The following is a 214,723-nucleotide window of genomic DNA, read 5'->3' on the forward strand; positions in this document are numbered from 1 at the left end:
TTATATTGGTACTTCTCTTTTAATAATAGAGATGTTTTAGAAATTTTACACATACTAATAAAACCTATTAAATTTTAATTACAACAAATACATAATTTTGTGATTATCTATTTCCTACAATTCTAAACCAATAAGAATTTAAAATATACAATTAATATTTTTGAAGTTTATAATTAATTATTATTAATTGATAAAAATACATTGAAAATAAATAAAAACATAGTTTTTGATTTTTTTAAACATGTATTTTTATAAAACGGAAGAAATACATATTATATTATGGTTTCGACTTGGTAAGGGTTGTAACTTTATATTTTTTGCTGTAAAATTTAATCTGTAGATTTATCTGCTGTAACTTTCATTGTTGTAGCTTTCTAAAGACCTAATTTTTTTGCTCTGAAAATAAAGCTCTCTATAGCCATATTTTGATTTTGCAGAGAATTTTTTGATGTGAGTTTTTTAAGGAAAAAAAAACTCGATTGGTTGTCATATATATAGCTCTAGACTAAATTTTGGCTGTACAGAACATCTACAGCCACAACCAGTCATCACCCTTATGTGTTCTCCTTTAGCTTTGATTGGTCACGTTAATACCATACTATGTGTTACTATCTTATACATGAAATATCTTTCAGTATGCAAGAGTAAGTAACGGACTTATTCAAAAGGTTGAGGGCACCACATGTACAGATGAAAAGAAGAAAAGAAAAATTACTGCATTTTCGTTGATTGTAAGAAAGACAAACAGGGGATATTCAAAAGTTCATGACGAAAGGGAGATGGATCACGTTCTTGAAATTTAAAGAGTGGAGCTCATTGGTAAAATCTTGAACGAGACATACTTCAAAACTAGAAGTACGAACCAGACACCGATCGAGTTCAAATAATTAAACAGACTTAGAAACATCAAAGATCACTCGTTTATTGAGAGACCAACTAATATCAACCTTGAAGTGGGATTACTGACTCTTGGAAGTTGGAAGAAAGATACATACGTCTGTTTAGTTCACCAACCTGAACAATAAAAACACACATGGGAGGAGATCATCAGTTTTAATCTTTTTTCTCTACATTCTATATTTTTGATCGATGAACACTACTAAGAATGTGAGTTACCTGGATTCATTATAATGAATCAAACAAGTTCAAGAACAATAGCAGAAGCACCTCCTCCACCGTTACACACTCCTCCCACACCATACTTGCCGTTTCTATTCTTTAGTATCCCAAGCAATGTGATTAGAATACGAGCCCCACTACAGCCTAGAGGATGTCCTAAAGAGACAGCTCCTCCATTTACATTCACCTTCTCCTGTTATAAAGCCAAAAAGGAACAAAACCCATGTTATGAAACCACTTGAGTAAGTTGCTTGACAAGATGATGACTTAAGATATTCTATGATGCAAGACTGACCGATGTAATCCCAAGTAGCTTCTGATTTGCGAGTGCTACAACCTGTGAATAAAGTCAGTTCAGCCAAAAGTTAGGCATCACAAATATTTGTCTATTCCTTAGGGGAAGAAAACGGATTTTCTTACTGCAAATGCTTCATTGATCTCATAGTAATCGACTTGAGAAGATTCCAAACCAGCATGTGCGATAGCTTTTGGTATTGCCAGAGCAGGAGCAGTAGTGAAAAACTCCGGTTCCTACAGGGTTTAAGTCTCACTTAGTGAATGGAATGAGACATTTAAAAATGTTGTATTTAAGAAGGGAAGGCAATATTATGAGTAATGTACCTGAGCTGCATCACCATAACCTTTAACTTTTGCGATTACTTGAAGTCCTAGCTGAAGCGCCTTCTCTCCACTAACAAGGACAAGGGCAGCTGCACCATCACTGTCAAAGGGAGACAAAACTTTACATAAGAAAAAGAGAAGTTGCAAGACTAACAAAGATCCATGGGTTCTGGAAAAGACCTTATGCTAGACGCATTTCCAGCTGTAACAGTGCCTCCACTCTCCTTGAAACTCGGACGGAGTTTCCTCAATTTTGCAGCATCAAACTGAGATATTAAGACATTTAGCAAAGCATACTTATTTAGTTCTCAATTATTGGATTTATCTAATCATCATTTTCTTTTTGCGACTTGTAATGCCCTCATACAATAAAAATACAGATATGACTGGCACACATGGGATAAATTTCTAAATAAACAGCCAATGAAAATACTTTATTGTTTACCTTAGTCCACTAAGATATATAAAAAAAGTATGCAACACGTGAGTAACATGAATAAAAAAATCACGTTCACTAAAGAACATATATAAGGCATCAATGCATAATCTATCACCAGAAAGAGACATAAATCACCTTCCCAAGACCTTCGTCCTTGTCAACAATGGTTGATGGCCTACCCCTACCTCCAGAAACTTCAACCTGTACGAAAAAAATCTCCTTACTGTATCCACCATGAAATGTCATCAACGAAAAAAACATGAAAAATAGACTAACCGGGACGATTTCCCATGTGAAGGCACCAGCTTCCTGGGCAGCAATACCACGCTCAAAACTCTGAACAGCGTAGTCATCCTACATATCATCGGTAGAGTACACAAATCAACTAGTTAATGTTTCGAGTATCCATAAACAATGCAACCTACTAACCATTTTTTTTATATTTCAAAGTTTCAGAGATACAAATAAAGTATCAAGTTAATTATCAAGAACAATATTTGTTTAAATTTTTCTTATCAAGAACAATATAAAATAGAGGAGTATCTATCAATGCTAAGTTAAAAAATAAAGGAACAACATACTTGTTGGTCCCTCGTTATCTCAAATTTCTCGGCGCATAACTCTGCACAACTTCCCATCCCACAGTCGTTATAGACATCCCATAGTCCATCCTTTAGCATTCCATCTACTAGTGAATCATGACCAAATCTAGATCCTTTCCTGCTTTAATTTTTTTATAAAATTTAAAAACAGTGAAATGGATAATTGGGTAGAGTCAAACGATCACATGACCACATAATTTTACCTTGCTTCTGCAAGATACTTTGGTGTATTAGACATGCTTTCCATGCCACCCGCCACAACTACGTCATTGATACCCAGCTGGATACTCTGGGCAGCAAGCATCACCGCTGAAACCACACAAAAACATCTTAAAATCGCGTTAAAATACAGCAACTCCAGAGCCCAAAGTTCTCACCTTTCATGCCTGAAGCACAAACCTTGTTGACTGTAGTACAAATAACAGAGTTAGAGATTCCTGCACCTAAAGCAGCCTGACGAGCAGGAGCTTGACCTAAATTAGCACTAAGAACATTCCCAAATACAACTTCTTGGACCAGAGACGGGTCAACATTCGCTCTCTTCAGAGCAGCTAGAGAAGTTAAAAGCTCAATATCAGTTACAAAAGCCTACACAATAAAAAAAAGGATTCTGTCTTAAGGGAATTAAACCTGCAATAGCTACGGATCCAAGCTTTGTAGCAGGTAAGGACGAGATAGATCCGAGAAAGCCACCCATTGGAGTGCGTGCAACACCCACGATGCAAACATCTGCATCAAATATTTGTTTATCAAAACATTCTTCCCAGGAAGAGAAGAGCGATTAAGTTATTATACCTCTTGGATTGACGGAATCTGCTGAATGAGCCATCAGAAAACTACAAAGATAGGTTGAAGCTTTTTTAACGTGAGTGAAAGTCAAACAAGAGACCTGTAAAAACTTGATATGATATTGTAACCTTTTCATTCGAGACCTTACACTCGTTTATATACATACATACACATGAGCTAAACTAATTTTGTCCTTTATCACAATGGACTTAGGAATATATATCTAACAAATATATTCCCTAATACTCTAGATAAAAACAATCCTAATAGAGATTGGATTCCCTAATAAGACCCTATCTAAATGATCGCTTAACTGATACTTCAAAACAGGAGCGAAGCGCGGCAAGAACAAGCTGAAAGAAGAAAGTGACGTGTGCTGTTTAGGATGACGACAATTATATATGAAATCAGAGTGTTGTCGTAGGTGAATCAGCGACGTTAACTACGATGACGAGCAACACGACGGCTATGTGATCTCACTTTTGTTTTTTTTTTTTTAAATTAAACTATTGTATATTTATTCGATGAACCCCTTATTTTACATAGTTTTTAACAAATAGCGATCTATTTCAGAATAATTACTAAACAACACGAAACTTTAGTTACTTGGTCAGAAGCTAGCTAAAGAACTAAAGTGGAAGCTGAGAAGAAGGCTACGGCCAGGGTCAGGCTAGAAAAGCAAAGGCATTTGGTATGGTTTTGGTTTGCATTCACTCACTTTTCTTGTTTTCTCTGTGTGTTTGTGGTTTTGATGATGAGTCAATGTATCAATGTGGTAAGGTAAGGTTGCTGATATAAAAACATTGAAATCAGACACTAATGTAACGGCAAGATATAAAAACACAGTTTTGATTTTTGTGGTTGGCTCTGGCAAAAAAAAAAAACACAAATGTAAATATAGAACATGACCTCTCTGGTACTCTACTCTCCTACATGGCTGATAAATAGTGCACACAGATTAGAAAAGCATATGCGGATTTACATATAAGTAACAACAAGTATACATTCCTAGTCTTGCCTTGGCTACAATAGAACAAAATTTTAAAGATCTTGCTCCTCAGTCTGTTGACGAGTTTCACTATCAAGTCATATGCTTAAGAAGCAATGACAGAAGCATAAGCCCTCTAAGCAAGAATGAAGATTCTGTGGCCTAAAACTGGTGATCCTGACTCTGCCCACTACTTTCATCTCTTTGTCTGATATCTCCATTTTGTGGCATCCTCAATAGCTTCTTGCTGGGCTCATCGGGTCGTAATCATAAGCTTCACCTGACTTGACAAACCGTCCCTTCACACGCCTCCTCACATCAGCCCTTTCTTTCCTAGAGACATACCTCACTCTCTTGTCAAACCTATTCATACAAAACATGTAAACCGTAAGGAATGATTATCCTTCACTCCCATTACAAAGTGGTTTTAAAACTTACTTGCGAGCCTTCTTCTTTTCCTTATAACGCAAAACAGCATTGTTACGTGTAGTTGCATGTGAGGAAGCATTAGTCTCCTCCTGTGATGTTATTATCTCTCTCGAAAGCTTCTGCATAGATGACGCCCCACAATCCTGGAAATCTCCAGCATTACTATCTCCCATGACGACAGAGAAAGATATATTCGAATGAGCTGGCTGTGATGAGAAGCAAATGATTGGCTCGGTTCTACAAGTCATGAAAGAATCTTCAGACGCAGCATTGCTTCCTGCTGGCTGTTGCATTGCCTTTGAGCCTTCATGTTTCTCGAAAAGACTTCCTATTCCACCATGTTCAAAAAGATCTTTTGAAGAGTTGTAAGCTGTGCCAAAGAGCTCGTCATACTTCTCAAAAGCCAAGTCCACTTCATCCATCATGAGATTGCCACAAAAATCATCTTCTGATACTCCAATATCCTACAACCAAAAAGAACAACAAGAAACATTTAGATAACAGTTTGCTTTTGCTAATTCTTGAAGTGTCTTTGTGCACCAGTAAAAACTCAGCACTCAGAAAAATCGAAGGCCCGCAGTACGATATGCCTTTTAGAATTAGAAAAATTACATTTTTCTAGGATGAGAATGAATTTCTAAAGAATTAGAAAAATCGGGTTTTAAGGCTATTATAATTTGTTCATTCACATAATCAAATATACAAACCATAAACTGATATTTGCCTCAATTCGTTTTTGCTCCTAAGTTTTTTTTTTTTCTTTCTCCAAGTTTAGTCAAGGTTCGTTCATAACAGCTTTCAAGATTCAAATACTATGAAGAAACTCATGGGCATTACCTTAGCCAATGCAGAACTGGTTCCAGGCTGATCTAAATTAACATTTTGTACGCCTGGTTTATCCTCTCCTGTGCCTTCATCTATAGTCATCAAACCCATTTCTTGCTCACACGCAGACTGTCCAGCAGAAGAGAAATCCAAATCCATACAGAAAGACCATATGGAGGCAAGTTCCTCACTAGAAGGACAACCAGAATAGCAGTTGATGGATTGCCTTTTATGTTGTGAAGTAGCATCATTGTTGTGGTTTGACCAGTCACAGTTTTGACAGAGAGAAACCCTCTCATCGCTACACCGAACAGACGCTGGCTGAGCATTGCACCGCTCACATATCAAAGTCCGAGAATGACGCTTAGATAAAGCGTTAGCCGAGTGAACGTTACGGTCACAAGAGAGACACAAGCACGCTGCATCGGAGCGGCAATACACCATTGATCTTTGCTCATTACAGAAGTCACACATGTAACCCATTTTTTTCAAACTATAACTAATATTTGGCTCCACCTTCACGCTCTAGAAAGCAGAATCCTTTCACTGAAAAATAATTAAACCGTTTATGTTAGTCCTCTTGACTTAGATACATTATAATTATATAAAAAAGATTCAATCTTTTGAATATTTCTTTAATAAAGGTTGTAACTTTCTATAAACAAAAAGCAAATGAAACAAAACAGAGCAAAACAGAGCAAAACAGAGTAAAACAGAGGAAAACAGAACAAAACAGAGCAAAACATAGCAAAACAGAACAGAAACTGCTTGTAATAAAAACAGAACAGAGAAACCAAAAAAATCACAGAAAGATTAGCTCAAGCTTCAAATTATCAACCAGAAAGAACCATAGAGAACACCAACATAGATCCATTTCTAGATCAGCCAAAAAAAGAACTCAAACTCAAATAAAAACGCTAGGGTTTCAAGATAACAAGGACTCACGTAACAGAGATCGTCTGAGTATCTTCTGAAGCAGAAACAACAACGTTTTCAACACAAAGAAGCTTGAGAAGGCTTGAGAAGAGAAGTGATTTTGTGTTCTGCGTGTGAAAGAGGGTAAAGAGAGATGGATAGATAGACAATGGGTTGGGTTGTCCTCAATGGGACATGTAGGCATGTGACATAAGATAGAACTATTAAAAATTTATGGGGAAAAAGTGCAAAAAGTCTCATTTTTCGAGGACCCCACAGATATTTTAGGTGTGTGTTATCTCACGCGCTTTCGTGTAGGGAAAAAGAGTCATACTCGCGATGAGGAGTGTACACGCCAACCTTTTTATGCTCCTTTTAGATACTTTTACGCTTTCATTACAACACTGTGGTCTTTGCTTTGACCTTGCACAACCAAAATATCTGTTGTGTGTGTTTTTTTTTTCACACTCACATGAACAAATATCTTTTGCCTAAAAGTGGAGATATTTATGTTAGATACGTCTGCACAGAAAGATATTTTGATGTAATCTGTAACCACTGACACGCAGTGTCGGTATCTACTTTAAAATAATTGTCTGCTCTTTCCCCTTTTAACGATAAACAATGCATGTGTTATATAATGCGCACCATGCTATTGATTCAACCAATACAGTGGCATTTCACTAGAGATGAAGTGTATATCTTTACAAGTCTTTCCTACATTTGATGGTCCTAACTTCTTGTAGGACATATGTATATAAGGGTGTTTGAGTCATTATGTAATCCCTAGTATATACCTCTTGTACACAGTATAAATACTGTTATATACACTCTAATAAACTCATTCAGTCCAATACTTCTATATACTTCTATGCCATGACTTAGTTGCTATGTATAGGTGTAAAGATATAGAAAGTATATATTAGACATACTAAGATTATGCACTAACGGCTCTCTCTTTAGTGCTGTATATTAGTTTTCCTTATTACACTATGTACTCTGATATATATGTACCTATTACGATATAATACAAGACAAGCAATTCCATAACCTAATATGGTATCAGAGCTATAGGCTCCAATTTTTTTTTCCGCCGTCTCTTCTCCTCTCTTCTCTTCTCTGCTCTTCTTCATCCTGATTCTCTCTTTCTCTCAACATCATGTCTGAATCAACTGCAGAAAGAACCTCTGTGTTCAACACACAAGATCCCCAAAGTACTTTACTCTCGGTTAACATGTCAAGTGTTACCAAGCTTACCAATGTGAATTACGTGATGTGGAGTCGACAGGTCAGAGCTCTGCTTGACGGACACGAGCTCCAACACTTCATCGAAGACACCAACACTGCTCCACCGGAAACGATCATCCTCAACGGTGTCTCATCTCCAAATCCGGCGTTTGCTCCGTGGCGTCGTCAAGATCGTCTTCTTTACAGCTCCATTATCGGCTCCATCTCTCTGGCTGTTCAGTCTGTTGTGTCCAGTGCTAACACGACCAAAGAAGTCTGGACCACGCTTGCTACAACCTTTGGCAATGCCTCTCGTGGACATATCAGGCAACTCAAACTACAGATCGAGCGATGTGTCAAGGGTACCAAGACAATCACGGAGTATCTTCGTCTCATCAAGTCGAAAGCTGATGATTTGGCTCTCTTGGGTAAACCGATGGATCATGAGGATCTCATTGAAAGAATACTTGCTGGTCTCAGTGACGATTTCAAACCAGAAGTTGACGCTATCCATGGCCGTGATACAGCCATCTCCTATGCAGAACTTCATGAGCGCTTGCTTAATCGTGAAGCTATCATCATGTCAACTGAAGCAGCTCCGGTCACACCGATCGTAGCTCATGCTACGGACACACGCTACACTCAAAACAACAATCAGAACTGGAGGCGCAACAACAATAACAACAATCACAACAACCAGCATCGCTACAACAACAACAACAGTCAGCAACGCTTCTCAAAGCCCTATCTAGGCCGATGTCAAGCCTGTAACACACAAGGTCACAGTGCTCGTAACTGTCCTGCGTTCCGTATCATCCCTGGTGCTTCATCAAATCAACAAGCGCCATCTCAACAGAGGAATCATGGTCCTTGGAACAATGTCTCTCCGTTTCAACAGTGGCCACCTACTGCTAACCCCGCAATGATGTCAGATTCCTCCACATGGTTACTTGACTCCGGGGCATCCCACCATATGACCTCCGACTTGGCAAATCTGTCACTACACAATCCGTATAGTGGTGGTGATGGTGTTCTCCTCGGAGATGGTTCTGGTCTCAACATCTCTCACTCTGGTTCCCTCTCTCTACCCTCTTATACTAGACCTTTCTTTTTAAATAAAGTCTTATGTGTTCCTGCTCTTGAAAAGAACCTTATCTCTGTTTTTCAATTATGTACTGCTAATGGAGTTGCGGTTACTTTTACACCAACTTATTTTCAGGTGAGGGACCTGGAAACCGGGACACTTCGTCTCGAAGGGAAACCTAGAGATGGCACGTACCAGTGGCCACACTCCTCAACATCGAAACCTTCTCTTGCATTTGCATCTGCCGTGAAGACAACTTTGTCGGATTGGCATTCCCGTTTGGGACATCCAGCTTTTACAATTCTTCAAAAAGTAGTTTCTCAATTTCAGTTACCTCTTGTTTCAAACGCTTTAATGGCTCAGCCATGCAATGCTTGCTCGATTAATAAAATGCATAAGTTATCTTTTCAAAATTCTACTCTTCGATCTTCTCAACCTCTAGAAGTAGTATTTTCAGATGTTTGGACATCACCTATTATTTCAGTCGATGGTTTCAAATATTATGTTATTTTTGTCGATCATTACACTCGATACACATGGCTGTATCCTTTAAAATTAAAATCGCAAGTTTTTGACGTGTTCACTCGGTTTAAAGCATTGGTTGAAAATCGATTTCAAACCAAGCTAAGAACCTTATACACTGATAATGGGGGTGAATATATTGGACTGCGAGATTTTTTGGCACAGCATGGTATTTCTCATATGACAAGTCCACCGCATACGCCCGAACATAATGGCATCGCAGAACGTCGTCATCGACATATTGTTGAAACAGGACTTGCCCTCCTGTCTCATGCATCAATGCCACGGTCCTATTGGACATACGCGTTTGCAACGGCTGTCTACTTAATTAATAGAATGCCATCAGCGACTTTAGATTTTAAAAATCCTTTTCAAACTCTTCATGGTCATAGTCCAAATTTTCAAAAACTTCGAGTATTTGGATGTTTGTGTTTTCCTTGGATTCGACCTTATGTCTCTCATAAGTTAGATGCCAAATCAACACCCTGTGTCTTTCTAGGCTACTCCATCACGCAAAGTGCGTACTTTTGTTTAGATAGATCAACATCTCGGATTTATACGTCTAGACATGTAGTTTTCCATGAACATGTTTTTCCATTTTCTTTACCTACGCATCTAGAATCTGATAGTGCTGATGATATGGAAACTTCGACTTACACTCCTGCCAAGCTTGTGTCTATACATACTAATCCTGCAGGTTCAGTTTCTACACCTGAGCCCGCGCCAGTGCCATCTGACGTCATGCCTACTCCTACAACTACTTCCTCCGCTCCAGCTCCAGTGAATCAGGCGCCATCAGAACCACCGCAACCTCAGCCGACTAATCCTCCTGCTCCGACCAGACAGAGCACACGACAACGAAAACCAGTTCAAAAGCTTAACCTTCACGCAAAAGTTGTTCAAACAACTGAAACGCCTCCTACAACAGTTGCTCAAGCTCTAAAGAGTCCCCACTGGCGAAAAGCCATGACTGATGAATATAATGCTCAAATGGGTAATCATTCTTGGGATCTAGAGAACTTGACTGATGATTCTCAGTTTAATGTTGTAGGTTGCAAATGGATATTCACCATCAAGAGAAATCCGGATGGGACGATTGCGAGATACAAAGCTCGACTAGTTGCGAAAGGTTTTACACAAAAACCAGGCATCGACTACCATGAAACCTTCAGTCCGGTAGTCAAACCAGCCACCATTCGTATTGTCTTGAGCACTGCAGTCTCCGCAAACTGGCCCATTCGCCAACTTGATGTGAACAACGCCTTTCTCCAAGGCACACTCAAAGATAAAGTCTACATGGTGCAACCACCAGGGTTCATCGACAAAGACAACCCCAATGCAGTCTGCAGGCTTCGCAAAGCCATCTACGGTCTGAAACAAGCCCCAAGAGCTTGGTACAATGAACTCAAACAGTTTCTTCTTCAGGCGGGATTTACCAATTCCTTGGCTGATGCATCATTATTCATATACCGAAAACAGGGAGTTTTTCTTTACATGCTTGTTTATGTTGATGATTTGATAGTAACCGGAAATAGTACTTCTCATATGTCTCAGTTCATTGCCTCACTTTCTCAACGATTCTCACTTAAGGATCTAGATGATCTGTCTTTCTTTCTTGGTATAGAAGTAATGCGATCTTCTAAAGGCATGCTACTAACTCAAACTCGCTACATTGCAGATTTACTTCATAGGACACATATGGAAACCTGCAGACCCGTTGCGACCCCAATGTGCGCCACTACACCAATCACTCTCTTCTCTGGAACTCCCCTTGCTGATCCCACAGAGTATCGAGCTGTTGTAGGCAGTCTTCAATATCTTTCTCTCACCAGACCGGACATCTCCTTTCCGGTGAACAAGATGTCTCAATACATGCACAAACCAACCGACGAACACTGGAACGCAGTCAAGAGAATACTGAGATATCTATCTGGTACAATGACCAAAGGCATCATGCTTCACGCAAACAACAGTCCATCCCTTCATGCCTTTACAGACGCGGACTGGGCAGGCAACAAAGATGATTATACCTCAACTGGTGCATACATTGTCTACATTGGCCGTAATCCCATAGCCTGGTCCTCCAAGAAACAGAGTGGAGTCTCCCGCTCATCCACCGAGGCAGAATATCGCTCTTTAGCCTCTACAACCGCCGAAGTTTGTTGGGTCACGTCACTCCTAACTGAACTTGGCATCAAGTCTCCTACCACACCGGTCATCTACTGTGATAATATTGGTGCCACGTACTTAGCGGCCAACCCGGTCTTCCACTCACGCATGAAGCACTTGGCACTGGATTATCACTTTGTGAGACAATATATACAGGCAGGCCAACTTCGAGTCTCACATGTCTCCACTCATGATCAACTTGCCGATGTTCTCACTAAACCTCTCTCTCGGCCTGCATTTGAGACACTAATGCTCAAGATCGGACTCTCTACCGACCGTCCGTCTTGTGGGGGTGTGTAAAGATATAGAAAGTATATATTAGACATACTAAGATTATGCACTAACGGCTCTCTCTTTAGTGCTGTATATTAGTTTTCCTTATTACACTATGTACTCTGATATATATGTACCTATTACGATATAATACAAGACAAGCAATTCCATAACCTAATAATAGGTCTGGCCCCTGATTGGCTAATTGTTACGGTAAGTTTTTTGGGAAAAAAAATCAGACATGTTAAATTTCCAACGGTCGCACAAATGATTATATTTGTTTTGATTGGCAAAGATTGAAAGATTTGTGTTCCAACTCATGGGCAGAACTAAAATTCAAAAGGTTATAAATATTTTAATTTAAAAAAATGGACAATTTGAAAGTCATGCTACATATATAATAACTCTTAAAATTTTGGAAACCAAGTATTGATGGTTCAACTTACATCATGTTAATTAATGCAGATCAGCAGCTCTATAATCTCTAAGCTGAAAAATCATAATCTTTCTTTCTACTCTAACCTAACCAAGAACATGAGGCCCATGCATTGGTTTTTCTTCCCATTGGTTAGAAAATTGTTTTGGTAGTTAGAAATCAAGGTTCACTATCTTTCAACATTGTTGTAATTCCTCTTAGCTATTCAAGACCTCTTAAATGACAAATCTTGAAAACTAGTCTGGTCTCGACCCCAAATCTATATAGGTTATCAAATAACTTAACATAAGATAAGTAAATTAAAAAAGCACTATCAAATTTGCTATGGTATAAATATTTCTCACACAACTTTCCAAGCATACAGAAACAAACAAAAGTCATTTAATGTCCCATAACCACTTGATGCCGAGTTGTATCGACTCAAAGGACTACTCCCTCCTCCGCTGTCTCCTTCCTCCGCATCGCTAAAATACTCATCTACCATCCCTCCAACCGCCACAGGCTTAAACACAAACAACCCTGAACTTGCCGTCGACTCTGAACTTCCAAACAACCAATCATGCACATCGTAGTACACCATCACATGAGTTTTGTCCACCAACACCATCTGGTTCCCCCTAAACTTCCACTGCAGATTCTTCACGTGCATTATCACGATCCCGTCCACGCTTATCCACATCTCTGGATCATCTCCACCGTGTGAGCTCTCCACCACCACTTCATGTTCTTTTCTCTGCTCGTCGAATCTTGCTCGAGTTGAAAAAGTTTTCTTCCCAAATATGCTCTCTTTCTTGAAATATATATACCCTTCGACCAACGCGGGTCTTGACTTAGTCCGCTTGTAAGCCTTGTGCTTTAAATCTCCCAATAACAAAACAACCTCTTCATCAGAAACTATTGCCACGTAATAATCTGACATCGGCTCGGGGCTACCGTTTCCTGACAACTTCGCCGCCCTTAGATCCCAGAAGACTTCCACAAAGTTTCCTTCTACGTCGAATGACTTTGATCCTCTCTTGCTCCAGAACTGCCATGGCTTCACGAGATCAATCTTGCAGCAATAGTTCATGTCATTGTCTAAACTCGAGACCATGACGGTAAGGGAATGGTTCATGAGATTCTTGGACCATAAAACAGTTATGTTTCGAAAGAAACCCGCCACGTGAGCTTGATAACCGCACGTGACTGTGCTATGAGGCGTGGGGGTTGCAGCTGATTTGAGTTGTGCCACGGTCTTTGTGGTGTCTGTTATTTTAGCTGCAAACGCCGTAGGTTGGGTTCGGATAGATGGGATTCGAAAAGATAACATCTCTATTAGAATCAACACCTAAACAATATATAACAAAGATTTTGTTCAACATGCAATTGCAAATTCTTGAGCAACTGTAATAAGAGTTTTGCCAAAATGGTGATTTTGTTAATGGTTTTTCTGTGTGATTATTCAAATTGACAACCGAATCAGTTTGTTTTGATTCAGTTGGGAATAGATAGAAACTTTTTAAGTTTGGCAAGAGGGAGAGCAAAGGAGAGAGGGAGAAGGAAGATTCTTGAGAGATTGGTTGATGGAACACCGATAAAGAAGGAGTCTATATTTGAGACATGTTAATATTGGCAAAGAAGGTAAAAATGGCTTTGTGAAGTTCAAACAAAACGTATGTAACATGTGATATATGTCACAGCTGACATTTTTTCTATCTTCATAATGTTTTACACTCAAATAAAGTTTGTATTCTTATATAATTTTTTCCATAATATTTTACATACAACTAGAATTGATGTCCTAAGCGACCAGTTCATTTGCCTTGTTCCAGACCGATAATGTATATGATATAATATATAAACACTATAAAAAAACGGGTGTTTTTCAAAACCAACCCATATTTTCAAGTCAAATCCAAAACCAACCCTTTTTTTTTTGTCCATACTATTCATCAATAAAATTTCCATACTATCCTTATGTTTTTGAATTATTCACAAAATTGCCATTTTTATTTATTTTTTTATTAATTTCGAAATTAACAAAAAATCAAATACACCCTAACCATTTCTTCTTATTTACAAAAATGCCATCATCATCAATTTTTCCAACCACCATGAACCACCATTTTTGAGCTCTAAAGCTCTAGAATTCAATTTTCAACCACTTTTTTTCTCATTATAACCCAAAAAACTTCATTTTCTCTCATCTCCTCTACATTTCCATCTAAAAAACTCTCATAACTATCATTTTCATAATCACAAACTTCATATTTTCGAGTTTCTTCATTAGTGAATCGTTAAAGATGCTTCTTTTTGCTCATATTTGGAGTTTGGACGGTTGAAAAGGTTGGAAACAAGCTTTACACATGAAAAATGTAACTATTTACATGGTTTTCGTTCTTTTTCAGATCTGTGTCGCGACGGTAGACTGTTTTGTATGTCTACGCCTCCGTGGAGACTTACGATGCAGTCTATTTGTCAACGCACGGGTTAGTTTTGCAATTGAGCAGACAAATTTTTTTTCTAACGCAGACTTCCCCAGTAGTCTCCGTCTTTACCTTTGACAACAAAAATAAAACTTTCGGTAGACTTACTAAGACGTCTACCTAAAAGAGGTTAGTTTTTCATTTGACCGAACTTTTGACTTTTCAAAATAGACTTCAACGGAAGTCTACAAAATGTAGACTGCCAACAAAGTCTATAAAAGGTCAGTTTTGCATTTGACCAAAACTTTGACTTCGTGGAATAGGTTAGTTTTGTGTTTGACCAAAAAGTTTAAAAAGCAATCAAAAATTTATTAAATTGTAGACTTCATATGCAGTCTTCTTATCTTAAAAAAAAAATGTAGACTGCGTATAAAGTCTACTTTTTTATTTTGGTCAAATGCAAAACCAACCCGTCGGATTTGAGAGTAGACTTCACAAGAAGTCTACACACCCGTAGACGTTCATTTTAATCTACTGATTTGAAGTCAAACTTGGTCAATTGCAAAACTAACCTCTTTCAAAAAAATTCAAACATGTAGACTGCATATGAAGTCTAGTTCTGAAAGTCAAATCTTGGATGAATTCTGGTCAATTGCAAAAAGTAACCTTTTTAAATTGTAGACTGAAATGAAAGTCTACATGTACAAAATTACAACTTTTATTCAACTATAGAAAGCAACCCGTAAAATGGTCAATTGCAAAAACCAACCCAAAGAGTAGACCTATTTGACAGTCTACGTCTGTAAACTGAAAAGAACGTCAACATCTTCAGAGACTAAATATTAAGTCTTCATAGAAAAATCTATAAAAATGTGAATTTGTGTATTATTCATTAAATTTTTTCTAGTTTTTTTGTTTGACAGTGTGTGTTAGTTAATCCTAATGGGTTTGAGTGATTTTGAAAATAATTTTTTTTTTATAATTATGAAGGTATAATTCATTTGATTTGACAATGTTGTTAGCTAATAATTGTAGACGTATTTCTAAGTCTTCGTTTATAGTTTTGCTAGTAAGGCTGAGCTTGTTTCAAAGCTGAAGTCGGTGACTGTGGAATATAATTTTACATTTTCAGCATATAAGACAACAAAAACTCTGTATGTGGCTAAGTGTCGTGTTCAAGGATGTGGTTGGAAACTTAGAGCGAGTGTGAAGTATGGGCCAAAGACATTTTGGGTGACAAAATATTCGAAAAAGATGAAGAATCGGAAAGGTTGAAGAATGTTCCTTGTGCATGATGGCTGTACACATGGTAAACTTCTTGAAATGACACAAGAAGATTATGATCTGGACAACAAAATTGAGAAGATGGTGCTAACCTATTCCTTACCAAACATCATTTAAAACAAATGACTCCGAATAGGAATATACTCCTCTTATGCCTGTCACGAATAATCGACAAGTACGGAACTTGATCGAGTTATCTAAGACACACTTTGTACGCCTTTGTGTATCAAGCCTGCGCCAATACACTAAAAAAATTTGGATTGACTATATGTTAAATAATAAGTGTAGACGTTTTTGTAAATCTACAAATGTAGACTGCAGTTGAAGTCTACGTCGTAAATTCTATTAAAAGTGTATTTGTGTATTATTCATCATATTTTTTCATGATTTAATTATTTTACAGTGTATGTTAGTAAAATTTTAATGGTCTTGGATGAATTTCACAATTTAATGTGTTATAATTATACACTTGATACTTATTGCAAATTGTTTTGATTAGTATTATTCTTGAAAATTTTTGGGAAAATTTTGTATAGATTTTCTTCTTCTCACATGTGTGTTAGTTATTATTTTAGCTTATGGTGGTTTTACTTGTTTGGTTGGTTAGATCTTGTGAAAAAATTGATATCTAACAAAAAATTAATAATATCATACAAGTGAAAACAACTAAAAATGAATACAATGTTTATAGATTATGCATTAAAAAATTATTTAAAAATTAATATTTTATTATGAAAGTTATTACAGAGCAATATATTAAAAATTATTCTTGAGTATGTTTGATTTTTCATAATCTTGATGCTTCAAATAAAGTCTTGGAAAAAGTACCTGCCAAATAAGATAGAGTTATGAGAAAAACATAAGATAAAAAATAAAATCATATTTTAGTAGACTTTTTATTAAGTCTACGTAAAGTTATTGTTTAGTAGACTTTAGTTGAAGTCTACACTAATGGAAAATTTTCATATTTAAAAGTGTGCATTTAGAAAATTTGAAAATACTTTGTTCTGGAAAATATTTCAAAAATGGTTTTTTGTCATCCTTGTAACAAAGCAAAAAGATAATGTATGAATCTATAAATTTAGTTCATTATAAACACAAAATATCTTATAATGAATATATGGAAAGCTTACATTTTTGGGAAGATGATTTGAAAATATTGGAAGAGAATACCTGCAAAATAAAATAAAATTTTAAAAAATAAGATAAAAATTAAAATCATATTTGAGTAAACTTCTAATGAAATTTGCTTAAAATTCAAGGCTAGTAGACTTCATTTGAAGTCTACCAGCCGTAAGTTTTAAGTAGATTTCAAATGAAGTCTACTCTATCAAAAAAAATAGATCTGAAAAATAATACATTAAAAATATGAAATAAGTTTAAATCTAAAAAACTTTTAAAAATATGATTTAATAGACAAAATAGTTATAAATTAAAGACATATTAATATGAATTTTAATATGTAACTTTATTTGAATATAAATACTAGAACACATATTTTAAATCTATAGATGTAAACCTTACATTTCTAGGAGGAGAAGAGAACAACTATGGAAGAAAATACCTGCAAAATAAGATAAAATTATTAAAAAACATAGAAAAAAAATTAAAGTCATATTTTTGTAGACTTCCAATGAAGTCTGCTTAAACTTTATGGTTTAGTAAACTTCATATGAAGTCTGCAAGCTTTAGTAAACTTCTTTAGAAGTCTACACTGTCTGATAATTTTCAGATCTGAAAAAATCTATATATTTTGAAATGTGAAAATAATTTTAAATCTGAAAATACTTTACATAATATAATTTATAAGGTAAACTAGTAGCAAATTAATGTAGAGAGCTTGATCTATAAATTTATTTGAATATAAACATGTAAATACATATTTAAAATCTATTAATCTAAAACTTACATTTTTAGAGGAGATGATGAAATCCATGAGTGATAATACCTACCAAAAAAAGATAATATTGTGAGAAATAAACATAAAATACACATTTAAAATCTATAGATCTAAAACTTACATTTTTTAAAGGAGAAGATGAAAACCATGAATCATAATATCTAAAATGACAAGAAAATATTGTGAGAAAGACTTGAGAAAATTTTAGAGAGAAAGAAGATAATGAGAGAGATTTAGAAACAATTGAGAGAATTTTAGAGAGAAGAGAGAAAGTTTTAGAGAGAAGGGAGAGAGTTTTAAGAACTTGTGCAGCCACTTTAGAGAGAGATTGAATAAATTTTGTTTATATAGGGAGACAAAAATGTAACTAGGTTAAAATTTACGATACTGTAGACTTCGTTTGAAGTCTACTAAAATTAAAATTTTGGAGTAGATCTTACTATAACATAGTAGACCTTTTTGGAAGTCTACTATAATAATTTAATTATTGTTGTTTATTCTTTATTATTTTAATAATTTTAATATATGATTTATTAAATTTATTTCTTTATTTTTTAATAGTTATAGTATATGATTTCACTTTTTTATTCTTAAGGAACTTAACTTAGTTTAAATATAATGATTTTTTGTAAAACAAATTGAAAAATATAGACTGAAAAAGACGTCTTCAGATAAATAGACTTTATTGTAGGTCTACGAAACCCTAAACCACAAATATCAAACCCTAAATGTTTTGCTTGATAATCAAAAAGTCTCATTTATACAAAATATAAACTACTAAACATTAATATGCAGATTTAAGTTAATAAAACAAAAAAAAAAAAATCTAAAATCTAACCCTATGAAATCAACTACTAAAAGACATAACATGTTAGAACCTTTTGTTTCTAAACTATGAACATAGTCTAGCACATGATAACCAAATTAGTATATATTCTTCAAAATTGTTCGATTATATGAAATTTTAATTTATTTACTTCATATTATCCATTATATTGATGATTAATTAAAAATATCACAATAATTATTTTTATACATTTTCAAAATTAAATTAGTAGACCAAATTAGAGTGTAGACTACAAAACAAGTCTATAAAGTAGACTTCGTAGGAAGTCTATATATATGTAGACTTCTTTTATTACGTGTAGACTTCCAAAGGATAGAAACGTAAAATACATTTATGTTTTTTGTTTGGTCATAAGGGTGAAATAGTACTTTCACTACTCCTTTAGGTTGGTTTTGCATTTGACTGAAAGTGGGGTACACTTTTACATTTGACTTGAATATTTGGGTTGGTTTTAGCAAATGTCTCTAAAAAAACACCCGCATAACTAGAAGCATTTACGAGAAATATTGGTTGTCGTAAGTAACGAGTAAATTACGTGGAAAAACAAATTCATCGTAAAGTACAAATAAATTTACAAGGATATTATTACCTAAAACACATGTAATTTTACGACGACTCTACGACTAGATCACTAGAGTGAAATTTCGTGATTCGTCTTAACTCAGTTGTAAAATAACGAGTATTTTACAAGGATCATCTTTATAATTATTCAACGACGAATGTCTGAGTAAAAGTGAAATGGTTGGTGAAAACGTATTTGTAGTGGACTATACCTAACATGTTTTCTCATAAAGTTGTTGTTATACCGATGTAAAAGATTTGTAAACCATTTCGTTGTAGTCAGTTGTTTTTCTACCAATGACGAAAATTTATTTTTCTAATTAATCTTTTATTTGTGCATTCCATCCCCGATCAAATTTGTACTTGCATGTCAATATATATTTCTTTGTTCTTGTTTACTGACTAAAGATCGTGAAAATGTTGAATGCGTGGACATACATAAGCAACTAGTATTTAGTCACGAGCTTTAACAGAATCACAAACTACAAGGTTTCTTCAATTTGTTTATTTTATAATTTCATTTATCTATTTGTTTTATTGTTTGATAAATCATTATATATTTATTGTTTAAAAATCAATAGTATTTTTTGTTGTAATCAAACAAAAACTCTCAAGGAAACCAGGTAAATGGTTCATCGACCAATGAAATTAATGGTACCAGAACAAAAGGACCAAATAAGTAGTTCATCTGCAAATCAATCTTCTAGACATTAGGTATATTTGTCATTTTAGAGTACTTGCGTATACACATTTTAAACTGGTTATGATAAGCTAGTTTGCACTTTTATATGAGTCACACATTGATTTATAATTTAAATAGTTTTAACACTTGTAACACTTACCAAAAAAATATAATTCTTTTAAAATTAAAATGAAAGAAATTTAAAGTAGAAATAAAGGAAATTTAAAGTAGAAAGAGAGAAAATTTAAAGTATAAAATAATATTTTTAGCAAACTTTTAAATTTACTTTGTATATATTAGTTTATAAATTTCATATTAATAATATACTAATTAGTAACTTATATTCTAGTTTTGTATTGTTATAATTAAATAGATGTTAGGTATAATATTAGAGGATAATTAGTTTAAAAAGTTTATTTTTTTACTTGATATATGTGTATTCCACTTTATGGATGGTTTTAGCATTTGATATATTATTCAAACAATTGAATTGAAGTAAAACAAATATATATATATATATATACATATATACAACATTTAAGCAAGGGAGTCAATTTTTAAAATAATATTTCTTTTATCAAAAAATTAAAACAATTACACAAAAGTGAAATTACAATGGCCTTTTTGTGTGTAAAACACTATATAATAGTTTACTAAAAATTTAATTTAAATTGGGCCGGCCTAAAAACATAATGGCCTATGTATATATATATCTTATGGCTTAATATATACTTTGAGAAAGTGAATGTGATGATTTGTCATGTTCTCTATAATTTTAGGTTTAGTCATATTTTATGTTCAATCTTATATATTAAAACATAAGTCACAACCTTGATTCATGTATGATTTTTTTTAAAAATGTACCTAATGGACATATTTCTAAAATCTCATATTACATTTAATATATAATCTTATCATTTAAATTTTGGGTTTACGAGAAATTTTTATTGGGCTATCAATAATTGAATTTAAATAATAGATGATCCATTAGATTTATAGATAGTATAAATTATATATATATAATTTAATGTTGTAATACTATACCCCTATATGCTAAATATTTAAATATTTGTCGATGTTAACATTTAAAATTATAAATATTTTTTTTAAATAACAAAAATCATATTATCTAACAATGATTAATCTTTACTATCTTAAACAAATGAAAAAAAATTAAACTATATAGTTTATTTTAAAAATTAAACAAAAATTAATGTTTAATTATTTACTCGATAATATAAATCAATGAAGCGAAAAGTTTAATTTTAAAAAAACTTTCTAAATTTGTGAAATGTTACAATATCTTTGAATATGACAATAAAACAATATTTTACTAATCTTTATATATATAGTTACGAGTTTAATAATGAAAATAATATTCTGAAAATATATATATAGAAGAAGATACATATACATGTGAAAGTTTGAAACAATCTATTCAATGAAAAAAATATACAGTAAACTTATTAGGTTTTAAAAATTGATAGACACATATATATTATAATATATACCGATTTATAATTGAAAACAAAATATTTATATACAAATAAATGAAAACAAAAATCCACGCGGTTGCGCGGGTCGAGATCTAGTTATTAATTAATTTTAATTGATCATTTTAGTAATTTAGCTTATAATTTATTACTATCCTGAGGATAATAAAAAACTTATTGCGATAATATCATAGTTAAATTTATATTATATTTACTTTAATAATATCAGAGTTAATGTATTATATATACGTTTATATTATATTTGGTTTAGTAATATTAACCCGACCCTATTATATATATATATATATATCACATAAGATAAAATGAATTATCAATCTTTTTAGATAAAAGTTTTAGGACAATCAAAATCACTCGTTGTGGTAATTTCTGAAAAGTTATAATTAAATAAAAAATATATTATAATATTATTTTCAAAGTAGTTTTTCTTCCTCATGTTAAAAGTTAAAGCATTAAAATTCTTATTACCCTTAATAAACAATTAGAATATATTTGTTAATATATAATTACTTACCCATTAATTAGAATTGAATTTCATTAGTCTGATAATCATCATTATCTAAAAGATTCTATATTATGTTATCCAAAAATATTTTACATCATATTATTTTAAAAATTAACATAAATCCATGAATATAGTTTTATGTATATATAAATGTTTTAAATTTATTTTACGTAATAGAATATATTTTATTAAAATAATTAAAATTTATCGTATATAATTTTTTTAATATTTAATTAATTAGTAAATATTTCAACATCATAAAAATAAGTTATTCTAATGTTTTTAATTCATAAAATATCTATCTATAGATTTTTGTAAAATTATTAAACCCGCAAGTGCGGACAGAAACCTAGTACCAAATAAAACAAACTCTACGTTAACTTTCATTTAGGATAGGAAAAAGTTATTAGTAATATCAATACGTTTTTGTCTCTTTACCATTTCTTCGTTTATTTAGGTTTGTAGGTTTTCATTTGGTTTCACCAAGCATGAAACTGACAATTTCATACAGATTTCAAAGATTTAAATCCTTTTCAGATGTTATCAACTTGCAATCTATGAATAAATCAGAAGAAATCAAGTTTCTGTTTTGCTGTTATGCACATATAATGATCTGATTTCCAAATTTTGATTTCATAAACATGGCTTTATAAGATCTTGCTATAAGTACAAATCAAATATCAGTGGTTAAATTTTTATGGTTTGATTCATCGAAATGTCTTCGTCTTCTTTATCGTGAGAGGCACAAATCTTCTTCTACTTGGATATGATTCAATGTGTTATCAATTACACAGTTCACATACAGATAAATTGACTTGTTTCGTGTTCTACAAATCTAAACACACTATGGGTTTTGCCTGAAATGATATCATATTCATTGATTCATAGCTTTACTTTATGTTAACAGCATCTGACCAATTAATTGGATCGAGTCTTCTTCACATCCTGAATAATAGCTTGAGCAGGTCTACAAATACTTATATGAAGTCGGGTTCCTTCCGTATCGAATAAATGGCCGCTTGAAAGATCAGTTTGATAATGAGAAGGCTATTAGCATCCAAAATGGGAGCCTTTAACCATCGCAAACAATCATCAAACAATACCGGAGGCACCAAGTTGAGTTGGGAACAAAAGTAATTCCTTACCTCAGCACTAAAGACACAGTAAAAAAACAAGTGTTGCCTGCATTCATCAGCTCTTTAGCAAAGCAAACAGCTCGATGAAATATTGAGTCCCCATCTTCTCATCAATCTATCCTTCGTTGCTAGTCTGTTCCAAGCAACTAGCCATGAGATAAATGCATGTTTTGGGACTCTACCTTTAAACCATATATGCGAGTGCCAAAAGATTGAAGGTCTAGCATGGTGAAGAGCAATCCATGTATTTGCTGTAGAGAAGCGGTTTGAAGGGGAATCATTTCCCACTTTCCAAAAGTAAGTGTCATCAGTAGATGACTGCACAATAGGATCAGGCGATGGGAGGCACTGTTTTAGCAAGGTGATGACGAAATTCCTGCTACGAGAAGCACTCAACCACCACTCAGCGTTTACTATTGCATCTGCCACTTTCACGTCTTTATGCATACCCGAGACTGCCGGGCCCGCTCACCAGTGAGATGAATCAAGGGACCAAGATCCGTCCAATTATCATGCCAAAAGCCAGTTGTGATCCCCGGCGTACCTCTCATACAATAAAGTCTGGCATTTGATCTTAGCTTGCATAACTTCTTCCATATCCAACTGTCTCCTCGACGAGGTTGCAGCTCTGAGAAATTGGCGGATCCAATCCTATTTAATCTTATCCACGAAACCCACAAAGACCCTCTGGCTGCAAACAACATCCATATCAACTTTAGAGCTAAGACCTGTTGGAGGGTGGCCGGAGGGTGGGTTAGGATCCAACACAATATTAGTCCAGATGCTCTCAGAAGGCACATTATTACGTTAATTTTGCTCTTACAAATTGTTTTAAATAAATAGTTGGTCTAGAGGCTCGTATAAATAAATACTTCATATGTTTGAGAATAATACACATTTTAAACTTGTCACACATATTAATAAAATATATTAAATTTTATTTATATATGCATAATTTTTGTAATTATCTTTTTCACATAGTTCTAATCCAAACACAATTGAGTTTTTTTGAAACTTGCAATTAATCATTACTAATTGATAAAATACGCATTGTAAATAAATAAAAAAAATCATTTTGAAACAAATTATTTTTCTAAAATATGTAACATTATGAAATGGAGAGAGTATGTCGTATTTCTTATGAACTCATCGCACATGAGACCATTATTATGTTGTATATACTCATCTTTTTGAAATAATTTCATGGCCCAAATTTCAGAGTGGCGCGAAAAACTTTTAAACTCTTTGGAAGTAAGCGGTAAAGGTCCCGTGGGGTCTTGCCACGATGATTTTAATTGGTCCATAGTAACATCACGCGGATGGGTTAAGATGCTTAACATGACGTGGCCTGTTTTAATTGGTTAACAAGAGAACACGCAGATCGACATCTTAAAAATATCAGCCGTAGATAGCACTTCCGAATCCAACGGACTAAAGTTAAACAAAACTCATAATAAAAGCAACTCATCTTCTTCTTCATTCCTCACAATCAAATCTCACATTCACATTAACCATCTGATTTCGTTATGGCTCGTACCAAGCAAACCGCCAGGAAATCAACCGGAGGCAAAGCCCCGAGGAAGCAGCTGGCGACCAAAGCGGCGAGGAAATCAGCTCCGGCCACCGGAGGAGTGAAGAAGCCGCACAGGTTCCGTCCCGGAACGGTGGCGTTGAGGGAGATCCGGAAGTACCAGAAGAGCACCGAGCTTCTCATCCGCAAGCTCCCCTTCCAGCGTCTGGTCCGCGAGATCGCTCAGGATTTCAAGACGGATCTGAGGTTCCAGAGCAGCGCTGTGGCTGCTTTACAAGAGGCTGCAGAGGCTTACCTCGTTGGGTTGTTTGAAGACACGAATCTCTGCGCGATTCACGCTAAGAGGGTTACGATCATGCCGAAGGATATCCAGCTCGCGAGGAGAATCCGTGGCGAAAGAGCTTGATTGGTTCTTCAATGAGCAATCTACTTGGTTTGATTAGGTGTAGTTGCTTTGTTAAGTTAGTACTTAAGGTGTTCGACGAAATATCCCAACGAAAGTTTCTCTTGTTTAATATAAGTAATATTTTCCCAATGATTTCGATATGTTTTTGCTAATATGGGTCTCTGCTCGTTAATTCACTCGGTGACTAAATCATAATGTTACATAGATTGAAAACATTCTGTTAATTTCCGGAACGTTTATAACACAACATACTATACATCACATTCATTACACAAGCTTAGTTTTTTTTGTTTGGGACAAAACACAAACACAAGGTTAGTGTTAGTCGCTATTTAACTGGTCTAACCAAAAAAAAAAATAAAATAATAATAATTCGGTTTGGAAGCACCACGTCTTGGTTCTTTGTTCTTCTTGATGAGAAGTTTTGTACTGAAAACTGCTGTAGAAATGTCCACGTTGACCAAATGTAAACAGAAGATATTTCTATGTGAAATGGGTTTGATGGAGAAGAGAGCACAGTTTGTGAAATAACCAAATGTAATGATTTTTTTTTTTTGATCAACGACCAAATGTAATGACTAAAGAATCAATGTTATTACTATTTGGTCACATGAATAAATCTCTAAGGCCAAATCAACGTACTGATATCTTCCCATGCAATTATAACACGATAATTCTCTTTATGCATTGCCTAATTGATATTAGTATGAGCACTGCACAACCATAGCATTTGGATAGCAATCTGTTTCCTTCCTTGCATAAATTGGTAGAAGCATAACTTATACATTTTCCTATTAAAAACAGTATTGGGATGGGGTTCTTAATCTCTACAAAACTCAGTCACTGACCTTAGTTTACACGGGTTCAAACAATCTTTTCGGATAACACGTCGGGGGTAGTGATCGGGCTAGACCTTGGTGTGAATTCCCTTGAGGGAGAGATTAATTCGAGTAGCAGCCTTTTCAGGCTAAAGATTAATTCTATCAGTAACCTCAAGCATCTGAATGTTTTGAGACTCCACGACTACAATTTCAGTGGCTTGATTCCTTCTTCACTTGGAAACCTTTCTCGTTTAGCCAATATCCACCTCTCTGGTAACACTTCTGGTGGTGAAACTCCCACACCTTCTTTTGGACGTTTGAACCAGTTGACCAGCTTAGATGTTGATTCCAATAAGCTTAGCGGTAACTTTCCCATCGCACTACTCAATCTTACAAAGCTGACATATCTATCACTCTCTTACAATCAGTTCACAGGGATTCTTCCTCCAAATATCAGTTCAGTCTCCAGCTTGGAAAATTTCGAAGCACGCCAAAACTCTTTCTTTGGAACTATCCCTTCTACTCTCTTCTTCACCATACCCTCTCTGGGAACTATTGATTTAGCTGATCAGCTCCGGAGTGTTTTTGGAATCTCACTGCCAAGTCTCTCTCAGTTTTAGACATTGGTGATAATCACTTCACTTTCACTGGAAGCCTACCAGATATATATTCAAGAACACCACCAGTCTGAGGTCACTCAATCTTGGTCACAACCATTTCGTGGGGAAACTTCCAAGATCTTTGATTAGCTGCTCTGCTCTGGAGGTTCTAAACGTGGAACACAATCGATTCAACGACACTTTCCCATTCTGGTTGCAGTCCCTAAACAACCTACAAGCAGTACCGGCCCTGGGTACAAGCCAAAGAAGCATTGGCTTCCGGCCCTGTTCAGAATATGTAAATTTTCGGCTATCAATTTCTCAAAGTCTCCGGTAGAGCAGTTGGTTTAAAGTTATAATTTGTATGTCTGGAGTTACTGGTTCAAAGTCAGCCAACTACTTTCATCAATTTTTATTATGTAATAGGTCCTAAATTGTTTTGGGCTTCCAGTCCACAATTATTCCAGACCGGGCCTGCCTACAAGTCCTGATCCTCAGGGCAAACGAGTTTCATGGGCCGTTACAATATAATCCACAAGGACCTTCTTGGTTTCGGCAGCTGCAAATCATTGACCTATCAGACAATTACTTCACAGGGACCTTACTATATGATTTCTTCATCTACTTGAGCATAGGAAAATAAATAAAATGTTATCGATACAAAATGAACATAACAATTAACTTTTAAGAACTTATAACAATAATCTTGTAAAAATTTATGCACATATATACATTTTATAACACAACTCAATTATAGTAACTGATTAATATTTTATTTTCATTTATTTATATGTTTTAGACCATTCTTTAATTTATATGTAGAATATTTTCATAAATAATAATATGTATTGCTAACTTGCTATTCACTTAAGGTTTTGATTTTAAATATAAGGTTTTAGATTGGTCCATTTAATACTGAACCACAAATTATTTTTGATTCCATTTAGAATAAAATCGAGTTAGTCTTTTTAAGTTTTTGTCACAAAAATAGCTTTTAAAAAGGAACATGACCAAATTTTTTTTATTAAAGAGTAAAAGTATATTTATACTCTAGGGTTAATTAATCTAAATTTAGTGCTTAGAGTTAAGGGATGGAGTTTTCAAGATATGATTTCAATTAAAAAATGAAAAAATAAATATTAAAATTTTTAAAATATAAAGTCTATTTTGGTATTTTTTTTAAAGTTATTTTTGTGACAAAAACTTGAAAAAAAAAACTATTTGAGAGAATTGTTGATATTTGATGAAATAACGGCAAGAAGCTATTCACAGATAAAGACATAATAGCATTCATATCTTTATATAGACACACTTTCACGAAGTTTCACCATCACATTACTTGTCTTCTCCCAAGATATTTAAAGAGGTGGAAACTCATGAGCTTCATTCACACATGGTTCCATGTCTTTTCCTCTTGTTCATTTCACAAAAAACATGTGTGTCCTAGCATTGCCGCTTTTACAAAGACAGTCCACACCTTTTGTTTTGGGTTACAATTTAGTAGAGAGCGACAAAACATACTATTTATAAAATGGAAACACACAAACCATGCAAGAAAATCAATTATTTCTGTGCAAAATGACACTTCAGATAATGCTGATGGAGCTCATGGCATGTAAAACATTTATCTGTAAAAAGTCAAAGAGCATTTCATGCAACGTCAAGGAAAAGAGCTTAAGCCTTTTGTATATATATACATACATACGCAGAGACTAGAGATCCACACCACTAAACTATTACATTTTCACTACTTTGAATACTTTGTTTCCAAAAGTATTCATAGAATGAGCTTTCTTTTTCGTTCAATCTGTTTCCTCTTCGTTTTAAACATTCTTAACACGTTTGCTTCTCCTACACGGCACTTGTGCCGACCCGACGAAAAGAATGCCCTTTTGGAGTTCGTGAATGAGTTTGAGATTCGGAATCTTGACGATGCTGTTTTTTCTAGTTTTTCTTATCCCAAGACGAACTCGTGGAGCAGCAAGAGTGATTGTTGTTCATGGGACGGTATCACACGTGCCATGCCAAGTCTGGTGAAGTGGTCGAGCTAGACCTAAGTTCCAGTTGCTTCCATGGCAAACTAAGTTCCAAAAGCAGTCTTTTTAAACTGCAAAGGCTCCGTGTCCTCAATCTTGCTTACAACGATCTCGTCTCTTCTGAGATACCTAGCCAGCTCGGTACACTCAAGGAGTTAACACTACTCAACCTCTCAAACACTTTGTCGTCTGGTACAGTTCCAACAGAGCTTCTTCATCTAACCAAGTTGGTGTCTCTTGACCTCTCTTCTAACTCATTATCAGCTCAAAAGTCATTTCTTAACAATCTTTCCCAGAATTTGACAAACCTAGAGGAGCTTAACCTAGGTCTTGTAGACATTTCTTCAGAAATTCCTCCAAATATCTCAAAACTATCCTCTCTCAAATCACTCTCTCTTGATGAATGTAACTTGTTCGGTAAATTACCAAGCAGTCTTTTTATGATTCCTACTATGCAATCCATTAACTTGCAAGGCAATCAAGATATGGTAGGATCTCTTCCAGAGTTTAATAGAAATAACTCTCTTGTTTTCTTGGACCTCTCTTGGATATCCCTAGGTAACTTACCTGTCTCCATCAACAACCTTAAACACTTGACTACTTTGAGACTTGGGTTTTGCAATTTACATGGACAGATTTCATCTTCACTTGGAAACTTAACTAACCTATCCACTCTTGACCTTTCATCTAATTTTTTCAATGGTCATATCCCTTCTTCATTTGGAAATCTTCTCCATCTTACCTCTTTAGTCCTTTCTTCTAATAGACTTAGTGGCCAAATCCCACCTTCCTTTGCCAATCTTAATCAACTTACTACCTTAAGTCTTGTTTCCAATAAGCTTAGTGGTAACTTTCCTCTTCCATTACTCAATCTCACAAAGTTGTCAGAGTTATCACTGGTCAACAATCATTTCACAGGTACACTTCCTCCAAACATAAGTGCACTTTGCAACTTAGAGACCTTTGAAGCAAGTGAAAACATTTTCACTGGAACTCTCCCTTCTACTCTCTTCAACACCCCTTCTTTGACTTACATCGATTTGAAAGATAATCAACTCAATGCCATTCTTGAGTTTGGGAATATCTCTTCACCATCTAAGCTAGAAAGGTTATCACTTGGCAATAACCATTTCAAAGGGTCTCTCCCAATATCCATTTTAAGCTTAGTCAATCTTTACAGCCTTGACCTTTCTTATTACAACACGGGGATGTCAGTAGACTTTGGTTTCTTCTTATCACAACTCAAGGGTCTCATAGATATGGACATAAGCTATAAAAACACCACAAATATAGTTGACTTGAGTACCATCTTCCTACATCTCAAGTCCCTATCTTCACTGCAGCTGTCAGGGGTACATGTCTCGACCGCGAAAATGGGTTTAGTTTCCAATCTACCAACGAACTTAGGCACCTTGCACTTGTCAGGCTGAGGCTGTGATTGTGTTGTATTATTGTGAAAAAAATTTGATTTCAACTACATAGATTTTGCTCAACTTAAAGATACAAAAAACTATTAATTAGATGATAATATTCATGCATTTATATACATATATATAATTTTTTTTGTTACAGATGTGTAATTAGTATATCAATAATATGAAAAAGCTGATGTTCATAGTCAGACTACAACCGTTCTCCGAAGAGTTACTCTAACTTAATTGTTAAGGAGGTAATTTTCTATAAATAACTGTAGCACTTTTCTCTAAGAATTATTAGTCCAATTCAATTAAGCAATTTCAGTTTTTTTTTTTCTTTTTATTTCTACAAAAACTCTATTCTATATAGTGAAATTGAAATACAAGCAACATTATGAGCTGGACAAGTAGAACTATTTGAAGATATATATCGCGCTATGAAATGTGATAATATTGTTATTATCATGAAAGTCTTTTACCAAGAGATACCAAGGTGTAATTTTTTTATCAGCATCTTCTGAACTAAATTCTAATAAAAAAATTTCAGCTATGATGATGGTTGATTGGTTAATCTTGGCCATATGATTGAAAATCTTTAAATAAATAACGAAGTTTATGGAGCTCGATATTAGTTAACATATATATATATTTATGTTAACTTATATGAGTTAACTATATTTAATTAACATAAAAAATTAAAAAAAAATAAGTATTTATTTATATATTTATTAGAATCTTAAATTCCATATTCTTAAAACCTACCACACCTCTCAATTCTAAACCCTTAGTCTAGATTAGTTAACCTTAGAATTAAGTGTTTTTTTCTTTTTTTTTTAAGAAGTGAGAATAAAAAGGTATTAAGAATGTGGTATTTTTGTTAATTTCCCGTATAATATTGTCACTAACTAGATTGACCTTATTTAGCTTTTCAATTTTTTTCATTGTCAATTTTTACTTTAGAATAAAAGTCGTATTAAAATACAACATATAAGAAATTTGTGATTCGTTATAACAAAAATGGTTGCTTACGAGTGTGGTTCTTTTAGTTATATATATTCTTTCTACGTTTTAATTTGTGATTCTTCCTATATATTTTGTATCCTTGTCACATTTTAATTTGTGATTCACTATATTATGTCTTCTTACAGAAATTATGTTCAGAGTTTGTGTTAAGGTTTTTATATGAAGTTTTCTACATATTTTTTTTGTAAGTTTAACACTGTGAACGTATTTGTTTAGTTTTAGCCTCACGAGTTATTTCTAGGACATAGCTAGTGTGCTTGAATCAGTCCCAAAACAATTAAACAACAACTTAGAAATTCCGATGCTAACCTTTGAATTGGAAGAAGCCACTCTTGGTCTGTTAATATCTCAAGGACGTTTAACTTAAGCTCCTTCGAGAACTCTTCTGATTGCTCATATATCTGTTCATGCTTTTCCTGTGTAAATAAAAATGTCCATCTCTACAGGTTCAGTGGAAATGTGGAATCTGAACTGGAGAAATGGACAAACATGATTGACTAAAACAAACACAAACATGAAACTGAAGATAACAAGATTTAGAAACACTGAGTTGTAATAATTTGTTCTTCATATCAAAAACCCATCATCTCTTCTGACCATTAAATGTACCACAAGCCATGGTCCATCTTTTAATATCCCCAAAATGTGCATATAAATATAACAATTTAAGTCTTCAAAACGTATTTTATGCTTATTATTGAACTTCACATACTATAAATGTTTTCTGAAGAAACGATTTTCATTATTTTGAATAGAATGTAACTTAGGTAGTTAATATTTAAGATCAACAGAGAAAAAAATGCACCGAGCTCAGACCAATGCACAGAGCTCAAACAATGCACATATTACACATGTTGTTAATTAATGTATTCTTCAAACTATGCACAAAAATGCTAAGTAAATTAAATTATTTTCCGATACTTTCAGTCCGCGCAAGACGAAGATCTCTACCTAGTTACCTTATTATTTACTATAGCTAGCAAACAAGTTTCGGATGTCAAATCCTACCGCAATCTCAGGTTATATTTCACATTATTCAAATAAAATTTCTTCCTTTAATTCTGTAGCAAATAGTTTTTTTTTGTTCTCTCAAAAATATATTTAATACTTTTTGTCCAAACAAATTTTTTTTTTTGACAACAGTCCAAACAAATTTTATTTGTTTACTTTTTTTTTGGTAGTATTTGATTTTATTCCATAAGTCTATTGTTATTGAGGTGCCATAACAAAAGAAAAGAAACATGATTGTTGATTACAGAACAAGCAAAAGCCGTTCAATTTCACTTTTTGCACAGATAATCTAATGGTAAACTGAAAGTGAGTGTGATCGAGTCCAATCGTTAGTTCATTTACACACTCGCGTAGCTTTCTACACACACGCGTAGCTTCTAATACGATCGAGATCCAATCATTACGTAAATATTATTACATGAGATACATTTTTATTACAATATTTTGGTACATATATCTTCTAATACCAAACTGGAATGATAATTTAGCTGAAAAGACAAACAAAAGAAAACTCAAATTTCATAAACATTAAGTAGTTTTACAGGAAAACAGAAGGAAGAAAAGCACGCTAAGGAAGTTTTTGCCATTTACTCACAAACTTCGCAGTGTTTCCATTTTCCTCAATGTAAAGTCCATCATTTTTAGCAACAAATGAGAGTAATCCTTTCTTACATGGAAGATTTGAAAAGCTTGTTCTCACCAAAATACTATAACGATCCAACGGTGAAGGTCCTTTATAGATCGAAAATATCAAAGCTTTTGGATTGCCCCCACCAGTATCATGTCCGGCTTATAACTTCGTAAAACTACTTAATGTTTATGTTGCCGCAAGCAGCTGCGTCCGCGTCTTCGAAAAGAACAGAGCTAGTGTTGATAGATGCCGGCTGTGGCGCAGGGGCGAAGCCACGTTTAGAGGTGTGGTGGCACGTGCACCCCCTTATTTATTGATATTTGAAATGTTACACCTAAAGTTATTATAGTTTCAGTGGATCAATTGGTAAAAAACGGGGTTTGCACCCATAGTGTCCTGAGTTCAAAACCCATTGCATGTAGATTTATTTTTTATCACTAATAATGCACCCATTAAATAATTCTTCTGGCTTCGCCCCTGCTGTGGCGCCAGAGAAGCTTGACTTGGAGCAGGTGCTATCGTGTTGCGGTGTGAAGCAAAGCACGGCGGATTGATGAGCAGTTACACGGCGGTGAGGTTCGAGAGTGGACAACAGACGCCACCGTGTTCAATCGCGGGTGAGTGGAGACGACGGAGCTCGAGATCGAACAAAGGGGAAACGCAGAGAAGAGACTCGAGAGAGATAACAACCCTAATGAAAAAGAGTTTTTTTTTTTTTGGTAAGAAGTTTGGAAAATCCAAAAAAATGGCTAAGTGTTGGTTTTAAAATAAAAATTCAGCTATAGTAGTGATTTTTGGCTTCCCGCTTAATGAAATTCTATCTTAGGGCGAATTTAATTGTGATCCAATTTTGATACTTTTGGTAGCAGTTGGTGAATTGGTGCTACCGCAAACGGCTATCAATACTCATATATTTTGTAGTGTAAGTTTTGATCATCATTGGGCACAATTAATGGTGGAAAATACTTCTTCGGTACAGTACGGAGTTTTATTGACTGGTCAACCAAAGGTACACCTAATTCTACAGAGGAAACTACGACAGGAGAATTTCTTATCTCTTTATTTATTTATTATGTGTATGAAAGCACTGGTAGCCAATATTAAAAAGGTTGAGAGAGTAAAAAAATTGACAAGCATAAAAGTTGCAAGAGTCTGCCCCTCAATTTTGGCATAAAGATTGCAATGGCATGCCCTTCAATTTTTCATATGTTCTTTACAGACAATAATCTCTTCTTTTATAAAGCACAAAATGAGGAGTGCCAAAAAAATATTCAAGATTTTAAAAGAATACGAAGCGGTATCGGATGGACATATAAATTTCAAAAAATCTTCGATTCAATTCAGTCATAAGATTGAAGAACCCATCAGACATGAATTGAGAGATATTCTAGGGATACAAAATGTAAGTGGAAAGTGATCATATTTGGATATCCCTGAAAATTTAAGAGGGTGAAAATTTAGGAGGGTTGCTTGGTTTACTTTTGGTTTATTTAATGAAAAGAGTACGAGAGAAGTGTGTACTTAATGTAAAGTTATACAAAAAAAATCATGTACAAGAGAATGTTTATGTTTTAATAAGAGAGATGTTAATATTGTAATAAATATCAGTTATGATTAATTATTTTGTCAATAAGCATGTAACTAATTAGTAAATAAATATGTAATTTTCTCTAATTTATATAGTTTAATTTTATCGGCCAACCTTGCTTTTCGACATTGGATTCTTTTTTTGTGGCCATAGAAGTAATTGGTTTATGTTTGTGCTTAAATTTAGATAAAGCCATAAAGTTATTTATAGCTAAGCGAAAATACGTTTGCGATGCTACTTTTTTGTGTTTAAATACTACACTTTTTGATGTTTTATATTCATACTAATTCAAAATATTCTTTTGTTCAAAAGAAAAATGAAGAATTTCATACTTTTTGTGTCAGTTACTGTTGCTGCTATGTATATTGGATTGGGTGAAGCGCTACCGTTAGTATGCAACAGTCGAATGGTAGAAGTTCAAAACAAAATCGCTCCTGGTCAGACTCTGATATATCACTGTTCATATCCTAGTATGCGACGCGGAGTTGTAAAATTTAATGAGAAACAACAATATGAAGCCCGTGCGGGAAAAGCAAGATCTTGGATATGTGTGATGTTTAAACAAGGACCTCAAACGGATCGTTATAGTGTTTTGTTTAGAATAGACTTTTCAAAACCTCCATGTAATAAAGGATTACTTTCATCGATCGCTAAAAACGATGGAGTTTACTTTGAGGATGATGGAAAACCTTCAAAGTTCAATGTTAAATGGGGAAAACACCCTTAGCATGCTTTTCTTCCGTCTATTTTTCCCGTAAAACTAATTAATGTTTATAAAAATTGAGTTTTCTTTTGTTTGTCTTTTCAGCTAAATCATCATTCTAGTTTGGTATATTATAAAATACTAGGGGTTGGCCGCCCTACAGAAAGGTGATTTTACACTAAAATAATTTTATATCAAAATATATTTTAATGTTATAAAATATTTGAAATTTTATTTTTTACTGGATATAATAAATGTAATATCTTTTTATTCTAAAACTATATTTTAAATTTTAGTATATTTTGTTGGTTTTGAATTAAAAAAACCACTAACAATGATTTTTTGTTAGAAAACACAAAATTATTAAATTAAAAATTAAGGAAAATATAATGATTTATATTTTTATATTTGATTTTCATTTCAGTTTAATGTAATTGAAGAAATCTAAAGTAAGAACAACTAATATTTTTTTTTATTTCTAAGAGTATCAGATTTTAATATTATTACAATAACTAACTTTTCACGATAATAAATTAATACAACCACCTCCAAGCTAGATCAATTTAAAATCAAATCTAATGTGATAAAATTATAAAAATTTATATTTTAAAGTAATATATGAATAGTTTTATTGATGTCATAAATAATAGTTAGATTTTATATTAGATTTTCAATTTATAATGAAAATTTTCTTTAGTTTCTAATGTTTGACTAAAAATTATGTTTATGTAGATTATTTTAGCATTGGTTGAACTTTTTATAAAAAAACTTGTTGGAAATTTTGCACATGCTAATTGAAAATATTTTTATAAATTAATGGTGTTATAAATTAATAAAATATTATATTTCTAGCAGAACTTTACTCGAGTTTCACACCCTATGATATCAAATAAAGTGTAATCATTAATAATCTAGAAATTAAGATGAACCAAACTGGATACAAATGTTTTTTGAAAATTATTTTTTTTCTTTGAACAACAAACTAAAGAAAGTAACTAACTTTTTAATCTTTTCCGTGTTGGCTATATTGAATGCAAATATATAATTCCTATCTAATCAAACATAGAAAATCATATATAACTACATAACAAAATAGAACAAAACAACATATTAGCTTTATATTCCAGCCCAAAACAATCAAAGAATATGTCATTAAGCAAACAATTATGCACATCAAAACTGTAGAGTTTCTGTTTTGAAACTTACAAAGGTGATGATTGGTTGGGCTTTAGCTTAAGACTTTAGCTTTATTTATTTTTAAAGCACTAATTCTAACCAATCATGATGTAGCTTTAATTTTAAAGTTAAAACCTTGCTACATCATCTACAGCTTTTTTTTTCATGTTTTACTTTTTTTATTAAAACAACTCTTAAAGTGTTTTAGGAACTGTATTATTTTTTTACAGAAAAAAATATAAAGCTACAACAATAAAAATTACAGTCTAAATCTTACAGCTACATTTTTACATCTACAGTTCAACCAATCATCCCCATGACTTTTCAATGATTTCTGGAGATCCATCATTTTGTTTCTTACTAATTTTGCTGCTCCATAAGCTTTGAGAATTGTTATTAATTCCATGTTACGAGTACAACTCACGTAAATTATGAAGTGTCCTCCTGTGAGAACATAAATAATGGAGAAGTACGTTAGGGACTGCTGGGAGGAGACCTCTACGATTTGCTACTAATACTGAACCTTACGTAGATGGTGTTACCAGTTACCACACCCTATATGTCCATGTATAAATCCAGACGCCAATTGAAGAAAGAGTAAATAATTAAGCATAAAAGTCGTAAGAGCATGTTTAATGGAGGGTTTTTTAGGATGGGGTTCTTAGCGGAATATAAGAACTCCATCCTAAGAACCATGCTCTTAAGATAGTTTGATTCTTGAAGCGTTTATTTATTAAATGTGACTGTGAGAACTCTTCTTATGACTTCAAGATTCTATTGATACGGGTGAGTAGCACATTTAAATTAATGACTCTGAGTGGACTACCTTACAATAGTTTACTCTTGAGTGGGATTACATTACAATTGTTGTTTTTAAAGGTGCTGATTACTTTTTTTCCAATCACGTAGAACATTATAGGTGAATCTTAAACTAATCTCCCAAATTATAATTTGGACCTTACCAAGTGTCTCCTAGAGTTTTTTTTGGTCAAAATGTGAATTTCATATTAAATATGAGAAATATTAAGAAGTAACATAATGAAAAGGGACACACACATAAGATACAAAAAAAAAAGGAGGCACACGATCTTAAACTTTATGGTGGACCAAATATCTGAACCCTTATTTGTAAAATTTGAACTGAGAGAACTAAGTTATGCGTGGCAGCAAACAAAAATAAGTCTGCATGCCAATGAGTTACGTGGGATTAGCTCTGGACTATGAGGAAACTTGTGAAGGTGCTAAAGCATACTGCGTCCACCATTACAGTCTCGAGTTTCTTTACACCAGTGTAAAGCATCCCATTTTCGGAGACACTGCCGGCTGGTGTACACAAAGACACAACATGGTATGTGACACTAATGTAAACAATTAGAGAGACATGTGTAGACTCTCGAGATACTTCTTTGCTCATCCTCTTTTGCTTCATAAAGATGGTAGGTTGAAGGATCGTATCAATTCCATCTGTCCCTCTTGCCATCACAGTTGAGTTCACGGTCTATCCATACACGCCTTAGCATTGTGCGTCACATCACAATTTAAAGAAACGGGAAAAGTTAGAAACAAAAGAAAACACAATTTTTTTTCATCTGTCAATATAACCAAGGTTTCAAAATAAGAGAAAGACATACTTTTACGTGCCCCCTTCCTGTATTTTTCAGCTTGGTAGATCTCTGGACCTCTGTCATACCATGACTTTGTGTAATTGGGAACGCTCTTCCATTTCCTTTGATGCTTCGGACACTGTCAAACCAACGAAAAAACCCAGAGTATTCAGTGTACATGCCAAGCAAAACAATGCAGAGAATCAAGTAAGCATGCAATAGCCTAACGTACCGACTTTCCAGAGTTGAGATACCAAGGAACAGATGACATATACTAAAGACTGTTGACTGTTGAAGATTGATTTCATATGTTTTTCAGCCTGCAGACGATTACAGAGGCTAGAATGAGAAATACCTCTAGGAGAAAAAGATTTATATTTTTAATATAAAGTCGGAAAGCTTTATGATGGTAATGATTAAACACAATCAGCGTGGATAATAATACCTTATCATCCTAAATAAGCATGTCGACTCGACGCCCATAAATTCACCACATTTCTCCACACTCTGAACTTCGCAAAAACAAAAGAGGCAGCGGTGACTACGATCTTGCTGCAACGTTCTGGCTTCAATTCGCTAAGCTATAGCTGAGAGGTGTCAATGGTTGGTTGAGATTGTGACCTTCTCTTGAGAGAATAACTGTAATGAATCTGTGAGGGGGGGGGGGGAAATGGTAAGTCTCGGCGTCTTCACTAGTGAGTCAAGCAAGCATATAAAGAGATGCCGTGAAAGCCATATTACCCTCACCAATTTTCATCTTTGATTTTCGCATTGATGCTCTCTTCTAGACCGTAGAGAAAGATGGAAGGCTCTTGGAAGTCGGTGAGTATCACTCTCCTTACCCTCAAAGATTGGAAGGCCCCCCTCCCAAAGTTTCATGGAAACAACTCTCTTGCATATTTGGACCTTTCTCTTACATCCTTTTCGGGTAATATACCAAATTCTATCAGTAACCAACCTCAAGCATCTGAATGTTTTGAGACTCCACGACTCCAATTTCAGTGGCTTGATTCCTTCTTCACTTGGAAACCTTTCTCGTTTAACAAAATATCCACCTCTCTGGCAACACTTTTGGTGGTGAAATCCCATCTTCTCTGGGAACTATTGATTTAGCTGATCAGCTCCGAAGTGTTTTTGGAATCTCACTGCCAAGTCTCTCTCAGTTTTAGACATTGGTGATAATCACTTCACTTTCACTGGAAGCCTACCAGATATATATTCAAGAACGCCACCAGTCTGAGGTCACTCAATCTTGGTCACAACCATTTCGTGGGGAAACTTCCAAGATCTTTGATTAGCTGCTCTTCTTTGGAGGTCCTAAACGTGGAACACAATCGATTCAACGACACTTTCCCATTCTGGTTGCAGTCCCTGAAGAACCTACAAGTCCTGATCCTCAGGTCAAACGAGTTTCACGAGCCGTTACAATATAATCCACAAGGACCTTTCTGGTTTCCGCAGCTGCGAATCATTGACCTATCAGACAATTACTTCACAGGGAACTTACTATATGATTTCTTCATCTACTTGAGCATAGGAAAATAAATAAAATTTTATCGATACAAAATGAACATAACAATAAACTTTTAAAAACTTATAACAATAATCTTGTAAAAATTTATGCACATATATACATTTTATAACACAACTCAATTATAGTAACTGATTAATATTTTATTTTCATTTATTTATATGTTTAGATCATTCTATAATTTATATGTATAAATTATAGTAGAATATTTTTATAAATAAGAATATGTATTGCTAACTTGCTATTTCACTTAAACTTTTGATTTTAAATATAAGGTTTTAGATTGGCCCAGTTAATAATACTGTAAATATATTAAGTTACATTTTTATATTGAACCACAAATTATTTTTGATTCCATTTAGAATAAAATCGATTAATTAGCTTTGTTCATTGCGTTGAATATAGTAAATACATTTTCATCAAAATTATATAATTTAATATACATTATTTTGGAAAAACAGAAAAATTAAATTGATATTTGATGAAATAACGGCAAGAAGCTATTCACAGATAGAGACATAATAGCATTCATATCTTTATATAGACACACGTTCACAAAGTTTCACCATCACACTACTTGTCTTCTCCCAAGATATGAAAGAGGCGGAAACTCATGAGCTTCATTCACACATGGTTCCATGTCTTTTCCTCTTGTTCATTTCACAAAAAACATGTGTGTCCTAGCATTGCCGCTTTTACCAAAACAGTCCACACCTTTTGTTTTGGGTTACAATTTAGTAGAGAGCGACAAAACATACTATTTATAAAATAGAAATACACAAACCATGCAAGAAAATCAATTATTTCTGTGCAAAATGACACTTCAGATAATGCTGATGGAGCTCATGGCATGTAAAACATTTATCTGTAAAAAGTCAAAGAGCATTTCATGCAACGTCAAGGAAAAGAGCTCAAGCCTTTTGTATATATATACATACATACGCAGAGACTAGAGATCCACACCACTAAACTATTACATTTTCACTACTTTGAATACTTTGTGTCCAAAAATATTCATAGAATGAGCTTTCTTCTTCGTTCAATCTGTTTCGTCTTCGTTTTAAACATTCTTAACACGTTTGCTTCTCCTACACGGCACTTGTGCCGACCCGACGAAAAGAATGCCCTTTTGGAGTTCGTGAATGAGTTTGAGATTCGGAATCTTGACGATGCTGTTTTTTCTAGTTTTTCTTATCCCAAGACGAACTCGTGGAGCAACAAGAGTGATTGTTGTTCATGGGACGGTATCACGTGCCATGCCAAGTCTGGTGAAGTGGTCGAGCTAGACCTAAGTTCCAGTTGCTTCCACGGCAAACTAAGTTCCAAAAGCAGTCTTTTTAAGTTGCAAAGGCTCCGTGTCCTCAATCTTGCTTACAACGATCTCGTCTCTTCTGAGATACCTAGCCAGCTCGGTACACTCAAGGAGTTAACACTACTCAACCTCTCAAACACTTTGTCATCTGGTCCAATTCCAACAGAGCTTCTTCATCTAACCAAGTTGGTGTCTCTTGACCTCTCTTCTAACTCATTATCAGCTCAAAAGTCATTTCTTAACAATCTTTCCCAGAATTTGACAAACCTAGAGGAGCTTAACCTAGGTCTTGTAGACATTTCTTCAGAAATTCCTCCAAATATCTCAAAACTATCCTCTCTCAAATCACTCTCTCTTGATGAATGTAACTTGTTTGGTAAATTACCAAGCAGTATTTTTATGATTCCTACTATGCAATCCATTAACTTGCAAGGCAATCAAGATATGGTAGGATCTCTTCCAGAGTTTAATAGAAATAACTCTCTTGTTTTCTTGGACCTCTCTTGGATATCCCTAGGTAACTTACCTGTCTCCATCAACAACCTTAAACACTTGACTACTTTGAAACTTGGGTTTTGCAATTTACATGGACAGATTTCATCTTCACTTGGAAACTTAACTAACCTATCCACTCTTGACCTTTCATCTAATTTTTTCAATGGTCATATCCCTTCTTCATTTGGAAATCTTCTCCATCTTACCTCTTTAGTCCTTTCTCATAATAGACTTAGTGGCCAAATCCCACCTTCCTTTGCCAATCTTAATCAACTTACTACCTTAAGTCTTGTTTCCAATAAGCTTAGTGGTAACTTTCCTCTTCCATTACTCAATCTCACAAAGTTGTCAGAGTTATCACTGGTCAACAATCATTTCACAGGTACACTTCCTCCAAACATAAGTGCACTTTGCAACTTAGAGACCTTTGAAGCAAGTGAAAACATTTTCACTGGAACTCTCCCTTCTACTCTCTTCAACACCCCTTCTTTGACTTACATCGATTTGAAAGATAATCAACTCAATGCCATTCTTGAGTTTGGGAATATCTCTTCACCATCTAAGCTAGAAAGGTTATCACTTGGCAATAACCATTTCCAAGGGTCTCTCCCAATATCCATTTCAAGCTTAGTCAATCTTTACAGCCTTGACCTTTCTTATTACAACACGGGGATGTCAGTAGACTTTGGTTTCTTATCACAACTCAAGGGTCTCATAGATCTGGACATAAGCTATATAAACACCACAAATATAGTTGACTTGAGTACCATCTTCTTACATCTCAAGTCCCTATCTTCACTGCAGATGTCAGGGGTACATGTCTCGACCGCGAAAATGGGTTTAGTTTCCAATCTACCAACGAACTTAGGCACCTTGCACTTGTCAGGCTGTGGTATCACAGAGTTTCCAAAATTCCTAAAGAACCTACAAAAGATGTCTCAGTTGGATCTCTCAGACAACAAAATCAAAGGTGAGGTGCCACATTGGCTGTGGAATCATCTACCAATGCTATCAGTCCTGAATCTACGCAACAACTCTTTCACCGGTCTTGAAAGATACTCAAATGATTCATCTAGACTGGAGCTTATTGTTCTAGATTTGAGTTCAAACGCGTTCCAAGGACCGTTGTTCGACCCACCAGTCTCCACAGAAGCATTAGTCGTCTCCAACAACAACTTCACAGGAAAGATCCCTGAATCCATATGTGAGCAGAGATATCTACAAACCCTTGATTTATCCAACAACAGCTTCACAGGCTCAATACCTCAATGTCTAAAGAATCTGAACAGTTATCTTTCATTTCTTATCCTCCACCATAATCAACTCAATGGAAGTATTCCAGAAATATTCAACAACGCCACTGACTTAGTATCCATTGACGTCAGCCAAAACAGGTTGGTTGGGAAGCTTCCAAGGTCACTGAAGAGCTGCACTAGCCTCGAAGTTCTCAACGTGAGAAGCAATGGAATCGACGACACGTTTCCTTTCTGGCTGAACACTTTGCCTGAGCTAAAAGTCATTGTCCTCCGCAACAACAGCTTCAAAGGACCTTTACACCGTCATCATCCTTTCGGTTTTCCCAAGCTGCAAATCATTGATGTATCCAACAATGGCTTCAACGGGACACTACCATCAGATTACTTTGCAGACTGGAACATGACAAGACGTGAAGATCGGTCGGGAGTTATTTACATCAGATATAATGATTATTACCATGATTCAATGGTCTTGATGAGTAAAGGAGTAGAGATGAAACTGGAACGGATATTGAAACTCTTAACAGCTATTGACTTGTCAGGAAATGAACTCAGTGGAAAGATCCCTGAGTCCATTGGTCTGCTCAAGGATCTTATTGTGCTCAATCTATCAAGCAACGGTTTCACTGGTGACATACCTTCATCTTTTGGGAATCAGAGTCAGCTCGAGTCATTAGACTTATCGAATAACAAGCTTTCAGGGTCAATTCCACCTTCTCTCGGGGATCTCTCTAGTCTGTCTTACATCAAGGTTTCCAACAACCAGCTCCACGGTCCAATACCGCAAAGTACACAGTTTCAAACTCAGTCTGCTTCGTCTTTTGAAGGAAACCTTGGACTGTGTGGTCTTCCTCTCAGTGAAAAGTGCGGAAAGCAATCACAAGAGCCAGAAGCAGAGGAAGCAGAGGAGGAGGAAGAAGGAGTACTGAGCTGGACTGCAGCTGCCATAGCCTTAGCACCTGGAGTTATCCTCGGGTTGACAATTGGGCACATTTTGGTTACACAAAAGACTCACTGGTTCATGAGATTCCTTGCGTGAGAAACAAGGATGACCAAAAAAGATTTACTCTCTATCCAAACCCTTTGTTTTGTTTTGTTTTTATATAGAAAAAGTTTCCATATCTTAAATTATGTGTATAGAGATGATCTTGTTATATGTTGGAACTTATTTTTGAGCATCATGAAAAAGTGTTTTTCATATGTCAAAAATAGAGTTAGTTTGAATGAAAAATGAAAATTTCAAATGGGTTGCTTGTAAAAAATGTAACATTTGTAAAATGTCCCACATTGGAATCATGAGGAAAAAGTCGTATTGTATATAAAATGGAGAATTATTTACAAAGCTCAAAGCTTTGAATACACATATTAGTGTATTGGGAAAAGGAGATATGATAAAAAGATTATTTTTATCTAAAAAAGTTTTGTTATATGTTGAATAAGTCAACATATTTATTATCTCTTTTAATTTTAATTTGTAACAACAAATTAAAACAGGAATTAAATTGTGTAACATACAAATGTTAGTGTAACTCTTAATTAAAAATGTTTCTGATTATATGTTACGATGACGTGACTCTTAATTTTTAAAATGTTAATGTAATTTGTATGTTAGTTTTCAGCTTTAATATAAATTAATTATAGTTGTTAAGCTTTATATAAATAAATAAATAATACATATACATTAAAAATATCAAAATAATATATATAAATACAATTTACTATAACACAAAATACACAAAGTAATAATATAAAACATACAGTAATTCATAAAAAACATAAGAATACAAATTACTCAATATTAGTTTTTCCATAGTATTCCAATATGTGATCAATCCACATATTTTGAAATAAGAAATGAATCTTTTGATTTTTTTTTATCAGAAGATTACAAATTTTATTTTATTCCTCGTCATTCTTTTTCTTCTTATTTTTGTATTCTTTTAATAGGTTACCACCAATTGAAGCCTAATATTTTACTTACCTCATACATATTGCAATGTCAAAAACACAATATATAACATAAATTGACTAAAACTCGATTGTAATATTTAACCATCTCACTTGCACAATAGAAATGCACCAGTCCCCAAAAGCATTAGTCCACAAGTAGTCAAGTACCTTGCAGTGCTGACATATCCTCGAGACAAAAGTCATATATATGACTAATAGGCAAACAAAAAAAAAGTTAGTAAATAATCCTAATAGCGAATTCATTCATGTGTTAATCTTGTTTTGTGTGATAGAAAGATGCAATATTTACTCCAATTCCTTCACTTGATTTCAATACTCATCTGGTCACCGAGGAACTCTAGCTATCTGAAATGTTATATTCTATGTATGCTTTTTCTTGATTGATTTGTGGATGTTGCTGGTACAATTTTTTATTCAAGTAATTTGATCTATTCTCTTTAAAATTAAAAGCATTATATAAGAATCAAGTCAACATAAATATATAACCCCTAAACCCTAGCTTTATCAAAACAAGAAAACATTGTTATCGAAATAGGAAAATATATAATTTTCATATTATCAAACAAATGTTCAATATTCTCTTTAAGTTGGGAACATGAAGATTTTGATAGTCTGATCCAGAGAGTGAAGGCTTTGAACTCATCTGCTGGGGACGATGATGAGGACAACGAGTAAACACGGTGGATCACCCATAATCTGTTCAACATCATCATCTTTTTTTTTTGAACAACATCATCTTATCGATGGATTTTTTTTATCTTTATACTAGGGTCGGCCCGCCCTACGGGCGGGATGTTAATTTAGAAATAATTTAGATTGTCTAGTGTTTTTTATCTTTGGCTAAAACTGGTTGTTTTTAAAATGTGTTGTTTTATACTAAAATGAATCATTTTTTAAAAATAGTTTTGTTTATACTCCCTCCGTTTCAATATAGATGATGTTTTAGAAGGTTTGTTTTGTTTCAATTTACATGAAGTTTTGAGATTTTAAAGAAGTTTTGAGATTTTAAGGTTAACTTTAACTTTATTGGAAACTGTTCAACCAATTAGATTTTACAGTCTTTTTTATAATTGGTTAACTGAATTTATAATTATATCTTTAAAATATTTTTTTAGAAAAATGTAATTTTCTTAATCTTTGTGCACTATTATAAAACATCAAGTATTATGAAACAGAGGGAGTATAAGTTATGTTGTTATATTTGAATCGTGTGTGTGTTTTTTTTGTTATAAAATACTAAAATGAATCATTTTTTTAAAAAAATATTTTTTTAATGAATCTATAACTATATATTTTATTTTTATGTAGTTGTGTTATTAATTATTTTTTTCTATATGGGTGTTGATAATAGGAAGAGGATGATATTCAGTTACCTAATTTTGACTCTTCCCGTATATGTTATTTATGTAATTTATTAATGATTATTGATCGTAAGTTCTCACCCTGTAGCTCTGTTTCTTGACATCAGAATAAGGGTATATTTTTTCTCATAAGAAAAACTCGTAGTTTAAAATAAGAGTCGTATGCGGAGGAAATGTAAAAAGAAAACAGAGTGAAGAGTCAAAATAATTGGGATTATAACTATATACTATACTATATACTATACTATACTATAACGATAACAATCATGAAGATCGTAAAAAAATGAAAAACCAATGCACAGGAAAGGATCGAACCCGGGTTAGAATGACATGAATATATGAGAGATACCACTAAGCCATTGAGACTTTCTTTGACACATATACAAGAATCACTAAATATGTAATCACACTCTTATGTACATTTATAATAATATGGATTCAAATTTCAAGACTCCAATATATTGTTTTGTAAAAAAAAATAAGTAAGTGACTAAGCTAATATATTCTTTGAAAGTGTGAGAACATTGACATATACCACAAAGAAATAGATTTTTGTTTTCGTGACAAAGTTAAGAATTTTGTAAAAGTAAGTTTAACATATAAATTTTCGTGATAAATATGAAAAAGCATAGATTTTTGTACAATTTTAACAAAACAACTCAAAACATAGTTCTCTAATGTTCTTTCTTTATTACACTAGCATTATATATAGATTTCATATACACAAATAAATATAATATAACAACATAAGCTTGCTTTCCCCGATTCATATGAAAACTTTTTAAGTTATCTACCAAAACAAATTAATTAAATCAATCAAATTGTTAGAGTACAACAAATTAAAATATAATTTTATTTTAAATTAAATTATTTAAAAACTGATTTGATGGTAATTTTTATGACATATATATATTATGTGAAAGAAATATAAGTTTAATATGGAAAAAAAATCTTAAATACAAAAAACTCTAAAATTAACAAAAAAAACTAATAAAAGTTAAACTATGATATCAATTGAAAAACTCGTAGTTTAAAGTAAGAGTCGTATGCGGAGGAAATGTAAAAAGAAAACAGAGTGAAGAGTCAAAATAATTGGGATTATAGTCTTGCAACTGATGTTTTCGCCGAAGCATTGGATTGGATGATGATTGTAGTCTTCGTGAATTGTTTCCAAAACATCCGAGCAGTAGGGCCGGTTGCTTTCACTGCAAGGAATGAAAAGTTTCAGCACCAGTGCCAAGCAATGGGTGTTATCAGTTCTTGTGATCGAAATTAAGTTGATATGGATGTACTATCTTAGCGTATAGATCTAACCTGCGTTGTCTGAATATCCTTGAAGATCTCCTTATAAACGTTGTTACTCGAGAGTCGAGACATAGCAACGTACAACTGAAACAGGGCGAGGAAGATATAAAGCAACTTGTTTCAGACTTTGGCCTTGGCTCTTGTTGATCGTTATGGCATAGCACGATTCTTCTCCTCCGGAGGGTCAGTAACAGTACTCTTGACGCTAAGGATCTCTCCTATGATGTCTACATTCAGTTTAGTTCCGGTGTGAGTACAACATGTCATGTATAAAGCCAAATTACGTAAGAAGCCTTTATTAAAGTACCTGGTAACTGTGTGCTTGTATTGGCCAAACCAATCAGCTCCGACTGGTCACGGAACCGGAATGCTTCCTCAGGCAACGCAGAGACCGGCTCATCTATCTCGTCAAAAGAAGTAGACTCATTAAACCGGATCATCAATGAAGAATCACAAAGTCGGAAGTTCTGAGCACATCTAGCGACATCAAAATCAGCCATGGAATACATTGCACCGGCAGTAAGTCTTTCTTGGTACCGTGGGACACGGTGAGCGCTGATTGTGGCCTGCATCATGGTTGCCTGTATATAACAATATTTAAAATAAAATATTAGAAAAAGTCTGCTAAACAACGTTTTCAGATTCACGAAACCACAAACCACAGGACCACTATACAGCAAACACAAATCACGTCTAAACCAAAATGATATACAAAGCAATCAACCACATTATCTAAAAGTTTACTACAACAAAATTCTCGCAAAACACTTTGAGCATATATGAAAGAGCTCAATAATGGAAAAATTATGACTTACGTAAAATTAAAAAGGGTTCCTCAACCGCAAGATTCTCTATTATCTACTTTATATATAAAGATAAATAGCTAAGCGGAAAAAAACGATCCAGTCACTGATTCTGTTCAAATACATGATCAAATCCACACAAACACACAATTAACGATAACAATCATGAAGATCGGAATTCCAAAATTCACTTACATTAACATCGACCAACAGCATATCCACCCACATAAGCTCCCAACCCCGCTTAACGTTCCTAGCCTCCCAGTACCTCAGCAGCCTAGCCTCCACAACAGATGAACACTTCCCGGTCTTCAAATCGGAAAAAAACACCCTAGAGATGGCCATTTAGAGAGATGAGTTGAGATCGTGAAAAAAGGATGAGCAGCAGAGAGATGAGAAGAGCAAGATCTCCAGAAAGATGAATACCAACCAATTTATAGAGGAGATTACGCCAAAGGAGACGACGCATTGAAGGGCTCGATCTGAGCGTCCGTATTAATGCCATTAAAGATGAGGTCCGTTACAGAGCGATGGATAATGATCGATCGTTCTTCTCGCCGCCGAAATCAGAGTTGGACGAACGGATGCGATAGTTAGGTCAAGCGGGATGTCGCTTTCTGATGCTATTCACGGGCCGCGACGAACAAACCGAGGCCCATCCGAAAACATAAAGGCCCGCACGGAACTGTGATGCAGCACAGCGTTTCATTAAAGAGAGACATGTGTCGGCACGCGGATGAACGAATTGATGACGTGTCATCCGACGTGGAGCCCTCAGGAGAGATACAATGCTTCTTTTATATATAAAGATTAGTGTTTTTAACAGAACCAAGTTTTGTCTTATGGAGTGTATGGAGTTTTGGAATCCCTTGTTTCAGCCGAAATTTAATTAGTAGCCACAAGACCAAACCAGTGGCTGTACTTAAAGCACTCAAAGCTCAGTGTAGTAGTAATAAGAGACAGTGCATCTAACAATATTTTATTTTACAACCACACCATCAAAGAGTAGAAACCAAAAATAAATAAAAGACAAAACCAATACTTATATATATATGTATATCTTGGCACTGCTAGGACTAAAGAAGATCGTTTCATAAGTCTCTTACCCTTCCACTTTGATCAGCGAACTATCATCTCTTCAATGAAATCAGCTTCTCCTGATTCAGATGGAACCAAGATATCATCTTCAGTGGTGAAGTTATAGCTCTCTCCAATAGCTCTCAGAAACTGATACACTTCAAACATGGTAGGCCTCTGCTTTGCTACTTCCGGTAGAACGCAGTTGCATGCTACTTTAAGCACTTTGAATATCTCATCATCCACACCTTTCCCAACTAAAGACCTGTCAGTAGCTTCATGCAGTTTTGACCCACTTGATAGCTTTGTAATCCACTCCACAAGGTTACCCTTGAAGCAGCTTTCTTCCTTGTCTTCTTCTTCTTCAGAATCTCTTGTCACACCAGTTGCTTTCTGCCCCGTTACTAGCTCTAAAAGCACAACCCCAAAGCTGTATACATCTCCTTTAGGAGTTGCCACCATGGTTCTCGAATACTCAGGAGCAACATAACCGAAATCACCAAACTCCCCATTGACAAATGTGCTTAAATGAGTATCAATGGGATTCATCAGCCTAGCTAGACCGAAGTCCGAGATCTTAGGCTCAAAATCCGCAGTCAACAAGATGCATTTGGAGCTTATGTTGCGATGAATGATCCTCGGGTTGCAGCTGTGGTGAAGCCACGCTAGTCCTTTTGCAGCGCCAATAGCAATCTTCAGCCTAGAAGGCCAGTCTATAGGATTGTAAGAGTCTTCATCTGAGGGATGTAACTGATCATAAAGGTAGCCGTTGGGCATGTACTCGTATATAAGAAGCCTCTCCTTCTTGGCAATACAGTAACCCAAGAGAGGGACCAAGTTTCTGTGTTTTACAGATCCCAATGTCTTCATCTCCGAGTCAAGCTCCTTTTCAGAATGTTGAGAATCTTGCAACCTCTTTACCATAAGAGGAGTACCGTCTTCAAGCACTCCTTTGTACATAGTTCCTGTTCTTCCTTTCCCAATGATGTTGTCTTTCTTGAACTCCTCTGTTGCCTTCATGAGATCACTTAACTTCATCTTTGAAACTGACTTCTTAAACATGAAAACCTGAAGACACACACACACACACCAAACATATATAATCAGAAACTCAGAACATAACAAATAGGCACGGACACATTTATCCGGAACCGAAGAACCGAACCATACCAAACCAAAATAACTGAAACCGAGCCAAATTCTATAAATATCAGGATGTATATTTCTGGAACAGAAACCGACCAGAACCAAAACTACTTTAGATATTAGCCAGTTCCCAATTTTGCAAACCGATACCGAATCAAACCAAATTTTGTTAATAACCAAACAGTTCCTAAATCTCTAAAACCGAAAACCAAAATACCCGAACTCTCAGGCCTAATAACAACATTAGTATGTGTGAAATAAATGTTTACCTTAACACCTTTCTGTCCTTTCAAGATTCTTGCCCATCTGTTTTCTTCAGGATCATCTCTCATCTTCTTCCTAACAACAGCCAATCTACGGAAGTAGAAGAAGAGAACAACCCCAACGACTAGTGCCGCCACAGACAGTCCACCAACTGCTGCTATAACAATAACTTTACCACGAGAGCTTTTAGGACCTTTACATGCATCCAGAGGCTTACCACACAAACCTGGATTACTAGCAAAGTCATCCACCCCAATTTTCAATGTGGTTTCATTGAAAGCTGGGATAGGACCTGTGAGAAGATTGCCAGCCACAGAGAAACTAGTGAGCCGTCCGAGCAGAACTAGCTCGGCAGGAAGGGTACCGGTGAACTGGTTATGCTGAAGCATAAGAGAGTTCAAAAAGGTAATGTTTGAGATACTAGGAGGGATTGGACCAGAGAACTGATTGTAAGAGAGGTCTAGAATGGTAACAAGTGGAATGCTATCGGTGATGTTGGATGGTAAAGGTCCAGAGAAGTTGTTTCTAGAAAGATCTAGAGCTGTTAGATCAGTGCAGTTCTTAATCCCAAGAGGGAACCCTCCAGTGAGACCATAACCACCGAGCTTAATGCTCAAAACTCTATTCTCATCATCATGCCAGCAAGTCACACCAGTGAACTTGCAGATGTAACCAGCAGTCTGGTTGCCAAACACCCAGCTCGTTAAATATCCATTAGGATCTTTAACTTGGTTATAAATGGTCCTCAAGCAGTTAACGTTGGCCTCGTTTGCATCGATCAAGCTAGACAGGAGGAGCAACCAGAGAGAGTTCGTGATAAAAACTGCTAATACTAACCTACTACTCACCATCATAGAAAGAGAGTAAAATCTCTGATGAGCATCCAAAGTCCTGGAAGCAAAAAGATATAAATAGCAACAAATCAGGTGGAAAATTCGAAACAAAAACAAGAAAGATAAAAAGCGATCTTGAAATGGGTTGACTTGAAAGGTAATGATAATTCAAGAACGTCATCAGTTTTACTTACGAAGGAATAATTAGAGATAAAAGACAGGAGCTTTTGGTCTTGGTCGTGCTAGTACTTCTGTTTCAAGTGTGTTAGAGTTGAACGAGGAAGAAGAAGAAGAAGTTCGCGCATCTGTTGGGGGAAAGTGTGTTAATGAAAGGAGGAGGAAAAGCGTGAATGAAAGAAAGGACTTCTTTAATAAAATAAACAAAGAGTGTGGAGTCGTCTGTCTTTGTCTGTTGTGTCGTTGACTGGATCGTTATGTGGAAGATTCAGACTTCGTAAAGAATGGGGCAAAGACAATCTGATGAGAACACAATGACTTAAACCAACCGGTCTTTCCGCGTTTTAATGTTTTTTGTTCTTTCTCTTTTTGACTTTGACTTTTCAACACCATCTTCTAATCGAGTTTGTTAAGACATTACAATGTCGGCCCAATACTATTAAATGGGCTTTATTGGCCCTTTTTTACTAAAAGAGTAAATTACTAGATTCAGACAAACTCACGTGACGAATTAAAACTTCAAAAGGACATTCTAATTCATGACTCGAGCCACCACTACGTTTGTCTCGTGGAGCCGGATGGTGGAGAATGAGCCACCCCACCCACACACACACCACTCTTTGCTGTCACGTGCCTGCACTTTTTTTTTTTAACACACCACGTGCCTTCACTTCTTTTTTTTTCTTTTTTTTTTTGAACAACGACCACGTGCCTTCACTTATTACCAAAAAAAAAAAAAGAAAGACAACGAAGAAAGTGTCTCTGTGTGTAAATCACTTTGCTTTAGTTTTGCCTCCCATCGACTTTTTTACTTTCCTCTCTTCTCACGAAAATTTCGCGATCGCTCGAGATGGATCTACCATCTTCCGCTGCTTCTTGATCTCTTCTTTTAGGGGATCACTTGGTCTGATTTTTTTCCAGGTAAAGCTGTTTTCTCTTGTAGTGTTTTGTCTTTATTTGATCATGTCTCCACTGTAGCTAGGGTTTGCTGATTTTCTCCAAAAGCAGATCGCTTTGGCTTTCAATTTTGCTGTTTCTTTAACGAATGAAAATGTCACTGGATTCTTGAATCCTGTGGCTATTAGTATTGATTGATCTTTATTTTTCTGTTCTTGATGATTTAATTCTGTAGTTGTTTGTCATTTGGGATATATCTAAGCGCTCTACTTCACAGCTTGGAGATTGGACTTGTTTTGAATTGGTAACACTGTCGTTTCTAAATTTATATTATTCCCTTATCTGTGTGGATATATTATTCTTTAATATATGGTAATAAAAGTGAAAATTATGTTTTTTTTTTCTGACATGTGTGGTTGTTATCCAGTATTTAATACTCCCTCCGTTTTTAAAAGATGTATGTTCTGGAAAAAAAAATTGTTTCAAAAAGATACATTTTTTACCTTTTCAATGTATGATTTTATAAAAAATTATAAGTTTCAAAAAATTTAATGGTGTTTATTGAATTTCTATTGGCTAAAAATTATGGAAAATTGTTATTCACAAAAAATAATGCATATTTAATGAGTTTTTTTTAAATATGTGAAAAGTCTAGAATATGCATCTTTTAAAAACAGAGAGAGTATATTTTTACTATACTACTAGGGTCGGCCCGCCTTACGGGCGGAATATTCGTTAATTTTATATTCACTAAATGTTCGAGTTGAAATTTGTTTTAAGATTCAAGAATTTGGTTATCTGTTATGTGTTACTTATTAGTATGCAGTGGTATAGTTGTTTTTCGATTATTCTTACTTTGGTATTGTATCAAATTAACTAATTGTCCAACTCATAATTATAGATGTACAAATGTGGATTTGTGATAAAGTTTGATGACAATACTGTTTTTTTTTAATTCTTATTCATAGTGGAGTGTGCATGTGTCAGAAAGAGGCTTATATCAACTTTTATGTTTTTGCGTATGGATTTTAAATATATATTATTTTGTATAATGCATACTTGCTCTACAACATTTGCTTGTAGACTAAAAAAACTGTTTTCTATATTTTTAAAAGAGAAAATATTTAATCTAGAATATAACATGGACATATGTATTGACTATATATAGAAGTTGGGTGTTATTTTAAAATGACATATGTATAGAGGTTTTTCAACTATTACTTCACTGGCACAAAACATTTATAACTGCAAATACCTTCTTTTAAAAGCAAAACTAATAAAAGTGTGTACAACAAATGTATTTTGATATATATTATATGCATCAAGTTATAAAGGTTGTAAACATTGCAAAACTGTTTGGAGCAAAGTTTTTAACTTCACGATCTTCATCTTGACATCAGTTCAGTGCCAGTCCTGGCCACAAGCAGAAGAAACATGGACTTCCAGCCAGCACGATAATAAGTATTTTCGCGGCCACATATTTATAAAAAGTGACTTTAGCCTAGTGGTTCTAAGAAAAATTACCAGTGCTGGAGGTGCTGGGTTCAATTACCCCTGACAGTTTTTTGTTTTATTTTGGCTCCAAATATAAAATGGGACACGTGTCACTCCATAACGCACGACTTGATGATGTGATGAGTTTTTGGTTTTATTTTGGCTCCAAATATAAAATGGGACACGTGTCACTCCCATAACGCACGACTTGATGATGTGGCATCACAGGAGGGAGGCGAACATATTTTTATATATATAGATTTGATTATTCTTTAGTTTTTTTTTCATCTTATTTGTTAAAAGGCTTTTTATTTCACCTTGTGTAGTAGCTCTTTCATGATGGAGGACACCAGGTCAGTTGCTTCCCTCATGGACTCCACGTCATCCAAGATCCAGCAGCTTCAAAAGGCCTTTGCCGAACTCGAAAGCCAGCGCGCCGTAACATTCAACCTCAAATGGAACGAACTCGAGGAGCATTTCCACGGTCTGGAGAGGTCCCTGAAGCGACGGTTCCACGAGCTCGAGGACCAAGAGAAAGAGTACGAAACCAAAACAAGGAAAGCTCAAGAGCTATTGGAGAAAAAGAAAGCAGCTGTTGAAGCCAAGGAGAAGGCGTCTCTAGAGAGGCTTCAGAAGAAGAGAGACGCAGCTGTGTTTGCTATCAACACTGCTTTGGATAAGTACAACAACAATAACGCTCCCAACATCAGTGCAAAAGCCTTTGCTGCTGAGGATGAGAATCTTGATGGTACTGTGCAAGATGCTGAGATCTCACCTGTGAAGGCTTATCCAGAGTTGGTGAAGCTGTGTGAGGATATGGACTCAGCAGGGCTTCATAAGTTTGTATCAGACAACCGTAAGAACCTTGCATTATTAAAGGAGGAGATTCCTGTGGCGTTAAAGGCAGCAGCTAACCCGGCTAGTTTAGTGTTGGACTCTTTGGAAGGGTTTTATCCCACAACCAGTGATGGGAAGAAAGACGCTAACCTCTTGGGAATGCGGAGGACATGTATCATGTTGATGGAGTGCCTTAGCGTGCTGTTATCAGGTCTAGACAGCAACTCTCTTGTTGCTGTTCTCTCGGAAAGTGTTAAGGATAGAGCAAAAGGTGTTGCAGACGGATGGAGTCAACTGCTGGAGAGTCTTGACATGGATGGTGGCAATGGTAACTCTTTGGAGGCTCATGCTTTCTTGCAACTACTGGCGACTTTTTGTATTGTTTCGGATTTTAAAGAGGATGGAATCTTGAAGCTGATCCCTATGGTTTCACGTCGCCGTCAGGCAGCTGAGCTTTGCCGGTCTCTTGGATTGTCTGAAAAAATGCCTGGTTTGTTCTCTAATTTTAAGTCATATGATATTATGTTCCTTCACCATTGGTCTAAACCCTGTTTATTGCAGGTGTGATTGAAGTTCTGGTGAACAGTGGTAAACAGATTGATGCTGTGAACTTGGCATTTGCGTTTGGACTCACAGAAAAGTTCCCACCTGTTGAGTTACTTAAATGCTACTTGACTGAGGCAAGTAGATCTTCCTCCCAAGGCAATGCATCTCCTGCTGTTCAGGCTAGTGCTCCCTTTACTTGATAGCCTAGATTATACATTGCTTGCTAGAGAAAATGAAAGGATGTCTTAATGCACATTGCCTAGAACAAGTGGTTTGATCTTTTATTGAATTTTCTACCTTTTCTTGTGCATTTGGCTCTTTAGTCCACTAAATCTTACCTCGTTGGAACATCTCTGAGCCCTGTTTAGTTAGCTGTAATTTACTTCAGAGTAGGTCTGCAATTTCGGTTTGGATATTTTTAGTTTTGGTTAATTCGGTTAGGCCACAATCTACTCACCAAAATGAACCGAAATAAAATTGGTTCGGTTTTCGGTTAATTTATATTTTATATTATTTTTCCAAAAAAATAATCGGTTTTGGAATTTCGGTTAGACTTCGGTATAATTATTTTTTAAAAATTGGATAGTTTTGATTAAATTCGGTTAGTTCAGTTATTTTTGGTTAATTTTCGTTTTTTGAAATTCACAAACCAAACCAAATAGACGAATTATTTTTCAGTCATACCGAACTCAAAACCGTAACTGAACAGAAAATTTTGGTTCGGTTTGTTGGTCCGGTTCGGATAAAAATCCGGAGGCCTACAGAGTTCTAAACCCTTTAAAACTGATGCATTCAGGATCAGATTATCATAGTTATATGTGTGCCAATGCAGGATGAGTTCAGTGAGCGGGAGCTTACAGGTCTTAAAGCTGTGATAAAGTGTGTGGAAGAGCATAACCTGGAAGAGCAGTACCCGGTTGAGCCACTACACAAAAGGATTCTTCAGCTGGAGAAGACCAAAGCAGAGAAAAAGAGAGCAACAGAACCCACAAAGCCTCAGACAAAGCGACCACGTGGTCCTCAACCCCGAGTCACTGACAACAACAACAACAAGACAGGATATGGTAGAGTCATCCCTGAGAGGTATCCGCAGTATGTGTATGACAACAGACAGTTCCTTAGCGGTCCAATCATGGCAGCACAGGCTCCTCCTCCTCCTCAGACTTACACTTTCAGTCCAGCTGCTGCTCAGGGGAACTTCTACGGGAACTGCTATCAGTACCAGGCTCCTCCTTACTTTCACTAGTGATAATGGTGAATGTGACTGTGACTTTTTCTCTCCTATGGTGTTAACTAGTGGCAGCTCCTTAACCCCCCCTCTCCTACTAGTCGTTTTCCTTTTGATGTTATTGTTGTGTATGGATGATTTTAGTATTTTTAAGGATCAACCTACCCAAAGCAAAAAATACTCAGAATTTTATTTTAATTATATATTTACTGTTGTAATGTTTTCTTTCTTGCGTACTTAAGCTTGTCATTTGTTGCATCTGTGTGTTTTAAATCTCTGTGCACGAATAAAAGCCCAGCACTCGTGGTACGGTATGCCTTTTAGGTTTAGGAAAATTTACTTTTTCTAAATAAATATGTATTCTTAAAGGATAAAAGAAATCGAGTTTTGAGGCTGCTATAAATATGGGTCTAAAGATTTGTAAGATTATTCATTGACACAATAATAAAAAATTCTAAACAGGTATTTGCCTCACTACATTTGGTTCTCTATTGTCTTGTTGCTTAATTTGTGGCTGTTCACGACATCATTAGTGTAAATAACCATCTAAAAAAGGTTAGTAACTTACTTAACAAGTCAAGGTTAAGACGTCATTACCAAAAGAAAACACATTTGCACGTCAAAATTTGTTGCTAAAATTGATCCGTTCAACGTTTTTTTTTTGTTACACTACAGTATTCTCATTTTTCTTACTTTTCTTTGACCAAATCATTATAAAAATACCCTAAAATAATGATATGATTGAGAAAAGAGTAGCCAACCTCGAAATACAATCTGAAACTTTGGAATATTTCAACCATAGGAGAATAATTAGTTAAATTATTTTTGAAATCAATTATTTAAAATCTATCAATTACTGTGTTTGTCTAATGGTAATAAAATCGGAAAATAACCAGTGCAGACGCTCGGTCTAAATCTTGTTTGTATTATAATCTTTTGTAGTGGAATAAATCTACAAGAGTAAAAAACAAAACACGTTATGGGTTGGCTACAATCGACGGTTATATATAGTAAAATTATAATAAAAATGTTCATATAGACGTGTATGTTGTTTTTTTTTCTTTGCAATTGGAAACTTCTTTCTAATGGAGAAGTTTGGGATCCAAAACCGAACTCTGGTTTCATTTGTTATTGTTCTGTTTCTCTTTATCTGCTCTAACTGTTTTGCATGGTCTCAAAACGACGAGGTTAGTGGAGTCTCCGGGACTGAGCAAAAATGGGTTAGGGTTAGGGTTGGGTTGGTTTTGGATCTGGGTTCCGTGGAAGGAAAGATAGTGGGAAGCTCTGTTTCCTTGGCACTTTCTGATTTCTACACTGTTAACAGTAATTACAGAACACGAATCATTCTCTCTGTCAGAAACTCTCACGGAGAGCCTATCCTAGCTCTCGCTTCAGGTAACGTACTCCATTATTCAAGCTTCTTATTAGGGACAAAATATCTTACTAAACTCGCTATATAAATGTTTACAAATTTCTGATCGATAAAAGCAATCATCTAGATGAGGACCAATTCACTTACTAGTTACTACCAATTAGTTTTAAGTTTGAAGTCCATAATAAATCAGAAACTAACACTTCTTCATTCTTCTCTGTCTCCATTCACTCACAATCAGGAGTGTTTAATCCGGTAAAACCAAACCAACTAGAACCGAACAAAATCGAAATAGAAAAAGTGGTTTGGATTTGGTAAATACCGAATATACCGAATGAATGTTATTTTAAGAAACTGCAGTATATAGATATAGTTTGGTATATAAACCGATCAACTAAAATATAGTAGTATAATTATATGTAGATTATCTAGTAAATTAATAATACACATAATTTATTTTATTGATATGATCTCCATACTTAAAATATTGATTTTTGTAATATAATAATTTGTTATAAGTTAATAAATATTCTTTCCTTTTTATTAATTTAAACAAAACACAATTTTGTTTTTGTAGACAAATATGTGTGTATTTAGTAATTTAATAATATTATGGGTTACTAATTTTCTTATTTTTATTCTAAAAAACTATCATTGTTAACTTAATATGTTTACTAATTAATTATTTAAATAGTAAAATAAAAATAGTTTATTTAGACACCAAAATATTTTCATGTTATATTAAAGCTGATATCTAATCATATAAAGTGAAATTCATAAAATATTATAAAAGATAATATATTTATGGTTTTTTGGTATAAAACCGAAAAAAAAACCAAAAACCAAAAACCAAAGGTATATAAACCGAACCAAACCAAAGTAAATATGATTTAATATGGTAGCTATTTTTCGTAAATCGAAAAACTGAAAAAAACGAACGGATTGAACACCCCTACACAATCTATTATCTATATATGTTTTGTCTTTTCAAATGAAACAGCTATTGATCTCCTGCAAACTGAAGGAGTTGAGGCAATTATTGGCGGGAATTCGTTGCTTGAGACGAAGCTTTTGGCGGAGATTGGAGAGAAAGCTAGGATTCCTGTGATTTCACTTAACTCTCCGGTTTCATTGTCATTGAGAAAATACAGCCATCTGATCCAAGCCACATATGATTCATCCTCCGACGCAAAGGGCATTACAGCTTTCATCCATGAGTTTGATTGGAAGAATGTTGCTCTTGTTCATGAAGATGACGATGACTGGAGAGAGAGCATGCAGCTCCTGGTGGACAATTTCCATGAAAAGGGCGTCCGTATACAGTCCAAGCTTGGTTTTACAGCCTCTTCAAGCAAGCAGTTGATGATGGAGCGTTTAAGGAAGCTGAAGAAATTGGGAACCACTGTCTTTGTGGTGCACATGTCTGAGCTTGTAGCAACTCATCTCTTCCCATGTGCTGGGAAGTTAGGGATGATGAGTGAAGGGTTTGCTTGGATCCTCACTGTTAAAAGCATGAACAGTTTTAATCAAAACCTTGACGATTTTTCAAAACAGGCAATGGAAGGTGTGGTTGGTTTCAGGTCTTACATCCCAATGTCAAAAGAGCTTCACAATTTCACTTCTAAATGGAGAAAATCACTTCCTGTTGAAGAAGATGCTGGGTCTGAGATAGCTCGGCTGAGCATCTCTGGTGTATGGGCTCACGATGTAGCCTGGGCACTGGCGAGAGCAGCGGAGTTTACAAGGATGTCAAATGTATCATCAACTCTTCTTGAGGCTATCACAGAGTGTAGGTTTAAAGGTTTGAGTGGTGACTTCCGTATCAAGCATAAGAAGTTGTTGTCCAACAAGTTTGAGATTGTGAATTTGATAGGATCAGGCGAAAGAAGAGTGGGATTATGGAATTCTAATGGTAGTTTCAGCAACAAGCTGGAGACCATATTCTGGCCCGGTGGGACTATCCAAAATCCGCAAGGGCCCGAACTAGGAGAAAGCAAGAGAAAAACGCTCAGGGTTTTGGTTACATCTAGCAACAGATTCCCAAAACTGGTGAACGCGACGACTGATCCAAGAACAAAAAAAATTACTGCTGATGGGTTCTGTATACAAGTCTTCAATGCTTCCATTAGGCGTTTCAACTATGATGTGGAGTACACACTTTGGACTGGTGGTCCTAACTACGATAATCTTGCACATACATTTAGTAGCCAGGTACTAACCTTTGCTCAATTTATAATTACAAATATTTTTTCATATATGTAGAGTGTGTGGAAACTCAGCCACCTCATTGATCCCACAGAAAGACAAATATGATGCGGCCGTGGGAGATATTACAATCACTTCCAAAAGATCAAATTATGTTGATTTTACTATTCCATTCACTGAACTGGGTCTAGGAATGGTAGCACCAAAGCAAAGTAGTATGTGGGTGTTCTTTCAACCTCTAACACTAGACCTTTGGATGACAAGTGCAGCTTTCTTTGTCTTGACGGGGACTATAGTTTGGTTGATAGAAAGACCTGAGAACATTGAGTTCCAGGGATCTTGGTCACAACAGATTGGAGTTATGCTTTGGTTTGGCTTCTCTACCCTTGTTTATGCTCACAGTAAGTACATCTTTTCACATTAATTCTTATATGCCAATAATTATTAAAGTTGGGTATGTCTTTGGTTTGCAACTCAAAATTTAATTGGCAATAAGTAAATTGACCTTATATATATTATGCTGAGATTTCTAAATGGATCTCACTTTAACAATGGTAGTGACCTTTCAGACCACCCTATTTAGATCAACAAAAAAAACTCTATTACCATGTTAAATTTAGACTTATCATGAGCTTAACTTAAAATCAATTGGCAATGAATAGATTGACACAAACCTCTATATATATTATTCGACTATTGATGTGGAACTTTCGTTCATTAGCACCCTCTCAACAATTGTGGGATGTCAATAATTTAGACACGACAGATTGAAATGATTGTTTAAATTAGTTTTTCACCTTTTGTTGACTTGCTATTTGTGACAGGGGAGAAGCTAAAACACAACTTATCAAGATTTGTAGTTACCGTTTGGGTATTTGCAGTGCTCATACTGACTACGAGTTATACTGCAACATTGACATCAATGATGACGGTGCAACAGATAAGATTCAACACCAACAAAGACTTTGTGGGTCACCTTTCTGGCTCACTCATTGCAAATGAGACCCTCAAAGCAATGAATACCAAAGGTCTCAATACCTCTGAAGATTATGCTAAAGCCCTGTTGAACAACACAGTCGCATTCATTATCGATGAGTTGCCATACCTCAGTGTCCTCCTTGGAGAGAATCCTGGACGTTTTCTAATGATCAAGCCAAAAGTTACCACCAACGGTTTCGGATTTGTATGTATTCATCTTTATCTTCATCCCCTTACTCTTTTTTTTTACTTGCTGACAAAATAAGTTGGTTTGTTAAACCATGTTTTCAGATGTTTCAAAAGGGTGACGAATTGGTGCATAATGTGTCCAAAGAAATATCGGAGCTAAGGACAAAAGGGAGGCTTAACGAGATGTCAAAAACATGGTTTGATAATCGTTTTCCTTATACAATAGATGATACACCAGACCCTATAGACCTTTACAGATTTCGAGGTTTGTTTATGATCACGGGGGGTTCTTCAGCTCTTGCTCTTGCAGTAGTTCTCATTATCTGGCTCCGGGACACATGGGGAGATCTTATGAATTCGATCAACATATTTCTTGCGGGAGGATTTATACATTTCAGGATCCTCTTTGCAAGAACTGTCTCTCCCAGCCCCGTCGATGAGCCCATTGGCGAGAATGCAGTGCAAATGGCTCAACGTAACACACAATAGAAGTGGATGGTTTTGTTCTTGTGTGTAATAGTACAAGTGAAGGTGGATGCTCCTGTTCTTGTGTGTTGTTGTGCTCAAGTCTTTAGCGCACGTGATGTTGTTCGTCTTTGACTGTGACTTAGAGCCTCACCGAACAACCTTTCCCTTCTTTCTCCAGAGGTCCGTCAGTCCACTGTGATATGATTCTTGTTGACGTCATCTGTATATATAAAATGATGTTTTGACCAATCCTTTCTTGTAAGTTGCAGATGTAATATATTGATTTCTTACTATGATTAATCTGTCCTGTAATCACTTCGTATCCCACACACACCACAGCCCAAACAACTTGTCACTTCTTGCCATGTGTTTTGTTGGAGATAAATAATTGATTTTGGCTCACTTCCAGTTACAACCAATTAATTTTAAGTTGGAAGCCCAAAAAACTTAACATATTCTTATTTCGTTATTGCAGTTGCCTTAAAATACAAGTCTAGGTTTTGTGAACATTATGTGATCGTGTATATTATTGGTTTTTTTTCTACCTTCCAAGGACTATTGCTCACTTGCATGCATTAACAATCTTCCATTGTGCTGAGAAAAGTAGATGCTCCATAACTTGGTGTTGAAATTTCTGATGCGCAAAGTAACGTGTTTCCAGTCACCAATATGTTATCTTACACGATAAGAAAACAATTCATTCAAGACAAACATTTTCCTCGAAAGTTCGTTAGGAAAATGACTATAGCCGACGACTTCCCAACAAAACGTGGTCGTTTTGGGACTAACTTTTTCTATTGGAAATTCATCGGAAACGATCACAAATCTAACCAACAAAAAACCTGACGACTGTCTTCATGGCAGTGAAAATGCCTCCAAACAGTGTGTGTAGATATTGATGGAGTGCCTAGCCTTAGCATTCTGTTATCTTGTCTAGACAGCAACTCCCTTGCTGCTGTCTTCTCACAAAATGTTAAGGATAGAGCAAAAGGTGTTGCAGAAGAATGGAATCCACTGCTGGCAACTCTTGACATGGATGCTGGCAATGGTAACTCTTTGGAGGCTCATGCTTTCATGCAACTACTGGCTACTTTTGGTATTGTTTCGGACTTTAAAGAAGATGAACTCTTGAAGCTGATCCCCCGTCTCACGTTGTCGTCAGGCAGCTGAGCTTTGCCATTCTCTTGGATTGTCAGAAAAAAATGCCTGGTTTGTTCTCTAATTTAAAAGATATGGCTGATTCTATTGCATTTCATATGACATTGTGTGCCTTTACCATTGGTCTTAACCCTTGTTGTCATGTGCACCACTTCGTTAATTGCAGGTGAGATTGAAGTTCTAGTGAACAGTGGAAAACAGATTGATGCCGGAAACTAGATGCCTGTCTAGACGGCAAATCGGATTTTAAAAAACGATTTTTGTAGAATAAGTAAAATTGATCTAGAAAATTAAAAAATCGGTGTAGACCCAGCCTAAACAATAATTCCCTATAAAGTGACTAATTGCGATTAATAAGATCATAATCATTCTTCTTCATTTGATACTAGTATGTTTCCTAGCATCTTAGTACCTTACCGTCAGATTTAATTAAGCTAAGTAGCCGCTCTTGCGATAGAAATACAATTAACAGGTCAAGGTTAATAAGTCAATACCAGAAGAAAACACATTTGTTATTTACAACCGTTGACAAATATTTTTGTTGCTAACATTGATCCGTCTTAACGATTTTCTACACTATAAAATCCTATTTTCCTTATTTTTCTTTGACTAAAACATTAGAAAAATACAATTGAACTCCCTAAAATAATGATATGATTGACAAAAGAGTAGCCAACCTCAAAATACAAGCTGAAACTTTGGAACATTTCAACCATACGAATATTTATATTTGTATTATAATCTTATTCTAGTGGAATAGTTCTACAAGAGGAAAAACAAAACACGGCATGGGTTGGCTAGAATCAACTGGTTATATATAGTAAAAGAATAATAAAAATGTTCATGTAGAACGTGTATGTTGTTTTTTTCCTTTGCAATTGGAAACTTCTTTCTAATGGAGAGGTTTGGGATTCAAAACCAAACTCTGGTTTCATTTCTTCTTGTTCTGTTTCTCTTCATCTCCTCTAACTGTTTTGTGTCGAGCCAAAACGACGACGTTAATGAAGTCTCCGTGTCCGAGCAAGAACGGGTTAGTGTCCGGGTCGGGTTGGTCTTGGATTTGGGTTCCGTGGAGGGCAAGATAGTGGGAAGCTCGGTTTCCTTGGCGCTTTCTGATTTCTACGCAGTCAACAGTGATTACAAAACAAGAGTCTCTCTCTCGTTCAGAAACTCTCAAGGAGAGCCTCTCCTTGCTCTAGCTTCTGGTAACAGTGATTACATTCTTTCACCTTCTTCATTCTTATTCTGTCTCCATTCACTCACAATCTATATATGTTCTGTCTTTTTTTTTTTCCCTTTTTGAATGAAGATATATATATAACTGCTGTCTTTGTGAATGAAACAGCTGTTGATCTGCTGCAAACTGTAGGAGTGGAAGCTATTATTGGCGGAAGTTCGCTGCAGGAAACGAAGCTTTTGGCGGAGATTGGGGAGAAAGCTAAGGTTCCTGTGATATCACTTAACTCTCCAACTTCATTGTCATTGAGAAAATACAGCCATCTGATCCAAGCGACACATGATACTTCCTCCGAGGCAAAGGGCATCACAGCTTTCATCCATGAGTTTGATTGGAAGAGTGTTGCTCTTGTTTATGATGATGATGAAGATGACTGGAGAGAGAGTATGCAGCTCATGGTGGACCATTTCCATGAGAACGGAGTTCAGATACAGTCCAAGGTTGGTTTTACAGTCTCTTCAACCGAGGAGGTTATGATGGATAGGCTAAGGAAGCTGAAGGACTTGGGAACAACTGTTTTTGTGGTGCACTTGTCTGAGCTTGTTGCAACTCATCTCTTCCCATGTGCTGAGAAATTAGGGATGATGTCTGAAGGGTTTGCTTGGATCCTCACTGCCAAAACCATGAACAGCTTCCATGGGAACAATGGCGACGAATATGCAAAAGAAGCAATGGAAGGTGTGGTTGGCTTCAAGACTTACATTCCAATGTCCAAAGAGCTTCAAAATTTCACTTCAAGATGGAGACGATCACTTCCTGTTGAAGAAGCTATTGGGTCTGAAATAACTCGGTTGAGCATCTTTGGCGTATGGGCTCATGATGTAGCCTGGGCACTGGCGAGAGCAGCCGAGGTTACAAGGATGCCAGATGCATCATCAACTCTCCTTGAGGCAATCACTCAGTGTAGGTTCAAGGGTTTAAGTGGTAACTTCCAAATCAAGGATAAGAATTTCTTGTCAGACAAGTTAGAGATTGTGAACTTGATTGGATCAGGTGAGAGAAGGGTAGGCTTCTGGAGCTCTAATGGTAGTTTCAGCAGTAGAAGACATCTGTCTTCTTTTACTGATAACAAGCTAGATACCATAATCTGGCCCGGTGTGTCTTCTCAAAGTCCCAAAGGACACAAACTAGGAGAAATCAAGAGAAAAACACTGAGGGTTTTGGTTACATCTAGCAACAGATTTCCAAAGCTGGTGAGTTGGAGGACTGATCCAGTAACAAAAAAGATAATTGCTGATGGGTTCTGTACACAAGTCTTCAATGCTTCCATTATGCGTTTCAACTATGATGTGGAGTACGCACTTTGGACTGGTGGTCCTAACTACGACGATCTTGCATATACACTTAGTAGCCAGGTACTAACTTAGTGATTACAAATATTTTTATGTAGAATGTGTGGAAATTCAACCATCTCCATTGATCCCACATGCAGAAAGACAAATATGATATGGCCGTGGGAGATATTACAATCACTTCCAATAGATCGAGTTATGTTGATTTTACTATACCATTCACTGAACTGGGTCTTGGAATGGTGGCACCAAAGCAGAGTGGAATGTGGGTGTTCTTTCAACCTCTAACACCAGATCTTTGGATGACAAGTGCAGCTTTCTTTGTCTTGACAGGCATTATAGTTTGGTTGATAGAAAAACCTGAAAACAAGGAGTTCCAGGGCTCTTGGTCTCAACAGATTGGAGTTATGCTTTGGTTTGGCTTCTCTACCCTTGTTTATGCACACAGTAAGTACATCTCTTCACATTAATTCTTATATGCCAATAGTATGGTCAAAAGAGATTGAAGTGATGCTTTAAATGTCTGTGCCGAATTTTACTTATTTTTCCATATAAGTCATAACTAGTCGTTAGTTATGGATTTACTCAGGAGTCAGGACGGACCGGTCTTGAGATTTTGGAGCCATAGACAATTAGTAATGGTTTATATAATTTTTTTCTTACAAATTTGAAAACTTTTAAATATTTTTTTTGTAAAATAAAAATTTTTTGGAGGGGGGGGGAGAGAAGGACTAATATTTTTTTTTTTTTGAATATTTGTAAAATTTATTCAAAGAAAACTAACTTTTGTACATCAAGTGTGGCTGTTTAGGTCTTACTGACTCTTACATGAAAACTCATAACCGGCCATGAATTCACTTAGTTTCTATTGGTTTTAGTTGACAAAAAAAATTGTTTTTCATCTTTTGCTGTTTTATACTTGTGACAGGGGAGAAGCTAAAACACAATTTATCAAGATTTGTGGTTACAGTTTGGGTATTTGCAGTGCTGATACTGACAACGAGTTACACTGCAACATTGACATCAATGATGACAGTGCAACAGATACGATTCAACTCCAATAAAGACTTTATAGGTCACCTTTCGGGCTCACTCATAGCAAATGCGAGCCTAGCTAGTACCAACATCAATGCAACGAATGTCAGAGGCCTCATTAACTCTACAGATTATGCAAAAGCCTTGTTGAACAACTCGGTCGCATTCATTATCGACGAGTTGCCATACCTCAATGTCCTCCTTGGAGAGAAGCCTGATCATTTTCTCATGGTCAAGCCACAAATTACCACCAACGGTTTTGGATTTGTATGTATCCCTCAGTTTCCTTACTCTTCATCTTCTTTATAACTTGCTGACAAAAGGTGTTGGTCATGTTTCAGATGTTTCAAAAGGGTGACGAGTTGGTGCATTTGGTGTCCAAAGAAATCTCGGAGCTAAGGACAAAAGGGAGGCTTAACGAGATGTCGAAAACATGGTTTGATAATCGTTTGCCATACATAATAGATGATACATCAGAACCTATAGACCTTTACAGGTTCCGCGGTTTGTTTATGATCACGGGAGGTTCTTCAGGTTTTGCTCTTGCAGTACTTCTCATTATATGGATACGTGATAGATGGGAAGATCTTATGAGTTCCATCAACATATTTCTCTCGCGACGACTTGTACATTTCAGGATCTTCTTTGCAAGAACTATCCATGCTAGCCCCCTCGATGACCTCTTTGTTGAGAATGCAGTGCAGATGGCTCAACTTAACAGATAGAAAGATTTTCAAATATAGCAAAAGGTCCATACAAGTGAAGTGGGTGGTTTTGTTCTTGTGCATAATAGTACAGTTGAAATGGATGATTCTATGTTGTGTAGTTGTGTATAATACTACAAGTGAAGTGGATGGTCATGTGTCTTGTGTTTTGTGGTGCCTGAGTCTTTAGCTTACACAATTTTTTTGATGTTGTTCGTCTCTGACTCTGACCTAGAGCCTCACCGAACAACCTTGCCCTTTTTTCTCGATAGGTCCGTTAGTCGACCGTGATATGATTCTTGCTTGATTCAAACCGTCTGTAAATATAAATGATGTTTTGACCAATACTTGCTTGTAAATTGCATATGATTTCTATTGATTTCTTACTCTGATTAACCAATATGTGTCCTGCAATCACATCTTATACCAGATCACTGTCCAACAACTTGGCACTTCTTGCCATGTCGTTTCTTATTCGGTTATTCCGTTATTGCCGTTGCCTTGCAACACAAGCCTAGGTTTCGAGAACATTATATGATCATGAAGTGACGAGTAAACTACTGTTTTTTTTTCCACCTTCCAAGAACTATAGCTCACATGCCTCCATTAACAATCCTACATTGTGCTGAGAAAAGTAGACGCCCCATAACTTGCCGTTGAAATTGCTTATGCGCAAAGTAACGTGTTTCCAGTCGCTAATATGTTATCTTACACTACACGAAAACAACTCATTCCATACATTTCTCTCGGAAAGTCGTCGAGAATGACTATAATCGACGACTTTCCTAACAAAACATGGTCGTCAGGAAAAAAATCCATCAGAAAATCGTCATAAGTATTCCCAACAAAAACCTCGACGACTATCTTTATGGTGGGCATTTCCGTTAAAAGGACAGAATATCCATACAAATAATGCCGGTGAAAGTGCCTCCAAACATTGTGTGTAGATACACTTTGGTGTTACGTAAATCTACATCACACCAAAGCTTTGGCTACTCTATATATATATGATCTGCTCACATATATATCCTTAATTAGTAATTAGTATAAAAGACCCAACAAGGCAACAAAGATAGTTTTTACACATGAAAATATAATTTTGAACAAGATACTTAAAACCTACTTTTCAAGACCCGTCCACACCAAATCCACTACAAAACCTTATTATTTTTGAAAAAGTACAAAAGCTTATTATAGTTGGTTTAGTTAATAAGGCCATAAGCATCCGATCATTCTTCGTTTGATATTGTACTAGGTTGACAGGTTGTTTCTCCTAGCATCTATGATCTATCTAAACATAAATATTATCTTAGATTTTTCATTTCTCAAGGGAGTTCTTTATTTTGACCGTCAGATTTGGTTAAGCTACATAACCATTCTTGTGATAGAAAGACGATTTAGATTGGTGGTCTGAAGTTGCGGCATAAACGTACTTTAAGACAAAGGATATTGACCAAGTTCGATTTCCTCTACTTGGTCATTTGAGATGAAACTTACTTCATCATTTCCTCTACTTCTAGATGTATGTATATAACCTCGACCGTATAACATTATTGCCGAATTATTGGTTGCTAACAAAAGCTAAGACAATGTAAAAGAGGTTACGTAACACGTCAGGTTAATACCAAAAGAAAACACAGATGTTTTCACACTAAAGAATATCCTCATTTGGCTTACTTTTCCATGACAAAATTATTAGAAAAACAGAATCGAATTCCCTAAGATAATGTTTTGTGTGACAAAAGAGTAACCTCGGAAACCTACGCTGAATTTCCTTTTGAATTTGTAACCCCTAAGATAAGCCGGTCCAGTTGAAAATCTGAAACTTCAAAAATTTCTACCATAGTGGAATAACTTTGCACAAAGATGTGCCTCCTTTGTAAAAAATAAGACAATAATTTTAGGTCCCCCCAAATATCTGGGCCCCTATATTAATAAATTTTGATATATCAAAAAAAATTCATTATAATAAAAATGACTGTTAGCATATAAAACAAAAAAGAATATTAACTGAAATTACATTCATCTTTATATTTTTTTTAATAAGCTATTTAACAGTGTAACCATTTATTTACCTATATATTGTGTTTGTACTATTTTATTCATAAAATAAAATAAAAATATATATGAGAAATATGTATATATATATATAATTAAATAAAAATAATAATGAGCAACCAAAGTTTTACCCTTTATCAAAAAAAAAAAAACCAAAGTTTTACCCCAATTAGAATTTTTTTGGCTTTAGGCTTACTTTACAGAGGTAAAACAAAACACGGCATGGATTGGCTAGACTTGGTTATATAATAAGAATGATCAAGTACACATGTTTTCGTAACTGGAAACTTCTTTTTAATGGAGAGGTTTTGGATTCAAAAGAGAAATCTTGTTTCATTTCTTCTTGTTTTGTTTCTCTTTATCTCCAACGGTTTTGTTTTTAGTCAAAACGATGTCGTTAACGAAGACTCCGTGTCCGAGCAAGAACGTGTTAGGGTTAGGGTTGGTTTAGTTTTGGATTTGGGTTCCGTGGAAGGCAAGATAGTGGGAAGCTCTGTTTCCATGGCCCTTTCCGATTTCTACGCCGTCAACAGTGATTACAAAACAAGAGTCTCTCTCTCAGTTAGAAACTCTCAAGGAAAGCCTCTCCTTGCTCTAGCGTCTGGTAACATACTCCATTCTTCCACCTTCTTGATTCGTCTCTGCCATTCACTGACAATCTAGACATGTTCTATTTTTTTTCAAATGAAACAGCTGTTGATCTGCTGCAAACTGTAGGAGTGGAGGCGGTTATCAGTGGGGATTCGTTGCAGGAAACAAAGCTTTTGGCTGAGATTGGGGAGCAAGCTAGGGTTCCTGTGATATCACTTAACTCTCCGACTTCATTGTCATTGAGAAAATACAGCCATCTGATCCAAGCGACACATGATTCTTTCTCCGAAGCAAAGGGCATCACAGCATTCATCCACGGGTTTGATTGGAAGAGTGTTGTCCTTGTTTATGAAGATGAAGATGACTGGAGAGAGAGTATGCAACTCCTGGTGGATCATTTCCATGAGAATGGAGTTCATATACAGTCCAAGGTTGCTGTATCTCCAAATGATGATTGTATGATGGATCGGTTAAGGAAGCTGAAGGATTTGGGAGCGAGTATCTTTGTGGTGCACTTGTCTGAGCTTGTAGCAACTTATCTCTTCCCATGTGCTGGGAAGTTAGGGATGATGGGTGAAGCGAATGCTTGGATACTAACTGTTAAAAGCATGAACAGCTTTCATGAGAGAAGTGGCGACGGTTTTTCAAAAGAAGCAATGGAAGGTGTGGTTGGTTTCAGGTCATACATTCCAATGTCAAAAGAGCTTCAAAATTTCACTTCAAGATGGAGAAAATCACTTCCTGTTGAAGAAGAAGCTGTTGGGTCTGAGATACTTGGGTTGAGCATCTCCGGCATATGGGCTCATGATGTAGCATGGGCACTGGCGAGAGCATCTGAAGTTGCTAGGATCCCAAATGTGTCATCAACTCTCCTGGAGGCAATCACACAATGTAGGTGTAAGGGTTTGAGTGGTGACTTCCATACCAAGGATAAGAATTTCTTGTCAGACAAGTTTGAGATTGTGAACTTGATAGGATTAGGTGAGAGAAGGGTAGGATTCTGGAATTCTAATGGTAGCTTCAGCAACACAAGAGAGTTGTCATCTTGTACTCATAACAAGCTAGAGACCATATTTTGGCCGGGTGGGACTATTCAAAGTCCGCAAGGGCGCAAAAGAAAAACACTGAGAGTTCTGGTCACATCCAGTAACAGGTTCCCAAGACTGGTGAAGGTGGAGACTGATCCACTAACAAAAAAAGTAACTGCTGAAGGGTTTTGTGTAGATGTCTTCCGAGCTTCCATTAGCCCTTTCAACTATGAAGTGGAATTCACACTTTGGCGCAATGGTAGCAACTACGACGATCTTGCATATGCACTTAGTAGCCAGGTACTAATCATAACTCTAAGTTTACACTTACAAGTGTTTTTTCATCTATATATAGTGTGTGGAAACTGAACTACTTTCATATATGCAGAAAGACAAATATGATGCAGCCGTTGGAGATATTACAATCACTTATAATAGATCAAGTTATGTTGATTTTACGATGCCATTCACAGAAATGGGTGTTGGCATTATAACATCAAGAGAGAGAAGTGCGTGGGTGTTCTTAAAACCTCTAACACCAGAGCTTTGGTTAACAACGGCAGCTTTCTTTGTCTTAACGGGCATTATAGTTTGGTTGATAGAAAAACCTGAGAACACGGAGTTCCAAGGAACTTGGTCAAAACAGATTGGAGTTATCTTTTGGTTTGGCTTCTCTACCCTTGTTTATGCGCACAGTAAGTACCACCTTTTCGCAGTCTTATTATATGACGTTGGTCATAAGAGTATGGAGTGATGCTTTATAATGTAGAGATTCTATAAATTAATACTCAGATAAATTTATAAACTTCAATAGTACTAATTTTGACCAATGTCAAAATACAAATCAATTCGATAAGATACTGAATTTTAGAAAAAAAATATATAGTCATATTAGAATCATAAAATTTATAGTTAATATACAGAAGTTTTATATAAATATAAACAAAAGATTGTATAGCTTATTTTTATTCACAATAGAATTCATGTTTATTTTTTTCTTCACTTCAAAGTAGTTTGATATTATATTATTAGATTACATCTAAAAACACACTTACATTATATGATACACATATTTTACATATCAAATAATACAATTAAAAAACTTGAAAGCCAAATTTATGAAATTAAATCAGTATATAAATTGCGGAAAAAACTATTTTACATAAAAACAGATTAAAACTTAAGAAGTTGTGGAATTAAATTTTATGTGTATTAATCTTCCTAAATTAATAAAAATACGGTGGTGCCAACATTATTAATTTATAGAGTTTTATTTTATTGTAGTTTTTCAACTTTTTCTGCTTACCATTTGTGACAGGGGAGAAGTTAAAACACAACTTATCAAGATTTGTAGTTATAGTTTGGGTATTTGCAGTACTCATATTGACTACGAGTTATACTGCAACCTTGACATCAATGATGACGGTGCAACAGATGAGGTTCAACTCCAACAAAAACCACGTAGGTCGACTTTTGGGATCACGTATCGCAATGGCGGCCTTCGCCAGTTCCGGCCTCCAAGTACTGAGTATGAAGGGTCTCAATAGTTCTAAAGAATATGCTAACCTCTTGTTAAACAAAACTGCCACACTTGTTGTCGATGAGTTGCCATACCTCAAAGTCCTCATTGGAGAGAATCCTGAGAAGTTTTTTTTGGTCAAGACACAATGTATCACCAACGGTTTCGGCTTTGTATGTATCCCTCAGTTTCCTTAATCTCTATTCTTATTTTTACTAGCTGACAAAAGGTGTTGGTTTGTTAAACCATGTTTCAGATGTTTCAAAAGGGTGACGAATTGGTTCCTAAGGTGTCCAGAGAAATCTCGAATCTGAGGACAAATGGGAAGCTAAACGAGCTGGCGAACGGATGGCTCGAGATTCAACTTCCATACACAACAGATGATACATCAAACCCTATAACCCTTGACAGGTTCCGCGGTGTGTTTATGATCACTGGAGTTTCTTCAGCTTTTGCTCTTGGAGTACTTCTCATTCACTGGCTCCGAGATAGATGGGAATATGTTGTGAATTTGGTCAACATATTCCTCTTGCAACGACTTGTACATCTGAGGAACCTCTTCGCAAAACTTATCTATCTGATCAGTCCCCTCGCTGACCCTATTGACGAGGATACGTTTCAAATAGCTCAACGTAACATACAATAGCAACTGGTTCACACATAGCAAAAGGTCCATTATATCATTCGTAGCATCCTTAATACAACATGAAGTGGATGCTCATGTTTTTTTTTTTTGAAAAAAAAAATGGATGTTCATGTTCTTGTGCATGAGTTTATAGCTTAGGTATAAATTATAATGAATGTTTAGAGCAATCCGTGTTTGTAGATTATAGATGTAATTGTTGTAATATATTTACCTATCTTAATGTAAAATACAAATTATAGTTTGTAATCAGATTATCTACTTCACTTTCTAAGCTTAAGAAAAAAAAAAAAAAACACATATTAAAATGATATTTTTGTTTTGTATAAATTAAATTTAATGAGAATATACAGTTAACAATATATTTCCCCATTCTGATTAAGATGTGGCTAGTGTTTTCCAGATTGTTAATATTGGGTTTTCTTTTGGGTTGGGCTAACAAAATTAATGGTCTACATAACCATCTTCTGAAGAGAGAAAAATAGAGAACAAACAATTGAACAAACCCTATTCTCCAGTTCCCTCCTCTTTCTCTTCTCCAATAACTCCTCTCGTCTCCTCCGTTAACTTACTCCATTAACCTGCTACAGTTTTCTATCTTGTGCTACTCCATAATTCCTTGTTCTAGGGCCGGTTCTGAGCATATGCAAGTAAAACATTAGTCTATAATCCTCAAAATTTAAATATAATTTACATGAACATAAGTTTCCAAATTTCTAAAACAAAAAGGTTTATTATAAATACTATTACTAAATTGTTTATACTCTTCAAATTTTCAGAACAGTCTATGCCTTGTCCCATCTATTTTGGTCGGTAAAAAAGAAAAAAACAAGTTCAGATACCATTAATTCCATGTGTTTGGTGCAATTTCTTCGTTTGCGAAAGTGAGTATACACCAACTCAACTCGTCGTCCTCGGGATTTTGAAAAACATTCTACTTCTTTCCTAAGGTGTTACTTTCACAGTCGCAACAAGTCTGGTTAATAAGTCAATACCAAAAGATAACATACCTGTTTTTACAGCCGTTGACAAATGTTGCCCGTGTGGGGTGTTTTTTGTTGTTGCTAAAGTTTGATCCGTTAACAAACTTTTCACACGGTAGAATCCTCATTTGCCTTAATTAATTACTTTTCTTTGAAAAAATCTTTAGAAAAATATAATCGAATTCCCTTAAACGATGATTTAACCGAAAGAGTAATCTCGGAAACCTACCTTAAGTTTCCTTTTGAATTGGTAATCCAAAGAAATAACTCTTTCTCGTTGACTACCGTCCAATGGAAAATTTTGAAACCTTTTTGACTGAAAAAAAATGAAGTTAAAAGTAGACATGTGTTTGTAACTTTTGAAAAAATGAAACTTTAACCTTTTCTACCATAGTTGAATAATTAACAGTGGAAAAACAAAACACTGCATGTGTTTGGTTAGCTAGACTCGGTTATATAAATAAAAATGAACAAGTACACATGTCTTTCAATTGGAAACTTATTCTTTTCTTTTTTTTTGAATTCAAAATTGGAAACTTCTTTTTTTTTATGGAGAGGCTTGGGATTCAAAATCCAGTTCTGGTTTCATTTCTCCTCATCATCTCCTCTAACTATTTTGCTTCGAGTCAAAACGACGTCGGATCCAAGCATGAGTGGACTCCGTTTCGAGTCCAAGTCAGGGTAGGGTTAGTTTTGGATTTGGGTTCCGTGGAGGGCAAGATACTTGGAAGCTCCGTTTCCATGGCGCTTTCCGATTTCTACGCCGTTAATAGTGACTACAAAACAATAGTCTCTCTTTCAGTCAGAAACTCTCGCGGGGAACCTATCCTTGCTCTTGCTTCTGGTAACAGTGATTACTATAAGTTCTAAAGATTGAATATGATCAAACAATATAAAGAATCACTCTCTTTATTAACTTGAGAAAATCACTCAAAACTCAAGCTCTCAAACACAATCTCTAAAACTCACAAGTTCATGGCACATCTCACCATCTTCTTATATAGAGACAAAGTTCCTAAAACGCATTAGTAAACCTAGTTTCCTTTTCCTAACTAGATAAGGATTAGTTTAACTTAAGTCCTAAGTTAACTTCAAGATTATCTCCAACATTTTCCCCCTTAATCTTGAAGTTAATATCTTCCATCCCAACAAGATCTCTCATCTCTTTGAATTTGATTCTTCCAAGTGCTTTAGTCAAGATGTCTGCCTTTTGTTCACTTCCCGGTATATGTTGAACGTCGACCAAGTTGTTTTCGATGCACTCTCGTATGAAGTGGTAGCGTTTATGGATATGCTTACTGCGTCCATGAAACACTGGATTCTTTGTCAAGGCAATGGCAGATTTATTGTCTAGTCGGATCATCACTTTGTTGCACGGCTTCTCTGATACTTCTTCTAGGAGTTCTTGTAACCAAATGGCTTGCTTTGCGGCTTCGGTGGCGGCCATAAACTCTGCTTCACAGGAGGACAGAGCCACAGTACCTTGCTTTTGTGAGCACCACGTTATTGGACATGTATTCAAGTAGAAGATATGCCCGGTGGTGCTTCTGCCATCATCCTCATCGATGTTGTGACTTGAATCACTATAGCCCATCAACTCTGTTTTGCTCGTTCTTTTGAAGTGAAAACCAAGAGAGGTAGTTCCTTTTAGATACCGTAGAATCTGCTTGAGTGCTGCCCCGTGAGACTTCTTTGGATCGTGCATGTACCTACTCAGCATCCCTACACAAAATGCAAGATCAGGCCGTGAGTGTAGTAGATACCGTAGGCATCCAATGTTTCGCCTATACTCCTTCTCGTCAATGCTCTGTTCATCACTTGCTTTTGATAGCTTTAAGCCGAACTCCATTGGAGTTAATACCGCATTGCACTCTTCCATACCAGTTTGCGACAAGATCTTCTTGGCGTACCTTTCTTGGTTTAACCTTATCCCATCTTCACCTTGACTCACTTCGATACCTAGATAATAGGTTAATAGACCGAGATCGCTCATCTCGAAGTTGGCTGACATCTCTTCTTTGAACTCGTAGATCATTCTTACGTTTGAACCTGTGACTAAAAGATCATCTACGTAGACAGCCACCAACAGTTTTTGAGCTTTCACTTGTTTCCGGTACAGAGAGGGCTCTTTAGAGCATCTTGTGAACTTCAAAGACTCGAGAACCTGATTTAGCTTTTCATTCCAAGCTCTTGGAGCCTGTCTCAAACCGTATAATGCCTTATGTAACTTATAAACTTTTCCCTCACTACCTTTGATTTCGAAACCTTCAGGTTGGCTGACGTAGACATCTTCCTTTAGGTCACCATGTAGGAATGCGGTTTTGACATCTAAGTGGTGAATTTCCCATCCGTTTGATGCTGCTAGTGCTATGATGAACCTTATGGTTTCAATGCGTGCAACAGGAGCAAAGACCTCATCGAAATCAACTCCATGCCTCTGGATATATCCTTTGGCGACCAATCTCGACTTGTGTTTGTTTATGCTTCCATCTGCATTACGTTTCAACTTGAAGATCCATTTTAATCCGATTGCCTTGGCTCCCACCGGTAAATCGACCAAGCTCCATGTTTTGTTCTTGACTATAGACTTAATCTCATCCTCACATGCATCTCTCCATACTTTATCTTCCATAGCTTCTTTAAAATCCCATGGCTCTTCGTTTAACAAAAGTAACAGGCGTTCACCTTCTTCTTCTGCCAAGCATATGTAATCATCTAGGTAGCCTGGCCTTTTGCTAACCCTTGTCGATCTTCTCGGCTCTGTATGTTCCATCTCGTTATCTTCATCATCCTCTGAGACTGAGGTTTGTTCTTCTTGCTCATTAATGCTAGTAGTTTCGTTTCCTTCGTCGGTATGACTTACATTCTCTGTTTCTTCCTGCCTTTTCTCTAGGCCTTGGTTACCAAAGTCTCCAAACGTAACCTTGAAGTTTCCTGGTTGCTCGTTTTCTTCTGTGTTTTGTTTATTCCACTTCCAGCTTTTATCTTCGTCAAACACTACGTCTCTACTGACTATTATCCTTTTGCTTGTAGGATCAAATATTCTGTAAGCTTTTGAACCGGGTTCCATACCTAAGTGAACAAGAGTACGAGACCTATCGTCTAGCTTTTTAACATTATGTGTGTCGACCTTGGTGTATCCTATGCATCCAAATACTCTTACATGATTGATGTCAGGTTTTCGTCCCTTGAATACTTCATATGGTGTCTGAGCATTGAGAGCTTTGGTTGCGACTCTGTTAATAAGATATGTAGAGTGTCTAATAGCTTCCCCCCACAAGTAGTTTGGAACTCCCATATGTTTAAGAATGCTTCTTGTCATCTCTAGAAGAGTTCGATTTCTCCTCTCTACTACCCCGTTTTGCTGTGGGGTATAGGGGGCTGTCAAGTGTCTTTGTATCCCGGCTATTTCACAGAAACTTTGAAACTCTGTAGACGTGAATTCTCCCCCATGATCTGTTCTTAACGTCTTGATGGACGCACCAGTCTCATGTTCTACTGCGGCTTTGAAACGTTTAAACTTATCAAAAGCTTCTCCCTTCTCACTTAATAGAATAGACCACATATACCTTGAGTGATCATCTATGAGCACAAATACATATCGTTTCTTGCCGGCTGTGGATGGTGATATTGGCCCGCAGAGGTCTCCATGCACTAGTTCAAGTAGTTTGCTTGCACGGTAAGACGTTGCTTTGGGAAAAGGTGCCCTTGCTTGCTTCCCAAGGAGACATGAGCTACATGTTTCTTTCTCAAGTTTTATTTTAGGAAGTCCTGAAACCAACTCTTTACTCATCATTACCTTCATTACATTGAACCCAATGTGTCCTAGCCTTGCGTGGAGCTTTCTTGAGTCACTTTGAGTTTCAAGTTGAAGGCATATAGATTCGTCTATCTCCATGATCACCTTGTAAAGACGATTTTTAGCTCTGTTTGCTCTGACTATTAGGTTTCCGGATTTGTCGTGTAGAGTAAGGTAACTATCTTTCATTCTTACATCGCATCCAGCTTCTGTTGCTTGTCCAAGACTAATTATGTTGCTCTTGAGGTCTGGGATGAAGTACACATCTGCTAGCACTTTCTTATCGCCGTTTTGAGTTATAAACAAAATATCTCCTTTTCCTCTTATATCTATCCTTGAATCATCTCCAAACCGTACCTTTCCAGTGATAGTTTCATCAATCTGATAAAAGAAACTTCGATTTCCTGTCATATGGTTCGATGCTCCATTATCTAGATACCATATACGATCTCCATCCTTCCCGGATTCAAACTCCTTTGGACGTACATTCTTTTCGTTGAGATATACAATCTCATGCATCAATAAGCCGTCAGCCTCATGTGTTTCTTCCGCTTTACTTTCCGTTGCTTCTTGCAGCTTGAGTAGGCGATCAGGACAAACCGATGCGAAGTGTCCAGTCTTATCGCACCGATAGCATGTGATTCTGGTCATATCGAGAGGTTGGTCCCAATATGATCTCCCTCGTCCTCTTCCTCGGTTGTTGTATCTTCCACCACGTCCTCTTCCTCTGTAGCCGCCGTAGTTTTCTCTGTTATGTTGATTCTCCATGTTTGCATACATGAGTTTACTTTGATTTTCTTGATTGTCATCTTCTTCCTCACATACACGCTCTTCATACGTCTTTAGACGACCAATGATGTCTTCAAACGTTGTTGTCTTGAGGTCTAAGATTTGTTCAAGTGATGCAACTATGTGAATGTATTTTTTTCTTGGCAGGCTTTTGAGGAATTTCTTGACGAGCTTTGATTCCTCCATAGTTTCTCCTAATGCAGCTGACTTAGATGAGATTTCTGATAATTTACCAACGAAGTCATCAATGGTGTCGGTCTCTTTCATCTTTAATCTATCAAAGTCAGACATTAGGGTTTGTAGACGCGCCTCCCTGACTCGCTCAGCTCCAACGTTACGAGTTCTAATGGCATCCCAAACTTGTTTTGCCGTTCCCAGCTCGCCAACTTGAAGAATAAACGCCTCTGGAATAGACTGAAATATTAATGCTGTCGCCATGTCGTTTTTTTCAGGTTCAACGGTTTCATTCTCAACTACTTCCCACACCTTGTGAACCTTAAGTAAGACTTTCATACGAATGGCCCAAACGGTGTAGTTTGTAGTGGTAAGCATCGGACACTTGATCGAGGATGATCCTCCTCCATCTTTCTTGATAGCCACGGTTGTAATATCGCCCATTATTAATTTCTCTTTTGCAAAGGTTTTGCTCTGATACCAAATATAAGTTCTAAAGATTGAATATGATCAAACAATATAAAGAATCACTCTCTTTATTAACTTGAGAAAATCACTCAAAACTCAAGCTCTCAAACACAATCTCTAAAACTCACAAGTTCATGGCACATCTCACCATCTTCTTATATAGAGACAAAGTTCCTAAAACGCATTAGTAAACCTAGTTTCCTTTTCCTAACTAGATAAGGATTAGTTTAACTTAAGTCCTAAGTTAACTTCAAGATTATCTCCAACAATTACATTCTTCTCTTCTCTTTGTCTTAATATTCACTAACAATCTATATATGTTCTGTCTTTGTGAATGAAACAGCTGTTGATCTGCTGCAAACTGTAGGAGTGGAGGCGATTATCAGTGGGGATTCGTTGCAGGAAACAAAGCTTTTGGCTGAGATTGGGGAGCAAGCTAGGGTTCCTGTGATTTCACTCAACTCTCCAGCGTCATTGTCATTGAGAAAATACAGTCATTTGATCCAAGCGACGTATGATTCGTCGTCCGAGGCAAAGGGCATTACAGCATTCATCCATGGGTTTGAGTGGAAGAGTGTTGCTCTTGTTTATGAGGATGACGATGACTGGAGAGAGAGTATGCAGCTCATGGTGGACCATTTCCATGAGAACGGAGTTCGTATACAGTCCAAGGTTGGTTTTACAGTCTCTTCAAGCGAGAAAATGATGATGAATCGGTTAAGGAAGATGAAGAAATCGGGAACCACTGTCTTTGTGGTGCACATGTCTGAGCTTGTAGCAACTCATCTCTTCACATGTGCTGGGAGATTAAGAATGATGGGTGAAGGCTTTGCTTGGGTCCTCACTGCCAAAACCATGAACAGCTTACAAGGAAGAAACGGCCACGAATATGCAAAAGAAGCAATGGAAGGTGTGGTTGGTTTCAGGTCTTACATTCCAGTGTCAAATGAGCTTCACAACTTCACTGCAAAATGGAGAAAAACACTGCCTCTTGAAGAGGCTGTTGGGACTGAGATAACTCGGTTTAGCATCTCTGGCGTATGGGCTCACGATTTCGCTTGGGCGCTGGCGAGAGCCGCAGAGTTTACAAGGATGCCAAATGTATCATCAACTCTTCTTGAGGCTGTCAAAGAGTGTAGGTTCAAGGGTTTGAGTGGTGACTTCCATATCAAGCATAAGAAGTTGTTGTCCAGCAAGTTTGAGATTGTGAATTTGATAGGATCAGGTGAGAGAAGGATAGGATTTTGGAACTCTAATGGTAGTTTCAGTAATACAAGACATTTGTCTTCTTCTACTCATAACAATTTGGAGACTATTATCTGGCCCGGTGGGACTATTCAAAGTCCGCAAGGGCGCAAACTAGAAGAAAGAAAGAGAAAAACACTGAGAGTTCTGGTCACATCTAGCAACAGGTTCCCAAGACTGGTGAAGGTGGCGACTGATCCAGTAACAAAAAAAGTAACCGCTGAAGGGTTTTGTATATACGTCTTCCGAGCTTCCATTAGACCTTTCAACTATGAAGTGGAATTCATACCTTGGCGCAATGGTAGTAACTACGATGATCTTGCATATGCACTTAGTAGCCAGGTACTAACCATAACTCTTAAGTTTACAATTACAAAAAAAAAATTCATCTATGTATATTGTGTGGAAACTCAACTACCTCCACTTGCGTCATACAGAAAGACAAATATGACGCGGCCGTGGGAGATATTACAATCACTTTTAATAGATCAAGTTATGTTGATTTTACAATGCCGTTCACTGAAATGGGTATTGGTATTGTAGCACCAAAAGAGAGAAGTATGTGGGTGTTTTTGCAACCTCTAACACCACACCTTTGGTTAACAACAGGAGCTTTCTTTGTCTTGACGGGTGTTATAGTTTGGTTGATTGAAAGACCTGAGAACAAAGAGTTTCAGAGATCTTGGTCGAAACAGATTGGAGTTATCTTTTGGTTTGGCTTCTCTACCCTTGTTTATGCGCACAGTAAGTACTGCTCTTATCTCTTATATACCCATCTTGGTCACAAGAAATTGGAGTGGTGCTTTAAACTAGTGTAGAAATTCTATAAATTACATTAATATTCGCTAAACTAAAATATAATACATTTGAATAAGTTTATATAATTTTTTTTAAAATAAATAAACATATTAATCATATTAAAATCATGCACTAATAATTATTATATATAAATTTATATAAATATAAATAAAAACTGTATGGTTTGTTTTTTATTCACAATGGAATTTAGCTCTATTTTTTAACACTTCAAAATACTTATATATTATTTTATCAGTTTACTCCTGAAAACGCATTTACACATTTGAAAAATGAATTTATAACCCATGAAAGCATTCTTATTCTTATTTTTCATAAAAACATATGTGAAAACATAAAAATTTATAGAAGTAAATTTCCTGTAAATTATTCTCCATGAATTTATGAAATACTATAATATCAACATTATTAGTTTATATAGTTTTTTTTTGAGCAACTATTAGTTTATTTAGTTTTGAATGTAGTTTTTCACCATTTGCTGCTTACCCTTTGTGACAGGGGAGAAGCTAAAACACAACTTATCAAGATTTGTAGTTACAGTTTGGGTATTTGCAGTGCTGATACTGACAACGAGTTACACTGCAACATTGACAGCAATGATGACGGTGCAACAGATACGATTCAACTTCAACAAAAACCACGTTGGTCACCTTTTTGGATCAGAGGTCGCAATGGCTGCCTTCCACAATCCCGGAAACCACGTAGCGAGTATGAAGGGTCTTAGTACTTCTGAAGAATATGCTAAATTCTTGTTGAATAAAACTGTCACATTTGTTGTTCATGAGTTGCCATACCTCAAAGTCCTCCTTGGAGAGAATCCTGCAAAGTTTTTCATGGTCAAGACAAAATGTACCACCAGTGGTTTCGGATTTGTATGTATCCATCCCTCTTTTATCTTCATCAGTTTCTTTACTCTTCATCTTCTTTTATACTTGCTGATAATTAAACCATGTTTCAGATGTTTCAAAAGGGTGACGAGTTGGCGCCTAAAGTGTCCAGAGAAATCTCGAAGCTGAGGGCAAAAGGGAGGCTAAACGAGATTGCGAAACGATGGCATGAGATTCCACTTCCATTCACAGCAGATGATACATCAAATCCTATAACCCTTGACAGATTCCACGGTGTGTTTATGATCACTGGAGTTTCTTCAGCTTTTGCTCTTGGAGTACTTCTCATTCACTGGCTCCGAGATAGATGGGAGTGCCGCGTGAATAGTATGTCATGGTTTTATCCTGTGAATTGGTTCAACATATTCCTCTCGCAACGACTAGTACATCTCAGGATCCTAAGAACTATCCATCCTAGTCCCCTCGATGACCCCATTAGCAAGAATGCGGTTCAAATGGTTCAAAGTAACATTCATAGCATCCTTAATACAAGTGCTCATGTTCTTGTACATGAGTCTATAGCTTAAAGATATCAATGCATCTCTTGACATGTCCTTAACAAAATTCTTGGCAGTAAAATCACTAATTATGTTGATTATTACAAACATGATTACTGCTGTCTTAATAACCAAGTTCTTATATCCACCATACTCAGCTGTAACTTGAAAAATAATATTCTATTACAATTCAAGCATAAACATATATTTTGATGCCTTGATGGATAGTTGAATAATTTCTACACCATAACTAACAAAACAGCATCTGTAACCTTCAAGCTACTAAACCAAACATTATCAACTTTTAATAATGATGGTAGTGGCTGGCAGCTTCCTCCAGTCCTGTTTGAAAACCTCAGAGTCCTCATCTGGCTAAACTACTAATCAAGATTGCAAAAAGAGCAAGGAGAATCCCTCTGCTTGTCGCCAATATAGACCTCGCTGATCCCGAGAAGTTTACCCTCTGTGACTGATCCCTGCAGACAAACCACCAAGACCCAGGTTCATCTCAACAAGTTCATCTCCATCAACTACTACATGTGACCTAGGATCACTAGAAAAAAATAGTCTCCAATGAAACTGTCTCAGGCAGGTATTAACTGAGAAAAAAAACAAGAATCCAGCCATTTTACATTGAGCAGATATGTCCATCTGATTAGATAGCATTTTTTATTAAAAATGAAACCTAATTCATATCTGAATCTCAGAGATGCATATGATATGAACCAACAAATGTTTGGAAAGAGAAGAAAACAATGCTCTTTCTATTCTATTTATGGAAAGTTCTTCAAAATTTTAGAAATATTACAAGAACATTTTGTGTTTCTGAGAAATCTTACCTTTGTAATGGTGAGAGCCGACCACAGTAAATGGTGTTTTCAGGAATAGAATTCTCAGATGTATCAATCTCAGGATTCACTACATTCAAGTACACTTCTTGGCCAAGATACCATGATGCGAGATTGTCTATTCGAAGGTTCCACATGCCAGCATTGTCCAAGTAAACTAAGATAGCCGTCCATGCACCAGGAAACACCTGTAAACCACAAGCAGCTAGCCGTTTAATAACCATGTGAGAAACAAATGTAACACATCAGTTTTAAGTTGTTAAGAGACAAAACACCTGCGTAGTAGATCTAGCAACTCCATCCCCTTTGTTGTATAAACTTCTACTATTCTCTGTCCACAGACCAAAGTCCATCCTTCAAAACAAAACATCAATCAACTTCAGGACTTGTAAATGGATCTGATATCATATATAACTAAACGCAACCTTACCCGACAACAAAGAATGCATAACCATCCAAGTGATAGCTCTTAACAGTAGTGTCACTATTCTGAAATATAATCTCCATGAACCCCTTGTAAGTGCCATTCATGACAGAGGTATCAACCTTAGGATGCCTATTCATCGGTCTTTTCGGAAAATCCAGCTTATACACCCCTGAGATGTTGTACTGCTGAGCAAGCTTTAACGGTGTCGAAGGAGGCAAGTACGATATACCATTAAGAGTGGCACGCAACCTCCCATCTATCTTCTCTGGTGGACTGTTGACAATCACGTAGACATCAGTTACTGTAATCTGACCATATTTGAATGATCCCTGAGGGTTTGGTCGAGCAGCTCCAGCTGAGACATTCAGCCTTATGGATCTTGCTTGGTTCATTGAGAAAGATGTGTCGGACTCAATAGGAGGATCAGGGAGTGGACCTGAAGCGGGTCCTTGGGAGCTAGAGTAGTGCAAGATAGCAACTCCGGTAGCTTTGGGGGACGAGGATGATTTGGTAAACCTTGTGCTGGCTACAATGTAGTAGTCGTTACTACCAGACTGGTCCATAGTGACTAGAAACGAGAAAGATTGACCCACATGAATGTCCATGTTTGTGTAGTTCTGCTGAACTGTGTATGAACCTTCTGTCTCAACAAGAAGTAGGTTATGATTCTGTATTCTGAAGTTTAAGGTGGTTGCTATGCCACTGTTGTGAACACGGAAACGGTATGTTCTTCCTGGTAAATGAAAGTGGTCAATAAGAATCATATTATAAAGCGTAACACATCTATGAGATTGTTTTTTTAATACTAGGAGTTTCGGGCCCTCCGGACCCGAAACCACAGCTTATAATATTAGTTTCGTCCTAGCGGTCATTCGAACTGGGGACCAGTAACACAATGGTCAGGATCCTTCTAGTTGAGCTAACGACATATGGTCATCTATGAGATTGTTGAACTACATTAGAGACAATTTGACACTAAGCTATCAAGATGAAGGATATACCTGGTTCAACGTTTATTGTCCCATAAGGAAACCCACCCGAAGCAAGCTCACTACTGTAAGGAAAAGGTCCAAACCCATTCATGAGAATGCCATCAGGAGCTCCAAAGTCAATCTTACTCTCAACATCTTTCCTCAGCTTCTGATTAAAGAAGAGAGATGTTAAAACAAAACATAGCAAAAGAGAGAACTAACAATGAAGAAACTTTGTGTAGACCTTATGGCTTTTAGTGAACCAATCACTGATAAAGAGAGTAACATCTCCATCAGGCAAAAGAAAAGGAACTGGAATGATGTCTCTATTGTTGATAATGATGCCACCATAACCACCAGCTGCTCTCTGGAAGTTTGTAGATGGGAAATAAAAGAAACTACCAATCTGGTCTTTGACTTGAAACTCATAAGTCCAGTTCCAACCAGAAGGAATAGGACAGTTAGTGCCCAAAACACCGTCTTGCCACGAGTTTTTCCTATGTTGGATCCCATTCCTACAACACAACAGAACAATGTTTGATAATCACAAAAAAAAAAGTTATTAGATTTGAACAAGAATCACCATTCACCAGCCATACCATGTGAGAAGCAAGGGCTCATCAAGATTATTCTTCACGTTCACAACCACATTCCAGTTTGTAGTAACATTGAGAATGGGACCAGGGAACTGCCCATTGATCCCAATAACCTACAACGAGATCTCAAGAACTTGGTACATTGGTCTCAAGATTGAAAGATTGAGAGAGAGAAAGAGAAGGAACCTGTTGGCGAGTGCCTAGAGGAGAAGCGGTGAGGTAAGAGACAGTCCAGTCGAAGAAAACGTAAGGGTCGGCGGCTAAGCAGACAGTTGCCACCGACAAGAACAATACGACCAGTGAAGTGCACGGTAAGTGCGGTGGGGAGCACCGCATTGGATCTCTCCCTCTTTCTCTACGAACCTTCGTGTAAGAACGGAGAAGACATGTGCAGAGACTAGTGGGAAAGCTTTTAACCGTGTGTGGAGAGATAGAGAAAGAAAGAATCAGAGAATGTGATTACAGCCCAAGGCGCCAAAACAGCACAATACTTGTTGGGTCCCACTTATTTCAGATAAATTATTAAAATTCCGACAATCTTTTAGAATATATTCAAATCAACCCCGAGATCGAGACTCCCCGAGATCTTTGTTTTATAAAAAAAAAATTGAATACTGTTTTTAATGCTATAGGCTTAAGAGTTAAGAGTCAACGTTCTTAGAGCATGCGCAACGGTGTGTTTTAGGGAGTCCTTAGCGCTAGATTATAGGGTAATCACATTAAAAATAAATGAAAAAAGGCAAATAAGCGAAGGATCAGTCCGTGTAGAAGGAACTTAAGGACTTAATCCTTAGGGCAGCTGGCACGCTTTGATTGGGTCGAGTTGTGTTTGTGTGTCGTGGTCACGAAAAAAAAAATCATTCGACACAAACGTAGAAAAAAAAACTCTCGAAGAAACAGAAGGCGATTTTCGATCCATCTCGTTCCATCTTCTTCCCTCGCGTTCCAAGATAAATCGAGAGGAATCTGTAGATTTATGGTATTAGATTAGGTTCCTTGTAGTTTTCCTGTAAATTTAGGGTTCGTTTTGCTTTTTTAAATCGAATTGGGGATTTTCGTTTCAAGTTAGGGTTTCAAATGATTTGGGTTTTCAATCGATTTGTAGAGGTTTTGGTTAGTAGTTACGGTTCCGAAACTGAAATAGGTTTGATTAACGATTTGCTTATCTGCTTTTAACCATTGATCCATCTGGTTCTGTCTGTCTGATTTCAAACGATGAATGCTTATCTGCTTCGTCTGCTTTTCTGCTTTGACTCAAGGTTTTATTTTCTTGTGAAACTTAAAACACGATCCTTTGTGTGTTTACACGATCCCCCTCATCTATGCTTTGATAAATTTCTGTTTGGTTAGTCGTCTGATGATGAATGCTCTGTGGTAGTTGTTGTTTCACTTTTGTTGTTCTATTTTGTGCTTACATATTTAAAAATTTCAGGTTAAGCAAACATGGGTTCACTACAACCAAACATAATCATCGTCCATCAACATCGATGCTTGAAACAATCTTAAACTTTTGAACAAAGCAATTTGATATATATAAGCAGAAAATTTGTGTAAGAACAGTGTTTCTTGTTTAGGAAACTTAGTTTACCCCTTATAATCATTTAGAGTTAATTGTAAATACGAGGAAAATTAGCAAACATTATCCAAACTTTGAAATTCATTTTTTTTTTCTGAAAATGCTATGTGACCCAGCTCTAAATAAATACAAACGGGCATTACATAGCCTACAATCAAACATAAAGAAAATGTGGGTCTCCCCACAATAAAAGCAAAAGAAAAAACAGATGCATTTACTATTAACCTGAAATTTTTAAATATGCTTACATAATCATTGTAACCTGTTAAAAGAAATGATCATCACGCCTCATGAGTTCACTACAACCAAACATACTAAAATATTAAGAAAAGATCATCACGTTCATCTTCTTCTATATAAAGAAATGATCATCACGTTCATCTATATAAAGAAAAGATCATCACGTTCATCTTTTTGTTTTTACTATAATGGAGAGTTAAAAACTTTTGTTAAAAAACTTTAATATTATCATTATCTCAAAAGTACATGGAGAGTTAAAAACTTTTGTTATTATTATCTGACCTTTTAATATTTTGTAGATAATTTTAGATAATTCAATAAAAATGTGAGAAAATTTTCTAGATAATTATTGGACGAAATTATTGTCTAGATAATTTTAGATAATTCAATTTTTAATTATTTTCTAGATATGTCATCATCTTCATCCGATGAAGTCGATGAAAGATTGGACGAAATTTGTGAAGAATACGTAGAAGAAATATACAACGACATTGTGGAGGCCCAAACCATACCGCAAAGGACACGTGCATATGTAGAACGACACCGCGAAGGAGGACAAGACCAATTATGGAATGATTACTTCAGCGAAAATTCGACTTTCTCGACTCAATTATTCAGACGCCGTTTCCGCATGAATAAGGAATTATTCTTGCGTCTTGTTCATGGCCTAGAAGCGTCCTTTCCATTCTTTCAGCAAAGAAGAGATGCAACCGGCAGGTGGAGTCTTACTGCACTACAAAAATGTACTGCAGCTATTCGTCTGCTCGCTTATGGTACCGCGGCCGACACCGTTGACGAATATCTGCGACTTGGTGAGACCACTGCACTTTCGTGTTTACATAATTTTAATTCAAAATATTTGGAATAAATTTGGTGAAGAAGATTAGAAATTATTCTATCTTTATGTAAAATTAATGTTCTTTTCTTTAATTGTTGTCTTTTTATGTTTAATTAATGTATTTTATGTTTAATTATGGAATTTTATGTTTAATTATGGAATTTTTTGTTTATTTATTATATTTAGTCATCCAATATATATAAATTATATTTCACAACAAATTTTTTTTTTTTTTTGTAAGGATCCCAACTTCGGACTCACCATTGTACAGCTATTTTTCACAAGAGTCCTTAACAATTAAAAAAAAAAAAAAAAAAAAAAAAAAAGATTAATCTAATCCTAAGGACTCCACAATGGGTATCACCATTGTGGGTGCTCTTACGGACCACAACGTTAATAAATGCCCTTTATAACTTTACTTCTTTCGTTTGTCAAGTTGTTCATATTAAGAGCGTCCGCAACGGGGGTTCATCCCGAATCCTTAACGCTAAAGCATATGTAAGTTTTAATATAATAATAATATTTAGGCTAATAAACGTAAGGATTGGTCCGTAATTAGGAGGTTTAAGGACTTGATCCTTGTGGTACGTGGCCGAATTTGAGTGGATCGTTCGTTAAAGCTGGAAATTTATTAGTTCTTTAGAATCAGTCTTCTTCTTCCCCTCAGCGATCGTCGGAGAGATATTTTCCCGTCGAAGAAAATGAGGATTGACGATAACGAAGGCGTCTCAGCTTCCAGCAAGCACCTGGTCTTCGCTTACTACGTCACTGGACACGGCTTCGGTCACGCCACCCGCATCGTCGAGGTTTTCCTTCTCACTCTCTCTCTCTCTGCATCATTCTTATCTGTGACTACTGCGTTAGTTCGATCGTGGCTAATTTGTGGCAATTCAGGTTGTCCGTCACTTGATCGCGGCCGGGCACGACGTTCATGTCGTCATCGGCGCGCCTGATTTTGTCTTCACGTCCGAGATTCAGTCTCCTAGGCTAAAGATTCGAAAGGTTTCTATCGATCATTTACTTGCTTACTCTTTCAATTGTTTACTGGAAACATAAGGATATATTGATTAATTGGCGATTGTTAGGTTCTTTTGGACTGTGGAGCTGTGCAAGCTGATGCTCTGACTGTAGATCGTCTTGCCTCCTTAGAAAAGGTTTTAACTCATGTGATCACTTGTAAATGATTATTGGTCTTATCTTGATTGCAATTTCCAGTTTATGAGCTTTACACTTTTTTGTGATGCTGCGTCTTCCACAGTATGTGGAAACAGCTGTGATTCCTCGAGCTGAAATCTTGGAAACAGAAGTGGAGTGGCTTCATTCTATCAAAGCTGATTTCGTGGTAATTAACCTTTTCTTTTCATACAATTTCTCAGCCCATCGTTAACTTATCTTGGACTTTTGCTTTGTAAAATTCACCTGGAGAATTTTTCACTTTTGTTAAACACAGGTGTCTGATGTTGTCCCCGTAGCGTGCCGTGCAGCGGCTGATGCTGGCATACGTTCTGTCTGTGTCACCAACTTCAGGTGACGTTTTTTAATATCCTACTTTCAGTTTTGGTGTGTCTTGTTTGGCCTCCTGAGGTCTTGAGCGTGTTGTAGTCCACGTTCACAACCTAGCTTTTGTTATCAAATGTTCAACTCCCCTGTTTTAAAAGAAAATGTTTATAGTGAAAATATAGTCACAAATTGATTTTCTCCGGTGATCGAATTGAATAGCGCAAATTGGTTTCATGCTCAGCTTGATCCTTGAAGTTAGACTTTCCATTGATTCATGATTGACCAAAAATTTGATGCTGAATGGTTGAGCTAGGATTCAATATAGGTGACACCATTGCACACATTATTTTTAATTACAATCCTTAACTATTCAAAAAGTAAAAAAAACATTAAAATTTAATATTCTAATCCTAAGGACTCTACTTCCCAGCCTCACCGTTGCGCATGCTCTAAGAAAAGACAATGGTCTACTCGGTTAAAGTTTAAAGTTTATTTATTTATGATTTTAAAAGTATAAAGTATGTTGAAGGAGCTTTACGACTGGTCTACGTTCTTGTTTTCAAATGTGGGATCACTCTGTTATGTAGTATTGATTGAAATGGATATGGATCTGATCCACTCCACCATATGCTTGCATGTAAGCAATTTGAAATGGAAACACTACCCTTTATATTCACTTTAAAGCTAAAAGAAGGATCACTTCCTAGACAAAGAAAAAATGCAGGAATGTCTAGAGCCTCAACATGCTTTGAGAGAAAGGTTAGAAAGAATGGAGAGACCCTGGGCCTGGAGAGCCACGAGAACCAAAGAACTGTCCGAGATGGCTTCGGAGAGTCATTGATCATATGCAGTGGAAATAATGCTGACAACTTCTTGGTTTGTTTTCTTCTTCTTTTAGTGTTGTTCTTGGGGTATCATATACCATCATTTAGCTATAAAATGAATAGTACTAAATTTCATGTTCTAATAGATTTAGCTTGGAATAGAGATGTTAAATGCAGCAAGTTTTACCCATTGTTAAATGGAATAGATATGTTGACCAAAAAAAAACATCTCTAGCTAGAAATGATGTTTTGTGGCGAAACCTTGTTTATGTTATTTTTAAACTCTTGCTTACGTACTCTTATCTTTATGTTTATTTATGGATATTCATATGTTCATTGTCTAGTTTTTACTACTCATCTATAGTGCATGTAGGTATCAACTTGTTGTATGTTATTGATCGGAGATCTTGCATGTTCTTGTCTTATATTAGTATAACATAGATTGGTCGCCAAATTGCTTGCTGGACACAACGGAAACTAACAATCTACAGCTAATTAGTAATGATTTAGGTTACTGTGTGTGTGTGTTTGCTTTTCTAGCAAGGAATTGAGAGAGCTGGCAGCAGTGGATGTTGAGCTAGTGAAGACTCCAGAAAAATAGGATCAGAGTCCTTACAAATGAATAGCGGAGATATGGACAAGGACTATGAAAGGGATAGTTAGTGAAGCTTTTTCATCTCGTCCCATGGCAAACATTAACTTAGAAATTAATCAATTGCATTGCCACTTAAGATGTTTTCACCAGACTCAACTATCAACGATGTACCTTGTGTTAATTAGCCTTCTTCCGTAAAACATTTGAAGGATGGACGTTCTAACTAATACAAGGAAATTAGGCATGAGTTTTTACTATAGGTTTTGCCCATGCTAAAGTTTGTGTTTTGTAAGTGCGTCAATTGCGGATATAATTTTAAAAATCTAAGAATTTGTGGTTATAAAGAAAAGATGTAACAAGACAGAGAAACAAACAACTGTCTAGAATTAGTAATAAATAGAGTTTTGACCAAGTTTACAACCTCGAGACAAAAACAATCCTTTCAAAGAGACGCACATGCTAGCCATGCAAGTGTGAAAGATTAGCCTTGGATTATTTTGAAAAAGATCGTCGTTTTGGAGATTCTTTTGTCAGATTAAGCTTTCTCGCCAGTTGCACACCACGCGCCTCCAGGTTTGATACTTTTAGCCAAGGCTTCGCGTCTGCTTCCCACGCACAGTAAACGAGCGTGTTGTATTCCCGCAACACACTTCCCATGTGACAAGGTCCATTAATTTTCCACCCTCTAGGCCCAATCATTCTTCAGGACAGACAGATCATAAATGTTACCCTCACATTCCAAGGCAATCAACAGTATTTATTAATCCACGTGGCATCATTTCACTGGCCGGTCCGTTTTTCCGACAGGGAGAACACAAAAGCAGAGAATTCGTACCTCTTTCTCGCCTTCAATAATTCTGATCCCCTCCTCCACTCTGTTTCAAGCTGTCATCAATGTCTTCTTCTTCCTCTTTCATCTTCTCCTAAATCGCGAAAGCAAACACAGTCGAAGAGATGATGCATCGCGTTCTCCATCTTCTTATCATCTCCACTCTTGCGATCTCGATCCTCGCCGAGAATGATTCTATATACGATGTCCTTAAAGCACACGCGTTGCCGATGGGGCTGTTACCGAAGGGCGTCGAGGAGTTCAACGTTGATATGGAGACGGGACAGTTCTCGGTTTACCTAAACCGGTCGTGCGAAGCGAAATACGAGAGCGAGATACATTACGAGGCAAACATCACGGGGACGATAGGCTACGGAAGCATCGGTGGTTTGTCCGGTATAAAGGCTCACGATCTGTTCCTGTGGTTTCCGGTTAAAGGGATCCGTGTGGACATACCTAGTTCCGGTGTTATATACTTTGATGTCGGAGTTGTTCGCAAACAGTACTCCATGTCTTTGTTCGAGACGCCTAAGGATTGTGTTGCTGTTGAGAACGAGGCTGAGTTTCGTGGGGATGATAAGGTAATTGATTTTGAATCTCTTTGTCACCATTTTGTAACACGGTCATTATTTATTTTGATATGTAATTGTTATACTAATGTGTTATGTCATGGGTGTTTGTGTGCAGGTTCGGTCATCTATGTTACAATTCCACGAAGTGGATCAAAGTGATGGGAGAGACATTGTGTAGCGCCAAAAGGGTTGATGAATGTTGTAATGAAGATGTGTTTAAAGTATACAAGTTTAGAAACTTTTAGGCTGCTCATAGATTTATTTTTGAAGACACATACACATACACACAACCTTCTGTTTGAGGTCAGATACTCACTTTGTTTGAAGTGGAAATGAGATGTGAGCGCAAGTTTAGACGGGAAGAACAAGTGTGGGAAGGTTTTGTATGGAATGTTGAGATTCGGTTGTTGGAGCGATCATAGGTGATTGAATGTTTTGTTTTATCATGTTTTGCACTTTGTCATGTATTTTTTTTTTCTCCTTGTAGCATAATACATAATATGTATGTAATGTATAATAGATGTGTACCTGTGTAATATTCTTTATCCCCAATAAGATTATTTACATTTTGCAGTATTTTCCGTTCACTTGATCATATTCTCTAGCATCTTTTGTCTGTGATGTTCTGGTTTATGGCATGTGTGCTCTGGCTGGTGATTTTGTCCCAACTCTGTTTCGATTGGTTTTCTTTTTAGTATCTTCTGTTTGGGTTATGTCTCCATGTTAAGGCTTTGTCTCTGGAGGTTTGGAACCTGCCAGCTATTGTATTCTGCATCTGAATCCTACCTTGTATCCTTCTTTGTTTCTCATATGAATGAAGTTCAGTGTTAAAAAAAAAACAATGATAAATATGTCACTTATTGTAATATAACAACCTTGCTTGTACAAGTTGCAGCGCCGGCCTATATATAACTCGTTGAGCAAATTGAACCATGCCAGAAATGCATGTGTTATGGTACTTCTTCTAGTTAAGGTTTTTGATCAGATTAAATTATTTTAACTTTTGGTGGTCAACTACTAATAAGTAGTAGTAAGTGTGTAACCTCTGTTATAAGATAACATGTGTTATATATATGCATGAAAGAAACATCTGATTGCAACGGTGTATTATAAAGCTACACATAAAAGAAGATTTGGAAATAAAGCATGTGCCAGACATACTGAATGAGAAAGAAAGAGATGTTTTGTACTAATTGAGCCAGTATGAAGCAATCCTTTGCCATGCTTTGCGGCTTGCTCACTTCATGAAAACAAAATTACATTGATAAGCGATTATGTCCTACCTTGAATCATTAGTACATGACTTTTCATCTTATGAGTTGATCAAAATATTAACCTTGATATATTATTGACAAATTTGTATGATCGTTCACTCGCACTTTTCAAGTGGGCAATGAACTTCTCTAACAAGAATGATAAAACACCATTATTTTATTTGGTCCCTTGCTGATCAGCTCAGAAGATTTCCATAATTGAAAACCTGAATTTGTGTACCAAACCAATATTGATAACCAATCTTTATTTATTATTTAAGAAGTGGTTTGGTTTCAGTTTTATTAAATAAATTATTATTACTAATAATCTAAATTAGCAAAGCCGACTTAGCTCAGTGGTAGAGCGCGTGACTTTTAATCACGTGGCCGTGGGTTCGATCCCCACAGTCGGCGAAATATTATTTTTTATTCTAATGAATATTTTATCATTTATCCTCTGTGTCTCCTTCAACTGTTCCTCGTTATGTAGTCTATTCATCTTCGTTTTTCCTCCTTTCCATCTGATCGGAGAAGAGAATCTCTTATTCCCTTGATGATTTGCTCATTTCCTTTCTCCTCTTGTTCATTCAAGCCAAACTAAACCCAGAAACTGAAACTTTGGGTTCAACTTTGAGCCATTTAATTGATTAACATTGTCCAAAAAGATGATAGAAAAAGAATATCGCCCATTGTGTGCGATGTTTTTTAATCCAATCTCGGTAGGTAATGGGTAGCATATACACGTGTGATGCATATGATATCACATCACATCTAGAATGGGTGAGTTCCTTAGTAAAAGAAAAACAGATACTTGCATACAATGTCTCTCTTTGTCTGCGTTCATATTAAAGATTTAAAGATTGTATATATGTTATTTCACCTGTGGTTATTAGGTACACAAGACGCCCTTCCAAGTTCTTGATGAAATCACGTATTAGTATAACCACTGTTACAAGCTGCAAGGAAAGGTTTGATGTGTCACTATTTAATAATTGTAATATTTGGTTGGTTTAATATGACCAATGTTGTGCCCATCTGGTTAATTTATACACTGAAACATATTGTTAATTTATCCTCTGTAACCATTCAGTTGGATAAGGAAAACTGGATAACTTTGATTCCAACCATAATCTTGGCATTAGTTAATAATTAAATTATTAATTTACTTTTGCAAACGGATTAGTTGAGACGAGACACGCCGAGTAGACAAGACACCACACATAGCCCAATAGACAATAAGATTAGGAAAATAGGGCTATAATCGTAAATAAAAAGAAAAGTAAGGGTGAGTCTCCGGACGTGAAAGCAATTCTTATACCCGTTTAGAATCATCGTACGGTTACAAAACGATTCCGCTTCTCCGCTTCCAAAATAAATAACCAGATAGTACCCTTCACACACGCCATTTGCATTTTCTCTCGAGTGTTGTTTTTTCCTTTCTCTCAAAGATGGCTCAGGAAGATGTTGCTTCGGTTGTTGAGAAGTCTGTTACCTTCACCGCGTACAAGCCCCAGCTGATCGTGGAGTCTCAGAGGGTCGGTGACGCTGTTGCCTTCTACAAGACCGTGTTTGGTGCGGAGGAGACTGGTCACTCTCTCTACCCTAAGCGTAAGGCTGACCAAGAGCTTCCTCACCTTGTCTCTGCCGAGCTCAAGCTCGCTGGCACTACCGTCGTTGTTTCTGACGTCTCCGTTAACTCTAAGTAAGCTCTTTAACCCTCTCTTGTGTCCACGCTTGTTTTAGGGTTTCAGATCTTGTAGAGTTTGGGCTTCGCAGAAGAGTCTAATGGGCCAGCAGAAGCATACCTCCTTGGGCCAAGTCAGCGCAGGCCCACTCCAAGCTTGTACCACCTGATCACATACGAAGCATATATAAGGTAATGTTAGTATGGTGATTAGGTTACGACAGATACAAGCAACAACATAGGGTTACAAGCAACAGGAGATCTAGCATACAGAGCAAGGGAAAGGAGACTTCAACAAGGAGAAATAGCTTAGGCTTAAGTCTATCTTCTTACGCTAAGTTGTTGTATTCTCTAGCTATAAGCTGAGGTGATCTTATTGTAACCAACCTAATCCACACTGAGTTGGTGTGATTAGTAACTCTTTGATCTAGTGGAATTTGGGAGCAGGAGTTCTCCCACGAGACGTACCGTGCCGAGGGCCGGGAACTCGTTAAATTGATTGTGTCATTACTTTCAGTATTAGTCCTAGGTCTAAAGTAAACTTGGAACCTAAGTAAACCTAAAGAATAATCTCTACAAGTGGTATCAGAGCTCAAGGTTTTCCAAAGGTTGCTTAGGAAGAGAAAAACATATATCCAGTACCTGTTCAATGGTGTCGTCTAAGGAACGCGTGGATATAGATCGATTCGAGGGTGATGGAGATTTTGCCCTTTGGAAGGTGAGAATGCTTGCTCACTTTGGAGTGCTTGGATTGAAAACTATCCTCACAGATGAGAAGCTTCTAAAGGATGAGTCTGATCCAAAGGATGAACCCGAGTCAGCAATTAAGGACACGGGAAAGGGGCTAGCTGGACTTGTTGCTCCCACACCTGCAATTGACCCTGTAAAATTCGAAAAATCAGAGAAAGCCAAGGACCTGATTGTGCTGAACGTTGGGAACAAAGTCTTGAGGAAAATCCAACATTGTGAAACTGCTGCTGCAATGTGGAGTACACTAAACAACTTGTACACAGAGACTTCTCTACCCAACAGGATTTATCTACAGCTCAGGTTCTATACTTTCAAGATGGCAGATTCAAAATCCATTGATGAGAATGTGGATGACTTCCTAAAGTTAGTGGCAGACTTAAACAACCTGCAAGTTGAAGTATCTGAGGAAGTTCAAGCTATCCTACTGCTAAGTTCTCTACCTAACAAGTATGATCAACTCAAGGAGACTCTCAAGTATGGGAGAGACACTCTGAGTCTAGCGGAGGTCACAGGGGCCGCCAGGTCCAAAGAGAGAGAACTAATTGAGAGCGGTAAGTATACCAGGTCAGGTGGAGAAGGTCTGATGGTGGCTGATAGAGGAAGATCAGACCAGCGATCTGGAAAGGGCAATGGCAAATCCTACAAAGGAAGATCCAAAAGCCGGAATGGAAGATCTAAATCACGCCCTAGGAACAACAAAAACAACAAAGGATGTTTCATATGTGGCAAAGAGGGCCATTGGAAGAGAGAGTGCCCTGAGAAGAGATCTTTCAAACCGCAGGACTCAGCCAACGTAGTAGCAGAGTCCACAGAGCCTCTAATCCTCAGCGTTAGCACTCAGGATACAAAAGATGAGTGGGTGATGGATTCAGGCTGCTCTTTTCATATCACTCCTGACAAGAGCTTCCTATTTGACTTGGAAGAATTCAAAGGAGGAAAAGTGTTAATGGCAAATAACACTCACAGCAACGTTAAAGGAATTGGAAAGATTAAAATTCTTAACCCAGATGGTTCTCTGGTTATCTTAACAGGAGTCAGATACATGCCAGATATGAGCAGAAATCTGATTTCATATGGAATGTTGGAAACAGCAGGCTGTTGGTATGAAGGCAAGGACCTAAGTGTTAACTTTTACAAGGACGATAAAAGGATTCTCTCAGGGAGATATCATTTAGGACTATATTATCTTCAAGGAACAGTTTTGAGAGGAGAGGCAAATTTATCCAGACCTGAAAGGAATATGACTAATGTTTGGCATTCACGCCTCGGTCATATGAGTCTCAAGAATATGTCTACACTTGTCAAGAATGGATTTATAACTGACAAGGATGTTAAGGAGTTGGATTTCTGCGAGCATTGCATAATTGGTAAGTCACATAAGCTGAGCTTTCCTAAGGCTAAGCACGTGACTAAAGGAATTCTAGAGTATATTCATTCTGATCTTTGGGGTTCTCCGTCTACACCAGATAGTCTTGCTGGAAATAAGTACTTTGTTACTTTTATTGATGATTTTTCAAAGAAAGTCTGGATCTATTTTTTGAAGACTAAGGATGAGGTATTTTCTAAGTTCAGAGAATGGAAGGCTGAGGTTGAGACTAAGACAGAGAAGAAGATTAAATGTTTAAGAACAGACAATGGTTTGGAGTTCTGCAACAAGCAGTTTGATGAGTACTGCAAGAAAGCCGGGATTAAGAGGCACAGAACCTGCACCTACACTCCACAGCAGAATGGGGTTTCAGAGAGGATGAACAGAACTATTATGGATAAGGTGAGATGTATGTTAGCCGAATCTGGCTTGGACCAAAGCTTCTGGGCAGAAGCGGCAGCGACTGCAATCTATTTGATTAACAGGTCACCTAACTCCACGCTGGAGTTTAAGCTACCTGAGGAAGTTTGGTCGGGATTCAAACCTGATTTGGGACATCTCAGAACGTTTGGATGTTCCGCATATGTTCATGTGACAGAAGAGAAAACTGGACCTAGAGCCATCAAGGGAGTGTTTGTAGGCTACCCTATGGGCTCTAAAGGATATCGAGTATGGATAGAGGAAGAAGGGAGATGCAGAACAAGCAGAAACGTTGTCTTTAATGAGGATGAGCTCTACAAGCACACGCTTGCCACAGAAAAGAAAAACATAGAAGTGGCAAAAGAGAAAGACAATAAACGTGAGAAAAGAGCTAAAAAGAGAGTATCATTCAGTGATGAATTGATCAGGGGTCCTTCACTTTCTCCCGAACTCGAAGCTACACCTGATCAAGGTGGAGAAGATTCATCATCTGAGTCATCGTCTGACAGTTCTACAAGTTCTAGTAACCAGGGACATGTTGAGGAAGGGGAGAGTGAGAATGCAGGCACTGACTCCCTAGACACCTATGTTTTGGCTCGAGATAGAGAAAGGAGGCAGAACGTGAGGCCTCCATCACGTTACGAGGATGGAAATTTTGTTGCCTACGCCCTCAATGTCATCGCAGATCTGGAAGTTCAGGAACCTAAGTCCTATGCTGAGGCAATGAGAAGCCCACAAAGGAAGCTGTGGAAGAATGCGGCTGAAGAAGAGATGGAGTCACATAGAAAGAATAGAACCTGGGATCTCATTGACAGGCCTGCAAATTCGAAGCTTGTTGGATGCAGGTGGCTATTCAAGATAAAGCCAGGAATCCCAGGTGTTGAGGATAAACGACACAAAGGCAGACTAGTTGCTAAAGGTTATTCTCAGACTGAAGGAGTTGACTACAACGAAATTTTCTCACCAGTTGTGAAACATGTTTCCATCAGGCTTATGCTCAGCATTGTAGTGAACCTAAACCTAGAACTAGAGCAGATGGATGTTAAAACTGCCTTTCTACATGGAAGCCTAGAGGAGAGGATCCTAATGGAACAGCCAGAGGGGTTTATAAAGCCAGGAACAGAGAACAAAGTTTGCTTGTTGAGAAAGTCTTTGTACGGCTTAAAACAATCCCCAAGAAGATGGAACCATCGGTTCAACAGTTTCATGAAGGATCAGTTGTTTGAGCGCTGCAGCAAAGACCTGTGTGTCTACATGAGAGATGTTCAAACGGAGAAGGCTATCTATCTACTTCTCTATGTCGATGACATGTTAATCGCATCAGGAAACAAAAAGGTAATAAAAGATCTTAAGGAAAAACTGAGTGGAGAATTCGAGATGAAGGATATGGGAAAAGCCTCAAGAATTTTGGGCATGGATATTACAAGAGACCGAGAGAAAGGAACCCTGATCCTATCTCAGAGTAACTACATTGAAAAGGTCCTAAGAACGTTTGGAATGCAGGACGCTAAGCCAGTGATTACTCCTACTGCGTCACACTTCAGACTCAGGAGTCTGACGGAGGATGAGTGGAAAGTAGAAGCTTCACATATGGAGAGAGTTCCATATGCTAGTGCTGTGGGGAGTCTTATGTACGCTATGGTAGGCTCCAGACCTGATCTAGGTTTTGCAGTGGGCTATGTATGTCGATTCATGAGTAAACCAGGGAGAGAACACTGGAAAGCAGTTCAGTGGGTTCTCAGGTACTTAAAAGGAGCGACTGAGTCTAACCTAACATTTAAGAAACATTCTACTTTGCACGTGGAAGGATATTCAGACTCAGATTATGCTACAGACATAGACAGGAGACGCTCAGTTACAGGCTATGTATTCAAGTTTGGAGGCAACACTATTTCTTGGAAATCTTGCCTACAATCAGTTGTGGCTCTATCTACCACAGAAGCAGAGTACATGGCTATGAATGAAGCAGCTAAAGAAGCAATGTGGCTAAAAGAAATATGCTCAGAGTTGGGGTTCAAACAACAAAGTATTAACCTACACTGCGACTCTCAGAGTGCACTAGCTCTAGCAAGAAACCCAGTCAATCACGAAAAGACAAAGCACATAGCTACCAAATTCAACTTCATTCGAGACCTAGTGGAATCAGGGGACATCATCCTAAACAAGATTCATACTAACGTTAACCCAGCTGATTTCCTAACGAAGACAGTACCTGGTCAGAAGTTCCAGCTTTGCTGTGAGCTTTTGAACGTCCACTAATAAGGTGGAGAAGGCTCCAGGTGATCCTATTCGAATTGACTCCACCCTCGCATAACACAAGCAGTTATGTATGTAAGTATGTGTAATGGGAGTCAAACCGTAATAAGGAACACCGTGATAAGGGTAATAGGAGATACCTGGAGCCCAGACAGGGTCGAGAAGAGTTCTCGACTCAGGTGGAGGAACATGGAAAGGTCAAGCAGTCACGGGCTTGACAGCAAGGAGCACTCAACAATCATGATGTGCTAATCTGAGTTCTACGGAATCAGTAAGCGTCACCAACCACCTACCACTAGCTACAAACCATATGTGTCAGGGACCTACCCCAGTGTGATACAAGACAAGGTCTGTGAGAAAGGAAAGCGTGTCAAAAGCTCACCGAGCTGAGGCGAGATACTCAAATCGAGTTCCGTCAAGATCGCGAGGAAGGAACTCAGCATTGAGTTGAAATCGATCCCTGAAATGAAGAAACAAGGGTTAGATCGGAGCAGATAAAAGACATGCATAGTAGGACGAAGGTGTATAAGTACCTACCTCGTTTCACAAGCGGGGTGGAGCGTGAAGACAGAGTTGTTTGAGTCAGAGCGTGACTCATGTCGGAGCAGGCGTAGAATCGCCGGAGAAGACATACTCTAAACGCAAGAAGTGAAGCGTCAGTGAAAGATCCAAGAAAGTTCTCAACTTTCTTTACAGATGATCCTAATCTCAAAAGTAAACAACGAGATTAGATGTACCTGGAGATAAAGGAGAGCCGAAGTGAAGTCGTCACGACTGAGCTGAAGGAGATCTCTCACGGAACGGAGCCGAGATCATTTCGATGATGGAGGTTCGCAAGGAAGAGAGACGCGGAGAGGAGAGAGAGTCAAGATCGATTCTTTCCCGACCACACAAGACAAAGAGAGGAGGCTGTCGGCACAAGGGTTCACCGAGATGGGCCAGTGTTGGGCTCAAGCCAAACTGGTGGAGATTTGTAGAGTTTGGGCTTCGCAGAAGAGTCTAATGGGCCAGCAGAAGCATACCTCCTTGGGCCAAGTCAGCGCAGGCCCACTCCAAGCTTGTACCACCTGATCACATACGAAGCATATATAAGGTAATGTTAGTATGGTGATTAGGTTACGACAGATACAAGCAACAACATAGGGTTACAAGCAACAGGAGATCTAGCATACAGAGCAAGGGAAAGGAGACTTCAACAAGGAGAAATAGCTTAGGCTTAAGTCTATCTTCTTACGCTAAGTTGTTGTATTCTCTAGCTATAAGCTGAGGTGATCTTATTGTAACCAACCTAATCCACACTGAGTTGGTGTGATTAGTAACTCTTTGATCTAGTGGAATTTGGGAGCAGGAGTTCTCCTACGAGACGTACCGTGCCGAGGGCCGGGAACTCGTTAAATTGATTGTGTCATTACTTTCAGTATTAGTCCTAGGTCTAAAGTAAACTTGGAACCTAAGTAAACCTAAAGAATAATCTCTACAGATCTGGATTATATTTGTGATATTAAGAGTATTCTGAGAGTAGTTTGTGTTTTTATTTTGGAACACAACTGAGAGTAGTTTGTGTTTATAAACTGTTTTACAAGTATTATTATGCTTATATTGCTGACAAAAAAAATATTATGCTTTTATTGTTAAATACATTTTTTTTGTTGTTGTCATGTTGTTACATAGTGCGAACAAGGGGTCCATGCCTGCAATCCTCGAAACTGATGACGTGGAAGCGGCCGTTATGCAAGCCGTTGGCGCCGGAGCTGTCAAAGTGGAGGAGGAGGTTGAAGGTGGAGTCAAGGGTAAAGTGACGGATCCCTTCGGTTTCACATGGATCTTTGTTTCTCCGGCGAAGAAGAGTGAGAACGACGAGACCAAAGAGGCCTAACTGTCGTCGTTGTCTGATCGGTTTCTGAACAAACTTTTATTATCCTAGTCTGTTTATGCTTTTAGTTTGTCTTTTTGTGGAATCTCCGGTATCAATAAACCGGATCGGTTAGCTAAATGACTTTATTTCAAGTTTAATTTTCACCCATTTTGACAATACTTTGGTGAAAGAAAACAAAAATTAATCTCGGATGTTAATGTTCTGTTGATTTATTTTTCTCTTATCTATTTTCCATATTCTCTATAGATTTATGTCATTTTGCTGGTTTCGTTTTAGAGATAGAACCGCCTATTGAAAATTTAAATGAATGGTTAGATTTGTCCAAAAAAAAAATGAATGGTTAGATTAGAGATAAGAATGTAATTGAGAGTAATTAATGTTAGTCTGGTGTCAGTTTGTTGTCGGATGTAGTAAAATCAAAAGCCTCTGGGTCCGTGCTTTTTTTTATGTACTTGTAATCTTGTATCGCTTATTGGTTCTTTTTTAGAAATTGCCGGTATGTGTTCTTCTCGAAATTCAAATTCTTGTATGGGCTTTTTTGGGCCTCGTCATTTGTGAAGTTTTCACTTTGGTTTTATCCTTTTTCAGCACTTCTTTGGGTTTACCCAATAAACTCTTGGTAATTAAAATAAAAGGAGAACATTAACACATGATTTTTAGAGAAAGACAAAAACACACATAAAGCTTAACAAGTTGGAGCGTTGGGCATGTCACATTTGGTGGGGAGTCCAGCAGCGAGCGCCGGATCAATACCGAAAGAACCGAGCAAAGGAGAGTTCTTGTAGCCGCAAAGACAGCTGATGTCAGCGTGTTTCAGATAGTCGCAGCAAAGCGTTGATGGGTTCGTTGGATTCTCCTTGCTCACCGCTGGTTTGCACTCATTCAACTCTGACTGGGTCATGCCACAAAGATCAATCGCCACTGACCTCTCGGCAAAAATAGCCATCACCACCACTATCATCATCATCATCACCATCACACCCACCTTCTTACTCGCCATTTTATCCTCTTATAATTTTGTTGCTGTGTTTGTGATGTGAAAGTGAATGTGTATGAGAAGGGTGTATATATACTAAGTCTTGGAGACACCCGTGAACCAGATTGTTGGATTATTCCATTCGTCACGGGGTTTTGGAATATTTACTTCATTATTGGGATGGGGTATTGGTTATAGAGCCCTTATTGCAATAATTGATTGGTATATGAATTATCAGCTACCCAAGTTCCATATATTTTATTGGAAATGGAAGAAGAAAAATCCCCACAATAAAACTACACATTGTGCATTTCTTTAAAATAATTTTTTTTTCTTGAAAAAGGAACATTATTTAGCATCATACAGCTAATGAGCCTGATTTGAGCCCATTTATTAGATATGTTTATTCCTCTTGGGGTTTACCTCATATCCTTGTGGGCTTTCTAAAATTTACTAGCTCCGTAAATAATCGGAAGAGACAGGTTAATAAAAATCTGTAAGCTACCTTTTTTGCTCATTGTTTACAAAGCAAATAAAAACATCAGTTAGTATATAATACGACAAAATGTGGATGGAATGCAAGAGAATATATCATGTCAGCTGCTTTCTCATTGGTCTAATTACCACATCGACTTCAGACGTTTGAAAAATAAAAAGAGCAAAAAAGTTTACTGCACACTTCAGACTTGCTCACAAATGTGGAAACAAAAATTTTAAAGTAAGAAGTTGAAAATAAAAGAAGAAGAAAACAAAAGCTAGCATTTGACAATTTTCTTAAGAGGCATGTAGAGCTGTGGACGTAGCCTTTCCATTCATTCTCTCTTTGGGGAGTGTTGAGAGAATTCAGATCTCTAGATTCTCGGAGTTCTTACCCTTATGTGTTTATAAACAACACTATTCCTTTATTTTTGAACTTTAGCCTTTTACCATTTTTCTTTAGGTAAAAGTCATATTCCACCATGACGATTATTTTGTCTAGGAATCGTTAATTAATGTATTTGTCGTTAATAATTGATATCTTCCAACATCTAATCTTGCTCAGATTTGATGGGTTGATAGATGTAATTAGATTATTAGTCTATACCGGTAGACTATAAATAGATTTTATGTTGCATTGAGAAGCACAATAGTATGGTGTGTTGACCACAACTAGCTGTGACTTGTGTAGAGCCTAATGAGCTGTGATGTGTAACCTAATACTATCGTGTGTTGACCACAGGTCCACAACTAGCTGTGACTTGTGGAGAGCCCTAAAGAAGTAATGAGCTGTGACATGTGTAAAACCTAAATACTATCTCCATGTCGCATTAAAGAACCATATATACAAATTACAAATCAATGATCTTATGAATGTTATATATTATGTGTCTTGTATGTTTACTTAGCTCTGGTGTGTCTTATAGGTTACAACTATCATATTTTATATTCCCTTCTCATAATAACTAACGTTTCAGAAATTGTATTTTTTTTAATATTTTTACCCAACCACAGTTTCAGTTCAAAATTTTACTTTTGCTTCAAAATTGTGTAGTTTAAACTGCACTTTGCTTCAAAATTGTGTAGTTTAAACTGCATAGTGAAAATGATCTCTGTTTTACAATACTGATGTTTTGACTTAATGCAGTGGAATTAAAAAAAAATTCAAATTTTTTTAAAAGATAATTTAAAAATCATTCAACCAATCATAGGTTATTGTACATTTCTTTAAAATAAATCCCCACAATAAAACTACACATTGTGCATTTCTTTAAAATAATACTAGACCTTGATCCGCCCAACCGGACGGGTATTTATTTTATGTTTTTTAGTTTTTTTGTTTATATTAAATGATGCATTTGTAATATTGAAACATAAATTCATATTGAAAATTAATGTTTGCAGTTATAATAAAATAAAAATTAAAAGTTTAATAAAACATTCTGATATAAATTTTAAATTTCCTAATTAAAATAATATAGAGGTGGTCATATTTTTTCCAATTTCAAAATCTAAGCTTCCTTAAAGACAAAGAAAATAAATTTATAAATACATAAAATATATAAACATATATGGAACTATAGTTTCAATTAAAATAAATTTGTTAAAAAAAATAATCTTGATGTTGTTATTTATTTTTAGAACTTGACCCGTGACCGTATAAATATTTGCTTTCACTTTAATTTTTTTCTTTGTACTAATGGTATAATATATATATATATATATGTAAATTAAAATATATTACTCAATTGTTAATATAACATTTTTAAACATAACAATTTTATTTATTACTTTGAATAATTATATTTTGTGATTTTAATCGTCTATTATATCACAATGTATCATATAAACAAATCCAATATTTATAACTAATTAGACTTATATTATGAAAGCATTATACTAATATATGAATAAACTATTTTATATTTTATTTATATGTTATATAAATTGATTATGATGTGTGATTTTATTATTTTATTATTTATTACTTATAAATATTAAAAATATTGAATATGTTAATACGAAATATATCAGGAAACTTATTTTGGTTATGATTTGATAAAGAAAATCTATTATTTAAATTTTGGAAAGACATTAAATGTTTAAATCTATTATTTAAATTAGAAAAAAACAAATATGCTTAAATATAGATTCAATAAATATCTCAATGGCATTATAATGTAAATAAATGGTAAAACTAAGGGGTATTTCTATTTTGTACTTCTCTTTTAATAATATAGATATTTCTTGAAAAAGGAACATTAGATAGCAGCACACAGCTAATGAGCCTGATTCGAACCCATTTATTAGATATGTTTATTCCTCTTGGGGTTTACCTCATTTCCAGGGGTGGGCGTTGGTACCCATTCGGGTTCGGATCGGATATTTTGGAGTTTCAGATATTTTGCTATAAAAGTGTAAAACTCGTTCGGGTATCTTTGTACTTCGGGTTGGGTTCGAGTAACTTTGTTTTCATAAAACTCCTGACATCTTCAATTTCGAATATCCAATATGTGGTTAGTTATACTTCTAGCGACTAAACAAATAACCATGTACAATTATAATAAACAAGAACTATATGAAAAAACATTTCGGAATCCATCCAACGATTTTCGACAAAGGAGAAATTAACATGCAATTTTCGCATTTTAAAAACAATTGATGAATGGTGTAAAACTAAAAAGGTTCTTTATTTTTGGTTAAAGAGGACTTTTTTTTAGCAATATAAACAAGGAATTGACCGTAACAAAACACAAACCCAGTGGATTAATGATAGAGACATTAGATGAAGAGATAGAAAGGACTAATGATATAAATTTTAAACGTTTTAGAATTTAAAAATAGTGGACAAAGCAAATTAGACAATAGACTGAAAGCCAAAACATAACGATATCTTAAAATAAAAATACTATTTTCAAATCTCTATATCCCAATGTGTAAGAGCATCTCCAATGTATTACCCCATTTTTTTACTCCAAAATGGTACAACACCAAAATGGAGTAAGGTTTTACTCCAATGTATTACTCCATTTTCTACTCCAAAAAAAATATTTCTTAAATAATTTCATTTTTATTTTATTAATAATTATAAATAAAATCTTATACTTATAAAAATTTACCAATTAACCCCAATTATTTTATGTTTACGATAATAATTAAAATATAAATTATTTGAATTAAATATTTATTTTTAAAAAGTACAAGAAATCATTAAAAAAGACAACATATATATAGGTTCAACAATGAGCATTAGAATATTTTTCCCACAAATGATCAATTAATGCATTTCGTAATGAAAAATGAGCTTCTTTATTTTTGATATTCCTAAATCGAGCAAGAAAATTTTGAAATCGGACATTTTCATCTTCTGCAATTTCAATATCTGGAGGTGGAGCTTCTCTTCCAAATTCAATTGGTGCATCAAGTTCACGCTCATCTTCAATTATCATGTTATGTAAAATTATACATGTAGTCATAATGTCATGTAACACATTTTTTTTCCAAAAACGAACAGGTCCTTTGACAATAGCAAAGCGCGACTGTAGAACTCCAAATGCACGTTCAACATCTTTCCTGCATGCTTCTTGTTGCGTTGCAAAATATTTGTTTTTAGGACTCCTTGGCTCTTGAATAGTTTCTACTATGGTCGACCATTTTGGATAAATACCATCCGCTAAATAGTAATCCATATAATATTCTTTGTCTTGAATAAAATAATGAGCAGGAGGAGCAATACCTTGAGCAAGATTGGAAAAAAGATGAGAAGAGTCCAACACGTTGATATCGTTATTAGTGCCTGGCATTCCGAAATATGCATGCCATATCCAAAGATCATAATCTGCGACAGCTTCAAGAATTATAGTTGGTGATCCACTACGACCCGCATATTGTCCCGCCCAACCGGTAGGACAATTCTTCCACTTCCAGTGCATGCAATCTAAACTGCCAAGCATTCCAGGAAATCCTCGTTTTTCACCAATATAAAAAAGTCTGGCAATATCACTAGACGTTGGTGACCGTAGGTATTTTTCCGAAAATATATTGATGATGGCTCGACAAAATCTTTTCATACTTTCAATTGCCGTTGATTCGCCTATCTTGACGTATTCGTCTGTGGCATCAGCAGAAAGACCATAAGCTAGCATCCGGAACACCGCCGTTACTTTTTGAAGAGAAGATAATCCAAGTCTACCCATTGTATCTCTCCGTTGTATGAAGTAGTTCAACTCCAAAATAGAGTAATGGGTAAGATTACTCCATAAATGGAGTAACCCTAGCCATTACTCCATTTTTAACTCCAAAATGGAGTGGGTTTGGAGAAGATTTTACTCCATAATGATGTTTGGAGTTGAAAATGTAGTAGGGTTAGAGATGCCCTAAATACGTGTTAGGGATCCATGAGGACAAATGAAATGATAAACGCAGTACAACACGCTCATGTATTAGGTACGCTGAACTCTCTAGGCATGTAATTATATTTCTAGTCCTCTTCTCATTATACCAAATTTTAAGGATTAACTTACCTAACCAAAACATTTATTAAGGCCATTCTGTTGATGTATGTCTTTTTAACTGCTTTCTCCATTTCAAAGGCTGCAATGAGCAGTTGCAATTGAATTATGCTGGTATGAATAGACCTTACCCCACCTGTCCTCTGTCAAATAAAACCTCTGATAAAAAAAGGTATTCAAAAGTTATAGCTAGTAAAAATGGAATTTTATAAGTAGAAAGGGTGAGAAATTGACAAAAGATAATAAATGGGATTGCTTGGAATCGTGGCAATGCTGGTTGCACACTGCACATAGCACATTGTTACATAATAGAGGTAATGTTGCATGTGGCCCCTTCTTCCTAAAGCTCCTTTATTAACTCTTTTGTCTCTTAATTTTCAAATTGGATATTCTCATAAAGATCAGCAATGTAGAAGTATATTACTTCCCTTTTTTATCTGCTCCACAAAAAATGTAGAAGTATATTACTTGCCTTTTTTCAACACAGAACAGTAACGGTATTAGCAAAGAAGTAAATAATATCGAATGCTTGAATCAGCTCTATGAGATGACATGAAACTTGGTCAATGTAATAACTTTTCTTGTTTATTGGTTTCACAGTAAAAGCAACGTTAATTCATTTGTTTGTTTGTCTGTCAACCCCATGTAAAACAAAATCTAAAGCCAATAAAACAAAATAAATAAGAGTAGAACATTATAAATAAATAAAAGCAAAGACAGACTACAGAAGACTGGATATAAAAATAAATTCAGAAGACGACTCAAAAAACAGTGGAATTTTGTAAAAAGTAAAAAAAGATGCAGAAGAGTAGATAAGCCAACTTTATTTTAATTTTTCACTTACCCTACTGAATTTTTCTTATAACATACACTTCCTCTCTCTCTCACCTAGACTCTCCCCTCTCCTACAACTAGACTTTAAGACTCTCAGTGTTGAGTAATGTAAAATAACCATCTGGCCATTTTATAAATTAAAACTTTCTCTATTAAAGCAGAGATCCAACATCATCAAAGTTCAAACTCATTCACGACTACACCCATGGACTACGTAAGCTCCTTCTCTTTCTTATTCTTCTTCTGGATACATTAGTATTTGAACTTTATATCTTTCTTTATGACTCAGGAATACGGAGGAGGAGAGTACTGCAGGAGGGGACACGTGCCGGCGTTTGGGGGTTGGGACTGGAACGACGCCGTACCATTCACTCAGTGCTTCGAGACAGCAACAACTCAGCAGCCTTCTTATCTCCACCACTACCCTCCTTACCCTCAAGACCGTGATCTTTACCTCGCTGGTGATCTTTACGACAACCACCACCTTGTCGCTCCCGCCGTCATCCTCCTCCCTCGACGCCGGGTACTTACTTTCTTCCCTCCTAAATTCAACAATCCTCCTCGACGCATTGATTTATATGTTCCTGGGATATTATTTATTCTCAGGCTAAGGTGGGCCAGGAGCCGAAGAGAACCAGCTCCAAGGAGCAACACAAGTTCAAGAAGGATGCGCGTGAGTCTAACGCGCCGAGGAGCTGTCCAACACCGGTGGTGAAGCCGAGGACGGCGAGGCCTAAGCCTGTGGATGAAGACTTGTACAAGGTGTCTCCTCGACTTCTCTCCCTCAAATCCACAAAGGTACGTGTAGCTTTTTTTAACATTTTTTAATTAGCTTTAATTCATCGAGTTTTGTTAAGGATAATGTATTTTAAATGTTGATAATTTAAACTGCAGAAAAGGGGAGGAGGGTTTGGGTGCATTTCAAGATGTTTTTTGCCGACACGGGTGCTTTGAAGCCACAAGCGTGACAGATTGCGAGTGAGACAACACTTTGGAGTATGTTTTAAAAATACCGTGTGGTTTTGAAGTTGTGTATGTGTATTTATGCGTAGGGAAAAAGAATATGAATTAATCTAAACGATAAGCTTTATATGCTTCGGGGAAAACGAGCCATATTGTGTTACGTATAATATGTTTTTTTTTTAATGAGGCTTCTTGTTTTGCAACTTTTTCATTATTTTTTTCGAAGTATGTCCAAGTTTGTACTGTTTTGGTAGTAGTGTAACTGTTGGATTTGGTGAGAGATTTGGGATGTGAAAGGAGTTAAAAGGCTGAGGAAGGAGGGGGGAATGTTGAATAGAATAGCTTAGCTTCGTCATCTACATAAAGTTTGACTTGTGCCAGACTACCTCTTACCTTTTTCTCCTTTTTGTGATTTGGAAAAATATAATTTTAGTCTCAAGCATGTCCAGAGAAAAGCAAGTAATTCTCAGTATATATCAGGATTTATAAATTTTAGAAGAGGAAAAGGTGTTTTAAACCATAAGTCCTCCGATCAAAGATGACTGGGACTTTACTCGGTCTTTACCAAAAGGAATATGAAACAGAGCAAAACGAATTTTAGTTTAGTGAAGCCTGAAACTTTCTTATATCAACTTAAATCGGAAAACAACATAAGATTCATGAAGTCCGATCTTTTTAAGTTGATAGACACTGCAAAAAGCTCGTCAAAACGAAGATGATTCCGCTAGCCGGAAGGTATTAATTAGATCGGACAAGCCGAATATGTATATCTGATCAAAAGATCTAACAAAAAAAAAACAAAATATTTTTTTACCTCTTCATTTTTTCCATGCGAATGATCAGTTTTTTACCGTGTTGTGGTTGACGATCAGATATGCCATGCCGTGTTGTGCCAGATGATAAGCTACTACTTTCTGTATTATGACTCGACCATCTGCTATATCAGCATTTCGGTGACACACTGAAACAGATAGTGCCAAGATGATCTAATCAATCCCGAGTGTATCTCTCAGCAACAAATAGCTGTCTCTAGTATCTGGTGCAAAGGCTGCAAAATAAGAGAGTCTACATGAGAAACAAGGAAGCGAACAAACTCAATTTGCACAAGAGGTAATATACTATAAGATGCATATTGGTCTACAGAAAAGATCAATCAACAACTGAATAATTGTGCTATGCAACTGAAGCACAAATAACCACACCCTCTAGTCGCAGATAGTGAAACAACAAAAGAATGTCCATATAATATCTCTCCAATAGCTGAAGATACTAAACGATATCTCCACTCAGACTCATATTCAACAAAATGATTGACTTTCTCCCAGTTACCATCACCTTGTAGTGTTGCTCTACTAAACCCCTGTATCAGATCATCAGATGCCAGATAATGTCAGATTATAAGAAACCAAGCTTAAGTCAGTAACATTAGCTCACTCATTACCTTTGTTGGTGTTGGAACTCTGTTTTATAAAAGAAATATAAAGGCTGACCTTTTTGACTTTTTCCGGTGGCTTTTACAGCCAACTCGGTGGTCTTCATGACCGGATTATTAGCTTGTTAGAAAACTTGTAACGAGATCTACAATCCAGTATATTCATATGTCAAAAACAAAGCTAAATTGAATGAGAAATAATGTGATGAACTCGGAATGTGAAACACTGTCAAAATGGACAAGTGTTATAAACTCAACTTTGTTCCACATCGGGTAAGTTGAATGTTTCTGTATTGTATAAATATGTGTTAAGGCATACCACTTGTCAAAGGCTTCATGGAAGGTGATCGGCTCGGTTCTGCCCTTCTGGACCAAATTACTTTTGGTTTTTGGCCCATTTTCGAATAAAAAACAGCATGCAATTCGTTTTTAAACGACGTATAGTTTGTATCAAACCGACAGCACTTTTTCTGTTCGCCTAAGAATTTTTTAAAACAAAAAGAGAGCGTCTTGCTGAATAAGTTTCGCAACTCATTTTTCCTCGATCTCTGCGAGTTTCTCGTCCATGTACATCAGTTGTTGCGAAAAGTGGGTCTTCTCCTTCTCTTTAAATAAACTTGTCTCTCTCATTCATTCCTTAACGTTTTTTACACAACGCAAACCAGCAAATCCTATAGCGTAAGTCCAGAGAGCGTTCCGTAGAAATAGTAGTTCGATAGGGCGTTCACGAGTGAAGCTCGTCTGCCATAGTTGTTTATCGTATAGTTTGTATCAAACCGACAGCACTTTGTCTGTTCGCCTAAGAATTTTTTAAAACAAAAAGAGAGCGTCTTGCTGAATAAGTTTCGCAACTCAATTTTCCTCGATCTCTGCGAGTTTCTCGTCCATGTACATCAGTTGTTGCGAAAAGTGGGTCTTCTCCTTCTCTTTAAATAAACTTGTCTCTCTCATTCATTCTTTAACGTTTTTTACACAACGCAAACCAGCAATTCCTATAGCGTAAGTCCAGAGAGTGTTCCGTAGAAATAGTAGTTCGATAGGGCGTTCACGAGTGAAGCTCGTCTGCCATAGTTGTTTCATGTGACTTGATATTCGTATAGTCCTGTCTCGCTACGGAGAGAATATATAGAGTCAAGGAAAAAGATTCTATTTCGACTCCATGTTAAATTTCTAATGCCACCGGTTTGAGGTCAATTCAAAGGTTAGATCAGAAGTTATGCTCGTTTTACTGAAGAGTGGTTAGTATGTCTCGCGAGAAAGAGAGAGAGAGCTGTCGAAGAGATGAAGGAACGTCGATCGACGGTGCACCCTTGGTGTCGATCGACGGTGATGCCATAACGCGGGCCGAGTATATTTCAAGACCGACCTAAGCCCAGAAGCAACCACAAATTACCAGAATACCCATAAACGACCAAAAACTGTATTTTATGTGTTTTCTAAGCCATTGTTGACAGCTACGCTTTTTATTATTTTATTCTATTGTTTTCTCTTAGGTTTGGAAAATATCAATTCTCCTTCAAAGATTGATAGGAACTCCATTGGTTTTATCATTGATTTCTTATATATTATATTTTTCAGTCTATGAATTGAATTATTGCTACCACGTCTGAGTAATTCACCTGTTAGGTTTAGGGTTCAAATAGGTTATGAATGATTAGCCAAAAATATAGAATTGCTAAGTTGTTAGTGATATCCATCAATAGAATTATTCTTACTGCTTGTGTTCTAGAGTCGCGAACTAGAACCCTGAACTTAGATAATTAGGCGCACACGGCAGCATGGTCTTTTATCTGAATTTATTCTCATTAAACTAGGATTGCTAGAAACAAACGACAATTGATCTAGGAAACCTAGTGAACACATTCAAACCCGATCGCTAAAGCTTGTTGGAAGGAACATCGATCGACAACCCTATAGGTGTATCGATCGACAACCCTATAGGTGTATCGATCAATGTTATGAAAGGTTTATCGATCGACTATCTATACATAGTATCGATCGACAGCCCTATAGGTGTATCAATTGATGTTCTGAAAGGTGTATCGATCGACTATCTATACATAGTATCGATCGACACTTTTTCAAGATCGATAAACGATAGTTGAGATCTTAGATCTAGACAATAGATAATCTAAACAACTGAAGTTGATAGATTATTACTTAAGTTTGAGTTCTAGAATATCATGCATGCAACTTTAGTCTCTATACTATTATAATCATGATTACCTGAATAAAAACCCTAAGTCTAGCTATTTTCCTTATTGCTTACAACTTCAATCATCGAAGAACTGCCTTGTTCACCATGCTTACTTCTTTTTTTATTGTTTAAATATTGATTACCTAACTTAACCTTGATTTCTATAGTTTATTGTGTACCCTAGCTCTCTGTGGATTCGATCCCCAAGTACTATAATTGAACATCGTATTTGATGAAACTTTATTTTAAACTCTTGTTGAACTTGGTTCTGCTATGCGATAACTCTCTTAAGAGACTGAAGCTCGTTTTCATCATCATTCTCTGTCATCCTATACTTCGATTCCCCCTTCGTGCCAGTCTGTTCCATCTCTAGGATGTTGACTTGAGCTTTTAATATAACTTTATCCTTGATGAGCTGCAAGTTTTCATGACTGAGTTCTGCAAACTTACCAAAAAGAACTTGATACTCAGCTACAAGATCTGCATCTAGATCACTTTCTGTATCACCGTGTGACGCATCAGAATCGATGTGTGACACACACGACGCACAAATTTCACCTTTAGTGATGTCTTTCTCAGACCCCATAACTCCATGAAGAGCCACAAAATTGAGAGCATCTTCTTTCTTTCTAGCTTTTTATCACTGGAACTTCTCTTCATCTTCTTTGTGTTCAGACATGCTGATTTTATGTGCCCATAACCATTACATTCGTTACACTTAATTTTTTTTCTTTTGAATGATGGACAACCTGTTTTAAAAAGTCCAATACCATGATAATTAAAACACACCCACTTCCTGTTTTTTATGTCTTTCTTCTTCTTAAGACAGTTTGTCATTGGACATCTTATACAAGAGATTCATGGTTTCTTCAAGTTTCTGAATCATCAGGTGAACAGAATCTTCATGTTCTTAAGCTCTTTGGATGCCTTCATAAACTTTAATTCTAAAATCTTGAGCAGGCTTTGAAGACTTAGATTCCAATTCCATCTCTTCAGCCTTTAATATCCCTACTACCTCAGCAAATTTGAGTTCATCGTCAAATTTATCGCCGCTTTATGTGCTGCAAACTTAGTAGGTAAACATCGTAAAAGTTTCTTCATCAATTTTGCATCTTAGTATTTTTTACCTAAAACTTGTGTTTCATTGACTATGGAGCTGAGCTTTGCACTGAATTATCTCATCTTCTCATCATCACTCATCCTTATGTCTTCAAACTGTGATGCAAGCAAGTCCAATTATCTTCCTAACATTCGCAGTACACTCAAACGCATTTTGTAGTATATCCCAAACTTCCTTAGCTGATTCACAGCCCTGTATAAGCTCAAATGGCTTTTCATCTACAAAATTAAAGATTGTATCCCGTGCTTTCGCATTAAACTTTGAAAAAAATTTCTCTGTTGCAGTCCACTTTGTCTTCGGTTTAGGTGTTTTCAAGCCATCTTCTTGCATCACCCACAGATCTTTCCATCCAGATTGAACAACTGTCCATATATCTTCATCAGTTCCACGTAAGTTTGCTCTTATTCTCACTTTCCAATACCCATAGTTCACACCATTCAGCAGTAAATCGCTATTCTCTGTTGCAGTCCACTTTGTCTTCGGTTTATATGTCAAAATCGCCATATTTTATTCTTAGGATCTCACCTTGGTTCTAAGAACCCTTCTTCGTTTAGGTGTCCTGCTCTGATATCAATTGTAAAATCGAGATTCGGCGAAAACACAAGGCACAAAATAGTTCCAAAAACACATATTTCTTTTATTAAAAATCTTTTACACAATCTCTTATATACTTGTTTGATCAGAATTACACAACTTGACACATATCAATTTTTCCCACACCTAACTTGCTTGACTCAACCTCTAAACCTCTGTTGGTCAAGTCTACCAATCCACTCAGCTCAATCCACTCAGCTAAGAAACTCCAAAACTTATGCATTTCTCTCTGAGAATTACAACGTCAAAAGCTCTAACCCTAATTTTAGAAAAACCTAAAATATATATTACATATTTTTTTCTATTATCCAATTTATTTTATCTTATATTTTAGGATCACAAAATCTTCTAACTTGTAATCTAATAACACTTTTTTAATGTTTGGTTGATATAAGAAAACATTTCACATCATGACATTTCAATTTCATTCTCTAAAGCATGTATCACACATCATTTTCAGGTGTACGGGAACCAAAGTTCCACCACTGCATCAACCTATAAAGCTCCAAATTGTTGAGCTTACATTCCCACAGCCGATGATGAACGGAATGGTGCTGTTGACGGAATTCTCAGGTTATGCGGAGAGGGCGGCGAGGTTCTCTTGCTTCGGTAGCCGGAGTTTCAACGAAAGAACTAACTCCAGTCTCCCTGTCAACAACGGCAAGATCATAAACTCTGGGAAGCTGACACGTGTCTCCAGCACACCAGCTCTTAACTCCTTTGTTTCTCCGTTGGTTCCCGCCGGAGAATTTTCGCGGAAAAGAAAATCTGTGACGAAAGGAAAATACAAGGAGACCCCACTGCTTCTCCAGCTACGGTTTGGCATGATCCCATGAGTTTTGTCTTTTGCCTTTTTTTATAGGGTTTTTGCACTAGATAGCAAAAATATAGAAGTATATTAAGTAAGTGGATAAGGTACTGTGTATTTTTCAGTGATACCGAAAGTGTCCTTGGTCGTATAAAAAAGAAATACAATTGGAAAATTAAAAAATCTGAAGAGACGGTTGTAGAGAGAGATAGAGAGAGTGATAATAATGCAAAGAATCAGAATATTCAAAAAAAAATTCTCTTGACTGCAAAAACCTAAAGAGGTTTGATATAAATTTGTTTCCTAGTATATCGTCTCGTTCTGAACCAACATCTCATTTCTTAGTTCTGTCTGCAAAATCTCTTTTACCAATCCGTAATGGTCGCTTCAAAACTAGTCGATTTTCCAAAATACATAGTAGATGAAACATAAGTCGATTTACCTCAGATGATGTTCGCGTATGGAGAGGAACCAGTGGGCGTTAGGGTTCTGACTTACCAGTCTTCCCGATCAATCAACACCATCCTTAATGCTCTGAACGAAGATGAGATCCGATATTTCAGAGAGTCATCTTATGAGATCCAGTATCCTATATTTGTAACCGGTCAATTCTGTCTCGTTAATGCAATTTCAGGTTTCGAGCGCTCTTTGTCACGAAGGAAATTCTTCCCTACCAAGGGGTGGTCGACTAGGTGAAAACAACCATCAACTCACTCCAATAGCACGTGAAGATATTGAAGTAAGGATTCAATAATGTAGATATGCACACTATTTTCAAATATCCAGTTACTAATATTAAAATCCGGAGAAAAAAAAAATGTAATCCTACAATCATTACAACATAGTCACAAATATATGCTTCCCTCTACGTCTTGGCTTCGTTAATATGGTAAATCTAACATCCAAGTTTCGTTATTTGACAGGGAACAGACGCAGCTGAACAGGAAACCATGGTCCTATGGCGTCGAGCACTCCCCACCTTACGTTCAGAACAACGACCAACATTTTCTAAAATATCTTGCTTTGAATCCCATTTCGGACAAACAATTAGTAAAATATCTTACAACTCTTCTCTCTTCAATTATTAAACCTATATCCGGTTTCAACCTCTTATATCATCAATTATTATCAATTTATCAGGTTTCAAAATGTAGTTTGCGTTTCCATACAATATCAATAGAACTTAATTTTTTTGGCATCAGCTCTGGTAGCAGGTAACACATACGTAATGAAGAAGTTTTAGCTCGATGAAAAAAATTGACAACTCAACGCATAAATAACATGATTTGCTAATTATTTAAAAAAAATACACACTTCTGCAATTACCGCCCACAATTTATATATTGAGCTAAATAGGCCTTTTTTATATTATGTTCCATAAAAGAATATTTTACGGCTATGCACATTAGTTTTCTCTTTTGCATTTTAGTTAAAGTTAGAACGTTCTTTTTTCGATAAAAAAAATGAAGTTAAAGTTAGAAAGTAGAAACGCGTGATTGCTTTTCATCTTTTATTAATAAAAAAGGAATTACAGATAACTTTTTCTTGTTATATTTATTGTGATGTCAATTATAGAAAGTCTTGTTCACCAAGATTTACTTGTACTTGGTCTCCAAGCTAAACCCTCATATTGTATCCCTATATAAAGAGTTCATTATTCATGGAATAAGACACACCAATTCCTCTCTTCTCTTGTATTCTCTTCTTTATTCAAAACACGTTATCAGCACGAAGCTCTAACGATCTTGAGCTAATAGTGAGCTATGTCGAAAATTTCTAGTCTTGAATTTGAAGTTCTTGATATCACTGGAAACAACTATTTGGCTTGGGCATTAGATGCCGAGTTTTCCCTTAGTGCAAAGGGACTTGAAGGTACAATCCTAGAAGGAAATCAAGCGGGAAATCAAGATAAAGCAAAGGCTATGATATTCCTTCGTCATCACCTCCATGGAGATCTCAAAAATGAGTATTTGACGGTGAAAGATCCACAAGTCCTTTGGAGCGACTTAAAGGAAAGGTATGATCACCAGAAAACTGTGATTTTACCTAAAGCTCGTTATGAATGGGCACATCTGAGATTACAAGACTTTAAGTCTGTAAGTGATTACAACTCAGCCTTGTTCAAAATTACTTCCAAGTTGGAGTTATGTGGGGAGAAAATCACGGAAGCTGATAAGTTAGAGAAGACATTCTCTACTTTTCATGCAAATAATGTTGTCCTGCAGACACAATACCGTGAAAAGGGATTCCAGAAGTATTCCCAACTTATATCTTGTCTCCTTGTGGCTGAGCAAAACAATGAGCTTTTGATGAAAAATCATGGACTACGTCCAACTGGTTCTGCTCCATTCCCTGAAGCGAATGTGACTGAACAGAACAACACTGGCCGCGGAAATGGCTACACTCGTGGTCGCGGTCGTGGCCGTGGTCGTGGACATGGTCGTAGAGGTACACGTGGACGTGGATATGGTCAAATTCGAGTCCGGGGAGTTTCTTTTAAGAACTCTAACTCTCACCAGAAGTGGGAAAAGAAAGATGGTGACAAACAAGAAAATGAATGCTACCGATGTGGAAGTAAAGACCATTGGGCTCGTACGTGCCGTACACCAGCACATCTTGTTGCCTTGTATCAACAGTCAGTAAAACAAAAGGGAAAGAATGTGGAAACAAACATGGTGTACGAAGGTGGAGAGGATGATTTTGATTTTGGTGATGCCACTCACCTTGACCTTTCCGATTTTCTCGTTGATGAAGAGAAAAAGTGATTGAGCAATAACTATTTAAGAGATATTATGTTTTAGTTTATTTATTGGCTTTTAATTATTTGGCTTTTAGTCATTAGCTTTGGTTTTTATTTACTATGATGTTGTTTCTTTTGCATTAATGAATTTAATCTATTTTATTATTTTATATGAGATTATAATTTATTTTATTTATTTATTTGAAGAGAAATGGATGGTGGAGATTTATGCTTAGCAGACAGTGCAACTAGTCACACAATTCTGAAAAACAAGAAATATTTTTCTCATTTAATAAATAGAGAAGCAAGTGTGAGCACTATAACAGGTAGTGCAAAGATAATTGAAGGCTCTGGAAGAGCAAACATAATACTTCCTATGGGAGCACAACTTGAAATTGTTGATGCATTGTATTCCCCTAAGTCTCAAAGAAACTTACTAAGTTTTAAAGATATTCGCAGAAATGGATATCATATTGAGACTATGAATGAAGAAATATTGAATTTCTTCACATTACAAGTATTATTCATGGCTCTAAGAAAGTAGTAGAAAGACTACCAACATTCTCCACTGGATTATATTACACTAAGATTAGTGCAATTGAGGCAAATGCCATAATAAACCAGAAGTTTACTGAAAATATTACTGTTTGGCATGACCGGTTAGGTCATCCCGGTTCAACAATGATGCGAAAGATAATCACAAATTCATGTGGGCATCCACTGAAGAACCAGAAGATTCTTCCTAATGATTATTCATGTGCTGCTTGTTCTCAAGGAAAATTGATTTTAAGGCCTTCACCAGCCAAGATAACTCATGAATCAATAAACTTTCTGGAACGTATTCAAGGAGACATTTGTGGGCCGATTCACCCACCATGTGGAACCTTTAGATATTTTATGGTTCTAATTGACGCATCAACAAGATGGTCACATGTTTCTTTGTTATCAACTCGCAACCTGGCGTTTGCAAGACTGCTTGCTCAATTGATCAAATTACGAGCACATTTTCCAGATTTTCCCCTTAAGGCAATTCGCCTAGACAATGCTGGTGAATTCATGTCTCAGGCTTTTAATGATTATTGCATGTCTATTGGGATAAGTGTTGAACATCCTGTAGCACATGTTCACACACAAAATGGTTTAGCTGAATCGTTAATTAAACGTCTTCAGTTGATTGCTAGACCATTGCTTATGAAATCAAAACTCCCAGTCTCTGCATGGGGACATGCTATATTACATGCAGCAGCGTTGATTCGCATAAGGCCAACGAGTAATCATCAATTCTCCCCATCACAATTGATTATGGGTCATGAGCCTAATATTTCCCATCTTAAGATATTTGGATGTGCAGTATATGTTCCGATTGCTCCACCACAGCGATCTAAAATGGGACCTCAAAGAAGGTTAGGAATATATGTTGGATATGATTCTCCATCAATAATTAAATACTTAGAGCCATCCACAGGGGATTTATTTAAGGCCCGATTCGCAGACTGTCATTTTAATGAGTCTGTTTTTCCAATATTAGGGGAAGAGAAGAAACAGTTGGGAAAGGATATTAATTGGAATGAATTATCATTATCTTATCTTGATCCTCGAACTAAAGAATGTGACCTAGAAGTCCAAAAGATAATTCATTTACAAAGCTTAGGAAACCAGTTGCCAGATGCATTTACTGACCCAAAAAGAGTGACTGTGTCACATATCCCAGCTGTAAATGCTCCAGTTAGAATGAATGTCCAAGAAGGACAAAATCAACCTGCTAATGAGTCTAAAACACGCCTGAAGCGTGGTAGACCTATCGGTTCTAAAGATAAAAACCCTCGAAAAAGAAAAGGAGCAGAAATTGGCAATAATGAAACCGAGGTAATTACTACAAGTGAAAAATCTCCAGAAGAGAACATGACACAAAAAGAAATTCAGGTACCTGATAATGAAGAGATCTCAACTAACTATGTCATGTCTGGAATGAAATGGAACCGAAAGCAAATCGACGTCGATGATATTTTTGCATACAATGTAGCAGTTGATCTTATGGATGAGGATCATGAACCAAAATCTATTGAAGAGTGTACACGAAGAAGTGATTGGCCAAAATGGAAAGAAGCAATAGATGCTGAATTAAAATCTCTTGCAAAGAGAGCAGTGTTTGGACCTGTAGTCCGTACACCTAAAGGTGTAAAACCAGTGGGATATAAATGGGTTTTTGTGCGAAAAAGAAATGAAAATGGTGAGATTGTGAGATACAAAGCACGTTTAGTTGCTCAAGGATTTTCACAAATACCAGGAATTGATTATGAAGAGACATACTCTCCTGTGGTGGATGCTACTACATTCAGGTTCCTTATCAGTCTGGCGATAAAGGAAGGACTTGATTTACGCTTAATGGATGTAGTCACAGCTTACTTATATGGCCCACTAGATACTGACATTTACATGAAAGTCCCTGAAGGATTTAAACTGCCAGAAGCAGCAAATTCTAATTCTCGAGAAAGTTATAGCATAAAGTTAAACCGATCTCTTTATGGACTGAAACAATCAGGACGTATGTGGTATAATCGCCTAAGTGAGTACTTGTTGAAAGAAGGCTATAAAAACGATCCTATCAGTCCATGTATCTTTATAAAAAGATTTGAGAAAGGATATGTTATAATTGCAGTGTATGTTGATGATTTAAACATTATTGGAACTCCTGAAGAGATTTCAATTACAATGGATTACTTGAAGAAAGAATTTGAGATGAAAGATCTTGGAAAAACAAGATTTTGTTTGGGACTACAAATTGAGCACCTTAAGAATGGAATCTTATTGCATCAACAAACTTACACAGAAAAGGTTGCTAAACGATTTTCTATGGATCAAGCACATCCTTTGAGTAGTCCAATGGTGGTAAGATCACTCGATGTGAATAAAGATCCCTTCCGCCCTAGAGAGAAGAATGAAGAAGTTCTTGGTCCTGAAGTACCATACTTAAGTGCTATAGGGGCATTAATGTATCTTGCCAGTCATACAAGACCTGATATATCATTTGCAGTGAATCTACTGGCAAGGTTTAGTTCATGCCCAACTCATAGGCATTGGAATGGGATAAAACATATACTCCGATACCTCCAAGGTACGAAAGACATGGGAATATTCTTTCCTAACCCATCCGCAGAAGATTTGATTGGTTTTGCAGATGCTGGATACATGTCTGATCCCCACAATGCTAGATCACAAACAGGATATGTGTTTACTTGTGGTGGAACTGCTATATCTTGGCGTTCGATGAAGCAAACAATTGCAGCTACTTCTTCCAACCATGCAGACATTTTAGCCATTCATGAAGCTAGTCGCGAGTGTGTATGGTTAAGATCCGTCATTCAACATATACGAGAAGATTGTGGTCTATCTACAGGAAAAGAATCCCCAACAGTCATGTATGAGGATAATGCTGCATGTATCGCTCAACTCAAAGATGGTTACATCAAAGGAGACAGGACAAAGCACATTCTACCGAAATTCTTTTTCACCCATGATCTACAGAAGAATGGCGATGTTCGTGTCGTTCAAGTTCGTTCAAGTGACAACTTAGCTGACTTATTCACCAAGGCGCTACCCACTTCTACTTTCATGAAGTTGGTTCATCTTATTGGATTACGTCGTCTCAAGGATCTTGACGTTAGTATACATGAGGGGAAGTAATTGCGTGCTGCACTCTTTTTCCCTTAACCATGGTTTTTCCCACTGGGTTTTCCTGGTAAGGTTTTTAACGAGGCAGTATCATACGCGCATAATAGACATCAAGGGGAAGTGTTATATTTATTGTGATGTCAATTATAGAAAGTCTTGTTCACCAAGATTTACTTGTACTTGGTCTCCAAGCTAAACCCTCATATTGTATCCCTATATAAAGAGTTCATTATTCATGGAATAAGACACACCAATTCCTCTCTTCTCTTGTATTCTCTTCTTTATTCAAAACATTTCTGGTTTATTGGAAAATTTGTTCGAACAATAATCAATGTTTTGTCAAAAAAAAAAAAAAATCAATGCATCACTTCTTTCTCCATATAGTGCTTCACCACAAAAATCTCTTCTCTATCACTTTCCATGGCTTCTTCTTCTTCTTCTTCTTCTTCTAGCAACGGGAGATACCATGTTTTCCCCAGCTTCCGTGGAGAAGATGTCCGCAACTCATTCCTAAGCCATCTCATGGAGCTTGAACGCAACTTGATCACTACATTCATCGACCATGGCATCGACAGAAGCCGCCCTATCGGATCCGAGCTTTTATTGGCGATAAAAGAATCGAGAATAGCGATCGTCATCTTCTCTAAGAACTACGCCTCGTCAACATGGTGTTTGAACGAACTGGTGGAGATCCACAAGTGCTTTAAGGATCTGAATCAGATGGTGATACCAATTTTTTACCATGTCGATCCTTCTGATGTTAGAAAGCAGACCGGGGAATTCGGCGATAGGTTTAAAGAAATTTGCATGGACAAAACAGAAGATGAGATAGAAAGGTTGGTTCGAGCACTAACGGATGTAGCAAATTTGGCCGGACAGGATTCCAAGAATTGGTACGTTTTTTTAAAAAGAATTGGTGCTAGGCCTGAACGTTTGGTTCGATTCTGTTCCGATTCCCTTATTTCGGTTTTCAATTTTTCGGTTCTAGAGATACAAGAACCATATAGCCATCTATGAAATTTGGTTCCGGTTCAGTTTGGTTATTTCGGTTTGGTTCGGGTAACAATTATAAGAAACACAACTAATATTAAATAAACTTTCGGTTTCCATTTGGTTCCCCTTTTTTGGTTAGTTTTAGATATTCAGAGTACAAAAACAGATTTTTTTCGGGTTCTTAGATTAAAAAATTGGATAATTCGGATAAATTTAAATATTTAGGATAAAAAATTTAGATAACTTTGTTCTTTAGGGCAATGCAGGTAATTTTAAATACTTTGAATACAAATATTAGGGTAGTTCTTTTTATAAGTAATATTTTTTAGTTTTAATACTAAATATAATTAATAGTTCTAACTTCTTTTTTTTTGGTAAAATTAATAGTTCTAAATTTTAGGTATATAAATTGTGTTTTGGATATTCGTGTACCTATAGGTTTTCAGTTCGGTTTTGGTTCGGTTTTTGATTTTCGGTTATATAAATATAACCGTTCGGTTATTTTTGAACTTTGTTTCGTTTTTTCGGTTCTAGGTTTTTTTTTAATTGATTCTCGGCTTTTTCTGGGTTTTTTTATCCCAGGCCTAATTGATAAGTTTGTTTCTTTATCAATTGATTTGAATAGATTTCAAGTGTCTGTTAGTGATTTTATACCATTAATTTTTAGGATCGGTGAAGGCGAAGCAAAAATGATTGAACATATAGCTAAGGATGTGTTCAACAAAGTTATGATACCATCAAACGATTTTAGCGACTTTGTGGGGATTGAAGCTCATTTTCAGAGGTTGAATAATCTTTTGTGTTTGGAGTCTGAGGAGGTTAGAAAGGTAGGAATTTGGGGCCCTTCAGGGATAGGTAAGAGTACCATAGGAAGAGTTCTTTTTAGTCAACTCTCTAGCCGATTCCACCACCATGCTTTTGTCTCTTACAAGAGTACAAAACAGTGGGATGACTATAGCATGAAGTTGTCTTTGGATGAACGACTTCTGTCGGAAATTTCATGTCAAAAGGACCTAAAGATATCCCATTTAGGTGTAGTGAAACAAATGCTAAACCACAAGAAAGTTCTTATCATCGTTGATGATGTGGATGATCTTGAAGTGCTAAACACCTTCATGGATCAAACTCGTTTGGTTGGATCCGGGAGCAGAATCATTGTGATAACTCAAGATAGGAAACTTTTAAAGTCTCAAGAGATTGAGCTTATTTATGAGGTCGAGCTCCCATCGTACGATCTGGCTATACAAATGTTCTGTCGATATGCGTTTGGGAAAAACTCTCCGCCTTATGGTTTCGAAGAACTCACGGAGGAAGTTGCATTGCATTCAAGTAATCTCCCTTTAGGTCTAAGTGTCTTGGGTTCGTCTTTGAAAGGAATGACGAAGGAGGAGTGGGTGGAGATGCTGCCTAGGCTCTTGAATAGTTTGGATGGGAAAATCAAGAATACACTAAAAGTTTGCTATGATAGGTTAGATGTCAAAGAGCAAGAATTGTTCCTTTGGATTGCATGCCTATCCGATGGTCCTAACGTCAGTTTCTTAAAAGACTTGCTTGGAGATAGTGCTGAAATTGGGCTCAAAATACTGAATGACAAGTCCCTAATACGTAGGGAATCAACAGAATTTGTTCGAATGCACAGTTTGTTACAGAAGTTGGGTAAAGAAATCAATCGTGCAGATCCCATCAACAACCGTAGGTTCTTGACGGAAGCTGAGAGGATATATGTGATGTACTTACCGATAATGCTGTGAGTTCTTACCTATGGTTTTCATGCTACACTGGTTATGTATTGTGATTGTTATTTGGTGTTTGATCAATATAGGGATTGTTAAGATACAATGAGGATTTTTTTTTCAGGGCACTAAGAATACTCTAGCCATGTATTTGAACATGTCGGAAATCAACGAGCCATTGTCTATGGATGAAAATTCATTTCAAAGAATGCGTAATCTGAAACTTCTACACTTTTACAAACCCTGGTGGTGGTCAAGGGAGACTGGAAAAGGCAGATTGACTTTACCTAACCGAGGCCTGCATCATTTTCCACGCAAACTCAGATTGCTACGTTGGGATGAATATCCATCCAAGTGCATGCCTTTTAACTTTAGAGCGGAAAGTCTGGTTGAAATCAGAATGGAGTATAGTAAGCTTGAGAAGTTGTGGGAAGGAACTCAGGTATTACTTTTAACAAGATCAATTAGTATTCCATTTAAAAAAACAATAAAGGCCATCTTCGTTTTGGTATATGGATGTAGCATTTTTTTTTTTTTTTTGAGATCAGATTGGATGTAGCATTTAAATGCAACATCTTAATATAACATCCCGATTTTGCATCCAAACATGTTCGTTTTTGTAGTTAGTATTTGCATCATAATACAATATTTTATATATATGGTTTTTCAAATAATTTTTTGGAAATTTTAATCTTTGTCATTATACTTATTCAAGTTTTATCCGTTTTACAAAAAAAATTACAAGTTATAGTTGTAAGCTAGTCGAATCAAAATCTAAAGTACAACTTACTGATTATTTTTCAACTTTATTTTGTATTCTATTTGATTTATAGTGGAGACAATTTGGCTTATTTTTTAATATATTTTCGGGGGTTTTAATTATTTTTCAATTCTATTACAAAGTGAAAGATAATTCAAATGTTTCACTTTCTTAACCTTTAAATTATGAGTATTTTGATTGATATTTTCTATTGAATTTATATACATTAATTATTCTTATTAAAATTACTAAACCGATTGAAGCTGGTTAGACCATATTAAACCATGACCCAAAAACTTCTATGCTTCGCTTTTAAAAACATTGCTGAAAACCAATATTTTAAAAACCGGACCAGTAACTGAACATAAAAATTCTTGGGTATGGGTTAATATGGTTAGAACGGGGTCAACCAAATTCAATTTGGTTAAATTAAAAATTAAAAATGATTTAAACCTAGATGCTTTGTTAGTTATCTTCACTAGATTTTATAAACATAACTATTAATTTTTTTCAATAGAAATAAGTTAGTAACTAGAGATTGACCCGCACGCCCGTGCGGGTGTTAATTTTTACGGTTTTATAAATTATTTGTTATTTTATCATTAGTGTTATATATTTAAGATGTGTCGTCGTATAACTAATTGTATTCAAAATATTTGGATTGAATCGGGTAATAAGATTATTTTTGGTACAAATATACACTCTTTTCAGATACATTGGTTAATTAAATATTTTTATATTTCTACACATCAAAATCAAAATCATTCAGACCCGAGAGGATCCAACTCAAGCATCATACATAAATTTATAATATCCAAGTGGCGCCTAATTTAAAAATCCAAAAAAATTAATCCCGAAAGAAACAACTTGTACCTCAATGAGTATCCGAATGTCCATACTTAACTGATTTTGCAAATAGATTAAAAAGGAAACTCTTTCTATATATTTGGCAAAAATAAGAAAAATAGAAAGAATTTTTTATTTAATAAAATAGTTATATGAAGTGAAACATTAAGTGATAATAAATGTATTACTTTTTTATTATTTTGATTTAAATTATTATCTTGTTCATATAAACTATGCCTTTGAATTATGTGTTTTGCTATGTAATTTTTCACCAATTGGAACTAAGACAAAAGAAAGTTTTAGTAAAACATATTAAACCAAACTATTAACCATATGCAAAACTCGGTTATCTTACATTTTTATTTTTTTTATAATTGCACAAAGTTAATATTGATTAACTAATAAATAAAAATCTACATTATTACTTTTACGGTAAATATAATTAATGATGTGATATATTGTTAAAGTAATATAATTAATGAAATTACTAAAATAAAACTATACTTATATTTTTATACATTAATATTTGTTTTTCATAATTAGTGTTTTATATTTTAGATATGTCGTAATATAACTAATTGTATTCAAAAGATCCGGATCGAATCAGATAATATGGTTATTTTTTGGTACAAATATCCAAACCCGTTTCAAATACATTGGTTATTTAGATATTTTAGGGTCATATACATCAGAACCAAACTAATCCAGACTCAAAAGGATTCAACTCAAAACCTACACATAAATTTATAATATTCAAGGAGTGAGTAATTTTAAAACAAAATAAAACGATACCCGAAAAGAACGACTCGTACCTAAGTGGATATTTAGTGTTCATGCCTAACTGATTTTATAAACTAATATAAATGATATTTTTTATGTGTTTTGCTAAATTAAGTGAAACTGAAAGAGTTTTTTTTTATTTAGTAAGCAATTATATTGAGTGAAAAATTAAGTGACAATGAATGTAATTCATTTTTATTAATTTGATTTAAGTTATGATTTTATTCACTAAACATGTTTTTGAATTATGTTTTTGGCTACATAATTTTCCACTGATTGAAAAAAAAATGTTATAGTAAAACAAATTAAAACAAACGCTTAACCTTATGCAAAACTCAGTTATTTTACTTTTTTGATTTTATAATTGACACAAAACTAATACTCCCTCCGTTTTTTAATATAAGTCGTTTTACAGCTATGCACGTAGATTAAGAAAACCATTAATTTTTTATATTTTCTAAACAAAAATATCATTAATTATTTACCTAACCACAATTCAACCAATAGAAAAATAGAAGATATATTACCATTGGTCATACAACATTAATTATTAATAAATTTTATATAGAAAACCGAAAACGACATATAATTTGGAACAAAAAAATTTGTCTAAAACGACATATATTAAAAAACGGAGGGAGTATTGATTAATTACTAAATAAAATCTACACTATTATTATTATGGTAATATAATTAATGATGTGAAATATTGTTAAGACAATATAATTAATATGAGTGAAATATGGAAATACAATTAATGTAATACTGCTATCTTCGTTTCCAAACAATTTTCAGTTATAGTACTATTCATGTTTCCAAACATTACTAAAGTGTACTTCAGTTTTAATAATATAGATAATTGTAATATTTTAAAAGACAAAAAAAAATATTAAAATGATTATTGATAGTAAACTACAAACTAACCCGGCATCTGTCCACCGACCTAGATATTATCAAGTTCACGGTTTAATCAAGTATGGCCGTATGTTTGTTCCAGGTTTAAAAACATTGCAGAAAACAGAAATTTACGATTTTGATGGAAAACTTGATTTCTGGTTTTCAATGATAACTCAATTTTAGGGTTTTTGGTGGGATAACATGATTTTGTGGCTTTGACAAAAAAAAAATTGATGTTATGGTTTTGATAGAAAAACATAGTTTTGGTTTTGGCAAAAAAACCTGATTTTATGATTTTGACGCAAAAACCTGATTTACAGTCTTTTTTTTTTTGACGAAGTAACTCGGTTTAAAATTTTATATAAAATAATAATATTATAACTAATATAAAATTAATTAGTTTTATATTAATACTGAAAGATATTAAGTATTTTGGATTTTGAGATTATTATTTTGCATTCAAACTATACAGTTTTTTACATCTCAAGTATTTATATTCTTTTAGATGTTCTAGATTTTGCATTAAGATGCAAATGCAATAGTGTACAAAGAAACAATATTTGAACATGCAGCATGCAACATCAAAAACTAAGATAGCCAAAATTGTAATTTTGCATTATTACAATTAATGAATACATTTTGTATTGATTTTCCCTTTTATTTGTCAGTTTCTTGGAAGTTTGAAGGAGATGGATATGAGTTATTCTGCAGATTTAAAAGAGATTCCAGATCTTTCAAAAGCAATAAATGTCAAGAAATTGAATCTTCGGGGATGCAAATCTTTGTTGGCACTTCCTTCCTCAATTGGAAATCTCAGTAATCTGTTTCTATTGAAGCTTAAGGGATGCACATCTTTGGTGACACTTCCTTCCTCAATTGGGAAACTCAGTAAACTATCTAAACTGGACATGTCGAAATGCTCAAACCTTAAGTTTCTACCAGCTGATGTCAACTTGGAATCTCTTTTAATTCTCAAACTTAACGGATGCTCACAGTTGAGAATGTTTCCTCGTATATCAAGGAACACTGAATGGCTTTACCTAGAAGAAACTGCATTAGAAAGAGAAGAAGATAGTTCTTGGATTGAGAATATCCCTCACCTTAAAGAACTCTATTGGGATGATGTACCATTGAGTTGTATGCCACCTAATCTCAACCCAGAATATATGAAGTACCTTAAAATGAGAGGTGGCAGGCTTAAGAAGTTATGGGGAGGGGTAAAGGTAACTAATCGCTATTTATTGTATTAATATCTTTGTGCTCATCACACTTTTAAATATTATTATAAAATTTTGTTAGTTTAATAGTTTGGTGTTTCTACCTAAAGTACATTTATTAAATCCAAGACATAATACGTTTCTTGTTTATTTTTCAGTCGCTTGAATATCTCAGGGAGATGGATTTGTCAGGATGTGAAAGCCTAGTCGAAATTCCAGATCTTTCAATGGCCATCGGCCTTAGGTATTTGGAACTCAAAAATTGTAAAAGCTTGGTTATGCTTCCTTCCTCAATTAGGAATCTCAACCAACTCGAGCGCTTGAACATGGAAGGGTGCACAATGCTCGAGGTTCTACCAGTCGACATCGACTTGCCTAATCTTGGACAACTCAATCTCAGTGGATGCTTAAAATTGAGAAATTTTCCTCAGATTTCAACCCGCATTGAATTTCTCTATCTAGATGACACTGCGATTGAAGAAATTCCTTCCTGGATTAAGAACATGTCTAGACTCTGGGAACTAACAATGCGTCGGTGCAAGAATTTAAAGAAAATCTCCGCAGAGATTTTTAAATGGCAATATCTTGAGGCAGACTTTTCAGACTGTGGAGGAATCACAACAATCTGTGATCACTTACCAGGATGGCCACACAATGATTTCTTTGATATTTCTTCATTTTCTTCTTACAGATATCCGGGAGGAGTGACTCCGTTCAAGTTCAAAAATTGCTTTGATTTGGATAGAGATGCACAGGAAATTATTATACAATCAAACCCAATCATGGCCGTTATACCAGGTGGAGAAGTGCCTATGTATTTCACACATCGAGGTTGTGGAAGTTCCCTAAGTATCCTTTTGTCTGAGAGCTCTCTTTCTCAAGAATCTCTATTACTGAAAACTTGCCTCGTGGTCGGACATTCAAGTCACTACCCCGCCAGATACATACAAGTTCGTCAGTCCTTTCGAGGCCAAAAAGAAGAGATTCATTAGGCCTGTTCTTTTCATTGCCGCTGCGACTAGCGGTCGCGGCAACAAAATCACACTTTGACGGAGTCAAGATGAACGCTCTTGAAAGTAAACTTAATTATCGCAGCTTGCCGCAACGATGGAAAAAGGGGATGATGCTGCCGCTGATATTTTCAGCGTCGGATTTAGTTACTGCGTTTTGCCGCTGCGACTGAAAAAGGAAGTTTCGGTTGTCTCACCGGCACTATATTTCCGATGGTAAAGAGGTAATTTTCAGTTGCCGCTGCTAGTCGCGCGTTTGCCAAAAGAACATGACTATTGTGATGTTAAAGTGGACGCCGCGTGCACATACGAGAAGGATCATCAGGTTTTGTTCATCTTACATATTCAAATAAAAGGAGTGGATAACCCGCCATCTGAACTGAACAACAATGTTCTACTACTTGAGTTTTATACCAACCATTATGTCCGATATGGTGGAGGGTGTTCTCGCCGCAAACAAATTTCTACCGTTGAAGGGATAAAAGGATGCGGTGCACGAGTCATGAATATCTCAGAAACAGACGGCGAGCGTAACAGACGAAAGAAGAAGATGCGGGTTAGCTTTATCATATCTTGAACTGATAACTTCAAAAGCTATCTCTTTTGTCAGAAAAGAAAAATCATATTCACTTGAATTATTATGATGCAGATGACAGTTCCAACATTCCAAGAGCATACCAACTCTCCGTATATCCAACCTGCAGTGAATTCCAGACTAGTGGCTCCGAATTTGGACCTTTCCCTGGGGCTGGCTGGAGCATCTAGTGGTGAAGAAAGTGACGAAGAAAGTGATGAAGAGAGCAACCGAAGCAAGAAAAAGATGCGGGTTAGCTTTATCATATATTAAACTGAAAACTTCAAAAGGCTATTTCTTTGGTCAGATTCAACTAGAAAGAAAAACCATATATCACTTGATTTGTTATGATGCAGATGACAGTTCCAACATTTCAGGAACATTCCAACTCTTTGTACATCCAAACTGCAGTGAATTTCGAACCGATGGCTCAAAATATGGAGCTTTCCTTGGGGTTGGCTGGAGCATCTCCTTTTGACCCGTGTCTTGGCAGAGAATCTTTGCATTCTGAACCCATGATAATCGAGCAACAAAACACAGGTGCATCCGACGAAGAGGATCCTTCATTTTCTGCACTGCTTTTAAACTTTTTCACCTAGATGAAATACTTCTTTCCGTTATAAAGAAATAAGTTTCATGAATGCTGGAGTTTGGTTCAGTCACTCATATGTAAAAAACAAAATTTCTACCAATTGAATGATTTTATGAATTTTTTTTTTAATGTTACTAATGTTAATACATTGATATTGATTTACTAATTCTAACAATTAATACGTTCACACACTAATTTTTCTAACTCATCCGCAAACAATTTAATGTGTTCACACTAATTATTTCATTTCTAGTTCCTGCATTTTTAACTTTTGTATTAGTGAACTAGGTATTGTGTCCGCATGCGGATATAATCTTCTTACGGATAATTATTAGTTTAAATCAATCCAATATGATAAGTTATTAATTATCTCCTCAAACAAATTAAATCAAACATCAAATTATTTATATTTGATAAATATTTTCATTAAAACATTCAAATACTTAAAATATTTTAGAAAATATCTTTATGGAAATTTTTTTTACCTGATTAATATTTGATTATAAATTGTTGTATTTCTTAATTTAATTATTTTATAATAGAAAAAATATTGTGTTAAGAACAACACAATTTATATGAATTATCTTATTTTAAAAAACTATGATATTATTAATATAAACTTTTAAGATAACAACACAATTTGTTTTTAATTATAATATATATATATATATATATATATATATATATATATCATTAAGATAACAACACAATATATGAATAATCCTCTTTTTTTTAAAAAAATGATATTATTAATATAAATTCGTTTTTAATTATATAATATATATATATATATATATATATATTCATCAAGGATAACAATGACATTAACCAGTCTAACTTTTAATGTGAGAGCTCGGATGCGAAAAATCACTTCGCAAATAATAGTATATATTGAAATTCTCTATACAACTACTGAATAATATCATTTTGAGAGAAAAAAATTACAAAATCATTAAAATTCGTATCAACTGAAATGCTAGAATATAATGTTTATAGAAATTGACAGTTTCGTATCTTGGCGAACTTAGCCGTGGTTGAGATTTCTGAATACAATAAATAATTGTGATTGGTTATGAATTAAGAAAATTGAGATAAAAAACATCACACAGAGTCAGATCTTTAGTTTAGCCAAATATTATTTTTTACGGAGTTTTCATATCAGACCAAAAATTAGGAAACTAATAAGATTGCTAGAAAAAAAATCAGAAATCATAAAGGCTTTAAAATAAAAAAGTTCATGAAATTGATTGAAAAAAACAAAATTTAGATTCCGATTGAAGAGATTACATTATTTTCTGCTTAACTCTAACACGTTTCACTCGAATGTATAGTTTTTTTTATTATATTTACCAATATTTTTTTAATAAAAATACACGTTATTGGTTATAGACAACGTCAGTTTTGCAACATGCCCAACAATATTGACACGATGTCCAACCATTTTTATTAATATTCTTAAAATGTGGTCTAATAATTATGTATGTTAAATAAGCTAAAAAATCTTTTTACATATATTTTGTTTTGCTTTATATTATTAGAAAAAATTAAGTCTCAGTAAAATACTTGGATTTGGATGTGAAGAACCGAATCGAACTAGATTTGAAAGTAATATTAAAGACAAACTAAAACTAATTAAATACTCAGATGGATCTAAAAGTTTAATATCCAGATAACCAGATATGAATCTGATCCAAACTAAAATATTTTGGATAACAAAAATATCTAAATCACAATTATATATTTAAATATGTTAATTTTTTAAAAAAAATTGTATCTATTAGATATTCAAAAGGTGAAATATCTAAAAATTATCAGCATAGTCACAAGTAAATATCTAAAAATAACAGAAAATGTTCAAAATACTGAAAATATTTATTTGTTCTCCATCCAAATATTTAAATTAAACTAATTTTTATGTAAATTTAAATAATTAGTCTTACATTATTCAAATTTTTATGTTTTAATATTTTATTTTTGGATTTTTAGAATTTAATTGTATTTAGATTTTTGTTAAAAAAATAAATAATTAAAATGGGTAACTAAACTCGAATTTGAACCGAACCCACAAATCCACAATGATTCAACCAAATCCAAACTAAAAGTTGTAAATATTAGAATACGATTTAAATTTCGAACTCTAAAAATCCGAAATCCGAATAGATCAACCGAATCCGAACGGATATATGAATATCATCCCTAAAAAACTATACAACAAATCATTTAGTACAATATACAATAAACAATTTAATAAACTATTTCACTTTATATAATATTTGATAAAACATAATTTATTGGTTATTTAAATATTACGCAACTATATAAATCCCGCTGAAACCATTTGAGCATTTCCTTACCACTTACGCTCTTATTCTCCTCCTCCGGCACACTCCAAACTTCCTATTGTCTGAAGAAATCTCTGACGTGAAGTTTTACTATTATTGCGTGATTTACCATTTTGCTAGAATATAGATTTCTGATTCTTGATTCATTCTCAAGAAACTGTGAGTATGGACAACGAGCTGATTATGAACACAGAGCTTCACCCACCGCCGGAGATAGCAGCACATTTCGAACAACCGTCTTGTTCATCGCCGATGCTTAACTGGCCATTAATGAACTCGAACCTCTCTCAATATTCGCCTCCGCAGGATTGCTTCACGTGGGAAAAGTCAACGGAGCAACAACAAAAACAGAGCATCTTCGACTCTGCTTTGAGCTCTCTAGTCTCCTCCCCGACGCCGTCGAACTCAAACTTCTCCGGCGGAGTCGGAGGCGGTGACGGCTTCGTTATCAGAGAACTCATCGGGAAGCTTGGTAACGTCGGGAACAGCTCCGCGACTCCGATGAGCTCCCCACCGCCGATGATGAACAGAACGACGCCGTTGACGGAGTTCTCAGGTGATCCGGGTTTCGCGGAGAGGGCGGCGAGATTCTCTTGCTTCGGTAGCCAGAGTTTCAACGGAAGAACCAACTCAAGTCTCCCTGTTAACAACAACGGGAAGATCGTGAACTCGGGGAAGCTGACACGTGTCGCCAGCACACCTGCTCTTAACGGTTTTGTTTCTCCGATGGTTCCCGCCGGAAAATTTTCCCGGAAAAGAAAATCTATGACGAAAGGAAAATCCAAGGAGAACCCACTTCCCACTGCTTCACCAGCACCCAGTTTCACAAAGGTACTTCAACTTTCCCGGAAAATTTTCTTGATTTTCCCGTAAAGTTTCCATCTTTTTCCTTAGATTTTCTTTTCTCCAAAGAGCCCATTGTTTTCCTTAGCGTTTCTCGAAGAACCCAATTCTCTGAAAAGTCAGCTTTTTAACATTAAAGTCAATAAAAGTCATAACTTTTTGAATATTTTTTTAATTTCTCAGACGGCGGAGGAAAAAGGAGGGAAAAGGAGAAGACGAGAAGACGAAAAAGAAGATAACACAAAAGCACCTGAGCCTCCTAAAGATTACATCCATGTTCGTGCTCGACGAGGCCAAGCCACTGACAGTCACAGTCTCGCCGAAAGGGTATTTAATTAATTAATCAATCTCTCTTTTACTTTTATCATTTGCTTTATTTTCAGTAATTAAGGTTTACTTAAAAAAAGATTAGTTGTGCTAATTGTATTTTAGTTGAGACTAGAGTTTGGATTTGATTAGTTATTGAATGTGGGTGTTAGGTTCGGAGGGAGAAGATTGGTGAAAGGATGAAGCTGCTTGAAGATCTTGTTCCTGGCTGCAATAAGGTGAGAACTTTGTTTAGTTTTAGACCTTTTAGTTTTGGATTCTGTTAGATTAGCATAATTAAGATAAATAATGTATTTGTTTTTGTTTATACGATGAAAAGGTTACTGGAAAGGCATTGATGCTGGATGAAATTATAAACTATGTACAATCACTGCAAAGACAAGTTGAGGTATTATTATTTTGTTTTTGCTTCATCTAAATCTAATTAATTGTTTCATTAATCAAAGACAAGTTGAGGTATTATTATTTGATTTGCTTCATCTATACAAGTATCTAATTAATTGTTTCATTAGTCACCGAATTTTAATTATTTGCAGTTAATTTTTTTCTAATGTATCTTGTTTTAATAATTGGCAGTTCTTGTCAATGAAGTTATCATCTGTGAACGACACCAGGCTGGATTTTAACGTGGACGCTCTTGTGTCAAAGGATGTGGTAAGTCACCTTAAACATAACATCAATTAACAACCACTAATGATGATAATTTGAATTGCTAGTTATCAACTTATCATTTCTTATCCTTTTTCTTTTGCTTGTCATTATATGTTAAAAAGATGCTTTTTCAATCGGCCCATTAGCATTAATCCTAATTACTTTTAGTAAACCTTTTCAATTTCTTTTTTTTTTTTTTTTTTTTTTTTTTCAATTTCTTTTAAAAAGAACCTTTTGTATTTTCTATTGGAAAAAAGTTGCAATCTCATCTTTTAATTTTTGTTAAATTTCTTCAGATGATTCCATCAAGTAGCAACCGGTTGCATGAAGCAGGACTCCAAGCAGAGTCTTTAAGTCATCATAGTTACAATAATAATTCACAATTGCACACTAATGTTTCTTCCAGTAACATGATGCTTCAATCTCCTGTGAATTCATTGGAAACTTCTACCTTAGCCAGCAGCTTCACCCACTTACCAACACTTACCCAATTCACTGACTCAATATCTCAGGTTTTTAAGTTATCCTTTTAAAAAAAATTCCCTGTTTCCAGTTTTATATAGTCAGATGATTTTAACATACATTTGTGTGTGTTTTCAGTATCAAATGTTTAGCCAGGAAGATTTACAGAGCATTGTAGGGATGGGAGTGGCACATAATCCCAACCATGAATCTCAAAACATGAAAATTGAGCTTTGATCAACCACCTTTATTTTCAAGGTCTCAAGCAAGGAAAAAAAGAAAAAAGATTGATGGGCGTACATAACCACGCCAATCTCTGTGATTTATTCCTGTACTCATCACTATACATATACACACATTTATGAAAGTAACCTACTTATGTCATTTTACAATTTATCATTAGGGTTCAATTGTATTGTTATCTTTGGATTCCGTTTGCTTTACTGATGTGATATTATTGTAGGTTCATAACCTCCACTACAATCCATGATACTTAATTTACAGCAAATTAGGCTAAACAAAAAATATTTTTTTTATTTGTATCTACTAGAGTAAGTGATAGGCGATACTAACCCTAACTTGGATCCTACGCAAACCTACTACTCCACATGATTTTATTTGGTATATTGAAATCAGGTGTTTATTTTGTCGAATCAAATGATGTAGTTAGTGCAATCTTATCTTAATCTTTTACATGATACAATTTACGACAAAAACTTTCAGAAAAATATCATGAAACAAAAAGTAACCTTTGCATGATTAATCAAAATCGTAATGATGGACGAAAATCTGATAATCTTATCTCTAGATTGATTAATCAACCACCTACATCTCGAATTTCAGAAAATGGTGTTTAATATTTTGAGTATCATATAATCTTGCCTTGTAAGTTGATGTAATTTCAACCAAACGTAGTTCGTTTATAAGAACACTAATAATCTTGAGTTTATTTATAGTAGCACAAAACGATTAAGTAAAATGATTAATGTAATAAAAACAATGATAATTATAATTGTTCCAGGATATTATTTTAAGTGTGAAAGGGAATTAAAAATTTAGCGATCACATGGCTGTGGACTCTGATTCGTGGACTTGGCAGGAATAATGATAAATGGATTAATCCCAACTACTTTGAAGTTCATAATTGAAAGTTGTTAATTAAAATCTTTGTAAACCTTTTTGCTGGTAAATATAAAATACGGATTGGATTATTGAGCATATGAGTAAGTAGGGTGAATTAATTGTTTTAGTTTACTAGTACTCTAATCTTTTTGTGTGCTAACTTACTAGTACTTTAATCTTTTCTATTTAGAAAGCAAAGAAAAAAAGAAGAAGATGCATTGAATGTGGGTGGTCCATATTTTATATACATTCTACTAGTCCTGCGATTTCGGATAGTTGGTTCGGTTCGGGTCGGATACTTCGGTTAGTCGGATAGTTCGGAATTGGATAATTTTGTCGAAAATAACCGAATTTTAATTCGGTTCGGTTCGGTTCGGAATTCGGTTTTTTCCGGTTATTGATATTTGAACCGAAAATATCCGAATATGATTTTAGAACCTGAAAACCGAAAAGTTATCGGATTTTTCGGTTATTTTCGGTTAGTCGGTTATTTCTGGGTTATCCCAATTTTTCGGTTTTCCCCTTAAACCTGTACAATGACAAACATATAGCATAATAAATAGATAACATTTTTCTCAATCATCATAAACAAAACATCATTCATCCTGAATCTACAACTCTTTGGAATGAACACATATCCAAAGAGGCATTGATTCACAGAAACATATAGTCCAAAAAAAAGATTGAGAATGTCCAAAAAATTGAATGAGAGACCAAAAAGAGAGCACCATCATCTCCTCATTCTCGAACTTCAACCTGTGTAAATTATAAGAATCAGAAAATTATTAAAAGAGAACACCAAACACATAAAAGACAGCAAAACAACAAAGTGGTAGAATGTAACCTCTAGTTGTTCGATTCCTCTTCTGAGGCTGGTAGTGGTAGAGTCTCTACATAATGAGAAAGAGTGAAAGACAGTCAGATGCCGAGTTTAAAACATGAGAAATATGCATGGAAGAGTAAAAATGCAGAAACAATTACCTAAAGACTCATGGAATTCAAGTTCTTCAAACATTTGAGTCAAGCTTGCAAGCTTTTCTGCACTGATGGTATTCCGAAGCCATTGTTGTGTGCAGACCAGTGCTTCAATCATATATGGCGTGAGGCAACTACGGAAAGGATCCAAAATCCGACCACTAGTACTAAAAGCCGACTCAGAAGCAACAGAAGATACTTGAACCGCAAGAACATCCTTGGCTAGTTCTGATAATATTGGAAACTTGACAGATGCACGCCTCCACCATGATAGAACATTGTAGTCAAACCCCATACGATTTGAGGTTCTTGAGACAGGCCTTTCCATCAAATATATGTCAAGCTCACTACTAGCCTCTTCATTTGCGGCCTCTGAAACCATTTCAGAATACAAAGAATCCCTCCCTTCATACTCCTCCTCATCATCAGACATCTCAAACAATCCAACTGTGTCTCCATCTTCACTCATGTTTCCAGCACTATCACCTTGAGATGGTGGACCAATCTTCTGCGCATACTCCTCATACAACTGTTTGAGCAGTGCCCTAATTGAGGTTCTCAGATGCTCACTTTCCACACTGTCTTTGCCATAAAGCTTGTCGAAACAAATACCTACAAATTGCATTTTGTTTCTAGGATCGAAGACACTTCCAATAATCACCAGCGGATTCATGTTGATTAGGCCATCCCAATACTTCTCAAACTTGGTTCTCATCTCAGTTGCTTGAAGTCGTAGAAGGTCGTCTCTGCTGTTGCTCAAAGCAATCAAATTTCTCTCTATGATCACAATCTCATTGTAACAACTAGTGGAGGTCACTGTCTTTGATGCTGAAAATGCTAAAGTGCTTCCAAAAAATAATTTAAGGAACTTCACTAACCTATGCACTTCATCCCATCCATGAGCAGTTGGAGGCCCAATCCTTTTATACCCATTCTCTTCTGATTCCTTAAAATACTCATTGTACAACATATCTTCTGCCAATAGCTTTTCAAATGCTACTCTAAACTTCAAAGCAGCCGACAGCATTAGATAGGTAGAGTTCCAGCGTGTAATACAATCCAGAGACAAGCTCCCTCTACTAACCTTTCCAGTTATAACCCTCAGCTGAAATGACTGAAGCCGTGTACCAGATGACCTGACATACTTGACAGCATTCCTAATAGCCACTACACTCTCTTTCACCTCAGCTAGACCATCCTTGACTATCAAGTTCAGTATATGCGCACAACAACGCATATGAAGTAATGCACCATCCTTGATTAGAGCATTGGGTCCTAGTTGCCTGCAAGCTTCAGTGAATAGACGCAATGCCTTGTCGTTCCCTTTTGCATTGTCCACTGTCACCGAGAACACCTTTTCAATACCCCAATCGGCTAGACACTCACTCAGATGCTCGGCAATGGTCTCTCCTTTGTGATCTGTCACAGGTTTAAAACTGATGATCCGCTTCTGCATATCCCAGTTTTTGTCTATCCAATGCGCTGTGACCACCATGTAGCTGTAAGATGTTGTAGGAGCTGTCCAAATGTCTGTGGTTAAGGAGACTCTCTTCTTCTCCGAGTTAAACAGCTCCTTCAAACTCGCTTTCTCTTTCATAAACATCCCAAAGATATCTTCTGTAGCTGTTTTCCTGCAGTGAACCGTATACATGGGCAAGACATTGTGACAGAACCTCCTAAACCCCTCTGATTCCACAAAAGAAAATGGCAGCTCATTCAACACAATCATCTCATTCACAGATCTTCTAAACAATCCAGCATCATACGTAACCGCAGTAACTACACCACTACTATCAGTTCCTAAACCCTGCTGCTTACCACTTTCCGCAAAAGCTTTGAATAACTTACAGCGGGAATTATGATTCTTCATTGCGCTAGTCCCACTCTTTTTGGTGTCACAGCCGATCTCTTGACCACAGTAGCGACAGTTGCAGAGGCTCAGGTTGTCTTCCTTTTGAATGAAGTGTTGCCACACTTCTGCCCTGTGAGCTTGCCTTTTCTTTGGCATCGGAGGAAGGTCAGTACTTGATCTCTCTGTGGCCGATCTTTTCTTTCCAGTAGTTACATCTGCGTGTGATTCCAAGCCATCTCCATTTTCATCATTCTCTTCAAAACCTGACATCTGAGAAAAAAAGCTCTTTTAATTTGAGTATCAAACTCTAATAAAAGAACTCATCATAAGACAGTAAAAGTTTAAAACTTTATACTTTTAAACCCATCTATTTCCAGAGAAACGCTAAATCAGAATTTCACCTCCAATCTTAAACTGAAAATCGACAAGAACTTGATAAACAAGAGGAAGAACATACCTTGTGGTCAGAATCAAACAAAGAAGATGATATTCCTAGGGTTTCAGAATCGACGAAGAAGATGGAGGCTCGGGTTTGAGAGAAAGAGAAAGGAGATTAGGTTAAGATAGTATGTTTAGCCGATAATTAGATTAAAGGTATATACATGTTAGGTTAATTTTCGGATAACCGATCGGAATCAGTGATCCGAACCGAACCGACGCAATAACCGAAGTTAATTTGAACTTCTGCCGATCGGTTTCTCCATCCTAACCGAACGGTAACCGAATTACACAATCCTCGGTTCGGTTCGGTTCGGACCGTTCGGTTCGGTTCGGAATCGCAGGACTACATTCTACTATCGAAGAGTATTGCATCTAACTCGGAAATTTGAACGATGTTAAAAATTGTTAGGAGTAGTGACAATCTTCATGCATGTGACATGCTTTTTTTTATCACTAAGATGTTACATATTGGCTCATCACTTAGAGCTCGACTGGTTTCCCCGCTACCACCCGCAAACACAGCTTTTGCGGTTGGTAGCGGTTGACAGCGTTTCGAAACAATCATACAAGCCGCTATAAATCGCTTCAAACCGCTCCGAACCTCTTAAATTCAAAAGCTGGTTCCAGCTAGCGTTTGCGGTTGCGGGCGGTTGCGGGAGGATAATTTTTTTTCTTTTTTTTAAAAACCATATAAATACAAAAATAAAAATATTCAATAAATTTTTAAAAATGAAATTATAAAAATACTAAAATATATCTATGATATTTTAATTAATATTATAAAATTTTAAAATAAAAATATTTTCTATAATTTTAAAAATTTAAAACTATAACTTTGAAAATATAATTTATATATTTATTATAATATTATGATTTTTGATATTTTTATAATTATATAAAATGTAAATATTGTTAATTTATTATTTAACCGCTGTTGTATCTAGTAGTTAACCAATCATAAGTATCCCGCAAACGCACCAATTTCTAACCGCAGAACCAGTCGTACAAATCTCTTAAAACCGCTAGAAACCGCAATCACCCGCATCCGCAAACGTCCGCAACCGCAACCGCTGCGTTTGAACCAGTCAGACCCTTAGTGTAACGTTGAACAAAGGCCTTTTTTGTTTTGGAATATTTTACAAAGCTATAATCATGGTCCTTTCCTTTTAATAATACATTATAGCCTACTATACATTTTCTTAAGATTTATTGGAAGATTTTCTATAGCTTTGGTGACCAAACAATATCTTGAAAATAAAACGTCTCGTTGAAATGTTTGGTTAGATACACTACTTTTGATAGTCAACCAATCACCATAAAACTAGGTCCAAACCATCATCAAACTATCACATACATATATTTTAATTGCAAGATATATAAATACATAAGAGCTTCATTAGTCGTTTTAAAAAAAAAATTCAAAATGCACTAAGAGCACAATACTTACTGGAACCATAGACTGTGCCATGGCACTTACTTAATTGTTATCTTGCAATGAATATCAAACCAGTGGACCCGTTTCATTTACATTGCTGTATTTATGTCTTTAGGTTCAAGGGTCTTTAGATACATAGAGATTATGGGATAAATATAAAAGACAAGCCTTGTGCATTGTTTTGAACTGTAATGTCACTACAAGGTCTGTTTTATTATAAGAGCAAACTCATATAAAACAGTTGCACACACCAAGGTTGTTTACAAATGGTGTAAACAGAAAACTCTAATTACTTCTTTGGTCCAATGTGATTCTCCAAAGTGATTTAGACTCATGCCTTGGCAATGGAGTCAATACTGATAGCTTGTGCTTACTTTTCAGTACAAACAAGAATAATTATCAGTTCAACAAAGGTCTCTATACGTTTTTTTACACATCAACTATTCTTTTAAAACTACTTTCTGTTCTTATTTGAAAGTATTTGGCGCCTAATTTCAGTTGTTCTTTTTTTTGGTCTATAACTAACACCAAAAGCCAAACCGAAATGAAGTCGTTAACATTTAAGGAATAACAATTTATAAGGAAGAAGCCAAACTAAAGCATCCAAAGAACGAAAAAAAGGCCCATAGAACTTCGTTTCATTCATGGAGATCCAGTTACAGTTCGTCATCTCCAGATGTGTCGTCTTCGTCTTCGTCTTCATCTTCTTCTTTTCCAACAGTTGGTTTTCCATTCACCGCAATAAGCTCAGTATCAAATATCAGTGTTGCACCACCTGAAGTTTGCAAGTTTGTTTTATTAGTTATTAAGTCTGTATTCTTCACAAACATGACAATACACATTCCAAAAACACTTTTATAGATGAGAAAGGTGTTTTTTATATACCGGGGATAGTTGGAGGAGAGCCTTGTTCCCCATATCCAAGTTTAGCAGGTATCTTTAACTTCCTCTTCTCTCCTACACACGCACCTAGCAATCCTTGATCCCAACCTGCAACAATTATTACCATCCCGAGGAACTCTTATGAGAATGCAACAAAAGAAGAGAGAGAATTTTAAAATCCGAAAGCAAACCAAGCACACCAACCTTCGATAACCTGACCACTTCCTAGTTCAAACTCGAACGGATCACCCCTCTCAAAGCTCGAATCGAATACAGTTCCATCAGTAAGTTTCCCCTGCCACATTAAACACTAAGTTACACAACAGCAACAAGAGCGCCTTATGATGAATTTCATGGTAAGATGTGGTCAAACTTACCCTGTAGTGCACCTTGATCCTATCACCCTTGTGAGCTTTAAATTCACACGTTTTTGGCTTAAACTGCGAGGAAACAAAAAAACAAACAAGTGAAGGTGGTAAGAATCAAAGGATCAAACTCTCCTTAGCGTCGTCTCCGAAACAAAGATTACAAATTTACAATCAAGAAGCGCTTCACATTTATAGATGAGAAAGGTGTTAAATCTACAAACATTACTATTACATCAAAAAAAATAACATATATCTATAACACACTACAATCGAGCTTTAACAACAACATAGAAAACAGATCGCTCATTTTACCTTAACTCCGATCTGCAATTCAGACACATCTCCTGTCTTCTTTGCGAAACCTATAGATGATGACAAAACACGAAAAACAAACAGATCCAAATACAAATCATTAAACAGGAGACATGTAATTAGATTGACAAAAAAAGATCATGCTGTAGCAATTCGTATAATGAGGATCGGAATAAGGTGCAATAAGAAGAACCTTGGAAGGAAATGAGAGAGAAGAAGATCAAGAAAAGGGAGTAACGGGGGAGACACATCTTGCTCTTCGCCAACATCGCCGCTTCACACTCTTTTCGTCTCCGTTATTTTGTTTTCTCTTAGCTCAGAGAAGATCGAGTACAGGCAATCTCACTTGACCATAATATATGGGCCTATGTATAATGGGCCTATCATTTACTATTGATTTATTATCCCCTTACCATCCATCTTTTCATAAATGTACGGGTGATTGGTTGGACTGTAGGAAGTGACTTTAGTTAATTTTTAACAGTTATATTTCGACCAATCACTTCCGTAGTACTGGTGAAGTACCGAACTAATATCAAATCCAAACCAAATACTTTTAAATATCCGAATGAGTTCAAAATTTTGGTATATAAAAAATCGAAACCGAACCCGATCCGAACTGAAATATTTCGGATATGCGAATATATCCGAAATAAATTTATAGATTTAAATATATTAATTATTTTTACATATAGTATATAAAAAGTATCCAAAATATATATGATATATTTTGAAATTTTCCAAAAATAAATATCTTAAATAACTAAACAATACTCAAAACATAAAAAGTATTTAAAATATCTATTGATTATCTATGCAAATATTCATATCAAACCGATTTGTATGTTAAATCTAAGTATTTTGGCATACCCTATTCAAATTTTTATGTAATTTATTATTTTTATATTTTGAGAAATATAAAATATCTATAAATTTTAAAATTTTAAAAATAATTTAAACGGGCTATCCGAACCCGCAAAATCTAAACCGAACCAAACTGAAATATATAAATACTCGAATGAAACTAACATTTTTAACCTCGAAAATCCGAAACCCGAATAGATCCGAATCAGAATCGAATGAATACCCAAATGCCCGTATGACATGTTGATGAGTTGATCTTGTACAAATTTTCAGAGATAAGAGTGCGTCTTGTACCGGTTTCGTGTGTGTTAAGGTGGAGTGTGAATGATGTTATGCTAATGTCACCCTAGATCCATACCCAGCGTGGTGTGCAGAATGTGTTTGTATCTACTTTGTTTGGATCATACCAGCTCGGTGTTGAGCTGGTATGATCCAAGGGCCTAACTCCAATCAAATGGTGATCTCCAACCTGTTCTTATCTGAATTCTTGCTTTAGATTTTAGCTTCTAGTAGTGGTAATGTCCTTTCATTAGAGTGGTTGAAGAAACAGCCAATTTTCACCATGTTTGGTAAAGATGGGTTTGCCCAAAAAGGCAATTTAGGCCCCAAATGAGTGAACCTAGGTGATACTATGTCTTCATCCAGTAGATCACATGTGGTTAAAGCCTCTATTGAGGCATTGTGGTCACAATTTGTATGTTTCTAAACCTTGGTTAATGAAAAAGTTGTCGTTGAGTTAAAAAAAAAAAATCCAATTAACAAGAGAGTTAGTGAGAGACCCTTTTTCTTTTCTTACAAGACATTGGGTTATGTTACACCGTTTTGCTGGTCCTAATACGTTTAAGCCGTGGAGTACGCCCAAGAAATCCTGTAAGCTTCTACCACTGCTCTCACACCAGTACTATACGAATTTCAAGATGTAATTTAGGTATCATAATCAGAAGAACGTAACAAATATATTTCAAAGCCAAACACACTTAGGCATGAGAAATCAGAACACAAAAACAATGGTAGAAAAAAGAAACAAGTCAGAACCATAAGAAGACAACAAACATGGAACACTGATCGGTCTTGATCCCCAATTCTAAAGATCTATCTAATCCTGTGAGAAACAATATGCATCTTCTATTTTGTTTTCTGAATACTCTCTAGGAACTTGGTTCTTGCAGAAAGGTCACTCGAAAACCGACCTAAAACCGCAACTGTAGCTGTGCTACTCCCAAACTTCTCAATCCCCCTAGAGATCATACAAGTATGCTCAGCTTCCGCCACCACAATTATATCACCATTAACCTGTGGTGACAATGTCTCCGCTATTTGCCGAGTCATCCTCTCTTGCACTTGGAGCTTAAACCCATAAAACTTTACAATAGACTCCACCAACGACCTCTCAACAGCTTTGTTGTGCTCATCATCACCACAGAAGTAGCCAATATGCACAACTCCATAGAAAGGAAGCAAATGATGCTCACACATTGACCAAAACTTGATATTCATCTCACAACACAATCTTCTCTCCTCGAGTTTGCAGTCAAATCTGTTCAGTTTCATCTCAAAGTTAACGTTCTGAAACTTCATCATCCATTTTAGAAACCGAGTCGGTGTGGAAACTAGCTCTTTCCTTGAGGGATCTTCTCCTAAAGCTTTCAGAATAGAGACTACCGCAGAAACCATTCCCGAGTCTGCTTCTTTGGATGAGTTCTCAATAACAAACGGGCACCAGCCTCCCACAGAGACATCTCTACGCAGTTTGAACTTCAAAAGACTCAGAAACTCACACCAAAGCTCCGAACTTTCATCCTCAAAACCCCCTGAACCGGAGGTAACCGTTGCCTCCACAAAACCATCGTAGTGGGGATGCGAGCATTGGAGAACAACAGCGACACCAGATGGTTCCACCCAACGCTGCAGACCCGAACATATCTCCTCAGCTAAACGCTGAGGCTCTTGAAGCCGCTTAGCAAAAACGTCGGCGACTCTAGAGAACTTACTTAGGCCAAGAACGCGTCCCCCAGAAGGGACGTATCCTACATGACACTTGACTTTAAAAGGAAGCAAACAAGATTCACAGTAAGAGTAATGATCAAGGTCTCGGATCACAACGAGACCACCAACTCCTCCTGCTTGCCCATCGTCTAACCCTGTTTCTGGAAACAGAGCACTCTGTACAAAGTCCTTTACTTTTTGCTTATAACCTGAGATAAAAGAACATTATTAATCAAAACCCACAAAGAAAAAACTAAACTTTAAGACAAATCATATATAGATATACCTCTGGTTCCTTGTCGGAGAGCCTTTGCGACACGAAAGGGAGTCTTTTTAATGCCTTCACGATTGATATCTTCGCCAAGACCTTTTAGTATGACTTTGACAGCTTCTTGGATCGCTATGGTCTCTGGTTGTAACTCGAAAGGAAGATCAAAGCAACCGTTTTTCACCTCCACATTGAAATGCTCTTTATCGAATGTGTTCATTGATACTCTGTGAAGACTCTAATTACAAAGAATCTCTTGTCTAAAACTCTCTGTGTTTTTGGATAATATGCGGAAGGTGTGTAAGGGAGAGAGAAGGCGAGTGGTGGGGTCGAGGTTGATCCGTTCAGGAATGTGTGGATTCGTTAAGTCAGTTTGATGGATCTGAGAGGGTTTAGCCTATCACCATCAGCAAAAAGAAAGTTTCCTTTTTTGAACGTAATGGCGGCGAAGACCTTTCTTTGTCCCCTCTCTCTCCCTTTACTCTTTTTCTTACCCAACCCTAGTTCGAACACTCTCTCTCTATCTCTCTCTGTGTTTGGATTCATACTGTGAAAGAAAGAAATTCCTTGAAAAACATTTTAATAAATACTCCCTCCGCTTTTTTATATAAGTTGTTTTAGAAGAATTTTTATGTTCCAAATTATACGACGTTTTCGGTTTTCTATGTAAAATTTATTAACACTTAATGTTATATGACCAATGATAATATACCTTCTATTTTATTATTGGTTGATTTGTGGTTAGGTAAATAATTAATGATGTTTTTATTTAGAAAATATAAAAAATTAATGATTTCTTAATCTACGTGTATAGTTCCAAAACGACTTATATTAAAAAACGGAGGGAGTATAATAAAGACTCTGGCCAAGGTAAAAGGTCATGGTTTAGCTCAAAACCGAAAAGATTGCAGATTAAGTTACGGTTGGAGTAAAATATTAAGTTAAGGCTATGGAAGGGAAAGACTCTAGATGATTTAGAGGGTTGCATGCGACCTATTATATTTTCGTGTTCATTATATAGATAGAAAACTTGTAACCGCGTTTGAGATAATAATGGGTTGTCTAAGGAAAGGTTTCTAAATCAACATTCAACATCATTAACAAGTGAATATTATGAGGAACAAAAGAGATGACAAAGAAGATCGAAAACATAGCTAAACAAAGTGTGATCCCTTTCAATTCCCGACGAATTTCAAAATAGCGTCTGAGAAGCCTTTATGTTTCGATTTGGGTGAAAACCTGAAGTGTTATTAGATAAGAATTTACATATCATAACTTATTAAAATATTTAAGATGAATATTTAATACAAAAATAATATATCAGTAATGCCAAGATTTTGGAAATATTTTAAACCTATTTATTAATAAAATGCCCAGATTTTGTATAAAATAGATTTGGAAGTCGACATTATTAAAACTAGAGATTTTTTCCGCGCTTCGCGCGGATTGTGTCTTATAAATTTATTTTATTTATAATATTATTTGTCGATTTTTTTATTTTACATTAACTTCTTATTTTTCCAATGTTATTTTTTCTTAATTTAAATTTATATGTTTATAATTTTTCATTTTTCTTGTTGTAGATGAAGAATTATATTTTTTATTGATGGTTTTTTGTATGTGATATAAACTTTTTGATATTTTAAAATAATGTTATATATAGTACGATTAACACATTAAAGAAGAGAAACATATTCACGCACATTTTACACAGGTTTTATATGCATAATTTTAAACATTATATATGTTTATATTATAAGTTTGAAACATGTAAATGTTTTCTGAAGCTAAATACTTGTTCTGAGTTTACATAACTTATCGAAAGTTTTATCCTTTTTTAAATTCAAATCACAGAAAAAAATATCAAAAAGTCAGTATAGATGGGTTTTTTGGGCTTTTAAATCAACACTGAAAAATTACATGAATCAGATAACAACCGTTTTATAAACAACTGGATAAAATTTGACCGAGCCAAAGATTTTTACACAATATGTTCTTTCTTCTTCAAATTGCGAAGAGCCTATAGGCACAAGAAAAAAAATCATAATTTTTGTTTTCACTTATATAACATTTTTTCTCCTTTACACACGGAGTTTATTACACTGTTATAAGCAATGAAAAATTCTATTCATATAAGATTCACATCTATGCATTTTGACAAAGAAGAATTTTAGCCATCTTTAGTTTCAGAATGGACCAACTTCAGTCATATACACTATATTTTCTCTATGATTCAAATCTTATGATTTTAATATATGTGCAGATTTTCATATGAAAAAGCACGCACGTCATCTATCATTCAACATATTACTTTTTTCAAAGTAAATACTATAATCCTCATTTGGTTAGCTCCACAAATTAATCTCTTTGGATCAGTTTACTAGAAAATATAGATACTAATGTTAGAAAAGAATATAAACACTATCAACAACAAATATTGGCACAAGTTTAGATTTGCTGCTGAAGTTTGGATTTCTTCTCCGGCTGATCTACACTCTGTTGCAGCCTGGATCAATCAACCTCGCGTCAATGCAGATACGCATGCTACTCCAGTCATCAAGCTCTACTTTCAGTCAGCCATCTACCTGCTGTGGAAAGAGCGTAATGCTCGTGTGTTCACAGCTGTTTCCTCACCTTCATCAGTCATCCTTGCCTCTCTCGACCGTATGATGCGTGATTGTCTCCTCTCTTATCCGGCAAGTTCTTCTTTCTCTTCTTCTCTACTTCTTTTTATCTTTCTTGTATAAGACTTCCTTAAGGCTTTTTTTACCTTGAGTTGTTGTTGGTTGTTTTTGTTTCCTTGATGTAATAAGTTGTTTAAAAACAATAGTGTAACCTTTCAAAAATTGATAATCTTAGCATCTTACCAAAAAAATAACAAATATTGATTTATTTATGTGAATATGTATTTTATTTTAAATCATTATAGTGGACGAAGAAAGCACCATAATTTGTACAACAAATTTTCTTAGATTCACGTCATGATACTCACCATTTTATCATTTTAATTACATAATTTTACATGAGCTTCTTCACCTTCCCCGATTATTTTCTCTTTATTTATAACTACAATATAAAGTTATAAACTATATATATTATAAATTAATAATTTATTTACCCTTAAAGTTTAACGATTAAAAATAGAACATAATTCAATATAGATATATGATTCTATTAATAAATTAGTATTTACAAATTTGAAATTTCTAAAAATATCAAAAGTTGTATGTTAGTTAATTATCTTATAAATGACATTTATTTCTAATTCTTTTTGGATGAGAATATTTTGGCTGAGGTGGATAGTCTCAAAAGCTTTGAATTTAGTCCCTTTTATATAGTAGGATTTTTTCCGCGCTTCGCGCGGATTGTGTCTTATAAATTTATTTTATTTATAATATTATTTGTCGGTTTTTTTATTTTACATTAACTTCTTATTTTTCCAATGTTATTTTTTCTTAATTTAAATTTATATGTTTATAATTTTTCATTTTTCTTGTTGTAGATGAAGAATTATATTTTTTATTGATGGTTTTTTGTATGTGATATAAACTTTTTGATATTTTAAAATAATGTTATATATAGTACGATTAACACATTAAAGAAGAGAAACATTTTACACAGGTTTTATATGCATAATTTTAAACATTATATATGTTTATATTATAAGTTTGAAACATGTAAATGTTTTCTGAAGCTAAATACTTGTTCTGAGTTTACATAACTTATCGAAAGTTTTATCCTTTTTTAAATTCAAATCACAGAAAAAAATATCAAAAAGTCAGTATAGATGGGTTTTTTGGACTTTTAAATCAACACTGAAAAATTACATGAATCATATAACAACCGTTTTATAAACAACTGGATAAAATTTGACTGAGCCAAAGATTTTCACACAATATGTTCTTTCTTCTTCAAATTGCGAAGAGCCTATAGGCACAAGAAAAAAAATCATAATTTTTGTTTTCACTTATATAACATTTTTTCTCCTTTACACACGGAGTTTATTACACTGTTATAAGCAATGAAAAACTCTATTCATATAAGATTCACATCTATGCATTTTGACAAAGAAGAATTTTAGCCATCTTTAGTTTCAGAATGGACCAACTTCAGTCATATACACTATATTTTCTCTATGATTCAAATCTTATGATTTTAATATATATGCAGATTTTCATATGAAAAAGCACGCACGTCATCTATCATTCAACCTATTACTTTTTTCAAAGTAAATACTATAATCCTCATTTGGTTAGCTCCACAAATTAATCTCTTTGGATCAGTTTACTAAAAAATATAGATACTAATGTTAGAAAAGAATATAAACACTATCAACAACAAATATTGGCACAAGTTTAGATTTGCTGCTGAAGTTTGGATTTCTTCTCCGGCTGATCTACACTCTGTTGCAGCCTGGATCAATCAACCTCGCGTCAATGCAGATATGCATGCTACTCCAGTCATCAAGCTCTACTTTCAGTCAGCCATCTACCTGCTGTGGAAAGAGCGTAATGCTCGTGTGTTCACAGCTGTTTCCTCACCTTCATCAGTCATCCTTGCCTCTCTCGACCGTATGATGCGTGACTGTCTCCTCTCTTACCCGGCAAGTTCTTCTTTCTCTTCTTCTCTACTTCTTTTTATCTTTCTTGTATAAGACTTCCTTAAGGCTTTTTTTACCTTGAGTTGTTGTTGGTTGTTTTTGTTTCCTTGCTGTAATAAGTTGTTTAAAAACAATAGTGTAACCTTTCAAAAATTGATAATCTTAGCATCTTACCAAAAAAATAACAAATATTGATTTATTTATGTGAATATGTATTTTATTTTAAATCATTATAGTGGACGATGAAAGCACCATAATTTGTACAACAAATTTTCTTAGATTCACGTCATGATACTCACCATTTTATCATTTTAATTACATAATTTTACATGAGCTTCTTCACCTTCCCCGATTATTTTCTCTTTATTTATAACTACAATATAAAGTTATAAACTATATATATTATAAATTAATAATTTATTTACCCTTAAAGTTTAACGATTAAAAATAGAACATAATTCAATATAGATATATGATTCTATTAATAAATTAGTAGTTACAAATTTGAAATTTCTAAAAATATCAAAAGTTGTATGTTAGTTAATTATCTTATAAATGACATTTATTTCTAATTCTTTTTGGATGAGAATATTTTGGCTGAGGTGGATAGTCTCAAAAGCTTTGAATTTAGTCCCTTTTATATAGTAGGATATCAGATGAACATTCGACGAAACTGTTATTAGTTGATGTTTATGCATTGAACTGTGTTATTTTTTTTAAAAAAATTGTGATATATATAAAAGTTCTGGAAATCGGATTTGGTAGAATAACAATATTAGATCGTAAAATTTTTGGTTTAACTATTGGATTCTTTAATTTATAAAAAAAAAAAAAATTGTGTGGTAGAAATATTTTATAAATTTTTTTGATTATTAAATAAGATTATGTAATACAACATTGTAGTAATTTTTTAATGAAAAATGCATATGAATGAAAATATACTTAAATTTATGGAAAATTTTAGGAAAAAAGCTTAATACAAACTATTATAATATCACATAACTTTAAGTGATAATTATATTAATAATAACAATTATTGCACCATAGTAAATTTACAAAAATAATGCCAGAAAAAGATTGGTGAAAAATAATTTTTTTTTTTTTTTTTTTTTGTAACACTGGTGAAAAATAAATAGAATACAGTTTTTTCTTTTGCTCTACCAAACTGCAAATTTTATTCAAATTGATTAAATTTTATATTCTTCAAAACTGTGGTTCTTTTAATGAAGATGTAAGCAAGATTGTAGTTGAAATATATTTTGTTAAGTATATATTTAGTTACATGATGAAAATCGCTTTTAGTTTGAAGTTGAATGCTAAGTATTTGGTTCTCGATCTTTTTTTAGTCTAATTTTTGTTTTTGATCTATAATGTTAATTTTGGATAGAGGTGAATTCAGTATTTCTTTCTCGAACTTTAATTTTGATTTTGGAGTATTAGTCTAACATAACACCATTTTTTTTAAATCACATTATTTGCACAATTAAATCTTGAAAAATTCCTTAAAATAATCCTAAAAAAGTTTTTGTCACAAATCTAACGTCCAAAGATCAAAATAGCGATAAAAATATATATAGATATTTATAAAATGATCTATTTAAGAGAATTGTCCTTATATGTTATTCTTAGTGAATTATTTAGTCAATATTTAAATTTTAATAATAATTTTTGAAATGATACAATAAATCTATGTTTTTTTTTATGAAATGTTAAATTTATTGATCATCATGGAAAAGAATAGTTATGTACAAAATGAATCTAGAAACTCAAAAAACTTTGCTCTTTGCCTCTGTCCTTACCCAATATGGGTCTCAAACCATCGCTGCATCAGTCTCGTTAATCCTCTCTTCTCGTAGTATCGAGTTGACATAATCCTCTGTTTTATAGTCTTCTCTATCACCTTGGCAAGCTGGTTTGCTGGTCTACTCCGCTGTGTGTGTCGTCTTTCGTTACGTTCCCGCCAAATGTAATATATAGTAACTTGTAATGCTAGCCTCAGGAGAATAGAAACAAGCCTGTCATGTGCTAAGTGGAGAATGCGAGCCAAAATTTCATTCCAGTCAGGTGATGGCGCCGGTCGGAGTAAAGATCCAATAATCTGAACCCATAAGCCATATGTATATGGGCAAGCAAAAAAACAAATGGTCTCTTGATTCCTCCGGTTCTCCGCAGAAAGTGCAGCCCTGTATTACTCTCCAAGTTCGCATTCTGGAGCCAGTATTGAGTCGATCTTTAACAGCTAACCATGTTATAAAAGCATATCGCGGCACCCCGTGTTTAAACCAAATCAGCTTTGCCCAGGGAAACTTAGTATTTTGGACGCGCACCATGTCCCAAGTGCTATAAGCTGAGAATTCTGATCCATACTCTACATCTCTTTGCTTCCATTTCACACCATCATCCACATGTGGCGTCAATAACATCAATTTTGCCTTTATCTGCGCAAGCACTTGCTTTATACTGCTATCCCTTGAGTTCCGAAATCTCCACTGATCATCGACTAAGACATCAACAATCTTTACATTATACCTAATAAGAAAATATATATTATACCCTATACTATATACATATGGTATATACATGATGATTTATTAAGGTAAATTGTTTACCTTTTTGACATCTCATCTTTACTTTTATCACTTATGAAATCATGCGAAATGTAGATGCAACATGGTATAGAAAAAAAAAACATATGGGTGATGATTGGTTCGACTGTGGCTTTAAAAATTTAGCTGTAGATGTTTAGCTGTAGATAAATCGGTTGTAGCTGTAAAGTTGTTACTGTAGACTTTTTCTTTAGAGACTTTTGCTGTAATTAAATTTGTTGTAGCTGTAAGCTGTAGGCGGTAGATATTTTAAAATAAAATATATGAAATATGTGGTGTATATATAAAATTATTATTTTATATCAATTAAAATAATTTATATTAATATTTTTTTAATAAATTATCAAAATTAATTGTAATTTAAAATGTGATATGTAAATAATATTTATATTATTTAAATATCTTAATAATTTAAAAACACTCAAATTCAAAATTAAAATATTTATAAAAGTTTTGATTATGATTATATAATTTATTTATTTTTTTCATTTACAGATTCTACAGCCTATAAAAAGAAGATGTAGAGTTTTTGCCTAAAATACATAAGAAAAAGTTTTGCTTTATTTTTTTTGTTGTACCTTTAAAAATAAAACTAAAACATGATTGGTAAAACTAAATAAAAACTTGATGTAGACTTTAATTTTTAAAAGTAAAGTTACAACATGATTGGTAAAATTTAGTGATTTAAAAATATAAAAAAAAGCTAAAGTATGGAGATAAAGTCCAACCAATCACCCCTAAGTATAGAAATACATGAATGAATTACGATTGTTACTCAATTGGAATCACTAAATATAAAAAATTCGTACATAACATAGAATCATTTTAGTAACTGATTTATAATAAAGTATTTATAATGCTCCAAATACAGTTACATATTTTGTTGGACCATTTAAAATTTAAATGACAATCTTTTAATAAGTAAATAAAACAGAAGAATCTAAATTAATAGAGTAGATCTTAAAATAAATCAATAAATAAGCAGAGATTTTGAATCTCCATAGAATTTTTTAATCATAAATATTTCTTATGATTTTATTGAAATACTTTAGATTTCAAACAGCAATAAACAGGCTTTGCTGCCCAAAAAATATATAAATAAAACATAACAGTTACCTGACTCACACCTTTCTCACTTCTCCTTATTAAATTTGCATAATCTCTAGATTATTATAGATTACTCCGCTTTCCACTACTATAAATATTGCATAGTACACATAACCAAAACATCAATCTCCAATCAAACCAAACTGGTATCAGTATTACAATGGTGATGGGTGCCTTGTCCTTGGATGAGATCAGAAAGGCACAAAGAGGTGATGGACCAGCAAGCATCTTGGCCATAGGCACTGCCAACCCTCCAAACCAAGTGATCCAAGCAGAGTATCCAGACTACTACTTCCGCATCACCAACAGTGAACACATGACCGACCTCAAGGAGAAGTTCAAGCGCATGTGTACGTCTTCATTTTCATTCTGCCACACATTTATATTATATTCATTCACATTTACTCATAAACTTTATCTATTATCTATCATAGGCGACAAATCAATGATAAAGAAACGTTACATGCACTTGACTGAAGAGTTTCTCAAGGACAACCCCAACGTATGCGCCTTCATGGCTCCTTCCTTGGACGTTAGGCAGGACATCTTGGTGGCCGAGGTCCCTAAGCTAGGCAAAGAGGCTGCAGTGAAGGCCATCACGGAGTGGGGCCAGCCCAAGTCCAAGATCACTCATCTAGTCTTCTGCACCACCTCTGGTGTGGACATGCCTGGTGCTGACTACCAGCTCATCAAACTCCTTGGTCTGTGTCCTTCTGTTAAGCGTGTCATGATGTACCATCAAGGCTGCTACGCTGGTGGGACTGTCCTTCGTGTGGCTAAGGACATAGCTGAGAACAACCGCGGCGCTAGAGTACTTATTGTCTGCTCTGAGATTACAGTAGTCACCTTCCGTGGGCCCTCTGAGACCCACCTGGATTCCCTTGTTGGACAGTCCCTTTTTGGTGACGGCGCGGCTGCACTCATTGTGGGTTCAGACCCTGACACCTCTGTGGGAGAGAAACCAATCTTTGAGATGGTGTCTGCTGCACAGACCATTCTTCCTGACTCTCAAGGAGCCATAGAAGGACATCTGAAGGAGGTGGGACTCACCTTCCATCTCTTAAAGACTGTCCCCGGTCTCATCTCAAAGAACATTGAGAAGTGTCTTGAAGAAGCGTTTAAACCGCTTGGGATAAGTGACTGGAACTCTCTCTTCTGGATAGCTCACCCTGGAGGCCCTGCGATCTTGGACCAAGTTGAGATAAAGCTAGGACTGAAGCCAGAGAAGATGAAGGCCACTCGTCATGTCCTCAGCGAGTATGGAAACATGTCTAGTGCCTGTGTCTTCTTCATACTTGACGAGATGAGGAGGAAGGCGGTAGAGGATGGTGCAGAGACAACAGGAGAAGGGTTGGAGTGGGGTGTCTTGTTTGGTTTTGGACCTGGTCTCACTGTAGAGACAGTGGTCTTACACAGTGTTCCTCTCTGAACAGAACACTTTCTTCCTATATTACTGAGATGAATGATTCTATTATGTTTTCTGTTTGCAACTCAATTATTTCTATATTTTAGCTAATTTGCCACCACTTCATATTGTGCATAGTCAAGACATGCTTGAACCAAAACCAATGTACAACACACGAAGTGATCTCATGACAGAATCTGCTGGCAAAACATATTTTTTCTCAAGAGGAACAAAAACATAGACAAATCAAAACCCTTATGGACAGAGAGCTCTTCAAACCATGTCCTTATGTCTTTCTCTTTGTAAGCAAAAGCAATGTAAATGCAAGCGAGCGTGATGAGATAAGGTGGGTGTGTAAGGATGAGGTCCATTCTGTAAGTGTCGTTGACAAGACCCTATAGTTTTCCACAAAACATTATAAGCATCAAGAGGCCATTTTAGCTTAACTAAAGGACAAAAGTTTTGGATACTTACCAAGTTAAATAGGACATACTTGTGTCATTGAGTCCAGAATCCTGCAAGAACCTGTAAAGCAAAGAAAAAAGAATCAAAACGAATCCATAGTGAGTGTCTAGTTGATTTGGAAGATCTCTTAACCAAAGATATGCAAAAGAATCACTCAGGGAGAGATCGATATGGGTGGAATACAACAAGATAGAAGTTCAAAGCTTCCAAGATCTTCATCTCCATTTCCAACAAGATAAAATTTTATAATTAGTAACTAAAAAAAAATTGACCAAAATAGTATTATTTGCGTAAATGTAACTATTTATGTAAGACTATTATACTATTTAATATATAGACTCCTGTTGTATTTCTATATATTTTCAATGAAACGGAACATGATGGCGTACCCTTCGGTCTCAAAATTTCTCTTCTTCGCAGTATTCATTAATAAATAATATAATGTTTATTGTGTTCTATTTTATTTAATGATTGAGAAATATTATTATTTTTTCACTCTTCAAACTGCCAAACTATATAATTTACAAAGCTCTCGTATTTCTATACCATATGCATTAAATGGAATCCCTTATTTTTACTATTCACATATTTTTCATATTATAACTATATATTAGGTGTTTCAAAAAAAAAACTATATATTATATTTATATTTGGTTTTAGGGTTAATGATTAAAGTTTAAAGTTTAGGTTTTATTGATTTGGATTTAGAATTTAGTTTTTAGAGGGTGTGTGGGATTGGAGGTAGGGTTTACAATTATATTATGTATATAGTCTATGTACTATTTCTTTATTAATTCACTATTAGTCCTCTACTATTTTTACACGAGGCTTGCCTTTGTTAATTTACATATGCAAATGGAATAAATCATCCATTATATACTATTTTTACAGGATCTATACTAAATATCGTACATGAAAAATAAAGTTCTCAGTTATTCTTCATCGTTATTCTTCTGTTTACATCGTTTTCTTTCCTTTAATGTTTAAGAAATGAAGTTCATGTATGTGGTAATTAATTGCGTGATGTCGTGTTATATGCATGATTTAACTCGTCATTGTGTTATATGAGTAAAAAATAAAAATATTGATTAGCCGACTATTATACTATATTCAACGAGATGTAGTTTAGTATAGTACAACCATGTTTTTCTCCTAGCCACATCTGTTAATCGTCAACCGTCAAGGTCGTCAACTTTCTTCTTTTGCCGGATATCTTCTTTGTGCAAAGTTAAAATCGGCACGAATTGAAGAAAGAAAATGTTACGTAAATAATGTCAGAATCATAGATATATTCTTAATTATGCTACCAAATTGGCTATTTGGCAAATAAGCCCTAATAACAATACCACATTGACACATTCCATTCTCGTTTCTCCTTGTTAATTTGTTTTTTAATCTCTCAGTTTGTTTATACAAATCATTCATTTTCAGCCTGCTTTCTAATATAAATATTTGCATAGTTTACCAAAATCATAACATAAAACTCCAATCAAACCCAATTAGTATTATCATTACTATAGTGATGGGTGCCTTGTCCTTGGATGAGATCAGAAAGGCACAAAGAGCTGATGGACCAGCAAGAATCTTGGCCATAGGCACTGCCAAACCAAGTGTTCCAAGAGTATCCAGACTACTACTTCCACGTCACCAACAGTCAACACATGACCGACCTCAAGGAGAAGTTCAGACCCTGATACCTCTCTGGGAGAGGAGCCAATCTTTGAGATGGTGTCTGCTGCGTAGACCATCCTTCCTGACTCTAGTGGAGCCATAGAAGGACATCTGACGGAGGTGGGACTCACCTTCCACCTCCAAAAGACTGTCCCCAGTCTCATCTCAAAGAACATTGAGAAGTGTCTTGAAGAAGCGTTTAAACCTCTAGGGATAAGTGACTGGAACTCTCTCTTCTGGATAGCTCACCCTGGAGGCCCTACCATCCTGGACCACAGTGAGATAAAGCTAGGACTAAAGGCAGAGAAGATGAAGGCGACTCGTCACGTGTTGAGTGAGTATGGAAACATGTCCAATGCCTGTGTCTTCTTCATACTTGACACAGCGTTCCTCTCTTGCCTTCCCCTTATGTGTGCTCTTCCTCCTCTTCTTCCCCTAGCCGCCAATGTCATATGCTCTCTGATACTGAGATGAATGGTTGTAATTTGTTTACTGTTTGCAATTCGACTAGTTCTCTCTTTTAAAAAAAAATTTGAAAACCACTTTATATTGTGCACATAGTCAAGACATGCTTGAACCAAGACTAGCAAAACCAATGTACAAATGATCTCATGACAGAAACTGCTGGCAAAACATATGTAGTCTCAGGAGGAACAAAAACAAAAGACAAAACAAAAACTCTTTATGGACTTGTAGCAAGCTTGTTGAAGGCGGCATGAACCCTCTCTTCAGTGAACATTCTGTGATTCTCATAGAAATCTAATATCTCCATTGCGATATTCTTCACCTGCAAAATGTTTCACAACACATACCAATGAATGATTTAAACAAAGACCTTATCACCAAAAATGTGCAGTTGACAAAAGCTTACAATGTTCATGTCCGCAGAGAGCTCTTCAAACCATGTCTTTATGTCTTTCTCTTTGTACACAGAAGCAACGTAAATGCAAGCGATAGTGATGAGATGAGGCGGGTGTGTAAGGATCAGGTCCATTTTGTAAGTGTCGTTGACAAGACCCCTATCGTTCAATAAATGACAAAAAGCTTTGTAACTGTTCTGGATACTTACCAAGTAAAGGCCACAAGTTTTGTTGGATACTTACCAAGTTAAATGGGTCATGCTTGTATCATTGAGTCCAGAGTCCTGCAAGTACCTGTAAAGCAATAGATTAAGTGTCTGGTTGATTTGGAAGATCTTAACCAGAGATCTCAACCAAAGACTCACTCAGGGAGAGAACGGTATGGGTGGAAGACAACAAGATAGAAGTTCAAAGCTTCCAAGACCTTCATCTCCATCTCCAGAATATCCTTAATCTCATACCTAAACTTCTCATCAGCATCTGCGGAGTAAGAAGCATCCAATTCCATCATAAGCCAAGTAAAAGCAAGAGCAAAATCAAAAAGAAAGTTTAAAGCTAATTACACAATTTTTTGATGTAGAAGACAAGAATCTTAGCATGGACCACACTCTCCTCTGCTTTGCAAGCCAGGTACAAGCAAGTGGGAGCAACAAGACGAGGCTCATACTCTGTCAAACTCTTCCTACCAACAACAACAACAACAGTACACATAACAAATCAATGACCAAGCCTCGTTCTCACAAGAGTACCAATCATCAGAAGCCATACCTTGTGTAAACACGGCGCATATAGGTTACAGCAGTTGCAACAACTCTGGATCATATTTAAAAAAAAAAAAACAAATCAGTCAGCATTGTACAAAGATAATCACAGTGGTTAGCTTATCTCATCAAAAAAGACTTCACCTTTGCCTAATCTTAATGTGTTGTGCCAGCTTCGATATGTCTGAAAACAAACAAAGAATGTGAATTTGACAAAGATTCAAGACATAATAGATGATGGATTGAGATCAAAAACAAAGACATACAGTTAGACATATGAAGCTTAATGAGTTTGAAATCTTCGAGAGAGATTCCTCTCTGAGCATCAAGAGGATGAACAACATTAATCTCTTCTGGGTCCTTAAGCTCTTTGCTGTCCGAACAAAACCCAGAAAACAAAAAACAAAAAGATGTAAGGAAACAGAAACTGAAACAATTATCTCTTAAAGAAGAACGATCTGTTAATATCATCTGATTGAAAAGTTTGAAACTTTACTAGTGTGTTGATGTCCAGAAATTGGAAGCCATTTTCTCTCCTTGATCCCCTCAACAAGCAGATAGCTTCAATAAAAAGGGCTTCCCTTTTTCTTTACTTTTAATTTTGTGGTGGAGAATGAGCATAAGAATCCTCTTTATATACTATGTAAAAAGTTAGGTGGGACATAAGCTTAGTCACATTCTACATTCTACATACTACATTCTACATTTCTGACTTCTGAATCGAAATCAGAATCGGAAATTTGTAAGAGTTTCAGGAATTTTGCTTTCAATAAACTTCCAAAATATTATTTTTAAAACATGTTGGAAGGTTATATTACCGTTAAGGAATCATGTTTTCATTAAAAAAAAAAATTAACGTCGTAGATTTGTAAAAATATAAAATATAAAATTCAAAATTGATAGTATTAAAATAGAGAAAATATTAAAATATAGAAATTTTAAAACTAATACTATAAATTATCATTGTGCATAATAATGTTCCTATAAGAAACTTTGCGTATATATTAAAATATATTGTGATAGATATTTGTGGAGAATGAGGCATAAGAATCCTCTTTATATGTTATATAAAGCTATGTACCACATAATCATAGGCAGACTCTGCATTTCCGGCTTTGGAACCAAAATCAGAATTCAGAAATTTGTGAAAGCTCTAATAATTTTGTTTTTAATAGATGTTCAAAAATATATTTTTAAAAACACGTTGGAAGGTTATGCTACCGTTAAGGAATCACGCTTTCATTTTAAAAAAAACTCAACGTCATGAATATGTAAAATATAAAATTCAAAATTGATAGTATTAAATATGCAAAATATTTTAAAGTATGCAAATATCAAAACTAATACTATAAATTATCATTGTGCATAATAATGTTCTTATAAGAGACTTTGCATATATAGTAAAATATATTGAATAGATATTTTGGAGAATGAGGCATAAGAATCCTCTTTATATGTTATGTAAAGCTATGTACCACATAATCATAGTCAGACTCTGCATTCCGGCTTTGGAACCGAAATCAGAATTCAGAAATTTGTGAAAGCTCTAATAATTTTTTTTTTAATAGACGTTCAAAAATATATTTTTAAAAACACGTTGGAAGGTTATGCTACCGTTAAGGAATCACGCTTTCGTTTTTTTTAACTCAATGTCATGAATAAGTAAAAATATAAAATTCAAAATTGATAGTATTAAAATATACAAAATATTTAAACGCCTGCAAATATCAAACTAATACTATAAATTATCATTGTGCATAATAATTTTCTTATAAGAGACTTTGCATATATAGTCAAATATATTGTGATAGATATTTTTCGAGAATGAGGCATAAGAATCCTCTTTATATGTTATGTAAAGCTAGGTACCACATAAGCATAGTCAGACTCGGCATTTCCGGCTTCGGAACCAAAAATTAGAATCAGAAATTTGTGAAAGCTCCCAGAATTATGCTTCTAATAAACCTCTAAAAATATATTTTAAAAACTAGTTGGAAGCTTATGTTTCCGTTAGCAAACTTTCATTAAAAAAACAACTCAATATCGTGAATAAGTAAATATACAAAATTATATTTTATTTTAGATAAAATTCAAAACTAATAGTATTAAAATATATAGAAAATATAAAATACCAAAATATCAAAATTAATACTAAGTTATTTATGCATAATAATGTTTTTATAAGATGCTTTTCATATATATTAAAATATATTGTGATAGATATCTGTGAACTATTAAAAATAATTAATTTGATAATATTTATATAAGCTTAAATTAACATCTGTTAGTTTGAATCATATATTTTTAGTCAAAAGTCTTATAAAACCATTTTTGTCTTATATATATACTAGGTGACTCACCCATACCCATGCATGGGCATAAACCTTTTTAAGAAACCACAATGTAATAATTTTAGGTAATTTTTATTAGTTTTTGTTGTATTTTTTTGTGATATTTTCATTTTATTTTAATTAAAGTTTTATTTATGAATTATTTTAGCTACAGTGTTATAATTTTTTGTGAAATATATTCAACTTGACCATAAATTTTATTTTTAAATTCTAAAATTTAATGTACAAATGATCTTAAATGTGTTAATTATTTTGGATTCAACTTTTACCAATTTTTTTCGAACTTCTTAACCAAGTCATTACCTTTAGTTATTGCATGAATACATTTCATCTTCTTCAATTTTGATTTTTATAATTATAGGATCAATATAAATGGAAAGATATGATTTTTAAAAATTATATCACCATCAATCAAAACCATCTCAATAGAAACAAGTTCTTTCAGATTTTGTTTTCCAATAACCTCATAATGTTTATTTTAATCTTGCATATATCTAAAGTCGAACGAAATTTTCGGATGGAAGTCATGGAAATTTACCAAGGAAAGACATATTTTTATGAATAAAAAATATTTTATGTGGAAAAAAAATAATTGACTGGTATTTTATATTATTGTCTATAGTTTAATAGTTTAGATTTATGAAAATAAGTTGTTTATTTATGATTTGAAGCATTTAAATATTATTAGGATTAAGACTATATAATGTAAAAACAAATTGCAGAAAATTGAGTGGATATCTTTGTAGAAATAAAAAATTGTATAACTATCAAAAGGTATAATCTTATTAAGAAAGAAGATATTTGAAATATGTCAAACTTTTGCATATTACGGTAAAAATATTTCCTTTTTCATAAAAATATGGTTATATTAATAAAAACTAATATAAAATTAAATATTTCTAGAGATTGTCTTTTATATGAAATTTCTTCTTATAAAACTTTAATTATAAAAGGAATGTATAAATAAAAAAAGATATATTAATAATGACGGTTATAATAATAAAAAAGGTAACAATAAACCATCGTAATACGGTTTTATTAATAAAATGAAAATAAAATAGAAATATTTATAGATATTTTATTTTATTTGAATTTATTTTCGATAACAATTTGGTTATAAAAGAAATATATTAATAAAAATAAAATAAAAAGAAAATATAAATATAAATAATGGCAATTAAATAATAAACGATCAATTCATTAAGGATATTGTGTAATAAACTGCTGTGAGAGTTAACGTGAACGCGCCACATAATAAACTGACTTCTCAAATAATATTATTGAAATATAGCTTCCAATACGTACCTGCTTAATTTTTTTTGAAAAAAAAATTGCTTATAAGCTTCCACGTACGTGCTTCCGATTCTATACAACATAGATGTAAAGTAACCTAAGGAGAGATGCCTCTTCATTTGGGATAAAAAGGTCTGGTAATAACTGGGAACAAAGCCTATACTTTGGGCTTAGGATAATATTGGAGATTGATTAAGCTAGGTGTTAGGTTTTCCGTTCAGTATCAATTCATGTATTTCAATTTTTTGGATTTTTGGTTCTAGAAATTTAGGTACCATTCAGTTAGTTACAAACTTTGTTCGGTTCAAGTAGCAAAGTTGGGAAACGACTAATATCCAAAGAAGTTTTGGATCCAATTCGATTGTAGTTTTTGGATAATACCAGATAATATGGGTAAAAGCGTCGAATAATTAAGGTTTTTTATGTTGTTCCGATAAAAATGTTAGGTAATTTGGATAATTTTATATATTTCGGATAAAAAAATATTTGAATAATTCATATTTTTGGACAATTCGGTTGATAAATAGTATTTCAAGATATCTGGTTATTTAGAAACTAAAATAATAGATACTTTTTTAGGTATATAATTTGTATTTTAAAGTTTTGGATACCTATTCGATTATCGATTCGGTTTCAGCTTTTTTAGTTCCAGAAATATAAATCGTTCTGGGTATTTATGAAATTTAGTTCAGTTTTGATGATTTTAGTTAGGTACAATTTTTTTGTTCCGGATAAATGTTGCCAGTGCCTAAGATTGATTATGATATCAGTTTAAGATTTATATGTTTGGTAGTATTTATCAGCAATGTTACATGTCTGCCACAAAGGTAAGATGGTGGCAACTAAGAAAGTCTATCTTTTGTGTGAGATAGCATTAGATTAAACTTGGAGATGGAGAAGATTCTCGGCAGCTGCTATTACGGCTTCAAAGCCAGTTTGCTGAACGCGGAGTTCACTTTCTCCTCGGTGATTGATCTGTAGTTTTCGTAGAAGTCCAGAATCTCCATGGCAATGTTCTTCACCTGCAAAGGTTTCAAATGACAATGGTAACTAAACCACATAAAGGAACAGCTTTTAGCTGGACATTAACTTGAATAAATGTAAAACATTTTTGTAAGTATGACTAACCAAGTTCATGTCCTCATGAAGATCTTCAAACCATGCAGTGATGTCTTTCTCTGTGTGGACACTTGCTATGTATATGCACGCTAGCGCTATGCGGTAAGGAGGGTGTACAAGAATGAGGTCCATCGTATAAGTATCGTTTACAATTCCCCTGAAACAAAAAAGACAAAAAATCTCAGTGATCTTAGATCCATCCTAGTGTTGGAACTAGGAAATGAAGTATATAGCAAAACTTCTCAGACAGGAAGGCTTTTACCATGTAATCTGGTTCATATTTACATCGTTTATTGCAGCATCTTGCAAGAACCTGAGAAATCAAAAGAAAGAGTTCACTTACACTTCCAATTACATATTAGATATGCTTCTGAAAGGCAGTAAAGAGAGAGAGGTAAGCACACATACTCAGATAAAGAGTGGTAAGGGTGAAACACAACGAGATAATAGTTGAGTGCTTCTAAGACCTTCATTCCCTAATACATCTTTTAGTTCATATTTATATTCATCAGGATCTGCAAAGATAAATGTTGGTATAAACTTTCTATAGCAGAGTGAAAAGAGTCAAAAACAAGAGAAGAACATAGTAGAAGAAAATATTACACAATTTTCTGATGTAAAAAATGATATTCCTGGCCTGAACTATGCTTTCTTCAGCTTTAGATGCCAGGTACATGCATGCAAGTGCAACAAGACGGGGCTCAAACTCTACCATGCTCTTTCTGAGACAGTATAATAATAACAAAAAGAAATTTTTTAGCTATGATAAGACAAAAATGACTGCAACAATTATTACCTGGTATAAACCCTTCTCATGTAGGTAACTGCGGTAGCCACAACCCTACATAAGTTGAAAACAAAGGCAATGGATTCACATAATAATCTCCAGGTTACATACATAGGAGCCAGCTATTTCCACAGATGCAATAATGGAATCTGAGATTTAAAAAAATTGGATCCAAAAATTCAAAAAAAAAAGACAAACCTTTGCCTGACTTTAATGTGCTGAGCTAATTTAATCATATCTGAAACAACAAAAAGATGCAGCATCAGCAAAGAATTAATCCCCTAGAAAAAAACATTCTTTTGATAAATCTCTAAACTTTTCAGACATATATGTACTCATGGTTAGCTCTGTAATAGAAGGAAATTAAAATAAAAATATTTGATCAATTGTGCAAACAGAGTCAACTCTAAACAGAAAAAGTCAAGTAGCAATCAAAAGAAGGAGAAGAGGAGGTTGGTATGGTACGATTAGACATATGGAACTTGATGAGCTTGAAATCCTCAACGGAAATTCCACGTTCTTTGTCGAGAGGATGAACTACATCCACTTCTTCTTGTTCCATAAGCTGCTTGCTGCTCACACAAACCCAAACAAAATTCGAAATTGTAACTAAAGTTTAACACAGACGAGAAGAAGTAATCAACACATAAGGGGTAAGATAAGAAGAATGTTACTAGTGAGACGAAGTCCAGAAATTGGCAGCCATGGATCACCTAGAGAGAGAGAGGAGAAAAGTTCAATCTCTTCTCATTAGCTTTCAAAAGTTTCAATCTTTTTTTTTTCTTTCTGTTATCTGTTAAATCTATCTTTTTTTGAGTCTAACTAATGATCTATCAAATCAAAGAGTACTGATTTGTTTCCTAAACATAATTAAGACTCAGCCCATCTCGGCCCATACTCGGCCCATTATACTATTCTTTCTGGTTGCCTAAGATTATGCACTAAGCATTCTTATGCCTCTGTGGCTAGTAGAACTCGAGAGCATCAATACTGGATCTTGTTTCTTCTTATTGCACAGGATAAAATCTGAAGCTTCAGCTAGCTCTTCAGCGTCTCCAAAGCAGATACCCAAAGACAACGACGATCAACTGAGTTCAGATGTTTATACAGAGCAGATACTCAAAGATCAAGCGTCTTGAGATAAGATCAGGATGCACCATTTTAGTTGACAGTCAGTATTATAAAGTTTTCCCATGTATAATTTTCATCTATAACAGAGAGAGGCATTGCCTGAGAGGTTTGCAGAGACCTATATTACATAAGACAGCAGCAACTAGGAAACAAAGAGTTGCTTATAAATTGACATTACAAATCATATCCAACTAAATGACAGGGCCTTCTTGAATATTCAAACAAAGTCCCTTCCATGTTCCAACGCGAATTTGAGGATCAAGTCTGACAAACAATTAAACCTGTGACAAAACCATTGTCCTGTTTCATCAAAATCTAGTCATTTGTATAATCATTGATGGAAAAAAAAACTTATCACTAGTTATCCTTACAAGGTGATGATTGGCAATGTCGATGTACCAAAATCATCTGGTGGTTGGAAGGAATACTCGAATCAGCTCTCTCGCAGTCACCTTTTTCCTACAAGTAGGGCACTTGCCTTGCTTAGATATCGCCATCTTTATACATCCCTTGCAGAAGATGTGGCCGCATTTGGTTGACATCTCCTCAGTAAACGGACACATACATATTGGACATGAAAATTTAGGCTCCTCTGGCGGAGGAGGAGGAGGAGCCATTGAGGTGTCAGGGACATTCTCACAGTCGATAACAGGTTGATTAGGAGGAACCCTTCTCCGTTTGTTAGTCGTACCACCTGCACTTACCCGTAACCAAGTAAGAAACAAGCACAAGAGTGTAAAGTTCAAAGCTTTTCATTAACTCACCTGACTCTACACCAACCGTCAAACGCCTCCGACGTGAACCTGTTAATTTGCTTATAGCCTGGCATCAAAAACAAAACCGGTTAACCTTCTTACACAAACACAGCCGAACCATCATGAAAAAGGATTACTTACTTCAGCAAAATCACTAGCGGATGATTCAACAACATCATCTTCAATAGCATCGACATCAATCATTTCCGGAACAGGCTGAGAAGAAGGTAAAAGCCTCGCTTGAAGGTTACCACCAGGAGCAAAGGTCCCTTCTTGATCTCTGGGCGCCACATTAAGATCAAACGACGTTTTCCTCAGTCGAATGCCACGTGTTGCTCTCAACTCTTGTGCGTTCATCTTACCTGTTAAGTGTCAAAAGGATTCAACTTTACACACTCTATCGATGCTATCAAGGCAAAAATACAGTTGAAAGATTGAAAACAGACGACTGATTCGATTTCTAAAATCGAAAAACCAACAAGAAACGATTAGATGAAGGACTTCTTCGATTAAGACGATTCGAGGTTTGAGAGACTCACCGTGACGCGAATTTGACTCGGAGGATATCGCCGGAGAGAATTGATTCTTTTTGGTGAATCTAGGGTTTTTGAAAGTTGCAGGATCTTTTGAGGAGAAGAGGAGCGGAGACGATGGTTTGAGTTTTTATAAAAGACCACGCGGTAGGTGGGTCAACGGGATCGTGACACGTGTCAGAGAAGAGGTCTTAGTCTTTGGTACCCCACAAGTACAAAACGGCACGGTTGTTTTACTGTGTTCTGATTGCCTTTTTTAACATCCGCACTTCGTGGTGTTTTCATCGTACGTACGTACGATGATGTTTCCTCGAAGGAGCGTAAAATGTCAAAGTTAAAACGCTGCGGATGATGAATATTAGCCCATTGGGCTTATGTTATCTTTATTCACCCCATTTGTTTTATAATAATTTGATTTATTTTCAACCTCTACTACGTCCATTACCAGACCGATTCCGAGTTACATTCATTACAAAACCTGATTATAACATGTCTTTTTAGTTTTTGTACCAACTTTTTACTGTCTCTCTCTCTCTAGATTAGTAAACAACTTTTCGACTTTTTATGCTTTCTACTAAAAGTCCTCTCAGATCCTGTCCTAGCTCTTCTTCAATCTTGACTTTAGTTCTCTCTTCTTACTCCTAACCATTATTACGAGTGCTATCAGGAATGAGTTAGTGATCTGTCTTTAAGCTAATGGCTTTCAGATGATTCGCTGCTTCCTTCTCTTCATCCTCCGATCTGGGTTTTGATTTTAACTTTATACCCAAGTAAGAAGCTAGTAATTAGGGTTTAGAGGTTTACTCTCTTCGTGAATCGTCGCAAAGGTACAAACTTTTTGGAAAATTCGGACATGATTCAGCTACTGTTTCTAATTATGTTCGTGGAGGGTGCTATTACATTCTTGTTGCTGATAAAGATTGGTCCTTTGAGGGAGCTTGTGATTAAAAGCCTTGACCAGATGAAGATGGGGAAAGGTCCCGCCACTGTGAAAACCATAGCTGGAACCATGGCTGTTATCCTCTTCTCCAATCTCATGAGCATTGTCAAGATCCAGAACAAAGGTGCGAAGCTCGGGACTATGTCTCCCATGGATCAGGTTCTTTGGCGAACCCATTTGCTTGAAGCTTCTCTAATGGGTCAGTTCAGTTTGGCTCTTTCTTTCTTTCTTGCTTCTAAGCAGAACCATAAGAGGCCTTGTTAGTGAATAGTTCAGTTGAAAATTTAGTTGTTGGGTTTTGGATTAGTTATGGTTTGCTTATGTGGTAATTGAGGTTGATGCACTCAATACTTGTTTTGAAAATTGTTAGAGCTTTTGCAAAGTGGACGTTATGAAAACCTTAATGATCTCTATGCAGGAGTGGTACTTTTTCTTGGCTTCGTAATTGACAGAATGCACCACTACATGAGAAAGCTGATCAGTTTACGAGGCAACGTTGGATCATCTAGAGAAGAACTTGAACAGCTCCAGAAAGAGAGAACCGAACTGAAGGAGAAGGAGGAGAAGGCGTCCAAGGAAGTCAAGCAGCTTCAAGAGAAACTGTCATCTATGTCAGAGAGACTCAAGAAAGCAGAGATGGAGTGTAAAGAGAAAGAAAAGAAGCTGGAAGCAGCTGAAACGCATGTCGCTGCTCTTCAGAAACAGTCTGCAGAGCTGCTTCTGGAGTATGATAGTTTGCTGGAAGATAACCAAAAGCTCCAGAGTCAAATTTTGGGGAAAACTAAGAGCTAATGTAAGAATTGCTGGGTTTGTCATTTTACCAAGGTTGTTTTTTTTGGAGTATTGTTAACAGTGGTGATTGAGAAGAGAGTTTTCTTTAATGAAGGGTTGCAGTTGAGTTCTTGCATCAGTCTTGTATTTGAGTATATGGTGGATGTTGAATGTCTGATTGCTTGCAAAGATCAATTTAGATTTTAAATTACAGATGATGTTATTGTTATTTTATCACTCTTAAAGTTTACTAAGGAGAAGGATCATGATTAAAAAAATGGAACACTACTCAATGGAGACTAGAAAAAAACGCCGACTGTGGGGATCGAACCCACGGCCACGGGATTAAAAGTCACGCGCTCTACCACTGAGCTAAGTCGGCTACTGATATATCTTGTTTTGTTTATTAATTTAAAGGCAAACAACAAACACGATTACATGTGTATTTCATTTGTGCTTGTAATAAAGCTTGGTCTGTTATCATTTATCAACACTGTCCAGCTCACACACTCTACCGATTGAATTATTTACCAAATGGAACACAATTTATTTCCAACCTTCTTGTGCGGTTGTGCCCATTTGCTTTCTACTAGATTCCAACATTGGGTTTGGATCATTCAATATCAATGGCTCTTCTCTGTGTTTAAAAAAAGGTTACAAGTTTGCAACTGTTTTAGAGAAAGGCAAGAGTGATGATGCAGCTTCTGGTCTCCCCTCCGATCTTTGGCTGTCTTTCTTGGTAACAAATGCTTAAGCCCATTTTTGTTTGTTCTGTAAAAATCAGAATAAAACGATGAAACTTGTGATGAGAATTTTTAGCCTCAAAAATTTCCACATAATATACTGATACTAGACTTTATATAATGTCCACATAATATAAAATATAAAATTATATTTTCAATAATTTTAATTTTATCGCCCTTTCGTGTATAGAAAGTTGGGCAGAAAACTAACGTTACAGTTGGCAGAAAATAATGAAAACAAAGAGATGAAGTGATAATTGGGTTATAAATAAATACTCCATTAGAACAATTAAGGAGAAAAATCGCGAGAAAAGAGGATGCACGACATCGAAACTACAAAGCGTGCTTCGCACTGAATGGTCTTTTTTTTCTTACACAGGAAAAAAAAAATATCTCCCATCTCTCTCTCTCTCATAAACAGAGAAGAAGAGAGGATATAAATATTGACCACTAGAGAAAGAAACTCGCCGCTTGGTAGCAGTAAGCAGTAAGCACTATATCTCGAGCCGCACTAAGGTCAGTGGAAACAACTGCTCTTTTAAGTATATACTAGATTTTGACCCGCGCTTTGAAAGCGCGGGATTTGTTTTCTGTTAAGTTAACATATCAAAACATGTTTATTTCGATTGTATTAGGAAATAAAATTGTAAGATGTGTAATTATGTTTCGAGATTCATAGTTGACAAAACTGTTCATATATTTGACTTAAGGCCTGGTGTAACCGCAACGGGTTATGGTTGAGGTTGGACGGATGGTTGCGGTTTTACGCGATATTCATGAACATTATACTATTGGTACTACGGTTAGAACTTGGTGCTTTTAACAATATTTATATTTTATATAATTATAAAAATATTAAACATCATAATATTATAATAAATATAAAAATTATATTTATAAAATTATATTTTTTATTTTTTAAAAAATTATAGAAAAGATTTTTATTTTAATAATTTATAATATAAATTAAAATATAATAGATATATTTTAGTATTTCTATTATTTCAATTTTAAATTTTTATTTTTATTGTTGTATTTATATTTTTTGAAAAGAAGAAAAAAAATTTAACTTCCCGCAACTCCTGCAAACGATAGCTGAAACCAGCTTTTGAATTTAAGAGGTTTAGAACGGTTTGAAGCTGTTAAGAGCGGTTTGAATGATTATTGCAAAACACCAACAACCGCTAACAACCGTAAAAGTTATGTTTGCGGATGGTAGCGGGGAAATCAGTCATGCTCTTAATGACAACATAAATCTCTAGTTTAGCAGTATAGATTTTATATCGTTAACTAAAACACAAAATAAATTATGATTTCTATACCTTTAGAATTTTAAACTATGCATAAATATAATCTTACACATATAATATTTATGTTTTAAAGTGTAACTTAGAAACACAGTATGATTATTGTTCTTTTGCTAGAAATAGAATAACATGGTTTTTTATCTTAACCATTAAATTTAAAAATAATAAGTTTTAATGTTTTAATAGAAATACTTTACAAACGTATTTTTTGTATAGATTGTATTAAATATGTAAAATATAATAATTTTTTTTAAAAAAATATTCTTATTTTCTAGATAAAAAGTATTTCTTATCTTAATTATCCCAAGATTTTATTATTTAACAGTTACTTTGTATAATAGTTAAATAGTTGATATAAATCAAAAAGTTAATTTAATATTTATATATTAATAAAATAAATTAATCTATGCCATAAAATAAATAGAGTCTTCCATTTGCCAACATTGCATTCATCACCCAAAGACTTGAAATAGTTCTTCCTACATGTAGCTTGAATTTTTATCCCTGGAAGAACATATTTATTTTACCACAGATGTTAGTCCATGATCTCACGAAAAAATCAAAAAACATGTTAACATGTCTAAGTATTTACCTTTTTGTCTACAAATATTATTTCTGAAGTCTCACCAAACCTGGGATTGGATGGTTTCCAGGTATGCACCATTTTGGCGCTTGGATAAGCCACACCGTTTTCTATGGTTTAATATCATCAAGGTAAACAGTTTTTTGCTTGGAAGACATTATTATGAAAAAAATAGAAAACAGCGTGTTTGCTTTGAGGCTAGATGGCCAATATATATAGGAAACGTAAAGGGTGAGGGTTTAGGATATTCCTATTCAATTTAGTTAGAAAATATAGGCCGTTAGTTTAGGAAAATATCATAGCTTGAGAATCTAGGTTTTTCAAGTTATGGAAAATTAAAGATTTGAAAAAAAGATTAGCAACTACAATATTGATATGTTCAAGATATGGAACTATAACGATTGGTTGGGTATCTATAGTTTAGTATTTTCGATATAGGTTTGGTTTAAAATGTTGCGCCTTTTTTGGTTATTGATCTGGAAAAAATATTTGCAACTACAATATATTGTACAGTTGTTAATCCCGTTTAATTCTCAAAATTTGGAGATTTATTATTCATTTTTTTAATATACCGGTATTTAAACCCAATAGTTATCCCTACATATGACTGACATTTTGTAAAAATTAATAATTTAATTAATAAAATAAACAAATAATTATTTGGGGTTTAGGGGTTCGTTTGTAGCTTCATACTGTACATCTAAAAATTGAAGCTTCCAAATCTATGAACACGAATGTTATATATACTTGAAGTTTATTATCGATTGCAATACAAATGTATGGTTGAAGTTAATGATTGTAATTAAAACATTGAATTACATATTAATAGATAAAACATTTGTATTGAATAATGTAAGTTTTAATTTTGAAACCTGCAGAATCCAAAGTTGTAAGTTTTAATTTTGAAACCTGCAGAATCCAAAGTTCGTGAGGAGAACACAGGAATTTAAATGTTCAAGTGTCAGTGCTGATGGAACATGATGAATTAAATTTCAATATACAATTTTCTGAACATATAAAATTAACAAAAAAGTTTATTTAATCTTTTTTGATGGCTACGATCGAAGGAAGGACTTTGATATGTATTCTAGAGTTGTTGAATTTGTTAACGTCGTATAGTTTTGGTGTAGATAAATAGATATGTTAATTGAGTAAAATAAAAGGAAAAAGATCAAAAATAGTTCCTGTTGAATTAAAAGGAGTAGTGAATATATGTAAAAAAAATTCATAGACTAAAAATATTTCAATGGCAGAGATCTGTAAATATTTCAAAACTCCAAGGGGATTTCAAAAAAGGCCCTTCAGTTTTAATAGTATTGATATGCTCTCAGTCTTCCATACCAGTCGTGCGTGTTTTTATATATATATTTTACAATGGTGTTTGATTTATACATTTTCATTTTCTGAGCAATGGTTAGTTCTTCTGCGTGGACAGTGGAAGAAGATACGATGGACTACGGAGAAGATCGGTATGTTCTCTTATCCTTCTCGACTTTTCTGCTTTTTAGGCTCTGGATTTTACTGAAGATCGTTATGATTTGATGGTCATTGCTTGCTCAGTGCTGGGTTTTTGGGTTTGATTAGTTTCTGAGTTTAGTGTTAGGATGAAATCATTGTCGGATTTACTCTAAAAATGTGATGAAATCAAAATCTTATGTTGTTATGTTGTGACTGACCTTGGAAGTTGGAATATTATGTTACTATTTGCATAGTTTGAGTTTTTTAGTTAAAAATATGTTTGATCATAAAGCGCCTTAACATGTAAATGTACTATGGGTTTGATCATGTGATGTGATGTCTAAAAAATTTGCAGTAGCCCCTCATGGAATTGGCGAAGTCAGTACTGTAATAATCACCAGCCGCAGTCTAGTTTCTGTAAGTTATTACATCACTTTTAAATCTTATAACATTTGTGATAAGCATATGACTAAATCGTTCTCTAACTCCAGCTGATGTGACGGAGTGCACGATGATTGAAGTCACATTAAACCAAGAAGATCACTCGTACATGTTCGATGATGATGATGAATCCACCACCCCAGTGAAGGCCTGTAGCGAGTCGGGTTATCATCATGTCACCACCTCAGATCAAACGATCAAGAAGCTGGATGTCCCACGTCAGACACGCTCTGCTCTAAAGAGGCGTCGGATGTTACAGTTCGAAGACCAGCCTATGGAAACATCCCACCTTTTCACCAGTGAGAGCTTCTCTTCAATCTTAAGATCAAGCGTTGTGAGTGTACAAAACCAATATCTCATCTTTAGCTATGAATCTAAGCAACATTTGTCAGGTATCTTTGATGTTTCTTCTATTAATGTTTAGGCTAGAGAGGAAACATATGATGAGCTTTTACCCGAAGGATCTCAGCTTATAGAAGATGCTTCTGCGTCAAGCATCGAGGGCCTTGATGATCTGTATGCTGACGAGTGGTATGTTGACTGCTTAAATGACCCTGAGGCTCCAACCCTACCTGATGACTTGTATTGTTTCAATCTTTTTTTTTTCACTTTAGTATTATCCTATTTGCTTTTATTTAACTGATTACTATTGTTACTTTCTCTCTCAGAAGCTTTGGTTCCCCTGATGTCCATGTAGATATTTCAGGTCAGCTGCTTTCTTTGTTTTAGTTTCTCTCCTTTAGCTTTTCTTGCTAAAGTTCCTCTGTGTTTTGGCGCAGAGTATCTAAACCTCCCACCAGAAGCAGAAACCAATGAAGTTAAACGACCTGTGACTCGTTCTTCTCCAGATGTTATCTTCAAAGGTAGAAAATCTCTTGCAAGGCTAGCGTCTTCTGTCATCTATCCGTTTTCATTCATCAAACCATGTGGGGTTGATGGAGACATGACTCTCAAGGACATCAACCAGAAAATTCTAACTCCACCATCGAAACCAAAGGAAAACAAAGCAGAGACACTGATCCAAACTTCAGCCTTCTCTGGGAAACCTGTCGTTGGAAAGACTAAGATCCGCACAGAAGGTGGTAAAGGAAGCATCACGGTAACGAGGACTAGAGGCTAAAGCTATAATAAGTTAAGAGTAGAAAGTATTTTTTATGTTTTTAAACATTTTGCCTTGTTCTCAGAGGCCCTTAAAAATCATGTTCTTGTTTCATTTTGGTATATTTAGGCCATGTTCGTTTGCTCACCTAGGTGATCCATCTGGGTGAAGATGCAAATTGATGTTCGTTTTGTGCATTATAATGGTACATCCAGATGGATCACCCAGCTGAATTTTTAAAAACTCATCTCAAATTCTCACCTAAATGAAAGTGAGTCTTGATGGTGCATCTGGATGCAGATGCATCTAGTTCAGTCCAAAATGATAAATGACAAAAATGATCTTCTAAAATAAAAATATTATTTTTAAACCGTAAATTCTATTTTTTTGCATATACATTTTTCCGCTATAACCAAAAAATGTATTTTCTTGCAAAAACAGAAAAACACATTTTCCCGCCAAAACCGCAAGATGTGTTTTTCCGCCAAAAAACATAAAACACACATCTTCATAAAAACACATATTTCAGCCAAACCAGTAAAACCACATTTTCGACCAAAATCGAAAAAATGCATTTTCCCGTCAAAACAAAAAAAAATGTATTTTTCCGCCAAAACCCAAAAAACGCATATTCCCGCCAAAACTCCAAAAAGCATTTTCCGGCCAAAACCGCAAAAAGCATTTTTCTGCCAAAATCGTGAAAAATACATTTTCTCGCCAAAACCGAAAGAACACATTTTCTCGCCAACACCGAAAAACACAATTTTCTCACCAAAATCGGAAAACAAAATTATCCCGTCAAAACCGGAAAATGGAATTTTCCTGCCAAAACTAGAAAAACGTATTTTCCCGCCAAAAAACACAATTTTACCGCCAAAACCGGAAAATGAAAATTTTCCGTCAAAACCGGAGAAACGCATTTTTCCGCCAAAACTGAAAAACACAATTTTACCGCCAAAACCGTGAAATGAAATTTTCCCGCCAAAACCGGAAAAACGCATTTTCCCGCCAAAACCGAAAAAACGCATTTTCCCGCCAAAACCGGGAAAACGCATTTTCCCGCTAAAACCGGAAAAACGTATTTTTCCGCTAAAACCGGAAAAATGCATTTTCCCGCCAAAACCGGAAAAATGCATTTTCCCGCCAAAACCGGAAAAACGTATTTTCCCGCCAAAACCGAAAAAATATATTTTCTCGCCAAAACCGGAAAAAATATATTTTCCCGCCAAAACCGCAAAAATGCTTTTCCCGCTAAAACCGGAAAAATGTATTTTTCCGCTAAAACCGGAAAACGCATTTTCCAGCCAAAACTGGAAAAGCGCATTTTCCCGCCAAAACCGGAAAACGCAATTTCCCGCTAAAACCGGAAAACGCATTTTCCCGCCAAAACCGGAAAAATGCATTTTCCCGCCAAAACCGAAAAATATATTTTCCCGCCAAAACCGTGAAATGAAATTTTCTCACCAAAATCGTGAAAAAAACTTTTCTCGCTAAAATTTCAAAACCATAAAGAAGCACTTTTTCGGGAAAAAAATATATTTCTTCAAAAACTGTAAAAATATTTTCGGCCAAAACCGTAAAAATGCTATGTTTTCGCCAAAACGTAAAAAATTATATTTTAGTCATTTTATTAATAAGTCCACGTGGATGCAGATGGATGTAAAAAAATGAAAGCAAACGAACGTAGTTGCATTCAGATGATTCATCTAGATGCATGGACGAAATGAAACGAACAACATCCAGATGGAGCATCTGGATAAGACATCTAGATGGACCATCTGGATGCATCTTCCAGATGTACAAACGAACATAGTAAGAAAGTGAAGTTAAGAGTCTGTAGCCAATGCCATTGTGGTAGGATATCATTTTTTTGTATAAAGTCTCTTGGTTCTTAATGTAAAAGCTAGATATGAGTAGCTATTGACTGAGTAAGTATTAAACGGTAGGTGTTCATGAAGACAGAGAAGATGATGGATTGATGGTTATTTTAGTTGCATTATTTTGCAACGCTCAAGTAAATAGAAAAAAGAAATTGGGAAATAAATAAATTGGAACTCTTTTTTCTTCGACAGCAAATAAATTGGAATTCTTTTTTGAAAGAAAATGTTGGGGCAAAATCTGATACAAAACCTTAGTAGAAGTAAACCAAAAGTATCATCGGTCGGCTCAAAACATGCATAAGACAAACCACTAGTGGTGGTGATCTCAGTACTTGACCGGTGCAAGAATCTCGATCTGTGCTCCAAGCTTCTCTTCAGCGACCTTCTCGGCCTTGGCTCTAAGTTTGTTAAGTTGCTTCTTCCTCTCGTAAACCACTTGAGATCTCTCCTTCCTCTTTGCCTCCAGCTCCTATTATTATTAGATCAAACGACGTTAATAACCCAAAAGAAACCTCACAAGCTAGTAGGTCTGCTTGCTTTATCTATGTAGGAACAAAACTAGACACATTCTAGTAGCGTAACATAGGAACATCAACAAAACACAAGCTGGTGCAAAAGCAATCAAAGGGCAATGCATACCTTGATGGTGTCATAGTGGTTCCACCCAACTTCAGAAGAAAGACGACCCAACAGACAGTACTTGTGACCAGCTTGAAGCCTCAACACCCTGAAGTACAGAAAAAAAAAAGATTATTAATAATGCGTTAGTGAAACCAGCAAAAAAAAAAAAAACAGAAGAGCGTAAAAAGTACATACTTGAGAGCATCAGGGATAACCATCCTCTTGACTTTGTCATATGGTGGAGGCACACCTTCAAAAACCTTCATGCGTGCAAGTGCAGCGGCTCCACGCTTCGTTTTGTGTGGAATCATACTGCAAAATCAAATCAAACACAACCATCCACTCAGCTAAAATCACTTCAAAACTTAATCCTACACTTCTCACATTCACTCAAGATCTATCAAGACATCTCACAACTACAAACATTAACTGAACCCATGCAGATATCTCTAACATTGAGAGCAGAACTATAAGCAACAAAAATGTAATACCTTCCTTGTTACGTTACACAACTAAGTAACTAACACGCACAGAAACATTCCCTCAACCCTAATCACTATAAACCAAAACTTGGATTGTAATAAACCAAAACTGTGATTGTAAAAAACCAAAACATTCACTAAAGATCAAACATTTAAACGATACAAGAGAGCTAGATAGATTCAGAAACATTCACTCAGCTCTAATCACTTAAAAATCAAAACTTTAACTGTAATAAACCAAAACATTCACTCAAGATCAATCACTTAAACGATACAAAAGAGCTAGATTGATTAAGAAACGTTCACTCAGCTCTAGTGACTTAAAAACAAAAACTTTGATTGTAATAAATCAAAACATTCACTAAAGATCTAACATTTAAACGATACAAGAGCGATAGACAGATTCAGACACATTCCACTCAGCTCTAATCACTTAAAAATCAAAACTTTAACTGTAATAAACCAAAACATTCACAAAAGATCTAACATTTAAACGATACAAGAGAATTTAGATAGATTCAGAAACAATTCATTCAGCTCTAATCACTTAAAAATCAAAACTTTAACTGTAATAAACCAAAACATTCACTCAAGATCAATAATCACTTAAACGATACAAAAGAGCTAGATAGATTCAGAAACATTCTCTCAGCTCTAATCACTTCAAAAAACAAAACTTTGACGATAATAAACCAAAATATTCACTAAAGATCAATCACTTAAACGATACAAGCGAGAGCTAGATAGATTCAGAAACATTTACTCAGCTCTAATCACTTAAAAACCCAAAACTTTAACTGTAACAAACCAAAACATTAACTAAAGATCCAACATTTAAACGATACAAGAGACAGAATCAGACACATTTCACTCAGCTCAAATCACTTTAAAAACCAAACCTTTGTCTGTAACAAACCAAAACATTCACTAAAGATCAAACATTTAAACCACACAAGAGAGAGAGATAGATTGATTTTTCACGAACCCGCGAACAGTACGCCAGAAGATCTTGGAAGGAGCACGGAAGTGAATGGGCCCGTGCGAGGGCTTAGTGTTCATACGTTTGCGGAGGAACCTCATGTACTTCATTTTCTGACGCACGAGTCCACCGGAGAGGCAAATCTCCTCGCATCTCACGATGACTACCTTCTGCCCGTTGAGGAGCTCCTTGGCGACGATCGACGCAAGCCGACCGAGCATGTGGTGGCGCGCGTCCACGACCACGCGCTTCGAGCAGATGCCTGATCCTGACACCATTTTGCTCCTCTTCTTTGTGTGTTTGCGGCAGTGTTGGTTCCCTCGCGAAATAAGTAGTTTTGACCTAGGGTTTTTGCGGGTATTTTGATAATGGGCCGACGAAAGGCCCATTTGTAATCGTACAGGTCCATAAAAAAATAAAATCAAACCCATATCACATGGAGCTGACCTCTCTTGTCTGTCTACAAGATTTCATATTCAAGATTGGAGAGATTATATAGAAACAAGATGATGTAAATGTATTTTATTAAAACTCTATTTGTAATCTTCTACATATTGTGTAATGTTCAATTCTAATAAGTCATTTAATCATTAATCATATAGCAGTTTCTGTCCCTTGTATTTCTTAGCTATGTTTGTTCATGGTAAAACTCTAAATTGTTTGTCCTCATTTGAACAAATCGTCATATACCTCTTATTGGTGGCAACACATCCTTCACCTTCGTAACTATTTCTGACTTAATGCCCACTCACTTTAAGGTCATAACCTCCACGTAGTCGTGTGAGATCCTTATTGCTTTACCTTCTATATATGTTGATTCCTTTTGATTCTAAAAATCACTGCCTCACAACTTCCAATATCTACTCTTTTGTTTTGGTCTTTTTGGCTACATCTTTACAGATTTCCGATGGGTTCACCGGACTCGTATCCAATTCGACGCTGAGCAAAATTTCCAGCTTATACACCGGTTTGTTATCTTGTATAGGCATAGCGGTATGTACAAAGCCACAAGATAAAGTCGAGATTATTTCAGTTTTTCTTTGTAAGTGAGAGTTCGATTTACTCATTACAACTAAATACTACTAAATTTCAGATATCCAACTTTTTCATGAATGCTTTATTGACGCATTTAAGATTTGTCTCGAATTCGCTGTCATATTCACATGAAGTTCTGTTTGGCATAATTTATTTTGTTATGATGTTTTATCACTACTATCAAAGAGGATGCATAATTTCTTCTTATTATTGTTTCAAAGAGTAAGTTAATAAAATTAAGATGTGTAAAACAAAAACTGTATCTTATAAAGGGCAAATCTCCAAAATAGCACATTTCTAAGTTTATATCACAAAAATAACACTCAAAAACTAAAATGACCAAAATAACATTTTATCTTTTGAAAAATTTAAATTTTTTTATTTTTCAAAATTTGAAATCTTATCCCCAAAACCTCACTTCTCAACTCTAAACCCTAAAACCTAAACTCTAAACCCTAAACTCTAAACCCTAAACCCCACCCCTTAAGTGCTATTTTTGTGACTTTTGACCTTGAGTGCTAGTTTGGGAACAAAAACTTGATTTAGTGCTATTTTGGTCTTTTTTTCTCTTATAAAGCACACAAGATTCCAATGTGTAGAGAAAGAAAATAAAAGAACAAAACTTAGATTCACCCCCTTAGGTGAACTCTCTAATTCACCTCAACTCTTAGCACCAATCATTCTGCCATGTAAGGTTAATGAAAAAAGGAAATAAAATCAAAAACAAGAAAAAGGAAACAGGTGAAAAAAAAAAAGCCTTGGCCGTTAACAAGGAAGAGAACAAGTGTTTTGTTAACACCGTCCATCCGCTCCTTCTTCCTCTCTTGCAGAGAAAAGAGAAAGCTTTGTTTGTCAAGTTGGAGTCTCCAATTCTATGCTTTCAAATCCAGTTTCGATTTAACCTTTTCAAATACACTTAATAAACTGCCCCAAATCCACCTTCTCCAAGTTTATTCTCGATTGAAAATTGATTTGTTGCATCTTGTAGCGTAGTGAAATAAATCTAATGTAATCTGTGGGATTGCTAATTCTGGTATATCATTTTGTTCAAATATAAGAACAACTTCATACTCTTAACCATAATATATGCAAACAGCATAGTAACAAACATGGCTCCAGTTCAAAACGATGGGAAAGAGGTGGTTGTGGAACACTTGAGACAGCTTTGCGTTTTCAAGGTGGCGAATGAAACAGGGAAACCTTGGGTCTGGTGAGATTATGTCACTGATTTTCAGATCAGATGTCCCATGAAGGAGAAGAAATACAACAAAGAACTTGCAAATCTGTATTTTAAAAATACATTACAAGTCTGTAGCGGTGACCTATCTACATCATAGATCATGACACTTGCATCAGTGAGTTCTCATGAACTTGCAACTCTATATTTTAAGAATATATTCGAGAGAATATATTGAATACATTACAAGTTCCAATGCCACACCGTTGAGTCACAACAGGTGCCATTAAAACAAATTTGCTCAAACGTCACAGGTGACTTCACGGTTAACACCCCATAAGCCGTCAACCTCGACTGTCTCATCTCTTCTCTATCATCCGGGACAAGAATACTTCCCTGGAGATCGCGACGGTTGGGAGAAATCATTAAGGGGTTTACTAGAAGGGCTTAAAGGCAAAGCATCCGTGACTGGTAGGAGAATGAAGAACTTTGTTGTGGGAGAAACGAGCTGGACATCGTTTCAGACATTGTACGGTATGGTCCAGTGCACGGTGGATATATCGGAACATGATTGCTCGTATTGTTTGTCACAGGGTATTGCAAAGATTACGAGCTGTTGGATATGAAATGGGTAGTTATGTGTTCTCCTACCTGCATGGTGGCTTATACTCCAGGGAGATTCTATGATCCAGTGGACACCACTAATGAGCCAAGCTCATGCCTGCTACCCCGGGGGAATGAGGCGAGAAGTGTCGCACAAGGTATGTCACTTGTTATGAATTTGAGCTCTAGCATTTCAAATCAGACTGTTGAGCATGTGTTGTAGTATACCAAATGAGGAGATGAAAGTTTGTTACAGTAAAGACGAATTTAATCATTTTACGTAACAGAGGAAACCATTCTGATTTTTTTCTTTCTCAGGGGATAGAAAAATAGGTGTACCAAAAGCTTTGATCTTTGCGGCTGTTTTAGCTGCTGTTGGTGTCTTATTTATCATATTCTCAGTCATTTTCCTAGAGGAAGAGGAAAATATGAAGAGGACATATAACGAAGAACGAAACCTTGAAGGTAAGTTAAGAATAGAAGATATTATTCTTCTGCTCTGTTTCCTCCGTTTTGTTTATTTTTCTTTATTAACATTTTGTTATTCACTCTGTTATGTCTTGCTGTCTCTGTTTCTTTCATATCTGCTGTGACTTTTTTTTCATACATACATGACTTCTTGTTAACATGGAGTTTTTTTTTCTTGACATACAAATGAAGACATTAGCACAAATTACATGAGATATGATTTCACTACGTTACAAGATGCCACAAGTCAATTTTCAATCGACAATAAACTTGGAGAAGGTGGACTTGGCGCAGTTTATAAAGTGTATTTGAGAAGGTAAAATCGAAATTGGAGACTCCAACTTGACAAACAAAGCTTTCTCTTTTCTCTGCAGGAGAGGAAGAAGGAGCGGATGGACGGCGTTAAGAAAACACTTGTTCTCTTCATTGTTAACGGCGACGGCTTTTTTTTCACCTGTTTCCTTTTTTTTTGTTTTTGATTTTATTTCCTTTTTTCGTTAATCTTACATGGCAGAATGATTGGTGCTAAGAGTTGAGGTGAATTAGAGAATTCACCACAGGGGTGAATCCAAGTTTTGTTCAAAATAAAAACACGCAACATAAGTAGGGCTTTGAAAAGAAAATAGGTTACCCAATCAGGAAATAAAACCAACGAAGGAAACTAAAAAGATGAAAAACAAACTTTGTCAACATGCGAAAGCCCTTTAACATGTTTGGCTTTATTAGTTCACACAACACGTATACTCATTTCTTCGCTTGTGTAAGAGTAAGACCCTAGAGATAAAGATTTGGATCAGCCAACCTCAGCGCGGGGGTCGTAACAAGTGGATTCTTCAGCTTCAAGGTGATCCCAGACTTCTCCTCGATCTTTAAACTCTCTCCTTGAGGAAGTATCCAGTCAAAAGAATGCAACAACGTAGCTATATTATAGAGAACAACTCTCTCGCCCATTGCCATCCCCACACATATTCGACGACCAGATCCAAACGGAATATAGTTGAAATCATTTCCATTGAAGTCATAAGATTGGTCAAGAAACCGGCTGGGATCGAACTCAAGTGGGTTCTCCCATACATCTGGATTCCTATATATGGATCGCCCACACGTTAATGAAGATCTTTGAATCTTTAGGGATAGTGAAGCCGCTCACCACGGTGGTTTGAGATGGGCGGTGAGGATTAAGGAGTGGAGCAACCGAGTGAAGCCTGAGAGTTTCTTTCATAATAGCAAGAATGTATGGAAGTTTAGGGATGTGAGATTCTTCAACTATTTTGTCTTTGCCCACAACTTCGTCAAGTTCTTGTTGAGCTCTCTTCATGATCTCTGGGTAGTTTAATATCTCAGCCATCGCGAACTCTATGACATGTACTGATGTATCCGTACCACCGAGCACCATGTCCTTTAAGATACAATTGAGACATTTAATTATGAAAACATCTTGAAATTTATTTGATAACTAAAACAAAGCTGTATATTTTAAAATTAAGAAATTTGTCAAATCTAAACCCATAGCTCCAAGTTGTTAACCATAAACTTGTAAGGTCTTAAATTCAATTCGTAAATAATAAATCCTGACCCGTAACTATATTTTGAAGATCATCAATATTATTCCAATTATAAAGTAAACAAACCATTTTAACAAAAAAATTATTGTCTAACACTCTCCATATTAGAGATAAATGTTTTACGTACCATAAGCAACGCCTTGACATCGTTCATGTTAAGATTTGTCTTCTCATCATTTTCATCCTTTATTTTTAGTAAGACCTCCAAAAAATCCTCACCCTTCCCTTCACTTCCCTTACCCATCCCCAGCCGTTGATTAATGACCCGGTCAAACAGCCGGTCCATCCTCTCAGCCAGTCCTCCCATACGCTTAGAGCATGAGCATTGGTGAACCCCTCTTTGGGGTTCACCAACATTTTTTATTATTTTTTCGTGGGCCCATAAACAGTTATGAACTTGGATATGCTGTTTTCTGCATTAGTGAACCCGATGAAGGAATTCATAGGAATAAAATAATAATATTAATTTTTTTTAAAAAAATTTAAAATATTCAGAAAAGATGAATAAAATATTAAAACATATTATTAAAATTATGAAAACATTTTATTCAATACATTAAAAGTACATTACATAAAAGAGAAATTTTTCTAACATACATAACTTATTTATTCATCTTCATCACCGAACTTTTGCCATATATTTTCCATCAAATCAGCTTTCAAACGAGCATGCTTCTCTGGATCTCGAACTTCTCTGCGCATGCCTAACATATCACCGACATGAATGCTTTCTCTCCTTGTCACCCTCGAAGTTCTGCTTGATTCTCCGGACTCGAACTCAGAAGTATCAATTTGAGCGTATCCGTGTCGTTCGTTCTCTACTATCATATTGTGCAATATGACACAAGTTCTCATGATCTTTCCTATCTTCTCCTTGTCCCATTGGAGAGCTGGGTTTTTAACAATTGCAAACCTCGATTGCAATACTCCAAAAGCCCGTTCGACATCTTTTCTGGCGGATTCTTGCTTTTCTGCAAATTTCTCGGCTTTAGGACCTTGAGGAAGTGGGATGGATTGGATAAATGTTGACCAGTTTGGATAAATTCCGTCAGTAAGATAGTAGGCCATACGATAAGTGTGGTTGTTGACCTTGAACTTAACTTTTGGTGCTCGACCATGTAAGATGTCATCAAAAACAGGGGACCGATCAAGAACATTGATATCGTTGAGGTTACCTGGTAAGCCGAAAAATGCGTGCCATATCCAAAGATCTTGTGATGCCACGGCTTCTAAGACAATTGTCGGCTTTCCTGAACCACGTGTGAACTGACCTTTCCAAGCCGTTGGGCAGTTTTTCCACTCCCAATGCATGCAGTCGATGCTGCCTATCATCCCCGGAAACCCCCGTACCTCTCCAACATCGAGTAAGCGTTGAAGATCCTCGGCTGTAGGTTTTCGTAGATACTCATTTCCAAACAATTCTATTATTGCATCCGTGAAATTTGCCAAACACAAACGTGATGTACTGTCACCGAGTCGGAGATATTCGTCATATGTATCTCCCGATTGACCATATGCCAGCATACGTATAGCTGCCGTACACTTTTGAAGTGCAGATAGCCCGTTCCTCCCGTGAGCATTTCGTCTTTGCTGAAAGTATGGAACTTCATTACTTATACGTTCGACAATGCGAAGGAACAATGGCTTGTTCATTCGAAAACGCCTCCTAAACATTTCCGGTGGGTATGTAGGATTTTCTTTGAAATAATCGTTCCATAGTTGATTGTGTCCTTGTTCCCGATCTCTGTCGATATAAGCACGTCTTTTTGGCTTCTTACCTTGGACCTCAACTATTGAGTCGATGTAATTATCAACTACTTCGTCGACCATTTCTTCTATAGCTTCATCAACTTCATCACTTGATGAGGATGACATTGTTGATGTTTTCTTCCTAACATGACAAAAGGGGATTTGTAATTTAATATTTTATTTTAAGAATCCTATTTTATTTTAACTAAAAATCTTTCTAATTATCATAAACCATTTTTTTTAAGAATCCAATTTTTAACTTCAATCCTATTTTATTTTAACTAAAATTATTTCTAATTTTCATAAACCATTTTTTTTTAAGAATCCTATTTTTGTACTTCAATCATATTATATTTTAACTAAAAATCTTTATAATTTTCTACAACCATATTTTTTTAAGCATCCAATTTTTAACTTCAATCATATTATATTTTAACTAAAATTCTTTCTAATTTTCATAAACCATTTTTTTAAAGAATCCAATTTTTTCTTCATCCATATTTTATTCTACAACCATATTTTCTTACCAATCTTGAAGGTAGTTGCTCTTGTTTGTTGTTGAAGGTAGTTGCTCTTGTATGTGTGTTTGTTGGTCACGGACTTCACTCCTTGGTTAGCCATGCGAACTGGTGATTGCTTCCATTGCCACAAGCCAGGTCATTGGCCTTTACGTTGTAGTTTGTTGTAGGTTTTTGTTGTTTGAATTTAGTTGTTGTAGTTTGTTGTATGTTGTACATCCGTGAGCAAGAGAAGAAATAGAAGATCACTTTGAAATAAACAAGACAAACAAGAGCAACACACAGAAGAGAAACAATAGCAAGAGAAGAAATAGAAGATCACTTTGATTAAAAAGCAGAGAGTAGAGACATCATTTAAATAGAGAGACATAGAGTTACAACATAGTACATCCGTGAATCAAGTTCAGTACATCCGTGAACCAAGTTCAGAGTTACAACAATAGCAAAATACATAGACATAGTACATGATTGACCTGCAGTGTAGAAAGAAACATAACCCGTGACCTGCAACAACCTAAACTTCCAACCCGTGACCTGCAACACTGTCACCTCCAACCCGTGACCTGCAGAAGAAAAGCTAACATAATCAGTAAAGCAAAGCAAGGAAATACACATCAACTACTCAAGCAAAGCAAGAAAATACACACAATAGACATCAAAGCATTTCAGAGATGAGTTTATTCTTGAGAGCCACTTCATTATCAGAAAGTGTGTCTATGTTTTTGGCTAGCAAACGATCAAGGATCTTTTGTCTGGAAATGGTATTTTTCTCAGCTAGGATGGTATGTATATGATCATAAGCTGCTTCATTTGGCTTCTTGCGTTTAGCAGCTTTGCTAGCCTTAACACCAGGAGGCCTAACCTCTTCCTCCTCACGCACCGCCTCCGCACCACCTTCCTTCCTTTTCTCCTTCGGCTGAGAGTGTGACCTCCACTTCTGATCAAACCGGAGTTCCCTCCAGCAATGTTCAAGCGCAAACTTGAGATGGTAGTCATTGAAATAGATGTCATGCGCAGTCTTCATGACATCATTTTCACTTTGCCCACTCGATTGCTCCTTCAGAGCCGTTTCATGGGAACCCACAAACCTGCAGACCTCTGCATTCACCCTTCCCCACCTCTGCTTACATTGACCCCACTCTCGAGGAAGGGAGCCAATGAGCTGAGGACTAGAATTGAAATACGCCTCAATTCTCTTCCAAAAAGTCCCTAACTTCTGTTCATTACTAACTATCGGATCTTTGCTGGTGTTTAACCAAGCACTGATCAGTACAAGGTCTTCTTTGGTTGTCCACTTTCTCCTTTCCGGTGGTTTAACTAACCCGGGTGAGTTAACTGCAGCCTCAGCAGAGTCAACGTCTATTGGACTACTGCTCTGCGAAGCTAATAGGTTAACAAACCCGGGACCGTGAAGGGAAAAAGGTTCCATGTTTGAGGGTTTTGTGTTCTGGTTTTGGTTTGAGGGTTACCGGTTTTTGTTTTGGTTTTGTGTTAAGATGTATCTGTAAATTTTTAGGCTGGAGTTACTATGTTTTTAAACAAGTTTTTACGTGTGGAAAGAGATAAAATTTAACTAACAATACCAACCAAAATTCATTACAGAACTACTACATAGTAATGAGCAGTCAATAGACATCAAATCAGGCGAAAATACAGGGTATTTTCCGTTTCAAAAGAGAGAAAATTAAACTATCTCTACCAACCTAAGTACAATTCAACATTAATCACAGCAACCAACCAACCAACAATTAATATCTACTTGTACTTCTAGTTCTCGTACTAGTTTAGTTTATGTCTACTTCTAGTTCTACAAATAGTTATACTTTTGTTCTACTTCTACTCCTACGTCTACTTCAATCCACAGATAACAATTACCCTAGATATAGTTTAGCTGACTCTAACCTTTCATTGTCAATCGAAGCAGACCTTCTCGAGGGAATGGACCTGCACAGTGAGGTCATAGACAGCCTCATTGAGTGAATTAACCTGTTCCTGGACATGGCAAAAGTGTAGGAGATTTGTGTTAGTAACTGTAATACAAATACAAGGAAAAAAATTAAAAGCGATGAAAGAGCTCAAAATGTTTTACTAACCTCAAGTCTCTCAAACCGTTTACTAAGAGTGGACACCCCCAGCATCACCTCCTCAGCCTCTTCCACCCGTTTAGTTAGCCTCTCGAGCTCCTCCTGCACACCTATCACCCAAGGCTGACGATAATGGAGCCCATCAGCCTTGGTTTTAACATCAAGAATCATCAGATATACAACTTACAATATAGAACATAAAGATTGATGAGATTATGATAAACAGAGGAGACTTTACCTCGTAGTTTCTGCAGGTGAAGAACCGCTTCCCAGGAAGAGTGTCGTAGTCCTCCTCCCCGCGCACCTCGTTTATGAGTCTCCCACCACACGGACACCTTTTAGGAATACCGTACTCAGAATCCGCCACGAAACTTAACATGTTGATGTGTTCATGTTGCTTCTTTGAATGTCTTCTATCTTCTTCCGGATCCATCTGTCAAATAAATCAAGATTTTGTTAAATAATTACTCGTAAACCACTATCACGATCTGCAACCATAAACCTATCACTCCATTTAACCCATAAAACGAAACCAATCACTCAATTTATAAACCCATCACTCACCCATAAAACGAAACCGTAATTGGATTTCAAATCTCTGCAAAAATAACCCAAAAACAAAAAACAATCACGATCTACAACCCTTGATCGAAACCCATATGACGATTTAGATCCCTAACTCGAAACCCCCAAAAAATTTACAAAATCGAATAATTGCTTCCCACCCCAAAATCGACCCAATAAAGCTATAAACCTACAAGGAACTCACCTACGCTGGTGGAGAGAAGAGGACGTCGTCGATTACGTCGAGAAAAACGCCGGGAATCGTCGTCGCACGATAAGTCGCCTCTCACGGTGAAACCCTAGTTTTTCAGAGAAAGGGGAAAATGAGAAGAAACAAGACGTGGCCCGACTTTCCTCCTCGTCAACGCGGAACGCTTGACCAACCAGCGTACGCCGCGTGGCAACATCCGCCCCTTACGGGTTCATGCGCAAGGCCCGTTTCATCAAACCTATCGAATTTTTCTTTTTTTTTTAAACCAACGGGCCTAAGATTTCGAGCCCACGAACCTCTCTTAAACCGCTAATGCGGATGGTCTTAGCCAAACCCTGAAGATCAAACCGGCTCAGCACCGGGAAGAAGTCAGATAAATTAGGCACCAGCAGGAGGTCGTTCATCTCTTGAACTATTCCCGAGAACTCGGCTCCAACAAGCTCCCTGTCCTCGTTCTGAACCGTAGCGCCCCACAACATCTGCGTCACAACATTTAGTATCATCAAGAATATTTGTTCTCCCAAGTTAACCGGTGACCCGGCCCGATCAAGATCCGCCAAGTACCTAACCGTTCTCCGGGTCTCTTCGCGACGTAGGTCAACAGATTTTTCCATCCTCGCGTTGCTCAGTATCCTATTAATACATAGTTTCCTCAGCATACGTAACCTCGGTCCATATGGTGACCAGGGGATATCAATACCACCGTACGAGCTAGCTAGAGCCACCGCGGGGACATCGTGGTTCGCGAAGATGACGTCGTTGGTCCTGAGAATCTCACGGGCCACCTCAGAGGAGGTGACCACGATCGCCAGCTTGGAGCCGAACCATAGTTTGAAAATGAGACCGTGCTTTTCAGCCAGACCTTGGAAGTAGGTATGAAGCTCTGGTTTGAGAAACGGGAGGTTTCCAACTATCGGAAGACCCCAAGGTCCTGGAGGCAAGGGAGGAGACTGAGGTTTGGATTTGGCGTAAAGCCAAAAATACCATAAAGCAGAGGATATAACGATCGCGACTAGAACATAGTACTCCACATGGTCCCTGCAACTTAGAATATTGAAGAGACTTGAAATTGTTGTCATTTTCAGTCCAGTTGATGCACCAAAAAGAATGGCTGTTTTAGTGTATTTATAATTTCTCAAGCAGGGCTGGGTCTTTTGTTAATTCAATCTTTCTTTTCAATACATAAACAAAAGATATACATCCCGAACGCGTGATTTCTTTATATATTATATGTATATATATTATGTTGTAAGTCGTTTCCATCTTTATCCTAACCAACGCAGCACGTTTACTTTTTAACATCCAACGCAGCACGTTGAGACTATGCTAAATCAGAACATAATTACAATTTACATAATGCATCTATTAGATAAATCATGATGGATTAGAACAAAGTCCTATATTGAAAGTTACAAGAAATTATATCTATTGTAATCGGCCAGGGTCGGCTTAACATTGTTGTGGATTCCACCCTAAGACAAAAAAATATATATATTTACTCTCTAAGATTTAAATTCAGATGTTTAAAATATTTTTAAAATTTAATCAGTAATATTTTGTATATTTTGTGACGAAAATAAAACTATATGCATATCAAATATTTTTGGGTCTTTTTCAATTTTATTTATTATATTTATAATTTTTTATGTAAAAATATAGATTTTTTTTAAAAAATTAGACCCTTTAACTATTAATATACGGAGAGACATGGACTTGGGCCTGGAGCGGACGCACTGCTTGTCCCCCCTCCTCAACCGGCCCTGTAATCGACCTAACACAATGTTCTAACTTGCTATAGTCCACGATGTAATCGACCTAACACAAAACTTGATTATTCTGATTGGTGATATGTATTATTGATTTTCAGGTGCATTATGTTTTATAATTTGATGAAATTTACAGTAAAAACTATATGGTAAAAACTGTAAATTTATTTGCTGTATTTGTAGTAAAAATAAAAAATATCATATATTCAAACTGATGACTAGTAACATTTTTTATATATAATTTGTGGTATAGTTTTTAATAAAATAATTAAAGATATAAACATATAGATAATGGATATTTATTATAATTGTATGGATATTTTTCAATATTCATATCTATATTATTAAAACTGAAGTACCTTTTGGTACTGTTTGGAAACTTAGATAGTAAATTAAATGAAAGTTGTTTGGAAACAAGAATAGCAGATTAATTGTTTTTTTTATTTACATATTTAGTTACTATATTTCTTTTTCATTTACAGATTTTGTCGTTTGGAAACTTGAATAGCAGATTAAATGAGAATTGTTTGGAAACACGGATAGCAGATTAAATATTTCTTTTTATTTACACATTTAGCCATTGCATTTCTTTCTTATTTACAAATCTGCCACTTCACTTAAAATCAAAAAATTAAATTAATTACAATGAATTGTTATTTCTTTTTGCTGAAAATAAAAACACAAACTGTAATATATAGTATATATTAATCTGCTACAATACAATTTTCAAAAAAAAAAAATATCATAAAATTAATAATAATTCAACAAAACATACTGTAAAAAATTAAATCATCTTTAAATAAATAAACAAAAAATCAATAGGTTAATATATGAATATTACAATTATATCAAATTGCATCAAATTATAAAATTATAAATATAATATTACGTACATATAAAACATTATTATCAAACATCTATATTATAATATAATATATTCTACTCTAAATATATTTTACAAAACATAAAAATATAAATGAACATTTTATAAAATCAATAGTTTATAAATTTACACTCAACGCAAGTTAAATCCAACACCCGCGCGGGGGCGCGGGTCAAGATCTAGTTGAAGTTATGTTATTAGTTTACATTGTATTACAGTGGGGTGATTGGTTGAGCTGCAACTGTAGAAAAAATTATTTTAGAATCTAATCTGTAAGATTTTTTTATTTAGCTTTAAGGAATGTAACTTTAAAATTTTCTACGGCTAAAAAAATGAGGCTTTAGAAATAAAAACTAAATTTAAAATCACTTCTTATAGCCCAACCAATCACCCTCTTATCGATTTATTGAAATTTGGCGATTTATACTTTTGTCTATTATAATTTGAAAAAAAAATTAACTAGGGGTAATAACAAATCGGGATCACCGATATTATAATAAAAAAATTGGATTTATGAACTCGTGCCACATGCAAAATAATTGGTTGATCAATTCTTACAAGCAACATCTTTCATATGCACATCAAAAAAGTAATCCATTTGACTTCAAATCTATTATATTAAGACAACGTGATATAACGTGTTTAACTTTATATGATATAACTTTTAAATTATTTGAAACATCTATTTTTCATATAATATGGCCTCTTCCAGTTAACCCCTAATATAATCCAATCCATAGGAATTTAATCATAAGTTTGTCAGGAAAATGATTAAATATATTAAAAGTTGTTTTACATTTGATATTGATATACTCAAATTTATCCTTGAGACATTTTACAATTTCAAAATGTGATATATATCACTTAAAGATCGAATCTACAAATATTCAAATTCTCAAAAGATTTCAGTGTTCGTATTAAGATAGACAAGTGAACAGAAAACCGTAGATATCAAAAAAATAAAACGAATTATAATTGATAGAAGAAAGTGTTAGATCAAGGGCATCAACAAGTAATCAATACTATTAAAAGGGAAGGATTTTGAAAAAATCTACCTATGAAAGTTGTTTGGATCTATTATTTTTAAATTTTTTTGGGCTTACCCTGTATATTATAACAATAATTGATAACCTTATTTACCTTATAAACCTCTGATTATTACTCTAACCATGCAAACTGTATACATTATTATTTATACATAACCATTAAAACTGATTGCTAAACCACCCTACCCAAACAAAATACATTACATGAACCAAAACCAAAGCACAACCTATTATAACTGTTACGTTAACGAAATATTCATTTCCCTCACATACTACCATCGACTACAAAACACGTTACATGTAAGACATTACACTACATAGAAGCTTTATACAAGATTTGGGTGTAAGATTATATGATTCAAACACTAAATTTCATTAGTGAAATAATCTTCAAGATTATATGATTCAAACACTAAATTTCATAATTATGGAAAACAAAACAAAACCAAACCCGCGCTTTCAAGCGCGGGTCAAAATCTAGTTTAGAATTATAGACAAATAATTTTGAAGGGTTTGTTAAGTACAGTTCTACCACTCAAATCACAGCAATCAACTCAATCAAATTTCATTACAAAAACTATCTATATCTAGATTTAGAATGTCAAATTTCTTTATGAAATTCAATCAATTTAGAAAATCATTAAATTCAACCATTTCAGACCATCATTGAATTCAAATTTGATAAGTCACTAAATCCATACACCAGATTTCTTTACGGATAATTATTTAGTTCATCTCAAAGCAGGAAGCTCTGACAAGTGCATCAATATTGATCTCATTAAGAACCAAACCTTGTGAGAACAGTTTCTCAAAGCTTTAGTAGATGTTTCCAAGCTCAGAACCTGATTAAATTAATCAGTCGAGGAGAATTCATGATCTTAGTTTCGTATTTCAGTAGACATCGAGACTTGTTTTCATGGCACATTGCCTTGGTAGCATTTAGCTTTTTGATCCTAGTGGCGCAAGGCCTGATCAGACAAGGAGATCGTCATAGCACTTCAAATGGTAGTCGATCATTTAGTTTTGGTCGCTGGTTCCTAGTCTGGAGCAGGAAACCAGAGAAATGACATGTTGCAGTGGACATTTTGTTATTTTGTCGTCGAGGTTGGTGTGCCCTCTATGCTAGCTGCTAGAGGTTTCCCGATTTACCGTTTGAAAAAGGGAATCCTCAGTTATTACTCAAGAGTCAAGATTCACCTTATCTTCTTGGTGACTTCTCCAAGAAGCACAACCCGCCATTAGATCGATATATTGAGAAACCCGAAAAGTCATGCCGGTAACTCAATATCGATTCTCCTAAAATCTGACATTTATAAACCTTAGCTACTAATGTTTACTAGAGCACTTGAAAAGAGAAAGTATGTAAATGTCATGATATTAGTGTTACATAACTCCATTATTGGTAGCTTGGTTTGAGACCCAACATATTCTCCACAGATGGCTAGTATCTTTCCTGGTAGTATCATTGTTCTTCCAGTATATTTTATGTACTACTACCCAAAAGCACTAGCGGCCCCGACTTTTGAAAGACCACAAGCTAACTGAAAAAAAAGGACTGAAAATGGTATATTCATGGTTCAAATTTAAGTTGTTGAGATTAATGATAGATGACTCACTCCTCTAGACTAGAAAAACTTTTGGAAAAGTTTGGCGAAATTTAATTTATATTATTAAGGCTAGAAGTCCATGTTTCCTTAGCTTCCCCGGAGAACCGGGCTATCCAAAATAGCCATGCTAGATTTATATTTGTTTGTTAGGTCTACATCACTGCGAATTTGGTAACTCTTGACACAATAAGTAACGAGGCCTGTGTTTCTTGTTTGACCTTGTCTCTGTGTGGATAAGCCAGTGACGATTTCCTGTATGTTTGATCTGTGAAAAAAGATGAAAACCCCTTTCATTTATCTCTCAAACTGTGAGGTTTTAGAGTCGGTAACGCAATGCATCACTCAAGTTTTTAGCTTTTTCAATTTTTGATAGTACTATATAGGTCTATGATGTTACAAACAAGCATCCTACCTACACACCACACATTGTTTTTTTTTTCCGAAAAATATATGTTGAATTATCATTATTGTTGTTGAATCAATGTGCCAAAAACTGAAAGTTTTGTCTAAATGAATTACACCAACTTATCATCACTTACCAAACAAGAATCAACCAAAAGGGCACACCAAGAAAATAAATTTACTAATCCCATGTTGTATGAGGTTTCATTTCCACCGGAGAGATTGTCTAATGCCAGTAAAAATGAGTCCAACTGATCTACCGATCAAGGTGACAAGAAAGAAGGATATGACGCTACTCACTTTATCCACCACCACTCTTATGATTGGCATCCCGATGTCTGATAACTCCAAAAACAGACTGAAGTAGTACCTCCTGTACACACACACATCAAAACCCTTTCTCATGTTATTTAAGGTTCTTGTGATCCTGAGGCAAAAGTAAAAGAAGATAAGAGGTTTTTACCATCCTGATAAAGCCTTAAGCTCCTTTGTTCGTTTAACAGGCAATGAGAAATCACTTATTACGGAGTATCGCAACGGTGATGATGAGGCAGCTTTAGCTTTTCTCCACCAGCTATGGCTTTTTGTTTCACCACCACCATCAGGGTTGTTGATCACCTGAGTTTGAAGAATGTAGAGGTCAAACCGATCCTCATACATAGACACAACCGCTTCCATGTTCTGATGCAACCACTGGTACAAAGCTACCTACCAAAGTAGAAATGAAAATCTTTTAACCCTGAGAGATGAAAAGTAAAAGTGAAATTAAAACTTTTTTTACCTCGTTGCGTAGTTTTTGAAGTGCTCTACTAGAGAGGCTACAGATATCTAACCCTCCTCCACCGTTCATCTCATCTGAAAACTTGCTGTCTACGGAAATGAGCTCTAGGTAGATGCTGGCGACCCCATCTGCTAACGTTATCATCAAGTCTTCCAAAATAGCAACTCCATGAGTGCGAAACAAGCTCAGGTCATAGCAGGAAGCTTTCCTTAAAGATCCAAATCTATGGAAGTATAAGAACTCTGCAAACAGATCCTCCTTGCCTGATTTTCTTATTTTATCAAAGATAGCTTCCTTTTCATTTAGCATTTTGATCAGCAAAGGAGTCATCGCAGTGTCAGAATCAGTGTCTTCCACACACAGTTCCCTCTTTAGCCAAGCTGTGCACGCTCCTTGATATGCTTCACTGACAATATCATTAAAACTAACCTTCCACTCATCTGAACTGATTGTGTTAGATATCTTATTTGTCTGCAGAACACAAATACAATAGCTAATCACAAGGTATAAAGAATCACAGCAAACACTAAGGCTGGAGAAAGGAGGTAGAAGCTGACCTCTTCTTCAAGTTTCTGGAAGCAAGACAAGAGCAAGTACAACTGTGGCCTTTCAGATATCGCATACAAGCTCAGAGGAGGCTTCCCTTGGGGTGGTTTGGGTTTCAGGACTCTGCTTCCAAGTGTACTCTCACGCTTGATGGCGTCTAAAGAATCTAAAAGCTTTCCTTTCACCACATCCCACACAGACTCCAAATCACCATCAAACTCTGTGTCCCTAAAAATGAAGAGTATAGAAATGTAAATTACACAACAGTTTGCATAGATTCTTTATCATCTACTCTTACCTACCAGAAGACTCTGAAGCTCCAAGATATGGACTCTCCTCCTCCACGGTGTTCTTTTTAGAAGAGTAACCAGAGTTTCGAAGAGGGATCACTCCAGCCATATACGTGAGGAAAACACTGGTCATGAGGAGAACTTGGTCACCGATAGGGACCCAACCGGAGCCAGCAACAGCATCAAAGTCAGCGAGAGATGCCAAGCAAGTACATTTAGAACAAGAAGACTCTCCACGAGTAAGATAATCTCCAAGATTCAAGGAAGTAGAGACACAACGTTTCCGAGCTTCCCTTGATGGCTTCCTACAAAAGTAAAGGGATTGACTTTTGATCAAGAACAACAAGAACAACAACAAAGTTAGCTTAAAGCATCAACCTTTGGGTGATGTTTACAGGAGGGTTCCTGGAAAGGCAGGTCCTTTGAGTGAAGTGAGCTTTGGGCATCCCCAGGTGAATGTGAATGCAAGAAGATGAAGACACAGCCATTGGTAAAACAATAGAACTCGAGACTATAACATGTTTGAGGAGATTCTTGAGCTGAGGCCAATCTCTACATCACAAGAAGACAAAAAGAAAACAACTGAAATCAAGAATCTGATTGTAAAGCAGAGACATTAAGTTCTGAGGTTCTAATCCAATGTCAGATAACATATAGACAAGGAAGCTAATCTACATTTGAGATTGGAGAGTCAAATAGGAGCTTCAGGGAGAGAGATATAACACTTACATTAGCAGAGAGGAACCAAGAGAGAGGAGAAGGATACACGCAAGGACGAATTGAGAAAAGGAGCAGAGATGATGAAGAAGCGGATTGGGGTTGTGCGTATCTGAAAAGACTGACTCCTCTCTCTCTCTCTCTCGTCGTGACACAACGACAGAGACAAAACAAGACCAAAAGCACCATGTTTTGTTTACTACATTAATAGTATTAGTGGAGGAAAGTGAACAACATGGGGTGGTGGCGCAGTTGGCTAGCGCGTAGGTCTCATAGCTATCTGAGTAATCCTGAGGTCGAGAGTTCGAGCCTCTCTCACCCCATACTTTATTTTATTTCATTGAAACGCTGAGTTTACTTAATCTCGTCCCACATCGGATATTAGGTCTTCTTAGTTTCAATATATATAGAGCGAGTGAAGGACGAGTGCTTGTGTTCGTAGAAAGGAGAGATGGTTGGCATCTCCTCTGACAGAGACGGGATTGACCTTCGGGTCCTGAACACATCCGGTTAAGGCTCTCCACCCTCGGGTGGATCTAAACCCAATTTTTTTCGGCTTTTATTTTTATTTTATTATTGAGCCTCTTCTTTCTCAGATATGTTCTCTGTTTCTGCGAAGAGCTTGTCAACAACAAATGATCTAATTTTTCTTACTACATAATTCACCTTATTTGCTAGATTTTTGCATATTTATTGTGATATCTTTACTTCTTTTTTTTTTTGCTGTTGTAATGTGTTGTTTAAGATAAATGGTTCTGCTATGGAAGCTGAAGGGCTGAACCATTGGCCGATGTACAAAATGGAGGAACAATGATTTCTACAGCTTTTCTTTGTTTGGTACTTTTTCTACGAAAGTATGGTCATAGCCCATCTGTAAAGTATAGTTTATTCTTAGAGAACAACAAAGTTGGGTCTAAAATCAAAACAGATGAATGAGATTACATTGGAGTTTGGCAATATATCGTTAGTGCTACCAACCTGTTTATTTCAAACAAACATGGCAAAGCTGATATAGTTTACACCCATTCTCATCCTTCTTCTCTGTTTGCCATCTGATGCACATTTTTTATTCAAATTCATTCCCAAGTTTTTTGTGAATGGACTAGAGATGAAATTTGATGCGGACAGTTAAGGTCTAGACAGCAACATTGATCTCCATGTTGTCTATGAGCCTAACTGTTCCAAATCAGGCAGCAACACAAACCACTACTCCATTCTTTATCTCTTTTACTCCTTCAAGAGTTTCCAAGTGCTAACTGTACCCTTTGCCTCTTTTTACCTGAAAGATGAACATTCCTAGAGCTCATCGTAAGTCCATCTTTTTCTCTAGCTATATCTGATCCTACAATGACATAAAGGACGCACAATGAGAGAGACATCAATCTAACTACTCTAAATCTTTTTAAGATTCTCACCATTCTCTGGATAAGCCGCCATTCCTTACCTAAACACAGCAACGTCTGGTAGCAACACCTCCAAAGAAGACAGGCCTGCTCTTCCCACACAAACACACGTCTCATGCGCTAACCCACTCTCCTCCACACAGCTCACCACCTTCCCACCGCCGCCACCGCTGCCGTTTGTCTTCTTCCCTCCGCCGCCTCCACTGCCGTTTGTCTTCTTCCCATCGCCGCCGCCGCCACCGCCGTTTGTATTTTTCCCACCGCCGTCATAATTATAGAGGTTTCTTGGGTTGAATACGACAATGACATCGGAAACATAGGAGGGAAGAGCTCGAGCTTGGTGAGATCGCCGGTGAAAGGATGGACGGACCAAACCAATCGTCTTCTCTTGCGATCTCACGCCTTTTGACCATCTTCTCATCGTTTCTTTGTCTCTGATAACCTCTGGTTCTATGTATCCCATTATCGGAGAATCTTGATCGCCTTCTAAAGTGACGGATTTGATGAATTTCCGACAAGATTTGATGAAATTCCGACAGGGTATGATGTCTGTAATGTGTTTGTCGCTGTTCCCGCGCAGATTACAGAAAAAAATTCTCAAACCAAACTTAACCAAGCTAAACTTGATTTAAACCGAACCAAATCGAACTTACTCGGTCAGAACTTAACACGTCACTACTGACGTCAGCCATAACGCAACTAAAAGAGTCTAAATCTATATTGGTTCAGTACATTTAAAAAGACATCAACATGACATTTTTTTTTTTTTTTGGTAAAATGACATTATTATTGTTGTTTGTATATACAAATTTACATAAGGAAACATAACACATGTATTTTCTAACCCATCAAGACTATTAAACATGAACTATGATACATAAGAAACATAAAATGCAAATCATTAGCAAACTAACTGATTTCTAAAAGAAGAGATCTGCTCGAAGATTGGGAGTCTCTTAGATCTATAATTACTGGCTGTCATCTCTTCAAGCCCGATGGCAATAACAAAGTCATCGTCTAAGATATTTCCCAAGACATCCTCCATCTCAGCATCTAGCCGACGAGGTAACGAAGCCTCTAGCTCACCCAGAAGCTCATCCGCTCGTTGCCTTGTTCTACAATCATCTGCACCTAAAACCCTATAGGTAAATACATCGTCAAGAAGGGCTCTTGCCTCTTCAAACCTTCCTTGTTTGATAAGGCACATCGCCAGGTTGCATGATTTGTTAGCGTCTGGCTCAACCATCTGAGCTTTTCTGTACACCGCTTCTGCGGATAAGTACTTGGCTTGTTGCATATATGCCCACCCCAAGTTCCCCTGTATATTTATTCCAAGTAGACTGATCAGTCTATTGCGGTTCTATTATGCATATTTTACATAATCTCTTAATTGCCAAAAAATATATTAAAATTAACTTAAAAATGTTTATGGCTCAGCCTTGAAAACAAGAGTATTATAATTACCAGTAGTCTTGCGATTTCTTGTTGAACGGTCACTTGAAACTTTTTTCCATGGGATCTAGCGGTCTTGGTAGGTTTACCATTGAAAGCCTCTCCTTGATAGATCTGCCTTAGCTTCCTCTTCAACAGCTCAACTTGCTCCTCCATTCTCCCGCACTTCTGTTCGTTGTTAGAAAACACTCCATGTGAGTGTTATGACAACAGAACATACAGTTCCTATGTGTTGATTCATGGTCTAGTACCATATAGCAACGGCCAGTAGACTATTTACTTGCATGTTATATTAAAGTGCAAGTAGATAAACCTTGTATAGGTCGATGAGGACATTGTCTAGGGAATCTTGGGAGTTCTTGGAACAACGAGGACGAAAGGATTTGATGGCTTCGATGGCCTCTTCGGGACGGTCAAGTTGTTTCATAACGACAGCCATGTCCTTTAGAGCACTATCTACTCTGTCTCCTGTGTTTATGGCTTTCCAAAACCACACTATTGCCATCTCCGGGTTCTTCTCTATCAACTGCAACCAACAAGATTACACAGTCGTAGTTACTAGTAAACTCTTTCCATCTGAATATATACACTAATATATAATCAAGTGTGTTAGAAAAAATGCTTATCAAAAGTATGATATGATGGGCCAATATAAAAATGTTGAGAATAGTATTCTTTGGGACGTAAAGACTTTTTTGCACCATTCTAAGGAAAAGTAAACGCGAATATTATTGCGAGAATCAGGACCGTTTGGTGCAACCTGTGACTCTCGTATGCACACCTAAACATCTACTTTCTATATACCATAACATATTATTTTGGTTTTATTGCATAATCAGCTAACACACAAATAAACTTAAAATAGGATTGGAATAAGTGTGACGCATAGTTTTGATTAAATCTAACAGACTTGCTTCGTTTTGCTTAATCGATCAAGTCGAGTTATATAAGCAATGATTTTCAAAAAAAATTAAAAAAGGTTCTCGGCAGACACAAAATATTAAAAAGGATTATTTGTAATTTCTCTCTTTTGTAAGAAATTTCAGGCAAACAATAAATAAAAACACAGAAACATCTATTCCAGATTACACCAAATTAAATTTACACTAAAAATGTATATATGTACTTATACTAATTTCCATTAAAATCCAGTAAACAGTAAATAAAATTAACATAAACTATCATACATGAAAGATTGTTAAATATGATTCACATAAAAGAAGCTAAGAAGAAGAAGAATATGTACCTGAGCATGTTTGGCTTTGACATAGGGAGTATCCCCACAAGGGACTTTGTGAATCACATGAAACAGTTCATTATCTTTCACCAGATTGCTTCTTGTTGTGTTGGTATTATTATTCTTCATCTTCTTCAAAAGCTTATCTTTATCTCTTTCTATCTTTCTATCTCTCTCTCTCTCTTTGAATAATTAAGTATGCAAATGTCTTTATAGACAGGCTGTGAGAGACAACTTCTAAACTATATGTTATATATGCGTAATGTTGTAACTGTAGCAAATGAATGGGGACAACATTTCGTCTCTGTTCATAGAATCTGCCACATCACCTGGAGACTTCTTACCACGTAGGTGAACAAGCTAAACGTGTGTCATTTTACCATTGCCACTGTACATAGTTCAGAGCCGTCTCAAATTTTGTTTGGACCCTGTTCAAAAAATATTAACATTATATTTAAAATATAATAAAATAGTTTAATAAATTAATAATTTTATTTATATATGTTTAAAGTTTTTTATAAATTATAAATTCTAAATTAGTAAGTATTATATCTAAATTTTGAAATTTTAGACCATAAATTATGCATATATTGTTGAAAATTTCTAAAAATTTTATTTTTAATATTCGGACCCTGTTCGACAGCTCCAGTTGCACGTGCTGTTAGACGGCCCTGACATAGTTATGCTATTAATAGCCAAAAGATTTTTTCTTTTTCGGTGCATATATATCACCAATAACTATGTACAGTGTATACAGAAACTATCAATGTTCTTGGTTAAGTTGCCTCACGTTATTGTCCGTCTCTTCCGCTAATACTCGCTTCCTTCCAATAACTTGCAAGAAAAAGTATTTTTCTTGTTAAAGTACAAGAAAGAGTATTCATTTTTGTTTGTACAACAATATATTTTTTCTGTTAACCGTTTGCAACATTTAACACTTATATTTTTCAAAAAAAAAAAAATTTAAAACTTATATGTGAAGTTGAATTTGTGTTTCTAATAGTGCTACGCGTGTCATTTTTATAATTTATTGGATTGCCAACTTATGACATGTGTGATGTGTCAAATGAATTTTAATCAGATTTTTATACATTGTAATTCATATCAGAGTTTTACTCTATAAATTGGCCAATTTCATAACATCCAAAACACATATATAATGTCTAAATTTAGATGTGTATATTAAGTTTAGCAACAAAAAAAAATTAATGTAAATGACACGTTCCTAATGTTTTATATATAATTGTCTACATGTTTGTATATAGCTAGCTTTTTAATAACTTCACTAGCCTTTGATCCGCGCGTCCGCGCGGGTTTCATAAATTTTTTTTAATACTATAGATAAATAACATTTACTATATATTACATATATGTTTTAGAATGTCTTTATTTTTTTATGTTTTTTACATTTTAAAACAACCTCAACTTGTTTGTTAATGTTTAGCTACTGAATTTTTTTCTTAATGAGATTGTTTTTTTTCTACAACTGTGTGTGTTTAAAACTAATTATATATGATTTAAAAAAATATTATTTATTGGTATATGTTTTGATAGATTAGATTTATGTATAAATTTGTTGCAAAATTAGGTAGCTTGTTGCACCAAAAAAAGGTAGTTTGGATATGTTTAAATGTGATTATCGGACCTCATATAATCAGTCTGCCCAAGAAAATAGAAATTGTCAAGCATATCGGACCTCATATAATTTAAAGGTCCAAGCCCAATTTTTCCGAAAAAAAACAGAAGAAGCTTATCCACTTTTCTCGTTCTAGAGACTTTTCGTTGTCTTATCTCTTTGTCTTCACGGGGATACTGTGCTCAGGGATCTGATTTATGTCATGATATCTAAGTGTTTTTCTATGTTTACACTATAATTAATCAGATGACTATTGCATCCTACAATCAGTTTTGAATCAAGGTTTGATTTTTTTTTATTGAGTTTAACTTGAGTTTCTTCGTTTAGTTTCTTCTGAATATATTGTTTCTTTTGCCTTTTTTTTCTTGTAGATTGTCTAATATTTCGAATACAATGACATGAGATCAGCTGAGCAAGTCCGATCTAGATACTATCACGGAAAGAAACATCATGCATGTCTGACATCGATAACGAATCCGTTAAAACTCTTCGGTTTTTGGTTTTCTTATGCTGACTGTTTTTGAATCCTTTTAGTTTACCCGTAACTGTTTCCAGGACAGGGTCTGAATTTTAGATAGATATATATTCTTCTTACACAAAAAAGAATGTAAGAAGAAACCGAAGAGTAGATAAATAAAATACTGTTGATAACTTGTGTGATGATATTGATAGCCACTGTTTATAAATCATGTTAAATTGAGATCCTTTTTCCCTTCCTCTGGTTTGTGTAGTTTGGCATCTTATGTGGCTAAAATAGATGGTCATAATATTTTATAGAAACAATTAGTTGGAATCAATATTTTGGTTCATCTTTTATACCTCATAAACTGATATTAGACTTTTTGAATGTTTGACATGCTATTGGACGTTGTGAAAACCACGTTCCAGGAATCCAGCTGCAAATGAGGACAGCAACCTTGCCAAAATACATCAACAGAACACGGTTAGTAATTACTTATCTACTTACTAAATCATAAGATGAAACAATGTAGGATCATCTAGAATTAGTTATAAGATAGAAAGAACCCTGCCTTAATTATATAAGTTTGGTTTTAGCTTGTCAGAGTGATGCATTTCTGTTAATGTTAATGATAGTTTTATATAAAGTTAAAATTATAAAATATAGCTTCAAGTGACCAAAGATAATTGAATATATTTGTCAAAAACAAAAGACAAAGAACATTATTTAAATGAATTTTGATAATAAAAACAATTTTGGTTCCTCCAAATTAAACAAATCTTCTTAAAGCACACAAACCGGTCAGCATTCTTCCACCAACGCTTTTTTGTTTGTTCCAAACTTGCAAAGAGCACAGTTTAATTTTTTTTGTCTTTCTACGGCAAGCATAAACATTTTAAACCAAAATAATAATCATTTCCACTGAAAATATATATACAAGTTAGCATTAGGATGTAATATATAAAACAGAGTTTGAGAGAAATAACCGGAAAATGTTACCATCAGTTAAGTCTGAACCTGTCATAACAGTTTATGGGATTGTCATCTTGTATTGACGGCTGGTTGTTTGATATTGTCCACCAGCTGCAGAAATGGAAACGTTTTCAACGACTGCCCATTCTCCTATAGGTAGGCCTCGTTGAACTTGGTGTATGTGACTTCTTTTGCAAGAAGCATGGATCTTATTACCTTATAGTTAGTGAAAAATGGTTATATTAGATAATGGTTGATGAAAGTAGTGAATTGAAGTTTAGATAACATTTACAAAGAAAACATACCAATTGATCGGTTAAAACCATCTCGAATCACCTCCAAAAGATGTGTTTTGCTTTCATGAATGCAAGCATTTAATTTGAACTCGCCATGAGTTTTTGAAAGGTCTGAGTTAGTTGAGAGGAGTAAAAGTAGTAATCATAGAGATTTTTTTAGCGTAAAATGATATGGTTTTCACGCAGTAGGGATGATGTATATATAGTTTGGTTTGGAATGGGTGGTTAAATAGGATTCTAACAAAATATTTTGTAGTTGTGATTAGAAGGAATATAAAAGTGAATATACGTTTTTGAATTAATTAATTTTCTTTCCTTTAATATTTAATCATCATGATTAATAGAATATTCACTTTTAAAGATTAGCCACACGTGATATGCAAGTTCTTGAAACAGAATAATAAGATTATGTTAGCCGAGTGATAATGTATTAGTTAAGCGTAGAAATAGGTAAATTCCATTTCTGATTTATAGTGCATCAAGATATTCTAAAGATACTAACTATAATATCTATAAATACGATTATGTTTTGTCGGTTTTGCAGGAAGTTGGTTATGTATATCAGATTACGTTCGCCGGTTTCAATTTAAGTTTGGTGATTTTATTATTATGCTAAACGACAGTGTATAAGCTCAGTGGCATTCTATTGTAATTTTTGAGGAAAAATCAGGGTCAATTCTTATTTGTACTTCTGTTTTAATAGTTTAGATGTGATTATTATCTTGTCAATCACTGATTTTTCAGTGTTTAGGTTTTAGATTTCGTGTTTTTTTTAATGATTTCACTATTTCTTTAAGGTATCGTAGTTAAATCCCATAAATGTGTTACTGTAAGGGCATATAGTACATTACTATAAGTCGAGTTCATGCCGAGTGGTGCAAGTCATTTTCAGTCTTCAATATCATTTAACATAAATACTAGATTTTGACCCGCCCTTAAAAGGGCGGGTATATTTTTTGTTTTATTTTATTGTAAAATATTAATTTTCTGTCTCATATTTTTCTTTGTAATGATATTTGTATTTTTCTGTAATCATATGTGTTAAATTTTTAATTACTATTAGTAAGAGGTTTTGATAATTTGATTGAATTTGTGATGTTGGATACTCTACATGTGCTATCGTTAAAATTATATGGTTTTCATTTTTTTTATTTCATGTATAATTATAATAATGTTATAATTATACATAATAATTTGCCATGACGTTAAATACGAATTTTGTAAATTTTGATCCAGGGCCACGTGAATTGTTAAAAATCGCGACAACGTCTTAATTGGTTTAATTGGTTCAAACGCAGCGGTTGCGGTTGCGGTTGTGGGAGTTTGTGGATGCGGACGGTTGCAGTTTCTAGCGGTTTTAAGAGATTTGTACGATTGGTACTGCGGTTAAAAATTGGTGCGTTTACGGGTTACTTATGACTGGTTAACTACCAAATGTGGTAACAGTCAAATAATAAATTAACAATATTTACATTTAATATAATTATAAAAATATCAAAAATCATAAAATTATAATAAATATAAAATTTATATTTAGAAAGTTATAATTTTAATTTTTGAAAATTTATTGAAATTTTTTTTATTATAAAATTTTATAATATTAATTAAAATATAATAGATATATTTTAATATTTTCATAATCTCAATTTTAAATTTTTTATTAATTAATTTTACTTTTGTATATATATTGTTTTTAAAAAAAAAATTTTACCCTCCCGCAACCGTCCGCAACCGCAAACGTTAGCTGGAGCCAGCTTTTGAATTTATGAGATTCGTAGCGGTTTGAAGCGGTTTATAGCGATTTGAGTGATTGTTGCAAACCGCCGACAACCGCTACCAACCGCAAAAGCTGCGTTTGGATTTAAATAAATAGTGACAATTTGGATTCTGACCCGCCCTTTTTTTTGTTTATTTTTTTTTGAGAAATTTAATTTTTGTATTTGTGTTATTTTTGTAATCATATTTGTTTTTAGTATTAATTTAATTTAATATAATTTTTGGTAACTATATTAAATATGTCAAATTGCATAATTATATGTCATATGTATATCAAAAATTATTTTTAAACTTTATTTTTAAAATTTGCAACATATTATATTTTCTTAGTAGTTACCTAACATAATTAGTCAAGAAAAATATTCGTATCCAAAAAATCTGCCTCGGAATCGACCCAAAAATCAAAGTTTCATAATCTATTAGACTTGGCATATATACTTGAATGGTTCTTAAGAGATATCCGAAAACCAATATCAAATCCAACACGCACAGAAAACCGAACAAAAGTTTTGAAAAATATTTGAAAGATAATTTTTAATATATTTTGTTAATATATATATGTAAATGGGTTAATAAGGTCTTCACTAAACATTTAACAAATATTTTTAATCGAATAACCTATTTAAAACCCGTTAAACTAAAACCCGTAGAATATATTTTTATAAATAATACTTCCATAATAATATCAACTGATCATGTTCCTAATTTAATAGAATAGATGGATTAAATAATTTAATTTTCTTATAAAAAAACTATCTAGAAAAATAAAATTTTTAAATAAATAGTGACAATTTGGATTTTGGTTAGATATGGAAGTTTGTTGATTTTAAATTTTGGGGTCACAGGAGTACATATATTTCAGGATAATGAGTTAGATATAGGAGTTGTATATATATTTCACGAAATTTGTTGTCATTTATAAAATTTGTTGCCTTTATAATAGGAGTTTAATTGGTTGTGTAAGGTGGTTACGTAAAATTCTTAATTGAGTTTAGTAGAATAGATTTTTTAATTGAAAAATAGAAGTTTTATATGTTTGTAGTCCTTAAAAATAGGACATTAGTGGTTATGGAACTGCTTTGTTATTGTTGTTTACGTTTTATTTAAAAAGTGGCAATCAAATTTTCCTGAAAAGTAGGATTTTAGAATTGCTAGAACTGCCGTGAAAATTTAATAGTATTGATAAAGTGATATAAGCAGTTTTATGTAGATGATGTATATTTTTTTTAATTGGACTCAACTATTATCAATGGGGCATGTTTCTGTTTTAATAGTATTGATTCCCAAAATAATAAATTAAAAAGTTTCCATGATTCATCGTCATATGGACCTTTGAAACACTTTAAAGGATAAATGATTAAAAATCTAAGTGGTTACCACATCGGTAATATGTTATAATAAAATGAGAAGGGTAAATAATCACATCATCATCATCGGATCCCCATCATCACTCTCAGAAGTTTATGTAGAAGTTCAATGAACGTGGACAGTATGGGATTCAGTATACACTAGTTAACAATAGTTGCCGCTAAGCCGCTTACACCAAACGAACCGCTGATCATACTGATATGACATGGGACCACAAACACTCAGCACATCACTCTTTTGGGTTTTGTGAAATATCATAGTAACAATAATAACAATAAGGGAATATTTACCCAAACAAATCTTTTTAACCTAGAAAAAATGCAAACATACCATCTAAGTAACTAATAACAGTATATATATGTAGCACCCTGTGTTTGGCTCAATGATGCTTTTGCATATTTCTAATCAATGGAATATAAACATGCAAAACACTGACAGGTAAGTTCTTATTGTTAATTACATTTAGTCGTCCCCTAATAATACTCGGCATTGAATATTATATATATGGATCCGAGAGTAGGGGAGAAATCACATGAATCTGGACTGTTTCTCAGCATGATTCAAGAATGATTTGGTTGCTTAGGTCTATTCAATTTCTGCATACTTAGCTATTAATTAATATTATCTTTATCTTTGTTTTAAGAAACTTTGGCCCATTCCTTACAATTAGAGTGTGGATGCTCGCATTTTAATACTTACAAACTTGTTTGATTCCTTGGAAATTTTTTATTCTTATTTAACCTTCTAGTTGAATTCCACCCAGCAAACTTATAACAGAATTAACTAATCTGCAATACTATGTCTTATCTAGAATCGTCTTTTTTTTTACGTTTAGTAGGGTAATTGTTTTTTCCTTTTTGTTAACAGACTTTATGTCCATAACTTTTTCACATGCCCGAAAACATCATTTAGATATTTTAACTTAAATAATATGTTTTAATTTCACAAGTGATTTGAACTTATAATACCTTCAACGCTAAGATCTGATGGAGCATCTCAGATTTTTTTAAAAAGGTAAAATGCATGAGATCGAAGAGAAGCGGAATCTCATTTGAGAATTCTTGAAACACTTTAACTTATTAGTGCCATTTGTCAATATTTAATTGATGTCACATTAAAAAGGAAAAATCTAATTATCAAATAAAAACATATTAAAATAAGAATATTTTGGACTGAAACTCAATTTGAGTATGGCACTGATCAAGTTGCTCTTGGAACACATTTTATACTATTGCTATTTGGTAGGATTAAGTTTACTAATATAATATATAATACTAAAATAAAATCTCTTGGAGAATTTTGCCTTTAGTTTTATTAGATACTAGATTTTAACCCGCGCTTTCAAAGCGCGGGATCGTTTCTTTTTAAAATTTCATTTTAAATTAATAAATATTTTTTGAATCTATATTTTAATAATTTTTTTTATTTGTTTATAGTCAATTTTTATAATATTGTCTTCTTTATTTTTTTAATTATTATTAAAATAAAAAAATTTGTCCTATATTATCCTACGTAGATCATGTTGGTTTGTTCGAAGGTGTAGGTTTGAATAGGAAATCAGTGTTGCCTATTTATAATATTGATCGGATTCAAAGCGATGTGTTAGGTTTTAGGATAAACTTGGGAAGAAAGTTGGGGGATCTCCTCTTTGAAATCAAATCTCTCTATATTATTTTAAGATTAGTTTTTGGAAAATTCAGTTACCATGTCAAAGAGTTAAAATATTTTTCTGCGTGTTCCTCAAGTTAGGGGATCTTCTTTTTATTTGATTTGATTCTGTAAATCTTTGAGTACGAAACGGGATTTAAAACGATTTAATGGACTTAAAAAACGAAAATATAACTAGCAAATTGGTTGGGCTTTTCATTTTCGAAAAACATTTAAAACAATTGAAAAAAACAATTGAAAAAGAGAATGGAATGTTTTGTAATTAATAGAAAAATTTTTGGGGCAGATTCATAAGAAGTATTCTGCTTTAATAGTATAAATTTACGTTTTATTAGATATTTACAATGACATACCATTCATAAATTTTTGTTTAATATAATTAATTATATTACCTAAAAATTAACTCAATAAGAAAATATTCCTAAATAATGACTAACCAATTGTTTATTAGCAATAAAATTTCAGCATAATTATTCATTAATTAAACAAATGCCTAACAATTCACACACTAATTATCAAGATCTAACTTCCACATATAAGAAAATAATAGATCATTATCAATAGAATAATGTGTCCTAATTAAAATATTTGTTACGGGTATATTTTCCTTAATTACTTATATTATAAGTTATAACTAACTGCATCATAAAAGTCAAATTTGGATCAAATCATTGTCATGCTTTATAAAAATTGTACACATAATCTTATAAATTTTTTTTTCTTTTATGTATAACAATTGGTTATTATAGGCATAGTGTGAAATAACATATTATTTTGTATACATATTATATTACACTGTATGTATACGGATGTTAGATGTTACTTTTAATTGAATTATATTTTCTTTTATTTAATTAGCTGAATTATTTGAAATTTAAGAAAAATCTATTACTTTGAAAATATACTTTCATGTATTCATTCAAATTGTTGTTATATTAAACTTGGTCACAAAACATTTCGATCATTCAAAATAAAATAATTAAAAAACTCCTACATATTAATTCTAAGATTGCATTTCAATAAAAATATTAAAATTATGTACAAGTCGGATCGAACCAACATTTTAGCACAATTTTTATTATATAATATATATTTAAACTGATTAATAAAAAGTATGAGTTATTAAAATAAAATCAATGCAAAACATTTTAAATAAATAAATTACTTATAATACGGTTTTGAATAGTTTAAATTTTACTAAATTTTAGTTCATCTAAGAAAAACAAGCATAATAAATTGTACATATAATTTTTTATAACTAAATATAAACCTAAAAGAAATAAATTATATATATTATAATTTAGTTAGATAAAAATATTTAAACAAAAAGTTAATTTTGAAATCTAGTTAACTCGCACTACAAAAAAAGATGTGAATTGTATCACTTAAATTGTATCACAAAATTAAATGATACAGTTTTCATCTGGGTTTAAAAGTCACTTTCAGAATCATTTATTTAACTGATGTAAAAGTTTTTTACATCATTTATAACTAATGCAAATATATAAAATAAATGATGTAAACTAGTCTTTTTTTTGTAGTGTCGTTACATATGAATCATACAAATTTGGCTAATAAGACAATAGAGAAAGGCAGAAAGCTCGTCGTGTTGTTGAAGTGAGCTCATGGCGCACAAAAAACATACTGTCCTGGATCTCACTCAATGAGCTGAGTCTTGTAGATGCCTCTGTGTGTTTTCACGATTAGTTCAGGAATTGAAAAAAGAATCTGCTTTTGAGTATATTGAGAGTTAATTAAACGTGTCAGAAGGGTCGATTTTTTTACAAACTTGCACTTAAATTTGGTATGGGTCCCGTCATCTTCTTTCAATAATTACTATTGGATATTTTTATTTATTATATCAAGAAAGAATTTGATAGACGTGGAAACAAAAATGGAGATGATGATGATGAGTTTATCTATCATTGTGTCCAAAAAAAAAAAAAAAATCTATCTTTGTCACATATCAGCTATCTTTTACACTAATTTCTTATCAATACTATTAAAACAGGAACATGTCCTATTGATAATAGTTGTGTCCAACTTAAAAATATCTAATTACATATAAAAACTACATTTATATTCTATATATTTTGTAACCACCTCCATAATAAACGGGACCCACTTGATCATTCTTTCTTTTGCTATTAATCTCGACCGTATCAGTTACAACCGTTCCAAAATATCTCGAGGCCCCAATCAAAACATAACAAAATGTGGTATTTTTTTTTTGATCAACCAATGTGGTATTTATATTTGATTTACTAAAGAAGGGTAATGAGCTTACCTACGTAAACAAAAATGATGGGGGCATGAAGTTAAACCACAAAATCATGTTTAAAAATAAAACAGAGATCACAATTATAAATGGATGTAGTTAAATGCGAAAATATATATGATAATTTCACTAAGAAAAAATAAATAAATAAAAGTGTGCCCTAATCCATGCTTCTCTTGCTTCCACCATAGGCCAGCCCGACGAATTCGTTAAATTTAAACGATATAGTAAAAGCATTTTAAAAATTTAAACGATATAGTAAAAGTATTATCAAAATTTAAAAGAATCACAAGTCACATAGTTTATTCAAATTATGTACTATTAAAAATATGTCAAAAGTTGAATCATTTTAAAACAAATATAATCTGATTTGTATGGATTTTTATCGGGTCAACGCGGATTAGTGACTGATTTTAGGATTTTTACGGGTTTATCTGATTTTAGGATTTTTACGGGTTTATCTGATTTTTAAATATCAGATTTTAACTAAATTTGAATCATACTACATACGGATCACCGAATTTATCGGTTTGACCGCGGGTCTGGATCGAATACAAAAACATTGGTAAACTATATATTTTTAAATTAGTCTAAAATATGCCAACAAATTTAACTCTTATAAAATGCATAAAAAATATAAAGATGATGTTGTGAGATAAGAATGTACACTCAAAATTTCAAATAAAAAAATTGACATATTATATAATTTTTTTAAAAATATATATTTTAAATAATAACTTAATAATATAAATCATAGTCAAAAATACTATTCGTATCACATTTTTATTAACAGAAAAAACCCGTGATTTCGAAGCGCAGATTAAAATTTAAACTAATATAGATTCTAATTTTTATTTAAAAATTAATTTTCTCAAAAAAAATTAAAACAAAAAATATACCCGCCCTTTCATAGGGCGGGTCAGAATCTAGTTATAATTATTATATAAACAAAACAATCGATTACTATACCTATTTTTCTTTATGAAAACTATGTCCGACGGTCTATTATATTTGTCTTTTGAAGAGTTTATGAACTTTTGTTGTTGTTAATCAGTATAACTGATAATAAATCTCATTTTTGAAATTAAACTATAAATCTTCTACTTCAAAATTTTTAATGAACTTTTAATCAAACTATTAGACCAATACGATTTATATACACAAATAATTTAATCTATCTTACCTTTTAATCAAATAGTTGCACTTCAAGCAGTGGAATAGATAGCTTATAATTATATGGATCATATGACTAGGGTTAGTGTTGGACAAATAAACCAAATCTGAAAATCTGAATAAAACCCGACCCGATAAAAATGAATCCAAACCGAATTAAATCAAACATAAATACTGAATGAGTCTTCTTCTACGGTATTCCACATTATGAGTTTTACCTGAACCCGAATTGATATCTAAAAACATGAAAAGTTTTAAATCTCAAAATACTCATATCTTACCAAGCTCAATCATAAATAAATATCCAAATATATATTTGGTATTTGGTTAGTATTGCTATTTTTATGTTTTAACACTTGCATTTGAAGTTGAGTTATGAATATATTTATTTTTGAAAATTTTAAAAACGTTGTTTTATTTTTTTTAAACGTTGTCTTATTTTGTAGTTTAAATAATGTTTTATTACATTTATAGAGTTATTAATTTCAACTTGTATATGTATTTCTCCTCTTAACAACAAATTTGAATCATGCCACCAAGTTTTTACTAGTGTAAATTGTTTATATTTGCCAGTTTGGAAACTAAAATGTGTATTTTTAAATAACAAACAAGTATTTGCATAACTGAAAATCTGAAGTTGAGACAGGTTCATCTGGGTTTACGTTGTGTTACTATATCCAAACCGAACTTAAGAAAGTTCGAACGGAATCCGAACTGAATTTTGAAAATAGCCGAATATGGTCAAATTTCAAGTTTCCGAAAACCGAAACTCAATTGAACTCAAAACAAATCTGAATAGATATCCGAATCCAAACTATATATGATCCTAAAGATTTTCGTAAGAGAATTACTCCTATTTATTAAAAAAAAATTCTGACGAGATATTAAAAGTTTTAACTTATTGACCCTTTGTAAAAGGTAGTCATTATCACATTGACCTCAGTAAAACAATAGGCTGCCGCTGGCGTCAAGGTGATTGCATACAATTAAATGGAAGGTTTAATATTATGATTCTATACTATATATCTTTATCTTTATATTAAGAAACCCTAGTCCATTCCTTAGAGATGCTTCCATTTTAATATATACTTACAACTTGTTCGATTCCTTGGAAACATTTTTTTATTCACCTTCTAGTTGAATAATCTTAGGGTTAATTATGAAGATAACACATTACATTACCAATCATACCAATTTCGATACAAAAATCTTGTAACACAATAATACATAAAGCTCGTCAAAAGACGTTTAATTGTTGAAAGTGAGCTCACCATGTGGCGCGCCAACACATACAGACCCGTCACTGAGTCTTATAGATGCTTTTGTGTGTTTTCACAATTAATTCATTGTAAACGTTAGGAATTGAAAACAGGATCTGCTTTTGAGCATCTTCAGACTTGTTAAACGTGTTAATAGGGTCAATTTTTAACAAACTTGCACTGAATTGGTTTGGGTCCCGTCATCTTCTTTCAATTATTGCTTGGGA

General features: G+C 35.1%; 36 protein-coding genes, 1 long non-coding RNA gene, 4 other non-coding genes and 2 pseudogenes across 56 annotated transcripts; 22 read left to right on the top strand and 21 right to left on the bottom strand.

Annotated features, from left to right (window-relative positions):
• Positions 1 to 695: 695 nt before the first annotated feature.
• Positions 696 to 4,217, bottom strand: LOC103854526 (acetyl-CoA acetyltransferase, cytosolic 1-like). 2 transcript variants are annotated; one of them, XM_009131468.3, is made up of 14 exons: positions 3,885 to 4,217; positions 3,577 to 3,617; positions 3,412 to 3,510; positions 3,159 to 3,332; positions 2,985 to 3,090; positions 2,761 to 2,899; positions 2,456 to 2,533; positions 2,315 to 2,380; positions 1,921 to 2,006; positions 1,741 to 1,840; positions 1,540 to 1,650; positions 1,415 to 1,456; positions 1,117 to 1,312; positions 696 to 1,014 (listed from the first exon to the last, which is right to left on the bottom strand). In XM_009131468.3, the coding sequence occupies exons 2-13, from the start codon at positions 3,608 to 3,610 to the stop codon at positions 1,136 to 1,138; spliced, it is 1,212 nt and encodes a 403-aa protein (XP_009129716.1). In that variant the 5' UTR covers positions 3,611 to 3,617; positions 3,885 to 4,217; the 3' UTR covers positions 696 to 1,014; positions 1,117 to 1,135. The 2 variants fall into 2 exon arrangements, with proteins under 2 accessions (XP_009129716.1, XP_033140660.1); XM_033284769.1 differs by having other exon boundaries at positions 3,577 to 4,217.
• A 228-nt stretch (positions 4,218 to 4,445) lies between these two features.
• On the bottom strand, positions 4,446 to 6,950 carry LOC103854528 (zinc finger protein CONSTANS-LIKE 10). Its single transcript, XM_009131469.3, has 5 exons — positions 6,758 to 6,950; positions 5,825 to 6,358; positions 4,997 to 5,451; positions 4,657 to 4,921; positions 4,446 to 4,618 (listed from the first exon to the last, which is right to left on the bottom strand). The coding sequence occupies exons 2-4, from the start codon at positions 6,293 to 6,295 to the stop codon at positions 4,792 to 4,794; spliced, it is 1,056 nt and encodes a 351-aa protein (XP_009129717.1). The 5' UTR covers positions 6,296 to 6,358; positions 6,758 to 6,950; the 3' UTR covers positions 4,446 to 4,618; positions 4,657 to 4,791.
• A 5,308-nt stretch (positions 6,951 to 12,258) lies between these two features.
• LOC103854529 lies at positions 12,259 to 14,296 on the bottom strand. The gene has a single exon (XM_009131470.3). The coding sequence runs from the start codon at positions 13,745 to 13,747 to the stop codon at positions 12,779 to 12,781; it is 969 nt and encodes a 322-aa protein (XP_009129718.2). The 5' UTR covers positions 13,748 to 14,296; the 3' UTR covers positions 12,259 to 12,778.
• A 10,442-nt stretch (positions 14,297 to 24,738) lies between these two features.
• On the top strand, positions 24,739 to 25,382 carry LOC103854530 (histone H3.2). The gene has a single exon (XM_009131471.3). The coding sequence runs from the start codon at positions 24,796 to 24,798 to the stop codon at positions 25,204 to 25,206; it is 411 nt and encodes a 136-aa protein (XP_009129719.2). The 5' UTR covers positions 24,739 to 24,795; the 3' UTR covers positions 25,207 to 25,382.
• Positions 25,383 to 28,625: 3,243 nt separating this feature from the next.
• On the top strand, positions 28,626 to 30,092 carry LOC103854806 (receptor-like protein 19). The gene has a single exon (XM_033285314.1). The coding sequence runs from the start codon at positions 28,626 to 28,628 to the stop codon at positions 30,090 to 30,092; it is 1,467 nt and encodes a 488-aa protein (XP_033141205.1).
• Positions 30,093 to 40,365: 10,273 nt separating this feature from the next.
• LOC117125719 (receptor-like protein 6) lies at positions 40,366 to 43,446 on the top strand. Its single transcript, XM_033285315.1, has one exon. The coding sequence runs from the start codon at positions 40,366 to 40,368 to the stop codon at positions 43,444 to 43,446; it is 3,081 nt and encodes a 1,026-aa protein (XP_033141206.1).
• A 3,156-nt stretch (positions 43,447 to 46,602) lies between these two features.
• Positions 46,603 to 48,554, bottom strand: LOC103854808. 2 transcript variants are annotated; one of them, XM_033284663.1, is made up of 4 exons: positions 48,278 to 48,554; positions 48,043 to 48,178; positions 47,352 to 47,625; positions 47,166 to 47,271 (listed from the first exon to the last, which is right to left on the bottom strand). In XM_033284663.1, exons 2-4 carry the CDS (start codon positions 48,073 to 48,075, stop codon positions 47,195 to 47,197), a joined length of 384 nt encoding a protein of 127 aa, XP_033140554.1. In that variant the 5' UTR covers positions 48,076 to 48,178; positions 48,278 to 48,554; the 3' UTR covers positions 47,166 to 47,194. The 2 variants fall into 2 exon arrangements, with proteins under 2 accessions (XP_009130020.2, XP_033140554.1); XM_009131772.2 differs by having other exon boundaries at positions 46,603 to 47,271; positions 48,043 to 48,554.
• A 215-nt stretch (positions 48,555 to 48,769) lies between these two features.
• Positions 48,770 to 51,775, bottom strand: LOC103854532 (probably inactive leucine-rich repeat receptor-like protein kinase At5g48380). Its single transcript, XM_033284639.1, has 3 exons — positions 51,362 to 51,775; positions 50,340 to 51,225; positions 48,770 to 49,992 (listed from the first exon to the last, which is right to left on the bottom strand). Exons 2-3 carry the CDS (start codon positions 51,186 to 51,188, stop codon positions 48,967 to 48,969), a joined length of 1,875 nt encoding a protein of 624 aa, XP_033140530.1. The 5' UTR covers positions 51,189 to 51,225; positions 51,362 to 51,775; the 3' UTR covers positions 48,770 to 48,966.
• A 265-nt stretch (positions 51,776 to 52,040) lies between these two features.
• Positions 52,041 to 56,574, top strand: LOC103854533 (FRIGIDA-like protein 3). Of its 3 annotated transcripts, XM_018656136.2 has the most exons (5): positions 52,074 to 52,265; positions 52,477 to 52,545; positions 54,062 to 55,062; positions 55,134 to 55,297; positions 55,951 to 56,574. In XM_018656136.2, exons 3-5 carry the CDS (start codon positions 54,072 to 54,074, stop codon positions 56,362 to 56,364), a joined length of 1,569 nt encoding a protein of 522 aa, XP_018511652.1. In that variant the 5' UTR covers positions 52,074 to 52,265; positions 52,477 to 52,545; positions 54,062 to 54,071; the 3' UTR covers positions 56,365 to 56,574. The 3 variants fall into 3 exon arrangements, with proteins under 3 accessions (XP_009129722.1, XP_033140534.1, XP_018511652.1); XM_009131474.3 differs by lacking the exon at positions 52,477 to 52,545 and having other exon boundaries at positions 52,041 to 52,265; XM_033284643.1 differs by lacking the exon at positions 52,477 to 52,545 and having other exon boundaries at positions 52,054 to 52,265; positions 54,065 to 55,062.
• Positions 56,575 to 56,877: 303 nt separating this feature from the next.
• Positions 56,878 to 61,851, top strand: LOC103854534 (glutamate receptor 1.2-like). Its single transcript, XM_009131475.3, has 5 exons — positions 56,878 to 57,741; positions 58,719 to 59,929; positions 60,018 to 60,324; positions 60,748 to 61,106; positions 61,193 to 61,851. The coding sequence occupies exons 1-5, from the start codon at positions 57,432 to 57,434 to the stop codon at positions 61,577 to 61,579; spliced, it is 2,574 nt and encodes an 857-aa protein (XP_009129723.1). The 5' UTR covers positions 56,878 to 57,431; the 3' UTR covers positions 61,580 to 61,851.
• Positions 61,852 to 62,084: 233 nt separating this feature from the next.
• LOC103854536 (glutamate receptor 1.3-like) lies at positions 62,085 to 67,380 on the top strand. Its single transcript, XM_009131478.3, has 5 exons — positions 62,085 to 63,921; positions 64,062 to 65,308; positions 65,386 to 65,692; positions 66,174 to 66,547; positions 66,622 to 67,380. The coding sequence occupies exons 1-5, from the start codon at positions 63,573 to 63,575 to the stop codon at positions 67,003 to 67,005; spliced, it is 2,661 nt and encodes an 886-aa protein (XP_009129726.2). The 5' UTR covers positions 62,085 to 63,572; the 3' UTR covers positions 67,006 to 67,380.
• A 1,915-nt stretch (positions 67,381 to 69,295) lies between these two features.
• Positions 69,296 to 74,205, top strand: LOC117131836 (glutamate receptor 1.3-like). The gene is made up of 5 exons (XM_033284666.1): positions 69,296 to 69,646; positions 69,736 to 70,961; positions 71,050 to 71,356; positions 71,980 to 72,353; positions 72,437 to 74,205. The coding sequence occupies exons 1-5, from the start codon at positions 69,340 to 69,342 to the stop codon at positions 72,824 to 72,826; spliced, it is 2,604 nt and encodes an 867-aa protein (XP_033140557.1). The 5' UTR covers positions 69,296 to 69,339; the 3' UTR covers positions 72,827 to 74,205.
• A 33-nt stretch (positions 74,206 to 74,238) lies between these two features.
• On the top strand, positions 74,239 to 82,572 carry LOC103854809 (glutamate receptor 1.2-like). Its single transcript, XM_009131773.3, has 5 exons — positions 74,239 to 74,650; positions 79,380 to 80,623; positions 80,719 to 81,025; positions 81,596 to 81,969; positions 82,056 to 82,572. The coding sequence occupies exons 1-5, from the start codon at positions 74,287 to 74,289 to the stop codon at positions 82,509 to 82,511; spliced, it is 2,745 nt and encodes a 914-aa protein (XP_009130021.2). The 5' UTR covers positions 74,239 to 74,286; the 3' UTR covers positions 82,512 to 82,572.
• On the bottom strand, positions 82,540 to 85,931 carry LOC103854537 (monocopper oxidase-like protein SKU5). Its single transcript, XM_009131479.3, has 8 exons — positions 85,510 to 85,931; positions 85,327 to 85,436; positions 84,972 to 85,242; positions 84,758 to 84,896; positions 83,760 to 84,489; positions 83,605 to 83,683; positions 83,321 to 83,517; positions 82,540 to 82,957 (listed from the first exon to the last, which is right to left on the bottom strand). The coding sequence occupies exons 1-8, from the start codon at positions 85,657 to 85,659 to the stop codon at positions 82,846 to 82,848; spliced, it is 1,788 nt and encodes a 595-aa protein (XP_009129727.1). The 5' UTR covers positions 85,660 to 85,931; the 3' UTR covers positions 82,540 to 82,845.
• Positions 85,932 to 87,153: 1,222 nt separating this feature from the next.
• LOC103854538 (L-arabinokinase-like) lies at positions 87,154 to 89,717 on the top strand. Its single transcript, XM_009131480.3, has 6 exons — positions 87,154 to 88,475; positions 88,645 to 88,783; positions 88,872 to 88,979; positions 89,063 to 89,131; positions 89,236 to 89,319; positions 89,428 to 89,717. The coding sequence occupies exons 1-6, from the start codon at positions 88,378 to 88,380 to the stop codon at positions 89,506 to 89,508; spliced, it is 579 nt and encodes a 192-aa protein (XP_009129728.2). The 5' UTR covers positions 87,154 to 88,377; the 3' UTR covers positions 89,509 to 89,717.
• A 1,957-nt stretch (positions 89,718 to 91,674) lies between these two features.
• On the top strand, positions 91,675 to 102,114 carry LOC103854539. 2 transcript variants are annotated; one of them, XM_033284661.1, is made up of 4 exons: positions 91,675 to 92,306; positions 92,413 to 94,330; positions 94,444 to 95,252; positions 101,698 to 102,114. In XM_033284661.1, exons 1-2 carry the CDS (start codon positions 91,851 to 91,853, stop codon positions 92,473 to 92,475), a joined length of 519 nt encoding a protein of 172 aa, XP_033140552.1. In that variant the 5' UTR covers positions 91,675 to 91,850; the 3' UTR covers positions 92,476 to 94,330; positions 94,444 to 95,252; positions 101,698 to 102,114. The 2 variants fall into 2 exon arrangements, with proteins under 2 accessions (XP_033140552.1, XP_009129729.1); XM_009131481.3 differs by having other exon boundaries at positions 92,413 to 95,252.
• TRNAK-UUU lies at positions 93,893 to 93,964 on the top strand. Its single transcript has one exon. It is a non-coding gene; the product is annotated as a tRNA-Lys (tRNA).
• Positions 102,115 to 102,496: 382 nt separating the features above from the next.
• LOC103854541 (putative lipid-transfer protein DIR1) lies at positions 102,497 to 102,959 on the bottom strand. The gene has a single exon (XM_009131483.3). The coding sequence runs from the start codon at positions 102,900 to 102,902 to the stop codon at positions 102,588 to 102,590; it is 315 nt and encodes a 104-aa protein (XP_009129731.1). The 5' UTR covers positions 102,903 to 102,959; the 3' UTR covers positions 102,497 to 102,587.
• Positions 102,960 to 105,261: 2,302 nt separating this feature from the next.
• LOC117131834 (putative nuclease HARBI1) lies at positions 105,262 to 107,601 on the bottom strand. The gene has a single exon (XM_033284651.1). The coding sequence runs from the start codon at positions 107,549 to 107,551 to the stop codon at positions 106,592 to 106,594; it is 960 nt and encodes a 319-aa protein (XP_033140542.1). The 5' UTR covers positions 107,552 to 107,601; the 3' UTR covers positions 105,262 to 106,591.
• Positions 107,602 to 107,844: 243 nt separating this feature from the next.
• LOC103854542 (copia protein) lies at positions 107,845 to 122,488 on the top strand. Of its 4 annotated transcripts, XM_033284637.1 has the most exons (5): positions 107,845 to 108,914; positions 108,990 to 109,223; positions 109,307 to 109,498; positions 109,595 to 109,927; positions 110,001 to 122,488. In XM_033284637.1, exon 5 carries the CDS (start codon positions 119,236 to 119,238, stop codon positions 122,236 to 122,238), a length of 3,003 nt encoding a protein of 1,000 aa, XP_033140528.1. In that variant the 5' UTR covers positions 107,845 to 108,914; positions 108,990 to 109,223; positions 109,307 to 109,498; positions 109,595 to 109,927; positions 110,001 to 119,235; the 3' UTR covers positions 122,239 to 122,488. The 4 variants fall into 4 exon arrangements, with proteins under 4 accessions (XP_033140528.1, XP_033140527.1, XP_009129732.1 ...); XM_033284636.1 differs by having other exon boundaries at positions 109,595 to 122,488; XM_009131484.3 differs by having other exon boundaries at positions 108,703 to 108,914; positions 109,595 to 117,501.
• On the top strand, positions 117,578 to 118,579 carry LOC117132018. The gene has a single exon (XM_033285317.1). It carries the CDS (start codon positions 117,578 to 117,580, stop codon positions 118,577 to 118,579), a length of 1,002 nt encoding a protein of 333 aa, XP_033141208.1.
• An 87-nt stretch (positions 122,489 to 122,575) lies between the features above and the next one.
• On the top strand, positions 122,576 to 131,757 carry LOC103854543 (protein SUPPRESSOR OF npr1-1, CONSTITUTIVE 1-like). The gene is given in 9 exon segments (XM_033284630.1): positions 122,576 to 123,119; positions 123,887 to 124,931; positions 124,934 to 124,966; positions 125,077 to 125,394; positions 128,904 to 129,458; positions 129,611 to 130,439; positions 130,738 to 131,018; positions 131,112 to 131,288; positions 131,393 to 131,757. Coding segments are annotated over 9 exon segments (3,954 nt in total). The 5' UTR covers positions 122,576 to 122,646; the 3' UTR covers positions 131,636 to 131,757.
• A 252-nt stretch (positions 131,758 to 132,009) lies between these two features.
• Positions 132,010 to 136,685, top strand: LOC103854544 (transcription factor bHLH78). 3 transcript variants are annotated; one of them, XR_004455230.1, is made up of 7 exons: positions 132,010 to 134,801; positions 134,997 to 135,140; positions 135,293 to 135,358; positions 135,460 to 135,528; positions 135,717 to 135,794; positions 136,198 to 136,303; positions 136,392 to 136,685. XR_004455230.1 is itself a non-coding variant. In XM_033284645.1 (7 exons), the coding sequence occupies exons 1-7, from the start codon at positions 134,136 to 134,138 to the stop codon at positions 136,488 to 136,490; spliced, it is 1,347 nt and encodes a 448-aa protein (XP_033140536.1). In that variant the 5' UTR covers positions 132,010 to 134,135; the 3' UTR covers positions 136,491 to 136,685. The 3 variants fall into 3 exon arrangements, 2 of the variants coding, with proteins under 2 accessions (XP_033140536.1, XP_009129736.1); XM_033284645.1 differs by having other exon boundaries at positions 136,079 to 136,303; XM_009131488.3 differs by having other exon boundaries at positions 136,088 to 136,303.
• Positions 136,686 to 142,474: 5,789 nt separating this feature from the next.
• Positions 142,475 to 144,014, bottom strand: LOC103854545 (peptidyl-prolyl cis-trans isomerase FKBP15-2). The gene is made up of 6 exons (XM_009131489.3): positions 143,834 to 144,014; positions 143,641 to 143,690; positions 143,338 to 143,400; positions 143,165 to 143,255; positions 142,964 to 143,068; positions 142,475 to 142,853 (listed from the first exon to the last, which is right to left on the bottom strand). Exons 1-6 carry the CDS (start codon positions 143,907 to 143,909, stop codon positions 142,735 to 142,737), a joined length of 504 nt encoding a protein of 167 aa, XP_009129737.2. The 5' UTR covers positions 143,910 to 144,014; the 3' UTR covers positions 142,475 to 142,734.
• A 1,394-nt stretch (positions 144,015 to 145,408) lies between these two features.
• LOC103854547 (GTP cyclohydrolase 1-like) lies at positions 145,409 to 147,625 on the bottom strand. The gene is made up of 2 exons (XM_009131490.3): positions 146,777 to 147,625; positions 145,409 to 146,699 (listed from the first exon to the last, which is right to left on the bottom strand). Exons 1-2 carry the CDS (start codon positions 146,976 to 146,978, stop codon positions 145,630 to 145,632), a joined length of 1,272 nt encoding a protein of 423 aa, XP_009129738.1. The 5' UTR covers positions 146,979 to 147,625; the 3' UTR covers positions 145,409 to 145,629.
• Positions 147,626 to 155,179: 7,554 nt separating this feature from the next.
• On the top strand, positions 155,180 to 156,597 carry LOC103854548 (chalcone synthase). Its single transcript, XM_009131491.3, has 2 exons — positions 155,180 to 155,421; positions 155,506 to 156,597. Exons 1-2 carry the CDS (start codon positions 155,232 to 155,234, stop codon positions 156,498 to 156,500), a joined length of 1,185 nt encoding a protein of 394 aa, XP_009129739.1. The 5' UTR covers positions 155,180 to 155,231; the 3' UTR covers positions 156,501 to 156,597.
• A 1,866-nt stretch (positions 156,598 to 158,463) lies between these two features.
• Positions 158,464 to 159,086, top strand: LOC103854811 (chalcone synthase-like). Its single transcript, XM_009131776.2, has 2 exons — positions 158,464 to 158,562; positions 158,685 to 159,086. Exons 1-2 carry the CDS (start codon positions 158,464 to 158,466, stop codon positions 159,084 to 159,086), a joined length of 501 nt encoding a protein of 166 aa, XP_009130024.1.
• Positions 159,087 to 159,107: 21 nt separating this feature from the next.
• LOC103854550 (cyclin-C1-2) lies at positions 159,108 to 160,889 on the bottom strand. Of its 2 annotated transcripts, XR_004455236.1 has the most exons (10): positions 160,730 to 160,889; positions 160,500 to 160,606; positions 160,378 to 160,417; positions 160,241 to 160,285; positions 160,036 to 160,154; positions 159,838 to 159,952; positions 159,716 to 159,766; positions 159,484 to 159,631; positions 159,210 to 159,399; positions 159,108 to 159,172 (listed from the first exon to the last, which is right to left on the bottom strand). XR_004455236.1 is itself a non-coding variant. In XM_009131493.3 (9 exons), exons 1-9 carry the CDS (start codon positions 160,759 to 160,761, stop codon positions 159,295 to 159,297), a joined length of 762 nt encoding a protein of 253 aa, XP_009129741.1. In that variant the 5' UTR covers positions 160,762 to 160,889; the 3' UTR covers positions 159,127 to 159,294. The 2 variants fall into 2 exon arrangements, 1 of the variants encoding a protein (XP_009129741.1); XM_009131493.3 differs by having other exon boundaries at positions 159,127 to 159,399.
• A 3,733-nt stretch (positions 160,890 to 164,622) lies between these two features.
• LOC103854552 lies at positions 164,623 to 166,714 on the bottom strand (annotated as a pseudogene).
• A 245-nt stretch (positions 166,715 to 166,959) lies between these two features.
• LOC103854551 (E3 ubiquitin-protein ligase RNF4) lies at positions 166,960 to 168,442 on the bottom strand. Of its 2 annotated transcripts, none has more exons than XM_009131494.3 (5): positions 168,209 to 168,442; positions 167,811 to 168,031; positions 167,679 to 167,736; positions 167,286 to 167,608; positions 166,960 to 167,195 (listed from the first exon to the last, which is right to left on the bottom strand). In XM_009131494.3, exons 2-4 carry the CDS (start codon positions 168,024 to 168,026, stop codon positions 167,319 to 167,321), a joined length of 564 nt encoding a protein of 187 aa, XP_009129742.1. In that variant the 5' UTR covers positions 168,027 to 168,031; positions 168,209 to 168,442; the 3' UTR covers positions 166,960 to 167,195; positions 167,286 to 167,318. The 2 variants fall into 2 exon arrangements, with proteins under 2 accessions (XP_009129742.1, XP_033140551.1); XM_033284660.1 differs by having other exon boundaries at positions 166,962 to 167,214.
• Positions 168,443 to 168,769: 327 nt separating this feature from the next.
• LOC103854553 lies at positions 168,770 to 173,643 on the top strand. The gene is made up of 4 exons (XM_009131495.3): positions 168,770 to 169,341; positions 169,561 to 171,172; positions 172,617 to 172,677; positions 173,462 to 173,643. Exons 1-2 carry the CDS (start codon positions 169,056 to 169,058, stop codon positions 169,932 to 169,934), a joined length of 660 nt encoding a protein of 219 aa, XP_009129743.1. The 5' UTR covers positions 168,770 to 169,055; the 3' UTR covers positions 169,935 to 171,172; positions 172,617 to 172,677; positions 173,462 to 173,643.
• TRNAK-UUU lies at positions 170,224 to 170,295 on the bottom strand. Its single transcript has one exon. It is a non-coding gene; the product is annotated as a tRNA-Lys (tRNA).
• LOC103854556 (protein XRI1) lies at positions 170,965 to 175,771 on the top strand. The gene is made up of 9 exons (XM_033284650.1): positions 170,965 to 171,172; positions 171,367 to 171,450; positions 172,617 to 172,677; positions 173,965 to 174,015; positions 174,360 to 174,421; positions 174,496 to 174,776; positions 174,870 to 175,027; positions 175,114 to 175,151; positions 175,225 to 175,771. The coding sequence occupies exons 2-9, from the start codon at positions 171,390 to 171,392 to the stop codon at positions 175,563 to 175,565; spliced, it is 1,053 nt and encodes a 350-aa protein (XP_033140541.1). The 5' UTR covers positions 170,965 to 171,172; positions 171,367 to 171,389; the 3' UTR covers positions 175,566 to 175,771.
• Positions 175,772 to 177,584: 1,813 nt separating this feature from the next.
• Positions 177,585 to 179,824, bottom strand: LOC103854557 (60S ribosomal protein L13a-4). Its single transcript, XM_009131497.3, has 4 exons — positions 179,513 to 179,824; positions 178,241 to 178,357; positions 178,064 to 178,151; positions 177,585 to 177,893 (listed from the first exon to the last, which is right to left on the bottom strand). Exons 1-4 carry the CDS (start codon positions 179,782 to 179,784, stop codon positions 177,750 to 177,752), a joined length of 621 nt encoding a protein of 206 aa, XP_009129745.1. The 5' UTR covers positions 179,785 to 179,824; the 3' UTR covers positions 177,585 to 177,749.
• A 1,979-nt stretch (positions 179,825 to 181,803) lies between these two features.
• LOC103854813 (putative nuclease HARBI1) lies at positions 181,804 to 191,982 on the bottom strand. 4 transcript variants are annotated; one of them, XR_004455231.1, is made up of 5 exons: positions 188,944 to 191,982; positions 188,715 to 188,852; positions 188,524 to 188,613; positions 184,482 to 187,184; positions 181,804 to 184,188 (listed from the first exon to the last, which is right to left on the bottom strand). XR_004455231.1 is itself a non-coding variant. In XM_033284647.1 (5 exons), the coding sequence occupies exon 5, from the start codon at positions 186,227 to 186,229 to the stop codon at positions 184,961 to 184,963; it is 1,269 nt and encodes a 422-aa protein (XP_033140538.1). In that variant the 5' UTR covers positions 186,230 to 187,184; positions 188,524 to 188,613; positions 188,715 to 188,852; positions 188,944 to 189,138; positions 189,475 to 191,982; the 3' UTR covers positions 181,804 to 184,960. The 4 variants fall into 4 exon arrangements, 3 of the variants coding, with proteins under 3 accessions (XP_033140538.1, XP_033140537.1, XP_033140539.1); XM_033284647.1 differs by having other exon boundaries at positions 181,804 to 187,184; positions 188,944 to 189,138; positions 189,475 to 191,982; XM_033284646.1 differs by having other exon boundaries at positions 181,804 to 187,184.
• LOC117132019 (glutathione S-transferase T3-like) lies at positions 187,277 to 188,050 on the bottom strand. Its single transcript, XM_033285318.1, has one exon. The coding sequence runs from the start codon at positions 188,048 to 188,050 to the stop codon at positions 187,277 to 187,279; it is 774 nt and encodes a 257-aa protein (XP_033141209.1).
• On the bottom strand, positions 188,533 to 190,559 carry LOC103854815 (flavonoid 3'-monooxygenase CYP75B137-like). The gene is made up of 4 exons (XM_033285319.1): positions 189,777 to 190,559; positions 188,944 to 189,138; positions 188,715 to 188,852; positions 188,533 to 188,613 (listed from the first exon to the last, which is right to left on the bottom strand). The coding sequence occupies exons 1-4, from the start codon at positions 190,557 to 190,559 to the stop codon at positions 188,533 to 188,535; spliced, it is 1,197 nt and encodes a 398-aa protein (XP_033141210.1).
• Positions 191,983 to 195,211: 3,229 nt separating the features above from the next.
• Positions 195,212 to 197,602, bottom strand: LOC103854560. The gene is made up of 7 exons (XM_009131498.3): positions 197,531 to 197,602; positions 197,180 to 197,353; positions 196,810 to 197,106; positions 196,523 to 196,739; positions 195,966 to 196,436; positions 195,648 to 195,892; positions 195,212 to 195,557 (listed from the first exon to the last, which is right to left on the bottom strand). The coding sequence occupies exons 2-7, from the start codon at positions 197,287 to 197,289 to the stop codon at positions 195,389 to 195,391; spliced, it is 1,509 nt and encodes a 502-aa protein (XP_009129746.1). The 5' UTR covers positions 197,290 to 197,353; positions 197,531 to 197,602; the 3' UTR covers positions 195,212 to 195,388.
• On the bottom strand, positions 196,523 to 199,444 carry LOC103854561 (annotated as a pseudogene).
• TRNAM-CAU lies at positions 197,756 to 197,841 on the top strand. Its single transcript is given in 2 exon segments — positions 197,756 to 197,793; positions 197,806 to 197,841. It is a non-coding gene; the product is annotated as a tRNA-Met (tRNA).
• On the top strand, positions 197,951 to 198,071 carry LOC117132292. The gene has a single exon (XR_004455850.1). It is a non-coding gene; the product is annotated as a U6atac minor spliceosomal RNA (small nuclear RNA).
• A 242-nt stretch (positions 199,445 to 199,686) lies between the features above and the next one.
• LOC103854562 (protein SULFUR DEFICIENCY-INDUCED 1) lies at positions 199,687 to 201,873 on the bottom strand. Its single transcript, XM_009131501.3, has 4 exons — positions 201,620 to 201,873; positions 200,687 to 200,899; positions 200,386 to 200,541; positions 199,687 to 200,239 (listed from the first exon to the last, which is right to left on the bottom strand). Exons 1-4 carry the CDS (start codon positions 201,737 to 201,739, stop codon positions 199,823 to 199,825), a joined length of 906 nt encoding a protein of 301 aa, XP_009129749.1. The 5' UTR covers positions 201,740 to 201,873; the 3' UTR covers positions 199,687 to 199,822.
• A 234-nt stretch (positions 201,874 to 202,107) lies between these two features.
• LOC103854564 lies at positions 202,108 to 205,703 on the top strand. The gene is made up of 4 exons (XR_630562.3): positions 202,108 to 203,528; positions 203,618 to 204,189; positions 204,790 to 204,834; positions 205,519 to 205,703. It is a non-coding gene; the product is annotated as an uncharacterized LOC103854564 (long non-coding RNA).
• The last annotated feature ends 9,020 nt before the right edge of the window (positions 205,704 to 214,723 follow it).

Source organism: Brassica rapa, chromosome A02, assembly GCF_000309985.2.
Source record: "Brassica rapa cultivar Chiifu-401-42 chromosome A02, CAAS_Brap_v3.01, whole genome shotgun sequence".
NCBI lineage: Eukaryota > Viridiplantae > Streptophyta > Magnoliopsida > Brassicales > Brassicaceae > Brassica > Brassica rapa.

What these genes read in the sequence shown, in the direction of transcription:
- LOC103854526 (XM_033284769.1), bottom strand. Translation starts at nt 3,706, where the DNA reads ATGAAAAGGTTACAATATCATATCAAGTTTTTACAGGTCTCTTGTTTG. An exon ending in AGATAACGAGGGACCAACAA is followed by an intron (nt 2,534 to 2,760) that starts GTATGTTGTTCC and finishes GATGATATGTAG; the next exon opens with GATGACTACGCTGTTCAGAG. An exon ending in GGAAATGCGTCTAGCATAAG is followed by an intron (nt 1,841 to 1,920) that starts GTCTTTTCCAGA and finishes TCCCTTTGACAG; the next exon opens with TGATGGTGCAGCTGCCCTTG.
- LOC103854528 (XM_009131469.3), bottom strand. Translation starts at nt 6,295, where the DNA reads ATGGGTTACATGTGTGACTTCTGTAATGAGCAAAGATCAATGGTGTAT. An exon ending in CCAGTTCTGCATTGGCTAAG is followed by an intron (nt 5,452 to 5,824) that starts GTAATGCCCATG and finishes TTTTGGTTGTAG; the next exon opens with GATATTGGAGTATCAGAAGA. An exon ending in GAAAAGAAGAAGGCTCGCAA is followed by an intron (nt 4,922 to 4,996) that starts GTAAGTTTTAAA and finishes TTGTATGAATAG; the next exon opens with GTTTGACAAGAGAGTGAGGT.
- LOC103854529 (XM_009131470.3), bottom strand. Translation starts at nt 13,747, where the DNA reads ATGTTATCTTTTCGAATCCCATCTATCCGAACCCAACCTACGGCGTTT.
- LOC103854530 (XM_009131471.3), top strand. Translation starts at nt 24,796, where the DNA reads ATGGCTCGTACCAAGCAAACCGCCAGGAAATCAACCGGAGGCAAAGCC.
- LOC103854806 (XM_033285314.1), top strand. Translation starts at nt 28,626, where the DNA reads ATGGGACGGTATCACACGTGCCATGCCAAGTCTGGTGAAGTGGTCGAG.
- LOC117125719 (XM_033285315.1), top strand. Translation starts at nt 40,366, where the DNA reads ATGAGCTTTCTTCTTCGTTCAATCTGTTTCGTCTTCGTTTTAAACATT.
- LOC103854808 (XM_009131772.2), bottom strand. Translation starts at nt 48,192, where the DNA reads ATGGCCATCTCTAGGGTGTTTTTTTCCGATTTGAAGACCGGGAAGTGT. An exon ending in TGCTGTTGGTCGATGTTAAT is followed by an intron (nt 47,626 to 48,042) that starts GTAAGTGAATTT and finishes TGTTATATACAG; the next exon opens with GCAACCATGATGCAGGCCAC. An exon ending in TACAAGCACACAGTTACCAG is followed by an intron (nt 47,272 to 47,351) that starts GTACTTTAATAA and finishes AACTGAATGTAG; the next exon opens with ACATCATAGGAGAGATCCTT.
- LOC103854532 (XM_033284639.1), bottom strand. Translation starts at nt 51,188, where the DNA reads ATGATGGTGAGTAGTAGGTTAGTATTAGCAGTTTTTATCACGAACTCT. An exon ending in AAGGACAGAAAGGTGTTAAG is followed by an intron (nt 49,993 to 50,339) that starts GTAAACATTTAT and finishes GTGTGTCTTCAG; the next exon opens with GTTTTCATGTTTAAGAAGTC.
- LOC103854533 (XM_009131474.3), top strand. Translation starts at nt 54,072, where the DNA reads ATGATGGAGGACACCAGGTCAGTTGCTTCCCTCATGGACTCCACGTCA. An exon ending in ATTGTCTGAAAAAATGCCTG is followed by an intron (nt 55,063 to 55,133) that starts GTTTGTTCTCTA and finishes TGTTTATTGCAG; the next exon opens with GTGTGATTGAAGTTCTGGTG. An exon ending in ATGCATCTCCTGCTGTTCAG is followed by an intron (nt 55,298 to 55,950) that starts GCTAGTGCTCCC and finishes GTGCCAATGCAG; the next exon opens with GATGAGTTCAGTGAGCGGGA.
- LOC103854534 (XM_009131475.3), top strand. Translation starts at nt 57,432, where the DNA reads ATGGAGAAGTTTGGGATCCAAAACCGAACTCTGGTTTCATTTGTTATT. An exon ending in TATCCTAGCTCTCGCTTCAG is followed by an intron (nt 57,742 to 58,718) that starts GTAACGTACTCC and finishes CAAATGAAACAG; the next exon opens with CTATTGATCTCCTGCAAACT. An exon ending in CACATACATTTAGTAGCCAG is followed by an intron (nt 59,930 to 60,017) that starts GTACTAACCTTT and finishes TTGATCCCACAG; the next exon opens with AAAGACAAATATGATGCGGC.
- LOC103854536 (XM_009131478.3), top strand. Translation starts at nt 63,573, where the DNA reads ATGTTGTTTTTTTCCTTTGCAATTGGAAACTTCTTTCTAATGGAGAGG. An exon ending in CATATACACTTAGTAGCCAG is followed by an intron (nt 65,309 to 65,385) that starts GTACTAACTTAG and finishes TCCCACATGCAG; the next exon opens with AAAGACAAATATGATATGGC. An exon ending in TACCCTTGTTTATGCACACA is followed by an intron (nt 65,693 to 66,173) that starts GTAAGTACATCT and finishes TACTTGTGACAG; the next exon opens with GGGAGAAGCTAAAACACAAT.
- LOC117131836 (XM_033284666.1), top strand. Translation starts at nt 69,340, where the DNA reads ATGGAGAGGTTTTGGATTCAAAAGAGAAATCTTGTTTCATTTCTTCTT. An exon ending in TACCCTTGTTTATGCGCACA is followed by an intron (nt 71,357 to 71,979) that starts GTAAGTACCACC and finishes CATTTGTGACAG; the next exon opens with GGGAGAAGTTAAAACACAAC. An exon ending in TCACCAACGGTTTCGGCTTT is followed by an intron (nt 72,354 to 72,436) that starts GTATGTATCCCT and finishes ACCATGTTTCAG; the next exon opens with ATGTTTCAAAAGGGTGACGA.
- LOC103854809 (XM_009131773.3), top strand. Translation starts at nt 74,287, where the DNA reads ATGTCTTTCAATTGGAAACTTATTCTTTTCTTTTTTTTTGAATTCAAA. An exon ending in TATCCTTGCTCTTGCTTCTG is followed by an intron (nt 74,651 to 79,379) that starts GTAACAGTGATT and finishes TGAATGAAACAG; the next exon opens with CTGTTGATCTGCTGCAAACT. An exon ending in TACCCTTGTTTATGCGCACA is followed by an intron (nt 81,026 to 81,595) that starts GTAAGTACTGCT and finishes CCTTTGTGACAG; the next exon opens with GGGAGAAGCTAAAACACAAC.
- LOC103854537 (XM_009131479.3), bottom strand. Translation starts at nt 85,659, where the DNA reads ATGCGGTGCTCCCCACCGCACTTACCGTGCACTTCACTGGTCGTATTG. An exon ending in GACAATAAACGTTGAACCAG is followed by an intron (nt 84,490 to 84,757) that starts GTATATCCTTCA and finishes TTCATTTACCAG; the next exon opens with GAAGAACATACCGTTTCCGT. An exon ending in TTGCTAGATCTACTACGCAG is followed by an intron (nt 83,518 to 83,604) that starts GTGTTTTGTCTC and finishes TGTGGTTTACAG; the next exon opens with GTGTTTCCTGGTGCATGGAC.
- LOC103854538 (XM_009131480.3), top strand. Translation starts at nt 88,378, where the DNA reads ATGCCCTTTATAACTTTACTTCTTTCGTTTGTCAAGTTGTTCATATTA. An exon ending in GTCTTGCCTCCTTAGAAAAG is followed by an intron (nt 89,132 to 89,235) that starts GTTTTAACTCAT and finishes CGTCTTCCACAG; the next exon opens with TATGTGGAAACAGCTGTGAT. An exon ending in CTATCAAAGCTGATTTCGTG is followed by an intron (nt 89,320 to 89,427) that starts GTAATTAACCTT and finishes TGTTAAACACAG; the next exon opens with GTGTCTGATGTTGTCCCCGT.
- LOC103854539 (XM_009131481.3), top strand. Translation starts at nt 91,851, where the DNA reads ATGATGCATCGCGTTCTCCATCTTCTTATCATCTCCACTCTTGCGATC. An exon ending in AGTTTCGTGGGGATGATAAG is followed by an intron (nt 92,307 to 92,412) that starts GTAATTGATTTT and finishes GTTTGTGTGCAG; the next exon opens with GTTCGGTCATCTATGTTACA.
- LOC103854541 (XM_009131483.3), bottom strand. Translation starts at nt 102,902, where the DNA reads ATGGCGAGTAAGAAGGTGGGTGTGATGGTGATGATGATGATGATAGTG.
- LOC117131834 (XM_033284651.1), bottom strand. Translation starts at nt 107,551, where the DNA reads ATGGGTAGACTTGGATTATCTTCTCTTCAAAAAGTAACGGCGGTGTTC.
- LOC117132018 (XM_033285317.1), top strand. Translation starts at nt 117,578, where the DNA reads ATGTCGAAAATTTCTAGTCTTGAATTTGAAGTTCTTGATATCACTGGA.
- LOC103854542 (XM_033284636.1), top strand. Translation starts at nt 119,236, where the DNA reads ATGATGCGAAAGATAATCACAAATTCATGTGGGCATCCACTGAAGAAC.
- LOC103854544 (XM_033284645.1), top strand. Translation starts at nt 134,136, where the DNA reads ATGGACAACGAGCTGATTATGAACACAGAGCTTCACCCACCGCCGGAG. An exon ending in CAGCACCCAGTTTCACAAAG is followed by an intron (nt 134,802 to 134,996) that starts GTACTTCAACTT and finishes TTAATTTCTCAG; the next exon opens with ACGGCGGAGGAAAAAGGAGG. An exon ending in CACTGCAAAGACAAGTTGAG is followed by an intron (nt 135,529 to 135,716) that starts GTATTATTATTT and finishes AATAATTGGCAG; the next exon opens with TTCTTGTCAATGAAGTTATC.
- LOC103854545 (XM_009131489.3), bottom strand. Translation starts at nt 143,909, where the DNA reads ATGTTGGCGAAGAGCAAGATGTGTCTCCCCCGTTACTCCCTTTTCTTG. An exon ending in CTCTCTCATTTCCTTCCAAG is followed by an intron (nt 143,691 to 143,833) that starts GTTCTTCTTATT and finishes CATCATCTATAG; the next exon opens with GTTTCGCAAAGAAGACAGGA. An exon ending in GGATCAAGGTGCACTACAGG is followed by an intron (nt 143,256 to 143,337) that starts GTAAGTTTGACC and finishes TTAATGTGGCAG; the next exon opens with GGGAAACTTACTGATGGAAC.
- LOC103854547 (XM_009131490.3), bottom strand. Translation starts at nt 146,978, where the DNA reads ATGAACACATTCGATAAAGAGCATTTCAATGTGGAGGTGAAAAACGGT. An exon ending in TCTCCGACAAGGAACCAGAG is followed by an intron (nt 146,700 to 146,776) that starts GTATATCTATAT and finishes CTTTTATCTCAG; the next exon opens with GTTATAAGCAAAAAGTAAAG.
- LOC103854548 (XM_009131491.3), top strand. Translation starts at nt 155,232, where the DNA reads ATGGTGATGGGTGCCTTGTCCTTGGATGAGATCAGAAAGGCACAAAGA. An exon ending in GGAGAAGTTCAAGCGCATGT is followed by an intron (nt 155,422 to 155,505) that starts GTACGTCTTCAT and finishes TATCTATCATAG; the next exon opens with GCGACAAATCAATGATAAAG.
- LOC103854811 (XM_009131776.2), top strand. Translation starts at nt 158,464, where the DNA reads ATGGGTGCCTTGTCCTTGGATGAGATCAGAAAGGCACAAAGAGCTGAT. An exon ending in CCAAACCAAGTGTTCCAAGA is followed by an intron (nt 158,563 to 158,684) that starts GTATCCAGACTA and finishes TCTGCTGCGTAG; the next exon opens with ACCATCCTTCCTGACTCTAG.
- LOC103854550 (XM_009131493.3), bottom strand. Translation starts at nt 160,761, where the DNA reads ATGGCTTCCAATTTCTGGACATCAACACACTA. An exon ending in ATGCGCCGTGTTTACACAAG is followed by an intron (nt 160,155 to 160,240) that starts GTATGGCTTCTG and finishes TGTTGTTGGTAG; the next exon opens with GAAGAGTTTGACAGAGTATG. An exon ending in CCATACCGTTCTCTCCCTGA is followed by an intron (nt 159,767 to 159,837) that starts GTGAGTCTTTGG and finishes ATTGCTTTACAG; the next exon opens with GTACTTGCAGGACTCTGGAC.
- LOC103854551 (XM_009131494.3), bottom strand. Translation starts at nt 168,026, where the DNA reads ATGAACGCACAAGAGTTGAGAGCAACACGTGGCATTCGACTGAGGAAA. An exon ending in CCGCTAGTGATTTTGCTGAA is followed by an intron (nt 167,737 to 167,810) that starts GTAAGTAATCCT and finishes TTTTGATGCCAG; the next exon opens with GCTATAAGCAAATTAACAGG. An exon ending in GACGGTTGGTGTAGAGTCAG is followed by an intron (nt 167,609 to 167,678) that starts GTGAGTTAATGA and finishes GGGTAAGTGCAG; the next exon opens with GTGGTACGACTAACAAACGG.
- LOC103854553 (XM_009131495.3), top strand. Translation starts at nt 169,056, where the DNA reads ATGATTCAGCTACTGTTTCTAATTATGTTCGTGGAGGGTGCTATTACA. An exon ending in GCTTGAAGCTTCTCTAATGG is followed by an intron (nt 169,342 to 169,560) that starts GTCAGTTCAGTT and finishes ATCTCTATGCAG; the next exon opens with GAGTGGTACTTTTTCTTGGC.
- LOC103854556 (XM_033284650.1), top strand. Translation starts at nt 171,390, where the DNA reads ATGGTTGAGGTTGGACGGATGGTTGCGGTTTTACGCGATATTCATGAA. An exon ending in ATGGACTACGGAGAAGATCG is followed by an intron (nt 174,016 to 174,359) that starts GTATGTTCTCTT and finishes AAAAATTTGCAG; the next exon opens with TAGCCCCTCATGGAATTGGC. An exon ending in CCAGCCGCAGTCTAGTTTCT is followed by an intron (nt 174,422 to 174,495) that starts GTAAGTTATTAC and finishes CTCTAACTCCAG; the next exon opens with CTGATGTGACGGAGTGCACG.
- LOC103854557 (XM_009131497.3), bottom strand. Translation starts at nt 179,784, where the DNA reads ATGGTGTCAGGATCAGGCATCTGCTCGAAGCGCGTGGTCGTGGACGCG. An exon ending in TTCTGGCGTACTGTTCGCGG is followed by an intron (nt 178,358 to 179,512) that starts GTTCGTGAAAAA and finishes TTGATTTTGCAG; the next exon opens with TATGATTCCACACAAAACGA. An exon ending in ACCACTATGACACCATCAAG is followed by an intron (nt 177,894 to 178,063) that starts GTATGCATTGCC and finishes TAATAATAATAG; the next exon opens with GAGCTGGAGGCAAAGAGGAA.
- LOC103854813 (XM_033284647.1), bottom strand. Translation starts at nt 186,229, where the DNA reads ATGTCATCCTCATCAAGTGATGAAGTTGATGAAGCTATAGAAGAAATG.
- LOC117132019 (XM_033285318.1), bottom strand. Translation starts at nt 188,050, where the DNA reads ATGGAACCTTTTTCCCTTCACGGTCCCGGGTTTGTTAACCTATTAGCT.
- LOC103854815 (XM_033285319.1), bottom strand. Translation starts at nt 190,559, where the DNA reads ATGACAACAATTTCAAGTCTCTTCAATATTCTAAGTTGCAGGGACCAT. An exon ending in TCACCTGCAGAAACTACGAG is followed by an intron (nt 188,853 to 188,943) that starts GTAAAGTCTCCT and finishes GTTAAAACCAAG; the next exon opens with GCTGATGGGCTCCATTATCG. An exon ending in AACGGTTTGAGAGACTTGAG is followed by an intron (nt 188,614 to 188,714) that starts GTTAGTAAAACA and finishes TGCCATGTCCAG; the next exon opens with GAACAGGTTAATTCACTCAA.
- LOC103854560 (XM_009131498.3), bottom strand. Translation starts at nt 197,289, where the DNA reads ATGGCTGTGTCTTCATCTTCTTGCATTCACATTCACCTGGGGATGCCC. An exon ending in GCTTCAGAGTCTTCTGGTAG is followed by an intron (nt 196,740 to 196,809) that starts GTAAGAGTAGAT and finishes CTTCATTTTTAG; the next exon opens with GGACACAGAGTTTGATGGTG. An exon ending in TCCAGAAACTTGAAGAAGAG is followed by an intron (nt 196,437 to 196,522) that starts GTCAGCTTCTAC and finishes TGTGTTCTGCAG; the next exon opens with ACAAATAAGATATCTAACAC.
- LOC103854562 (XM_009131501.3), bottom strand. Translation starts at nt 201,739, where the DNA reads ATGAAGAATAATAATACCAACACAACAAGAAGCAATCTGGTGAAAGAT. An exon ending in TCAAAGCCAAACATGCTCAG is followed by an intron (nt 200,900 to 201,619) that starts GTACATATTCTT and finishes TGTTGGTTGCAG; the next exon opens with TTGATAGAGAAGAACCCGGA. An exon ending in AAGAAATCGCAAGACTACTG is followed by an intron (nt 200,240 to 200,385) that starts GTAATTATAATA and finishes ATAAATATACAG; the next exon opens with GGGAACTTGGGGTGGGCATA.